Source organism: Cryptomeria japonica, chromosome 1, assembly GCF_030272615.1.
Source record: "Cryptomeria japonica chromosome 1, Sugi_1.0, whole genome shotgun sequence".
In the NCBI taxonomy this organism is placed as follows: domain Eukaryota; kingdom Viridiplantae; phylum Streptophyta; class Pinopsida; order Cupressales; family Cupressaceae; genus Cryptomeria; species Cryptomeria japonica.
In genome coordinates, this window is record NC_081405.1 from 200298349 (window position 1) to 200586706 (window position 288358).

The 288358-nt window shown below is 37.0% G+C and overlaps 1 protein-coding gene across 2 annotated transcripts; it reads right to left on the minus strand.

The window, feature by feature from the left end:
- Window positions 1-45462: 45462 nt before the first annotated feature.
- On the minus strand, window positions 45463-180505 carry LOC131070137 (SH3 domain-containing protein 2). Of its 2 annotated transcripts, none has more exons than XM_058005675.2 (11): window positions 179932-180505; window positions 167256-167305; window positions 154972-155094; window positions 154799-154868; window positions 154556-154707; window positions 92052-92153; window positions 91671-91871; window positions 91491-91553; window positions 91208-91369; window positions 91023-91097; window positions 45463-46044 (listed from the first exon to the last, which is right to left on the minus strand). In XM_058005675.2, exons 1-11 carry the CDS (start codon window positions 180128-180130, stop codon window positions 45928-45930), a joined length of 1314 nt encoding a protein of 437 aa, XP_057861658.1. In that variant the 5' UTR covers window positions 180131-180505; the 3' UTR covers window positions 45463-45927. The 2 variants fall into 2 exon arrangements, with proteins under 2 accessions (XP_057861658.1, XP_057861659.1); XM_058005676.2 differs by lacking the exon at window positions 179932-180505 and adding an exon at window positions 167522-167798.
- Between the last annotated feature and the right edge of the window lie 107853 nt (window positions 180506-288358).

Genomic DNA, 288358 nt, shown 5'->3' on the forward strand with positions numbered 1-288358 from the left:
ATTAGCTAGAACAGAACTGAAAGATGTGTAGTAAATGCACTTATTGAAAACAGGAAATGCACAACAACACTTATTAGCTGAAAATCAATCCTCAAAAACAAGGTTTGAGGTGGATCCCGTTAACTATGATCGGTAGCACTTCTCCATCTACCTTTGAAAGCTTAAATGTATTATGTTGTTTCTTCTCAGTGATTATATATGGGCCATCCCACATGGCATCAAACCTGGTATGCTTACCAGGCCTACTTTTAAGTTCATCCTATTTGAAAACTAATTCACCTTCATTGAAGGCCCTTGCTACTACCTTTTTATCAAATGTTTTCTTCATCTGAGAATGATGAATTTCAAGCTTTCTGAAAGCTTCCTTTCTGGTTTCTTCCAACTCCATGAATTGAGCAAGCCTAATTTCCATTGGTTGCTCATCTAGCATTTCAAGTTCTTTTATATAACTTAGAGTTGGAAACTCTACTGATATTTGTAATTTGGCCTCTTTGCCATAAAGTAGAATATAAGGTGAAAAAACGGTATCTCTCTTTGGTGTCATCCTATCAGCCCATAGGGCTAACTTTAGTTCTTCATGCCATGTTCTCTGATTATGCTGAATAGACTTTTTAATGATCTTAATCAGATTTTTATTGGTTTTAGTTTGTCCATTACCCTGGGAGTAAGAATTTGATGAAGTACTTAGAAAAATATTATTCTAATAGACCAATCTAATACTTTTAAACCAATAAAAGATAAGGCATTACCTAGTATAATTGCATCAGGGGTACCAAACCTAGATACTAGATCTTGATAAAAATTCAAAACTAGATTTTTATTTGCCTCTTTAAGTGCGACTGCTTATGTCCATTTTGTAATGTAGTCTGTTGTTGTTGGGATCCACTTATGTCCTGCACTTGAAAGTGGATTAATAAACCCAATAAAATCTAATCCCCATTTAGCAAATGGTTGTTCTATCTGTACTAGCTGAAGTGGCAAAGTTGCAAGTCTTTTCTTTCCTGCAAAAAGTGAGCATTTTTCACATTTTCTTACCCACCTTTGTGTATCTTTGAATAAATCTGGCCAATAATAACCATCTCTCATGATTTTTCAGGGTTGTTGCTATTGTTGCAAAGTGACCTCCTGCAGGTCCATTATGGAATCCTTCTATAATTCTATCAATTTGATCTGGTTGTATGCATCTAAGCATAACTCCATGAAAATCCATTTTATAAGGTACATTATCTATAACAACATAAGAAATTGCTTGTAATCTATAATACCTTCTTTTGGACTTGTCTAATCCTTCAGTGCAGTCACCAATAAGTAGATAATGGATCTTTTTTTGGATCCAATCAGGTTCAGAAGTTGTGGCATCAGCTGCTACTTCTGGTTCTTCATCTAAGGCATCATCCTCTTCTTCATTTGTGAGTATAAGGGCGAGTTGTTCTTCTGATTGATGCTTGTTTTTTGCATCTTCTTCCATCTATTCACATATCTTTGCCTCTAACCAATTTCATTACCTTTATATCAGCATCATACTCCATAACTCTAGTTATCCATCCTACCCTCTTATCATTTATATCTTTATTAAGTAAAAATTCCTTAATTGTAGGATGTGCTACTTGCAGATGAATTTTATTATTAGATAACCTATGCCTCAATTTATTGAGGCTCCTAATAATTGAAAGCATGTGCTTTTTCTAAAAATGAATATCTTACCTCATAATCATGCAATATATGGTTGTAAATGCAATTGGTTGCTCTTGCCCTTCTTCATTTTGCTGACAAAGCATGGTTGATATAGTATCAACACCTCAAAAAGCATATAATATTAATTCCTTCTCATAATTTGGATTAATCAGTGTTGGGGCTAATGTGAATGCCTCTTTGATATCTTCAAAACTTCTGGTACCTTCCTTGCTCCATTTGAAAATAGCATTCTTTTTAAGCATTATTGTTAGTGGTTGCAATAATGCTACAATGTTAGGTATAAATCTCCTAACAAAGTTAATCCTTCTTATGAAACTTTGCAAGCCCTTTTTATGTGTTGGAAGTGGCAATGCTAGAATAGATGTAATTCTTTTTGGGTCTATCGAAATACCTTCCTTTGACACAATGTACCCCAAAAGCTTACCTTCATGAACAGAAAAAATGCACTTTTTAGGATTTAAAGAGACTCCAAACTCCCTGCATCTTTCAAAGATATGTCTTAAATGATCAAAATGTTTATGAGCATTCCTTGAAAAGATAGTAATATCATCTAGATATACAAGCACCAATTTATTTATAAGTCCTTTGAGAGCCATGTCCATTGCTCTCTAAAAAGTGGCTCCTGCATTAGACAGTCCAAATTGCATTTTTTTGCATGTCATTGTACCCCACTTAGTTGTAAATGCAATTTTATGTTGGTCTGATGAATAATGATGAATAGTAAATACCCAACAGGTACTGAGAGGGGGGTGAATCAGTATAGACAAAAACTTTCTCCGACAACTTAAACTGCAAAGACTGCACTAACTGGCAAACAACATCATCAACCTAAACCAAGACACTATCGGTAAAACATAGTAAGACTGTAAAAGACATAAACCGGTAACACTTAGAACTTCTCAAAACCTAATATCTCATCTCAACTTCACCCATATGCTTAAGCAATTAATGTATCATAAATACAATGACCATTAGATCAACATGCATTATCACTTAACATAAAACACTAAATCATCACAGGAAAAAGGATCACACATAACACACTGATTTTTCACGTGGAAACCCAATTGGGAAAAACTACGGTGGGGATGAATACCCACAAGTTGTTCTTGAACTCTTCTGAAGTTCGCTCTGTTAGGAGCCTAGTCCGGTTAAAGACTTTACAACAGGTTTTGCTAGGAACCTATCCTGCTAGGGATCACCCGGTTAAGAGATGGCTAAATACCCGGTTAGAGGTTAAAACCCTGTTAAAGGTTACCTCACAAGAGGATTTGAAGAACTCAATGATTTTGAGTCACCCTATTAAAGGATTTACAAAAATCCTGTTAAAGCTACCAGGTAAAGGGATTTTCCAACTGCTGAAATGGTTAGAAGTCAACAGGTAATACACTGATCTGATAACAACACTCAATGCCAAGACAGATCCACTTTAGTTCCTCTACATCTGCAATCACACTCTGCAAATCTCTACTCACTTCTCCGGTCTATCAAGAATCACCTCACATACATTCATTTGCCAACAACTTCAAATGAAAATCATCATCGACCTTATAGACAACAATTAGCTTGGTGGCCAAAACCTCAAACCCTAAGCATCTAGGTTAAAAATACAGTCGGTCCAATCCTGACCGTTTAATCACATTACATAGGGTAAAACAATCTTGGACAAATCTCAAGACGTTTTGCATCGTTCGTTCTTCACCGCTTCTGGAAGTTGATAACCCATCACGCGCTCTCCACCATTTACTAAGATTTTGCACATTCCCGAGGTAGATAGAATCAATCTTCTCATGCAAGATCCTCAAGAAAATATTTCATGCACACAAGGTTGTCGTGGCAACGTGATCTGATCTTCATTTATATGCTAACTCATAACAGGATGTCGTCGGTCGAATCACACAGACTTGGAATGCATCAGCAAAAAACCCTGAAGCTGAGACTACCAATCGGTAGTCATATCAAGTGAAACCCTGATACAAATTTTGCATATACTGGTTCACTTGCCAGTTTACTTACTTCAACATACCGGTTCATAGTTCATCATACCAGTTCACTTGCCAGTTTACCTACTTCAACATATCACTTCACACTTCATCATATTGACATCAATGACAACATACATTATCATCATGTCATCAAACTCTGCACATATGCCAACAATCTCCCCCTTTGACATTGATGGCAATACACAAATATATATCTACATCTTCTTCCATATTATATGTCTTCAATACTGCAGATATCTTCTTTGCTTCACATATTCTCCCCCTTTGACAATAATGCCAAAGTGGAGGCACAATCTTCCATGTTCCACTATGTTGCTCCCCCTGAGGAGTAGCATCCTTCAACACATCAATCCTGAAAATATTTGACAATGCAATACTTGACTAATGTGGAGCACATACCTTTAGTTCACCTCTTGAAGGGGCAACACCCCTAATTCACCTCTTAAATAGGTAAATGTAGCCTTTGGTAGAGGCTTGATGAATATATCTACTAACTGCTCCTTACTGGAAACATGTTCCAATACAACCTCTTTGTTCCGAACTTTCTCCCTCAAGAAATGATACTTGAGCTCGAAGTGCTTGGTTCTAGCATGCAATATCGGATTCTTGGAAATATTGATTGCACTTGTGTTATCACAAAATATACTCATCGGTTCAGATACAGGGACTTTGAAACCACTTAATACATGCTTCATCCAAATTGTTTGAGTACAGTTCATAAATGTTGCTACATATTCTGCTTCTGCTGTGGACCAAGATATATAACTCTGCTTCTTGCTCATCCATGAGACTAGTCCACCACCGAGAAAGAATGCACCACCGGTTGTGCTCTTCTGGTCATCCACATTACCAGCCCAATCGGCATTGGTAAACACTTTGAGATTGAAATCATTATTGTATGGATACCAAAATCCATAATCTATAGTTCCCTTCAGATATCTAAGAATCCGCTTGACTACTACCAAGTGGGATTCTCTTGGATTTTCTGAAAGCATGCAGTAATGCCCACTGCGTGTGCAATGTTCAGTCTGTTGTGTACTACATAGTGCAATTTACCAATCATTGACCGGTATTCCTTCTCATTCACCAACGTTGAATCATCTTCTTTTGACAATTTACAACCGGTCATCATCGGTGTACTAACCGGTTTGTTGTCTTCCATGCCAAAGGTCTTCAACACCTCTTTCACATACTTGGATTGAGTGATAAAGATACCATCTTTCATTTGTTGAATCTGTAGTCCAATGAATAACTTAATCTCTCTGATTAGTGACATCTCAAATTCCTTCTTCATTTCATCTGCAAATGCATGGCTCATCTTATCATCTCCACCAAAAATTATGTCATCAACAAACACTTCACAGATCAGAATCTGATCTCCTTCTGACTTCAGATAGATATTGCTATCTTCACTTGTTCTTTCAAATCCAATCTTCACAAGATGGGAGTGTAAACATTCATACCATGCTCTAGGTATTTGCTTCAATCCATACAAGGCTTTATGTAGCCTACACACCATAACACTGTCTTCTGATAGGGCAAACCCATCTAGTTGCTCTATATACACTTCTTCTTCAAGTATTCCATTCAGGAATGCATATTTTACATCCATCTGATACACTTTGAATCCCTTGAAGGTTGCATATGTAAGTAGCATTCGAACTCCTTCCAATCTAGCTACTGGAGCAAAGGTTTCTCCATAGTCTTCTCCTTCTTCTTGAGCATATCCTTTACATACCAATCTTGCTTTGTTTCTTGCCACTGTGCCATCTTCATTCAACTTGTTTCTAAAAATCCATTTGGTGCCAATAACATTTTTGTGCTCAGGTCTGGGTACCAAAGACCATGTACCATTCTTTTCTATCTGGTCAAGTTCCTCTTCCATAGCCTTAATCTAGTCCTCATCTTTGTGTGCCTCTTTAAATGTTTTGGGCTCAAATTCAGAAATCATGCAAGAATTTTCTCTGACCTTTCTTCTTGTAAGTATTCCTGCATCCTTATCCCCTATGATTTGCTTTGGATCATGATGCGGCTTTACATACCTAGGAATGATCTTAGTTGATTCCTCTTGTTTTTCCTCGTCATCTTCATCTTCATCTATCGTAGCATCCACTGGTGTAGGAGCACTGTTACTTGTTCTTGATTGTTTTGCAACCGGTTCCCAGAAGGTTACACCCGGTTCATCTACCGCTCGCTCGTTGCCGGTTTCCTCAGGTTTATTAGAGGTTTCATCAACTCTAACATTGATTCTTTCAACAATTCTCTGAGTCCTATTGTTAAAACACTTGAGAGCTTTACTCTTGGTGGAATACCCTAGGAATATTCCCTCATCACATTTTGCATCAAACTTGCTCTGGTGTTCACTTCTCTTGATATAACACTTGCTACCAAATACTCTAAAGTAGCTTACTACTGGAGTCTTACCGGTCCAATACTCATAAGGAGTTTTATCCTTACCTTTCTTGATGAGTACCCGGTTCATAGTGTAGACTGCAGTGCTCATCGCTTCTCTCCAAAAAGTGTGAGCAACCTTCCCTTGAATCAACATTGTTCTGGCTGCTTCAACTACAGTCTGATTTTTCCTTTCTGATAGGCCATTCTGTTATGGAGTCCGAGGGGCAGACATTTGCCTCTTGATGTCATTCTCTTCACAGTACTTATTGAATTCATCAAAAGTGAACTCACCTCCTTGGTCAGTTCTAAGGCATTTAATCCTCTTACCGCTTTCCTTTTCAACTAGTGCTTTGAAGGCTTTAAACTTTCCAAAAGCTTCAGACTTATCTTTCAAGAATGTGACCCACATCATTCTTGAGAAATCATCAGTAAGAATCATAAAGTACCTATCTCCCTAAACACTCCTAGTTTTCATAGGACCACACAAATCAGTATGCACAAGATCAAGTAAATTATCTGTTGTGAAAGATTTACCTTTGAAGGTTGAGGAAGACATTTTCCCTAGTTGACATTCTTTGCACAAAGGATTCTCTGGTTTGTTCAGCACAGGAAATCCTCTAACTGCCTTGATCTTATTGGTCTTCACAATAATATCAAAATTTACACAACAGAGTCTCCTATGCCATATCCAACTGTCATCAAACTTAGCCATTAGACATTGATTGATATTTGTATTTAACTGAAATAAGTTACCTCTGGTCTGCATACTGGTGGCAATCAGTTCACCACTCTTTCCTTTTATTTTGCACACTCCACCTTTGAATTCCAGAGTGAGTCCTTTATCATTCAGTTGGGCAACACTCAAAAGGTTATGCCTGAGACCTTCTACCCAATACATATTATCAACACTGCTTTTTCCATTTAGAGAGATGGGCCCTTTGCCTTTTACCATACATGGTGCATCATTACCAAATCAGACTACACCTCCATCGTACTCTTCCAGAGATAGAAACTTTCTCCGGTCACCAGTCATGTGGTGATAACATCCACTATCAATAATCCACTCATTAGAATTATCAAAGTGGGAGACAAGAGCCTTCTTGTCTGACACATCTTCCTTAACGGCTACAAACACTATGTCTTCGCTTTCTTCATCTTCTGATTCATTGTCAGTGACATCTTCATCGACTGCAACAAGACATTTTCTCCTATTTCCTCCTTTGAACTTTTTAAATTTCTTCAATTTGTCTTTATTATCACTATTAGGATAGTTGACAACAATGTGTCCTATCCTATTACAAGAAAAATATTTCAAAGGGAGCTTATCTTTGTATTTTCCAGTTCCCTAAGGAAGTCTCTTAGCAAGAAGAGCTTCAAACTCCATTAGGATCTCCTCATCATCCATATCTCTGCTTTGTCTAGGTTCATAGCTGGTACCAACTTCTTTTCCCTTTCTAGATGGTGCAGCAGATGCTCTAAAGGCTGATTCAGTCTTCTGAACACTGCCATCATAACTATTTAGCTCATATGCGGTCAACTTAGCAATGATGGAGTCTAGGGATACCTTTGTCTTGTCAATAGATCTCAACTCCTGAATAGCGGCAACCCTTATTGCATAGACCAGTAACAAGGATCTCAAAACTTTGCTAACAATGATGGTATCATCCATTGTACCTCCTACACTCTTGATGTCTCCAACAACAGTTCCTTAGCTTGCTTCACATGCTCATCACCACCATAGATAGTCTCCAGAGTATCCCATCCATCTTTGGGATTGTCTTTATCCTGAACATCTATAAACTCAATATCAGATAGACTGTTGATAAGAGCTTCCATGACTTGCCCATTCTCCTGAATCTCTCTTCTTTGATCATCGGTGAGAGTACCGGTAGGGACAACATAAGTATTCTCCACATAGTTCCTGTGTTGAGCACCCATGATTTTAATGTAGATCTCCATTCTGTCCTTCCATATCTTAAAGTTATCTCTGTTGAACTTAGGACCTTCCCTCTTCATCATTAGAATAGGATCTTTTCCTCAAGCGGTTAAGCTTAAAGCACCGAGGACCTAGAGCAGCTCTGATACCAATTGATGAATAATGATGAACAGTACATACCCAACAAGCACTGAGAGGGGGGGGGGGGGGGGTGAATCAGTACAAACAAAAACTTTCTCTCACAACTTAAACTGCAAAGACTGCACTAACTAGCAAACAACATCATCAACCTAAACCAAGACACTACCGGTAAAACACAGTAAGACTATAAAAGACATAAACCGGTAACACTTAGAACTTCTCAAAACCTAATATCTCATCTCAACTTCACCCATATCCTTAAGCAAGTAATGCATCAGAAATACAATGACCATTAGATCAGCATGCATTACCACTTAACATAAAACACTAAATCATCACATGAAAAAGCATCACACATATCACATTGATTTTTCACGTGGAAACCCAACTGGGAAAAACCACGGTGGGGATGAATACCCACAAGTTGTTCTTGAACTCTTCTGAAGTTCGCTTTGTTAGGAGCCTAGTCCGGTTAAAGACTTTACAATAGGTTCTGCGAGGAACCGATCCTGCTAGGGATCACCCGGTTAAGGGGTGGCTAAATACTCGGTTAGAGGTTAAAACCCTAATAAAGGTTACCTCACAAGAGGATTTGAAGAACTCAATGATTTTGAGTCACCCTGTTAAAGGATTTACAAAAAGTCTGTTAAAGATAACCAATAAAGGGATTTTCCAACTGCTCAAATGGTTAGAAGTCAACAAGTAATACACTGATTTGATAACAACACTCAATGCCAAGGCAGATCCACTTCAGTTCCTCTACATCTGCAATCACACTCTGCAAATCTCTACTCACTTCTCTGGTCTGGCAAGAATCACCTCACATACATTCATTTGCCAACAACTTCAAATGAAAATCATCATCGACCTTATAGACAACAATTAGGTCGGTGGCCAAAACCTAAAACCCTAAGCATCTAGGTTAACAATGCAGTCGGTCTAATCCTGACTATTTAATCATATTACATAGGGTAAAACAATCTTGAACAAATCTCAAGATTTTCTGCATCGTCCATTCTTCACCGCTTTTGGAAGCTGATAACCCATCACGCGCTCTCCACCGTTTACTAAGATTTTGCATATTCCCGAGGTAGATAGAATCAATCTTCTCATGCAAGATCCTCAAGAAAATCCTTCACGCGCACAAGGTTGTCGTGGCAACGCGATCTGATCTTCATTTCAATGCTAACTCATCATAGGATGTTGTCGGTCGAATCGCACAGCCTTGGAATGCATCGGCCGGAAACCCTGAAGCTGAGACTACCAACTGGTAGTCATATCAAGTGAAACCCCGATACAAACTTTGCATATACCGGTTCACTTGCCAGTTTACTTACTTCAACATACTGGTTCATTTGCCAGTTTACCTACTTCAACATACCGGTTCACACTTCATCATATTGACATCAATGACAACATACATTATCATCATGTCATCAAACTCTGCACATATGCCAACATGGTCATCTTCCTTTACTAGAATTTGATTGTAACCTGAATATCCATCTAGTAAAGAAAACCTTTCAGAATTAGAAACCACTTGCAAAATTTGTTCCATGGAGGGCAGTGGCTAATGGTCTTTAAGTGAAGCAATGTTCAGATCATAGAAATCAACACATAGCCTTATTTCACCGTTTTTCTTTCTAACCGACACTAAATTGGAAACCCATGAAGTATGCTTAATAGGATAAATTATATTACCTTCAATGAGCTTGTTCAATTCAACCTTCATCAAGTGTTCTAACTTGGGATTCAGGGGTCTTTCCTTCTACCTGATTGGTGTTGCATTTGGTTGTAACTCAATAGTATGTTGAGCAAGTGCAGGTTTAAAACCCTTCAATTCTCCATACTCCCAAACAAAAATGTCATTAAATTCTTGCCAAAGTGAAATGAAAGTTTGTTGTTCGGAACTATTACATACCTTTCCAAGCTTGAGCAGCTTATTATCATACATCTTAATTTTCTCAAAGTGATCTTGCTTGATTATCATGTTGTTTTATCTCTTCTAGCATGATCATCAGAACTAAAAATTGATTCTAGGGTGACTAGACCCTTCGGTACTTGTATGCGGTAAAATGTGGTGATCAAAACAAATAAATTGAGATCAAATGACCTACACACCAATGAGACTCTTAATGCAAATATAAACTAATTTAAAATAGTTTAACTTCCCAAGGGATGTCCCATTGTTCTATATCTCATAGGATCCCTAAAGTCAATGTTTTCCTCTCAAATCATTGAGCAAATGACTTAGGAATGACAACTCCAAGAACGAGCGATATTGTGATCTACATGCATAAATGAATTCTAAGATCTATATGATATGTTAAAAGCTATGATGATTAAGCTAAGATGAAGATATTGATATGATAAAGATATTGCTAAATTATCCTAACATGATATACTAGCATGGATATATTATTGATATGAAAATACTTCTAAATGCTATGATTATATTCTAACAAAGAGAGGCTAAAAATGCTTAATACAATTAGACTATAATGTAGATTCATGAAACTTGGATATGGAGAATGAGGAATGAGACCTCTATTTATAGGGAAAATAGGGCAATGGAGGGTTAAGATTGAATAATCTTAACAATGGCTAGGATTGAAAGTTACTCAATCCATGTTTACAATTTTCACCAATGAAATGGTGACAATTGTCAAAAAGAGGTGGCTTGAGAGGAGATGTATGGGGCATTAAATTCCTGAGGAGACATGAAGGTTACCTTAGGAGGTAAGGTTATGGTTAGGTTAGGGTCATCCATTGGATAAAGCTCTTACCCAAGGGGTAAACTCTTGTGCAAGGGTTAATAGGATAACCAAGGTTAAAGCCATGAGTTTTTGATAAGACCCTTTGGTTTAGATGAGGGTTAAGTTAGAGAGAAAGTCTCTAACCATGAGGGGAAGTTGAATTAACCATTAATGGTTTGGAAGACTTTGGGGACAAATTTGTAAGAGTCCTTCCAAATTTTGGGGAACTCAACAAGTTAGATTGTTGAAGAAATAAAGTATTTAATGCATTTAGAAGACTTTCTTCCAAATTTGAGAAGTTACCTCCTCAAATTTAGGGAAATGACATGATTAGAGGAATTAAGGCTAATTGATTATGATTAGATGGGTTCTAGAAGAATGATTACGAGGCAAGTGGGAGATGGTTGAAGGAAGATTTTGGAACAAGTATAGATGCCAATTTTGATTGTTTTTTGGATTGTAGTGCTTTTATGGGCATCCACATTGATTTTGATTTTTCTTTTTTCTTAAAAGGTTTTTGTAGCCTTTTGGATATTGCTTTTTTATTTGATTTGACATGTCTTTTAGATTGAACATGTAGATCTTTGGATGCATGTGGATATTTAGAATTATGGATTTTATTCTTGACATCCCAATTTCTTCCAAAAGGAATGGGATTCATTGATGGGTAGGAATGATATGGAGGTATTTTTTATGGGTGGATGTAAGTTCTGAAGATGGATAGAAGGAAGGAAGGGTTTGACTTTGGAATGAAAGGACTTAAAATAGATTTGGATGATGAAGGGATACCTTGATCTTGACTTGGAATAGGATCATTTATGTTTTTTTCTTGTTTTTCAATTAGATCAGTGGAGGATATGGAAGGGATACCATGCTCTTTATTAGGAGGTGGATGTTGAATGGTACACTACTCTTGAGATGAAAGGGGATCATCGTGGATGGAATACCAAAATATTATGGGATCATCATAAGATTCTTGACAGGTGGGACCTTGATCGAAGATGGGATCAGATTGGAAATTCATGATATTGTGATACAGTTGAAGTTTTTGGAATGTCATACGAATGATCAAAGTTGATGTTTTTGATAGGTTGACTTGATAACAAATACCTTATTTTGGACACCCAAGCTTACTAAGTCGAATAGAGAGTTTGATATTCCCCTATTGATGTTACGAAGTACGTCAAATGATATGATACAGTTTCAATGATATTAGAAACTAAGCTAATTTGACCAACTTTAGAAAACTAACTTGGTATGTTGATGTTTGGATTTGTTGATTTAAAACTTGTGATCACTAATTGATATTGTGTTGATACAATTTCTCCTGTTTGCGTTGGATTTGTTAGAAGACCAAAAAGGGTATCTAAAACTGGTTATGAAATTTTCAAAAGGTTGATAGATTGCTCTCTGTTTTTAGCCAATTTTGGTCATGCGCTAAAACAGAACCCTACAACGCTAAAAGATAACCCCAATGCGTTACAAATTTTTCCATATGCGCTATGATGTCCCTCAAATATGCTCTCTATCTCAGTCAGATAACACAAATGTTGATTCTATTATGCGCTAATATGTCCTTTAGAAGCATTAATATTTGATTTGTATATGCTATCTTATGGTCTCTAAGCGCTACATTGATGCTCTTATGCGCTAAAAGGGTGATTGCAAGCGCTATCAGATTTTTGACCAGTGTTATATTGCTCATGCGCTAATTTGAAATGTATAAGCGCTAAGGTTGGGTTTACATACGCTATCTTATGGTTGAGATGCGCTATATTGATGCTCTAGTGCGCTAGTTGTCCTAATTTCTCTGTTATGGTGATTTTGTTGAAAGTTTGAGAAATGATCTTTGTCCTTGATGGATGATTTTCTGATAAAACGATTTGAAAACATAGTAGAGAGAAGTAATAACAGTTTGTCTATGCTAACAAATAGTGTATGTTCTTTTGAGGATGTGTTCAAATCCTCGATGTTTTCATTGGTTTTGATACAAAGAAGACAGATCAAGCAGACTCTTTATTCAAGGGTCATTGACAATATCATAGCCCACTAGTCTCGATACTCCATCAACTCAAACAACCTTGTCACTCCCTAGAGGGTGCCCATTTTTTTGCCTTTTTCCATAAATTAACCCAAAGTGAATTGCTTCACAATTAGGTAGTTATCTTGGGAGATATATGGTGAGTAATCTTGGGAGTGGATTCTTCCCCACCCTTCCACTATGATATTGTCAATGTTTGGCAACTGACTCGGCTCAAAATTTCAAATGCTAAGGTTTGTAATCAGGCTTTTGTTCAGTCTTCAGTCATAAACTCCCTTGGGAGGCTTCCCAACCTTTAGAACAAAGGCTTTGCATATCTTAAAGATGCTTGGAGAAGACTAATAGCTGAGCAAAACCATTGGAGGGGATTTTCATCAACCTCCACATTTGATTATAGTGGGTTGGAATACTTGGCAATAAAGTCATTTCCCAGTTGGGTCGTACCCTTCACACTAGGCCTTTCGAGGCTTCGGGAAGGCAAGCCCTCTAAAGGATTTAATTGCTTGAAATTAAAAGAAAGCATAAAAGAGCGGTTTGGTTTTTTGGTCACCCAATTAAGGGAGAGCATATGCCTACCACTTTCGAGACACGGAATACATACTTTACTTTTATCCAATATTGCAGTTGTTTTCTAAAAAACTATCTTGGAGATGTTTTTCCAAAAAGACATGTGGATCTTTTTAACCCAAGATAGCAATGTGTGAAGGTAGTAAAACGTTGAACTTTTGAAAGTAAACCCTTGTCAACAAAATGAATTGCCAATGTAAACAACAACGATCTTAATTTTGAAAGCTTTTGAAATGAAAATGTGAAGGTTCTTTTTAAGCTTCCAAAACACAAGTGAAGTTCGTTTTAATAAGCACCAAAGGAATGTGATGTTCAATTTTAACTTTGTGAAAAAATTGGAAAGTTTGTTTTGTTCTTTTTAAAGCCCAAAGAAAGATGATCCTATCTTGCATAAAAGAAAAGATTTGAATTTTTTGTTCTTTTTATCCATGCAAGAAAGAAAGATGAGTTCTATTTTAGGCACCAAAAGAAAATATGAAGTTCATTTTAGGCATCCAAAAGAAAAAGTGAGATCCTTTTTAAATTTTTTCAATAAAGGAAAAGATGAGTTCTTTGTCCTAACTTTATAAGAATGTAAAGAAAAACTAAACTAAATCCTCTTGGTCCTACACTGGAAAATGTTAGAGCCTGCACTTAGTTAGTCAAAAATTAGATCCTAATGGTGGGCTTCACAAGCCTAAATTTCTGACTCGGTTAAAAAAAAAATTGCTTTTGTCAAAGCTACGCGCTAAACTTTGGCACATATGCGCTAAAAAGTGGTGCAGAAGCGCTAAAAAAAGTACCAAAGCACTATTCTGAGAACTGAATGCGCTAATCTAGTGCTCCTATGCATTGAAAAAGCAGAGAGGGATGTGCACCAGAAAGGGAGTCAAATGCACTAATGAATGGTTTCTAAGCGCTAAAGTATGCAATGTATGAGCTAAAGTTTCAAATATATGCGCTAAAAGAAGTCCCAAATGTGCTATTTTGATATTTTGGCGTGATTGTTGTCTTCTACCTACAAACAAAACAATGTTATTTTTAGGGACGGGCCCCACGGTGGTCGCCAAAGATGTACGCGGGAAAATATGGTGATCAAAACAAATAAATTGAGATCAAATGACCTACATACCAATAAGACTCTTAGTGAAAGTATAAACTAATTTAAAATAGTTTAACTTCCCAAGGGCGTCTCATTGTTCTCTATCTCATGAGATCCCTAAAGTCAGTGTTTTGCTTTCAAATCATTGAGCAAATGACTTAGGAATGACAACTCCAAGAACGAGTGATATTGTGATCTATATGCATAAATGCATTCTAAGATATATATGATATGTTAAAAGCTATGATGATTAAGTTAAGATGAAGATAGTGATATGATACAGATATTGCTAAATTATCCTAACATGATATACTAGCATGGATATATTATTGGTATGAAAATGCTTCTAAATGCTATGATGATATTCTAACAAAGAGAGGCTAAAAATGCTTAATACAACTAGACTATAATGTAGATGCATGAAACTTGGATATGGAGAATGAGGAATGAGAGCTCTATTTATAAGTAAAATGGGGCAATGGAGGGTTAAGATTGAATAATCTTAACAATGGCTAGGATTGAAAGTTACTCAATCCATGTTTACAATTTTCACCAATGAAATGGTGACAGTTGTCAACAAGAGGTGGTTTGAGAGGAGATGCAAGAGGCATTAAATGCTTGAGAAGACATGAAGGTTACCTTAGGAGATAAGTTTGAGGTTAGGTTAGGGTCATCCATTGGATAAAGCTTTTACCCAAGGGGTAAACTTGTGTGCAAGGGTTAATAGGATAACCAAGGTTAAAGCCATGAGTGTTTGATATGACCCTTCGGTTAGATGAGGGTTAAGTTAGAGAGAAAGTATATAACCATGAGGGGAAGGTTGAGTTAACCATTAATGGTTTGGAAGACTTTGGGGACAAATTTGTAAGGGTCCTTCCAAATTTGGGGAACTCAACAAATTAGCTTGTTGAAGAAATATAGCCTTAAATGCATTTAGAAGACTTTCCTCCAAATTTGAGAAGTGACTTCCTCAAATTTTGGGAAAGGACATGATTAGGAGTTGATTAGACCAATTCTAATAGTTTAGAAGAATCTAGAAGGCTCTAGAAGAGGTTTAGGAGGCAAGTGGGAGATGTAGGAAAATGCAAGTTGGAGAAAAAGAATTTTAATTAAAATAAAATATTTTATTTCAACTAAAATAGTGCAACTTGCATAAATACAGGTGGGGGGATTTTTATAAATAAATTAGATTTATTTATATGCAAGGGTCAACTTAATTAAATGTAAATTTAATTTAAAAGGAAGAAAGGGGAATTAATTAAATAAAGTGATTTATTTAATTAAAGGCTAGAAAAGGTTTAGGTGAATTTAATTAAATAAATTAAATAATTTATTTAATCAAATAGATGGAAATGAATAAATTAATTAAATAGGATTTAATTAATTTGGGGGGCTGGGGTTAAAATAAATATTTAATATTTATTTAAGAAAGTGGTCAGATTTATACATCTACAGTGCTTTATTTGTTTTGAGTTGCACTATCTGATCATCATAATGTTGTTGCATTTTTTCTGATTGCTTGCAGCAAATTTTGCTTCCTGCATTAAGAAATTAATGATTTGTTCATTGTTGTCAAACACTTGCCAATTTGTTATATTGTTTGGTATAGGTGGTCTTACTCCCACTTTTACATAGTGTTGTACCTATACATTCTCTAAATCAGCAAGAACATCATATTGAGCTCCTAAAGAAGCTAACATATCAACATGTTTGTTCTAGTTCCTTGATATTGACAGTAAATTGAAAGCATCAAAATCCTCTATTAAGTCCCATGCTCTATGCTTGTACATCTTTAACAAATCTTTTTTTGTTACATGCAGATTTCTAATCTAATTTGTTACTAATTCAGAATCACCATATACTTGCAAGCATTTTATACCTTTCTTTCTAGCCCATTCTAAGCCATGAATTAGAGATTCATATTCTATAGAATTATTTGTTCGACTGAAAGTGAATCTGAAAGTTGGATAATACCTTTCTCCCTCTGGTGAAATCAGCATAGCCCCTCCACTTGCGCCGGTTTTACTCCTTGAACCGTCAAAGTACAATTTCCAAAGTTGATTATCTTGTTGTCTTGCCTCTTTTTCTTTCTTAATCAGATTTGGTATAATTGCATCATGCTCATGAATCATATAGAATCCTAACTCATCTTATTCTATGTGACTGAGAGGGTCAATCTCATGATTTTCAATTGCCCAGTTGTCTAAATTGATATCTAATATATCATCAATGGGTGTAGTGGGCTCTTTAACGAGGATTGGCTCCTCTTCCTCTTGGATAACTAAATTTGCATTTATGGGGCATGGTACATATGGCTCTAAATGATCTTTGGCTAATGGCTCGGATTTAATGGTTACCTTAGTACCATATCTGGTTCTGAAAAACATATGAGACCAGTCTGATGATAGATAGCCACCTAATTTGGTTGTAAAATCTCTGGATAAGCATATTCCAAAGTAGGTCGATAAGTCTATCACATAAATGTCTTGTGGAACTAAGAAATTTGGGCAAGCATGTAAGGTGAGTGGCAGCTCTTTAATCACATCGCTTAACTTAATAGATGACCCATCTGACTGAACAACACCTTTTGACAAAGGTTCAACTGTTAACCCTAGTTGATCAGCTAACTGCTTAGGCATAATTGAGCTACTAGCTCCTGGATCTATCATGCAGTTATGCAATAAATGATCTCCAATTACTAAGTTAACATAAAAAGGGGGTGGCTTATTTTCTTTGACTACTTGAACCTTTTTATCGTCATCAACAAAGGCTACATCAAGATGATCTAAATCAGCATCAGATATTGTAATTTTAGCTATAGCCTCTTGCAATATATCAGTTTGACCAGGTATCTTCAATGCATCAAACATAGTAATATTGATAGGTGCTTTCTTCATCTGATCAACTATATTAAATACAGTTGTACTAACCTTTTGCTACACTCTTAGGATGTTCTAAACCTTAGGAATTTGTGCTTGATGTGGTTGGCTCTGTCCTTTTGGTAGAATTTGAACATTTGGGGTCATTAGAGCTGCTATATCAAATTGTTCTCTTGTAGTAATAGGTTGTTTTCCTTTATCAACAGGTTGTTTGCTCTTATCAGCAGGTTGTGTAAAAGGACCAACTTGTTGTCCTGCAGTACTAGTTTTTTGTCCAGCATCTAGTGCTCTTTTCTTTGATCTAGTATTTGTTGCTATTGTTGTATATGATTGGTTTTGTCCTTACGTACCATTCATACCACAAAAATCATTAGTTTGCCAATTAACTAATGCAATATCAGGCTCACCTTGCTGATTTTCTTGACTCATTTCATCTTGAGGCTAAGGTTGATTCCCATATGTATTTTGTAGCATTAAAGCCTTATACTGAGCTGTCTGAGGGCATGTCAACTGATTATGCGGTTGATGACACGAAAAACACCAATCAGCATCCGGAACCATATTGTTTTGAACTGGGACAATCTCTCTAGAATTTGAGGTAGTATCTAGATTATAGGGTTGATTAGTCCTATTATTATAATTCCTATTCTAATAAGGTTGCCTATTCTGTTGATTTTGCTGGTAAGGAGGCTGATAGGATTTAGAATTTTGCCCTACTTTATTCTCAATGTTGACCAACTTATTACCAAACCCCCACAAAGTCTTTTGTATCTACTGATTATTCTCATTAAAATTATTTAGTATCCCTTTTAACTCTTTAAGATCATTGTTTGGGACTTGGGTGGGCATACAAGATGGAATTTGTTGATTTTTCTTATTTGGGAAAGATGGGACAACAACTATGGTAGGAGGTACAGCTGGAACATAAGGTTGTATCTCTGGAAAAAAAGGGCATCAAGGCCCTTGGGGCTATCTTCCTCGCTTGAATCAAACTATTCTCAGCCCTAACAGCTATATCATAGGCATTTGGCAAAGAATACCCTCTCGTTGACTGAATCATTGTAGATATATCACTATTTAAGGCCTTTAAATAATAAATAAAAGCATGGTCATTTGAAGGCCTTACCGCTTGTTGAATTCAGTTCAATGTCTTCTGGAAGCGCCTATTGAAGTCAGTCATATGCTCATAAGGTTCTCTCTTGATAGTGGTAAGCTGCTCAATCAGAGAAAAGTTGTCTGATTTATCTTCAAAGTGTTGGTTTAGAGCAACTCCTAACTGATCCCATGAATTAATTGATGCCACTGGCAATGATCTGAACCATTCCAAAGCTTTCCCTTCGAAACTTGTTGCCAGTAATCTGATTGCTACATCCTCATGCGTGATTTGATGAAATCCACACAAGGTAGCAATATCTCTTATGTGTTAAACTGTTGTTACCTGATCTTCTCTAGTGAAACTTGGCAGGATTTTCATAGTAGCAGCTAGAATATCATGGTAATTAGCCAAAACTAGAGGATTACCTTTATTAAATGTAATAAATGGTTGATTCCTTGGTAGATTGAGGGCCATTTGAACCAGATGAACTGGTGGTATTGGTTGTGCAAGTGGCGTTGGTTGCACTACCAGAACAGGTGATTGATCACTTGAAGATTCTGATCCTTCAAATTGTTCTGCAAAAAGGGAGTTTGAAAAAGATGCAACTTCTTTTGTATTTATGATTTTTTTAGAATTTACCTGACTGATAGAAATATCAGCAATTTGCAGTGCTTTAACCCTCTTTTTCACTATTCGCAATTGTACGTTTTTTTCAGGATCAAATTTTGATCTTGTCTATCTCAAGCTATAATAAGACTGATTTGATTTTCCAGATCTTTAGAGTCATCGGGTACTTGATAATTCAACTCAAAAGGCTGAAAAACTATTGTAAGTACCAAAATAGCAAAAAAAATAGTATTCATTTGAGCTGGAACAGCTCAATGAGTCCCACCGGGCGTGCCAAAAATTGTTGTCACAGAGGATGCACTCGCTTCTGCAAATCAAATCAGTACTAGTGCTTATGCAATCCTGTGCAACATGGAAACGAAACTCAAGTTGTGGGTAAACTCAGAAAGAGAAATGAATCTTCGGGTTATGGGTCGACTCCCTTTGAAATACCTCCTAAAACTAATGATGGTATAGAAAAGAGTAAAGAGTGGTATGATCAAACTTGGAAACTGGAAAACTATTCTAGGAGGTGATGCACCAAACTGTGATGATAAATTGTCATGATTCAAAAAAATCTATCAGAAATGCTGCCTACACAAGATAATTAACTTCCTAATCACATGAGCATTTCTTAGAAAGGTTAAGTAATTAATAAATTTAAAAGGAAAACTTACTTCACAACACAAATTTACTAAAACCTGCAACACAAACTAAGACCTGTGATTTCTGTATAAAGCAATGATGCATGCATACTAAGGGGACAAAAGATTCAAGGTTTCAAATGAAACACAAAAATACTCCTATCAAATATGTCGTGAACAAACACAATTATCAAGGAAAACTTATGGAATTCTAAAAAATAAAAGGAATCTTGCTAAAATATAGGACTGAAAAATTGTTGCAAATCTCTATATATCAATCTTTGAGCTACGAATCTCTCAAATTCTCTTAAGGCAAGAGAAAAGAAAAGGCAAGAATTGAGGAAAAAGAAAACAAGTTTTCCTCTATATACAATAATAAGGCATGCAACCCTCAAATAATGAATTGCACTCCTAAAAAGTGAACTCAAGTCTGAAAGCCGAGCACAAGGAAAAAGCCTGAAAAGTAGGTGTCAAAACTACATGAAAAGATGCAATAATACTGCCAAAAATCCCTCAAGTCAATGTGTAACCCAAAAACACTCTCAAAATAGCCCCAATCTATTGATAACCAATCTATTGATAACTGCCTCAAACCACCTTTGAACTGCTACTGAACTTATCCATTGTCGTATGCATGATTTGTGTAATAAAGGGAATTTAGAATAAATATTAAAGCATAGTCAACATGACTCTCGCTTTTAATATTTAATATATCTGCATGACTTCATCCTTTATTATGCATATGTAATAAATATTAAAGGTGATTTATAAGAACACCACTTTAATATTTATTTTATATTTCTTTGATTATGCTTTCATGCATAGGATAGAAAAAGCTCCTAAATGCACTGATTTAATTAATTATTTTATTTAAATGAATAGAAGTATTTTTAAATAAATATTAGAATAATCTTTATAATACCTTTTTACTTTACTTCTATTTATTAAAAATAAAATAATTAATAATTTAATTATTATATTTTTTTATTAATAATAGTATTTATATTTATTCTTTATTTTTAATAACATTATTAAAAATAAAATATAATAAGTAAAATATTAGAGTTACATGCACTTTATAAAATAAATGGGTTTAGAGCCCCCTCGACTAGCATGACAAGTAGGACTTTTAGTCCTAGTGAGAGTTTTAAAAAAACTCGGCCACTTTACAATAAGTAGTTTTTAAAAAAAATAAAACAAGCCCATAAAAATCTCAAAAGAGCTTAGGGCGTAGTGGATAAAAAGCATGAAAGCCCTAAACGATGAATTGCAAACTTCATTCTTTTTTGTTTTTCTCCGAGAAATTTGTCTTTTGGCGGTCATGCATCATTCTGCTCGAACAAGGGTTTCTAATAGACGCCTGGACTAGAGATTTTTCTTGCATGATCTTGAGGACGGTATGTGATTCTTTCCTCCTTTTTCTATTTTTCCAATTATCCTTAAAAAGAAATGAAACCCTTTTCTGGAAAGCATGTATTTAGGGTTTTTGTGTATATTCTGGAAGCTCGATCTTTCTCTATGACTAAGTATTTTATCATTCTGGAGATGGCTTCCTTTCTATATATAGGATTTTATGACTGAGTATTTTATCATTCTGGAGATGGCTTCCTTTCTGCATATAGGATTTTTCTCTGCCTTATTACCAGCTATAACCCTACTTTATAACGAATTGTTTGTAGCTTTTACGTGGGTTTGATTTGTCGGGGTTAATACATGCCTTGCATCTATGGCTAATAGTGAACTTAATGTTTATTTGTTGTTCTTATTCTTTTATTGCTCAGAACTATATTTGAAATCTAGAGGTCTACACTATGGCTTTGTGACTACTCGGAACATTAAATAATCTTTGAGTTCTCAACCTTGGACTGTATTCATTACTTTTCATATTGATAGTGAATGGTAGCTTTATCATTCTTGTGCCTTTGTACTTCATGGTGGCCTTAGTCATCTTTTAGGCTTGGGCTACCATTAATGTTGAACTATGATTGTTGTGGGTGACTATATGTGTTGGTTATACCTTTTGAAGAAAATTTGATCATTGATATGAGTCTACATTTTTTGTAAATACGGGTTGTATTTCTAACAGTGATATCCTTTGTCATTCTAATATCACTATCATTGTTTATGTGCTCGGATGTTTTGCATTGTATTATTGTGACTCAAAGTTGCTCATATTATATCCCCTTAATGGTGACTGTACTTGATATTACTGTTCCCATATTGTATTTTGGTCTCTATGATCATGTAATTTATTTGCGAATTATATGGCTTCTTTGTACAGATGTTAATTCTAATTTTATATGAGATTGTCTCTGAGTTTTGTATTTAGATTTTTCCTTGACTGTGCATAAATCATTGGGGGTCATCCTTTATTGATCATGGTCTTTCATGATTTTAACAGCTCATTTCTCCCTATTGTGTCAAAATGACTGTATGGCTGTTTTTTAATGATTGCAGACTTTAAAAATTGTATTTTTGATAGTGTTTGGTTATTTGTGACTGACTTTTATTCATGGCTAGACTTTTAGGTCTCTAATAGTGACCCCTTTGATCTGATTTGTTTTATGTCTTTGCTACATGAACTGTCTTTATGGGTTCTTGATCATTGTGTTATGCCTGATAATACTTATAAAGCTTTGTATAATCACTGCAACAACCTTGGTCCCACTTTCATGTTGCCTCTTTATGACTCTATCCTTTCTCATTGTTATGACCATTGTACTTTCACTCTCTTTACTGGAATTTTCTCAAATCTCCTTATATTTGTTCCTCAATGTATTCATAACTGAACTTTCTCTGTATTTTAAATTGAACCCCTTAATGGACTGGTTGTAGCTGGTCTTTGCATGGTGTACTGGTCCTTTATGATGATGGAGATATTGCAGTTTTGTATTCTATTTTTGCTCCTTGTGTCAGGGTCCATGCTGCTCATGAAGCTTTACTTACACCCTGTCATTGTATCTTCATTGTCATTCTCATTTTTATACTGATATGAGAGCTAGGTAAAATATTGGGTCCTTTTATCATTATCTTCTTTCTTTTGTTCATCATCATTGATATTATTCATGGGGTTTGCTCACTGAGTTTGTTACTTGAGTGGACTGTGATATTGACAATCACAGACCTTTTGAGAGTAATGAGTTGCCTAACCTTTGCAATGGTTGCTACATGATCTTTGAACTGTCCATTACCCTTAGTGTTCATTAGTTAGAGGCTCTACTAGTGAATAAGAGATTGTTTTGTAGCTGCTATGACTGTCACAAAAGGCTTTAGTGATTGATCTTATTCTCTGTGATCATTGATATTGCTCACTCTTTATGACTTTTGATCATTGATGATTGTGGTCTTTCTTACTTAATGGTACTGTAACCTTTCGAAGATGTTCTTAATCCATTTATTGGACTGTAATAAAATATGGCTCACTATTTCACTTAAGGATTACACTGTCTTTCTTAGTCACCTTATGACTGTGTATTTATCTCTTTGATAAATGAATCAAGGATATTAACTAATATAGTCTGTCCTTAGCACAAACCCACTATAATAGAAGCTACTTATTGTCTTCTCATGCAAAGAGTCCTATCATGTATCCTTATGTCTTTTCTCACATGTATGAATTTTCCTTTGAATGTAGTGTTTGTTGTGACACAATATTGGTTGTCTTTCATACTTTCATTATAACTTACTATTAGCATACTACATTAATTATCATGATTTTGATAGTAAATGTTCTTATACATTGTCGTTTATCTCATCATCATGTCTATATTTGTAGCTTTTATTGTTATTTGTGAAGGCTTGTTGTCTATATTGACTTGATGTTGCTCTTTTCTCACTGTTTCATAGGGCTTGTTGATCGAAAGAGCCATGACCAATATGGTTTCTTTTTTGTATGCATTTCTAATCCTTGTGTATTACTCCTTTTGGACTACACAGTCTTATATGATTATTGTAATTTTGTATTTGGCAGTGAATGTAGATGCTCAATGACTCATGAATAACTTTTCTTTTATCATGATTAGTTGCTTGTGTTCCCTGTAGATCATTACCCCTGCAATATTAAATAACCTATCATAGTCTTTGTTCCTCTATGATAGTTAGGACTGTCCTCTATCCTCTTTGGATAGTATCCCTATTTACGTGGCTTTCTTGAGACACTATTATATTTCCTTGTGACTGCAATCAATGCCCTTACTCTGTTGTAATTGCTCTTTGTAGATGGATGATGATTGTTCTTAAAGATTATTTCTCATTGATTATCATACACTATCCTTTAAGGTTTTATAGACTGCTAAGGTACCTACATTCTTGCCATGGGACTGTTGATGACTGTTATTACTTTTTGAGATTTTACTTATAGGCCTTTTGATTGTATTGTGATAGACTGTTATTAGCTCTAACACATATGTCCTTCACCTCTTGCAGTCACTTTAAGATCTCTAGGAGCATGAAGATACAAGATGCAACTTGGTCACATCAACTGTTTGTCATTGAAAGGCAATGAGGGATCCCCTTTTCTCTCTCTTTTATTTGTGCATATGCCTATCATTATACTTACTGTACAATCTCAGTCATACCCACGTCTTGTGTGGTTCCTTACACATTTATGTAAATGAATTTTTTTCTCATATGTAGTTTTAAATGTACATTATTTAAATACATTGCATTCTGAAAAGAATTATTCATTTGTATATACAAATATGATAAATGAATGAAGTATAAAGAAAATTTTGTACCTTTCCTTCATTTGATGTGTGAGGCTGATCATAAACCTATCAATTTTTGATGATTCAAAATTTAGATAACATGTATAACATTGTTTGGCTTGATTCCAAGAAATGTTTGTGATGCGGTGTGTGGTCTCGATTGCCGATTCTTAATTTCAAAACATTCTTTACATTTGGTGATATTCTAGAACTAGAGTGCCAAAATTGTTGAATTTCCTCCTTCACATTGTCGGTCAACTTTCTATCAACACGTGGAAGCCCCCCACCAAAAGTCCATGTATCATGTTGAAGGGGATCATCGAGTCTTTGTCTTCTTGCAAGTGCTCTATTCAGAGTGTGATGGTTTATGTTCAAATCAACACAAGTTTGTCTCATAAATTGAGCCTTCCTCAATTGATGGCTTAGTAAGGAGGTTGTAATCACTCTTCGAGCGACTCTCTTATCTTTTCCCTTTCTATTCTTTCCAATAGAATATAAAGCATCAAAAATATTTTTTACAATAATAAAATCTTTCTCCATCTTCTTGTTCATACGAATCTTTAATTTGGCTAGCAATGGTCTCATCTTTTGCATCTTTAGCAATTGAACAAAAATTTGGCATTGCTTGGTCAATGTCTTATTGCTAAAATATTGGTTGAAAAGTTGTGTAGCCCACAATCGAACGGTTCTTGTTGACCTCTTGCCTTCAAGATTGGCAATAATGTTCTCATCAATTTCAAGTAACCATTATGGGTTCCTTGAAGGTCTTGAATTTGGAATTTGTCTTTCATCCATGAGAGGGTCTTCATTTCTCATGTAATTCGGTGTTACATAAGACCCACTTGGTTGAACAATTCCACCTTCAATGTCAAAATTTCCCAAATGGTCACCTCCAATGTCAATTCCCAAATTTCCACCTTCAATTTCAACACCCACATTTTCACCTTCATTGTCAATTACCACATTTACACTTTCAATTCCCACATTTTCATTCATAAATTTAATATCATGTTGAGCGTTTTCAATATTTATTTCAACATTTTCATTCCCACTTTGAATATCATGTTCAACATTTTCAATATCAAAATCTACATTTTCATTTTCATTTTCAATAACTTGCTCAACATTTTCAAATTCAATTTCTTCTTTACTTGAAGTAACATTTGCAAATTCCTCACCAATATTTGACATACCTTGTCTTCTCCTTCTATGACCTTCTCTACCTCTTTGTCTATATACTTCTATTTGGTCATTTGAAAGCTTTCTTTTATGTTTATGCTTTCCACGACTATTGCTCCCCATTAAACCTACAAAAGGATGCTCCTAAATGATTGCCAATGTCAAATTTGTCCACAAGAATCTCTCAAAAGCTGTATTTTGTTGTTTTATGTCTGAAAACCCATGAATGTTGCCTGCAAAACAAATGTGTGGGTCATTGGAATGCACAAAATGGCCCACAAGCCTATTTTTGTATGGTGCAAAAATCGGATATCCAATTTTTATAAATATTTTTCCCTAGACCTACAAAAAATTCTCATTGGCGTCCTAATGCAAACAAATCAGATATTGGATTATATCTGATATCTGATTTCTTAACATGTAAGAAAAGTGAGAGAGATACTTGAGTGAGATGGAGAGAGGAATAGTCAAAGACAGACAGACAAACAGAAGGGGTGGAAGGGAAGATAGAGAGAGCCAGGGAGTGAGACAAAGAGACGGAGAAGGGGAGAGGGAGAGGAAGACAAAGAAGGGGAGAGAGAGAGAGACAAAGAGAGAGAGAGAGAGAGAGAGAGAGAGAGAGAGAGAGAGAGAGAGAGAGAGAGAGTCGGTGAGTGAGGCAGAGAGACAAAGAAGGGGAGAGGGAGAGGAAGATAGAGGAGGGGAGAGAGGGAGAGAGAGGGGGGAGAAGGGGAAAGGTATATAGAGAAGGGCGGAAGGGGAAAGGGAGAGAGAGTGAGAGAGAGAAAGAGAGAGAAGGTGGAGAAGGGGAGAGAGACACTGACACACACACACACATAGAGACAGAGAAGGGGAGAGGGAGAGAAATACAAAGAAGGGGAGAGGAGGAGAGAGACAGATAGAAGGGGGAGAGAAGGAGAAAGGGAGGTAGAGGGGGGAAGGGGAAAGGGAGAGAGGGTGAGAGAGAGAGAAGGTGGGGAAGGGGAGAGAGAGAGAGACACACACACACACACACACACAGTGAGACAGAGAGACAGATAAGGGGAGAGGGAGAGAAAGATAGAGAACGGGATAGGGGAGAGAGAGAGACAGATAGATGGAGGAGAGAAGGAGAAAGGGAGATAGAGAGGGGAAGGGGAAAGGGAGAGAGAGTGAGAGAGAGATAAGGGAGGGAGAGAGAGAGAGAGAGAGAGTCAGCGAGTGAGACAGAGAGACAAAGAGACAGAGAAGGGGAGAGGGGAGAGAGAAGGGGAGAGAGGGAGAGAGGGATAGAGGAACGGGAAGGGGGGGAAAGAGGGAGAGAGAGAGAGAGAGGGGGGGACGGGAAAGGGCTAATGGATGGAGAGAAGGGGAGCATATACTGGTTTATTGTTTTCATCCTTGAACCTCATGTTTTCTCTCAGGGGGTGACCTGAACTTATTTTTGTAAGAAGTATTGGCACTGGATTTTATATTGTAATAATGGTTCATCTTCCCACCTTAGGACACAATACGACCCCTAACGACACCATATGACACTTTAGGTGGCCTTAGCAGTCGTATGGTATCCTAAGGGGTTATATGGTGTCCTATGACCCCTTAGGACACAATACAACCCCTACCGACACCATCTGACAACTTAGGTGTCCTTAGGGGTCGTATAGTGTCTTAAGGGGTCATAGGACACCCTATGACCCCTTAGGACACCATACGGCCCCTGACGACACCATATGACCCCTTAGGTGTCCTTAGGGGTTTTTTGGTATCCTAAAGGGTCATATGGTGTCCTGTGACCCCTTAGGACACCATACGACCCCTAACGATGCCATATGACCTCTTAGGTGTTGTTAGGAGTCGTATGGTGTCCTAAGCGATCATATGGTGTCCCATGAGCCCTTAGGACACCATATAGTGTCGTTAGGGGTCTTATTGTGTCCTAAGGGGTCATATGGTGTCCTATGACCCCTTAGAACACCATACGACCCCTAACGACACCATATGACACCTTAGGTGTCGTTAGGGATCGTATGGTGTCCTAAGGTGTCATTTGGTGTCCTATGACCCCTAAGGACACCATATGATCCATTAGTACGCCATATGGTGTCATTAGGGGTCGTATGGTGTCCTAAGGGGTCATATGGTGTCCTATGACCCCTCAGGACACCATACGACCCATAACAACACCATATGACCTCTTAGGTGTAGTTAGGGGTCGTATGGTGTCTTAAGAGGTCATATGGTGTCCTATAACCCCTTAGGATACCATAAGACCCTAATGACACCATATGACCCCTTGGGTATCATTAGGGGTCATATGGTGTCATATGACCCCTTAGGACACCATATGGTGTCATTAGGGCTCGTATGGTGTCCTAAGGGGTTATATGGTGTCCTATGACCCCTTAGGACACCATACGAGCCCTAATGACACCATATGGTGTCCTAAGGGGTCATATGACACCATATGACCCCTAATGATACCCAAGGGGTCATATGGTGTCATTAGAGTCTTATGGTATCCTAAGGGGTTATAGGACACCATATGACCTCTTAAGACACCATACAACCCCTAAAGACATCATTTGGCACTTTAGATGTCCTTTGGGGTTGTATGGTGTCCTAAGGGGTCATATGGTGTCATATGACCCCTTAGGACACCATACGACCCCTAACAACACCATATGACCCATTAAGTGTCCTTAGGGGTCGTATGGTGTCCTAAGGGGTCATATGGTGTCCTATGACCCCTTAGAACACCATACGACCCCTAACGACACCATATGATACCTTAGGTGTCATTAGGGATCGTATGGTGTCCTAAGGGGTCATATGATGTCATATGACCCCTTAGGACACCATACGACCCCTAACGACACTATATGACCCCTTAGGTGCCCTTAGGGCTCGTATGGTATCATAAGGGGTCATATGGTGTCCTATGACCCCTTAGGACCCCTAACGACACCATATGGCCCTTTAGGTGTCGTTAGGGGTCGTATGGTGTCCTAAGGGGTCATATGGTGTCCTATGAGCCCTTAGGACACCATATGATGTCGTTAGGTGTCGTATGGTGTCTTAAGGGGTCATATGGTGTCCTATGACCCATTAGGACACCACACAACCCCTAACGACACCATATGACCTCTTAGGTGTCGTTATGGGTTGTATGGTCTCCTAAGGGGTCATATGGTGTCCTATTACCCCTTAGGACACCATAAGCCTCGTAACGACACTATATGACCCCTTGGGTGTTGTTAGGGGTCATATTGTATCTTAAAGGGTCATATAGTGTCCTATAACCCCATAAGACACCATATGAGACCTTAGGACACCATATGGTGTTGTTAGGGATCGTATGGTGTCCTAAGAAGTCATAATGTTTCCTATGAGCCCTTAGGACACCATACGACCCCTAACGACACCATATGACCCCTTAGGTGTCCTTAGGGGTTGTATTGTGTCCTATGACCTCTTAGGATACCATATGACCCCAAACAACTGCATATGACATCTTAGGTGTCGTTAGGGGTCATATGGTGTCCTAAGGGGTCATATGGACACCATATGACCCCGTAGGACACCATCATATGACCCCTAAGGACATCATACGACCCCTAACGACACCTAAGGGGTCATATGGTGTTCTAAGGGGTCATAGGACACCATATGAACCCTTAGGTGTTCTTAGGGGTCGTATGGTGTCCTATGACCCCTTCACACACCATACAACCCTTAACGACACCATATGACCCCTTAGGACACTATACGAACCCTAACGACACCATATGACACCTTAAGTGTTGTAAGGGGTCGTATGGTGTCCTAAGGGGTCATATGGTGTCCTATGACCCCTTAGGAAATTATATGAGCCCTTAAGACAACATATGGTGTTGTTAGAGGTCGTATGGTGTCCTAAGGGGTCATATGGTGTCCTAAGGGGTCATATGGTGTCCTATAGCCCCTTAGGACACCATACGACCCCTAATGACACCATATATCCCTTTAAGTGTCGTTAAGGGTTGTATGGTGTCCTAAGGGGTCATATGGTGTCCTATAACCCATTAGGACACCATATGACCCATAACGACACAATATGACCCCTTGGGTGTCATTATGGGTCATATTGTATCATAAAGGGTCATATGGTGTCCTATGACTGCTTAGGCCACCATATGTCATTGTTAGGGGTCATATGACACCATATGACCCCTAATGACACCATATGATGTCCTAAGGACTCATATGGTGTCCTAAGGGGTCATAGGAAACCATATGACCCTTTAGGATACAATATGACCCCTAACGATACCTAGGGGTCATATTGTATCCTAATGACCCCTAATGACACCATATGACCCCTAATGACACCATATGATGTCCTAAGGACTCATATGGTGTCCTAAGGGGTCATATGGTTTCCTATGATCCCTTAGGACACCATATGAGTCCTTAGGACATCATATGGTGTCATTAGGGGTCATATGGTGTTCTAAGGGGTCATATGGTGTCATATGACCCCTTAGGACACCATATGACCCCTAACGATGACATATGACACCTTAGGTGTCGTTAGGGGTCATACAGTGTCCTAAGGGGTCATATGGTGTCCTATGACCCCTTAGGACACCATATGGTGTCGTTATGGGTCGTATGGTGTCCTAAGGGATCATATGGTGTCCTATGACCCCTTAGGACACCATATGACCCCTAACGACACCTTAGGGGTCGTATGGTGTCCTAAGGGGTCATATGGTATCCTATGATCCCTTAAGACACCATATGATCCATTGGGACACTAGATGGTGTCATTAGGGGATGTATGGTGTCTTAAGGGGTCATATGGTGTCATATGACCTCTTACGACATCGTATGCATATGACCCCTCGGGACACCATACAACCCCTAATGACATCATATGACCCCTTAGGTTTTGTTAGGGGTCATATTGTATCCGAAAGGGTCATATGGTGTCTTATGACCCCTTAAGACACCATATGAGTCTTTAGGACACCATATGGTGTCGTTAGGGGTCTTATGGTGTCCTAAGGGGTCATATGGTGTTCTATGACCTCTTAGGACACCATACAACCCCTAACGACACCATATGGCCCCTTAGGTATCCTTAGGGGTCGTATGATGTCCTATGACCCCTTAGGATACCATATGAGCCCTTAGGACACCATATGGTGTTGTTAGGGCTCGTATGGTGTCCTAAGGGGTCATATGGTGACCTATGACTCCTTAGAACACCATATGACCCCTTAGGTGTCGTTAGGGGTCATATTATATCCTAAGGGGTCATATGGTGTCCTATGATCCCTTAGGACACCATATCATGTCGTTAGGGGTCGTTTGGTGTCCTAAGGGGTCACAAACGACCCCTAACGACACCATATGCAACCTTAGGTTTCGTTAGGGATCGTATGGTGTCTTAAGGGGTCATATGGCGTCATATGACCCCTTAGGACACCATATGAGCCCTTAGGAAACCATATGGTGTCGTTAGGGCTCGTATGGTGTCCTAAGGGGTCATATGGTGTCCTATGACCCCTTAGGACACCATAAGACTCCTAACGACACCATATGACCCCTTAGGTGTCGTTAAGGGTTATATTGTGTCCTAAAGGGTCATATGGTGTCCTATGACCCCTTAGGACACCATATGGTGTCGTTAGGGGTCGTATGGTGTGCTCAGGGATCATATCGTGTCCTAAGGGGTCTACCTCTTAGGACACCATATGACCCCTAAGGTGTCATTAGGGGTCATATTGTGTCCTAAGGGGTCATATGGTGTCTGATGACCCTTTCGGACACCATTGTTGGCATTTGCATGAAGATTGCATTAATGATATGTTATGTTGTCATTGATGTCAATTCACCAGTAATGATATTATTGATATTGTTGTAATATTGTTTTGTAACCGGTAGGAAGAAATATTTTTTTGTAACCGATAGCAAGAATTTGTGGAGTGAACCCGTATTGCTATATATTGGAGAGTTGAACCGGTAACCGGTAAACCCTACCTGTTGTTTTTTGATAAACCATAACCGATTAAGTTTGGTGAATTGGTTATATTAGTTTATGATCTGATGATGAGAGGAAATGATTATGACACGTATGATTATTGTATGAAGACAATTTCAAGTGATTTTAGCGATTTGTTGTAACGTTTTTTGTCTAGGGAATGAGCAAGTATATTGCATATAATGCAAAGCGCGTGATGAGTTACCAAGTTCGATGAAGCAGTGATCAAGGAGCGATCAAGGTTTTCTTGATTGATGTGCAGAGATTTCTATGTAATCTAACAGTCATACTTGAACCGACTTGTTTGTAATCTCTATGAGAATTAGGTTTTTGTTGTGTTATCGACCTAATTGATTTTTTTATAAGGTCGATGAAGTTGTTTAGTTTAAGAGTTGGCAAAGAGTTGGCAAAGATCAGTTGAGTGTGTGGTTGCCGAACCAAATGATGTAGCAGCAGTTTGAGTAAAGGCAAATAGGAGCATGAAAAGGATCCGATCAAGCAAGTGTAGTGCTAGTCAAACAGATCAACAAACTCTTGTTGTTTTCTAACAATTACAGCACAATTGAACTCCCCTAACCGGGTAAGCTCTAACAAGCTTGGTACTATTCAAATCCTCTAACAAGGTGATCCATTAGCTTGGATTTTCAAATCCTCTACCGAGGTTACTCCTTATAGGTTATTGCTTCTAACAAGGCATTGTAGTCAATCCCTTAACCGAGTGGTTCCTAACAGGATCAGTTCTTAACATGACTTTTGTAAAACTTTAACAGGCTAGGCTCCTAATAGGGCGAACTTCAGAAGAGTTCAGATAGTTATCTTGTGAGTCTCATCTCACCTTGGTTTTTCCCATTTGGGTTTCCACGTCAAAAATATTTGTGTCAAGTGGTGAATGTTTTTGTGGTATGAAAAAGCATTTGGATGTTTATGAGTTTGAAGTTGTTTACTGTTAATTTGTTGTAACAATCAACCAGTTTATCTTATGAGTTTTTATCTTGACAGTGGTATTACATTGATAGTTCTAAGTTTACTTTGAGAGATTGATTTTTGAGATTGGTGAAATTATTGATTGATCAGTGAACTAGTCATGATTCACTTGTTAACTTATTTGATTGATTTGTTAACAAGATTGATTGGAGAGTGAACTCAATTGATTAACCAGTGGAGTGAATAGACTAGCTAGTTGACTGAATAGATGGATCAGAAGACTAAATTGATTGGAGAGATAAGTCGATTGATCAATTAGTCAGAAAAAGATGATTTGGAGTGAAAAGGGGTGATTGAAGAGTTAACTGAGTTAACTGATTTGATCAAACAGTTATGATTTCAACATGTGTTGTAGGATTTTGGAATTTAATTTGATTTTCATTTCCAATTTGGATTTGAATTTGGGCTTTTGAATGCTGAAATGCACATGAAATTAACTGAAATTCAGATTTGGTGAAATATTAATTTGATGATTTCGAATTAGATGAAATTAATTGAAATCTTCATTTGGGGAATTGGAGGAATAAATTTTTTAATTTAAATAATTTAAATGAAATTGTCTAAACATTAGAAATAGAATTAATTAAATAATAAAGATTATTTAATTAAGAAAATTAATCGAAATTAATTAAATAATTAATATTTAAGAAAGGGTTAAATGATGAATTGATTAAGAAATGATAGAAATTGAATAATTAATAAGATGAAGAATTATGATTAAGTCAATTGAGAAGAATAATTAGCTTAATTAAATAATTGAAGAATTACTTATTTTAATTAGAACGAATAAATAGTACATGATCAGTGAGACATTTTTAGGTATCTACAAGGACCATATGATGTCCATATGGTGTCCTAAGGGGTCATATGCTATTCTAACACGTGTTACCCCTTACTGCCCCATACAACACCTAATGACACTAAGTGAACCCTCAGAATACCATATGACTACTAACGAAAATATTTATAATATAAATTTTAATATATACATTTATATATTATAGTATTAATATATAACATTTTTTATATATATTAATATATTGTATATTAACATATTAATATATTGTATATTAATATATTGATATACAATATATTAATATATAATTTATTAATATATTAATACAATATATTAATATTATATTAATATTGTATTAATATATTAATATTATGAACATTATTAATATCATAACTGCTAGAATCGGATATCCGATATTATCCGATATCCAATTTTTATGACATAAATTTTAAATTTTGAAATTTGGCTCGGGAATGCTTTGGGATTTGGCTTGGAAATGACGAGCCTAGAAAGTCAATAGAAAAAACATGTTTTTGAGTATTCTTTGATTTTCCAGACTTTGCACTAGTGGCTAGCGACCTCTTTTTTAGCGAAAATTTGATAAAACGAAAAGGGTTTTTTAAGGACGTTCTCAGCTTTCCAACAATATAAGGATTGTCTTATTTTGACCTTAATAAATAATTATTATTTATTTTCTAATTGAATTCTAACTAAAGTTCTGATTGATAGGTTGATTGAAAAACACACATAACTTTCAAATGGTATCACATTTTTTGAATCTAAAACATGCGTCACATTCTATGCTTTGTCTACTATAGGAAGAAAAAAAAATGAATTTCATAAAGTTTAGACCAAGTTAAGGTGGTCAGACATAGAAGTTTTTGAAATTATGAAAATTTGTAGTAAAAATTTCAAAATTAATTATTTACTTCATAAAAAATTACAAAAAAATGTGTCACATTCGGACATGAGTCTATTACTTATATTATAAATCTTATAAAAAAATATAATGTTTTGATTGTAATTAGGGTGGTCGGACATACACCTGCTTCTTCTTTTTTTTCTTGAAATTTTAGTACCACTGTATTGAAATTTCAAATTTTCATCAAATATATAGTTATTTTTTCAAAAAACAACTAGTAGCTTAGAAACTTCATTCAATTTTGCTACAGATTCTCTTCTTACATATTTTCAAAATAATGTTCATAACTTACTCAAATTTTCATGTCAAGTTGCATAACTCTGACTTTCTGAAATTTCATTGCCACTTAAGGGCATGTTTTGGCACACCGTGATCCTGCACATACCCACAACATATAGTGTTGCAGATTTGAGCAGTGGAGTGCAGAGCGATAATGACATCATTCTTAGTCATAGGTTTGAAGATGAAGGTGTGATTGAAGAAGTACCTAAAGAAAGTAAAGGTATAAAAGAGACAGTAGTTTTTGTGACAAGCCAAAAAGATAATCAAGATGTGGAACCTAAGATGATGTAATTTCGATGGCCCCTTGTTTGATGAGTAGATTAATGAAGATGAGGATTTCATCTTGAAAGAGGAGATTATAAGAATCAATAGTTTCTTCGAAGGTGAACTTGAGAAGGAGGAGGATGCTACAGTAAAAGAGGAACATGTTGGTTTGCCAAAGCTAACCACGAAGAAGTTGAAAAAGATGACATGTTGATGTGTATTGAAATAGTTGATAAAGAAAAGGATGAATTAATTCCAAGTGGGAAAAAGGTTGCCACAAAAGGTGAGGTTGAATCAATTATTATTGATTTCTTTCATGTGAATGAGAGTAAAAAAGGAGGACAATGAAATGACAAGGTGGAATACAAATATTGCATACTTGTATGTGGAAGTTGTGCAAGGTTGTGCAGGTGAAACCTAGTGGAGGTGGTCGGTTCATGGTAGTTTGATATCCACGAAAGATAGGAAGAATAGAGAGTATATTTGGTGGACGAGGTTGATTGATGGTGGGTTGGATCCCACAAAGGAGAAGAAGGTAGGAGAGATCCATTGGCAAAGGAGGATGGGGCATGGTGGATACCAATCCATGAGAGGAGCAAAGAGTGGTAAGTAAATTTGCTGGAGGAAGGTGATAGTTGTCCTGACGAAATGTTAGAAGAAGAGGAAAAAGAAATAGTTTCATATGAAATTGTCATAGCAATGGAGTTCACTACAGATTGTTTGCAATCTCAAAGGGTGATTCTATCACTCAACTTCGGTTTTGTGAGCCTGTGCTCAAAAAACTTCTACTGGGTGCATCTGATGTAGGAGCATCCTACCTGCCTTCATGCCAAAAAGGGAGCATCAAATCGGAGTATGGATATACAACTCAACTTCTGTAGCCACGTGGGTCTTTTGACCATTCAAAACTTGAAATGATTTGCAGCCTTAACACAATGAAAGAGGTGCATTGATGGGAGAAGAATCAGTTGAGAAGATGGAGGAGTAATCACTACAAAATGGAGGCAAAATAATAAATACTCTTAAATATATTGTAGTTCATTGAATGATTGATATGTATTGTTGCCAGGAGGGGAGTCAGGCTACATATTTGGAATATAATTTTAAAAATAGAACACCAGATGATAATTCATAAGGAATTGGTCTATACCTTACCAAGAGAGGTGGGTAGCAGGCACTAAAATTCACAATGGCAAAAGAATATGGGAGGCAATCGATGGTGTAGAATAAAAAGGAGAGCGATGAGAGAAGTAAAGGGAGTAGATCGCAACCCTTAGTAAAAGGTGAAATTTGTGTGGTTGTGGAGAGTGGGGTGGATAGAATGTTTGAAGGAAGTGAATGAGAAGGGTTGAGTGGAAAATAAGGAGAGGGGGGTAGTGATCCAGGTGAAAGTAGTAGAGAGAAATATTAAGAAGAGGATTCTTCGAAACGAAAAGGCCATGGAGAGCATGTAGATGAAAACGATTGGAATAGCATAATGGAGGGACATCGACACTTCACGAAGTGAGAGTGGAGGGAAGAGGAAATGCTTTGAGGAGTTGGTAAGCCTTCGAGAGGTCAAGAGAGTGACCTTGTGTTAGTTGATTTTTTATGAATAAATTGTGTTTCTCTATTGTAGTTTTAGTGTTGAATAGAAGAAAAGTGACTATATTTTGTATTTTATGCATGTGTTTTGAGATTGAGTATTTGTAGTTGCATTTTATGTTATGAGTTTGAGTTGCAATAGAGGGGTACATGTTTCGTATTTCATCGGGGAGGTGTTGGTGTGAAAAAAATAACCACCTAATCATTTCTTATGTCCTATTCTCATCAACATACTTAAGCTTCCTAAGGTCATATGTTTTCCATCTCAAGTCATAAGATTACGACACATCATGATTTAATTAGATCCTCATGTAGGGTTTCATCATTGTCTTTATAACAAGGGTTCCATTATATATTGTAATTATAATCATTTTACATTTAATGAAATCTTAAGCTTCATAAAAAAATCAATTGATTTTCTCTTCTATGATAGAATATTTTACTTATAAGTGATCATTGGGGTGTTGTGGGAATTCAATCATTAATGAAACTATTACCAACCAAATAATCCACTATAAATTCCTCTAAGCACCAAATCTTTCCCTTCACATTTATATGACCTCCATCGACTAATAGTTCTATGAAAACTCCCCAAGGTTGTGCAACTATTGTACACCCAAAATCATGTTAGTCTCTCCTAACCTCACAACATAGAATTATCACATACCTTTGGATCTCCCATAGTTATGTTGAGTTGTAAAATTATTTTAGTGAATAGAATAGTGAATCCATCGGCAACAACACATAAGCCTTCAAAATCCTTACCTTTCAGATTTCTCGAGTGTAAAACCTTCATTAATGAAACTGTGGGTCGCCTCACTATCAGTAAGAACTATTCTTCTCTATCCAAACAATGCTCATCAAACCTTAAATTGATAATATTTGGATGCTCCTAAAAGAGTTGCAAGTTTGTTGTTATTTGTGATTTCATCTTGGGCATTTTCAAGTGTATTGCCCTCTATGGTCAGTTGCATCTCAAGTTGTTCCAAATCTAAAACATCGTCACATATACTTCAATCTAATGAGTGTGTCCCTTTGCCAAGGAATCTATAATTAGGGTCCCATGGATTCTTTCAAGAAAAACATAGCCTCCTTCATCTAAGTTGATTTTTATTGTAGTCATTTACCTTCTTCATTGTAGGCATTTGAGGCATAATCCTCCTTCGTTGTGAGTATGATCCCCCTTTCTAAAAATTCCATTTATGTTATATGAGAGGGAGTATTTTCCTTATAGAGGACTCAAGTGTTGGGGCCCATTTGATTACTTTTTGCATAGAAATGGTTGCAAAGGCTACACCTACAACAATACCTTTAAGTAGTTCAAACAAACCTTCACTAAATATAAAAGTGGTCATTTTTTGAAAAATGCAACTAGTACTATAACTCATAAAATTAATTAGATTCCATGGAGTGTTACTTGATACCAACAAATTCTATTAAATACTTATCCTCTTCCTTTCACTCAAAGTAGTCCAAAATCCTTTGGTTGAAATCATCAAATATTTTCACAAGGCTATCCTTGTGCGACCAAACCAAATCCCCGCCAATCATAAGAAACACCTTCTAAATACAAGATAGAAATTTGAATGGCATATTCTTTGTCCATCTGACTAAGGATGAAATAAGTTGCAATTTCCACAACCAAGTCCTAATAGAAATTTTGTTGATGTCATTAAAAGTGGGAACATTAAACTTACATATATTTTGTTACAGCACTATCTTTCTATTGTTTGTATTTTCATCTAGGATTCTTCTCTTAGAATTTCTCATATCAATGATGTTTAGCTAGCTAACAAAAGATGTATTGTTTAAGACTTTTGATTCGCCTTCAATGTTTTAAAAAAACATGTCAATTCCCTCCATAGGCCAATTTTCAAGCACTTGTTCTTCCTCTATCTCTTTCTACAAAAACATTAGTTTTGATGGTTTACGCATGGAATCAAGCCCAAATATACATTACTTACAAATGTACTCACTTCTCTTTGAGATGTCTTAATATGCTCTATTCTCTTCAAACTTTTTATAGCATGTAACATCTACATCATTCGAACTATCACTCCATCCTAAATTTGATGCAATCTTATGATGTTCTACTAGAAGTATAATTATTTTTCTTTAACTATTAACTTGCACTTCTCTCTTCCTCTTTTTGTCATATATTTTATCTTCTTTATTGTTCTTTTTCTCTAATATTTGATATCTAATCTATCTTTCATTGACATAATATTGAGTTGTCAAATATGCTAGCAAAATCAAAGCTCTAATAACACTAAAAAGTCCCACAGCTAAAATATTCATATCAATTACTCAAATAAAAAATGATGCAATAATATCAACGAAAACATTCAAAAAAATGCTTAGATTTGAAATGTCAACATAAAATAAATAAGTTTGCACATATAAAATAGCTAGAACAAAGCATTTCATTAAAAAACTTATTTATTTGTTGTTACAATTATTTGCTAATAATCAAGACTACATTGATTACAAATATTTTTTGAAAATGACCAAAGTATTAAAATATCCAATTGCTACAATAATCCTCCCATTGAAGTGTTGATGCAACCTTCATATGAAACTAACCTCTAAAAAACAAAGGGTTTTGGTCCTCTAATCTCTAAATCCAAGGGTTTTTGTCTTTAGATCTAGAGTTTAACACAAGTAATCAAACTAGAGTTTGGATGTGTTGATGTGATAATAAAAGATTCCCCATATTAATGAAATTGTTCACCTTGTATACGAGTTGAACGCCCATTGTAGTCTCATACATGTTGAGAGTTGGTTCAAAAAAAATCATCATTTTACACTCAAATTTAGGCATATTAATTGTATCCCTAGTTTGGAGCAATTAAGATATCACCTTAGTAATCAACCATTAATTACTTAGGTCCCTTATTACTTCATTACACTAAGCTAAAGTTAGGAGTCATTTTTTTTTTATTAGATTGAACTAATTATAGATCAAGTTGTCTCAAGTCATATGATTAAGACAATTGGCATGCTCTAATTTAATCATCTCTTAGGTTTTAGACCTAAGGTTTTATCTTTATGCTTTTATTCGCATTCATTGTATTCAGTGTAATCTTATCCAATTCATTTATAGGTTAATCTCATAATCGGATTCGTTTTTTTAATCAATCTCTCTCAAGGTTGCATAGCACACAATCATGGCTTCTTCTCTTTTGATGTGATAGTTGTTTTGAAAGTAGGTGATTTCTAGGAGTTGTGGGGTTAGCTATCAACTCCAATATGATATCAAAGCACAAGATTTGTGACTTTCTCTCTATTTTCTGATAGATATAGCTTTGGGAGAAAAATCGGGTCATTGTAGAGGAAAATGGGCATCACTATTAGATTCAAAGTGGCCAAAAACCCTAGAAAGGTCAAAAAATTAGCACTACGAACCCTTGCATGAAAATCTTATAGTCCTTACTATCATTAGTACTCTTGTATGGCTTTAGATCAAGGTTTTACATTTTTTGGTTTTTACATTAAAATATTTTACTAAAAATTTACCCAAAAAAATATCAAATTGCTTTTGAAAAATATAAAATGGAGAAAAAAGTCAAAATACAGAAGCATTAAATTTTCAAGGTACAAATGTACCCTCTAGCAGCTTTTAAGCAAGTCAACCCTCCATTAGTGCTTAGACCTATCTTGTGGTACGATGGTCGTTCCATCATTTTCATTAGCTTTTATGCAGTGCTTCCAAGGCAAGAAATGATGATCTTCTCGTGAAGGAAATGGAATCTTGACTAGCAACTAAATCTCTCAAGATTCCCTAGAATATTTTGCTCCATCGCCAGCCAACAAAATCTAAAGGGGTATATTTTGAGAATCCAACTTCTTCAAGGGACCTACCTTTTTTTTTACCAAGGGAATATTTCATAAAATATTCCAATGATGTTATCATGACATCATGCTAAAGTTAGTCATACGACCCCCTCTTTGCCCCCCTCCTAGCCTTAACTTGCATAAGGGATCTATTTATTTCTTTTGGTCATAACATGGGCATATGGAGTTGAAATCGGGCAAATGAGATATCCTCAAAAAGTTGGTTATGAGCGGTTTCCAATGGTTCAAGTTTTATCATCACTGTCAGTTCCTGTGATTCTCAATCAATGTCAAATCTTTATTTTTTGCTTCCAAAGGCACAACTTTTTGCCAGTATATCCTATTTTCTTAATTCTTATGGTGTTGGAAAGATGATTCCAAGCACTTCAAATCAATTCATCCAAGAATCTACCCAATTACTTGGACGTTTTGGTACTTAGAAAGGATATGTTTGTATAAAATGACTTTATTAGATCTTCTTTACATGCAATGACATTATTAGTCTCTAATTTATTCATTTGAGGAGTTATTGTGGGTTTTTCTATTCATCTTAATGTTGTCATCCTAGGAGAGGAGAAATATGAGTCTTGACGAAATAGCATCCTGCCAAATCTCAGGTGGCTAGATCTTTTGCCTTATTTATATGGACTCATACCTAAACCAACCATACTAGGGGGTAAATCAACTTGGTGTATTATCATTGACCATGTTGAAGGAGTGATTAGTTGTAGTGTTGATCCTAACACTGTGGTATATCGGACATTGATTATCCCTACACACTTTGAACTAAACTTTGGGAGATCCATGGAGACCCTCATATCTCTCCATTCCTAGAGGATCTTGTAGCAGATCGACTCATCCCCCCTTGCATATGCAAATTGCATACCCTATGATGATGCTACTTTAGAGGAGCTTGAGTATATCATAGGTTTTGCATGTCTCCTAGATCCTCCTCCTCAAATTGAGACTGCATCTTCATCTTCTATTATTCCCTATCAACTTGGCATCACCTTGGTCATGACCCCCATTGATTCAATTCAACAAGATATCCATCATCTTCCAAACATGCCTACTTAGGATTTGTATCTTGCAAACATATCATCCTTGTTTGTGAAGTCTCTAATTGCAAATTTGGAGGACATTCATTTCCTCTTTCAAGACAGACATCAATGTTGTTACCCCATCATCATTGTCCATGGATCTTGTCCTACATTAGTCTTCACAAGTTTCAAGATTGACAATTTCTCTTTGGAACATGAGGACATTTGAGCAATTTTTAGAGGCACACATCACTTAGATTTCAATTCTTGATTCTTCCAATTTATGGGAATGTCTTCTTATATCACCAATGAATTTGTTCTTCTTACGAGGAGAAATGTTGTTTGTATGCAGTGGATCTTGATTTATCTTCAGGCATTCATCATTGGCACAATAGGTACTTCTTTATGGGGATATTCATATCTTCATTTGCTCCCTCCTATTAGGGGATATCTATTGTACTTGTGTCATAGGAGCAGTAATTGGGGGGTCACTTTGAGTCCTCCTATTCTTCTTTCACTAGTGCAGTTATTTTGTTCTCTCTTTTGGAGAGGAGTTTTTTCCCATGCGTTTTTCTCTTTTTTTCTAGTTATGAGAGATTCTATTTGTTTCTACATGGGTAACTCATCAAGCCTTTTAGCTAGAACCCATCCATGGGTACCTCTTTTGGATAGGATTCTTTTCCCATGTATTTTTCTCCCTAAGATGAACTTCAGAAGGGGTATTGGAGTAATTAGAATATCACCTTAGTCATTAATTAAACAATGATTAATTACTTAGATCCCATATTACTTCAGTACACTTAAAATAAAGTCAAAGAGAATAGATTGAGCTAATTATAGGTCAAGTTGTCTCAAGACACTTGTGATGCTCTAATTTAATCCTCTCATCAATTTTAGGTCTAGGATTTCATTTTTATGTTTTTATAGGCAATCATTGTATTGATTGTAATCTCTCTCAAGGTTGCATAGCACACAATCATGGTCTTCGAATGTGATAAACATGTTAGTTACAAGTGATTTCTAGGAACTATAGGGTTAGCTATCAACTCCAACACCTAGTTCACCTTGATTACCCGTAAATTATTTTATTCAAAATGCATGCTAGAAGGTCAAGATTAGAGGAAATGCATACAAGTAGAATGAGCATATAACACTCTGAAGACCAAATATCAAAGGTTAACATGCCAAGATGCAATAATAGGGGTCCAAGGATTTGCATATCAACAAGAATAATGTAGCACAAATTTGGGGATTTGGGAACGGACATACTCTAATTATCATCAAAATCCCCAAAAGCCCAAGGGATGTGTGAACCAAGAAATGGTGCTCAAGGAATTATGGTGCCAAGTAAATAGGGAGACAAAAGTGTTAAGGCCCACCAAAGAAAAAGTAAGGAAATGGAACTCAGGAAAGGGATGTTAGAGAGAGAAAGTTCAAAATCTTGCCCAAGGCTAAAAAGTGGCTTAGATTCCCTCATAATTAGGATTAAGAGCATAGCATTGCCCTTAAATTCAATAGCCCTTACAAAGTTCTTCAACGAAATGGTTTAGTAGCTTCAATATTCATCATGTCTTCCATGCCTTTTGTTTGAAACGCTTGGCCAACATGTCACTACTCAAATCATTCTTCTCAAGCTTGATGCCAAATGATCTATTATTCTATTAGTAGAAGAAATCTTGGTTATGTGATCACACCAAAGCTTTTTATGAGATGTTAGGACCCCTTAGTCCTAACTCTTTCCTTATTGTAATAGAAGTGTTAGATGCATGTGCTTTGTAAGTCATCTCTTGAATTATTATGAATAATCCCATATGCTTGGGAAATAGTAGTTAGCTTGAATAAAACTAGTATAGATATATGAGGAATAATGCCAAGGAAAAGGGAAGCACATGCTACTTTTTTCAAAATCCTTATTTACCAAAGCTCTAGCCACCAAAAGATTGTTTGATTTGTTTCTACTTTTTAAATTTTAGGTAGTACTATAGGAAGCATCAAGAGTAATTAAGCATCCAAATTTTGCATTGAAATTGGCTTTGGATTATGTACCAATGACCCATTTAAATACATGTAAGCTCTCGAGCTTGGAACTGGCTACGCAGTATGAAGAAAGCCCCTACAACCCCTATGGAATAAACTCCCTATCCTCAACCATCTTTGACAACTCCTGTTGTGCTTGTCGTTGCATGGTTGCCATTGTCGTTGATCCTCTATTTTCTGTTGTGTTTTCTCCGAAAGGGCAAGAGGATTGTCGCTATAGGAGGCAAGAGGAGGTAGGCATGGGACCCCGCAGCCCCGTGGGACTGAGGGCCCCCCTCCCAATCACTTGCAGGGTTTTAACCCCGCAGGGGATTGAGAGGGGGGGCCTTAGCTCCGCAGGGCTACAAGGTCCCTGCCCTTTTTTTTTAAAATAAAACTTACCAATACAAAGGATTTAAATTTATAATTAAATTTAAATAAATAAATATAATATAATATAAAACTTACCTATACAAATAAAATAAATTTATAATTTAAATTTAAAGTAAATTAACAAATTTATAATGTAAATTTAAAGTAAATTAATAAATTTATAATTTGAATTTAAAGTAAATTTAAAAAAATTACCACCTTATATTTCTAATCAAAAGTTTAAATTCAAAAACATTGTCAATGATGTGATTAAGTTTTTAAATTCAAAAAGAGTTTAGATACTATGATGGTGGTCTTAACTTTGGAGATAAATGTTTATAAAGGTGTTGGCCTAATTAGTCGATTAAAGAATAATATAAATGCATGCAAAACATAGGATATATAAGTGATTATCTAACGTAGGACATCTATGTCCATGAAGATTTTATGTGACTATGGATACTATGATGGTGGTGTAAACCTTGGGATAAAAATTTATGGAGGTGGCAACCTGATTTGTCGATGTATGGTAATTTAAGCAAACTTAATCATACTTAATCATATTTTTGTACATTTATTAATTTACTTTAAATATAAATTATAAATTTATTTTATTTGTTTAGGTAAGTTTTATATTATATTTTATTTTATTTATTTAAATTTAATTATAAATATAAATCCCCTACATTGGTAAGTTTAATTTAAAAATAAATAAAGGTCAGGACCCCGCAGCCCCATGGGGCTGAGGGCCCCCTTCCCAATCCCCCGCGGGGTTTAGTAACCCCACCCTGCAAGGGATTGGGAGGGGGGCCCTCAGCCCCACGGGGCTGCGGGGTCCCATGCCTGCCTCCTCCTCCCTCCTATGGCAGCAATCCTCCTACCCTTTCGGAGAAAACATGGCAGAAAACAGAGGACTGGCGGCAACGGCAAGCACAGCAAGTCCATCGTTTCCCCAGGTCTCCGTACAACAAGAGTTGTCAAAGATGGCAGAGGATAGGGAGGTCTATTCAATAGGGGAAGTAGGGGCATTCTTCATGCTGCGTAGCCAGTTCCCTCGAGCTTCAAGTCTTTGGAGGGCCAGAAGATTGTATATTTCTTAAATACGTGCAAGAAAAATGCATGTTGACAAGCCAAAGATCTAGATAAAAAAGCATAATCGCAAACGCTTTGACTTCCCAACCAAAGGTTGGTACCCAAATGTGACAGGAATAAGGATCACAAAAAATCAAAGAGCATATGGAGACGCATATAATGCTCAACATAAATGGAAAATAGAGTTCAATTAAATGCAATAAAATATGACTCAAATAAGTATTTTTGTAACATCAATCTTAAGCTCTTAACATGGGTGGAAAGCACTAAGATGAAAAGTTTTGTCATGCTTTATCAAAGGTGTTTTGGATATATGGGTCTCCAAGTGACTTGCTCAATGTCTAGAAGCAGGCTCACTCAATAAACTGAGTCAATTAAATTTTGTAAACATATGTTTCTCAAATGTTACAAATTTGACAGCAAAAACCTGGATTAATCCCCATTCTGAGGATTGATTTTGTCTTGATCACTGGAAGATGGTGTGGCCCCTCCCTTTTAACTATTAAATGCTGATAAAGCATTATCAATGCCATTTATGTTAGAAATAAAGTGGAATTGTCTCCTCCTCATTCTAGCATAGCGAGTGCAACTTTGAGATTACATAGAAGTAGCATTCATGGAAAAAGAACGCTGTGCCAAAATTGACGACTCAATTTGTTTATTGACAATGATACAATGTTTTAGTTAGACAAATTACAAAACTATATTTAGAGATCAGTCACTCTAAATACTGAATTTCAACTAGAGGAGAACTAACGTAAGATCATATGGCAAAACATAAGTGCCAATTTCAAGTAACCTACACATTGATTTATCTTCCAGAACTACAAGCAGTAGATGCCTTAACATATACTGTCCTCATGAAAAATTCATGACTAGTAATAATCTGCTGTCGAAAAAGAGAACCTCACCACAACATTCTAAAGGTATACTCAAAGGCTCTTGTAAATAATGAATTTAATCGATGGCCTAAAACACTGGTGTAACAACCAACACACAATCAGAAGAAATCAGAATACTTCAGCCATTTTGCTGGCTAGAACACGCTCTCGTTTCTCAACATAATTTGATGGAAACCAGCCTGCTTTGCCCTTGCATTCCCCCTCGGCCCAGCCTGTAGGAGAGACCTAACCAACATTGAAACAAGATAAAATAAATATCAGTACAAATAAGCAACAGAGTGTTTCTATGGCCTGTAAAAAAAAGCCGAAAAAAAAAATGCCATCAAAATTGATTGTCCTTTGAACTGTTTGATCTCCTGCCATTACAACTTCTGATGTACAATAAATTTAAATTAAAGATGTTATCTTTACCACAAGGATATTTATATAATATAATAATTACTTAGGAATCAATATCCATCTAAAGTGCCAATTGTCAAAATTATATAGAAGATAAATCAGTGGCTGGTTATAACTCCTTTTGTCAAGCTGGAGCCTTTGTAGCATTCTTCTCTTCAGAAGGGTTAACTTCTGCTTGGTAATGACTTTTTCAGAACTGATGTGAAGTTAAAACTAATCTCAATAATTCCTCTACATCTGGGTTCTCATAAAGAACTTCTATCGCACCTCTATAGGAGGCCTAGGTAAAGCTGGAGTAAGTGGTATCATAAGAGATGACCAAGGAACTTCCACTAGAACTTTCTCCATTAACTTGCCCTAAGGAGTAAATAATACGGAGAAAGTTGTAGAAGTGGAGACTAAATTATCTGAATCTCTTGATAGCACCAACCTAAAATCCAAAAGAGATTCTCAAATAATTATCAGAGCCATGCGAAAGGGCTTTGATCAAAATTGAAAAATTGATCAAATCTCAAATAAAGGATGACAATATCTAATACATTTAAGAGTAATTTCTGTCAATATTGCTACATAGAGGTTAATAAGTGGCAGACATGTTAGCTAACTATGGGCAAACTGTCTTACACTTTTAACTAGCTCCTTACCCCTTGCATGGGGCAACTTAGAACTATGCATAATGCCTTGGAAATATAATTCAATTTAAATCATACAACCTTGTCATTGAGTTCCACTCATAGAACTTGATGAAAATCTGTAGACATCAGCCTCTACATGCCAAGATCACTATAAGGGCTGATGATAACATCCCCTTAGCCTCTGACCACTTCCATCCTACACTAGTTTCTACTCTTTGTTCTGTCTGGTTTCCTAGTGTTACTGGGGTTTTAGATTAACAGGACTGAAATTTTAGGGGAATGCCTCAACTTCAAAAATCCCACTCATATTTCCATATTGAACCCTAGACATGGCATCCAAGGATGAGGTGCTAACATCTTAAATTCACATAGAAAGTGCCCTTGTGCTATAGAAACCCATATACACTACATTTGATGCAGAGGTATCCTACCAAGGAAGAGGTTGATTATTGGAAAGCACAGATAGCTAAATGTATCAAGTGGGTTGTACAACCATAATCAGAGCAGAGGATTGCAGAAGAGAATCACAAGGCAGGCAAGTAAATGGAATCAGCAAGGCTCAAGCAAAGGAGTGGTGAGATTCAGCATAAAATGTGTCAAGGAGGCACAAGCACCATCCCTGTGTGCCCCTTGAGGGCATCTCTTATTGAGAGACCTAGAACTCAGGGATGTTGTTTTGGTTGCTAAGCCTGAGGGAATGTCTCATGAACTGGCACGACTACCTGAAGAGGATCAAATAACTTACTTCTAAACATTATATTGTTGCTCTAGTGTTTGTTTTTTGCTTAGTTTCTAGCTATTAGAGGAGAAACAAGTTGAAAGGTAAAAGATCTATCTTGTTTAGTTATATTTTTTGTTTTTTCCTGCCTCTTTGTAGGTACTACCCATTTGTTAGAACTCTTGTTAGATTGGTTGTGTTTGATGACCGTCTTCAAATCACTTGTCTTAATGAAGATGGTGATTTCAACTTCATTTGGTATTCTTTTCTTGTTTGAGGGACCCAGTATAAAACTCATTTATTTGGCAAATAAACTGTACTTTTAAATCACAAAAACAAAAAATTCCAGGAGTAACCCCTTGCATCAACACAAAAATTTCCAGGAGTAACCCCTTGCATCAGGGAGATCAGGATTGATGCTCAAAAAAATTATGCAACTCTGCTCAAGGGAGGCCAAAGCTGATATCAATTTGCTTATGGCAACTGGTATGGCATACAAACCAAGGTAACATTTTACTTGGAGAAGTTATTGCCCGGGATGTCTTGTTTATTATGAGCATTTATATGAGAAAAACTAGTTTATACTTTCCTTATACAGGCTAGGCTAACTCTTCTTCCCTTTACCACGAAATCATTTTAGCTCCCCTAATGATTAAGTTAAGTTGTTGTAAAACAATTTCCTAATTACAAGTAATATTAACAAGAAAAGTGAAAAGATATATCGGCTTCGTATGGTAAGGCATTCTCAAACAATCATTATTGATTACAAATTACCTCACAAAAATTTATGTGTTAACTTAAATTCGCATAAAGAAGTGGATTCTGCTCTACCACTATAGAAGATGGCTGAAGATTTCTCAAACCTAAAGTTGATGTTTTTAATTAAGGTTCAAACAGGTTTTGAAGGGACCTGAAACCCTTGTTACATTAAGCTGCCAAAGAGATAAAAACCAGTAAACCGGCAGCAAAACATCAAACAAAAAACACAACAGCAAAAAACCTAAACAGCCTAGTTCAAATTTTTAAGAGCCTCGGCGGCTTCAGCTTCCAATTGAAACATACTGATGGCAATCTTCTTCGAGTACAGGATGTCTTGTGAGGGTTGTTCCGCAAATCTCTTCAGATTGGCTCTAGTACGCTTGCATGGTCCTTTATCCTCCTCCTGCCCCTTCATCTTATCCAAGGCTTCAACATCCACCACAGTCCCTTTCTGCTGAGATTTTTCCAGTTTCTCTACCAGGGTATTGAAACTATCAGCAAAATTGTTGACCACTCTGAAACCTAAAGTTGATGTTGAATGTGCCAGAAACTACATAAATAAAAATGCTACACTTCTAATTTAAATGATTGATTCCGATGGCAAATATTTTCACTAGCGAGAACAACAATACATTTGTAAAGTTAATTGAATTTGAGAACCTAATTATAACAAGTTACCGAGTACATTTGGGTGTGGGTTTGCCAAGGGGTACGCTTAGATATGCCCAGGGTATGTACCCGAGCATCTAGATGCGCCCAAGGTACATATCTGGCATATCCAAAGGCACTGTTGTCATTTTATGACACCCTTGGTCCATCAGTAAGAACCGATCAGAGATACAGTCCATGGACCAACACTGCCCTAGTTGATCAAGGAGAATGCAGAAGGATCATGAAGTCCGAAGTGTTGCCTTGTCCGGAGGAGGTTCCTCCCTTGGCCTTTTTTTCCTTCCCCAGAAAGCAGAAGGATCATGAAGTGTGAAGTGTTGCCTTGTCCGGAGGAGGTTCCTCCCTTGGCCTTTTTTTCCTTCCCCGGAACCCCGAGGTTCCGAGGTTCTTTCCCTTTGCCTTCTCCTGACTTCCTTCTCCGAAACTCCGGAACCCCGAAGTTCCAAAGTTCCCTCTTGTTTTTCTTCTCCGAAACTCTGGAATCTCGAGGTTCCAAAGTTCCCTCTTGTTTTTCTTCTCCGGAATCCCGAGGTTCCGAAATTCCCTCTTTGTTTTCTTCCCCGGAACTCCGAAACCCCGAGGTTCCGAAGTTCCTTGCCTTTGCTGCCTCTCCCTTCTTTTCAAGGAACTCCGGAAACCCGAGTTTTCGAAGTTCCTCTCTTTCTTTTCCCTTCTCTTCCGTTCCCCAAAACCCCGAGGTTCCTTTCCCTTCTCCTTCCTAGGGACTCCGAAACACCGAGGTTTCGAAGTTTCTTTGCTCAGTTCTGCCTTTTCCTTGCCTCCTCCTAAGTTCCCCAGAACTCCGGAACCCCCAGGTTCTGAAGTTCCTTTCCCTTGCCTCCGGATTTCCAAGGTTCCCTCCTAGCCTTTCTTCATTTCTTCCTCCGAAACTCCGGAACCCTGAGGTTTCGGAGTTCTCTTCCTTCGCTTCCCTTCTCCTTCTCGGAACCCCGAGGTTCCAAAGCTCCTTCCTTGGCCCTTTTTTTTTAAGTTCTCCGGAACTCCGGAACCCCGAGGTTCCGAAATTCCCTGCTGCTCTCTTTTCTCCTTCACGGAACCCCGTCTTCCCCACTTCGGGAACCCAAGTTTCCGAAGTCCCCGGACTTCTTTCCGACTGGCGACACTTCTAGATGGTGTGATCAACACTCAAACCTTTAAATGCTCCGACAGCTTTTGTGACTTATGCACCTTCTTTTGTGGAGCCACAGGGGTGCATTTAATGTTTTTGGCATGATTTCCATTAGGGGAGGTACGGGGCCATGCTTGTTGTGGTGCCTTATGTCATGTCAATCCACCTTCTCAAGGTTGCCTTTTGTGGGTATGGCTTGGTTGCTTTCATGTACAAAAGTCAAGTGCATGCACTTCCCTGCACTCCCAAACTGACATACAGGGGTCATGATCACTCTTGTAACCATTTTTCTATATAAAGGTTGTTAAGCCTCATTGTAAAGGGTTCTCTCCCTGCTGCCTTGAACTTTCCTATGCTCTTCTCTTGAAGACTTGTAATTATTTTTGCATTTCTACAACTGTAAATTTGGCCTTTGGCGTTTGAATGAATTGAAATTTCATTCTTGCCTTCCTTCAACTTATGCATGTTGTGTATGTTTCCTTACCTTCATCATAGGTCCATGTTTTGTGGCTCTTCTCTCCATATATGTTGTGTTAACTTGTTTTTCTGAGTGTGACTTGTGGGAATCCTTCTCCCCTCTTGACACTTAGCGAATTCTAACCTCCATACATACATTTGGGTCACTCATGCAACTGAAGTTTGTGCATCTCTTGGGTATTTCAGTTGATTCCTTGTGCCATTTCGAGTGGGGAGAGGAACAATCTCTTATCTTGGTGCATCACCTCCTTTTGTTTTAAGCATTTCTCTCTTCCCTTTACCTTTGTAATTTGTTAAGATAGGCCTAGGAGTTAGTTTTGAAGTGTTAACTTGGTTTAACACCTACACCTGGGCTGAGAAGGAAATCAGCCTTCTCCGAAGATTCAACCCCCTTCCGCAAGGTCCCACACTTCAGGGTTGTTTCCATGTTTCACAAGGTTGCTGAATTGATAGCTCAGCGAAGGTGCGAGCTTTTGTGATAATAGTTTTTGGCACACCCGGTGGGACTTAGTTCCACATACATGCTAAGGATTCAGAGCTAATTCTTAGTGTTTCAGCCTTTAGAGGCAATCACCTTTCAAGCACTTGGCGACTCTGCTCAAGGTCCAGTTCTTGTTCACGCGAAGTTCATAACTCTGGGACCTCGAAACCTTCAGGTTCCCAAGTCATCGCAGCTCTCACAAGTCTGGAACCTCGAAACACCAAGTTTCCAAAGTGCGCAACTCCGGAGGTCCGGAACCCCCAAGTTCTGAGGTGCTCAAGTCCAGAACCCCGAAACTCCGAGGTTCTGAGGTCTCTACTCAACAAGTCCACTGCTTGCTCACGACTTGTTGCAGCTCCGGAATTCATGCCCAGAATTCATACAAGGCCGTCTTCTAGAGGTAGTTTCCAGTTCGAAGAACTCTCATCGTCAGGCTCTAGAAGGCAGAGAGGTAGACCTTCATTATCACAAGTTAGGGAAGTCAGGGTTGTAAGCACTCCATTCCCTGGGTCTCATTCTACCCCTCCATTTTCAAGACTGTTACTATCAAGGGCTCCCACCACTCATATTAATAGACCATTGTTTCACATGGCAAGAAATCAAGTTTTTGTTACCTTCAATGGGGGGAGTCCCCTTATTTTGACTCAATGGAATGATATACCAGTGGCTGCGTTGAAGAGTATACCATACTTCACTGGTGAAACAACTACTACCCCCATTGAGCACATTCAAGACATTGCAAACATCTGTTCCGTCTATAATATCACTCAGGATGATGTTGTTGTCAAAGTCTTAGCCACATCTTTGAAAGGCAAAGCTTTGGAGTTGTATAGAGGGTTGTCGTATAGCTCCATTCACAATTGGGATGAATTGGGGGAGAGGTTGTGCAACCATTTCGAAGACAAAAGTGATCACCTATCACTTGTGGAGCAATTGACTACGATCAAGAGGGCACCTCACAAGTTCATGGGAAATTTCAATTTCAGATTCCATAAGACATGGAATAGAATTCCTGCTCTAGTGAAGCCGTCTCCAAATCATGCCTTCTTGTATTATCTTAGAGCTCTCAACAGCGCAATAGCTGTCATGGTACAATCAATTGGTGGAGCCTCTCTACCGAGTACATATGACATAGCCATAAGAGCAGAAAATTGTTTAATTCGGGCTAGGAAGATAGCTCGAAGGCCTCCAATGCCTCTCTTCCCAGAAGCTCCTACCCAACAACCCACCTTGGCTCCTATCCCCATGGCACCCGCAGGACAATCATCCACACCCTCTACATCCTCCAATGAGCTCCATGAGGTCAAGGCTCTATTGCAAAACTTTAGCAATGAGTTGGTGACACTAAAGAGGCAGCAAGCCCAACATAGCAGACCTTATCAAGCATAAAATCAGAACTATCAGCAGAATAGGCCACCCTTTCAAGGGCAAAACCAATGGAGCAACGCCAAGCCTTTGAATAGTGTGAACCCCACAGTTGCAAGCAACTCAAAGGCGATAGTTCCAATGCAAAATAACCTCGCCCAAGAGCAGGATTGGTGTCAACCATGCAATCAGCCACACAACCAAGGTGCATGCCAAAATGGAGGGTTTGTCCAAACCTTAGTGGTGCAGGATGAGCCGAGCACTTTTGGCCAGCAATATGACCCAAACCAACCTAGTGTTGGCACTCAGGCTTGCTTGCAAGGGGATTCTACCTTTGTCAATTGGCAGGAGGCAGAATTATGTGGTTTGAACCAAACAAATGGTGAGTCTATGCTGCAGTATACGAGGTCAAAGAAGAGAGCCATGGAGGCTACCTCACCTTCGACATCAATCAAAGCTCCAACTCCCAATGCAGCCGCCCATGATACAAGTCAGAGTACCATACAAGTGAAGAAGAGGCATGAGGAGGCCCAAGTTGTCCAAAGAGCAAAGGTAGATCTTGTAGCCTCAAAGGGGCCTCTAAAGTCAACAGGTGTTCCTTTCAACATAGTTGATCAGATGAAGAAGGCCAACCTCAATGTTAATATGTGGGAGGCCCTTTCGATCCCATGTCAAAGGGATTTGCTTAAAGAGGCACTGAAGGACATCAATCAGTCAAGTGATGAGGCAGCAGTCAGCAGAAAGGCAGTCTCCACTAGTTTGGTGCAACCCAAGGAGGAGGATGATTCAAGCAAGATCAGCAAGCCTCCCCCCTTCTATCTCTCCTTAATCATAGGAGATAACTTGGTTGACAACTACATGATAGATTCAGGCGCTAGTAGCTCAGTAATGCATAAGAAGGTAGCTGCTCTTCTTGGCATAGAATACAAACCTGTGACCAAAGGGGTGGTCCAATTAGATAGCACTTCTATTAAGACAATAGGGGTTGTCAAAAATTTGAAGTTAACCTTGCATGCATGCCCTGGTTGCACTGTCTTGCAAGGCGTATCAATCATTGACCTCCCTGCCTTCTTTTCCATCTGCATGTCTAGAGACTTCACCGCCAAGATAAGTGGGTACCTATCTTCTGATTGGTCCCACATGCTATTTCAAACAAGATATGGTACCAAGATCACCATAAGGGCAGAGCCCATTGCCCAAAACCACATTGAGCCCTACACCCCCAGCCCTATAAACATGAATTGCATCTTGCATGAAGAAGGGGAAGAGTGTACTATCCGTGAGCCTGCCACTCTTTTGCAAGAGGTTCTTGATTGCTTGTTGGACGAATGGGCCAATGCTTTTCGGTTTGATCCATTAGCTGAGACTGAAGAGACTGGGCTTGGCACCTATTGTATCCATGAAGAGGATACTCCTATCTCTAACCTCATCAAGACACAAGCAGACCCAAAGGGGTTATGGAGCATGTTTTTTGATGGTTCAAGAAACAAGATCAATGCAGGTGTCGGTGTGATGCTTGTTTCTCCTAAGCAGGAAAAAAATTTCTTCTCTTTTAGGTTTCAATTTGGTTGCACCAACAATGTCCCTAAGTATGAAGCCATGATCCAAGGTCTCCAACTTGCACAAAGCAAAAAGATCAGATCTTTGCAAGTATTTGGAGATAGTGAGTTGGTTGTTAACCACATCCGAGCCCAAAGTGTAGTAAAAAACAACCTACTCAAATCATACAAACACGGGATTTGGGGTTTGATTGAAGGATTTGAGGGCTTCAATATCCAGAACATTCCTAGAGGTCAGAACAAGCATGTTGATAGGCTTGCAGTGGTCGGTGCTCAATTCGACATGCATGTTGTAAGTGAGAAGGAGCAACACATCAGGCTTGTTGTGAGGCCTGCTATCCCAGACAATCAAGTAAATTGCCAAGTGTTCGGAAGCGATCAGCAGATCGTCAACTTCTTGCAAAATGAAGCAAAATTTTTTGCTAAAAATCAATCTAAGCTGCAAGACCAGTATTGAGATCAAATCATGCAACTCAACTCCAACAAGTTGCCTAAAGGTCTAGTTACCTTGGAAGGCATTTTCAACTCGGATGATCAATTGAAGAAAAAGGTGGACTTGGCTGCAAAGAGGGGTGATTACAAGCCAGTTGTTGTTGCTGAGGGTAGGTCCTTAAACTTGGGCAAGGTGTGTTCCTCAACCGAGCAAGAGGCCTTTGTTGAGCTTTGCCAAAAATAAGATGACATAGTTGCATGGACCTATGAGGACTTGAAGAGTTTTGACCCTAGCTTAGCCCAGCATACTATAGAGCTAAACCCGGATGCAAAGCTAGTTAGACAAAAGAAAAGGCCAATAAACCCCAAGATTGAGCCACTAATGAGGAAGGCATTGACCAAGCTCATAGAAGCTAATATTATCTTCCCTATCAAGCACTCCTCCTGGGTGGCCAACCTTGTCCCTGTAAGAAAGAGGAATGGGGAAATCAGACTATGTGTAGACTTTAGGGACCTCAATAGAGCCTCCCTCAAGGATCATTGCCCCCTTCCCTCTATGGAGCAGATTCTCCGAAAGGTCAATGGTTCTAAAAGATTTTCATTCTTGGATGGGTATTCAGGCTACAACCAGATCTTGGTCGAAGAATCAGACCAATACAAGACTGCATTTACTACTAAGTGGGGTACCTATGCTTATTGTAAAATGCCCTTTAGGCTAACCAATGCAAGTGCCACGTTCCAAAGAGCAATGGACATGGCTTTCAACATCAGTGAGAAGAGGGTTTGTCTCATCTTAATGGAAGGCAGATACCCCCAAGGTTTGGACAGGACCAAAAGAAGGCATTTCAGGTTGCAGTCCATTCCCTATGTCTTAGTGAATGGCACTGTTTTTTGAAAAGACTCCAATGGAGTCTTACTCAGATGTATCGAGCAAAACCAAGTCAGCAAATTGTTAGAAGAATTTCATGATGGCTCTTCAGGGGGCCACTTCTCTGCAAGGACTACGGCTATCAAAATAATGAGGACCGATTATTACTAGCCATCCTTATTCAGTGACTCACATAGATGGGTGAAGAATTGCAAGAAACGTGCTCTCTTCTCTAGGAAGCAAAGACTAGCTGCCCTACCTCTTCACCCCATCCAAGCAAATCAACCGTTCGCCCAATGGGGTTTAGACTTCATTGGCATGATAAACCCACCTTCTAGTGCTGGCCATAAGTGGATCTTGGCTGCGACAGATTACTTCACTAGGTGGACAAAGGCAGTTGCATTGAGGGATGCCACTGAGGCCTCAGTGTTAGAATTCCTTGAGGGAATTGTGGCAAGATTCGATGTCCCCTCCACCATCATATCAGACAATGCCAGAGCATTTGTTGGGACCCAAATCGGTTCTTGGGCAATTAAGCATGGTGTATACTTGAAGACATCATCCAACTATTACCCTCAGGGTAATGGCTTAGTTGAATCTTCCAACAAGAACCTCATCAGAATAATTAAAAGGAAAATTGAAGACAATCAGAGGGCATGGCATACTAAGTTGAGGACAGCCTTATGGGCTGACAGGATCACACCCAAGAGGGCGATTGGTAACTCCCCTTTCATGCTAGTATATGGGAAGGAAGCAAGACTCCCAACTTCCCTAGAGTTACCCTCTCTTGAACTAGTAGATCAGCTGGAATTGACAGACAATGATGCCATGACAATAAGGCTGGCTAAGCTGATGGAGCTAGAGGAGGTTAGAAGTCAGGCTGTGCATACACTTGAGACTCATCAAGAGCAGGTCAAGAAAGTTTTTGACAAAAAGGCAACTAATAGGGTCTTCAAAGAGGGAGATCTAGTTCTCAAGTGGGATGCAGACAAAGCCAAAGCTGGGCGACACTCCAAATTTGATGCTATCTGGAGTGGCCCATATGTCATCACTAGTTGCAAGGATGTGATGTACTTGAACTAGTCAGCGCACAAACCCCCTGCCAGATGCGAAAACAACTAAGAGGCGTACGGTGCCAAACGTATAGGAGGTTGTCACTAGTCGTACGGTGGTGTTTGGGTCAGCCGTACGTTGAGGATGGAGCAGGCCGTATGGGGTGTTTGTGCCTTTCGTACAGTGATGTTGGTGCAGGCCGTAGAGAATGTTTGTGCCAGTCGTACATTGAGGGTGGTGCAGCCGTACGGTATGCATAACTCTGATCGTACGGTTGGAGATGTTGGGCCGTACGGTAAGAGTGATCGTCGATTCCCACCCGGAGTCCTCCAAACTTAGACAGTTCGGTATTGCACAGGAGAAGGGTAATAGGATGAAATATTAATATTTCAGGCACAAGGGACCTAGATGAAGATTCGCACTTGCCAGAAGAAATAATCTGAGGATTCACACATGCAAGAGAAATTATATTGATAATGATCTTACAACAGATTACACAGAGTCCGGACAGAAGCAGAATAGGGTGAGGAACTCCCACCGAAAATGTGGATGCCAAGTAGGGAGGATCTTTCACCTCCGAAATGACAGACAAGCTGAACTCCAACTGGAATTCACACATATAAAGAACAATACCAAATTTGCATATCTACAACAATGACAGACTTGGCCATAAATTTGGGCTCCGGGAAAGTTCCCGAAGGGTTACAAACATAACTTAACTAATAAAATAAAAAGGGGGCCCGACAAATTTTATTATTAAATTTAGGGCCATACAATAATTAATATTATTTAATTATATCGGGGACATTACAAATCCTCACTGCCCAAAGATTGCTTGCCCTCAAGCAATCTACCATCAAACGATTTACCCACTGCAGAGATCCAGGGTCCCAAACCAAGCACGAACACCGATAGCCATATCTGAAATCTCGATGCCGCAACATGACCACATGCCCACACATGGAAGTAAGCGAGAAGAGTAAACCTCACTCCAGCTTCCGCTGCTCCACTTTGATATACACGTTGCCATGCCTGGAGTCGTCAGGATCCCACTGAAACCAATCATCAAACACATCGATGCCTGGATCCCAAGCTATCATGCCATCATACCAATCAGTCATTTTCCAATGATGGTCTGGAATCTCAAAACTCATCTGCAACATGTTCTTCTCATGTAGATGTCGCTCTTCCTGAAAAGCAACGCTCATGTCTATCGCATGTTCTTCATACCACTGTGATGTTCCAGAATCCCTCTCACTCATTATGTTCTACGGAAGACCATCCAGGCAGAATACCTCACGGAAGAACCACTCGTCCACTTGAGCTGCCTAGTATCCAGTGGAGGTGGCAAAGAAATGAGCATACTCGGTCAAACAATCTGCCACGACGAAGATGCAATCCTTTCTTTGCATTTTGGGAAGCCCGGTAATGAAATCCATTGAGATGCTATCCCACTTCTGGTCAGGGATTGGCAACAGCTAAAGCAGTCCAACAAGTAAGGTGTGCTCGGACTTGTTCTCCTGACCGGTGGGGCATACATACTACAGAATGTCGTTCTTAAGTCCCTTCCAGGAAAACTTTTCTCGGATATGTCTGTAGGTTTTCAAATATCCCGGGTGTCCGTCCAAGGGAGAGTCGTGCATTTCCTTCAAAAATCGTCTCCTTTATCTTCGACTCAGGCACCAGATAGACTGCCTCCTTGTAGTTAATGATGTCGTCAACCACCTTGTATCTATGATCCTGCACTTGACCATCCATCAGTTTGCAGGCAAAAGTATTCTTGGAATATTCAACCAACAGATGTTCCTTCCAATCCATCGAAATCTAGGATAGAGAACATATGGCAGGCCTTCTCACGAGGGTCTAGGAGAGCTTCTCCTCACCACTTCTTAACTCCCTCAACGCATCTATCCATCCATCACTCAGTGCCATGATTCTCCCAACAGGGTGGCAGAATTATCAGCTCTGATACCACTGTGATGTACCTGAACTGGTCAGCGCACAAACCCCCTACCAAATGCGAAAAAACAACTAAGAGGCGTACGGTGCCAGACGTACAGGAGGTTGTCACTAGTCATACAGTGGTGTTTGGGCCAGCCGTACGGTGAGGGTGGAGCAAGTCGTACGGGGTGTTTGTGCCAGTCGTACAGTGAGGGTGGTGTAGGCCGTACGGAATGTTAATGCCAGTCGTACGGTGAGGGTGGTGCAACGGTACGGTATGTATAACTCTGATTGTACAGTTGGAGATGTTGGTTCGTACGATTAGAGTGATCGCTGATTCCCACCCGGAGTCCTCCAAACTTAGACAGTTCGGTATCGCACAAGAGAAGGGTAATGGGATGAAATATTAATATTTGAAGCACAAGGGACTTAGATGAAGATTTGAACTTGCCAGAAGAAATAATCTGAGGATTCGCACATGCAAGAGAAATTATATTGATAATGATCTTACAACAGATTACACAGACTCTGGACAGAAGCAGAACGGGGTGAGGAGGAACTCCCACCGAAACTGTGAATGCCAAGTAGGGAGGATCTCTCACCTCCGAAATGACAGACAAGTTGAACTCCAACTAGAATTCGCACATATAAAGAACAATACCAAATTCGCATATCTACAACAATGACAGACTCAACCATAAATATGGGCTCCGAGAAAGTTCCCGAAGGGTTACAAACATAACTTAACTAATAAAATAAAAAGGGGGCCCAACAAATTTTATTATTAAATTTAGGGCCATACAATAAGTAATATTATTTAATTATATCGGGGACATTACAAAGGAGGCCAATGCATTTCATCTCTCCAGGCTTGATGGCGAAGTTCTTCAAATCCCAACGAATGGGATTCATCTCAAGCCCTGCTTATCAAGAGGGTGTTGATAACTATGTAAATATTAGACTAGAGGTTGTTTTGCTTTCATAAGTGCTTGTGCACCTGCCGCATTCTCCTTAAGAGGGTGTGCGTTCTAGTTTCTAGTTTTCCTCCAAGTGATGGCATACACATGTTTTGGGTCTTTCAATGACTCAATGCCCAATGGATGCTCAAGGCTTCTGGACTTCATGCTGAGCGGGCAAGCATCCCGCAGAAATCAACAAAAATGTTGTCATTTTATGACACCCTTGGTCCATCAGTCAGAACCGATCAGAGATATGATCCATGGACCAGCGCTGCCTTAGTTGATCAAGGAGAAAGCAAAAGGATCATGAAGTATGAAGTGTTGCCTTGTTTCGAGGAGGTTCCTCCCTTGGCCTTTTCTCCCTTCCCCGGAACCCCAGAACCCTGAGGTTCCGAGGTTCTTTCCCTTTGCCTTCTCCTGTCTTCCTTCTCCACAACCCCAAGGTTCCGAAGCTCCCTCCTGTTTTTCTTTTCCGGAACTCCGGAATCCCGAGGTTCCGAAGTTCCCTCTTTGTTTTCTTCCTTGGAACTCCGGAACCTCAGGGTTCCAAAGTTCCTTGCCTTTGCTGCCTCTCCCTTCTTTTTCCAGGAACTCCGAAAACCCGAGTTTCCGAAGTTCCTCTCTTTCTTTTCCCTTCTCTTTCGTTCCCCGGAACTCCGGAACCCTGAGGTTCCGAAGTTCCTTTCCCTTCTCCTTCCCAGGGACTCTAGAACCCCGAGGTTTCAAAGTTCCTTTTCTCAATTCTGCCTTTTCCTTGCCCCCTTCTAAGTTCCCCGGAACTCCGGAACCCCGAGGTTCCGAGGATCTGAAGTTCTTTTCCCTTGCCTTCTTCAGAACCTCGAGGTTCTGAGGTTCCCTCCTAGCCTTTCCTCCTTTCTTCCTCCGAAACTCCGGTACCCCGAGGTTCCAAAGTTCTCCTCTTTCGCTTCCCTTCTCCTTCCCAGAACCCCGGAACCTTGAGGTTCCGAAGTTCCTTCCTTAGCCCTTTTTTTTTAAGTTCTTCGGAACTCCAGAACCCTAAGGTTCCGAAGTTCGCTACTGCTCTCTTTTCTTCTTCCCGGAACCTTGAGGTTCCAAAGTTCTTTCCTTGTCTTCCCCACTTCGGGAACTCGAGTTTCCGAAGTCCCCGGACTTCTTTCCGACTAGCGACACTTCCGGATGGCGTGATCAACACTCAAACCTTTAAATGCTCCGACAGCTTTTGTGAATTATGCACCTTCTTTTATGGAGCCACAGGGGTGCATTTAATGTTTTTGGCAAGATTTTCATCACGGGAGGTACGGAGCCATGCTTGTTGTGGTGCCTTATGTCATGTTAATCCACCTTCTCAAGGTTGCCTTTTGTGGGTATGGCTTGGTTGCTTGCATGTACAAAAGCCAAGTGCATGCACTTCCCTGCACTCCCAGACTAACATACAAGGGTCATGATCACTTTTGTAACCATTTTTCTATATAAAGGTTGTTAAGCCTCATTGTAAAGGGTTCTCTCCCTGCTGCCTTGAGCTTTCCTATGCTCTTCTCTTGAAGACTTGTAATTATTTTTGCATTTCTACAACTGTAAATTTGGCCTTTGGCCTTTGAATGAATTGAAATTTCATTCTTCCCTTCCTTCAACTTATGCATGTTGTGTATGTTTCCTTACCTTCATCATAGGTGTATGTTTTGTGGCTCTTCTCTCCATATATGCTGTGTTAACTTGTTTTTTCTGTGTGACTTGTGGGAATCCTTCTCCCCTCTTGACACTTAGCAAATTCTAAACTCCATACATGCATTTGTGTCACTCATGCAACTGAAGTTTGTGCATCTCGAGTATTTCAGTTGATTCCTTGTGCCATTTCGGGTGGAGAGAGGAACAATCTCTTATCTTGGTGCATCACCTCCTTTTGTTTTAAGCATTTCTCTCCACTTTACCTCAATAATTTGTTAAGATAGGCCTAGGAGTTAGTTTTGAAGTGTTGAGTTGGTTCAACACTTGCACTTGGATTGAGAAGGAAGTCGGCCTTCTCCTGAGATTCAACCCCCTTGCGCAAGGTCCCACACTTCGGGGTTGTTTCCATGTTTCACAAGGTTGCTAAGTTGATAGCTCAACAAGGGTGGGAGCTTTTGTGAGTAACAAAAAGAGACACTTTTTGACATATTTATTTGCATCCAAAAACCCTAAAAGCATCACATCGCCCAATACAAATATCATTTTGCTCTCTTCACTATCTTTTCTCATTTTCTCTAAAAAAATAAATTGGGGGCACAGTCCCCAAACCCCCATTTCCAGCCCACATTTCCCTACACCCGCTCTATCATTGGTTTTTTTCTCATCTAACACCGTGTGCAGCTAATCATTGCTGCCCTTCAAATCCATTAGGGTCTCCACTCCCAAACCTCCACTAGTTATTGGGATCTCTTGTCATACAAAAAACTGATTATGACGAGGGGGTTTAGGAGTGGACACCAGAATCAAGAGACAACTAAAAATATCACTATTAAATATCCAAATGTACTGTACCCAAGGGGAATATCCTGTATCCGTACCTGTACCAACAACTTAGTAATTATATATCTAAAACAAAGAACTAAAATGATTATAGCAAGACATGTATCTACAGTGGCAGCAACAAGTGTATTGTACTAGCATGAATGTGTTCACAAAAACTCCTTTACATATATTTGACAGCCATTTACATTTCAAAATAATAAACAGTAATTAAATATTTTCCAGCTGGAGGATATCTAACACGAAGCTGTCTATCGTTTCAGTAATCCTTTAGCAAACACAGAGGAATCAGAATTGCACAGCCAGGCTTTCTTCCTGAACCACATTCCCAGTATCATCTCTGCAAGGACAACAAAATGTTGATTCCCCCATCATAATTAAAGAGGTGAGGCCTGCAGTTTTTCAAATGCATCCGGATAAGGCTTCTGGGCCAGACGGGTTCCCAGCCTGCTTTAATTAGAAATTGCTGGCATATCGTCTGTGAAGATCTTTGGTAGGTTGCTGACAATTCAAGACAATCCAAGAAAATTCTAAAGGATATAATCTCCACCTTTATTGTTTTGGTTCCTAAGAAGCCCACTCCAGAATCCTTTTCAGACTATCAGACAATCTCTTTATGCAACACCTTCTACAAAGCAAATTCCAAAAATTTATCACAAACTGGCTCACCCATTCTGCCCAATATTATCTCTGAAGATCAAAGTGGATTCACCCCAAGCAGGAGTATCACTAATGGTATCATAATTGATCATGAAGTCATCCACTCAACTACCTCCACCAACCACAGCGGCATGGCAATTAAATTCGATGTTAGTAAAAGCTTATGATCAGTTGAATTGGTGTTTTCTGATGGGCATCCTTGGTATGTTTGGATTCAATCCAAAATGGATGAGCTGGATAAAAATTTGTATGTCCTCTCCACATTTTTTCTATTTTTGTAAATGGCAGTCCTTGTGGTTTCTTTGAGGCAAGAGGGGCCTTTCAACAGGGAGATCCCATTTCTTCATTCATTTTTGTCACCACGGCTGAAACACTGCGGTATGCAATCAAGGCCTATTCTGATAAAGGAATTTGGTCAGGTGTACACATGATGCTCACAGCATTCCAGCCATTAAGCATCAGCAATTTGCTGATAATACAATACTTAGGTGGAAGACTGCTTGGCAGACACAAGAACCATCAAAGATATCCTTGACAAGTATGTAACGGCCTCTGGTCAATTAATTGATAAGAACAAATCTAGCTTCTTTTTCTTCAATGCCAAGTGAAGTTATTGAAGAAAAATTTATGTTGTCCTTGGCTGCAATATTGAGGAATTATCTAGCATCTTAGAGTGTGCCATTATTCAAAGGTATGGTGAGAACAAATTTATGGAAACAAACAATCTCCAATTGCAAATCCAAAGTGGCTTCATGGAAGGGAAGATGGCTTACTCTCTCAGGAAAAATTCTAATGATTAAAGTAGTTATCCCGACATTCTCAATTTATTTGATGCCAAGCATCCAATTAATATATAATGCCAGCAAAAGTATGGAAGGAATTATGAAGAAATTTCTATGGGAAGGCTCCAATGAGGTGGAATGCATCCCCCTAGTTGGATGGCATACAGCCTAAAAAGACAAGAAGGATGGTGGCCTAGGGATTAGGAAGGTAAAGAAGCAAAATACAGCTCTTGATGCTGTTGTGACCATTTCACACAGCACCCCATCACAAATGGGACCCCCCTCTTTTGCTTTTAATTTCTAGGTTTTAGGTTAGATTGGCAATAGCGATCCTTTATATGGAATAAGGTTGAGTTGATTTTATCCTCAATAGTTTTGGAGTGGATGATTCATGATGATCATTCCATTTGATCATCTTTTACTTGCTTAATTAGAGATGAAGTACTAAAATTGGCTAAGGCAAATTGCTTTAGAGAGGTAAATGCTTGCAGGGAAGGATAGGCTAGAGTCTGAGTAATCATGAAAAGGCTTAAGGTGAAGTGATTTGAGTTAACAAAATGGACATCTTAGGGTCACTTACTGTTGCCTCCAAAATCGGCAAACTTCCTGTTGCCTCCAAAATCAGAGAATTTCCTTTAGTCTCTCAAAACCGCGACCTTACCTTGGGCATTTCCTTTGTTTGATGATAATCACGATCTTGCTAGAACGTTGCTAAGAAGCTATCAAAAGTCTGAGCCATGGCAAGTTAAGGGAGCGAATTAAGTAGAAAGCCAATCAACAAATGATGAATCACTTCCAATAACCTTGCCAAAATGGGAACTTCCTCTGATGGTCTCAAGGCATGCCATTCACATTGCCACTTCCAGTACCCTTGCAAATGTGCAAACTTCCAGTATCCATCTCAAGGCGTGAACCTCTAGTGCCCATGCAAAAGTGCGATCTTTTACCAACCATTTCCATTGCCCAAGCAAAAGCACGAACTTCATCACCAACAGCAAAGGAGAAACACATAAGTTTTCACACCACCTTAAGAGAAGGGACCTCATAAGGTAAAGAAACGTTTTAAGTTCGAATTCGAATTGATGAATGCAAGTCAGCCTTCATCCTTTGAAAATCGAGATTGCAAAATATTAAATGAAAGGCACAAGTCGGCCTTGTGATGAAGAAGCACAGTCCCCCCTCAATGACTATAAAGGCAATGTTAATCATTTCATTTGATCAACATACAATTGATAAAGCAAATGATCTCAATCAGGCAGCAATTTTGATTAAGGAGCAGCAATTCCATTCAAAACAAGATATTGTCAAGATCATCATTGCTAAGGCAGCAAATTAACTCTCAATTGATAGTGAATTTGTTCAAGCATAAGGCCAATTCAACATTAAGATTGAGGACTTGGCATTGCTAATTCATTCAAGGCACAAGGTGAATTTGTTGTTACAGACCAGCGACTTTGCATCATCAAAAACACTGATCAGCACCATCCAATTAGCAAATTCCACCTTCAGCTCCAGCATTTGACAAAGGCCCAAGTTGGCCTTGTGATCAAGAAGCACACCCCCCCTCAACGACTATAAAGGCAATGTTAATCATTTCATTTGATCAACATACAATTGATAAAGCGAATGATCTCAATTGGGCAGCAATTTTGATTAAGGAGCAGCAATTCCATTCAAAACAAGATATTGTCAAGATCATCATTGCTAAGGCAGCAAATTCACTCTCAATTGATAGCGATTTTGTTCAAGCATAAGGCGAATTCAACATTAAGATTGAGGACTTGACATTGCTAATTCATTCAAGGCACAAGGTGAATTTGTTGTTACAGACCAGCGACTTTGCATCATCAAAAACAGTGATCAGCACCATCAAATTAGCAAATTCCACTTTCAGCTCCAGCATTTGACATCATTATCATAGCAAAAGTGCTTCAATATAAAGACAATTTTTCCAAATCAAAGGCTAATTTGAAGCTATCAGTCAGTTTAGGACATATTTTCAGGTCTAAAACAAGTGGTTTTAATCATTTTTTCATTAAAAATCAGACTTTGATGTGCTGATATAGCTCCACGGCTAGGGTTTGTGATGAAGTTTTGGCCATAGAGATTATTCCATACCATGCTTTTAAGCACTTGAATTAACCATTTGACAGATTTTAGTGCAAAATTCATGAGAATTAGATGATTATGTTTAAGTTGGATCAGTTTTTACAAGCTAGGGTTTTAATATAGACACCTAGGGTTTTAGCAATATTGAAGACGTTAGTGAATTATCAGCTTTAGAGCAGCAATTGCTAGCTTAGGTGTATGATTTCAGCTTGTAGGCATTAATATCATATTATAAAACTAACTTGGACAACTCTTGCAGGTAGAGCATGGCAACCCTGAAGACCGGAATATGTACACGGCAGCCCTCATCAAGGAAGACTTGAAGGGAGAGGCACTAGAATCCAAGATTACATCATTTTGGAGCAATGTAGGAGACACCAACCTCAAGCAAATTAATATGAAGATGTTCCAAGGTCCCTTGTATACCACCAAGCCTTCCAAAATTTTCAAAGATGATGATCGAGAGCGGGATAGTGAAAGGAACAAGCTTCCCTCCGGCTATACAGTGCAATGAGTTGATCGTTGAGTATGTCAAACACTATGATGCTAGCATAAGAACAATAGTAGCACCTGATGGCAAAGCACTTGCCTACCTATCCGAGACCGCTATCAATGAAGCCTTCCACGTACTTGAACCCAACAGCATGGTTTACAAAAGCAAAGGAGGAGCACAAGCATTCTACGAGGATGACCCCGACAAATGCCTTGGCATAATTAACAAGTATAGGTTATGGAGGGGCAGGCCTGGCATATCCAAGTTACGCACCAAGCTTCATAGGATTGATTTTAAGGAAGAATTCACTGATTTGATCACTTTGGTCAACTGAATTATAGGAACCCCTCAAGCATCCCAATTCGAGAATTGGTTGTTCTATTTTATGGAAGTAAAATCAACTGGAAAAGAGAAGATCAACTGGGCAAGAATCATAAGCAATAACCTTGACATACAGCTCAAGAGGCTTGCATGCACTAGGACATTCTACATGAGTTCATATATCATATATTCGCTTGCCAAATCTCATGAATACATAGGATTGATGTAGAGGTCTGGATGGAATGGGAGTTGGAGAGTTGAGAGCATGCGAGTCATACACACAACTGCACTACCCCCGCAGAGCACATTACAGGAGGGTGAACGATTCCATCACGATGCACATAACAAGAACCTTGCAAGGTGGCATTCATCACAAGCTATCTCCACAAGCAAAGGAGTTGATAAAGAAGTTTGGTGGTTGGTATATCCAGTTTCCCAAGTTCACCTACATCAGGATTCAAGGATGCTCTTGTCCGCTCTACATGCTACCACAATATCCTACTGACAAGATAATATTGCTTGAGTTGGTTAGGCAATTGATGACATATAGCAAAAAGCAAAAGAATAGACATAAGGCAAGGATCACTTTCCCCATCTCAGTTGGGCAATCGTTGGAAGTGTGCCCATCCTTATAGGCAGCAAAGAAAGTGGAAGAAGAATTGAAATCTCACCTTCTTATCCCATACTTCTCCAGCAATAGATTTGATCCTTACCGCAATATCAGAAGAGATAATTGAAGAGAGCACAAACACAAGCTACAGTTGGAAGATCATTTCATGAATGTTCAAGATGATTTTGAGATAAGAAGAAGAATGTGCTCAAGACTACCGATTGATATCATCAGTACGTGCAAGGTCTTCGACGTTCCAAATCAAGCACAAGATAGTGGAAAATGCCTTCAGCCAATATATGAGCAAGAGAAAGACAAGAAGGTGGGAGTCAATCGAACTGGCGTGGAGATTGCCAATTTGAAAGATTTGATGAAGCCAATCTTAGCATATACAAAACGATGGGTAAACATCCAAATCCAGAAATTGAAGAGCCAAAATACATAGTTGACTTTTGAATTGATGAGAGAAACAGAATCTTCCGATGAAGATACAGAAAGTGCAAGTGTGACGTGAGTAGAAGTGCCACCTAGTCAACTCACTCTAGAAGTTCAAAGAGAAAAGAAAGTCACAAGGAAGAGCTTTCAAACAAGAAGCAAAAATCAGGTTCAGGCCCCCCTTCCACTAGTACTTCCTCTATACACAAAGTGGAGATGAATCAAGCAGCAGACCAAGAAAGTCACCCACCTAGAGAGAGAGTTGATCACGAAGTGAATGAATCCATGGAATCTACAGTCCAGAACAGCAGACGCAAAAAAACAGACAAGGGTAAGCAACCACTAGGTCAACACAATTCAATTCCATACGAGCAAACCAGTGACAAGGCAGGCAAAGATGTGTATGTGCATATTGAAAATGAAGATGAAGAAGTAACCTCTCTAGCCCGAGAAGATCAACAGTCCAATGAAGTGCACGTAGGAGAAGAGAAATCTGCTATCCTAGCATGGCTCAAGGAGGGGTTGGCAAAAGAAGTAATAATAGTAGAGGAAGATCCTATTGATTTGGACAGCTTGCTGAATAGAACTCAAGAGACTGGTGAAAAGAAGAAAGCAACAAAGATATCAAAGACAGCAAGAGATGGTACAGGATCACGAGTGATACAGATTGCCACTCCAAGAGTAGATAAGCCCGAAGGCGAGATCACAACAGAAGAGTATGATTTGGAGATTATTGACTTAGGTCTTCCCACCACTGAACAAGCAATGGAAGACTTGAATGACGCAATGAAGATAGTCCATGACATGTTGAAGTTGGAAGTAGAAAAGAACAAGAAATTGGAAAGAGAAGTGAGTGCATTAAAAGGTTACTTCCAACAATTCAAGCAACCGCTAAGGCGGCATGATCCTTCAACTATGCCACTGCCATTGCTTCCTCCAGACTCGGTTGACAATTTGGAGAAGATGAGAACTTTAGCACACCTGATGGAAACTTTGATAAATAAGACTTTCAAGAAGGCAAATGCATTTGTGAAGGAATTGCTGAGGATACTTGATAAAGTCGTAATTGTCCTTGAAAGAACTCAAATCCTCATGGCAGCCTATGATACTTTCGTTTTCACCAGAGACTATACTATGCCGAGTTTGCAAGCAATGAAGAAACTACCTAAGAAAACTTTGGTGAATGGAGAAGTGTTAAATATTGAACAGTCGCCTGATTTCCAGCAATGGTGTAACTTGCTCCGAATGAGGAAGGTCATTTTTGAAGATATCAATAATGGATACACTCAAGTCAATGAAACAATAAACTTGATACATAACAAGACTATAAAGGTAGCTGAGATCATACTTCAGAAGGAGATGAATGAAGGAATCCACATAGATGTCGATCAACTAGCTGAAAGAGTGAAGATCATATTCTTGGGAACAGACAGATCACTATCTGAGAGATAGTTGGATAACATACATGCATTCATGGTAGCTGCCAGCTAGATTAAAGATTATGGGTCGGGATGGGAGAAAACCTTTGCCTCTGCCTTAGACGAAGCGAGCTTCCTGGAAGAATAGTTGAAGAACTTGCCTGCCACTCCAATTACTGAGATTCAGTTCATGACGTCCAGATTCGTTGAATTTGCAACAAAGGAAAAGGATAAGGGAAACAAGCTTCTAGAAGATAGTTTGTTATGATACCATGTGGTGTCATTTTTCTTATTGGACGATTTTTCCTTGATGTTTGTGTCAAGCAGATGTCACATTCCCATTGGCTGATATTTAATAATTTGCAATAAGATTAGGTTTTGATGTAACAAACCCTAATTAGGGTTTAGGTGGCAAGATCTTGGCCCTTTATTTAGATTTAATCTTGGCCACTCATTTGTATTGAGAGCACTATATAAGCCCCACTCTCATTTCATTTGTAAAGGATCGATTAGAAGAGTTTTGAACAATTGTTGCTCGATGCTGCCAAAATTAATATAATCATTTTAGTGTTGATGACTTATTGTGTTTTGGAGCATTTGCTTGTTTCTTCATCCTTTTATGAGAGAACTTAATATTTGAAAAGACAAAAAAAAGATAGAGTAGAATTTGCTTTAAGCATTTTAGATGAATGAAAGAATCATGTGCATGATTGATAGTGTAGCTCTCATTGTTCATACCACTAGTATTTCATCGATGGTGAAGTATCTTGTGTAGTCAAATGAACCAATTTAGCTAAAGCTTAAACTTCAATTACTATTTCATCATTGGTATGCTTTATCTTGAAGGTATCTATGCTTGTGGTAGTGATTTAAAAATCATCAAGCTATTCTCAGAAGATTGCACTAGCATTGTGGAGATGTTCATAGTGTGTCAAAGCAAATCTTAGTTGAGCTCACTTGAAGTTGTCCATTGTCTTGCATTCTTAGCATTAGCATAGCATTCCTAAACCTTGCTCCTTTTTCACATTTTTTTATCAAAGATCATTAGTAGTAGGAAAGAGCAATATTGCAACATCATTCGAGGAATAACATTCATTAAGCTTGAATTGATAAGAACAATTGTGTAAGTCCCTTTGGAGGTTCAGCAAACACATCACACCATTGAAGCTATCCAACACGTCAGGACCTGACATTGTAAACCTTGGAGTCATCTCAAGTGATCCTTTTCCATATTCAACATTTGAGAAGTATTTGTTCAAAAGAGGATAGAGTATTCAGTACTTTATTTTGTGTTTGATCGTGCATAAAAACACCATCAATAGATGCCAAGCCTACTTGGAAAATGTTTCAAGCCCTGGTTGGATGGCATACAACCTACAAAGACAAGAAGGATGGTGGCCTAGGGATTAGGAAGGTAAAGAAGCAAAATACAGCTCTTGGTGCCAAGCCTACTTGGAAAATGTTTCAAGCCCTAGGGGCAAGAAGGAGCAAAATTTTACAAGTATTTGGACTCCTCTGACTAGGCAAGAATTCTAACGACAACCAACCACCCTTGAGGTTCGCATATGTTGAATTTTATGCTTCAAAGTTGGAATTTGATTACAAATCATCTCTCTTGGGTGGTAAACAAAAGTCAATATGCTCTATTCTAGGGCTCTTAAAACAACCTTCCTCCTTTGGCTGATATTCCTTCTCAAGCTGGATGTGGAGAATCTCTCCAACCTCTAGGGCCCACATATTGCAGATTACTTGGAACCTATTGATTTAGGGGGGGGGGTGCAAATGGGCGTCAAAAGGTTTGGACTACACCCCTCTCTCATTGGATCAAACGAAACATTCTAAAAGTTGAATTGGCAAATAGGACGGTCTTTATATCTTCAAAAGAAGATAAACTAGCATGTACAAGTGTCAAATCTAGGAGATATTTGGTAAACATAGGATATAAGCTACAAATGTTGCTAGAGAAAAATAATGAGTACCAAACCAACCTTTGCTAAAACTAGAACTGCCTCCTTCAAATAGGGACTTTTGTTTGGATTACTCTCCATAAACAAGTTCTAACTAGCCACAAATTGCAAATTGTCAAAATCTTAGCCTGTCCCAATGTGCTTTATGTAAATAAGTCAAGAAGACGACAAACCACCATTTAAATTATCACTTTGCAAGCACTTGTTGGCATTGGCTCTACAAACATTTGGAATGCGATTGCACCCTTTCCAATGATATTTTTGACTAGTTTAGAAGCTGACAGAGATTGTACCACTCTTTTTGGCTGGAATAAATCAGTATTTATCCCTATGCAAAGGGGTTTTTCATCCTCAAAATTGAGTACTTTGAGGATAAAGAGATGGCACTTACATCTAGTCCTTGGTTCTTCAATGGAGATTTTATGTGAATGAAACCCTAGTCCCCCTCCTTCAATCTGAGGATAGAGACTTTCTCCTTGTGTTTCTCTAGGTGCATTTACCTTACCTTCCTCTACAATACTAGGAAATAGAGTCTCCGAGCCATCAGCAATGGCATAGGTAAGTTTCATTGTATTTCAAAAGAAACATTTAATTATGAGAGTTCTACATGTGCTCGTCTTTGTGCCGAAATGGATCTGTCTAGGGGTCTCCTGCCAAAAATCTCTTTCAAAGTGGGCAAAAGTTGGTGGAGACAACCTGTTGATTATTGGTGGAGACAACCTGTTGATTATGAAAAATTCCCATTCAGATGTAGGAGATGCTTTTCAACTGACCATTTTACACAGCCATGTCAGATTTTGTTTGCTAGGCTCAGAGAGGTGATGCCCCAAGTAGTAAGCCCACTTGGTGGATAGGGGCTGAATCACACCATTATGTCATTCCTCCAAGCAGTCAAAATGATTCGGTTGCTTCCCAAGCTTTCTTCAGATGCTATCTCAAAGCCAAACACCTCTCCTCCACTCAGTCTACAATACCAGTCCAAAAGAAAAATCAGTCAAAGTATTGAGTCTTCCCCTCAGATAGAGAATGATTGGACAGAAGTAAAGCAGAGGAAGACCCCCCCTCAAACACCCAAGCATCACAAGAAATTAAGATCAGCAAAGAAAGGGAAAATATCTAATTTTGATGCACACCACTTACAAACATATGATTTTATTGCACACCTACTTGTGGGTTGATGCGAATTTTATTTTTATATTTGATTTATATAGAAGGGAGTGGGCCCCATGTCCACAATTTGCCTAAAAAAATAATTAATATATATATTAATAATTATATATATATATATATATATATATATATATATATATATATATATATATATATATATATATCATATTAATTGTATTAACTATTATGTTGATATCTATCAATACCTTTTAGATACATGCATTTAAGTTGAGGAATGGGTTTACGGTCAGTCCAAGGGTTTGGATATGCCACTACAGAAAAACAATTTGGTGGTTGGGTTAACTTTGGGTACTTTTTGTACAAAAAATATAAAAAATAATAAACATACACACATTTTAGCATGAAAAAGAAATTAAGTTTAAATAGGCACATAAAATTCATGTTGTAAACAAAACAACCATCAAAATTTTGTATCATATGGATTTCACTATTAAAGGCTTAAAACCCTCTTTGTATGAGCATTTAAAATACACTAAAAAGTAAAACAAATATTGTTTTTACTGAGAAATTCAGCAGGTAATATACTCCAAGACTTACTGTTAAAAGACAAGCCATAAAACCTCCCGACAACTGTATAAATTCCTAAGACAAATAACAAACAATTAAAAAGCAGCATTATTAACAATAATAACACCACCACCAAACTGCCATCATTTTTATGCCCATACTCACATTTACACTTGAGGATTAAATGAGGATTAGTGTGTAAATATTAAAAATTATTGGGCAGGGCATTTTGTTTGTTCTTTTCGTGAAATGTGATGACAAACAAAAATTTGAGTGCTTAGAAAAAGAAAGAAAAGGAAAAAGAAATCAAAAAGTTAATTAAAAACTGTATAAAAAATACCTTTATGACAATTCAAGCCATCATCCTGCTCAAAAATCCGTTGTACTAGTTACCTTCATACCTCATATCTTCCACATTTCTTACAAACAAAATAGGAAGTCCAAGACAAACACAAACCATGATAACCACCCCCTTATTTGCCTAAAATTTTCACTCCATACTCCACTTCTTCGAAGGTATCACCAATATAATGCCTCCAGCCCAAAACATTAGAACCAACTCCACCACTCTCTGAACAACACTAGACACTCCCAATTCTGTCAAAGAGGAACATGGAGATCAGAAGCACCAAGCAATGTATGATACCGCTTGCTCTTGATGTACCTTAGTCATTGGACATATCAGTCATTCTATAACTACACACAAAATTCAATGGGCATACTTCTAAAGTTAACTATGGATGCACTGCTAAACCTGCCTTAGCAGAACATTCACATAATTATAAACATTGTGTTTGTTTTCACAAAGCTAAGATCATAGCCAAAATTATATGATACTGTTGTGACATATTCACACATCGCCCCATTGCAAATGGGGACCCCCATTTTTTTTGCTTGGTAGCGTAGTTGTCTTAGCTTAGTCGTCTAGCTCGGCAATAATTTAGAGTCTTTTAACCTTTTGCTTGTGAGAGGATGTAACACCTTTTTGCCAGGATATGATCAAGTCAACATTTCCATGTCTTGGACAAGAATGAGCAAACAACTTTCAGCTTCCTTTTGTCAAAGTGCTTGAGCATTGGATAGGAGTCAAGGTCTTCATTGAGTTTCGCATGGCTAAGTCAAGAAATGAATTCCGCGATGGATGCTCGGGGAGATTGAATAATCCTCAAGTAAATCTGTATCTTAATAAAGGATGATAAGATCATAGAGAGATGAGCAATCAGCTGAGATGGAGTGCTTGATGAAGATCAATCAAGGTCTAAGAGGTGATGAAGGAGGAAGAAAACACCAAGTAAACCCTACGAGCAAATCATTCTACACTTGGTGAAAGAGTGGAATGATCAACTTAGAGTGGTCAACTCTAGGTGGAACCTTTCCTTGACACCCCCAAATCCACAGCCTAGGTGGAACCTTTCCTTGACAACCCAAATCCACGGCCTCAAGGGAGTTTTTCCTTGACATGCTGATATCCATGGCCTAGGATGCATTTCTCCTTGGATTGAGGAAATCCAAACCTTAAGCATGAAGGGAACAAGGTTGATTAATGAGGAAAAGAAGAAACATTGAGCTCATTCACATCTTTAACTTTCAGAATGAAGTGCAGTAAGTTTGCCTATCACTTGGTAGAAACACCAATCAGACTTGAAATCAGCGAAATCAGACATGAGATCAGAAGTTAGAACACCATTTCACCCTCATTAGGAATGCATATCAGATTAGAGAGTTTGAAAAATAGGTGAAATAAATATATATCAGGCATATTTGATGATATCATGTTTATTTTGCAGGTGATTAAGGAAGAGAGTGAAGGAGCCGGCTGCAAGCGTCATCAAGGCATTCAAGAATACAAGAGGTGGCTGCAAGAATCAAGTTATACAAGGAAGATCAAGCATTCACGATGAGGAGGAAGTTGGACTATCTTGAATTTCCTCCAGAAATCCAAGAATTGTTGCCAGTACAGCAAGAGAGTAATCCAAGACAAAGGCTTTTAGTGAAGGAATTCAACTCTAATGCAAGGTGAAACACACAGGTGAATTCCCAAGTATAAGGAAGGATAGGTGAAGGTGATCAAATAGGATAAGATAATGCAATTTGGGAATATCTCCCACCATCATCACCTTAGGCAATTGGAAATGTTAAGTATCAAGAGATATTGCTCGAATCACAAACACTAGTGATGAGTTACAAGGAGTAAGCTAAGGTCGCACCTAGTCATTTTCAACCCAATTGCATCATTCCAGGTCAAGGCATCTAGATTCAATGCACTTGACAAATCCAACAAGGAGGATAACTACCACATGTGGAGGCACAAAGTTCAATGTACCTAACCTCATCATTTATTGGTCAAAATTCAAAGAAAGGACATGTGTCCTAAAAATGTAATTTTGTCATTGGTCAAGTATTAAATGTTATATGATGGGTGTAGCAAACCCTAATTAGGGTTTCTATCTTTCAATCTTGCCCATTGATGTGGATATGATCTTAGCCATTCAAGTGTATTGAGAGCACTATAAAAGGCTTTCTCTCCTCATTTGTAGAGGATAATAGTTAATAGTGAATAGTTAGCAACCAAATCATTAGAAGTAGAGTAAGAGAAGGCAGAAATTGTTGCCAAGCTTGTAAATAAACACCCTTTTCATTGAATTCATGGTGGATAGTGGTGTTTCTTCTACATATTGAATGATTTCTCATTCTAACCTCGTATAAGATTAAATTCATTGATTGTGATGGAGTAATGTATGGATGTTGATAATTCCTTGGTTCATACTATTTGTGGTTGGATAATTTTCAATTGCAATGCATCATTAGCCTAAACATTAAAACATGCTAAGTTCAATTGTGGATATGTTTATTCAAGTTGCACCAGTGTATTGGGTATTTGTAAGAATATTCATCATATGAAAACCTTTCATTTCCCTTGGAAGATTGCATCGGTTTTGTGGAGTTGTTGGCAACATAGCGAAGCAAAGATCGGTTTAAGGAATGTGTCCCTCCTAGCTTGATCCAGTGCTATCATTGATCTCAGGAGTAGATTAGATTTCTCCAAACCCTCAATCATTTTATCATTTTTTTCCAAAATCAATTAGATCTCAAGTTCCAGTGGAGTTCAAGTACAAACGTAAGTCGGCCCGTGATCCCAACAATATCAGATCAAACCATTGAGCTTATTCACACGTCAAGAACTGACATTTGGAACCTTGGAATGACCTCGTATGATCACGAAGTTTACCATAAGAGGAGATTTTGTTCAAGAGAGGATAAGATACCTTCGTATTTTATTCTATGTATGAAGTGCATAAAAACACATCAAGAAGTACCACAATAGGTTAGTTTAAAGTCCTCTATATTGAATTCAATCAAATGACCATTTATCATCAAAAGCCTAATTAAAATTATTAGTTAAAATTTACTCAACCCTCGAACTTATAAATAACCAATATTAAAATACAATAATAATCCTCTACTGTAAAAAACAATGATGAATAGGATAGGGAGGAAGAGTTGGGTTTTCAAATCCACAATGATCAAGAAAATTTTTGAAGATAGAGAGACCAAAGAAGACGAAGATGATGAAGACAACAAAGGCTGGGAGGATTACTGGGGCTTGGAAAGAAATGAGCTTCTACTAAATATTTTGCTCGAGGCCAAATTGTAGGATCTTTGTCTTACTTCCCCTATGGTTGGTTGTCATGCATCTATAGATCTTGAAGAATCTTTGAATGGTTGTCTTGATCTGGGATTACAAAAGGGCATTCTTTCCCAAGTGTACGTTCTTCCATTCTAGGATCCTATCAAGGAAGTGTTTTTTGAACATTTGAATGAGGAGGTCATGTATGGCGGGTGCCATGCTAGGCCTACAACGAGGACCAAACAAGTTGTCCTATCAATTCACAATGGGTTCTCGTAGTCTAGTACTGGGGAGAGTTAAGCCTCTATTGAGGCGCCTCTTACTTCTGATGCTAGTGGTTCCTCATGTTCCCCTCCAATCCTTCCATTCTTGCAAGATTTTGGTCTTTGAGTGGCCTTGGAGGAGGGTTTTGCCAAGCCTATGTCTCATGCATTGGCTGAGATTCATTGTATTGAACTAATGTCTAGTGGATTTTCCATACTAGTTGAAGCTCCTTTGGTTGATTCACTGCCTAGTGGTTGTTCCACTCATGTGCCTATTTGTTCCCAAGGTGAAGCATCATTTGCCTCTAATGGCTCTTTCCTTTTGTTGAGGAATCTTGATGCCTTAACTAACAAAGCCTCTACTTGCATGGGGAATCCCTCATAGGGAGATTTTCAAGCTCTTGTCCAAACATTGATGCTATATGTAGCGTTTCTAGTCAATTTCAAGTGGCTGAAATTTCTTACAGTTTCTTCATTATTCTCCTTTTAATCCCTTGAGGAGAGGATGTGTGTCTTGTAGAAAGGGTTTTGGTTCTTTGCAAATTTGTCCTTTCCTTGAAATGATGATCTACTAGGTAAAGGCTCCCAAGACTCCATTTAGAATATAAGGATGAGATCAAAAGAGGTATTGCTAATGCCCTTGTTTAGTTTTTAGCTATTGACAATGTCAAGAATGCTATGATATGCTTAGTTTTTGCTAGATTTTGTATTTGTTTTGATACTAATAAGTTGTTGCCAAACACTATTAAGTTACATTCCAAGTTGGGTGTCTAGGAGCAAAAAATCCATTGAGTCATGACAAGATATCAAAGATAAGCTCCATATTCAATCTAAAAGGATCTTTCCTTCTTCTGGTCATAGGAACTCAGTGACTAGGTTTTAAGGAAATGATTTGGATTTCACAGTGTAACCCCATAGAGAAAACTCTGGGGTCTTCTCTTCACGACAAGCAAAAAGCAAAATTTGTGTGTCCTTTGGTACCTAATTCTTCTTTGATTTTAGGTAAGGATTTCAAATTAGCAATTGTGGGTACCATTGGGAACATGGGGGGCTCCCCTTTTAAGGAAAAAAGTAAACAATATGCTCTTCATCTAGTTGAGATTGGTTCTTCAAAAAAAGAGTATGATGACCCAATCGGGTAAGACTTCAATTTCACTTCAAAGCTCTTTGGAGAGGTTTGGTTTCAAACCTCTACTTGACCATGGTTTTGGCCATAGATGGACTACTCGTCAACTAGTCAACAAGTAGTCAAAAACTTGCGAGTTTTTTGGCCTAGCGAGTAAACTTGCCATTTACTCACTAGAAAAACTCTGTGCCAAAAACTTGCCCACGCAGGTCTAAAAGGCAGTGGTTTCAAAAAGTAAGTCATAATTTCATTTTTAGTGTTCTAGTTTGTTGCTCAAAAGGAAAAACACCCTTCCAAGCCTCTCCAACGTGATGTACATCAATTGTAGTCAATTAGAAGCGGATTTGAAGTGGATTTCGAAGCAATATCAGATTACCAAGTAGGTTTTCTGGATTTTTTTCTATGTTTTTATAAAACGTTTTATTTCTTTTTTGTTGCATCTAGGTTAATAGAAAATCAACAATGGCCTTTCCTAAGTAGTCTAAATTGATTTAAAGTCTAATGAAAAAGATTTAACACCATTTTTTGAACAATTTTTATTGATTTTTTCACTGTTTTTTCAAGAATCTCTACTTTTCCAAAAGAAAATCAAACCCTAACACTTTTTTCAACTTTCAATGATGTCTACAATTATTTTAACTAATTTAGTTTGTTTGCTAAATTTTTTTATTAAAATATTAACTTTGTGTTTTCACTTTGTAAGTGTGGGTTAATTGTTAATTTATATTGGCAAATAGAAAAGGTTCTACAGTTGATTCAACTTCAAGGTCCGCCCCGTTAATAAATGCATGCCCATCTAGATATGTATGCACTCATCCTAAAGGTGCTAGAGACAAAGCTTGGAAATATGCCTTTGATGGACTAGAACCTGGGTTGATAATATGCATTAAATATTGAAATCTATTTCATGGAGGCATAAATCACCTCAAATACCACCTTGCAGGCATCAGCAAGCATGATGCTAGGGGTTGTCCCAAGGCCACAAAGGAAATAAAAAGAGAAATTAATGTCTTACTTGCAGTCGGGGAAGACAAAAAGTTGCAAAGGGAGAGAGCAAAACTAGCCAAGGGAGCATCCACAGCTGAATATCAAGCTGCTCCAATCGACAAAGAAGAAGAAGGAGAAAAGCAACACTTCAAGGCATAGCGGGCTCTCTTTGTGGCCCAAGTATCCACAAATACAGCATCACCTCGGCCACCACTTCAGCTACTTCTAGTAGAGCACCAGCTGCACCACCATCAATGTCGCAGTCTATAGGTGATTAGTTTGTGCACAGGAACACAACTAGAGCACAACCATCAGTAGAAGCAACTGGGTGAAATAGGGAGGTGCATGAGCAAACAGACATTGCATGTGTCAATTTTTGGTACTTCAACAACATCCCATTCAATGTGGCAGACAATTCTTATTGGTTCAATTTGGTTACCACATTGACAATTTCGGGAAAAGGATACAAAGTCCCTTTTCGCAAGGACTTGGGTGAGAGGTTAGTAACTTAGTCCACTTGTTTTAATTTTTTAAATGTTTTTTTGTTGTTTTATCAAAATTGTGTACTAAGACTTAATTTCATTGCATACTTGTAGGTTGCTCACAAATGTTGTTGATAGGGCAAGAGAAGTGGTGGAAGACCAAAGAAAGAATGGAAAAATATGGCTACACCATTCTTTACAATGAGTGGGCAGATGGCAAAACCAACACTATCATTAATTTTTTGGTTGCTTGCAAGAATAATGTGGTGTTCTTGAAATAGGTAGATGCCTCCAACAAGGTGAAAAATGCTGAAACTTTGGGTCTAATGTTGGAGCAGATTGTCATGGAGGTGGGAGTTGAAAATGTGGTGCAAATAATAACCAATAATGCAGCAGCATATGTGGCAGCAGGTAAATTCCTCTAAGAGAAACACCCCTCTCTTTTTTGAACACCTTGAGCGGCACATGTCCTTGACCTTCTTTTGGAGGACATAGGAAAACTTGATTGGGTGACACCAATTGTAGAAGATGCAAAGAGGATCACAAAATACATCTACAATCACCCATACGTTCTTCACTTGATGAGAGAACACACCCAAGGGAAAGAGTTGGTAAGAGCGGGTGTCACAAGGTTTGCAACAATTTTCTTAACGTTGCTAAGAATTTTGGGTGCATTTATAGCTTTGAAATAAATGTTGGCGAGTCAAGCATGGCCAGACTCACCTTATTCAAAGAAGCCTGAAGCATGCATAGTCTTCGACAACCTATTTGCACAAAGAGTTGCAGAGATTGTGAAGGTAACTTTAAAACTTGAATATTTAATTCTTTTTATTCAAGTCTCTCATTATTAATTTGTAACTTTAATGATTAATCTTTTTGTAATTTGTATTTTTCAATTCTAGGTGTCGAAGCCCTTGGTAGATGGGGATCAAACCCCATGGGGTATGTTTATGACACCAAGGATAGGGCCAAGGAGTCTATCAAAAATTACTACAAGGGGAACAACCTCAAAGTTGATCCCATATGGGAAATTATTGATAGGAGGTGGAACAATCAGCTCCACCAACCCATTCATTTAGCACCATATTTCCTCAACCCCGGTTTTAAGTTTGAAGATTGCTACTCAAGTCCCAATGGAGTGGTCATTGAGGGCCCCACTACATGCATTCAGAGGATGATACTTGAGGTTGAGGTGAGAGACCACGTTGTGGCAAAATTCCAAAAGTACAAGGAAGCAAGTGGTACGCTATTCTCTTTAGAACTGGCCAAGAGAGGAAGAACCACTAAAACCCCAGATATAAAATTTGGAGTCTTTCACATGTATCTTACAAGCTACAAATTTCAAATTTACAAGTTTACAAGTTACAAGTTTACCTCACAACTATTGATAATTTGATAAAATATGTTTTCACTTCGCTTTCTACTCTTCAATATTTTATTTTATAGATGCTTGGTGGAGAAGTTGGGGTGGAAATACCCCAAATCTCCAAAAATTTGCCCTTAGAATCTTATGCCAACCTTGTAGATCATCCAGTTTGAGTGCAATTGCAACTTGTTTGAGGCCATCCACACGAGGAAGAGGAGCAAGTTAGCTCAAAATACCTCAATGACCTTGTCTTTGTGCAATATAATCTTCGGTTGTGTACAAGGAAGGTAGAGGAAACACCAATTGGTCCAATTGATTTGGATGATATAGATCCTTACAGTGATTGGACATCGTAGGAACAGCCTCCATTGTTTACTGCAGATGGCTTCTATGATTTGGAAAGGCAAGCCATGGAGGAGGAAGGGGGTGGATTTGGATTCACACTGGATGACATTGAGCAAGATGAGGATGATGAGGAGTCATTGCCTATGCCAGGAGCAACTAAAGGCAGAGTTACAACCAGGATGGAGGTCAAGTCACAGCCAGTCGTGTCGAGCAAAAAGCCACAACCACAACAGACTCCTAGGACTAGACCCTCCAGTTCTACCTCTCCTCTAGTTTTTACTAGAGTTGGGAAGAGGAAGATGTAATTGTATTGATGTATTTACTTTTAGTTTTACAAAAACTATTTACTATTTTGCTTCCAGCCATCAGCATTCCACATGAGGATGTGATTTTGTACCCAATTTGCATATAAATCAATGAGATATATCTAGACTCAGCTTGTTTCTTTTGTGTACTCATTTATTGACTCATTGGATGCATCTCCTCAATGAATTTTTCAAAAAAAAATGCATTTCTAATTAAATTTAAGCAATTTTTAAAGTTGTCGAACTTTTTGTTGGGTTTGAGCCCAGTTTTCACCAAGTTTTTTTCTCAAGCCTTGGCGAGTAGTTCAACTATGGTTTTGGCTATCCCTTTACTATAGTTCTACCATTTGTTTTGCAAGCACCCAATTTTGTTGTGGGTTCTAGTTTCACGTTGTAGCCTTTCTAGATGTACAAGGTTTTGAGGTCCTTTTAAAAGCCCCTTCCAGTTCATAGCCCCAATCAAAAGCATTTACCTAATAAAAAACAATAATGGCTGATTATTTCTAAATAAATTTCAATTAATAAACCAGACCAATAAACCATATTGATAGAAATCTAACAAATCTTATTGGTTAACACAATAAAAAATATTATTTTAGGTTACACACATACTATCTAAAAACTAATTTTATTTTATAACTATAGATCTAGTGGTTGATTGTGTTGATTTCATTTATTGGGATTTCAATGAACACAGCTTCTAGCAAACAACTAAACTACTTGAGCCACTCAAGATCATGAGTCAAATGACTCAAGGCAAATTAACCACCTGGCTCAAAAAGACCTCTAACTAAAACACAGGAAAGGAAAACCTACTCTAAAGCTATATACAAGACTCCTAGACTAAATATGTACATTTCTCAAGTTATGCAACAGAAGCGTAGCAGAAGTGATAGTTCGCAGTCAAGCAAATCTGTCCTTAAATACGGAAAAGCAAACTCTCACCATGCATCTCTCATATTCAGCCAGTTCCTCATGCAAGATAAGCAACTGAGGCAAATCATTGGGACCATGATCTATCCAAATGCAAGTTGTTTTTCGTAACCCTCCATAATCAAATTCATAGCATTCAAAATTGAGATAAAGGAAAGAGACAACCCGGTGTCGTTCGTGCTCGAATGGAAGAGTTTGCTCGCCATTTAGTGCAAGGTTAGAAGCGAGATCATCAACTGCTTCAAGAGGTCGCCATTAATGATGTACCATTCCACGAGCCTTGACAACATGTTGATCCTTATTTGCAAGCTCTTCTTGAAATGAACTTAGTGCCCCTTCGAATAGCTCAACTTTCTTTACTTTCACAATAACATCTTGTTCATCTCTATGCATAAACCACACATCCTCATGTAACTTCGTGAGCATATCTTCAAAAATTAGGGACTCCTTGATAGATTGAGCTTCAAACATCTCCTCTAGTTGATCAAATACAATCTTTGGTGGTATTTCATCCTCAAGCATTGTCTCGAGAGGCCGGAGTTGATGATGAATCACATCACTCACCATAACTTGTTTGTCTTGAAAAATTTTTGGCAGTGATTCTATTTGTGCCTCTTCCATGAGATCTTTCAACGCCCCCTCAAATAGTATGGTGGTGATGACGTCTCTGAGCGCCCCCTCGAATTGTTCTTCATACTTGGGCTCACTTATGATGAATTGTAATTCTTTGTTCAATACCTCTATATGATTGCCTCCTCCTTCAAGGCTGCTACTTGAAATCTCTTGTATCTCATTCTCAAGGATCTCCTTTTGTAGCATGAATGAAAATTCTTTAAGGAATTCCTCTTTTTCTTGCTTGATTGTTTGCTCAATGCTTTGATCAGCGCTTGCCACTACTCGAGCCTTCTCAATTGCTTCTTCAACTTGCATTCCATGATACTCCTCTTCAGGTGCAAGGTATGGTGAGCTATTTACTGCAATACATTGATCGTCAGGTGAACTTGTGGCATCAATGTGCAACTGCCTTCCTTCACTATTTGGTGATGTAGCAATGTCTTGTTCATATGTTCTTCTAAATTCAGCTGCAAGATGTGCACTCCAAGATCCATTCGCAATACACTCTTCCTCGAATAAGGTTGGCAATCCAAACTGATATCTGACTTGATTGATAGCCATTTCACACAATGAGCAAGTGAGTTCAGAGTGGGGTGCATTATGAATCCTACACCACAATGATAGCAATATGAATTCTAAACGCATTTCACCATTCAAGATAAACTAACTTCCGATCATCAACAAAAAGCTCGAAAAAGGATCCTTTCTCTCTGGGACACTGAAATTGCTTTCTTCCTCTTTTGGCTTGGGGACATACCAAAAGAAGATCTTACCTTGTACTACTGATTCCATCCTTGATAGGTATGTGAAGCAATGCATCTCATCATGTTCATTTGTCTCGTGGATCCTACACTGTCCTAGCCTCGCAAACTCGGACAAGCGGCGCGGGTATAGTTGTTTGTTCAATCTCCACCAAAGTTGAGGAATATCAACTTGTTGCTCATCATGAAACTATTGTCGCTCCATCAAGAAATCTTTCTTTTTTTTTCTGTTGATTTTTTTGGATTTTTTGGTTTTTACTTTTTTTGGATTTTTTGGAATAAAGAGATCTTACAAATCTCAAATTTAACTTGAAAGCTCAACTGGTTCCAGTTGCGCGAAGTGCTTCCTTTCTTTTGTAAGTCCAACGTTCTTTTCTTATGCAAATTCTATTTGTGGATGCTTCAAAGTGTGACTTTATAAATGCCAGCATCAACTGCTTCACTCATGTATCCATAATCATGGCTTGTGCTTCAATTCTGTTGAGTGCGAAGAGGAAGATGTGAGTCCTTAAGACTACTCCTTGCAAATATAAATTGAAGTTCAACTGTTCAAACTTATGCAAATTATGTTGAGCGTTGACGATGACTTGATCTTCCTTGGATTCACCTATTCAAGAGTTCACATTCGCTATCAGCCCTCCTTCTAGCGCCAATTTTGTTGATGTGTTTTTTATGCACATGCCAGCACAGAATGAAATACCCAAAAGTATCTTATCCCTCTCTTGAACAAAGCTTCTCAAATGTTGAAGATTGGCTTAAGGATCACTTGAGACAACTCCAAGGTTCTGGTATGTTAGGTCTTGACTTGTGGATAAGCACAATTGGTTGATGTGATTGCCGGTATCACAAGGGGACTTACATCGAATTGTCGAATGCTTGAGTTGCTGGAACTTGATCATCTAGTGTTGCAATCTTGTGATGCTCTTTTGATCCTAAACTAATTTGAATTGGAAAAAAAGAGCAAAAGATGAAGGATTGAGAAAGTTTATTCTAAGGCCTAGAATGTAAGAAGATGGATGAATGATTAGATGGAATCCTACTGGGCAAGGTCTCACCAACGACTTGAACAATTTGACACAAGCTCAATGCAATCTTCTAAGGACAATTCAAAGATGTTCAAATTATTACCATCGAACATTGCTCACCATTCAAGTTAATGCATAAACAATGGACGCATAACAATTTGAAGTTAAACTCATATCACTCCAGTTGACCACACAAGGTGCACTTACAATCAGCAAGAGGCTAGTGGTATGGACTAAAACGGATTCCACACAAATGCATTCAACAAATTCCTCCATTCACTCTAATCAACATGAAAACAAATTGAGAAGTAGAACTATGAGGCTTGTTGAAATAACAAATTTCACCACAACTTCAATGAAAAGAGTATCTCATTTACAAGTCGTAACAACAATTCTTCCTTCTCCTAATCTACTCTAACTTCTAATCTATTTCCTATTCTTCTCCTACTACTATTCACTATTTGCTAACTATTAACTATCTTAGCACTATTAACCTTTACAAAATGAGGAACTTGAGCTTTATATTGAGAGCTCATTACAATGAACGGTCAGGATCAAATCTCCATCAATGGCCAAGATTTTACAATGAAAACCCTAATTAGGGTTTGTTACAACAAACTCAATTTGGCCAATGAAATAATTACAACACTTTGTCACGACCAATAGATAACAAGGGTAGGTGCCTCAAAGTTTGTGCCATCACAGGTGAGTCAGGTACATTGCATCTAGACATGTTGATGTGGAACTTCTTCGATTAGTAGAGATAGTGACTAGGATGATGACTAGGATGACACCTTTAACTTGCACTTTGTAGGCTTGATGGATCATCATGAAGGAATATTGATCTCGACATTGTCCAGCTTCAGTGATGATGACAATGGTCTTCTAACTTTGAATAACTCTTCTGAAACTATCCTCTTGAATGCCTTGATCATTGAAGTGCAACGTATAAATCTTGGTTTTGAAGTATTCATGTGCCTTAGAATGAACTCTTGATGTCACCAATGCTTTTCTTCTTTGGAATTCCTTCTCTGTGACTCCCTGGTGCTGTGAGAATTGACATTCCTCTTGGACATTCTATGCTTGTAAATGAAGTTTTCTTCCTTGCATGGTGATGTAGATCTTACAATCTTTCTCCTTCCGCTTTGCAATCACCATCCTCTCTCATTTACAAAACAAAACAAACATGATATCAAATATATAACTTTGATAGTTTTTCTTAACTTGATATATCCCTTGATTTTTTGTGTTTTGCAGGTTTGATAAGAGGATTTAGAGAGAATTCGTCTTCATGAAGGAGCACTTGAAGTTGTTTTTCACTCCTAGAGAGGAGCTTTTGAAGTTCACTCCGCCCCCTTGAAGTTCATGAAGTTACACTTATCTTGCCTTTGAACTCACTTTCATTCATTTATCTTCACTCTATGAGCTCAACTTTAAAGATTTTAATCATCAATTGATGACAACATGACGAACTACCTTTAGGAGAGGCCTCTATAGGAATTTCGCTCTGCGAGTGGAGTATATGAAGTTCGCTTCTAACCGCCAATTCATGAAGTTCGCCTTGACCTTGTTTCACATGAAGTGATCTTTGAACTTTCACCTTCCATCTTCTCAACTCAAAATGACTCTTTCCAAACATCCAATCTTGATTCTTGAAGCTGATTTCAAATCAAGACTAAACTCTCCTTTGTATCTTAACAAATTCGCTCATCTACTTCCAAACATGAAGTTCGCTCATGTACCTCCAAACATGAAGTTCGCTCTTGTAGCTTCAAACATGAAGTTAACTTCTTACTCGCCTTTCATCATCTTAAATTCAAAATTGTTCTCTTTTAGGCATGCTAAAGTATCAAATTAGCTCTAGGAAATGATCTATTAGCTGCCTTGTATCTTGTTTTAGGAAAATTCGCTCATCTATGCCGATCCTTGAAGTTCGCTCATCTATCTCCAAATATGAAATTCACCCATATACCTCAAATTTTGAAGTTCGCTCATCTAGGCTAATTTGTGAAGTTCGTTCATGACATTCACTCTTAGGTGCTTGGACATTGAATTCGCTCTTCTCCCTTTAATCATGAAGTTTGCTGATATGCATGGATTCCTGAAGTTCGCTGATTTGCATTGATTTTTGAAGTTCATTGATGTGCATCGATTTTTGAAGTTTGCTTATGGGGCTTAATCCTTGAAGTTCGCTCATATAGCTCAAAACATGAAGTTCGCTCATCCTCTTGAGAACATGAAGTTCGCTCATCCTCTTGAGAAGATGAAGTTCGCTCTTCTACTCCATTTTGTGAAATTTGCTCATGTCCCTCAAATTGTGAAGTTCGCTCATGTCATTGAATTTGTGAAGTTTGTTTCAAATTGAAACGACTCAGGGCAAATGCTTTCAAATCTCCTTGGCTCCTCTATCATGAACTTCGCTCATCTACCTCAAGTCATGAAGTTCACTCATGTAGCTGAGTTCATGAAGTTTAACATGAAATTCACTCATGCATGCCAAAACATGAAGTACACTCATATGTATTGATTCCTGAAGTTCGCTCATGTAGGCTTATCCTTGAAATTCGCTCATGTCATTGAGTTTGTGAAATTCGCTCATGTGGCTGAATTCTTAAAGTTCGCTCATGTCATTGAGTTTGTGAAGTTTGTTTCAAATTGAATCAACTTAAGGCAAATGCTTTCAAATCTCCTTCACTCTTCATCATGAATTTCGCTCATAGGTGGTTGAATATGAAATTCGCTCATCTCCCTTCCATCATGAAGTTTGCTCATCTTGTTGAGTTCATGAAGTTCGCTTATGTATGCCAAAACATGAAGTTCACTCATATGTCTTGATTCCTAAAGTTCGCTCATGTAGCTCAATTCTTGAAGTTCGCTCATGTGGGCTGATTTTTGAAGTTCGCTCATCCTCTTGAATTCAGGAAGTACACTTTTAACTGAAGATTAGATTGACTCTAAGGTAAATACTCTTATATCACCTCTTGGGCAAATGGAGGACATTCACTCTCATTTAGGAATACATGAAATTCACTCATCTCCCTCCAAAGATGAAGTTTGCTCATCTCCCTCAATTTGTGAAGTGCGCTCATCTATGGTGATTTGTGAAGTTCACTGATGTCCTCCAAATTGTGAAGTTCGCTTCTCTCACCAAGCACATGAAGTTAGATCCTATCATCCATCACATGAAGCGACTCTTGAATTTTGCCTTCGATCTTGCCCTTAAAACTATTCTTTCCTTAATTTATGAAGTTTGCTTCTATGTTGTTCAAGGTAAAATTTGCTCATCTTCTTCAAGTTACGAAGTTCGCTCATGTGGTTGAGATCATGAAGGTGAAGTTTGCCCTTCTGCCTTGAAGGTGAATTGAAAACCAAAATAAACCCTTCATCACTTCAATGTCAATCCTTAGATTTCTCAGGCTTTCATTCTCAAAACATGCCAAATTTACCTAATGAAGGCTTAAAAAGCAAAATTCGCTCCTATCATGGAGCACATTAAGGAAACTTCGCTCTAAAGAATGAGGTGCTCTCAAATCAAAACTATGCTCACTATTTTCATTCAAATGCTCTAATTCACAGTCAAATAAGGCTTTTAAGGGGATTTGCTCCAAGGGTGATGGTTATGAAGTACGCTCCTAAGGGTATGCACATGAAGTGAAGGTTCTGACTTACTCATTTCACACCACACAAAAGGTTATCCACCTAACTCCTGGCCTTTTGACCACCTATACCCCTCTGATGCAAAGGCTAATAGCTAAGGACTCAAACACTACCTAGAAAGCAGCAAAAAAGTGGGGGTCCCCATTTGCGATGGGGCAATGTGTGAATACCTTACCACAGAAAGGTTGAATGATTTTGTTAATGTTCATTACAACCTTCAACTCTATTGCAAGAAAATTTTGGGGACTAACTACCTCCCATCATTCAAGAGGAGTTTGATCCATAAACATATTGGATTGTTGATGCTAAGTATCATGTCTTCAACAAAGACCTTGAATGGGTTGATCAAGTGAATCTAAAGGCAAATATAGTAGTCATGGCAGACGAGGATAAACCACGCACAAACGTCTTGGATGTTGATGTAACTTTATTATTGATTATGTTCCCTTCTTTGTTTATAATTTTATGTTCCCTTCTTTTACAGTTCATTGAGCCTCTAGTTGTCATCCTTTGAGTTGCTGGAAGAAACCTGCAATGGGCTATATGAGGATATGCACAGGGCCAAGAAGGGCATTAGATTCATTTGCAATGGGATTGAGGATACATGTGATATCGTTGATCAATGATGGCACCATCAACTTCATAGTCCCTTAAATGCAATTGCATGTGCCTTGAATGCAGCATCCCAATTTCGCCTTGATTAGGGTGCATGAGAAGGCTTTAAATGGGATCTACATAGTTATAAAGCAGATGGAACCTGATCTCTAACTTGGAGCAAAGATCATATCTAAGATTGAGATCTAAAGAATTGCTTGAGGGGAACTCTTTTTACAAGATATGTGCAAGGCAACTTGGTCAACATTGGAACCAAGTAAAAGTCTATTAAAAGTGTAATTTAAGTTTAAAACTTTTCAATTCTTTATGTTAATGTTGAAACTTTAAGTTAACCAACAAAATTGAGTTCTTTATTTTTCCTCATTTCAGATGCATGGTGGTAAAGATTTGGCGCTAAGGTGCCAACTCTTCAAAGCATTGCAATTTATGTCTTAGGCCAATCATCTAGTGTTTCGAGATGTGAGTGCAATTGGACCATGTTTAAGCACCTAAACTCTAAGAGGCGCAACTAATTGTTGATGGAAGGGTTAAATGATCTTGTTCATGTTTGTTACAACCTTTTGCTATGTCACAAGCAAAATGAAACGTGAAAATGAACTTGCATCTTTTCTTGTTGCAGCTTTTTATTAAATTCCTAATCTTTTGCACACCTATCTCAACCCAACTAGGGATAACATAGTTGTAGGAGATAGAGACAAAGCTTGCATTTTGTTCTTGTTACATAAAAACCCTTTTTCAAAAGATCTCTAGAAGACAGAAATTAACATGGACCCAAAATTTGGTTTAGATAAATATGGAAAACGAAACACTTTACTACACATCTCAACCAAATAGAATTGGTTACCCATCTGATCAACAATCCAGTTTTCCTCATAAAAAAGTATATTGCACTCTGGTTATAAAAGGGAATGTGAAATTTTGTTTGGCTCCTCTTGCCTCTGCAAAAATCAATAGAACACAATATTTTCATATTATATTAATTAATAGGATACATTTACAAAGAGGTTCATCTCCTTATATAGGGATTGGACAAGAAACCACCCAGACAGATAAACATTACATGACTCACAAAAACCTAAAAAACAAATCTAGAAAAAAAGGGAAAGAAAACACTTGCCACTTGTAAATGTTTTCAATTTTCTATTCAATGAGCAAGATATATAATATTATTGTGTTTTCATGTAATTGTCAATTCACTATATAATAAATCTGATTATTATATTGTATGTTGCAGATGGAGAGAGAGCATTAATAAATTTCGATGATCTTCCAACATTCACCGATCAGTATATATACATGCAAGTAAAGGGGATCAAGCGATACCTTGACCGGTCATGTCTATTAGACATGGCCGATCAAGATATTACTTGATCGTGCCTTTTCAAAACCATAATCGTATTTAACCGATACCAATCGGTGTGAAAGTATTTAATAAATAAAACCGATACTAATCGGTGTTTATGCATTACGATTTATAACCGATGCTAATCGGTATTTACGCATTGGTTAAGAACCCGATATTAATCGGGATTTGTTTGCAAGGTTATATATATATACCAATTGAGGAATACGATCACAGCAAGATCGTATATGTGAATACCAACATAAGTTTGAATGATCATGCATACGATCATTATTACTGATATAAGAGAAACCGAAAATGCAATAACATATGGAAGAGTAATTATAATAATCATCAGACAAAGGAATGATAAATGAAGTCTTATCATAGTCTATCGATGAGATAGATGATTGAATGAGAGACTTCATTTATCTCATTCAATCATTTATCTTACCGCGGCTATCATGTATCAACACAACTAAGGTGGCTTTATTACAAATTTAAGCCTTATTTTTTAATTATTTAACATTATTCAAATAGCCTTTACCTTAACAGAACAAAACAAAGTTAACGAAGACTAGATCCATGCAATTAATTATGCATATAATCTATAAGATAAGGCAGCTTCTAGACTGCAGAAGGATAAAACCTGTTCACGTAAATCACATTCCATTAGTGAATTTCAGAGTAACAAAACTCTCACTATGCCCAAAAGGAAACAATATCCTGCAGATCCAAGCTACTATAGCCATATCTACAAGAAAAAGCATGTACAAAATCTTTCACAGTTTCCCATTCTCCCACCCTTCTTGGTCTGCCACATTCCATGTTTGCTACGAGTATTATTACTGATACTTGTCCCTTTTCACATTTTACTTACCGTTGAACTCCAGTACAAGGTATTTGTTAAAGCTAAAGTCTAGATGCTGTTTATTTAAGGATATTATCTATATTCTATCTCCTATTTACTCCGTCTTCTCTTTATGATGATGACATTTCTTTATTCGCTAAGGCTCTTATGTGTGAGTGAATGACATTTGTAACTTGCTATATATTTGCTTTGTTAATTTCAGCATACTCCCATCATCTTGACGCTTGCTTTTATCAGAGAGATATCATTCCAAAGTCTGTTCAACCAGGCATCTTCACAGAAATACAAAAGCATGTAAAACTTAAAATATGAATCATATCAACAGACTCTGCTGAAGCCATATAAAATATGTGCCAGAAACAGACTGAAGCTGGTATCCAGACAACAACAGCACATCAGTCCTGTACGAAAATCATTTGCGGAAGGACCAACAATAACATTTAAGGGATGAGGAAAACCTGACGAACAACAACATAATCACCAACAGCCAGGCTAAGCTCCACATCAGTCTCAGCTTGAAATGCATGTATAACCTGTGAAAAAATATGCATCAAACAAAGATTTTAGAAAACTAATACATGGGCAACAAAAGCACACAAATCCTATAGGAAAATCACAACTATTAAAAGACTACATAGATTACCTCTCCTAAAAAATAGATAGCATTCTCAACAGATCTATCAAAGGCTGAATTTTGAGAACTGTGAGTACTGCTAAGGTTTGCTTCTTCATACGATGGAGGTGGGGGGAGATTATCAGCAACAGCAGAGGGTGCAGATTCAATGCGCTGCCGTTCGAAAGCCATCTGAGAAATAAGCACAGGATCAAAAGAAGATATAGTTCAACTATAGCTCTAATTTGAAAAAAAACAAAAAAATGAAACAAATGACAATCATTGCAGATGTTGCAGATATCTACAATTGTACCTCTCTAAGCACCTCATCAAGAATTTGTGCTACTCTTAGGTTGTATGTACGCTCAGCTTCAACCTGGAAAAGACATACATACATCAGCATTTAGCTGAGAAATGCAACTCAATTTCCACTAGTATTAGTCAATATTTTCCTGATAATTTAAACAGTTTCAGTGTGAGGCAAAGCACAGACCATGGCAATCAAGCGCTGAAGAGTCAAACGTTGTTGTTGTGCTTCAACAGCTGCCATTGCAACTGCAGCTTCTTTTCCCAAAATTGACATATTTGACTTTAGTTCTTGCATCTTGAATTCAGCTGCTTGCAATTTCATTCCATTATCTGGATTGCCTGTGGCTTCTCTGGCTTTCAGTTGGCGCCTTGCAACTTCACCTGCCTGCTCATAGTATATGTGCTCCTTAGTGTTCATCACGTGAGAAAATATTCAAAACGGAAAAATAAAATAAAAAATTGCCAATCTTGGACTTAATCAAAGCTTCAAAGTAATCGTTTAAAAAGACTACAATTATATTGTTGTGCATGCAAATAAAATCATGTCATCCAGACCCAAAATCACCTGTGCTTCAGCCTCTTGCCGCATCCGATCATATCGTTGAGCCAGATGACGAGCATCTTCCAAGGGAGCTCCCATGACCATTGACCTTAAGGGCTCTGCAATCTGGTGACATACCCATATGACAGCATGTAAGTATCGTATAAAAATGATTTTCTAAGCTTGTAACATCATTGAACAATCAAACCAATATTTGAATTCTGCGGTTTACTTACGCAAAAAAAAAATTTGAAATTTTATCTACCAAATACAATTTATAAAGATGCAAAAAAGAAGACAAGAGGACCATCCCCAAAATTTGAAGGTAGTGGCCTAAAGCTCATTAAGCAACATTTCCTATGTAATCAAACAAACACATTTCAAACAGCTGTCAGCCTCTATATCTCATCTTTATAAAATCATCAAATATCATGCAAATCAAACAATTCTCTAAACCTAAGCATTCCTTCCAAGAAAGAGAAGGGGTGATATTTGAAGATGGAGAAGACCCTAAAAATGGGTTTCTCCATTGAGGTAAATGGAAGATAGGCTCTGGCTTCTAAAAGAACAGGCCCTGAACTATTGTTTCATGAGACCTTTCATGGGACACAAAAAGCTCAATGTGTGGACACAAAAAAAATAAAAAATACGGAGTAATACATAAATACAGAGTTGAGGCCAAGCCATTGTTTAAGGTAAAGCTGAGCTTGTGTTTCATCCATGTATTTTTCTCATTATAGAATAAGTAAACATGACTCTCTCATTATAAAATAAGGGAGTATCGATCAAAGTACTCAGATTATTATATAGAAAAGCATCATTTCTAGCTATGAATTTTATTCACCATTTACACCCTACTATTATTAATTCTTAATAACAGAATATAAATTCAATTTAGGAGCTTAGTCCAACTTTAGACACTCGATTTGAATATTTCCAAACACTTGACTTGTATAATTCCCAATTTGTACCCCAACACCTCTGATCTATGGCCGAGAATAGGCGTTGATGGCTGCAAGAGGGAGTTAGCAAAAGTCATTATCAGGACAAAAGCATCTGCAATGAAACTTGGGATATGGCTTTAATCCAAAAAAAAAGCCTACAATGAAGCTTGGGATATGCCTTTAATCCAAAAATTCAAAAATATAGTTGAAAATGTGTTTGTAAAATATATTTTGATAAAAAAAACTCTAATCCATTCTCCCATAAAAACTCCAGAACCCCGAGGTTCCGAAGTTCCTTCCTTAGCCCTTTTTTCAGTTCCCCGGAACTCCAAAACCCGGAGGTCCCGAAGTTCCCTACTGCTCTCTTTTCTCCTTCCCGAAACCCCGAGGTTCCGAGGTTCTTTAGATGTATTCTCACTTCGAGAACCCGAATTTCTAAAGTCCTTGGACTTCCTTCCGGCTGGCAACACTTCCGGATGGCGTGATCAACACTCAACTTTAAATGCTCTGACGGCTTTTGTGACTTTTGCACCTTTTTTTGTGGAGCTGCAAGGGTGCATTTAATGTTTTTGGCAGGATTTCCATCAAGAGAGGTACGGGGCCATGCTTGTTGTGGTGACTTATGTCATGTCTGCATGCTCTGACTTTGGAAGGTCAGTCAATCCACCCTTCTCAGGGTTGCCTTTTCAGGGTATGGCTAGGTTGCTTGCATGTACAGAGGTCAAGTGCATGCACTTCCCTACACTCCCAGACTAACACACAGGGGTCATGATAACTCTTGTAACCATTTTTCTATATAAAGGTTGTTAAGCCTCATTGTAAAGGGTTCTCTCCCTGCTGGCTTGAGCTATACTATGCTCTTTCACTCCTCTTGTATTTATTTTTGAATTTATGCAACTATAAGTTTGGCCATTGGCCTTATAATGAATTGAAATCACCAATCTTGCCTTCCTTCAAACTTATGTATGTTGTGTATTTTTCCTTACCTTCATCATAGGTGTATGTTTTGTGGCTCTTCTCTCATTTATGCTACGTTAACTAATTGTTGAGTGTGACTTGTGGGAAACCTTCTCCCCTCTTGGCATTTAGCGAATTCTAACCTCCATACATGCATTGGGGTCACTCATACAACTGAAGTTTGTGCAACTCCTGGGTATTTCAATTGATTCTTTGTGTCATTTCGGGTAGGGAGAGGAACAATCTCTTTTTGGTGCATCACCTCCTTTTATTTAAAGCAATTCTCTATTTCCCTTTACCTCTGCAAATTGTTAGGATAGGCTTAGGAGTAAGTTTTGTAGTGTTGCGTTGGTTCAACACCTGTACCTGGATTGAGAACAAAGTCAGCCTTCTCCGGAGATTCAACCCCCTTGCGCAAGGTCCCACACTTCAGGGTTGTTTCCATGTTTCACAAGGTTGCTGAGTTGATAGCTCAGCAAGGTTGCATGCTTTTGTGATAACAGATTTTGGCATGCCCGATGGGACTTAGTTCAACATACATGCTAAGGATTCAGTGCTAATTCTTAGTGTTTCAGCCTTTAGAGGCAGTCACATTTCAAGCACTTGGCGACTCTGCTCAAAGTCCAGTTCTTGTTCATACTAAGTTCATAACTCTGGGACCCCGGAGCGCCCAGGTTCCCAAGTCATCACAAGTTTGCAACTTCGGAAGTCTGGAACCCCCAGGTTCTAAAGTTCGCTACTCCAGAGGTCCAGAACCCCCAGGTTCTGAAGTGTTTAAGTCCAGAACCCCGAAACCCCAAGGTTCTAAAGTCTTCAATCAACAGGTCCACTGCTTGCTCATGACTTGTTGCAGCACCGGATTTCATGCCCAGAATTCACACAAGGGTGTCTTCTAGAGGTAGTTTCCAGTTCGAAGAACACTCATCTTCAGGCTCTAGAAGGCGGAGAGGTAGACCTTCATTATCACCAGTTAGGGAAGTCAGGGTTATAAACACTCCATCTCTCAGGTCTCATTCTACCCCTCCATTCACAAGACCATTACTATCAAAGGCTCCCACCACTCATATCAATAGACCATTGTTTCGCATGGCAAGAAATCAAGTTTTTCTTACCTTCAATGGGGGGAGTCCCCTTATTTTGACTCAATGGAATGACATACCAGTGGCTGCATTGAAGAGTATACCATAATTCACTGGTGAAACAACTACTACCTGTTGTGACGTTTTCACACATCGCCCCATTGCAAATGGGGACCCATGTTTTTTGCTTTTTAGGGTTTGTTTTCTAGGTCTTTTAGGGTTTTGTCAGTTGGCTTTTGCATTTTGAGTGCTGTCGGGAAGATCAATAGGATAGCAAGTCCGGCTTGAGTGATGTCTTGATCCTGAAATTTGGCTAAGTCTGGAATGTCCTGAAATTTGGGCTAAGTTTGAAAGTCCTGATCCTGAAATTTGGCTAAGTCTGGAATGTCCTAATCCTGAATTTGACTAAGTCTGGAAACTGAAAAACCTCAAAAACCTAGATTTTGCTATGTAACTCCTGGAGGTCTGAAACCACTCTCAAACATCCTAAAAGTATATATGGAATATAACTTAAAGTATAAGTGACATTTCGTCACTTATACTTAAATGTTATATTCCATAAAAATTATCCTAATAGAGAGTTCAAAAAGTCAAATTTCGCTCCTGTCCTTCACTAAGGATCCAGAGCGAATTTCGCTCCTGTCCCTCTCCAAGGGACCAAGGCGAAGCGCTCCTGTCCCTCACCAAGGGTCCAAGGCGAAAAGTCTTATTTGAGCCATTCCTGGCCTTGTTTGGTCAAATTGAAACATCAAAGACACAATAAAGGACGAAATGAGCATGATAGAGCATCCAAACTTGATCAAAAACAATGAAATGATGAAGTTTTTGCCTAGAAGGTCAAATTCGCTCCTATCCCTCATTGAAGGACCGGAGCTTGAAATCCAAATTTGCATTATCCTTGCCAAATTTAAGTGGTTTCGCGATTTGAGGAGGTCAAGGGAAGTATGTTTTGCCCGTTGAATATAACTTAAGAACGCCACAATGAAGAAAATCGGCCTAAGTAACAAGTTCGCTCCTGTCCCTCTCCAAGGGACCAGAGCGATTTTCCCTCAAGACAAGTTTTTGGCAAAAGGAAGGCAAGTTTCGTGTTTGAGGTGGGTGATGGAAGACTCAATCGATCCGTTGAAGATTATTTTCGAAGCTAGCAAAACACAAGTGAGCTTATGAATACAAAATCGCTCCTGTCCCTCTCCAAGGGACCAGGGCGAAATATACATTGTCAAGTCTTCCCCTCCAAATTTGGATGAGTCCAAGTCAAGACACAAGGTCAAAATGATATTTAAAGTGCTTCAAGAGGGTACGAGATTGCAAAGACCAAGGACAAAAGATGAAATCGCTCCTGTCCCTCACCAAGGGACCAGGGCGAAAATGCTTTAAAGTGCACTCATTTCAAAGATCGAATAAATTGAACTTGAAATTCTAAGTAAAAAAGCATCTTGGACGTCAAAAATGAGGTCTTGGACGTAAAAAACAAGAAGTGTGAGGTCCAAAAGGTATAATCGCTCCTGTCCCTCACCAAGGGACCAGAGCGATCTTGTTAATGGCCATTATTTTCCATGCTTGGGCGCCAAATATCCTTCAAATTACATTAAATGCCAATTTCGCTAGAACTCCAGGATATTTTAAAAATTAAATTGACATTTAATAAGTGCGCATGGTATTTAATAATTAATTTTGAGCCTAAAAATCGAAATTTTTTAATTATAAAGGCATTTAAAATTAATTATTATTATTTTAAAAAATAAAATAAAATTGGAGCGCTTGGGGTATTATTTAATGTTTTTATCAAGTCGGCCTATTCTTTTATTAATTTTTATTTATCTTTTGGCCTATTTTTCCAAGTCGGCCCATGGAAATAAAATGGTGAGCGCTCTATATATTTGAGGCATGTTTTTCATTATTCAAATCATTCACTCATCATTTCAAGTGCGATTTGGAAGAGCAATTTGAGGAGCGAATTTCTACCAGGAGTGGAGACTAAGAAGGGCGAAATTCATATTGAAGGCTATGGGAGAGGCGAATTTCTTGCTACATTTGAAGGCGAATTTCCAGATCTTGAAGAAGCTAGCTAATGGAGGCGCAATATTATCCAAGGGAGAGCTTTGATCTACACTTTGCCTAGCAAAATTCTTCTTTTTTTTACATCATTTCTTAGAGTTAATTCTCAAGAAGAGGTATGGCAAAATCATCTTGACACCTTTATTCAAGGTTTGATTTTTTAAGCATTTTTTGGAAAAATCTAAGTATTGCGTAGTTAATTAGGAAATGTTAATTCAAAGATTTATCATAAGGTTTCGTAATTAAAATCTTGAATCTTCCTTTTAAAGTTTAATTTTTAGATTTCAAGATATATTACTAATTTTGAAATGTTGTGTAGGTATCAAGATGGCGACTCCCAAGCTCGAAAGATCTACAAGTCGGAAGACTCTCCTCAAGGAAAATCAAGCCAAATCAAGGACGATCAAGCAAGGACAAGGACGACCTTCTTCCATCCAGCCTAGCATCGACAAGGACAGCCTTCTTTGGACTAACGTCATCAAGGGCGACTTCTCCAATCCAGCATTCCAAGGCGAGGTACATCAATCATCCTGCACATCAAGGACACAAGAAGTTAGAGCAAAGGGTTCGTTGAAGAAGCAGATAGTTCCAGATGAATTAATTAAAGCTAGCCTCTCAACAACATCAAGTTGAATATTTACCAAGTTACAAGTGTCAGACGAGGTGGCATCCTAGTCATCACTTCTCCAGTTAGTGTGGTCCACCTCAGCATGTCCAGATTCAATGTACCTAACTCATGGAAGGTGGCACAAACTCCGATGTACCTACCCCAGCTATCCATTGGTGGAATTTTCTAAAGAGAACATGTGTCCAAGCAATACAATTATTTCATTGGTCGAGCATTAAATGTTATGTAATGGTTGTAACAAACCCTAATTAGGGTTTTCATTGTAAAATCTTGGCCATTGATCTCGAATTGATCTCAGCCATTGAATTGTATTGTGGGCACTATATAAGCCCGGGCATTTCATTTGTAAAGGCAATTAGAAATAGTTAGAATATAGTTGGAAGCAATTAGAAGATAGATAGAGAGTAGTTAGCTAGTTGATAAAATAGCAATTAGAGTAGAGTAGAGAGAGAAGGCAAAGATTGTTGCCAAGAGGTTGTTGTAAAAGACTTGTAACTTCATTGAAGAAATGGTGAAATTTATGGGTTGATTCGACAATTTGCATGGTCTTTATACTTCTCGTATTTGATTTCATGTTATTAGATGAGTGGAAGATATGTGCTTGATTGATGATGAAATTCGTATATCCATACTACTAGCAGTTTGTTGATTGCAGACTTGCCTTGCGTAGTCAACTGGAATTATTCAGCTTAAGCTTAACTTCAATTGTCGCTTCTTCATTGATATGCATCAGCTTGATGGTGTTTATGCCTGCAGTGATGATTTGAACATCATAAAGCTTTCCTTCGAAGATCGCACTAGCCTTGTGGAGATGATCCTGCGATGTCAAAACAAGACCTAGTTAGAACTTCATCAAAGATCATTCATTGCTCCTACATTCTTAGTATTAGGATTAGATCCTCTCTTCGCCCTCGTTTTTTTTCCTTTTTTTAAAATCTAAGCTAGTGAAAATCCTGTGTTCCAGCAATATTCAAAGCAGATCAGACGTTCAATCATCAAATGTAAGTCCCCTTGTGATTCCAGCAAATCACATCATACCATAGAGAGCTTATCCACACGTAGAGACCCTACATACAAGAACCTTGAAGTCATCCCGATTGATCCTTTTCGCGACATCTTCAGCATTCGGAGGCTTTATTCAAGAGAGGATAAGGTACCCTTGGGTATTTTATTCTGTGTTAGGCAGTGTACAAAATACACGTCAACACTACCCCCATTGAGCACATTCATGACATTGCAAACATCTGCTCCGTCTATAATATCACTCAGGATGATGTTGTTGTCAAACTCTTAGCCACATCTTTGAAAGGTAAAGATTTGGAGTCGTATAGAGGGTTGTCGTCTAGCTCCATTCACAATTGGGATGAATTGGGGGAGAGGTTGTGCAACCATTTCGAAGACAAAAGTGATCACCTATCACTTGTGGAGCAGTTGACTACGATCAAGAGGGCACCTCACGAGTTCATGCGACATTTCAATTTCAGATTCCATAAGACATGGAATAGAATTCCTGCTCTAATGAAGCCGTCTCCAAATCATGCCTTCTTGTATTATCTTAGAGCTCTCAACAGCGATATAGTTGTCATGGTACAATCAATGGGTGGAGCCTCTCTACCGGGTGCATATGACACAGCCATAAGGGCAGAAAATTGTTTGATTCAGGCTGTAAAGATAGCTCCAAGGCCTCCAATGCCTCTCTTCCCAGAAGCTCCTACTCAACGACACACCTTGGCTCCATGACGTCAAGGCTCTATCGCAAAATTTTAGCAAGGAGATGGTCACACTAAAAAGACAACAAGCCCAGCATAGCAGACCTTATCAAGCACAAAATCAGAACTATCAGCAATATAGGCCACCCTTTCAAGAGAAAAACCAATGGAGCAACGCCAGGCCTTTGAATAGTGTGAACCCCACAGCTGCAAGAAACTCAAAAGCGATAGTTCCAATGCAAAATAACCTCGCCCAAGAGCAGGATTGGTGTCAACCATGCAATCTACCACACAACCAAGGTGCATGCCAAAATGGAGGGTTTGTCCAAGTCTTGGTGGTGCAGGATGAGCCGACCACTTTTGGCCAGCAATATGAACCAAATCAGCCTAGTGTTAGCACTTAGGCTCACTTGCAAGAGGATTCTCCCTTTGTCAATTGGCAGGAGGCAGAATTCTGTGGTTTGAACCAAACAAATGGTGAGTCTATGTTGCAGTATACAAGGTCAAAGAAGAGAGCCATAGAGGCTGCCCACTATAGCTACCCAAGATGCAAGCCAAAATACCATTGAAGGGAGCAAGAGGCAGGAAAAGGCCCAAGTCGTCCAAAGAGCAAAGGTAGACCTCGTAGCCTCAAAGGGACCTCTAAAATCAGTTGGTGTCCGTTTCAACATAGTTGATCAGATGAAGAAGGCCAACCTCAATGTCACTATGTGGGAGGCCCTTTCCATCCCATCTCAAAGGGATTTGCTTAAGGAGGCAATAAAGGATGTCGATCAGTCAAGTGATGAGGCAGCAGTCAGTAGAAAAGCAGTCTCCACCAGTTTGGTGAAACCCAAAGAGGAAGAAGATTCAAGCAAAATCAGCAAGCCTCCCCCTTTCTATCTCTCCTTAATCATAGAAGATAACTTGGTTCACAACTGCATGATAGATTCAGAAAATAGTAGCTCAATCATGCCGAAGAAGGCAGCTGATCTTCTTGGCATAGAATATGAACCTGTGACTAAAGTGGTGGTCCAATTAGATGGCAATTCACTTAAGATAGTAGGGGTTGAAAAAAAATTTGAAGTTAACCTTGCATGCATGTCCTGGTTGCACTGTCTTGCAACACGTATCAATCATCGACCTCCTTGCCTTCTTTGCCATCTGCCTGTCTGGAGACTTCACCACCAAGATAGGTGGGTACCTATCTTCTAATTGGTCTCACAAGCTATTTCGAACAAAGCATGGTACCAAGATTACCATAATGGCAGAGCCCATTGCCCAAAACCACATTGAGCCCTACACCCCCAGCCCTATAAACATGAACTGCACTTTGCACGAACAGGGGGAGGAATGTACTATCTGTGAGCCTACTACTCTTATGCAAGAGGTCCCTGATTGATTGTTGGACGAATGGGCCAATGCTTTTCAGTTTGATCCATTAGCTGAGACTGAAGAGACTGGGGTTGGCACCTATTGTATCTATGAAGAGGATACTCCTATCCCTAACCTCATCAAGGCACGAGGAGACTCAGAGGGGTTATGGAGCATGTTTTTTGATGGTTCAAGAAACAAGAACGGTGCAAGTGCTGGTGTGATGCTTGTATCTCTTGAGCAAGAGAAATATTTCTTCTCTTTTAGGCTTCGATTTGGTTGCACCAACAATGTCGTTGAGTATGAAGCCTTGATCCAAGGCCTCCAACTTGCACAAAGCAGAAAGATCAGATCTTTGCAAGTATTTGGAGATAGTGAGTTGGTTGTTAATCACATCCGACCTCAAAGCATAACAAAGAACAACTTGCTCAAATCATACAAACACAGGGTTTGGGACTTTATTGAAGGATTCAAAGCCTTCAACATCCAGAGTATCCCTAGAAGTCAGAACAAGCATGCTGATAGGCTTACAGAGGTTGGTGCTCAATTCGACATACCAACACATGTTGCAAATGAGAAGGAGCAACACATCAAGCTTGTTGTGAGGCCTGATGTCCCAAACAATCAGGTAAATTGACAAGTGTTCGAAAGCGATCAGCAGATCATCAACTTCTTGCAAAATGAAGTAGAATTTTCTCCTAAAAATCAATCTAAGTTGCAAGACCAGTATAGAGATCAAATCATGCAGCTCAACTCCAACAAGTTGCCTAAAGGTCTAGTTACCTTGATCACTTGAAGAAGAAGATGAACCTGGCTGCTAAGAGGGGGGATTACAAGCCAGTTGTTGTCACCGAAGGTAGGTCTCTAAACTTGGGCAAGGTGTGTTCCTCAACCGAACAAGAGGCCTTTGTTGTGCTTTGCCAGAAATACGATGACATAGTTGCTTGGCCCTGTGAAGATTTGAAGGGTTTCGACCCTAGTTTAGCCCAGCATACCATAGAGCTTAACTCGGATGCAAAGCCAGTCAGACAAAAGCAAAGGCCAATAAACCCCAAGATTGAGCCACTAATATGGAAGGAGTTGACCAAGCTCATAGAAGCTAGTATCATCTTCCCTATCAAGCGCTCCTCCTGGGTGGCCAACCTTGTCCCTGTAAAAAAGAAGAATGGGGAAATCAGATTATGTGTAGACTTTAGGGATCTCAATAGAGCCTCCCTCAAGGATCACTATCCCCTTCCCTCTATGGAGCAGATTCTCCAAAAGGTCAGTGGCTCGGAAAGATTTTCATTCTTGGATGGGTATTCATGCAACAATCAGATCTTGGTCCAAGAATCAGACCAATACAAGACTGCATTTACTACTAAGTGGGGTACCTATGCTTATTGTAAAATGCCCTTTGGGCTAACCAATGCAGGTGCCACGTTCCAAAGAGCAATGGACATCGCTTTCAAGGGTTTTGTGCTTGCATACCTTGATGACATAACTGTTTATTCGAAGCATGCAGCTGACCATCTTGGTCATCTTGAGCAGGTGTTCATGAAATGCAGGGAGTATGGTGTGTCCTTGAACCCTAGCAAGTGTGTATTATATAATGATCAAGGAAGATTGCTAAGACACATCGTATCCAAGGAGGGCTTGACCATTGACCCAGAGCGAGTGGAGGCTATACTTTCTCTTCCACTCCCCAGTCACAAAAAAGGATTGCAAAGTTTCCTTGGTAGGATCAACTTTGTGAGGAGGTTCATTCCCAACCTTGCCACCATGGTAAAACCCCTCACTTCCATGTAGAAGAAAAACTTGGTTTTCAGTTCGTCCAAGGAGGGACGGGCCGGTTTCGAAGAAATCAAACAAGCAATTGCTCAGGCCCCTACCCTTGTCAATCCTAACTATGAAAGGGATTTTATCCTCTATACCTTCGAAGGAGAATCTAGCATCTCAGTTGTCCTAACACAGCTGAATGATGATAATTTGGAGCAACCTATTGCTTTTTTTAGTGAGGGGCTAAAGGACTATGAGCTTAAGTATAGCTATGCAAGTCCTCACTGTTATAAGGGCATTAAAAAAGTTCAGACACATGTTGTTTAACAACAGGATTCAGCTCTTAGTGCCACATGCAAGTGTCAAAGATTTCCTTCTAAACAAAGACATCAATGAGAAGAGGGTTGGGTGGATAACCAACATCATGTAAGAGGCAGGGGCCTATGTGAACAGCTTGTCTCGTCTTCTGAGACTACTTCCGAGGTGACCCTTGTGTTATAAGAGAATCGACCAACTGGCAACAACACTCAATTCAGTTGGGTAAGTGACATGACCACCTTCTTAATGGAAGGTAGATACCCCCAAGGTCTGGACAGGACCAAAAGAAGGCATTTCAGGTTGCAGTCCATTCCCTATGTCTTAGTGAATGGCACTCTTTTTCAAAAAGACTCCACTAGAGTCTTACTAAGATGTATCGAGCAAAACCAAGTCAGCAGATTGTTAGAGGAATTTCATGATGGCTCTTCAGGGGACCACTTCTTTTCAAGGACAACGACTATCAAAATAACGAGGGTTGGTTATTGCTGGCCATCCTTATTCAGTGACTCACATAGATGGGTGAAGGATTGCAAGAAATGTGCTCTCTTCTCTAGAAGCAAAGACTAGCTGCCCTACCTCTTCATCCCATCCAACCAGATCAACCATTCGCACAATGGGGTTTAGACTTCATTGGCATGATAAATCCACCTTCTAGTGCTGGCCATACATGGATCTTGGCCACAACAGATTACTTCACTAGGTGGACAGAGGCAGTCGCATTGAGGGATGCCAATGAGGCCTCCGTGTTGGAATTCCTTGATGGAATTGTGACAAGATTCAGTGTCCCCTCCACCGTCATATAAGACAATGTGGTGTAGGAGCACCTAGGACTTAGGTTGTTTAGTTTTTCAATTTTGGCTTGTACTGACCCTAGCCAAGTCAGTGGTGAATAAGGACTCCAAGAGGGTCCAAGAGTTAGAGTTTTGAGTCAATGTAGGCCTAGGTTGTGTTCATACTTCTTAGGTTTGCATTTTTGTGTAAATAGTGAGTTTGAGTAGGTAATTGACCTTTTTGATGGTCAAAAGTGTCAAAACTTGGTACAGGCATTAGGGAGGGTTAAATTAGCATTAGGCAAGTTTTAAAAGTCATTTGTGATGACTTGGAATAGGTCTTATAGGTTGGAAAGACCAAAAGTGCAAAAATTGCAAAGTTGCAAAAAGTTGTCATAATAACTTTTGAAAGTAGTCATGACAACTTTTGTCTTGAAATGGTTAGCGATGGAGTTAGGGATTGTTCAACGCCCTAGGATGACTCCACACGTGGGAAAGCTATAAGAACCCTCTCTTGCACGGTTACCAAGGTTGGTGAATGTTTTTTTGCAAGCTTAACAATCTGAAACTACTCATTTTCAGACTAGTTGGCAGCGTTTTGGCTTGATTTTACTCATTTTGTAATTAAAGATGGATTGAATCCATTGATCCAGCAATGGATTGAGTTTCTCTAAAGTGTTATTGTGTTGTTGGTTCAATTTAGAGCTTTGTAGATATTGTTCATTAGTGTTTTCTTGCTTTAGTTTGCAAGCAACCAATTTTGGCTTGTATATAGCAGTTTTCTTGTAAATATGGTTGCCCCATGAGTTCCACATGTGCTGCAATCATGGCTTGTTGGGACATGATGGGCAACCATATATATAGTGTACATATGCAGGTGCAAGTGCTGGAGAAGAGCTTTGATATGACTGTCACCTTATTCTAGGCGAGTCCAGGAGCAACTCGGTTAGAAGAAATAAGGTGAAAAAGAAATGCCAAGTGCAGGGGTGGATGTCAAATCACTTTCTAAGTTTTTGAAGGGGTCCAAGGAGTTGGGACAGAGTTGCCAATGCAAGGAGGAGCCTTGAAGAGGTCATTTAATGCACAAACCCCAACTTGACCTGTCACTGCCACCTAGAAGGCCTAGAAACCCTCCAAAACCCTCATTTTGAGGTTAGCACATTGAATGGTGGAACAAGAAGCTAAAACCACAAAAATCACTTGAGGTTAGATGAACCATTGAAGGAAATCCAAGATTGTTTTGGGGTCTTTTGGACCGTTTTCACTCAAGCCCTAAAAAACCAGTTTTAGGAGGCCTAATTGGGCTAATTCCTTGTAGCCCTTTTCTAGGCAAGATTTTGGAATCGGTAAGAAACCTATTGATGGCAAACCTCAAATGGACCCTAAATGCATCCAAAACATGAATGAAGACACCTCCACACCTCTGCATCATCTCACAATGGTAGGAGGTCATTTTGACAACTTGAAGCTAAGAAGCCATAATTGAATACATGGAAAGCACTGTGAATTGGTAGGGTTCCTAGCCAAAACACTTGAAGCAAACACCTTAGAGAGATCAAGAATCAAGCCCTAGAAGAGATTGAGAAGGACTTGAAGGTCTAGAGAGCAACTAGGCCTGGTGAGTTGGTGCAATTGAGCAACACCAACTATGTGAAGTGTTGAGCAAACTAAGTAAACCCCACCACAATGCCAGGGCATTTGTTGGAACCCAAATCAGTTCTTGGACAGTTAAGCATTGTGTATACTTGAAGACGTCATCCAGCTATTACCCTCAGGGTATTGGCTTAGTTGAATCTTCCAACAAGAACCTCATCGGAGTAATTAAAAGGATGATTGAAGACAATCAGAGGCCATGGCATACCAAGTTGAGGACAGCCTTATGGGCTGACATGATCACACCCAAGAGGGCGATCGGTAACTCCCCTTTCATGCTAGTATATGGGACGGAAGCAAGACTCCCAACTTCCCTGGAGTTACCCTCTCTTGAACTAGCACATCAGCTGGAATTAATAGAGAATGATGTCATGACAGTAAGGCTAGTTGAGTCGACAGGGCTAGAGGAAGTCAGAAGTCAGGCTATGCATACACTTGAGACTCATCAAGAGCAGGTCGAGAAAGTTTTTGACAAAAAGGCGGCTAATAGGGTCTTCAAAGACGAAGATCTAGTTCTCAAGTGGGATGCGGACAGAGTCAAAGCTGGGTGACACTCCAAATTTGATGCTATCTGGAGTGGCACATATGTCATCACTAGTTGCAAGGAGGCCAATGCATTTCATCTCCCCAGGCTTGATGGCGAAGTTCGTCCAATCCCAGTGAATGGGATTCATCTCAAGCCTTGCTTCTTAACAGGGTGTTGATGACTATGTAAATATTAGACTAGAAGTTGTTTTGTTTTCATAAGTGCTTGTGCACCTGCCGCATTCTCCTTAAGAGGGTGTGTGGTCTAGTTTCTAGTTTTCCTCCAAGTGATGGTGCACACATGTTTTGGGTCTTTCAATGACTCAGTGTCCAATGGATGCTCAAGGCTTCTGGACATCATGCTGAGCAAGCAAGCATCCCACAGAAATCGCCAAAAATGTTGTCATTTTATGACACCCTTGGTCCATCAGTAAGAACTAATCAGAGATACAATCTATGGACCAGCGTTGCCCTAGTATGAGGTGTTGCCTTGTCTGGAGGAAGTTCCTCCCTTGGCCTTTTCTTCCTTCCCCGGAACCCTGAGGTTCCGAAGTTCCTTCTCTTTGCCTTCTCTTGTTCTCCGGAACTCCGGAACCCCGAGGTTCCAAAGTTCCTCCCCTTTGCTGCCTCTCCTTTCATTTCCCGGAACTCCGGAAACCCGAGTTTTTGAAGTTCCTATGTAGGACATCATTGATCGAAGGTGGAACAATCAACTCCACCAACCCATTCATGCAGCAGCGTATTTTCTCAACCCTAAGTTCTAGTTCTCTAGTAGCTTCATGGATGTTAATGGGGAGGTTATGGAGGGCCTATTCACATGTATTGAGAGGACGACACCTATAAGTGCAACAAGAGACCTTATCCTTTTGGAGTTGCAGAATTATAAGACAGCTAGGGGGAAATTGTTTTCTTCCAAATCATGTGAATGGGGAAGAGAGATCCAACATATATTCAACATACTTCAAAAACATATAAGTGCAACAAGAGACCTCATCCTTTTGGAGTTGCAGAATTATAAGGCAGCTAGGGGGAAATTGTTTTCTGCCAAATCATGTGAATGAGGAAGAGAGATCCAACATATATTCAACATACTTCAAAAATGAACTCCAAAGTCTTTTAATAACTCTCTTCATTCCCTATGCCCTAATTAGGGTTTTTCCTTTTTTCCTAGTGCTACTTTTAGGGTTCCCATACTTGATTTGTTTTTATTTTATCTCTCTATAATGTTCCACTTTCTCTTTCCTAAAGGAGGCACCCATTTTCTCTCTCTATAATATTTAGTGACTTTATATTATAACATTCACTTTTAAGGAAAATTATTTAAGTTAAATATTGATTTAACTTACCAACTTTTTTGCAATATCACAAAATAATGCCTACATATCCTCCAATCAACTCAAAACATGTTGTTTGAACCTCGAGACGATCAACCCAACATGGGTCCTGTTGTGACCTTTTCACACATCGCCCCATTGCAAACGGTGACCCCCTCTTTCCTGCTTTCTGCGTTGGTTAGTTTAGGGTTTTGGCAACGTAGTGGGCAATTTTGAGTACCCGTGCCCAAATCTCAGATTTTTGATCATGCCTAATTGTCGTTTAGGGTTTTGAAGTTATAGGAACAAGTGCGTAAAAGTTGAGATTTAAAATGATCCTAATTTTGTCTAAGTGTAGACCTTTTGAGCGTAAGCGTGTTTTTGAATGTCCTCGTTGGTGATATTTAAGTGCTAAGGTGTTTTAGGACCTTTAGGATTCGTTTTCTCGCTCCTAGGAAGTGATTCAAGTTGATTTTGTGCTTTATCCCGATGGGTTTCATTTTGTTTCACTCAAATTTTGGTAAAGCCCAAGTCCCGATGCGTTTTATTGAAAATTCTAAGTATCCAGATGATTTTGAGTGGCTAAATTGTTAAATTCCTGATGAAAATCCACATTCTAAGGGTCAAAATGTCAAAATTCCTAATGGGAGGTGCTTTTCCCCCCACATTTCCAATGACCCATGATTTTCCCCCACTCAAAATCCTGATGGGAGGTGAATTTCCTCTAGATTCCTGATGGACTTCTTTTTTCCCCCACTCTGAATCCAAACATGCCTACCTTGTTGAGGACACGACTGCAAAGGTGTTCGGAATTCCACGTGGAGCAGACATGAAAGATACAACCAAGGATGAATATGAAGATATAAGAAGAAGACAGTGCATGCAAGACCATAGTGAACAAGGAGTGGGAAAAAATATGCATCAATAGCTTTTTTTGCACACAAAGCAAGCCTTGAATACAATGTTGTCTTCAAATACACAGTCTAAAATAAAAAATCTTAAAATAGGACATCTATACATAGATCTTCTATAAGATCATCTAGAAATAGTTGTCTAGGTGACAACACAATAGTGTGTCCCTCTTATCAGCAGTACTGGACCACCAAAATCAGAATTTTGCAGATTATGTCAATTACACTGAACAAACAGTCAATTAAGAAACAATGTACACAAACAAGATGTAGAAATTTACATATAAATTTATAATTTTTCTAAATTTTTTAAAGAATCTGTGAAATGGGCTTGGTGCACTATGAGCAAATGCAAGGGGGCCTTGGGTTTGAAGGATCTCTCTAGCAGCTAAGTGGATTTTTAAGGCTTTACAAGGGGAGGAGCCTTGGAAAGTTCTGATTAGATATAATATCTATAAGGCTGTTCCTAAACAAAGCCCCTCTTGGGTTGATCTCCCCTTTTGTAACATCATTGCTGGGCAGTTTTCTGTTAGACACTCTGGATCAGTTGTCTTTAAATCTACCTAGAAGCCATGAGATGTGGTAAGGGAGCACATCTCTCAGAATGGCATTATAGATAACAGACAGCAAGTTTGTGGTGAAAGGTCCATATGGTGGAACCTCAAACATAAGGACAAGCAGCTTGCTCTTTTGCAAGGATGTTCGGCCAGATATTGGGCTAATAAAGGAATTAAGATCTTCAATGATATTATTAGAGATGGGCAGCTGATTTCATGGAATGAGCTTTGTTCTAAGTTTGGCCTCCCCTCTACCCATTGGAGAACCTTCTCCATCCTGAGAGAAGCCTGTACATCATTGTCTCTTCCTTTGCCCTGTGTTTCTGTTCCTGATAGGTAGACTCTTTTTTCCTGGCCGCATGGCTCTCTTCTTCCTATGGTTAAGGCCAAGACCATCTACTCTCTCCTTGCAGACAATCTGGACATCCTTTCCCATCGTTCCTCCTGTTGGAATGTTGTTCTGGACCCCTCCTCGTGGCATACCATGCTTAGCAGCATTTGGAGCAGACCTATTGAGCCTAAAATAAGGTGTTTCATTTGGAGTTTACTCTTGCTTAAATTACTTGTTTACAAGTCTGATGGGGATCTCAATATGTGTTCTTTATGCAGGTTCCCTGAAACTGTTAATCACTAATCACATCTTCTTTGATTATTTGTTTGCCAAGGAAGTGTGGAATATGTTCGGGCTCTCTATTGGTTCTAATAGTTCTTGGGAGGTTATTATGGGACAAATCTTTAACTTGAAGAAAGACTCTAATCTCTTTTTGTCTATCCTCTAATGAAGTTCTTTGGTTGCTTTGGAAATCTAGGAATAATGATTTCTTTAATGGTCGTGCTAGAGTACTTACTGAGTCTCTCAGGAGACTCATAGTTCACGATATCGATTGGCAGGTATCTGTTACAATGAGGCTCTCCAAAGACAAATTTGAAAAGTTACTGCAAGATGGCACTGTGAGAGTATTTACCTGGGAGATTTCTCAGGGGCACACCTGGTCAAGGAGGACAGAAGACGGAACCCCATTTGAGATTGGTTTAGCCAATTTTACGGTAGATTTGGAAGAGCAAAGAAGAAGGGGACCAAAGACACAAGGCTTTGAGCAGGCAGTTCCAGCAGCAGCAGTGCCAGTTAATGCTGAACTCGAGGCAGCAATCCCCCTTGCAGTGGTAGTACCAGGTGGTGAAGCGGATCCCAACCCAGTATCAGCAGAGAAAACAGTGCTTAAATGGTCGGATGGAGCATTACCGTGGGCTGCATGGTTCAGGGAAATCAGAGGCAACCTTCCTTGATGATGATGATCCTTTAGAGTCTGCTGGTGTTTATTATGTTATTATGTTGTACCCTTTTTTGTATCATGAACTGTTGTATAGAGGAGTTGCTTTGTAGATGCGATATACACGTAAATGCTGTACCTTTTGATGGTGTATATGCTGTACCTTTTATTTCATACTTTCTTAACATCAACTGCTCTGTTATGGACAGCAGGTGGGTAACATTTTGACAGTGGTTTGAAGTTCATAAAACTGAAATGTATTGAGCTCCCTTTATATTTAATAGAAAAAAACAAAATTTAAAGAATCATTTCTATCACTTTTAGGTTTTTTCAATCAATTTTTTTTTAATTAAGTGACATTTACCATAACACAACTTCCACTACAAATAAAATCTTTCCACAATTTCTTGAAATTTGTTATCCTATTTTTTAGATCAAATCTGAAAAAAGTAGAATAACCCCCACAATTTTGTCTGAATTGTGGCCTATATACTCTAAGCATGTCAACAGAGATGATTTCTGTCTAAATTCCCCCTATCAACTTAGTCGTTAAGTCTTTTTTTTGCTTAAGTCTTTTCTTTTTTAAGTTGGTTCTATTTTCTTTGTCTCCAATGTCAAATCAAATTCTAAACCCGACCCTGCACTTGTTGAGCTAATTTTGGCATATATCGGGTCCATAGACCCAATGATGCAAATCAGATCTATGGACCTGTTGACGTGTATTTTGTACACCATCATACACAGAATAAAATACCTAAAGGCATCTTATCCTCTCTTGAGAAAATAGTCTCTAACTGCTGAAGATTCGCGTAAAGGATCAGTTAGGTAGACTCCAAGGTTCTTTTAGTGGGGTCTCCACGTGTGGACAAGCTCCAGTGGTATGATGTGATTTGCTGGAATCACAAGGGGACTTACATTGAACTTCCGATCTGCTTTGCTGGACACAGGCTCTGACTAACTTAGATTAAAAAATGGAAAAAGGATAAGGGCGAAGAGAGGATCTAATCCTAATACTAAGAATGTAGGAGCAATGACTTGATTTTTGGTGAAACTCTAACTAGATCTTGTTTTGACATCAATGGAACATCTACACAAGACTAGTGCGATCTTCTAAGGGAGCTTTATGATGTTCAAATCATCACCGCAGGCATAGATACCATCCAAGTTGATGCATATCAATGAAGAGGCAACAATTTGAAATTGAGCTTAGGCTGAATGATCCAGTTGACTACGCAAGGCAAGTCTGCAATCAACAAACTGCTAGTAGTATGGATGTACGAATTCCACCATCAATCAATCACATTCCCTCCATTCATTTAATCATCTACCATCTAAGATTGAAGACTCAACAAGAAACCATGCAAATTGCAAGAAAAACGTCATATTTCACCATTACTTCAATGAAAATGGAGTTTGTTTACAATCAATGGCAACAATTTCTTGCCTTGTCCTCCTATTCTACTCTCTAACTACTTTCAACTATTTACAACTCTCTCTAATTCTCTAAAATTCCCTTTTACAAAATGAAATGCCTGGGCTTATATAGTGCCCACAATACAATTTGATGGCTTAGATCAATTCAAGATCAATGGCCAAGATTTTACAATGAAAACCCTAATTAGGGTTTGTTACAACCATTACATAACATTTAATGCTTGACCAATGATAAAATTGTATTGCTTGGACACATGTCCCTTTTAGAAAAATCGACCAATGGATAGCCGGGGTAGGTACATCGGAGTTTGTGCCACCTTCCATGAGTTAAGTACATTGAATCTGGACATGCTGAGGTGGACTTCACTGACTGGAGGAGTGATGACTGGGATGCCACCTCATCTGACACTTGAAGCTTGCTAGATATTCAATTTGATGTCGTTGAGAGGCTATCTTTAATTAACTCTTGTCCTAACTCCTTTTGTCCTTGATGTGCAGGATGATGTACCTCGCCTTGGAACGCTGGATTGGAAGAGGTCGCCCTTGTCTTGGCTTGATCGTCCTGGCGAAGACCGTCCTGGATCCGGCTTGATTTTCCTTGATGAGACCTTCATTTGATGCCTACACAACATTTCAAAATTAGTACCATGATCTTGCAATACATAACATAAATTAGAGAGCAAATTTTAGGAAACTTAATGATAAGTCCTTTATTAATCATTTTCTAAAAATGACTCTTGAGCTAGGAATTCAAAATTTCAAAATTTCAAAATCTAAGCTATGACGATTAACAATCAAAATCAAAACAATAAATCCATATCGCCATACCTCACTAGAGAGCTAACTCTAGAATGCAAAATGAGGAATTTGCCTAGGCAAAAATCAAAATTCGATAGTCTTGATGTGATCTTCAAAAGAACGTTCCTCTTATCAACTTCGCCACCCTTCAAGTCTTGGACGTGATCTCCTCTTCAAGTTAGCAATTTCGCCATCTTTGATATGTCTTTGACGTCCTCCAATGCCTTGGACAATTCGCACTTCCTTGGATAGTACTAACGCCTTCCTTTGGATATAAATTCGCACCTCCTTGAACACAACTTCGCACTTCTCCCTTTGAAATTTGCTCCTCCCCTTGAATGATCTTGGCGCCTTCCTTTGTATACTCCAAATCGCATTTCTCCTTTGTCTTCCTCAAATCGCATGTAAGAGATGAAAATGATGATGTGAAAATGAAGATTTTCACCCTCCCTTTATAGCGCTCACCTCATACTTACCACCTTAGGCCGACTAGATAATTAATAAGGCAAATTAAACGATTTTTTAATAAATAATAAAGGCCGACCTTGACAAAATAAACCCAAGCGCTCCCTTTTGGTTTTTTATTAAATTAATAATTAATTATTAAATGCCTTTGTTTTTAATTAATAAATTTCGATTTTTACAAAGGCAAAAAATAATTAATAAATACATACCATGCGCTATTTAAATGCTTTTAATTAAATATCGATTTTTTTTTCTAGCATTTAAATAAATTTTAAAAATGTGTTTTAAGCGCCAAAATGAAAAAGTGAGAAGATACGTACCTCATCGCCCTGGTCCCTTGGAGAGGGACAGGAGCGATTTTGCTCTTATGGGCCTCATTTCACTTCATCACCTTCGAAAATTATATTCAACGGATTCGCAATGCCTCCTTTCATTCATTCATGCCTTGAGATCGGTTGAAATTTGGCGAGAAAATCATCTACAACAAAAATCGCTCTGGTCCCTTCCTGAGGGACAGGAGCGAATTTGACCCTCTAGGCAAAACTTCATCATTTCATTGTTTTTTGATCAAGTCTGGATGTTCTATCATGCTCATTTCGTCCTTCACCATGCCTTTGATGTCTCGATTCGTCCAAACAAGGTCAGGAATGGCTCAACTAAGCATTTTCGCTCTGGTCCCTTGGTGAGGGACACGAGCGATTCGCCTTGGTCCCTTGGAGAGGGACACGAGCGCATTTCGCTCTGGACCCTTGGAGAAGGACACGAGCGAAATTTGACTTTTCGCACTCTCGATCAGGACAATTTTAATGGAATATAACATTTAAGTATAAGTGACATTTCCTTCTATGTTTCTTCTTTCTTATACTTTAAGTTATATTCCATATATACTTTCAGGATGTTTGAGAGTGGTTTCAGACCTCCAGGAGTTATATTGCAAAATCTAGTTTTTGGAGGTTTTTCAGTTTCCAGACTTAGTCAAATTTCAGGATCAGGACATTCCAGACTTAGCCAAATTTCAGGATCAGGACCTCACTCAAGCCGGACTTGCTACCCTGTTGATCTCCCCGACAGCACTTCAAGTTATATTCATTTGATAAAATGCACCTCTTTGGACCTTCTAACATCGTCAAGACGTTAAAATCTTGCAAGGACAAAGCAAAATTGGATTTGTAGCTCCGGTCCTTCACTGAGGGACAGGAGCGATTTAGGCAATTAGCACTGTTATGGACGTCCCAAAAATCTTCAATTTATATTCAACGCATTTATCTCATGTTTTTCCTTGTTTTTGAACGTAAACTTGCCTTGACCTTTGTCTGGATTTTGCATAATGAAGGAAATCGCTCTGGTCCCTGGGAGAGGGACGAGAGCTACAAGGTACCTCGCCCTGGTCCCTTGGAGAGGGACAGGAGCGATTTGGTCAATATAGGTCATTCTCCTTCGTTTTTGCATCTCAAATTATATTCATTTGGCAAAGCATCTTCCTTTGGACGTCCTCAAATCATTAAGTCATCAAAATCTTGCAAGGACAAGGCGAAATTGAATTTGTAGCTCCGGTCCTTCACTGAGGGACAGGAGCGATCTTTCCTCCTGGAGGCATTTCTGTGCTCATGAAAATCTTCAATTTATATTCAATGGAAAGATCTCGCCGTTCTCCATCACTTCAAACGTAAAATTTGTCTGGACTCTGCAAGAATGATGAGATATTTGAGATTGAGCTCCTGTCCTTCACTGAGGGACAGGAGCGATTTTGCTCCTACAGGCCAAAATATCATGATTTTACACATTTTATCACTTCACAAGGCGAAAACAAATCAATTCCAATGCCCAGGATCAAAATTCAAAAAAGTCAAAATTTGGTCAAAATATTCAATCAGACAAAAATTCACATTTCATCTTCAACACTTAGACAAATTTAAGCTCTGCATCAACATTCCAATTGAAAATTAGACCATTCTGGCAAATTCATTGCATTCAAAATTTGCATTCTAGAAAAGGAAATTCAAAAAGCTCCCAAAACCTGACTGGATTTTGGTCCGAAAAGACGGTAATTAAAACCCTAAGGCTTGACCCTAAATCCAGACAACTAACAAACTAACAAAACCCTAAAAAAGCAAAGCGAAAACGAACAAAACGAGCAAAAAACATGGGTCCCCATTTGCAATGGGGCGATGTGTGAAAACGTCACAACATCTAGCGCCACCTTGAATAAATGTTGAAAAACATTTCAGAGATAAAGACTCAATCGACACCTAGAACCTCTGGAAAATTCAACTTAGCTCATCAAGAGATTAGAAAATGCACTCAAAGTAGAAGGAGAATCTTTAACCATATCTAGACACTTAGTCTTTGATTACCCAGGTGTGTGCAAGTGTATTCATTCCTCTCGACAAGACAACTATAACTTTCAGGTTCCCCTGTGATTAGCTACGTAGTTTATCTAAACTTCAAAAGCATCCTGGATAGAGCCTCGCTGCCAGTCAGACGTCCATAGTCCCGACGAGGTTATCGCCGCAAGCTCACGAACATTGCTCCATTGCCAGCCAGGCGTCTATAGCCCCGATGGAGTTACTCGCATATTCCCTTTAGCCAATTTTGATATTTCATTTTAGCTCATCTCTTTCTTTTGATTTTTCTCTTTCATTTTCTCATTTTTCTCATTTTTTTTCTTTTGATATTGCTTTTTCTCTTCGTCAATTCCTTTGGCTCGTAAGCAGTGAAGCTTACTAGGGTTTGAGGATTGCGGTGGCGCTGAAGCCAGATTTTAGATTTTTCACCAATCACAGCTTTGCCTGAAAACCATAATGACTCGGAGTCTATTAATGTGTGAAAATATAGTAATCAACAGATGTCAGCATCAAGACACAGAAAATGATTCCCTTCCAAGTCAAATACAGGTCCTAATCAGATGATAAAGCTGGAGAGGAACAACCTCGGATTCCGAGCACTTCATGAATAGATATCTAAGAAATGAGTCTAACATAAGATCCAGGATATTGCCAGTGTGTGAGCAACAACACAAACACCTTTCTCACAAAATGGAGGCTCCCACTCAAGACACCTAAACTAAAGCAAACCGACCGACAGACCGACCCAAAGCAAACTAAACTAAAACGCACACCAAAAGCAAACAACTAAACTACCTGAGCCACACTAGATCATGAGTCAAATGACTCAAGGCAAATCAAGAACAAGGCTCAAAAGACCTCTAACCTAAAAACACGAAAAGAAAACCTACTCTAAACCTATATACAAGAGTCCTAGACTCGACACGACTCAAAGAAGCAAAATATATACATGACTTTACATGATTTCTCAGGTTGTGCAACAGGAGCATGGCAAACGTGATGGTTCTCAATCGGGCAAATTCATCCTTAAATACAGAAAGGCAAACTCTCACCATGCATCTCTCATACTCAAGCAAGTTTTCACTCAAAATGATCAACTGAGGTAATTCGTTAGGACCATGATCAATCCAAATGCAAGTTGTTTTCCCAAAATCCCCATAATCAAAATCATAATAACTTTCAAGGCTAGGATTAAGGAAAGAAACAACCTGGCATATTTCAGGCTCAGACGGAACTGTATTGTTGAAAGCGAGGTCACCAGCCGCTTCAGGAGGTCGCCATTGATGATGAACTATTCCACGAGCATCCACAACATGTTGATCTAGATTAGGAAGTTCTTGAAACAAGCTCAGCGCCCCTTTGAATAGCTCAAGATTCTCTGTTTTCACTAAGATATCTTGCATAAACCAGGCATCTTCATGAAATTTCGTTAGCATATCCTCAAAAATGAGAGTCTCCTTGAGGGATTGAACTTCAAACATCTCCTCTAGTCGATCAAAGATAATCTCAGGTGGCCTTCCTTCTTCAAGTATAGTCTCGGGAGGTCGGAGCTGATGGTGGATCATATCACTCCCAGTAACTTGCTTATCTAGAAAAAAATTTGGCAGTGATTCCATTTGCGTTTCCTCTACAAGATCCTTCAATGTTTCCTCAAATAGCATAAGAGTGATGAAATCTTCAAGCGCCCCTTTGAATTGTTCTTCATACCTGGGCTCACTTATGATGATTTGTAGCTCTTCACTCAATATCTCAACTTGATTGTCTTCTTCAATGAGGCCATTTGAAAACTCCTGCAATTCAATCTCAAGGATCTCCTTTTGTAGCATAAGTGAGAATTCTTCAAGGAATGAGTCATCCTCTTTAATTGCTTGTTCAACTCCTGGATCTTCCTTTATTATTGTATTTTCAACTGATTCTTCAACTTTTGTTTCATGGTATTCTTTTTCAGGTGCAAGGCATGGCAGGCTATCCATTGTAATACATTGATCATCAGGTGCATTGGTATCGTCAACGTACAATTGATCATTCTCACATTCAGATGTTGGAGCAATGTCCTGTTCATAGGTTCTCCTAAATTCGGCTGCAAGATGTGCACCCCAAGATATGTTCATAATACGCTCTTCCTCGGACAAAGTTGGCATTCCAAACTGGTTTCTGACTTGATTGATAGCCATTTCACATACTGAGCAAGTAAATTCCGAGTGAGGTGAGTTGTGAATTCTACACCACAATGGTAGCAATATGTTTTCTAAACGTATTTCACCATCCAAAATGAGTTGACTCTCGATCATCCACATGAAGCTTAGAAGAGGATCTTTAGTCTCTGGGACACTGGAATTGCCTTCTTCCGTTTTTGGCCTAGGGACATCCCAAAAGAAGATTTTTCCCTGTGCTGCCGATTCCATCCTTGATAAGTACTTCAAGCAATGCATCTCATCATGTTCCTCTGTCTCATGAACTCGACACTGCCCTGGTCTTGCAAACTCGGACAATCTTCGTGGATAAAGTTGCGTATCTAACCTCCACCAAAGTTCAGGAAAATCAACTTGTTGCTCTTCGTGAAACTGTTGCCGCTCCATTGAGAAATCTTTCTTTTTTGATTTTTTGATTTTTTGATTTTTTTGGATTTTCAATTTTTCACTTTTTTTTGGATTTTCTATTTTTCACTTTTTTTGGATTTTCTGGAATAAGAGAGATCTTGAATATCTCAGATTCAACTTGAACGTTCAACTGGTTCCAGCTTGGTTCCTTCTTGCGTAAGTCCAACTAACGATCCAGCAGTCACCTTCCTTCGAGTGTTTGAGAAAAAGCTTTCCACTGATCTTCCTTGGATTCAAGAGTTTATGTTCACTGTCAGGCACTCCTAATTCAATCTGTCGAGCGTGGAGGAGGGTAAAAAGGTTCTTGACAAGATCGGACTTTCAAATGCTCAACCCTCCTTCTAGCGCCAATTCTGTTGTGCGTGGGAGGAGGGACAAAAGCTCTTGAGATAACCTCCGTAAATTTGAAGTGATAGAATCTGGAGTTCACGTACAAGCCCTCCTTCTAGCGCCAATTCTGTTGACGTGGGAGGAGGGACAAAAGCTCTTGAGATAACCTCCGTAAATTTGAAGTGATAGAATCTGGAGTTCACGTACAAGCCCTCCTTCTAGCGCCAATTCTGTTGACGTGTATTTTGTACACCATCATACACAGAATAAAATACCTAAAGGCATCTTATCCTCTCTTGAGAAAATAGTCTCTAACTGCTGAAGATTCGCGTAAAGGATCAGTTAGGTAGACTCCAAGGTTCTTTTAGTGGGGTCTCCACGTGTGGACAAGCTCCAGTGGTATGATGTGATTTGCTGGAATCACAAGGGGACTTACATTGAACTTCCGATCTGCTTTGCTGGACACAGGCTCTGACTAACTTAGATTAAAAAATGGAAAAAGGATAAGGGCGAAGAGAGGATCTAATCCTAATACTAAGAATGTAGGAGCAATGACTTGATTTTTGGTGAAACTCTAACTAGATCTTGTTTTGACATCAATGGAACATCTACACAAGACTAGTGCGATCTTCTAAGGGAGCTTTATGATGTTCAAATCATCACCGCAGGCATAGATACCATCCAAGTTGATGCATATCAATGAAGAGGCAACAATTTGAAATTGAGCTTAGGCTGAATGATCCAGTTGACTACGCAAGGCAAGTCTGCAATCAACAAACTGCTAGTAGTATGGATGTACGAATTCCACCATCAATCAATCACATTCCCTCCATTCATTTAATCATCTACCATCTAAGATTGAAGACTCAACAAGAAACCATGCAAATTGCAAGAAAAACGTCATATTTCACCATTACTTCAATGAAAATGGAGTTTGTTTACAATCAATGGCAACAATTTCTTGCCTTGTCCTCCTATTCTACTCTCTAACTACTTTCAACTATTTACAACTCTCTCTAATTCTCTAAAATTCCCTTTTACAAAATGAAATGCCTGGGCTTATATAGTGCCCACAATACAATTTGATGGCTTAGATCAATTCAAGATCAATGGCCAAGATTTTACAATGAAAACCCTAATTAGGGTTTGTTACAACCATTACATAACATTTAATGCTTGACCAATGATAAAATTGTATTGCTTGGACACATGTCCCTTTTAGAAAAATCGACCAATGGATAGCCGGGGTAGGTACATCGGAGTTTGTGCCACCTTCCATGAGTTAAGTACATTGAATCTGGACATGCTGAGGTGGACTTCACTGACTGGAGGAGTGATGACTGGGATGCCACCTCATCTGACACTTGAAGCTTGCTAGATATTCAATTTGATGTCGTTGAGAGGCTATCTTTAATTAACTCTTGTCCTAACTCCTTTTGTCCTTGATGTGCAGGATGATGTACCTCGCCTTGGAACGCTGGATTGGAAGAGGTCGCCCTTGTCTTGGCTTGATCGTCCTGGCGAAGACCGTCCTGGATCCGGCTTGATTTTCCTTGATGAGACCTTCATTTGATGCCTACACAACATTTCAAAATTAGTACCATGATCTTGCAATACATAACATAAATTAGAGAGCAAATTTTAGGAAACTTAATGATAAGTCCTTTATTAATCATTTTCTAAAAATGACTCTTGAGCTAGGAATTCAAAATTTCAAAATTTCAAAATCTAAGCTATGACGATTAACAATCAAAATCAAAACAATAAATCCATATCGCCATACCTCACTAGAGAGCTAACTCTAGAATGCAAAATGAGGAATTTGCCTAGGCAAAAATCAAAATTCGATAGTCTTGATGTGATCTTCAAAAGAACGTTCCTCTTATCAACTTCGCCACCCTTCAAGTCTTGGACGTGATCTCCTCTTCAAGTTAGCAATTTCGCCATCTTTGATATGTCTTTGACGTCCTCCAATGCCTTGGACAATTCGCACTTCCTTGGATAGTACTAACGCCTTCCTTTGGATATAAATTCGCACCTCCTTGAACACAACTTCGCACTTCTCCCTTTGAAATTTGCTCCTCCCCTTGAATGATCTTGGCGCCTTCCTTTGTATACTCCAAATCGCATTTCTCCTTTGTCTTCCTCAAATCGCATGTAAGAGATGAAAATGATGATGTGAAAATGAAGATTTTCACCCTCCCTTTATAGCGCTCACCTCATACTTACCACCTTAGGCCGACTAGATAATTAATAAGGCAAATTAAACGATTTTTTAATAAATAATAAAGGCCGACCTTGACAAAATAAACCCAAGCGCTCCCTTTTGGTTTTTTATTAAATTAATAATTAATTATTAAATGCCTTTGTTTTTAATTAATAAATTTCGATTTTTACAAAGGCAAAAAATAATTAATAAATACATACCATGCGCTATTTAAATGCTTTTAATTAAATATCGATTTTTTTTTCTAGCATTTAAATAAATTTTAAAAATGTGTTTTAAGCGCCAAAATGAAAAAGTGAGAAGATACGTACCTCATCGCCCTGGTCCCTTGGAGAGGGACAGGAGCGATTTTGCTCTTATGGGCCTCATTTCACTTCATCACCTTCGAAAATTATATTCAACGGATTCGCAATGCCTCCTTTCATTCATTCATGCCTTGAGATCGGTTGAAATTTGGCGAGAAAATCATCTACAACAAAAATCGCTCTGGTCCCTTCCTGAGGGACAGGAGCGAATTTGACCCTCTAGGCAAAACTTCATCATTTCATTGTTTTTTGATCAAGTCTGGATGTTCTATCATGCTCATTTCGTCCTTCACCATGCCTTTGATGTCTCGATTCGTCCAAACAAGGTCAGGAATGGCTCAACTAAGCATTTTCGCTCTGGTCCCTTGGTGAGGGACACGAGCGATTCGCCTTGGTCCCTTGGAGAGGGACACGAGCGCATTTCGCTCTGGACCCTTGGAGAAGGACACGAGCGAAATTTGACTTTTCGCACTCTCGATCAGGACAATTTTAATGGAATATAACATTTAAGTATAAGTGACATTTCCTTCTATGTTTCTTCTTTCTTATACTTTAAGTTATATTCCATATATACTTTCAGGATGTTTGAGAGTGGTTTCAGACCTCCAGGAGTTATATTGCAAAATCTAGTTTTTGGAGGTTTTTCAGTTTCCAGACTTAGTCAAATTTCAGGATCAGGACATTCCAGACTTAGCCAAATTTCAGGATCAGGACCTCACTCAAGCCGGACTTGCTACCCTGTTGATCTCCCCGACAGCACTTCAAGTTATATTCATTTGATAAAATGCACCTCTTTGGACCTTCTAACATCGTCAAGACGTTAAAATCTTGCAAGGACAAAGCAAAATTGGATTTGTAGCTCCGGTCCTTCACTGAGGGACAGGAGCGATTTAGGCAATTAGCACTGTTATGGACGTCCCAAAAATCTTCAATTTATATTCAACGCATTTATCTCATGTTTTTCCTTGTTTTTGAACGTAAACTTGCCTTGACCTTTGTCTGGATTTTGCATAATGAAGGAAATCGCTCTGGTCCCTGGGAGAGGGACGAGAGCTACAAGGTACCTCGCCCTGGTCCCTTGGAGAGGGACAGGAGCGATTTGGTCAATATAGGTCATTCTCCTTCGTTTTTGCATCTCAAATTATATTCATTTGGCAAAGCATCTTCCTTTGGACGTCCTCAAATCATTAAGTCATCAAAATCTTGCAAGGACAAGGCGAAATTGAATTTGTAGCTCCGGTCCTTCACTGAGGGACAGGAGCGATCTTTCCTCCTGGAGGCATTTCTGTGCTCATGAAAATCTTCAATTTATATTCAATGGAAAGATCTCGCCGTTCTCCATCACTTCAAACGTAAAATTTGTCTGGACTCTGCAAGAATGATGAGATATTTGAGATTGAGCTCCTGTCCTTCACTGAGGGACAGGAGCGATTTTGCTCCTACAGGCCAAAATATCATGATTTTACACATTTTATCACTTCACAAGGCGAAAACAAATCAATTCCAATGCCCAGGATCAAAATTCAAAAAAGTCAAAATTTGGTCAAAATATTCAATCAGACAAAAATTCACATTTCATCTTCAACACTTAGACAAATTTAAGCTCTGCATCAACATTCCAATTGAAAATTAGACCATTCTGGCAAATTCATTGCATTCAAAATTTGCATTCTAGAAAAGGAAATTCAAAAAGCTCCCAAAACCTGACTGGATTTTGGTCCGAAAAGACGGTAATTAAAACCCTAAGGCTTGACCCTAAATCCAGACAACTAACAAACTAACAAAACCCTAAAAAAGCAAAGCGAAAACGAACAAAACGAGCAAAAAACATGGGTCCCCATTTGCAATGGGGCGATGTGTGAAAACGTCACAACAGGACCCAATATGCATCATTTATTATCCACTCCAAATTTTAAATGAGTTTGAGTTTGTTTTAAAATCGAACTTTTGATCATCTTATTTATCCTTCTTTTGGTTTCTTTGATTTCATTTAACTTCCCACGCCCTACTTCGCATTCGAGAGGTCCTGTGAGAAGCATTGCCCTCAACATTATCGTGCCAGGTATGTTTTTCATTCTGTCCCTTCTTTTTGTGTTTAGGGTTTTCGTTTTGTGTCTTTCTTTTGGTTAAACCCACATGAGGCACGACATCATAGCCACAGTGTCGTTCGGATCCAAGGATCCAAGCAATATCGTATCTGTAATCTTTGGCTTTTAAAACTTTGAACAAACACCCAAATAGTGTCGTTCGAGTTTGTAGACTCGAACTCCACTGAATTCGATGTTGTTCGAGCCTACAAACCCGAACAACACCGAAACCCTTGTAATGCCTTGTTGAACTATGAATTGATGCCCTTGGTGTTGTTCGGATCTGCAATCCAAACTACACCAAGAAAATGGTGTCATTCGGGTCTATGGACCCGAAAAACACTACGTCTAAGTTTTTCCCTTTTTGTATGTTGGGTCTACAAACCCGACCTACACCATTGCCACTTGTATCTTGTGGTATAAGTCGGGCCTGTAGACCCAACTTACACAAGCTTTTCCCCTTACCTTTAGATGTATGTCGGGCCTATAAACTCGACTTACACTTAGTTTTGATTTACCCTCATAAGGTGTCAATCGGGTTTGTAGACCCAATTTGCACCAACATTTCATAAGCTTTACCCCAAGTGTAAATCGGGCCTACAAACCTAATTGACACTTGCACTTAGAAATTTTTCTAAGTGTAGAAATTAAGATACAATCGTTTACTTAGAATTTTTTCTAAGTATGGAGAAATATAGTTTTACTTTTGGAGAACCTTTGAAGACAACCTGTACCAAAGCATTTTTCAATCTTTCGGTTCCAAATGAAGATGTTTTTCTCATGAGGATGTTTTGGTTAATTTGGAAGGTTTTTCTCAAATATATTGCAGTCACAACGTCTACCAAATGACTTCACCCTCTTCAAGCCAAAAAAAGATGAAGTTCAAAAAGCAAGATCCTCATCCTACTTTTCCACAGTCTTCGGTGGCCTCCAACAGCATATCAGGGATACAGAGATTGGTCACGTAGACTTGGGTGAGTTTTTCAAAAAAGTTGAGAATCCTCCTAGTTACTATTTGATGGAACCCACTATCAACAGCGATATACATTTCGTGGCAACCTTCCCCATGCCAACTCAGAATCCTGAGTTTGTGCTTGCGGTGACCAGTCGTTTTGATTCAGTAAGTAGAAGTGTCAAAGATGCTAATGGGAATATTGTTCAAATGTCGAGATATAGATTCTTTTGCCAACATAAACATAGAGTCAGTTGAAATTTATTATGTGAAGAATTTTGACAAGCACAAGAAGAATATAAATGATAATTGGTTAAAGACTCCTAGGCCAACCATTGCCAAGTGGCCCAAGACTATTCATTGGAGTGATTTCAAAGAAGTGAATGACCTCATCACTCTTCTGAGCAAGGTAAAGGGTTTGCCAACTTCGGATACATGCTATGAATGGATGTATCAATATATTCATGTCATAAGGCAAAATAACAAAAGAATCTATTGGGGAAGGCAAATAAGTGATGCTCTTTGTGACTAGCTTACCAAGGTTCCTACCACTTTGAAGTTCTACATGACTTCATACTTGCTATATGCTGCAACAGCCATGAGAAATTTTCCAAGTCTATCTAAAGAAGGTGACAGAAGATTTGTTCATGTTTGGAAGTACTACCTGTTGATGTGTGTTTTATGCACATAACATTCAGAATAAAATGCCAAAGTACTTTACCCTCTCTTGAACAAAATCACCTCAGATGCTAAGGATAAGATCAACTAAAATGATTCCAAGGTTTCTACAATCAAGTCTTGACGAGTGGGTATCTCAATGGTTGATGTGAATTGTTGTTTTCACTTGGGGACTTACACAATTGTTCCAATCAACTTTGTTTATCATGGATATGGAATGGGTGTGATGATAACTTAGGATTTGGCAATGTAGTTCTGGACTCGAGACTTACTAAAAAAATGGCAAAAAAGAATAGGGTTCAAGAAATCTATTCTAAGCCTAGGAATGTACGAAATGATGAACAAATTTAATGGAATCAAACTAGGCAAGGTCTCACCATCAAATCGAACAGATTTTGACACGAGCTTAGTACAATCATCTAGGGTATACTTCATAGATTTTTCAAACTATTACCATCCAGCATTGAAACCATCCAAGTTGATGCATAACAATGGATATGTAATAATCGAACTTAAGTTTGCATAAATTTTCAGTTGACCACGCAAGGAACACTCACAATCAGCAAGAGGCTAGTGGTATGGATTCATATATTCCACACAAATATACTCAACAATTCTTTCATTCAATCTAACAAACATGAAAACAAATTCTAATCTAAAATTCAAATCTAACTTGGAGGAATTGAGAACCTTGAATGCAAGACAACACATGAAAAACAAAATTACCATCAAGTCGAACAATGATTTATATTCAAAAGTTGCAGCATGTACCAACAATTCTACAAAAACTCTCCCTTACAAATGAGAGGCAATGAAGTATATATAGAGTCTCATACAAAATGGATGGCCAAGATTAAAACTAAATCAAGGGCCAAGATCATGCCAACAAAACCCTAGAGTTGCCCTAATTAGGGTTTACACCAACATATGGCCCAATAGAAAGACACCTAGTCATCAAATAGAGAATCTTCTAGAAGATTTCGTCTTGAAACTCTCTCTCTCTCCCCTAGCATACTCTAGCCAATACAAAATCTAACTCCTCCATGGAAATGTTGGATAAGGTATCCTATTGTAAATCAATCACGTCCAATGCATTCAAGCAAGCATCCAAAGACTTCTCCCAATCTAGCATAAGCTTCTACGAATTATGAACATGAATCAACAAAGAGACCAAATCATCTATCTGACTCTTCTTCAAAGAGTCCAACTGATTGAAATACATGAATTTCATTTTGTCTCTTAATTCTACTAAATGTAAACCACTGGCCTCATTGACATCAACCCCCAATAACTCCTCAATTGAGGCAAAGATCTTCAACTGAATATCATGAATTGATCCTTCCATCTCTGCACAACTGAATTTTGCACTCTCATAAGTTGGTTTCTTCATGGCTAATGAACAAAACCAGCCATGGAAATCCTATCTATCTCCATTGTGCACAACATTCTCCCTAACCAATGAGGACTTGGGCATCTTCTTCAAGGCTCTGAGGCATGGAATAGTCTTCTCCTAAATAGGTCGGAATTCTTCCCAGACTCCCTCCAAATATTGTATTCTAAATATGAGCCATGTTGTCCTGTTAAATGCCTGGACAAACTGAGTGAGGAAATCATTTGCCTGTCTCTTTGTATTTTCAATCCATTTCTCCACTTTCGAGAGTGTATCTCTCGCTGCCTCATAATGTGAATGTAGTCTACGATCAATTGCAATTGGGGAAATAAGGGTGGGATTCTCACGCCTTATCCCTGCAATGTACTCTCTAAGTCTGATATTCTCTTCTTCGTACTTCTCTCTTTTCTCTATCTCTCTATCTAATCTCGAACTAATTGCCTTGAGGTTATCACCAACCTCCTGAAATTTCTGCTCTCTTGTAGTACGGCCAAGGGCAACTGAAGTAATCTGGAACTCCATGGGAGTAGCAATGTCCGTCGTCACACCTCCAATAGGAACAGCCACCTATGCAATCCGCATTCATATCTCATCTCTAGCTATCTGTGACAAAATCTCAGCTCTCTTAGGTTCTTTCTCCTTATTGTTTTGAGCTAAGTAGTCGTCAATGTCATCAATAGGTTGTGCCTCTACTATCTTCTTACTTTTCTCCATACTCTTCATTAGCCAGTCAAGAATAGTGGCCATCTCCATACCATCATCGAGACACATCTCTCGATCAAGCCCTCTCAATGTCGAGATAACATCATCATCATCATCATCATCAGGATTATCCTTGGTCAAATCGTATACATTCTTTCCCAAACTAACCTCCAAAAGAACAGTAGGGGATCTCGGTTGATCATCATCCTCATTAGGTGGGGCGTATGTTGCTGTGGCATGTAAACCCTGAATATTCTCTAGTAGTATCACTGTGTTGGAACATTGCTCAGTCTCCTTGTTTTGCTCTGGCACTTCAATTTCCTTTATTGATGAGACACTAAGGGGTGGTGAAGGAATGATACTTTTGCTTCTTCTTCTTAACCTCCTCAATCTTCTTCCCTCTAGCCTTGACTTCTTCTGGTGTGTTCTTCCTTCTCTTGCGGTTTCATCTTTTCATAAGTGAAAGTAACACCCATCTCAACTAATTTGTTCATCTGAATATCCACCCATGCTCAAGAGAAACTCAAGACCTCTCTCATCAATACATTCAAATCTATTTCTTCTGGTTTTTAGGTAATAGAATCGCCGCCTTCATTTCATTTTCTTATTGTGGATGCCTATGATTCCTGTCATCTAACACTTGGTCAGGAATGAGGAAAAGTCCACACTTGCTCATGAAATCCACTGACATTCTGAACCACATTCTTCTCTTTAGTGCCTGCTCGTCCATCAGGTTGGCCCAATAATCTTCTATGTCTACCTTGTGGACGAACTTTTCTCCCCTGATCCTTCCAAATTTCTTATCTGGATCAAATATTTCTCTTCTCTTGTATGTTGCAAATCGATAGAATGCAAGTTCCTCACTTGTTGTGCTAGCTGCTAATGGGGATTGGCAAACCTCCAATGTCTTCCCAACTGGAATAGGAAATGGCATGCCCATTCTGTGTTTTTCCTTCTGGATAGAATCAAACTCCAGAAGTTGTCTCACCACTTCCAACAAGATCACTCTGTCAGAAGGATACCTAGGAAGCGTGTAGGGTTCGGATTGAAACCCATGAATCCTAAGGTATGTGAAACTGGGAAACTGTATATACCACGATCCATATTTCTCTATCAACTCTGTTGCCGCCTTGGACAACCTCCTGTGGACTCCACCTTGCAACATTCGCGTTATGTACATTGTGAATACATCATTCACTCTCTTATAATCTTCAATTCGATACATGCTCAGTTGTGGATAGTAGTCATAACTCCTAAATTGTCCTTGTCCATTCCTGACTTCACCTCTGCATATCAATCCCTTGTATGTAACAAATCATGCAAGCAAGTACACCAAATAGTAAATCATGGCGAATGACCAGGATCGCTCCACATTCCTCAACTGAAAATCCAGATTGTAACTTATGATTCTAGACCAATTTATCAATGTTCCTTTTAGACAATCCTAGATAAAATAGAACATCCATCTATCGTATATTGCACCCTGTGGCATCCCCATCACTCGGTTAAGTAGGAATACTAAATCACTATATTCATCTTTGAAGTCTATGCACATGAGTGTCTTGGGAGCCTTGAAATGATGAGGTCTAGGCTTGATCACCCACTCCTTGTTTACTACGGTCTTGCACGCATCCATCTTCTTATATTTGTCTTCATATTCATCCTTAGTTATATCTTTCATATCTGCTCCACGTGGAATTCCAAACACCTCAACAATCGCATCCTCATCAAGGTAGGCAATGATGGCACCCTTAGGATTCTTGATCATTCGTGCACACTCCAGGATAAGCTCGCTGCACTGTATGGACTGCAGAAATCTAGCGGCTTGACAAATGCCACTCTTCATAATGTTCACGTAGGCTGGGGAAGGAATCTGGCTCCCAATTTCGAACATCCACTGTCGCATTTGGCTCATGTTCAGGAAATGCATGTTTGTGTCTGTAACCTCCTTCCATCTGGATGACATCTCGGATTATGGATATAATCCAGTCTCGACAATCCTCTGTTGTTCTCTCCTTTCCTTGAGTCCGGACTTCGACATCGTACCAGTACAAAGCTAGAATTTAGAACTTCGCAAAATATTCCTGACAAAAATTCTGATTTCTTAATGATTTAGACAAATTTGGGTATGGAAATCAAGAAAATAATCCACTCTCAATAGATTTTAACAATAGAATGCAAAATGTGACAAGGTTAGGGTATAGAACCCTCATGAAATTCATTAAAATCAATAATTTTTAGACCGAAGTCTAAAGACACCTCCTTATACTTTGAAATTTTATTCAAATCAGAGTGCAAAGCAGTAAACCGGATCAAACAATGACTACGAAAAGGTGTGAAAGGTTGTGTTTTCACACAAAACTATGTCTGAAGACACCTTCCGAGGTCAACAATGGCTGCCAGCAAATCTGAAGATAACCTGCAACTTCACAAATTACTCTCTAAAAATACATTGCAATCACCCAAATATGCACAAACTTGATGAAAATCAATTTCAATGGTGAAAACAATCAATCCCGGGAATGTAAGTATGGCTGGTAAAAAGAATATTTTCTGAGGACGAGTCTGAAAATGAATTGTTTCAGACTTACCAGCACCTTGCAAAGTAGTAAAAATCCCAAAAAAAATGATCAAAAATGCCTTCCAAACAAGATCACCAAAAATGACAAGTGGTTGGAAATGGAGTTTTTCTGAGGACAGCTGCCTATCAATGGAGCCTCAGACCTGTAACAACTTAAAAAGCTCTGAAAATGCCTCCAATCAGCCTCTAGGCAAAATCGCCTTAGGTGGAAATCAGCTAGGAACAATGTGTGAAGTCTGAAAATGTTATGCACAGCCAGCAATGGAGGTAGAAAATCTTCAGCAATGGTGGATATATCAGGTCTGAAAACAATTACCAGCAACTCCCAACAATGGCGCCACCACCCAAGAAGGAAGAAACCACCAAAAATGGAGGTAAAACCTCCTCAAAACAAAAATCGTCTTCCTCCAAAAATAGCGCCACCTCCCAAAAATCGCCAAAGTCTGAAAAATGAAGCTTCAACACACTCCAATGGCAGCCAATAAAAATCGCCTTGGGCTGGAAATGATGAAAAATGAGCAACAAAACAATCTTCAACCCAATGTGTCAACTTGACACTTCACCAAAATTCGCCAGCTAGAAAAAAAAATCGCTTTAGCAACCACACACTTGGCAAATATAATAATATTATAAAGCTGGCCTCCTCCTTTTAAACTTGTTTTTACCTTGAACTTTCACCACACAAGCAATGTGGGATAAAAAAACTTGTACTTATACTTGCCTGGCAAAAAACCGATTTGCTTCTAGAAGGTAAAATCATTAAATGCTCATTGCAAATCATTTATTAATTGTTTTTTTTGAACTTTTTAATAATTGTTGTACTTTAAAAAACAATTAAATGTGGGTCACTTTATTGAAAGATTTTAAAAGTAAGATCAAGAATTACCAATAGGAAAAAATCGATTTTAATTGGGATAAAAATCCCAACAAAATTCATTAAAAATCATTAAACAACCCCTTTGGAGGAAAATCGCCCCAAGTAGGGATAAAAATCTCTATCAAAAATTCATCAACTTGCACAAAAAAAAAGTCCTGGTGGAAAATCGATCCATGTCAGGAATCATCATAAAAGTCATCTGCAACCTTATCCACACTCCTAGTGGAAAAACGAAGGTAGTCAAGAAAAACCCCAACACTTGGTCAAATTCTCAATCATCTGATGGAAAATCGATCCTAGTATTGATTCTGAATGGGGGAAAAACAGGGCATGTCTGGATTCCAGGGGAAATCCATGTCCAGTCCGGATTTTGAGTGGGGAAAATCATGGGTAGTTAGGAATATGAGAGGAAAAGCACCTGTAGTGTGGAATTTTGACCTATTAACCCTTAGAATATGGATTTTCATTCAGAAAATGATGATTTTTCCACTCAAAATCGCTAGGAAACTTTAAAACTGAATAAAACTCATCTGGACTTGGGCAAATTCACCAAATATATGAGCAAAACACAAGGAAACCTATCAGGATAAAGTGCAAAATCAACTTGATTAACTTCCTAGGAGCAGGAAAACAACTCCAAAAGGTCCTGAAACACCTTAGCACTTTAAAATCACTGACGTAGACGTTCAAAAACACGTTAACGCTCAAAAGGTCACTTAGATAAAATTAGGATCATTTAAAATCTCAATTTTACGTGCTTGATCCTATAACTTTAAAACCCTAAACGACAATAGGCATGATCAAAATTCCGAGACTCGAGCACGAGAAACTCAAAATTCCGAGACTCGGGCACGGGAAACTCAAAATTGCCCACTATGCTGCCAAAACCCTAAAGTAACCAACGCAGAAAGCAGGAAAAGAGGGGGTCCCCGTTTGCAATGGGGCGATGTGTGAAAAGGTCACAACACTACCCACAGTTGACTTTGAAGCAAGGTCAATATCATTTTAGAAGAACCAATAATGCTCTCTTTGGTCATTTTTTTAGTTTGTTTGACAAAAGTCTAGAAGATAGAAGAGCTTCGGACCAAGCTTGGGAAATGGTCAATAAGTATGGATGCATGTTCCTCCCATTTCCTACCTTCACTTACCTGACAGTTGGTTGTTTTGATGACCAACCATTCATGCTTCCCAAGTATCCATCCGACAAGATTGTCTCGATGGAGTTAGCACGGCAAATGGTATATGTTCATGAGAGACAATCAAGTTCACATAGGCCAAGATTCAAGTTCTCTTTGTCCATTGGGAGATATTCAATTAATTCAGTTTTCAAAGCTAGAGCCATGGATGAAGAAATGGGAAGAGTCAAAATGAAGTTTTTCTGAGCCCGAAAGGATTTTGATTATATAAGTATGAAGAACAAGTTGAAAGGATCCTATACTCATATTCACGAGATTGAAGATATTTGGATAGATTGTAGAACAAAGAGGGATATCTAAAAACTTGACTATTGCCATCTCACCAAAGAACGGATAATTGATCCCAACTTGGTTGATGTACCTGAAGATCTTCATGATGATGGTAATATTCTTGAGCCTGTATATGAGGTTACGAAAATAGATAGTACTCCTCTTCCTTTAATTCAATGCTCACAAAAGGAAGTTGTTTCTATAAAAACCCAGTTCCAAAAGATCCTTGCAAACACTAATGTGTGGCTAGCTTCAAAAGGCATTCAGCTTAAAGAGTTCACCACAGGTTCAGAAGAAGATATTGTGGGACCTACTGGGAAGAAATCAAAGTTAAGAACAATGAACAAACAAGACCCTAATGCCTCAACCGCTGCTCCTAGATTCAAATTTAGGGTGGGAAAAGGTAAAGGAATGGAACAAGTTGAATCATCTACTCCAAGTGCTCAAGAGGAGAAGGAACTAGAAATATTAGGGGAACACTTGGGTTATGAACCATCTGATGTAGACAATGAGGCAGTAGACGATGAAAATCAAAATAAGGAAGAGCATGATGAAGGACAAAAGGAAGAATTTGATTAGGAAAGCTTACTAGAAACCTCAAAGGGTGGAGAACCAAAGAAGAATCAAGAGCATGTTTCCCAAGCACCTAATCGAGTAACACTCACTTTATCTTCGCAGATTTCTATTCCTACCTTTGTGCCCTTTGGATCTGCAATTTCATATGTACCAACAACTTCTACTATTGAGTCAATACCAGCTAGAACTACTATTCCTGATGTTACTCCCGGTAATGTTACGCATGTGCCTACTAATAATTCTGCATTAGAAACTATTGTGAGGTATTCACACATCGCTCCATTGCAAATGGGGACCCCCACTTTTTGCTTTATCGGTTGTGTTAGAGTCTTTGCTATTAGTCTTTGCATTGAAGGGATAGAGTTTCTCAAGTATCTAGAGGGTCATCATGTCAGGTTGGTCTCTTGAGGGGAGTGAAGTAAGTCATCAAGCATGTGGCAAGATTGATTTATGGATGAAAGCCTTGAGGATTGAACAAACTGAGCAAAGTCAAGTGAAAGGACTAGGTCAAGAGTCTTTCCTAAGGATGTGTACCTTGCTCCCTCGCTGGACCAAGTACCTTGACCCCGTACCTTGCTAAGGACATAGACTCCCATACCTTGCAAAGGTCTTAGAGCGAAATTTTTATCAAGGTCATGTCCTAAGGCGGTCCAAGGGCGATTTTTACCTCCAAGTCTTGTCCTTGCCAAGGTCCAAGAGCGAAATTCTATCTTCAAGATCATGTCCTTCCAAAGGACATAGAGTGAACTTTACACCTTGACCTTGTTCTTCCAAAGGACATAGAGCAAATGTCCTTGCTAAGGTCCTAGAGCGAATATCCTTGTTGAGGTCCTAGAGTGAATGTCCTTGCTAAGGTCCTAGAGTGAACTTCATCTCCAAGTCATGTACCTTGTCAAGGGTCTAGAGCAAAATTTTCCACTTAACTATGTACCTTGCTCAAAGCTTGGGGCGAAAATTTTTATGAAGAGATATGTACCTTACTTCAAGATTGGAGCGAATTTATCTTGGGGCCTTCCCTTGCATCATGTTTGGAGTGAATCTTACCTTGAAGACATGTACCTCACTCATTGATTGGAGGGAAAATCTGTCAAGATCATGTACCTTGCCTAAGGTCAGGAGCGAAACTTGTAAAGTCCTAGAGTGAATGTCCTTGTTGAGGTCCTAGAGTGAATGTCCTTGCTAAGGTCCTAGAGTGAACTTCATCTCCAAGTCATGTACCTTGTCATGGGTCTAGAGCAAAGTTTTCCACTTAACTATGTACCTTGCTCAAAGCTTGGGGCGAAAATTTTTATGAAGAGATATTTTCCTTACTTCAAGATTGGAGCGAATTTATCTTGGGGCCTTCCCTTGCATCATGTTTGGAGTGAATCTTACCTTGAAGACATGTACCTCGCTCATTGATTAGAAAGAAAATCTGTCAAGATCATGTACCTTGCCTAAGGTTAGGAGCGAAACTTGTAAAATCATGTACCTTGTCCAAGGTCCCAAGCGAATTTGGTGAAACTATGCACCTTACTCTCTATCTTGAGCAAATCAAACATTTGGTGTCAAGATCAATTCAAAATTCGAATTTGAAGGCAAGAGGCAAAGTCGGCCAGCATGAGAAAGGTGATTTGTTATTTTAAATCAAGTCGACCTTATGGGAAGAGACACCTCTTTTACCCTCAAGCGCCTACAAAGGAAGGGTCAAAACATTCATTTTAGCCACCAATTCAAACATATTCTTCTCTCCAAGTGTGAATTTGAGAGCAGACTTAGCGAATTTCTTCAGCAAGGTAGCGAATTCTATCAATACATGAGCAAATTTCATCAAAACATAGCTGATCTGCTGCAGCACAAGGGTGAAATAAGACATTAAAGATACAGATCTGATGTTTTAGGAAGGCAAATTCATCATACAGCAAGAGGGAGCGAATGTACCTAGCTGGGAGACATATCAACTAGTAAGCTTCATTATTAGACAGCCCAGAGTTACCCTTAGACATTAAATCTGTCTTCCACACAGTGAATTCATTTATTATTATTAACCTCCTCTTGATCAGATTTAGTGAAAAAACACATAAAATCAGAGTGAGAGGTCAATTTAAAACAAGATGTGTGTGAAGATTATATGTTATGTATTTGATACTATACATGCTTTGTTTTGCAGATATGTAAGGAAGATGATACTACTTCGAGGCAAGATGAGCAATCAAAAGATGAAAGAATGACTTGACCATGACAAGTACTTCCTATCACCACTATGCAGATTCAAAGGAAAGGCTTCATCAACAAACGCAAGGAAATCAAGTAAGGAAAGATCTCAAGATCTTCGTAGGCTCTCACCACATCATGGAAGCATGAAGATATCACAGACTGTAAAGAAAGATCATTCAACTACCTCGAGGTCATGGTACATAAAGGAAAGATAACCTACATGATGGAGAAATGTTTTATAATCTCGAATTCCCTTTGGGAATCGAAGAATCGAAGTCAATATAACAAAGAGCTATGTTCAACCAGTTGCATCATTCATCAAGGATATCATGAGCAAGAGAAAATCAAGACCTACATCGAACATGATTGAAGAAGCAAATAGTTTCCAAAGAGTTAATCAAAGTCTACTCCTCATCAATCATCACATTGAGCAACTGAATAATGTTGAGTATCAAGAGATATTGCTCAGCGTTCCTTAACCAAGCACAAGTGCAATATTGAGGTGGCAACCCCGTCATCCCTTCCACCAATCAATGAAGTCCACATCAGCGCATCTTAATTCAATGAACCAAGTTCACCCATGGATGCACAAACTCCGATGTACCTACCCTTGATATCTATTGGTCCACGCTTATTGAATGTAATTTTTTCATTGGCTAAGGAAAGTTTGTTGTAACAAACCCTAATTAGGGTTTCATTGTAAAATCTTGGCCATTGATGGAGAATCAATCCTGGTCGTTCATTGTAAATGAGCTCTCTATATAAGGCTCAAGCTTCTCATTTGTAAAGGTTAATAGCAATAGCAAATAGTTAGCTAATAGTTGTTAATTTTGTGCCCTAGATCAATAATCAGATTTATGTCTTTTAATTATGCCCTAGTTTGTTAATCAGATTTGTAATATTTTATAAAACCATAATTCAGTAAACTCATAAATGAAACAAGTAAACAAGAGACAAACACATACCCTGGGAAAACCTCCAACGAGGAAAAACCCAGCATTAATGACCCACAGGTCAGATTATATATTCTCTCTTAATTGCACAAATACAATACTTAGCTTGCTTCTCCAGATCTGATCCCTTTTGTATGTCAGATCTGCACTTCTAAGCACTTCAAGTCTGCACCAAAAAAGGGCTATATCCTCTTGGACAAGTTCGCACAATCCTTGACTAGTTCGCACAATCCTTGTATAAATTCGCACTTTTATTAGCAGAGCTAATTCGCTGATTGCATTGATGATTGAATTGTGTTTGCACTTTAACTTTATTTATATGGATCTTTTGACCAGGGTCGGCCTCAATCTTTTTGGCGCCAATTTATATTTTGTGGCGTGAGTCCTTTTTGGTGTAGCGTGGAGGATGGGGCTGGACTTGTCTTGGGGCCACGCTACCCCTTAAAGATAGGACCCAGTCCTAAATGGGTTCGGATGTTGCCTTAAGGCAATCTGAACCCATCTTTCCCTAGTTATAAACAACACTCCCTCTTAACTAGGGAAGAAGAGAATACATAATCTGAACCTTTAGAGTTCCATCTAGCACACAAGCACAGAATGGATCTAGCACACAAGCATAGAATGGATCTAGCACAAGCATAGAATTACATCTTCCACCTAGCACACAAGCATAGGATGGTTCTAGCACACAAGCATAGAAATTGTAATACACAAGTGGGTCTTTACATAATTACAATTTCCATCTAGCACACAAGCATAGATTGGACATAATTCATTCTTGCACACAAGCAAAGAATGATCAAGGTGATGCAGATAGAGTCACTGAGATTGGAGCTCCCTCTCAATCAGGGTTCCGTTTTCCACAATACCTAGTCTGTCTCTGAAGTATTCGAACTTCACTCTGGATAAGGGTTCGATAAGGATATCTGCAACCTGTTCATCTGTGCTAATATACTTTAGCTGAATGGAGCCTCTTTGCACCTCTTTGCACAATATCCCATAGTATCCATCTTGTAATGCCTGTGGAGGATGACTTCAAACTTTAACATGCACACTTGCAAGTCATGAATACATACACAATTTATCCATGCACATCATGGAGTCTTTCCATGCCATCGATCATGCATATCCATCTTTCATTGTCTTTACCTCAGTCTTCTCCCAAAGAAGAATGTAACATCATAATCTTCCATTTTGCACACAAGCAAGAAATGGAATAGACATAATCAGAATATTGTAGTCTTCCATCTTGCACACAACCATAGAATGGAACTACATAACATAGTCTTCCAGCTCGCACACAAGCATAGACTGGATCCACCTTACATTGCCCGAAGAGGGTGGAGAGGATCTTTTCTACCATCTTACATTGCCCACAGAGGATGGTTGATACAACATAATGTATCACAGAGGTTGAGACTCCCTCTCAACCAAGGTGGTGTTCTCCACAGCTCCAAGTCTATCTCAAGCTTCAAGAGACTTGGTGAGAACATCTGCAACATAGGATTGTCCTGCCATAAAACACTGAATTGTCGGGCATCAATATACAACCCTGATAATAAATCAAAATAGCACAACAAAAATTTTGAGAAACCACACTGCTTCTCTTGATGCAGCACTTGAAACAATGTATTTATCTACAGTAATACTTAATGCAACTGAGGATTGTCCCTGTAGGTACAAGAGATTGCAGTGGGTGAATGCTTGAAGAGTTTTCCTTGTCTGTAACACTTCTTGACCAATTTGAACTTAAGCAGCTTCAGCCCATAATCAACTGTGCCTCGCAAGTATCTTAGGATGTGCTTGGCTGCAACACGATAAACATGTTTGGGCAAGCTTATGAACTGACTGAGAGCATTCACTGCAAGGCATATGTCTGGTCTAGTGTTAACTAGATACATCAGTGATCCAATCAACTGCCTGTACTCTGATGGATCTGCAAAATCAGAGTTAGCTGCAAAAACACTTAACTTCTTTAAGTTAGATTCCATAGGAGTAGACATGGGTTTACAATCCATCATTCTAAATCTTTTCAAAATATCAATAGTATACTTTCCTTGACTTAGAAAAAATTTTGTTAGACCTTTGCCATACTTCTAGACCTAGAAAATAATGCATTAAACCTAAGTCCTTCATTTCAAATTCTGAAGCTAGTCTTTCTTACATCTAATAATAAGTTCATCTTTACCAGTAAGAAATGAATCATCCACATATCGAACTATAATTAGCATTTCATCATTGGATGACTTAAAGTAGATGTTAGAGTCAGCATCATTTTACAAGATTCTAAACTTAACAAGTATTCTTTCATACCAAGCACGAGAGTCCTGTTTGAGGCCATACAGGGCTTTCTTCAATCTGCACACCTGAATCTCATAACCCCTTAAGATATACAAAAATAGCTGGAACTCCCTCTCAGCAGCAGCTGTGTCCAATCACAGCTTCCAAAGTACTTGAACTTCCTTTGAGTGTATGCCCATCCCAATAATTTCCCTTGAAGATTTAGTATGCCCTGTTTTAGAAGCATTCCAAGCCACTGAAAGATCCAATCAATTTCCTGTACTCCGGGATAGGAAATCATACTCTATGATGAAATTGAAAAATGCTTGACTCAAGAAAAGAATTACATGCTAATACTCATAATAAAAGGTAATCAACCAACATAGGTTAGAGTATACCAACTCAGAAGGAGGCGCTCCTCCTTAACTTCTACACAATCACTCTTTTATGTTAATCTCAAGGATCCTGTCCATCTATCTTTCAATAAGGTGGACCCATAACACAATTGTTGAGATAAGATGAGGATAAATTCCATCAAGAGATTACACAACAAGATTGCCAATAAATGTTATCGATCGAAAACGAAAATCCTAAGAAATCAACAATACATTCTAACTTCTACCATGTAGGAAAGAGCATCATCATAACCAATTACCTGAAAGCAACCTGTCATGTAGTTATTTTAATAGATAACTGACACATAATAAAACTGCATTTGTCACAAGATTTAATGACATGAGCTCGAATGCAACAGGGATGATATAAGGATGTTAACTCGGGATAACACAGGCACAAACTTGTTTGCAGACCTACAAGGATAAACACCTGTCACAGGGAACCTCATAACATGATTGGCCCAACATGGGTTAATTCAAGGAGAATATCATTTTCCTTTCACACAACCCAACAAGGGTTTTACAAAACTAAGTAAACACAAACCCATAAGAAGCAAATGAAACCCTTATTATTGCAACTTGACAAAGAAACCCCATATAAACAAATTGACAAAGCTATTCAACGGGAATACTTAACCTTCAATTATCATAAGGTCTCTCATCACAAAGAATTAAGAAAAATACACCTATTGATGTTTAGATAACGCTGACACTGGAACCGAAAGCTTCCCCAAAAGAAACTATCTTTGCAATCTATCTTCAAAAGCCATATTTCGCAATCTTGAAAGATCCCTGATGGATCCCCTTGCTGATCTGCTGTAGTTTTTAAATTAATAAACTATATTTTCCTGTGATGCCTTTGATTTGTTTTAGAGAATAGACAGAAGTTGCAGAAGGTTTGTTTCTTTTTGTCTTTTTTGATAGTTTTCAAACAAGTAATGAATAATGAACAGTAAACACGAAAGGAGACTGAAAATAAATAAGAACATACAACCAAATTCAGAATTGCTACAAGCTGTACCAGACAGATTTCTGATTTGTAAAACCAAATAATAATTCCAATGCAGATCCAAGGAACTTACATCCAACAATGATGCCAAACTGTAAGGTGAATAGTGATAATGAATCAAGAATACCTCTAAGGCTGAATACATGCATTCCTTACATTCCATGTGGGATGTACCTGCTGCAAATGGCAGCCCTAAGGCTGCAAGGATCACGCCCAAGCTGAAGAATCAATCTGCCATGCTGAAACCCTTACTCTGCAACCTAAATCCACAATGAAGAATGGCGTACTCAATCTCTGTCAACAATGCTCTCTGCTTGAAGAATCCAATGCCAATAACTACTGAGGGCTACGTCCCAGCCAGTCCAGATCTTGGGGTTTTCGTCCCAGATGAAGAATCGCCCACTCAGAGCTAATTCGCAAAATAAGTTTGATTGTGTAAAAAGATAATGAACAATTTGGTATTCATCTTCTTATATCTCCTTTCCTTTCCAAGCCAAACCCTAAAAGGGAGTAAAGTTGGCGCATTATGAAAAGAGTGTTATTTTCTAATTATGGCATTGTTGACGTGTATTTTGTACACAATCAAACACAGAATAAAATACCCAAGGGTACCTTATCCTCTCTTGAATAAAGCCTCTGATTGCTGAAGATGTCGCGAAAAAGGATCAATCAGGATGACTCCAAGGTTCTTCGATGTAGGGTCTCTACGTGTGGATAAGCACCAGTGGTCGTTGTGAATGTCGTTTCATCAAGGGGCCTTACGTTTCCGAATTGTAGGAACAGAATTTCCTAAAACTAACAAGTTCTCAAAAAGATCAAAAGGTAGAGTTTGCAAGAGATAGATTCTAATCTAATCCTAAGAATGACTCAATGTAGGCTAGACTTGGTAAGATTCTACCAATTTCAGTATTGCCAAGGAATTACAACTTTACTAGAATTGATGCGATCTTCTAAGGTGACTAATGATTTTTCAAATCATCAAGAACTATAGACACTACCATGAAGGTACATATCAATAATTCAATAATGATTGAAGGTTCAAGCAATCCAAATATCTCCAGTTGACCACACAAGGCGTCCTTACAATCAGTAAGAAGCTAGTGGTTTGGAATGTGAATCTCACCAAAGATCAAGCTCAACACTTAGTCCTTCAAATTTAAATACTATTTCGATTGAGAATGATTCAAGAAAGTAAACAACCATGAAGATAGCCACAAGAATTGCAATAAAACACCATAACTTCAATATTTTATTGATCTCAAAGCCAAAATAGACAACAATTGCTTGAAATTCTTTCTTCAATGCTCAATCTTGCTACAAAATAACTTTCTTCTCTCTAATTTCTAATATCTCCTCTAATATCTAGTCTCTAATTACAAAATGAAAATGAGTGAGGGTATATATAGCATCCTCAATTACAATGAATGGCCCAGATCAAAAGAAGATCAACGGCTGAGATTCTGACACCTAAACCCTAATTAGGGTTTGTTACAAAAAGTTCCCCCTTTTATTGAACAATATTAAATGCATAGCCAAATATTTAATTGGCACAAAAATCTAGGAAACATAGACCAATGATAATTAAGGTGCCACATCATCTACAACAACCTCTCTTCTAGAACCTTATTCCCTTTCCAATGCTCTTTCTTAGCATATGCAATGAATCTGGACACAATTCCTTCAATCTCAGCAATGGGAATCTCGGGAAGATTCCTCATTCGTTCTTCCAAGTGGATAACCTGATCAAAGGCCTTGAGAAGAACTGCATCCCATCCAGGTTCGAGCTCTTTGATCTTCTCAATCAGGAGCATAGTAGCGAACATTTGATCTCATTGCTCATCTGTGATGACATTCTCATCTTTGCAAAAGATGACCTTGACTCTTTCTTCCAACTCTTGAAGATCCACATCTGTCTCAACTTCGATCCTCCTACCAAGAATGGTACATAACACTTCAAACACCTTGTCCTGAATTGGATGGATGAAGCCCTCAACTTGATTGCATTTTGTGTGGATGTTCTCGAAAAGAACTTCTTTCATCTGGAGTAGAGTTGACCACTGGAGTAAATTATGAGCTCCTCCATCCATTATCTTTTCTTGTGCTAAGATCTTCCTTGGTGTTTGCCTAATTACTTGTAGAACAGGAATGATAACATCTCTAGTGTGGGCAAAAGCGGCTACTGTTATCATTAGGTTGTGGATGATCTCAAGGACCTGGATAGCTCGATGGATTGTCTGCATCATTCTTGTTGCAAATTCAATGGCAACTGTGTGGGATTTGTCAATCCAAGAGCTCATAAGTTGAACCAAGCTCTTGACTCTCTCTGCCTTGCCAACTAATTCAAGGGGAAGTGCTTGCACAGGGGACACTGCTGGATCCTGACGTCCCAAGGGCTGATTGATATGGCTAAAGTAGCCTCTCCAAGCACCGACCTCTCTTTCAAGCTTTCTATTCTTTTCCATTTCTTCCTTAAGCTTATCTTTAAGTACTTCAAACGAATCGGTTGCCTCATCCAGTGCCTGTTCAGCAGTGAGTGGACCAAGCTCAAATGTTTCTAAATCGTATTCTTCTGCAAGGATTTCACCTTCATACTTGTCCACTGCCGGTGTAGCTATCTGCAACTTCCTGGACCCTGTCTCATCTCTGATCATCTTGGACATCTTAGTGGCCTTCTTTTTCTCCGTTACTTCCTGAGAATTCCCCACAAGGCTCTGTAAGTCAATCACATTATCTTCATCCTCGATCACAATCACCCTTGTTAGTCTCTCCTTCAACCAATCTGGAATGGCAGATCTCGTCTCTCTAACTTGTATTTCTTTAGGCAATGGTTCTTCTTCTCGGAGAGGAGATGTCACTTCATCATCATTCTTGTCTTCATGTAGCTCATTGACTTGGGGAGATCGACTTGACGAACGCTGAGATGCCTTCCCTTTTTCAAGTCTATCATTTTGTACTATTGACTCCATAGACTCATCCACCTCAGGCATCTTCATCTCTTGTCCTTCAACTTGACTTGTCCTTTTCTCATGTCGAGATGATGTACCTGATGAGCGATCTCGATTAGCCTCTTGCTTCTTCTTGGAGGGTTCCCTTTTCTCAGGCCTTTCTTTTCTCTTCGCGCCTCATGAGAATTGTCTTCACTTGCGCTTGCTCCTCCTTCTTCTGGTCTTTCCTCCAAAGTATAAGTCATTGGTACGTTCTGCTCTCTTAACTTTTGATGTTGCACATCCACCCATCTGTGAGTACACGACAAAATTGGAGCCATCAAAGCTCTCAAGTCTGTAATCTCAAGCTCGTTCCAATCTATCTTCATTGCCTTGTCTTCTCTATCATAGGATGACTGGAGATGTCTGCCACTGTCCTGAGCTTGATCGGCCACTCTGTAAACTTTGCACTTCCTGATGAAATCTAAAGGCAATCTGGAATGCATCTTTCTTTTCACTTCTAAATCACTTGAGAGATTCATCCAAAAGTCTTCTACTTGAAATTCGTGCTTGTACTTCCTACCATATGCCTCTTCTATATACCCATAAGGATCAAAATTCTCCCTTGAGGCAAAGAACGTGAATGAATATGAGGCCAACTCCCTCTCTGCATCATCCAAGGCTAGAGCATTAGGACATACCTCAATTGAATTCCCCAATATGATGGGCACGGGAGCTCCATTTCTATGTCTGTGTCTGAATGCCTTCGCATAGTCTGCCAACTGCCTAGTGACCTCGAGTAGCACTAACTTGTCTGTCGGATACATTGGCAACATATAGGGGGGTGAAGGACATCCATGAACTCTGATATATGTAAACTTTTGAAACTGGATGAACCAAGCACCGTACCTCTTTATAAGTTCTTGTGCATCTTGAGATAGTCGGTTGTGAATCCCGCCTTGCAATATCCTGGTGATGTTCATCGTGAAGGTATCATTGACTAAATTGTAGTCACTTCCTGGTGGATGATGCAAATGAACATAAGAATCACAAACTCTGACTTCCCCGAGTCCTCTTCCGATCACTCCTCTGTGAGGTAGTCCTGCATATTCGAAACTCCTGATCAAGGCATATATGATGTACGAGCTTATGTGAAATGACTTGGTAGCCTTTAGTCTTCTCAACTGCACATCCAAGCAATAGCTAATAATTCTAGCCCAATGAATTGTTCCTTTTCCTTGAACTATCACTTGGATGAAGTAGAACATCCACTTCTCAAAATAGAAGGCCTGAGGAGCCCCTGTAACTCGATTGAGCAAAGTTATCAAATCTCTGTACTCCTCCTGGAAGTCGATCCTATGTGGTGTGTTGGGAATCTTGCTCAGGCGAGGACGACTTTTGAGTAACCAACTCTTATTGATGATGTTCAAGCAAGAGTCTGGATCATCTTCATACATGGACCTGGCTCCTTCTAGGCTCTTGTAAATCATATCTTTATGCTCTGGAAGATGGAGAGCCTCACTTATAGCCTCCTCTGAAAGGTAAGCCAAAGTGTTCCCTTCCTTGGACACGATTGATCTTGATTGTGGGTCATAATGGCGAGCACATTCGACCATTAGCTCATGGCACTGGACTGCTGGAGGAAAACCGGCCGCCTTGATGATGCCACTTTCAATTATTCTCCTTGCGACAAGTGATGGCTTTCCAATGTAAGGGACCTCTCGAAACTTCTTCACACTGAAGTTTCCCAAGTTGGTATCTCCAATGTTGCTCCACTTTGACACGATTTTAGTCTCCAATTCTTCACTCCTCTGATCTTCCTTCATGAGAGCTGGACGACTAGTGGATGCTCCTGCCTTTGGGGTCGCCATCTTGACACCTACACAACATTTCATAATGAGTAATATATTTTGCAACGTAGAAATATAGAGTGGAAAGGAAGATTTAAGATTTTAATTAGGAAACTTTATAATAGATCTTTGAGTTATCATTTCATAATTAACTACGCAATTTTCAAAAACTTGAAATTCAAAACTTAAAACTTCAATGTTGGGACTAGGATGATCTCGCCATACCTCCACTTGAGAATTAATTCTAAAAAAATGATGCAAAACTAAGGTGAATTTTGGTTAGGCGAAATGTAGATTGGAATCCTTCCTTTAGCAAAATGCGCCTCCTTTAGTCTTTACAAGCATCAACTCTACCACCTTTAGTCTTCAACACTTGAGGAAAATTCGCTCCAAATAGGCCAGCTTTCGCACTTCCTTCCTTGCTTCTCCAAATCGCACTTGAAACAATGAATGAATGATTTGAATAATGAAAAACACACCCCAAATATATAGAGCGCTCACCATTTCACCTCCCCATAGGCCGACTTGATGAAAATAGGCCAAAAAATAAATAAAATTAAAAAGGAAGAGGCCGACTTAGTAAAATAATGAAAATGATACCTCAAGCGCTCTCTTTTTTAATTTTAATTTAATAAAAAAAATTAATTTTAAATGCCTTAATAATAATAAAAAAATCGATTTTCTAAGGCTTAAAATTAATTATTAAATGCTATGCGCTTTTATTAAATGCCAATTTAATTAATTTTCCTTTTTCAAAAATCTCGAAGTTGCCAAATTTGGCATTTCATGTGATTTGGAGGATATCAACGTTGGGATATTGCAAAATAAAGAATGCACATGTTAAGCGCTCTGGTCCCTTGGAGAGGGACGGGAGCACTTTTTCATTTTTAGGCTAGGATTCTCAATTTTTGAAGTCAAACCTTTGTTCACCATGCTTTAGAAGATTCTTCCCATCTCATACAACGTTGCCTTAGCATAATCTCGGAGGGAATTTGTTGTTTTCAAAAAAAAGTGGGATGGTCCTTCAGTGAGGGACGGGAGCACTTTTGAGTCCATTGCATGAATTCTTGATCATATTAATCTTCAATTTACCCTCAAGGCGTAGAATATCACATTTCACACCATCTTGAGCCTTGGTAATAAAAATATCATTTCAAAATGCAAGGTAAATGGTCATATTTGGAAAAAGTGGCACGGTCCTTCAGTGAGGGACGGGAGCACTTTTGCCAGTTGTCGTCAAAATTTGCAACTCTCGCATCTCAATTCAACTTCAAGGCATTTTAAACACTTTTTCAAACTTGCGCCTTGGTCTCAATTTGTCCAAAATTGGTGAGAAAGGGAAGATAACATATTAAGTGGCATGGTCCTTCAGTGAGGGACGGGAGCACTTTTGCAATTACAAGCTTATCTGTCCTTTGCTAGCCTTCAAAATTATCTTCAATGGATGAAACTTGCCTTCTCTCATTCATTTCAATCACGCAACTTGCCTTGCCTTTGCAAGAAATTTGTATTTTTAGAAAAGTGGGATGGTCCTCCAGTGAGGGACGGGAGCACTTTGTCTTGGTCCCTTGGTGAGGGACGAGAGCACTTTTTGTCATTTTGGCATACTTTTTGCTCTTTAAACCTCTCAATTGCGTCCAAGGCATAAAACATCATTCGTCTTTCCCATCCAAGCCAAGTTTTGCCATAAAATATCAAACAAAGAAGAGAAACTTGAAAAAGTGGCACGGTCCTTCAGTGAGGGACGGGAGCACTTTTTGTCTTCTTGGCATACTTCTCTATCTCTTAAACCTTCGATCGTGTCTAATGCATAAAACATCCTTTCTCCCTCCTATCCGAGCCAAGTTTTGCCATAAAATATCAAACAAAGAAGAGAAACTTGAAAAAGTGGCACGGTCCTTCAGTGAGGGACGGGAGCACTTTTTGTCATTTGGGTTGATTTACTCCTTTGTAGACTGCTTAAATTATATTCAATGGACAAAACATGCTTCCCTTAACCTCTTCAAATCATAAAATCACCTTAACCTTGCAAAGATAGTGCAAATTTGAAAAAAGTGGCACGGTCCTTCAGTGAGGGACGAGAGCACTTTTTGCGTTCTAAGCCAAATTGTCTCACTTTTCACCTCGAAATTTCTTTGCTAGGGAAGATTTCATCTTACTTCATGCTATGAATAGAAGTTAATGTCCAATAAAGGTCTAAAATTGTGCATATAAAGAAAAGTGCTCTGGTCCTTCAGTGAGGGACGGGAGCACTTTTTACCTTCTCTTCAAAAACTTCATCATTTCTTTGCTTTCAATCAAGTCTGGATGCTCCATAATGTTCATTTTGTCCTTCACCATGCCTTTGATGTCTCAATTTAACCAAACAAGGCCAGGAATGGCTCAAATAAGTATTTTCGCCCTAGTCCCTTGGAGAGGGACGGGAGCACTTTCGTCCTTTCTGGCTAAAATATTCAAAATTTAGGTCTCCAATCATTTCACAAGGCATAATTAGGTCATCTTCAAGGCCAGGAATCAGTTATCTTGAAAAAGTGGCATGGTCCTTCAGTGAGGGACGGGAGCACTTTTTTATGTTTCAAGCATCATCTTGCCTCCGAAATTTGATCAAAATTTACCTAAGCAAGAATATACAATTTCATCTTCAAAATGCTAACACTTAGACAAAATTTGAATTTTCCCAAAAGAACCCTGACTAGACCTAACCTGAGACATATCTGACTTTCCTGACAGACTAACCTTACTTCAATAATCAATCTTTGGGAGGATGAGTAATAACTTTCAAAATTATGGCTGGACTTAGCTTAAAAAATATCCAAAAGAAACCTCTAAGGCTTAGCCTTAGCCCAGACAACTCACTCACTCAAAACCCTAAAAGCAAAGAGAAGAACAGGCAAAACAAAAGCAGAAAGAGGGGGTCCCCATTTTAATGGGGCGATGTGTGAAATGGTCACAATAGGCGTCAACTATAGGAAAATAACACTAAATTGCAAATAAATAGCTTCAGGCATCCAAAAAGACTCCGGAAGGTGAGAATCATGTAGCAAAGTTCAAGACCTTTCCAACGAGCTATAACACAGGCATATCAACCCAAATTAAGCCAGAAACCCCTTATTACTCTGAAATGACTAAATACATAGCCTTATTTTAATTTATTTAATCGCTAACTTAGGAAATATTTAAATATATTAAAATATCTCCAGATATCCAATAATAGCCCAAAATGGCCAAACAATCATGAATATAACTTTGTCACCTATCTGTGACCGATGCCGGAAAAGCTGAGCTAACTGGCAGTCCCATCCCTAAAATCTAGGGATGCTCCTAGAAACTAGGAAACACACCCAATCTTCTTGAAACTGAAACCATGGTATGGTCCCGTGGAACCTCAAATATGGAAACTGCCACAACCTCCTAAAAAGTAGGGAATCTCCCTAAAATCAAGGAACTGCTCCCAACGGCCCACAAACTGCCTGAAACACCAACTCCGGATATTGAATACCCTGTGTGAGTATCTATCAACCACTGCCAACCTACGAGATCCAAATAATAGACCATCCCACTACTCTTCTCCTGTCACCTAGAAAGGGGACATTACAAATCTCCTCTTGATGTGCCTTAGCACAGTCAGCTAGGGTTTGAAGATTGGTGGGAATACAACTGATTTTGTTAGCAATACAAAATAGAAGTTGCATGTCAAGTAGCAAATAAATCTACCATACCATCAAAGATTCAATCATTATTAAAATTGGATCGGATCACATCAAGGGTTAAGAATCATGAAATATATACCAATCTAGGGTTTAGACCAATTCTGAAAATCAACAACTCTGAAGGTCTGAATAAGGTAATAACTCCACAGTATACACTTTGCATTCCAGAGATCTGAAAATCTGAAAGGAGAAATATCAGTTACTTCCTTCTTTGGTTCTTCACTCGAATATCCACAATGAATTAAAGAGTGACTCTTTGATGAGGACCCGATGATGCCCTCTAACTTCACCCCTGTCATTATCTTAATAAAAGACGAACATCAACCTGAAGGTAAGAGCTTACTGCAATCTGAGGGTTAGTATAACCTTAGCTCTGATACCATGTTAATTTTGTGCCCTAGATCAGTAATCAGATTTATGTCTTTTAATTATGCCCTAGTTTGTTAATCAGATTTGTAATATTTTACTAAACCATAATTCAGTAAACTCATAAATGAAACAAGTAAACAAGAGACAAACACAAATACCCTGGGAAAACCTCCAAGGAGGAAAAACCCAGCATTAAAGACCCACAGGTCAAATTATATATTCTCTCTTAATTGCACAAATACAATACTTAGCTTGCTTCTCCAAATCTGATCCCTTTTGTATGTCAGATCTGCACTTCTAAGCACTTCAAGTCTGCACCAAAAGAGGGCTATATCCTCTTGGACAAGTTCGCACAATCCTTGACTAGTTCGCACAATCCTTGTATAAATTCGCACTTTTATTAGCAGAGCTAATTCACTGATTGCATTGATGATTGAATCGTGTTTGCACTTTAACTTTATTTATATGGATCTTTTGACCAAGGTCGGCCTCAATCCTTTTGGCGCCAATTTATATTTTGTGGTGTAAGTCCTTTTTGGTGTAGCATGGAGGATGGGGCTGGACTTGTCTTGGGGCCACGCTACCCCTTAAAGATAGGACCCAGTCCTAAATGGGTTCGGATGTTGCCTTAAGGCAATCCGAACCCATCTTTCCCTAGTTATAAACAACAATAGTGATTAGAATAGAATAGCAATTAGAATTAAAATTAGATTAGGAGAAGGCAAAGATTGTTGCCAAACCTTGTTGTAGAGAACAATTGATTTCATTGAAGTTATGGTGAATTTGATTTGTTGCTTCAAGAACTCGCATGGTCTTTACTTCTCAATTTATTTTCATGTTGATTAGATTGAAAGGAAGAGATTGTTGAATGAATTTGTGTGGAATTCGTTTTGTCCATACCACTAGCCTCTTGATGATTGTAAGTGTACCTTGCGTGGTCAACTGGAGTGATATGAGCTTAACTTTGAATCGTTATACGTCCATTGCTTATGCATTAACTTGAATGGTGATCAAAGTTGATGGTAATGATTTGAACATCTTTAAAATGTCCTTAGAAGATTGCACTGAGCTTGTGTCAAGTTGTTCAGTTTAATGGTGAGACCTTGCCCGGTAGGATTCCACCTAATCATTCAACTATCTTCTTACATTCTAGGCCTTAGAATAGACTCTCTTAAACCCTTCATCTTTTGCCATTTTTTTCAAACTCGAGCTAGTTTAGGATCAAAAAGCATCACCAGATTGTCAAGTTCCAGCAAATCAAGCATTCAGGCATTCGAACGTAAGTCCCCTTATGATTCCAACATAATCACATCAAACCAATGAGCTTATCCACACGTAGTGATCCTACATTCATGAACCTTAGAGTCTTCTCAAGTGATCCTTAAGCTAATCTTCAGCATTTGAGAGATTTTGTTCAAGAGAGGATAAGATACTTTTGGGTACTTTATTCTGTGTCCGCATGGTACTTCAACTCTATCCCAACTGTGTCCGCATGTGCATTAATATTGTTAATGTTTTCTCCTCTTTACCAGAAGTCACTTCCGTCATGTTAGATGATTTTGACAAGTTCTTGGAAGCTAGTTCGAAGTCGAATGACTATCTATTGAAATTCCTCCAGATGTTATTACAACTTCTACTACACCTATAGTGGCCACTATTCCTCAAAATCAAGGGGTTTCTTCTCAATCATTAGTTTCTGGTTTGGAAAATGTTTTTGTACTTCTACCATGGTTAGTTTCAAATACTCCCAAAAGAAAGAAACTGGCAATTTCTCCTGATGATTTTGATTTTGGTCAATTAGTTCCTATTAAGTGTAATGGCCACCCCAAGTTTGCAACCAAAATTTTTTGCACCCACTCTACCTTACTGGATAAGACAATCTATCACACAGTTTGCTGCTTTTAATAATGTCTTTGGCTGATTGAGATTGTTTGCACATATGCTCATATGATTGTTAAGAAGTCTCTCATTCATACATAACAACATTAATTACTCAAACAAGACTGCAAAGATACCACTCTGGTATGATTTTTTCTGTTTAATAGATTTGACATTTCATCAAACACTTGGCATGCTAGCTCTTTGATGTCTGATTTCTGAGTTTTGATTGTGTTTGATGTATGTTTACAATGCCAAACATAGAAGAACATAAAAAACAAAAGATAACACACAGTGCATAACCAAAACAACAATTTGTCACTATCAACTTCACTTTATTATCATCATATCAGATCTGATTACAATGTTTATCAGGTCTGTTACGGTAATTTTCAGACATATAAAACCTATAGAAATGTGTCAACAACATGCAAATGCATTACATAGATGTATCATCAACATACCCGATGTGTCCTTTAGGCACAATTTGATGACATGAATGACTGAAGATAATCTCTGAAACTCCTTATGTAGGTCTGATATTTTCTGCCCTTTGCCTGAAGATAATGACAGCTAAAAATAAACCCAAATTCCTCAAAAGATATGTGTCCAAACCTAGGAATAGGGCGCTGAAAATGAAGTGCCAAGTAGATCCTCAAAATCTTGTGGACAGCAATTGATATAGAAATTGCAAAAGTCTGAAACATCACTATTCACGTCACTATTCATGCATCACTGTTCACCCCACTATTCACGCACTATTCACGTGTAGCGGACACCATAGAGATTACTGTAGCGGACACTGTAGCAAATGCAGCTTATTGAAGAAAAATATTCTTGAAGCTCCAATGTGAATTCTGAGTAAATCCACCTCAAGAGAGATGGCTTTGTTAAAGTGATCAGATTTGTTTATAGATAAATTTTAATTTTTCTTTGCTGCTGTTGCTTTGTATAGTTGGATATATTTGTCAACTTTGTCTCCAATATTATCACTGAAGTAATGAGAATGCTCTTAATCCAATTTGATCAGAATATGTTTGATATCTTTGGCTTGCACTTATTGATTTCTGTACTTGCCATTAGAATCGAATTCATCCATATTATATATGTTTTGATTAGACATCTATGAATAGACATTCCTCCACGTGAACATAGTTCATGTGAAGTCATGTCTCTTCATAGACATGCTCCACTAAACAGCAATGAACAATTACGTGATCGTTGATATTAAACAGCATAGTAATACCAATCTGTTTAGCAGGATGATCGATTCATTATACTGATCATTCCATTGATCAATATATTCGACATTCATAACCAATTATAAATAATCCGATTCTCATAATCGAATTTGGTGTAATCAGTATGATACAATTTATACATAGTTAGTTTAATGTATAATCGATTTCCATAATCGATATTGGTTAGACTTCTTACCGATACATAAACAGATTAGTCGATTTACATAATCGACATTATTAATGATCATAATATAATATAATCTGATCAATACATAATCAGATTAGTCGATTCACGTAATCGACTTCATTAATGATTAAGCACATAATATGATCTTTAATCGATCCATGGTATGATCGATTCACTTTATCATTCAATCACAGGCAGATCGGTGATTTGCAATGATGATTATAATCGTCTCCAGAATTACATGATTTATATATAATGATCCTAATCATGCATGTATATATTTAATTATATATATCCATATATATCATTAAATATATATATACATGATTATTCATAATCATGTTATGATTTAACATCATCAAGGTAAATACATCGATCAGACTATATGAAAGGCTAGATATCAAATGTTCACATATATGACTTCATCGGTTAGATTAATCTGACCGAAGCTACAATCATCAACAGGCTTTACGTCCAATCTATCAATTCCTAAGGTTTTCGTCCTCAGGTTTTCAGAACTGAAAGCTAGAAGCTCCCAAAATTCTCCAAGAGAAAAATAATAAAACCAAGCATAACCAAGCATGCCCATAAATGAGCTCCTAAGAGCCTTTTATAACCTTCCCAAGAGAGCTCACACACTTTTCCAGCCAATATGGGATAAATAGATATACTTTTTTTTTTAATATTAAAGTCTCCAAGTGCTTTTAGTGAAAGAGAACTTTTAAATTTTAAATAACTTTTCCCTTTACTTAAGGCTCACCTCAAGGGGCACAGCAGTAGGTGAGTGGATGGATTGAATACAAATCCTCCAAGGGACGCATCTTCTGCCTTCAACAATCAAATTGATTGACAGTATTCAAGGTATTGAATCTAAATTTGATACAATACTTGAAACATTAACACGGGGGATTGAAACACATGAAAAGAACTTTGAAGCTTGGCTCAAGTTGAGGGATTTCTCCTTAGATGTTCTAGTTGACAACAGTATTGTTCCTTCAAGGAAATTCTATGTGCAGCATAAAGAACTTCTAAAACATAAGATGGAAGTTTTAGAGGAATTAGTTGAAGATATCAAAAAGGCCAAGAAAACAAGCGAAGATACTATCAAAGAAATCTTGGCCAAGATCACAAAACTTCCTTGCAAAATGTTCAATGAAGAAAATAATCTATTGCCCTTGGATTTAGTTATTCACGTTTTCAATTTGTTCATCTAGGATGATGTAGAGCGAGAATATTTCTCACTTATCTCACTTGATAAGCTGATAGGAGTTCAATCTGTTTTGGATGATCTGGAATCTCTTAAAGAAACCCAAGAAAGAATGTAACCTATTGGAAATTTCAGTTACCAGAATACAAGTTATCTCCGGCTATGAAGATGAACCTAATGATGCAGAGATCCAAGCTTCTCTCCAAAAGTATGATGAATTTCTAAAGAAAGATGGAGATGATGAAACACAAAACGGAGCTCCAACAACTTAGTCATTTTTATGCATTCTTAGACTAGTGTCATTTTGTAATTCCAATTGACACTTCAAGTGTCATTTTATATATATAGTTTTGCATCTAGGAATGCATAAGTCCTAAGTCAAATCGAACTCTTTCTTTAACTTAGTCTTAGATTAGTTGCAACTTTCCTTTTTTTGCTCATTGCACCTCACCAAGATATATGAGGGGGCTCTTTGTAATTAGTATCTTTTATTGTATACAACAAAACTCTGTCAAAGAGAAAAACAAAGTGAGACTTTGTGTTCAAATTCTTATTTTGCAAGCTCAAACAAAATAAGAAGAAGACACATTTTAGCTTTCAAACTTTGTGTTGGAATCATCTTTGTTTATGATATTGATGTTCTTATGTCATATATTCTCGAAGATTTGAGTTGAGCAATGTGAGTTGTGTGACATGTTGAAGAGTAATTCGAATTTGCTAAGTAGACTTTGTCTTACTTTGGAAATTTGGAAGTAGAATTGTGTGTGTGGGTAATAAGTTAAAAACTTTGAGCTTTACTTTATTATCTTTTCAAAAAGTTCACTAATTGTATTCAAGTAGCAACATAAAGACTTTGTGCTTCATTTGTTATTTGGAAAATATTGGTTTAAAGAGTTATTTGTAAAAAGGTTGATAAGATAGTAGTAAAGAGAGGACTTTTGAGTTTCATTACTGTTTTCTTGTCCCATAAATCATTTTCAGAAAAGGAAGCAACAAGAGGCTTTGTACTCTTATGGACACTTTGCTTCTAATTGGTATAGATTTTTGAATTATTGCAAGTGAGAACTGTTTTTTAAGTATCAAGAAAAGGAATCCATTCTAGATAGAGAATTAGGAAAATACTTACTCTGAAAAAGGGAGTGAAGTAACTGTATCATCCTAGATTAGTGTAAAGTTAGCCGGTAGAATTCGTTTAGATAAAAATTACAGTAGAAAGGGGGAGCCTTCCCTTATAAATAAGGGAGATTGTATCTTGCCTTCTAAGAGATATTTATTGTCTTGCATACTGTGACGAAAACCCACATTTTGTAAACCTCCCCAAGTTTGCAAAATTTTCACCCATCAAAATTGGATCATTAACTCTAATGCTTAGTGTGTGGATATTCTTTTCTGATTTTTTATTGAATGTTTTATTTATTAATATTTTTAATTGGTATAAATAAAAAAAATCAGACCTATATTTTACCATAACACATTTCTCTTTACATATACATCCAAAAAAAATCATTGAAACAAGAACATCCATGAGAAATGAAGTGCATTTTTTGAGATTTTTATAACAATTTGTGTTTGTTCTTTTAGTATTTTGAGGTACGGCAAAAAAAAAAATTCTGTATTTCAAGAAACTTGCCTTTTTTTTAGCTGTGCCAAATTCGACAGGATTAGGTTTCTAAAGAAAAATTGCCAAATGTGGAGTTTTTGTGTGTGCTTCCCTGTCTACATAGCACGCCCTTCTTCCTCTACTTGGGCCGTAAGGAAATTTTAAAAGGAAGTTTGAAACTTTATTGTATTTAATCAATTTATATTTAAACTATATTTCATCGATTTACTATTTAAACTATATTTCATCAATTTACTATTTAAACTTTATTTCATCAATTACACTTTACAATGTTTACATTTAAAGATTTTAATTTACATTTAGCTTTTCTTTCTTTATTAATATTTTTAATTTATATTTATATTTATATTTTATTTAATCAATAACAATAACTCTACATTTTAAATTTTTAATTTATATTTAGTTTTTTTCTTTATTAATTTATCATTAAAATTAAATTATTTTGATTTATATTTAGATTTAATTTTAAAATTTATTTATTCGATTTAATAGTAACTTAACATTTTAAATTTTAGATTTATATTTTATTTTATTTTTATTAATTTTTTAATTAATATTTACTTTTAATTTAGATTTAAATTTGACAATTATTTTGCTTATAGTTATAGATTTTTAATAAATTAGAAAATTGTCTTAAATATGTGTATGTGTTTTGTATGAATGCCGTATCCAAATAAGAGGTCTCGAAAAATAGTCGTATCTGTATAAAAGACCATTACTGTATCTGTATCCGTATCCGTGTCCATGCCCAAAAGTCTATCAATTGTAAGAATCTCAAATCAAACATATAAAGTGGAACAGTGATTACAATCCAGCCCATGAAAAATGTTTACAAGTACATTTGCCATCAAATATCTCTGATTTTTAATTTTTGCGGGATTTTGACCTGTGTGGTGTTTAGTCATCCCAGAATGACTTTAATGAGTGATCATAACACTAATGATATTTTTCCTCATTTATGAAAGAAACAATGACAAGGCAAGGGGAACTACTTTGCACACTAGCACCTTTAATAACAGATTTCTTCATTTGATACAAACCAAAGAAGCTTAATAAACAGAAATGGAAAAGGTATGAGAATATCAGCAAACCTGGGTACCAAGTGCTCTGTGTAAGTTGTCTCGTTCCTTTTCCACACGAGCACGAGCTGCTCCATAGTTCAATGCAGCTTTTGCTAGAGTGTCACCACTGGTACAAGGGTTTTCAACTCCATATTTTCGACAATCTTCAGACAATTTAGTTCCTATGAAAGAAGAGCATTACCTTCAAGCCTATGATTCCAGCCAGTTAAATTTTCAAAAAGAAAAATATAGTGTTTTGCAAAGATGGAGTACCTATTTCAAGCTGCTTAGAACCAACTACTATGAGTCCTTCTACAGCTCGAACAATGTCTCGCTGAAAATGCTGCAGTTATAATCCAAGTCAAAGAAGTCAAAATACTACAAAGGAATGAATGGCTAGTCCTTTAGCGCAAATAGTGGGGTCTACCACAAAATTATACACAAACCTTGCCTGCCCTTGTAGAAATGTAAAGTCTTTCTAGCTTTTGATGTTGTACAAGCTCTGCCTCATCTGTAATTATCATATCAGAACCTCCATATCCACTACCACCAAATTGTTTGAAAACGGCCTGCAATAAATTGATGGCAGAAAATCAAATTGATAACCTTCAATATTACATCAGAAAAATAGCATGGTCTCTGAGCAATGAATCTTAATGGGACGTTTGAGGGCTACAAGTACTTGTACAGTAGAATGCATCAAAGGAGAAGAAATGAACATAGCTGAAGGAACATATCAAGGGAGAAAGTGAGGTGTGGGGAATATAAGTTTCTTCCTTTTTGTTCTTATAAGCTTATCGTATTCTCTTTTTTAGAGTCCGATGTTTATTTGACAGAACAACAGGGTGTCTTCTTGCTGCAGCCAGTAAATTATAATTTATAACATTATTAAAGATTATAGATTTTCACAATTAGACTGTTAGACATAATAACATGAATATGGATACCGCTAGGTAGTTTTTTAAACATTTTGAGTCTCTTTCAAGAACCGTCTTCAAAGAAATTATACAAGGTTGCATGGGTACTCGTACCCAGCCCCTGGGTACTCGTACCGGATACTCGGATGCGTATCCCGCACCGGAAACTTGGTTGGAAACTCCTCCATAGAGAGGAGACTACCCACTAACGTATCCGCCCGTCTCCCACCGTCTCCAAGCCAAACAAAAAAAAAAGGAAACCTTAAAATGTTAAAAAACAAACAAACATAGGCAACAAAATAATCAAAATGTAGTACAAACGGAAGAAAAACAATGCTCAAAACAAATGCAGGTCACAAGGATTTCTTAAAACATTGCAACAACCATTACTAAATTATTATATTATATTTAATGTTCAATGTCATTATATTTTCAGAATTTCTATAAATTATTAAATTACATTTAAAAGAAATTGGCGTCTCCAAGTACCCACGTCTCCTATTTTGAAAAAATAGCCATACCACTACCAGCACCAGTCTCCAAAGTCTCCAAGTACCCCCGTACCCGTGCAACCTTGAAATTATACCATACATTGTTTCTTGGTATTGTTTGTTGTTATATGCATGAACCTCATAATCACAAACAACCCAAAACTTCACTGTAAATATAAATTATTCTACAAAATAAAGAGAAATGCTAGTAATATCATGTCCTTAAATAATTTCCGTTGATTTGGAGCAGAAAATATAGTGTTTTTAAACATTATTAAATAATAATAGCATTAAATATTTTTACAAGGATATTTAATAAATTAATAAATATTTAATATTTTAGTTTTTGGGAGGCCAACATCCACCGGAACTGTCATTTTTTTTTCTTTGTTTGGTCAACTTTGGAATACCTGTTTTGTGAGCCAAACTTTGGCCAACTTGGAGAATTCTTTTTTCTAAGCACCTATTTAAGGGGTGTTGGAGTCTCATTTTAATCACCACGATTCTAAGAAGTTTTTTTGTTAATTGTTAAGCACAAATAGCTTCCTGGGGTGACAATCTCAGTACCAGGTGGGACGATACCCCTACATCTAGAGTTGTCATGTTGCAATATTATTAACTCAACCATCTGCCATATCTGAGCACATCCATCGCCTATCAAGACAAGGTTCTAAAGAGGAAGAGAATGCCTACATAGGAGGAGGAATCGCAATTCAGAGATAACCAAGTGTGCAGCTGAAGAAATGGCACCACTTCAAGGTGCCTAATCACATTTCATCAAGTAGCCGATAATAAACACACAGAGGTGTGTTATTCCAGGCTTAGCAACAGCCTCATATTACGGGTCTGTACATTTATAAACTTTGATTAGTTGCAGATGCATGATCAAAATTAATGTCTGAAGTCTGTACTCAAAGTTCCCTATCTGCAATATTTAATTAAATCCTGAGAAATCGCTAAATGTTGGATTAATGATTTATAAGCAGACTTGATTTTACAATTATTTTAAAATTTTGTATTGTTTTTACATTTATATATCTGGAACAGTTTAGTTTTGAATCAAATCTTAGTCTCAGGTTCATATAGAAGTCAATTTTTTTGTAGTGGCATCAGAGCTTGGCATCCTGCCAGACTGTGTTTGCTTCATGAGTGATAGAGATCTGAGGTATCAATAGAGAGAAAAGGAGGAGGCTACCATGGGTGACACAGAAGAACCAAATCCTAAAGAATTCAATTAGGAGACCAAAGAATTCCAGACCAACATGAGGGATACCATGATGGAAATGGTACAACTTCTAAGAGGATTGAACCAGCAATTGAGTACTAAGAGACTATAGTCTTATACAGAATGGAGCAAAAGCGAGCAGCTCTGGTGGTGAAAAGGCCTCACCAAATACAAAAACTTTTAGGGCCAAATTTCTGGAAAAAGGAGCAACAAGCAGAGAGGAAGAACAACCTGATCACGAAGATGAGATGACAAGGCTTCATGATGAACACAATGCCTTAATGTCGCCATATGCAAAGTCATGACCTTTACAGAATTTTATAAGATGAAGACAAGGAATGGGCGTAGGAATAGAAGGTATGAGGAGAGGAAAGACATTCAGCACCGCTTGGGAAAGATCGCCACTCCTACTTTTGATGGAACCGGTAGCTCCTCAGCAAGGGCTTGGTTGTAGAAATTAGACACATATTTCCCCTTGAATCCAATGTTTGAAGACAAGGCTATCATATTTGCCACCTTGCATCTTGAAGGAGTGGCTCACGAATAGTGGTATCATGGCATGGTAACCCAAGGGCATGACACAATCACCACCTTGGAAGACTACAGCCAAGGTTGACAGAGAGGTTTGATAGAAGGGGTCCAAAAACTGATTTTCGAGAATTAGCACAGTTGAAGAAAGAGGGTAAGGTGGAAGACTATTTAGAAAAATTTCAGAGGCTTGTGGTGATGATTTCTGATGTGACAGAAAGAAGGCTCATAGTCTTCTTCGTGGAAAGCCTAGCTGAACCCCTTAAAGGTATAGTAAGGGCATTTGATCCAAGCTCATAGCAAGAAGCCATAAAAAGAGCTCTAAATTTGGAAAATTCAGTGACTAAGATCAGATTTTATTCCAAGCAAACATCTCCTATTCTATTAAAAAGACCTGTTTAGAAGAGCATGCTACCTCCCAAGGAATTACCTCCTAAGCCAAACCAAGTAGAGGTGTCTACGATCAAACTTGAAGGAAAAACCTATGTTTCACTTAAATAATATTAACTAATATTAGTATTAAATATTTTTATAAGGATATTAGATAAATTAAGAAATATTTAATATTTTAGTTCTTGGAAGGCCAACATCCCCCAGCACTATCATTTTCTTTTCTTTGTTTGACCAACTTATTTTGTGAGCCGAGCTTTGGCCGACTTGGAGAACTTTATTTTCTAAGCACCTATTTAAGGGGTGTTGGAGTCTCATTTTAATCCCCAAGATTCTACGAAGTTTTGTTGTTAATTGTTAAGCACGAATAGCATCCTGGGGTGACAATCTTAGGAGCAGTACCAGGTGGGACAACACCCCTATCTGTAGAGTTGTAATATTGCAATATTATTATCTTAATCAACTGCCATATCTGAGCACATCCGTCACCTTCTGGGACAACGTTCTAATGAGGAAGAGAGTGCCTACATAGGAGGAATCGCAATTCAGATATAGCCAAGTGTGCAGCTGAAGAAATGGTGCCACTTCAAGGTGCCTAATCACATTTCATCAAGCAGCCGATAATAAACATACAGAGGTGCACTATTGCAGGCTTAGCAACAGCCACATATTACGGGTCTGTACATTTATAAAGTTTGATTAGTTGCAGATGTGTGATCAGAATTAATGTCTCAAGTCAGGTTTATGTACTCAAGGTTCATATCTGCAAAATTTAATTAAATTCTGAGAAGTCATCGAATACTGGATTAATGATTATAAACAGACTTGATTATAAAATTATTTTTAAATTCTGTATTGTTTCTGCATTTATATATCTGGAGCAGTTTAGTTTTGAATCAAATCTTAGTCTCAGGTTCATATAGGAATCGAGTTTCTTACAAGTAAATAGGACAACTGTATCAGGGCATGCTTGTCAAACATAAATGCATCCCCTTGTACCATTCAATGTATACAAGAATAAGTACTATGATTTGGTTTATGTGATTGACCACAGAACAACCATACTATGAAGAGATGGTGAAAAAGTAAGAACCATATAGAGGGTAAAATCTGATATGTACTCAATAAAGTGAAAAGGGAACATACAGATACTTTTTAATTCAAAGATACAAATTATCTTAGTGGACCACACCCAACAAGGCTAGGTACAAGTCCCAAATGAAATTTGAAAGAAATAGATATTGCTCATATATGTTTTTGAAGTCGCAACTGTATTCTAAACTTGATAGTGCATTCCCCAATTCATTGTTTAAAAAAACAAATGTAAATGTTATCAATTTCAAGACAAAATGGATTTGGTTTAAAAAGTGGTTGATAAACTCAAGAAGCAAACTGGTCATGGAAAACCAATATTGCTGTTGTCCATGGAGACCCATGCAGGCAACCCTCTGAGTAAAACATAGGTAGATATGATTATCTCTCTTGACTCAAGGATCAATCATCAAGGAACCTGAATTTGTGAAGATAGAAGAGAAGGCCAAATATACAGTCAAATCAATGAAGATAGACATGAAGAAACTCTCGATATGAAGAGATTGGGCACCAGATTCAGCTTGGGCAATACTTTGATAGATTATCTATTTACCACAAGTCATATGCTAGAACATGCTAGTTTCAACTCTCACAATGCATGCCTAGTCAACAAGCCTTAGATTTGAGCCTAAAATCTTTGATCTGTTTTTATGATTGTGTTGAAGAGATACGTTTGCAGAGGTATATCTTAGCTATACATAAGAAAGCACTAATGCTCAAGCAAGCTGAAGGAGGGATATCTGATATACCAACAAAATTGTGATTGAGGCAAACCTTCAATTGAGGGCGACTTGTAAGCTAATCCCCTGGGATGATCTTCACCAGATTGCCTTTACAAAAAACTTGAAACTCAGAGAGACCATAAACATAAGGATATAGCAATGAACCAGAGAAGCTCACAAAAACAATCAAGAGAATCTAATCAATCATTTTCACATTCCTTAAAGAAAATGACAAAAAGGAATAATATCATTTGATGTGTCTAGGACACAACCATCCTCAACGTGATTGTTCTTTTGCCAAGGTACAATTACATACATTTAGAATTTCAATATACACCTTTAGTGTTGTAAATTTCCTACCCTTGCAATTTCACTTATGTTTTGTGTCAACTTTGGTGTCCATTCCCTTAGTATTTTTTGTAGGCTCATTTCAGCCCTCTATCAGCCCTCTATCAGCCTTTTTCCTTCTCAAGGTGCTCGGGCCTCCATTCCAGTGGTCAACTTTTTGTGTTAGCCCTATGTTTTTCTTGTTTTCTCGTCATTTTTAACGTAAATTGTCTAGACACTACCGCTTAACATAGACATCCGCATGTAGCGCTAGTGTCCTATGATAATTTGTTGTTTAAAGGTCATTTTTTAGTGATTTTCCATTTGTCACCTTCCCAGGCCAATGAAAACAGCTTGTCAACCCCTTCATTTTCCCTCCTATTTTCATTTTCTAAAATCTAACTTTCATTTCTCTCTCTCTCTCTCTCTCTCTCTCTCTCTCTCTCTCTCTCTCAAGCTCACACACAACTCTCAACAGCTTGTTACAGTTTGCTACAACACTATCATAGCTTTCTATCTATCACTCCCACCCTCTTTAGGTTTTTCAAGCCTCTCAGGTAACATTGTTTTTTTGTTATTACAAGCATTTCTTGTGCCCCAAGCACCTTGCGGTTATCATATCCCTTGTCAATTTGTTTTATTTTGGAATTGTTCTTATCTGCAGATGCACTTGGAATAAGAACACACACATTATTTTCTATCTATCTATCTTGGCTGTCCATGGACATTGAAAAACCAAAATGAGAGTTTGACTGAGGCAAGCCCTTAAACAGCCCCAAACATGTTTCCTCTTCTTCATACATGCACGTATTTTAAGGGTATTCAACTACACGTAGGTTTGCAAGTGCTTGTTTGTAAATTTATTTCTATTCTTCATTTAAATCTTGTCATGTAGTTTAATTCCTAGTATTTACTTTATCTAGTATTTGTTGGTGTGTTTTCTATTTCTGGTCTTGTAAGTTAGATAAATCGCTAAGTTGGTTTTTTACGCTTTCTATCGCTGGTTAGCAAATTATGTATATGATTACATTATATATACAATCCTTACTTTTCTATCACTACTTAGCAAACTACTGTTTACTACTGGTTTCCTCATATTGGAGTCAAGTGATGGTTTTTTACGCTTTCTATCACTGCTTCCACAATCCTTACTTTTCTATCGCTGCTTAGCAAATTATATATACGATTACATTTGCTTTATTTCTTAGTTGCTGTACATAACTTTAATCACTGTATTTTGAAAATGTAATCACCACTACCTTTAATCTCAAGCACTTCACCTTGATATTAATCCCTATCATATATCAGAGGTTTATACTTTGATCGCTGGTTTAACACTCCATACTTCATGAAGTTGCTTCTTTATAGATTAGAAACAATTAATGATGATTGCCAGCTGGAGACTGGAAAATTGTGATGTCTTATAAATAAGACAATTTTCCATTTAATCAATTTTAGTTTTAATTAATATATTCTGTCTTTTAAGAATGGTTCGAGGAGGTATTTGGCGGGGCATGACAGTTACATCCATCAAAATACATAAGTTGCACCAAACCAACAAGAAAGCTACAAAGAAGGGTAGAAACACTAATTTTTTATCCTTCACCCAAAGGAAGAAAAAATCTGTGTTATCACAAAAGCTTGCACCTTTGCTGAGCTATCAACTCAGCAACCTTGTGAAACATGGAAACAACCCCGAAGTGTGGGGCCTTGCGCAAGGGGGTTGAATCTCCGGAGAAGGCCGGCTTCCTTCTCAATCTAAGTGCAGGTATTGAACCAACTCAACACTCCAAATCTTACTTCTAAACCTATCCTAAGAACTTGCAGAGGAAAAGGGAAGAGAGAAATGCTTAAAATGAAAGAAGGTGATGCACTAAGATAAGAGATGTTTCTCTCCCCACCCGAAATGGCACAAAGAATCAATTGATATACCCAGGATATGCACAAACTTCAGTTGCATGAATGACCTCAACGCACATATGGAGGTTAGAACTTATTGAATGTCAAGAGGGGAGAAGGTTTCCCACAAGTCACACCCAGAAACAGGTTAACACAGCATATATGTGAAAGAACGCCACAAACATACACTTACAATGAAGGTAAGAACACATACACAACATACATAAGTTGAAGTAAGGCAAGAATGATGATTTCAATTCATTATAAGGCCAATGGCCAAACTTACAATTGCAGAAATGCAAGATAAATACAAATCTTCAAGAGAAGTGAGAGAGCATAAGAATAGCTCAAACCAGCAGGGAGAGAACCCTCTACAATGAGGCATAACAGACTTATATAGAAAATTGGTAGCATAGGAGAGACCATTGGTCAAGGGAGAGAAGCCTTGACCCTTGTGTGTGCAGGGAAATGTCAGTCAGGGAATGCAAGGAAGTGCATGCACCTGACATTGTGTACATGCAAGCAACCTGGCCATACCCTAAAAATGCAATCCCAAGAAAGGTACTTCTAGAAGGTGGATTGACTGACATTCCAAAGTCAGAGCATGCAGGCATGACATAAGTAACCACAAATAAGCATGGCCTTGTACTTCTCTTAATGGAAATCCTGCAAAAATCATTAAATGCGCCCATGTAGCTCCACAAAAGGTGTACAAGTCACGAGAGTTGTTGGATCATTAAGAGCTTTGAGTGTTGATCATGCCATCTGGAAGTGTTGCAAGCCGGATGGAAGTTGGAAATTGGGAACTTTGGGGTCCCGGAGTTCCGGGGAAGGGAAGACTTAGGAACTTGGGAACCTGGGGGTTCCAGAGTTCCGGGGTCAAGGAAGGGAAGACTTAGGAACTTGGGAGCCTGAGGGTTCCAAAGTTCCGGGGTTGAGGAAGAGAAGACTTAGGAACTTGGGAACCTAGGGGTTCCAGAGTTTCGGGGTCAAAGAAGAGAAGACTTAGGAACTTGGGAATATGGGCGTTTTGGAGTTCCAGGGTTGAGGGCTGAGGAACTTAGGAACTTGGGAGCTTGGGGGTTCCGGAGTTCCGGGGTCAAGGAAGGGAAGACTTAGGAACTTGGGAACCTGGGGGTTCGGGAGTTCGGGAGTTTCGGAGTTGAGGACTTAGGAACTTGGGAAATTGGGGGTTCTGGAGTTCCGGGGTCAAGGAAGGGAAGACTTGGGAACTTGGGAACCTGGGGGTTCCGGGGTTGAGGGCTGAGGAACTTAGGAACTTAGGAACCTGGGGGTTCCAGAGTTTCGGGGGTCAAGAAAGGGAAGACTTAGGAACTTCGGAACCTGGGGGTTCCGAAGTTCCAAGGTCAAGGAAGGGAAGACTTAGGAATTTCCTTCTGACAAGACAACACTTCACACTTCATGATTCCATTGTTTTCTCTTTGATCAACATATCTTTGATCGGTTCTCACTAATGGACCAAGGGTGTCATAAAATGACAACAGTCTGTATCGTCAAAGATGCTTGTCAACAAGATATGTGATTGAAACAAATTAATATATAGTCATGGGTGGCAAACTTAGCTAAGACTAAAAAGAACTACAAATTACATAAGCTAATCAAGAGTGCTAAAATGAACTCCAACTACCAAAAAAGAAGTATCAAAAAATCATACAGCAACAATAAAATTTACAAAACAAAGAAAAAGACCAGAAATAAGTAAACCCTAGACAAGTTATATAAAATATAAAATATATCCAATAAGGAAAAATTCTCCAAAAGGAACAGCCCCTGTCCAAAAGAACCCCCAAAGGAGCCAAATGAAGTAAGTCAATGGAGAATGAGCCTCTAGTATGTGTCAAAGTCAAGAAAGAAGGTCCCAGCCTTTTGTCAAATTTCAATCACCCCAAAACGCTCAGAGTTGACTCTGTTGTTGTCCTTAAGAAAACCCCTCAACTAGGATGATGCAAATAAAAAATCCTAGGAGAATGTTGAGTACTTCTCCTATTGGCCCTTTCAAACATCCAAAATCAACAATCATCTAGACGCAAGGACAAAACTGCTAATGCATGTCTATTGCACCTGTGGTTTGAACTTTGATCAGCAGAGGACAGTTGACCCTCTCTTTCAGGTGAAGGAAGTAGAACTTTGAGGTGTTATAGTGGTTGCTCACAAGCCCGGACATCATCTGTGATATTGACAACAATAACCAATGGTCTGAACTGTGTTATAGTGGTTTGAACTGTGATCAGCAGAGGACAGTTGACCCTCTCTTTCAGGTGAAGGAAGTAGAACTTTGAGGTGTTATAGTGGTTGCTCACAAGCCCGGACATCATCTGTGATATTGACAACAATAACCAATGGATGCTTGACACCGTCAACAGCTAAAACAGTCAATTTGATTTTCCTATAAATTCTTGCAAAACTCAATATTTGAATGTAGCTCCTTCCTAAAAATAAGTGAAACGCGTATAAAGATACAGAGACTTTATAATGAGACAATGCCCACACTAATGGATCCTTCTTCAATTTCAAGCACCCACTTCCCCAGCACTCATAACTTTTTTATATAGACTTATCACATTTTGAATGAACTCTTACAAAGAACTTTTAGATGACTAAGTGCATATTTTATTAGAATACTTTAATCATCCTCGAGACAATTTCCTTCTCTGATTTCTGCTTGAATCCAAACAATTCGAACAGTTTTTGTTTATAACTAGACAGATATATTATTAAATGTGCAGCTGGGGTGAGCAAGGAACTGTGTCACACTTTAGGCAGATGGGTAAAAATGGCAAGGGCATATTTAAGGGCACATCTTTATAAATGAATTTTATCTTCACATAATATACTAAAAAACATCACACTATTGTATGGATATTTTTTAGAATTTTTCATCTATTTTTTATATTTGTACTATTAAAATAACTTTTTTTTAAAGTGAGACTAACTACTGTGGTTTAGCACAAGAAAATCTTTCTTTGGAACATCTTTACTCAAACAAATACACTTACTTCTACCATGGCAGCTTTTTCCTTACCCTCAATCTACACAGCTTTACAGTAGTTTCAATACAAAGAGGACTGAAAAACAACAGAGGGGTTTACGCTTTGCTTTCTTCCTTTGAGTACCAATCAACAATTGATCAAGGGAGAAACAATGTTTTCCAAGTATGGCGAACTTAACAGTCAAACCTTGACATTCAATATATATTAAAATAAAAATTTCAACAAACATAATGCCTAAAATCTGTCCTATCGTTTCCCAGAAATCACATATAAGTTTTACAAATGACGCAGCATATCCAAGAAGCACAGTAGATTCATTGCAGAATAAGACTGAACCTCTATCACATTGAGGAGCCCAAACAATTTAACAAATGATCTCATATTTCAGGACACAAAAAAAATCCATGTTAATTAAGATTTAAACAGTGAAACACATGCTTTGCCAGAGAAAATATTTTCAGTCACTTATTGTTCTTTCAATGAGCTACTCCCTGTTATATTTCTTCTTTTAATTGCATAGAGGTTTTGGTTGACTTTGAAAAGAATAAAACCAGTCTCATGTGTACATCTAGTTTAACTAATACTCTGACGTTAATATAATTTGGAAATTATACAATATTAATTCAACTGTCCAGAATTACTATGGTTGTTCCACAAGCAAAAAACCACAATAATCGTTAATGGTACTAGCCCTTTTAGTGGAAATGGCATAAATAAGTCTTAAGGAGGAATATTATTGTTCACTAAAATGCTAACATGCAATTATTTAGATCAGAAAGATCCAAAGTTTATGGGACCATATCAATCCCTTCCTAAGTTAGACCAAAAGCCTTTCAATGTGCCTGATCATGGCATCCTTATGCACATCAATAGTCCCTTTCTTTACCTGCATATTGCAATGTAACTATGTAGCCCTGACTACACCGCTTTCAGAAGGGAAAATTGTTAAGCCCGCGATTCTTTTATTGATTCTTATATTTATAAATAGGCGCACAATGATTGATTAGTTATTATACTGTGATTAAGAATGTCTGGTTACATTCAATGTAGAGGCTATGAAGGAAGGTGAATGCTAACAGTGCCACAGCCTTGCTGACTTTCAATACACGCACAAATGTTGAAAAAATGGAGAGTAGAGCTAACAGACCAAGTCCTATACAGGGCACCTTACTGGTCCTTAACATACTATATTAATCCACAGATGAGCCAAACCAGCATAAACATAAAAGTTTAAAACACTATTCCTGATGTTTTAAGTTCAAGCAGGAGATTACACAGTTGAATGGGATGAGTTTAAGTTCAAATAATCAGAACTTTCGTGGCAGATCCTGAGTTTAAACCCTAAATATACAAATTGAGTATTGAAAATGAGTAAATAGGATAGCCTAACTCCAGTTGTAGCGCACCCAAACAATGGATGTAGCATACCCTACAAGGCTGTGTACAAGTCCTGGGTGCCTTTTACAGAAAGATACCTCCAGTAGTGAAACTGTAAGCCAAAAGTGCAAGGAGAATTTACCAATTGAAAAAATAAATATGGCTTAGAATCATTTATAACTCATACATCTTTGTTAACAAAGCCATTCAGAGCCATGAGAGGACCAAATTACTACTAACATTTTACAGCAACCTCGATCAGACCATGATTTAGACCAATATTATATAAACAAAATCTCATTTAGATCAATACTATAGTTAACATAACAAATCAAAAAAAAAAAAGATTATGTTTAACATAACTTCTAAAAACTTGTCAGTTTCAAATTCAACAAATTGTGTTTAAGAGGTCGTGATGCAATGGTAATGGGGAAGCCTAACAAGAGGTGACCAGGATTCAAGTATATCCACCCAATAAGGTCACGTATAACTCCAGGAAACATGTGGTAAGGCCGTGATACAATCGTTACGGAAAAAACTGATCATGGCCTACATCAGGTAGTCTTTAAAAATGAGAATTAGACGCAACAATTATGACAGATCTTAAAGACTGTGGTCGGAGCATATCGCACGCGGCATATAGGATCCCCATTAACTCGCTCAAGATTTACCAGACTTTTTTAAAAAATTGAACTAAAAGCTCCAAATGCTTTAAAACCAACGAAACCCCTAAAATTTTGTGTAGCCATACCTGCTGCTGCTTGGCAACCTGTTCTCGAAACTTTCTCAATGTGTCCATCCCTGCAAAATTTACATATTCATTTTCATCGTTACATTTAACTAACTGCTAATGAAAGAATGGTGAAAAAGCAAACAGTGAACTCATATTAAACAAAATAGAAACGAACCCCCACAACCAGGCCTAAAATATCAATAAACAAAATTCAAATAAGACTGATCTGCTGCAGTCTTTCTACATTGTACTGTAATAAACCACGCTGGGTATTTAAAATTTACCAGCAAAATTCCTTACAACGGAAACAAATTAATATAAAATGCTCGATATATTGTGTCTGTTTAGAGTTTCTTCAACTCGGATCCCTGCAATAAAATAGCTTAAGCAAATAAATCTGTGTCCGTCCGTATTTGTAATTAAATGCTTAGGCGGTAAGCAGCCTGGACCAAATCTTACAGCAACGGATGGGAATAAATGAATAATAGCGTTGGGCGATATATACACATGATATAGGATACATTTAATGTTTTTCCGTGCCCCTATATACACACACATTACGAATAACAAACAGGAGGAATGTAAAGACAAAAGAAAGAGATGTTAAGACGATATTTTATCTTCAATTGTTTAAAAAATTGTAATTGCACGCTGCTTTTACATTGAAGTCACGTTCGTTGCTTTTACCTTTCCATCAGCCCATTCATATTTTGCCCAAAGAATTCCTTCCCTTATCTCTTGACTAATATTGTTTTGAATAATTCAATGGTTGTCGATTTTAAAGGTAATTGTTGTAGTATTCTAAGGTTTTGATCAGAACCTAAAGGTTCTCTCTTTTGAAAATATATGGGGTAAATTAAAATATTTAGAATAAAAAATTAAGTTTAGTAATTGGGTGAACTTTATTGGTGTGTATATAAAGTATTGCATTTTTATTTTTATTTTAAAATAGAAGATTATAGTGGATTTAATTTGTATTATTTAGAACAAAAGAAAGATTTTTTAATATGTAGACATTAATAATAATTATTTTTTTATTATTATAGAGCTTTTATTATTATAATGCTTTTCTTGAAGGTTTAATAATGAATATTTGAATTATTTTTAAGAAGATTGTCATTACTTATTATTAATCTACTTTTGTTAGGGATTATGATGTATTTATTTCATGTTAGACTATACTTGTATAGAAAGCATTAAAAAATATCAACAAATGTGTCCAAAAAGTTCAATTATACTTTACCAAAATGTCAAAAGTTTTATTATAGTCTAGTAACAAACAAAAGAAAAGTCGATATTATGAAAATTGTAGGAAAATAGAATTGAATAGTTGAAAGTAAAACAATTTAATCAAATATCGAATAAATTGTTGGAATAATAATATAAATGTTTTATTTAATTGTTGGATGAAATAATTATGAAGATAGGGAAGTATTTGTTAACTATTGAAATGTCAAGTAAGCCCAAAGCATTACACTGCATTGAATGATATCGTAGTTAAAATGGGATTCATTAGAAAGTTTGAACAATATTTTATAATTTTAAAATTTAGTGCATTACGTGTAGATATATAATAGAGAACAATTATATCAATCCATGAAGGAGGCAATTAATACAATTTAGACATGCATTGTTATAGTTACAATCAATGGGAGAATCACGAATATGCATGCATATAAATCTAACATGGATGTGACTTTACTAACATGATTGGAGACTAAGACTCGTACAATTGTGTCAAGGTAAAAGTAGATGAAGTGACAAATATGGTGGACAAATGATTCAATGATTTGTTTAATTTTGAGTGATTGAGGATGAGTTAGCAATAAATGGATAGTTGATTGAAGTGTTGACTATATAGAAAGAGGAGTTCTTATAGATGGGATGGTTATGTTTCTTAATTGATCCTCTAGAAAGTAAAATTGTTTAAGAAAAGTAGCAAGGAATACATCCATTGGAATGTTAAGCTATTAAAGAGAGAACAACAAATTACTCCTCTAGAATGTTAAGTTGTTCAAGGAAAAAGAGCAAGAAAGTAATCATTGCTAGCTAGTTAAAGTATCAACACCTAGAAACCGCCACATTTGACAGCAAAAGGAATGTGGAGCTCTAGGTTGACTCCAACATAAGTTAATAAGCATGATCATGTAATAGTACACTTATGGAACACGTATTATAGAAAGATTGGACATTAAGGATAATAAGCATGATTATAGAATACAAATAAAGAAGATATATATGTAAAAGGAGAGTATGGAAGATTTGATAGTGTAGTCAATTATATGATTAATGAAATATATAGCAAGTAAGTTGTGAACTTTTTTATGTTAAAAGTATATTTAAATGATTTGATAATTATTTATCTACACTCTTATCCTACCATGATTTAGCATATCTCACTATATTGCATCTGACTATTTTTTTATTGTAACTATTAGGTTATAAATATAACATACAAGAAGAATGGACATAGAACTCTAGTGTGTGTGTGTGTGTGTGTGTCTTCCTTGCCAATAGTTAGTTCTAATGTTAAGACCCTGGTCAAATAATAAAGGATAGATCAAATCACATAAACTATTATTTGCATTGGTAAGAGATTTGCTCAAAAAATGATTTACAACAGATTCATTTAGGTCCTAGCCTTGTGAGAAAGGGTTAGGCACCTAGAAGATGTGACCAATAAAAGTATGATGAGGATAAAGAAACGTGAGATGCATAAAAGAAACAATGGAATTCCAAATCATCATCACCCATGGTAAAAGGAGATAAAACATAATAATTATGAGAGTATAAAAATAACATAAATTAGCAATAGAGTTGAACTTGGAAGAAAAGTGACAAAAAAAAATGTAGGAAAGATAACTCAAAAGGATGGAGAAAGCTAGGGAAGCCAACAAGGAGAGCACTAGAGGGGTTGGGTGGTGGAGAAAGAGGAAGATAGGGACACAAATTGGTTAGAGGAATAGAATAAAAAAGTGTGTGGCAAGGGCTACAAATTATGAAGGGAAAAATTAAGGATCACAAATAGAGGAATGGATAACTAAGTCACTTAATAACAATGATACATTTGAGCAATTAATTATCCATCTAAACATAGCAATAAATATTCTCATTGAATTGGAAGGAAGGATTGGAAAATGTGGTATTTCTCATGCATCATGGTAAGAAGGTAGCAATTGTATGGAGGCTCTATTGTCGACATAAACACTACAACTTGAACCAATTTTTTCCAATATTAGAATGATATTTGATGAGACATTTAAGGGCATTTTAACCCCTTAAAAAAATGTAACCTTTAAATTGTGATCCAAAATACTTGGATGAATTAGTAGCTATAAGTATGAACCTCCAAAGAGAGAAGATAATAAAGGATTGCGAGTTATTTAAAGGGATATAATATCATGTAATGTAGGAGGAAATTGCTATTATTTTCAATAACTTAGCTAATGACACAAATAAGATGATTAAGAAGGGGCGTCAAACACCATTAGTCGATGTATGTCTTTAAGTAATGATAAATTATCTCCTAAAATAAAACATACCTATATAGAGGTGTAAACCCTAAACTTAGAGTCACTCTCCATGTCATTTAAATCGAGATAAGTTTTACCATCAAACATATCTAACTATTTAATTGACATACGAGAATCACAACAATAATTTTTATATACATTTAGAAAAATATAAAGATCATGCTAAAAAACTTGTAAACCATAAGAACTATAAGAAAAAGGTGCAACCATCAAATCAAAGGTCTGATAAGAGACCATTGCAATAACAAGGTGAGCCTATGATGTATTTGTAGACACCTAAGATTGTTCTCTCCTAATTAAATAAATATTTTATTTATTTAATTATTTTATCCTAAGCCTTCTATTATTAAAATAGATTTGTATTTATTTAATTAATTCACTTATCCCTTTCTAGCCTTTCCCTATTTAAATAAATATTTTTATTTATTTAAATTATCCTTTCCCTAAATTAAATAAATATTTGATATATTTAATTGGTCCCACTTCCTATATTAATTAAATAGATCTTTATTTATTTTAAAAAATCATTAGCTTTTTCTCTCTAATGACATATCATTTGTCTCTTAATTGTCCTCTACCTACCCCCTTCATATTTTATTATTCCTCTACCTACCCTTTAATCCTAGCTGACCATTTATCCTTTCACCTCTTAATCTTATTCCTTCATTTTCTAAGGTGTCTTCTATATAAGAGGATTCCTTCATCCTTTATTGATCCTAACACTTTTATGCAATCAAGCCTTATTGCGATCAAACAACTTCACAACCATAATCCATTCTTTGTTGAGCTTTTGTGCACAATACAAAATATAAGAGCAAATATCAACCAAGATCAATGGAGATAGGAGATAATGGAGATCAAACCCTACTTGGCATGTGAATGGTATAATTGTTTTATTTGTTGATTTACATGATCTTAGGTTTCTTCATTGGTGTATGGTGACTGCTCTATTGTAGAACTAGGCTTTGCTTGTGGTTGGATCTTTTGTGGTTTTGCAATAGTTTATCATCATCATTTTTCATCGTATACGGTATTAATAGAGGAATGATAAAGGCCCAGGAGGAAAAAGATAAGGAATATTGTGTTGGATTAGAAATGATTGATCTATTTCAATCAATTACCAAGAATATATGCTTGTAACATACCTAATAAGATCTCTCATTTTCCTTACACTTCTTTACTTATTTTATAATTTAACAATTTTAGTATATAATCATAAATATTACTTTTTCATTAACCCATTTTCTTTAAGTAGGAATGAAAAATGATAAAAGATGAAACAAGAACAAAGAAATTATACATTTACAACAACCCAAGATGTAAGTATTATTTTCTACTAATACTTTCACTACATTTTCACCTTTTGGTTTTCTAATATCCACTTTGAATTGCTTTGTAGGTCCAATAAAGACCTTTGTAAGAAATTTTTCATTGAAGAAAAAAATCCATAGAGGTGTAGATGTATTTGAATCAAATGTCACTATCACTTAAAGAAATCATTTGGAAAATATATAAAAACTACACTAGAAGTTTTGTGTTTATTTTAGCTAATCATAGAGGATATATGGCAATCACAATGAACCTAATTCAAAATCTTATCTAGGTTTTTCAAGCAAAAAATATTATAGCATCAAGTATTTGCATTGTTGGTCTCTAAGTTGCTCATGGGACATTATAAGATCGTATGCAAATTTTGACTTCATTTTGTTGTTTAATCAATCAAGTATGGTAGAAACTTTTATACCTAACATTTGTTAATATTACCCTTCATATACAGCTATTTTTTATTTTATTTTTATTGATAATAGGCCGAGGCCTTAAAAAATTTATTATTGTTAAAATGATAATTTTTACACCTCCATTCGGTCTGGGCACCAGTAGGAAAGAATGGAGGAAATAAAACCTCTAGTCTTTCCTAGATCCCATTAAGGGATCAGAAAACCAGTCCTTTATTTACATTTTATGCTTTATACATTTTACATTTGAGCCTGCATGCTTCACATTCGCAATTCAGTGTCATTCTTTGTTTATCAATACGATGCAATGTACAGTATATATGTACATAAGATATTTGTCATTGGTATATATAGATTCTAAGTCCATTTTAATTCTTGAGATGTCTTCTTTGAAGCATTGTTTCATACATAATCCTTGCCCTAGTAAGAGCTTTCAATACTATTGGTCCTTGTCAGTTCTCTTAATAAGCCCTCAATCTGACCTTAATCCATAATCCAACCTGCATCATCCTTCTCATATTTTCAACTAAGATCTTTGTTAGTAGACCAAATAAGTGGTTATCAGCAAATTATAATTTTGAAAAAGTATATGTCATTATTAGTTGAGGGGAGGAGTAACAGGAAAACAGGGTGTAGCAGATGGAGAAAGAGAAAATATAAGCCTAATAAAGCTCAAATAACATATAAAAGAAAATATCTACCAACCCTTAATTATCAACTTACTGAAATCAACCACCCCCTTAAGTTATTGTAACCTTATTCATCTCTTATCTTGGGGTCAACATGGAATATCTATGATATGTGTGTGTTGATTTCAAGATAAGAGATTACCCAAGTTATAATAACATAAGGGGAGATGAAATCAACCATCTCCTTAAGTACTAATAATCAAATTCTAAATTATAATCCATACTTAGTACTAATAACTATTTTCCAAATTAAAAGGAGATCACATCCAAACAATAAGAGGGCAGCAAAAGAAAAGAAAGCTCGTTACGATGGACAAGAGGCAATTAGCCCAAAGAGACACATAAACCTCTCATGAAAATCAATCAGCAGACAAATGAAAGTTAGCCAAATCCCTGTTATGATACATATTATGATATATTTATACACGTAAAATGTTGGCATAGATTGTTGAGGTTGATGTAGTATAGGGTAACGAGTTAAGCTAGAGTGAAGCTTGCACAATGTGATTGACCAGAAGTTATTTATGAACATAGAGGGGTAGAACAACCATATTAAGATCTTTCCCAAGTTATATTAATATAATTTGCTACCAACGGGGTATTAGAAGCATGTACTAGCATGGTGTAAGTTTTATTGCCCAAATATCCTACAACCATATGAATGCACGTAGCATATTCCAAAATCTCATCATTAAAGTCTTTGTTTCAACAATTACAGTCAGAATGTTGTAGAAATTATCCTAATATTTGTCCAAGGATGGGGGGGCTAGAGAAAACTCAGAGAGATAGTGCATTTCTCAATACCATCAGCCCCCATGTTGACCAATGAGTTCGCTTTTTTATTATCTTCTCTATAGATATGGTTGAAGGTAGAATTAAAGAAATGAGATAATAAGGACAGGGCTCTAGTCAATAAGGAATTCAGATTCTAGTTAGGAGTATGTCCCTGTCTTAAAGCATTAATGATAATTATCGAGTCTCCTTCAATGTCCAGGTTATCAATGTTAATTTTTTTACAAAGATTCAAGCCTTCAATTAGGGCCTGAATTTCAGCCATGTTGTTGGTTGTGTCCTTCACCGGGAGGGAGAGAGAGGTTACCTCCTCTCCCATGTTGTTATGAATGATGCACCCCAAACCAGCCTTGCCTAGGTTGCCCCTAGATTCCCCATCGAAGTTCAATTTGAACCTACCATCTAGAGGGGGCCGCCATACACAATCTTGCTTGGCTCTGGAAGAGTCCAGGTTGGCAGAGCCAATGAAAGAGTGGAGATGGTTAGTCCTTCCCACTTATTCCTCATTTTGCTATCCCACCAATACATTGTGGCATTCGAACTTGGGTGGAAGTGAATCCTACTGTTCATGGTCTCAATGATGCTAGCATGAATTTTGTTGATTAATTACTTTGGAGACATCTATTTATCTTTGAATAACCTATGGTTCCTTTCTTTCCATAGTTCCCAAATCAAGATAGAGGGACTGATTATCGATAGACTACTAAAAATGCTCGATTTATTTAAGTAAAGATAACTTTGAAACAGACTAAGAATGTTATTGGGGAGGGCAGTGATCCATCCCATCTTACCGCATAACCATTGCCAACAAAAGTTAGAATATTCACAATTTAGGAGGATGTGATCAATATATTCTTGATCTTTTTCGCATAATGGACATCTGCTCGGGCCTTCATACCCCATTTGGTGAATCTATCAGCTGTGAGAATATTTTTTTGGAGGGCCATCCATGCAAAAAGGCCTGCTTTAGGAAGGCAGTTTTTATCCCAGTAGAGATGCAGTGGAAGATTAGTCTTAGGTCTAAGTTGCTTATGCATTAAAATGTTGTACCCCTCTTTGGTGTTGTAAACACTTGAATTAGACCCCATCCAAATCAACCTATCCTTGCCCATATTTAGACACAAACTTCTACTATTTAGAATCTCTAAGCTTTTATTTTTCTGCTAGGGGAATGTCAACTCCCTCCAGGTCTTTCCATTTCCATTCTAAGAAAGGATCATAATTGGGGAGGTAAATGTAGCCTTTAACGCATTTGCCCCATTGGGACTCTAGAATTTGTTTTGAGGATTCAAATTCACCAAGCTTAGAGATTTTATCATATCCACCCCAAGAATCATCCCATAAAAGAGCATCTTTACCATCACCAAAGTTCCGAGTAAGGTGATTTCCTATGAGATCTTTACATTCCATCATAAAGTTCTAGATTCTTGAGCCTTTAGGAGGGTTAGCCAACCGAAACAAGAATTTAGGATCATTGCCCTTCAAATATTTATTTCTAAGAATCTTAACCTATTTTAAGTCCGAGTTATTACACATTCTCCAAACCAGTTTAGCCCCTAGTGCTTTACCTTGTTCTTTGATATTTTTTAATCCTAGACCTCCTACCTCTTTAGGTCTATAAATGTTATCCCACACTATCAAGGCCATCTTTTTCTTATCTTCCGACCCCTGCCAGAAGAAGGTTCAAAATATTTTATTGATTACCTCTCTTTTAATCATTGGCAGGTGGATACCAGAAAGTTGATATATGGGGATAGAGGCTAAAATAGATTTGAGCAAAGTGGCTTTACCAGCAGAAGACAACCATTTACCCTTCCAAGATTCAGTTCTATGTTTGATTATTTCTATCATCTTAAATCCCATAGCTTAGTGGATCAGGTGCCAGAATCGAGTGGAAGGCCTAAGTATTTACTTGGAAGGGTACCGACCTTAAAGTTTAAGATATTACAAATTTCACTTTCCAATCTCTTGTCAGTATTGAAGAAGAATATCTCTGATTTAGAGTTATTAATTTCTTGTCTAGAGGCCTGGGTGTAGGTATCTAGGATCGATTTGAAGTTACTTGCCTCCTCAACTGAACTGCTACCATATAACATGGTATCATCCATAAATTGCTAATGTGTGGTGGGGTCGATGTTGCTAGTGATGTTAATCCCTTGCAAAAGTCCAGAATCCTTAACATTTTTAATTGTTCTACCTAAGGCTTTAGCCATAATGATAAACAAAAAAGGGGAGAGTGGATCCCCTTGTTTGATACCTCTCGATGAGGTGAAGAAGCCTTCAGGGGTGCCATTGATTAAGACAGAGAATTTGGGAGTAGAGATGCATTAAAAAATAAGGTTCACCCATTGTTTCGAGAAACCAAAGGATTCAAAGACTTTACACATGAACATCTAGTTTACTTTATCATATCCCTTGCTTATATCAAGTTTAATCATCGTGCTTGAGATCTTGCTATGTTGAATGGAGTGAATAGCTTCTTAGGCTGTAATGACCGCCTCACAGATCAATCTGCCAGGTACAAAGCTCGTTTGTTCCTCACTAATAATAAAGAGTAGGATTTAATGTAATCTATTGGCCAATGCTTTAGTGAGGAGTTTGTAAATATTATTACAGAGAGAGATTTGTCTAAAGTATTGAAAATTATCCACTTTTTCTTTCTTAGGGATAAGGGTTAGAAAGGTGTTATTAACCTCTTTTAGAAGCTTGCCTGAGTTTCTTATCCCTTCAAGGGCATCAAGCACCTCATCTCCTAGGAAGGGCCAACATTTCTGGAGGAATATGAAAGGAAACCCATCAGGACCAGGAGCTTTGTCTGAGTGCATTTGTTTTAATGCGGCTTCCACTTCTGCCTTGGTGAATTTTGCATTGAGCATTTTGTTCTAACCATGGGAAACAATTCTTGGGATATTACTTAGTATCTAATTTTGATGGAAGAGGTTGGAACCTTTCGTGTTATTAAGAAGTGCTTCAAAGTGCTTAACAATTGAATCAACAATAGACCTAGGATCATCAATAAGGTTTCCATTAAAGTATTTAATGGTATAGATTCTATTAATGTTTTTGTGAATCTTAGTACTGTTATGAAAGAATTTAGTATTTTTATCTCCTGCCTCTAGCTAGGTTTCCCTAGTTTTTTGGCGCCAAAAAATTTCCTCTTTAGCTAAAACTTCTTCATATTCTAACTTCAACTTTTTTTGTTTAAGATATAGTTCCTCATCCATCCCGTTGTTCAACACTTGAACATTAAGGACTTCAATTTTATCTTTGAGAGTTTGTTTAGTGTCAAAAATATTCCCAAAAACATTTTTATTCCATATAAGAAGATTATTTTTTATTGCCTTCATTTTAGTATTTAAGCAAAACATTTTGGAGCCCTTGACATTGACCTCAACCCACCACCGTTTGATTAATGAAAGAAGATTCTCATCCATAAACCACATATGCTCAAACTTGAAGGGGCATTTATTTGGAGGAGTGTCTTCCACGATGGTTAATTGAATGGGATAATGGTTTGACCCAGAATAAGGAATGGTTTTCATCATTAGATTAAAAGGGAAGGCGAACCAATTATCTTTAATAAAAAATCTGTCAAGTTTCTCAGCTACATGGCTGAAGCCCTATCGTTTGCTATTCCAAGTGAAATTGTTTGACTTAGAATTAATCTCGATGAGTTGGTTTTTATTTACCCATGCATTGAAATCTATAATTGTTGTCGACACTTTCTTAGAGCCCCCCTCTTTTCTTTGGGGTCCAAGAGGGCATTAAAGTCACCCCCCAGAATGCAAATTCGATCATTGATAGTCTCAAGGAGAGCCCCAATTTTAGACCATATGATTCTTTTGTCTATATTCTGTATTGGGCCATAGAATTTAATGAGTGAGAATTGTAGATTGGATCTTATACTCCTGACCCTGCCACATAGCCAATTCCTATTGTTGTTGATTAGGGTAAAAGAAATCCATCTCTGATCCCAAGCAACAACAAGGCCCCTAGAGGCACCCACAGTAGAAACCCTAGATAGATCCCATAAACCCCATCTCTTTTTTATTATATTTAACTCGTCTGAGTTTAGTTTAGTTTCTTGAATCAATAATATTTTTGGTTTATGTTTGGAAATGCACCGTTTAAGAATACGCTACTTGTTAGGGGCATTGAGGCCCCTAACATTCCATGATACGAGCTTCATGGCTCCGAGGGAAGGAATTGCCCCTTCCCAACATTCAGTAAATTTGTGATTTTGAGCTAATTTATAGCCAACCCATCCTTTTCTCTCAGTTATTTGAGGGATTTCCTACCTTGTTTCCTAAATACTTTTTCACAATCAAGTGTGATTTTTTTTGTGTTAGTGATAGAAAGCCCAAGAGAAGGAGCAAAACCCTCCATTTCCCCAAGTTCAACTATCTCCTCGACCAAGACCTCCTGGGCCTGCTCAGCACTATCTAATTCCAATATTTTGTTCGTTAGGAATTGATTCTCTTTGTTGATAGCTTCCATATTTATTAGGGCAACCACACTCTCGTTAATGTTTCCCTCGATGAAGTTTTTGCTTACCTCATTCACAATTTGGTCTTTAGTTGGGTTAACTGAAGTTTTATCCATGTTTTCGGGCGTTAGGAAACAATTATAGGCTATATTGTTTTGGATAAGAGGGGGAGGGATAATTATTTATTGTGATCCAATGATTTCCCCTACTGCAGGGTTCATATTTTCAGACTCATCTTTACTATTAGGGCCATGCTAAAATTCTTTGTTATTTTCTACTTTTGCATTTCCTTCTATTGGGAAAGAATCAGGGTCCGAGGTTGTGGAGTTCTTATTTTGCTCAGTGATTCTATCAACCCTTGCCATGTCATCAATAAAGTTCTTAACCACAATATTAAGAATTTCTTTGCTAATCCTCTCCAAACCAGTTGATGTGCTCTCTTTATCAATCCTGACTTCCTTTAATAGGTCAAATTTATCGAATTCAACCAGAGAGGTGCATTTCCAGGGCAAGGTAGCCTTAGATCTAACCAGATAAGCATTTTCCCTTACGTTGTTATAGCATCAACATCTTTTAGAGGGTCAAAGAGGTTGTTTTGGATTACATCATTGATCTTGGAGAAGTTTGCTTAGGTATCTTTAGAAGGGGTTGAGGACCTGTAATTATCACATATGGTGAAGCCCTAAATATTGGGGTTGAGGTTGATGGAGATGTCACCAATTTGGACATTAGGGTAGGGACAAACTTTATCAGGATTAATTGGTCTATTGATTTTCTTGTTATTTATTTCAACCCTACTATTGATGTCCTCTATTATTATGTTTCCTTTGAATATTTCCAGTTTTAATCTATATATCGAATGGTTTGTTATTAGTTTAATAGGATTCAGAGTTTGAGAGCTTAATTTTAAATTGATCAGAATTTTAACATCAGAAGATTTCATGAAGTCTTTATCTATTCCTAAAAATCCTCCAATAAATTTTCCAATTTTAGCTAATATGTGGCCATGGAGTAGTTCTATAGGGAGATTCCGGATAATAACCCATTTAGGAATAATTTCATTTTCAAAATCTTTGGGTGTAAAATTTGGAATCCAGTTAAAAAATTTAAAACAATATCCCTTAAAGAATCTAGATTTTTTTTGGAATAGATGTTCTTTTAGCTCTGAAGACATGCAGTGAATGAATAGGAAGTCATCTTCTAGTTTGGTTATACTTACCTGGTGGCCGTATGAAGCCTTAAGCCATGGGATTATGCAATCTACAGAGGCACTAAAGCCAAACCATTTGCTGATTAAACCATTGCTCATGCATTCCTCCCATTTGTCATTAGTACAGTCATTGCTTATGATTAATGTTTCATGTCCATCATCTGTCTTAGAGCATAAAATATTTGTTGGAGAGATCAATGCGGCTTGCGCCTCGGGAGGGTAAGATTTCAGAGGATTAGAATGCATACCCCTTTTGACCTTCTGAGTTTTAGTCTGCTTGGTCATCATATTCCTTGGTTGAGAGGGAAGGGAGGGTGTCGTTTCCAGGTGGAGCGATCGCTGAAGGGGTGCAGAGTCATGGCGAGAGCCCAGTGGGATGCAATTAACACCAAAGGCAAACCGTGGAATGGCACAAGTGATCGACATTATCCATAACTTCTTCCACATCAAGCAAGTACTACCCACAGAGCCATTCACCAGCTAATCACCCTTTGATCTAGGAAACCTCCGATCTCGCACAACCTGCCAACCAATACCCGCCCCGAGACTTGCGACAAGATTAGAAAATTCTAGGTTCCTTTGCCCCCACAAACATCCATTAGCCCTAGCCACAGAAGGTGGGCAAAGACCGAATTTATTATCCGAAATGCTAGATACAGACAGTTGGGATCTTGGAACCCTAGGAGGAAAAAAAGAGTATTCCTCTCGACCTGAGTGCCCAGATTGCCTTGGAGTTTATCTTCATTTTCACAGAGGGCAAGAGAGGAGAGGATCACAAAGTGATTGGAGCCTCTCGTAGGGTATCTCGGAGTTGCACCTGCATTGAGAAAAACATGAGTTGAACGTGAGGTCCGCTTTCACAAAGTTTTAGGTAGAAACATTTTTTGGTAAATCTAATTATTCCACATCAAAAAACAGTTATGATGGTACATCCCTTCATATACAACTACTACAAAGCACAAATGAGCATACAATTAAATCTATGGGTAGAATTAATCTTGCTTCTAAAGAACAATAAATATTAAATCTATGTGGAATTGAACATGACAAGGCATGAGTGAGAAAATAAATATATTCTTCTACTTCCCATCTACTTGAGTTTTGTTCTCCCCATTTATTTGGCTCAAATATCTTCTGACAAATATTTTTTTATTTTTAATAATTATAATTACATCCAAAACAAGTAAAGTAAATTTTTCTATTGAAGGACATGCTCTAGGAAACGACTTCCCTTTAATTTTTTTCAAAAATATTATCAAACATCTTCATATAAACTATCACATTCTTTACTAGTTAATATATATTGATCTATTGACAAATAAAGCAACCTTGGATTATCTTTAAAACTTGTTTCACTTAACATTTTAGGTAAGTGTATACATTCCAAAACATATACTTATTTAATTTCACATCAAACCACAACATTACAAAATACATACTTTCACTCACATATCTACATAATTTGGCTATATTCAAAATTAAAAGTCCCAAATGATTTATCTATTCCATTACAACCCACTTATCCAATATGTAATTAAATATTATTTAAAATCGGGACACTTCAAGATGATACTATTCATTACAAATATAATTATATTATATTATATACACTTACATCCATAATGTTAAATCCATTATAACAATTGATAAGAAGAATACTTTGTACTACTCTCTCCAAAAGGACATTCTGGACCACTTTCTTTCACAACTCTAGATATTACTAATATGAGATAAGTTAATTATAATCTTCATCTTGCATGATTTCCATGTGCAAAAAAATATTCTCATAGATCAAAACAAAATCATACTTCATCCATGGTAAAATCACCTTTCAAGAAGATAACATTTTCTTAGGTATATAAATTTTTATTTCATAATGTCACATTTTCAAATTGAATCATTTAACCTTTAACTAACTCTATGAATTTCTCGTAAGTTGCTCAATTATATTTTTTGAGTGATCCAAGTCATGCCTAAATTTTATTTTACATCATGTTGCTCAAGTATAAATCTTAAAACATCAAACTCGCTACATCATGTTGTCTCAACAATGTTTTTTTTTTCTTCTAGATAATTAAAACATACATAGACTTTTTCTTTTTTTTTAAGGTAAGTGCTATCATTAATGGGGATAGCTCCCTACATTGCATGAACTAAAAAAGGATTGCATATTGTTTAGACAAGATAATCCTTGTCAACCTTACACTCCCTACACATTTTTACCATACTACTAGCCCAAAAAATACCTATATCCTCCAAACAGCCCCAAAATTACATCTTCCCACCAATGGCTTGAAAAATCACAGCAACGAATTCACCAATGTTGATTGCATTGCGGGTGGAGTTCTCAGGGAGCCACCAATCGTCAGACTCAGTCAATATTCGAAAGGGTTCCATGTTTCCATTTAATACTTCCATGCATTCTCTACAAATGTCTTCAATCACTCACGTTCCTCCTTCTAGACTTCCTTGCGGGCCATCTCTCGAATGGTGTCACTGTCGATAGATTCATCATCCATGGCAGAATCCTCACTATCCTCACTATCCTCCTCTTCTTGGTCATCCTCAGTTTCTGAGGGAAGATAGTTATCGAATTGGAAGTAAACTTTCAGTATGCTAACTTTGACAGCCTCCTCCAGACTTAAGATGACATTGGCAACGCTGTCCGTAATGAACGATTTTATAAACCCTGCAAGCAATTCAACCATGCGCTCCCCAGAGTCAATGATATCCACCAAAGGCAGGAGAACAACTTCCAACACCACTGCATCGCACCAATGCCTTTCAAAGTTTAGCGTGATGCCCACGAGCCCCCGAACAGAATCATACACATGGTCTTATGTGAGGAATAGGTTTCTCAACTGCATGTTCAGTGTGCTTTCACAGTTGACGCAGCTGATCATTCCAAAATTTTCCATGGCTCCAATCTGTCTCTGCAATGCTCCCAAAATGGCACTTGTTTTCTCATAGATTGCCTTCATCGAGATGATCTTTATATTAGGCTGCAATTTGTAGATAGCAATCAATTATGCTCTAACCATATCCTGTTAGGATCTCCAAACTGCACTAAAGCACGACCGATGTGGTGGATAACTCCAAGTATCATGATGCATCATTCAGGGGCCATGTGATCCTACCGCTGAAGAGCCTATTTTGTTTGATCGAGTTTTCAGTATTGTTCTTCTCCAATGCTTACCATGGTGCCACCACAATGTCCCGGCAGGCAGATAGGTCCAAAAAAATGCAGCATGCTACCCGATCCCATGTCATGGATATCTTTGGCAGTCCTTCATACATTATCCTTTGATATCCTTCAAAGTAGATGCCTGGCAAAAGTAAACAGAGTCATCATTTCCTCCAACTCCAAGGTTCGCAAGGTAATCAACCACCTGATTGCCTTCTCTGTAGACATGCCCAATCTCGTAACTCTCAATTGTTCTCAAGTGCTCTTTTATCATTGGAACCCATTTATTTAGCTTCTAGTTATGTAAAATTGACCGCCTGATCCCATCTATTATTATCTGCGAGTCGCCCTCTATTATGATTCGAGAGAGTCCCTGCCTAAGACAAAGATGAAGTCCTGCCTCAAGTGCATGGATATCTGCTTCGTTGTTCGTGGCAACTCCAATGCCACCAAACAACCCCTGAACGATATTACCCTGCTCATCTCGGATTATGGCTCCTATACCAGATTCACCTGAATTCCCCTTACTGGCACCGTCGAAGTTTAGTTTTGTCCAATCCCTCGGGGGGGCCTTCCATCTGATTATTTTCTGTCAGGATGCTTAGCCGGAGGGATATATGTTTGTGGTTCTTTAAGGGCCCATCTCTTCTCCATTAGTGCATCCCAATCAGTATATGTTTTAGGACTGCTTTTTATTTTCTTTCCATTTATTACTTCTTCTAATGCAATTTTCATTTTTTCCACAAGCATGATTTGTGGCAATGATGCCTCTTTGAAAATTCTCTTGTTCCTTTCTTTCCAGATATTCCATACTATTAAGGAAGGTCCAATTAACCATAGATCACACCATTTTGTCTTTTGTATGTTTGGCCAAGCACGAATAAAGTCAAATAGTCTTTCGTTTTTAGCTGTCACCCAATTAATTCTCTCAAGGAACTAGTTCCAATAATATTCTGCCACCGGGCACCAAAATAATAGATGATTTGTTGATTCTTCCTCTACATAGCACATAACACAGCGATTGGGGCCCGAGATACCAATAGTTTTTATTCTATCCCCCGTTAGGATTCTATTATGAAGAGCGATCCACAGGAAAGCCCCAGCTTTTGGGAGTACTTTATGATTCCAGCACAATTCATGTGGCCAAGTGTTGATGGAGCAAAACATACATAGACTTAATTCAAACATTTGGAAACATTAATTTCAAATATTGATGCAATCTTTATATTTTTCTATTATATTGTAAGGGTTTGTTATTATATAAATAAAGTTATTTCAAAAATTTGGTTATATAGATTTGAAATATAGGCATCAATGATACTTTTTAGCAATATGCTATCTAAGTTGCTCACTCCTAATACTAAATGATGCATATAGATATTCATATGGTTTTACTTCTTTGCAAATTTTTTTGTTCTTAATTTTCTTGAATTTTTAAAGATTATTTATTGATGTTCCTCTTTATATTCTCAATTTGTTGTATTGCCCTTATGAGCTTAAGCCTAGATAATCGATTTGTTTTTCCATCTATAAATTGTAGATTGTTTGCAATTCTTTTAAATTAAATTATAGAATTATTTGATTGTGTAGTGTCATAAATTACATCTTGTGTAATTCTACACTACGCAAGTGTCTTCTCTTTACACTAATTGGAGAACTCCTTCACTAGTTTGTCTTTTTGTCCATCTCACTAGCCCCGTCAACCTTCACCTTATCCTTTTCTTGAACATGTTGACTATCTGACTTGAAGGCGCTAGCACGTCGCGAAGACATTCCCACGTTGTGCTCACGTCCCACAGCTTTGATAGCTCGAAGGTGGTTGTTTGAGCATTACGCATGTGCCTAGAAGATGCTCGTAACATCTTTGCATGCAACCACTGACACCTGCCTTTGTCCAACATGCATATCTTCTTCCTTTAAGCTCATTTTTGGATTTCTAATCACTCATTTGAAACTCTCTAGTATTTCATTCTATCTCTTAGGTTGTGATTTTGATCTTACAACTATTTTCTTGTATCCACGATTGCTTGGAAGCTCTCTTGGTTGTCTACTTGTCTCTCTTGCATCACCACCACCATCATACTTCGAGGAAGCTTGGTTATTTCTTCTTCTTCATTCATATAGCCTTCACTTTGGGTTTGGAAGGGGAGTTCTCTTCTTTTTCCATTATTATCTCCATAGCATATTATTGATCATCATTGTTATATCATTTATCTATTGCTTTATTTTATCTTTGTATCTATCTTGGTTGTCTGTGGAGATGAAAACACCAAAATGGGGATCTGACCATGACAAGCCTCTAAAACACAGCCACAACGTTTTGTCCTTTCTCTATTTATGTGTAGGTTGCCGAGTTGATTCGAGGAGCTAGCTAGAGTCTTCAAGCATGGACCGGTTATGAGACTCTTCTCTTCTTTATCATTATTTCACAATTAGTCACATGTCACTTTCTATTTCATTACTTTATGTAGTTTTAGTATTTGGACATGTTTTCATCAAATCATCCTCTATACAGATTGTGACTTTCTCCATACAGGACGCTAGTGTGTCGTGCTATCGTCTAAGACCCACGCATGCATATGTAAGCAAAGTGTCATAGAGTTACATTAGGAGATCTTTGTGACACATTTAGTGTTATCTAAGGGGTACCAAATAGTCATACACTTTGTGTTGCATCCTAAGTGGAGAGGTTGAATAATGAGTCACCAACTGGTGTTCATCCACCTATTGGAGCAGTTCACTTTTTCCCCTCCACATTTTGGTGAACCTGACAAGAACCTATCTTGCATATCTTTAGATTAGCTTTATCTCCTATTTCTTTTATTTAACTTCATCTATGCATCATCAAACCCTGACTTGAGTGGTGGTCCCTTTGTCAACATGGTCACTATCACTCCTATCTCGCCCCCTAGCTAGAATTAAATGCAAAACAAGGAAATATCATCCATGCCTTTAGATGCTCCCTATAGTGGAGAACCTACTTTGTTATACATCCTGACCAAGATCAACAATTACACTATTACATGTGTGATGGTGGATGCCACATTCCAAATCGATATCATCATGGAGGAAGCCTTGTTCATTAATGGCTGGCATAAGGTGAGGTACAATGAGTGTCGTACCTTTGTCCAAACATGCAATGAACTCTCTGTTCTACCTCTTGAGAATGCCACTTTAATGGTCCTTGTGGGACCCAATACAGTTTATAACATCTTTGTTGTCATCCTTGAATCAGACCTATTCTAGGTTAAGCTAGGTATCCCCTAGCTAATCACCATGGAAGCAGTCCCTTCAGTAATCCACAAATGTTTAAAATTTCCTCATGAGAAAATAATGCACACATTCCAAGACATTGAATTTCAACCAGTAATTACCTTGGGGGTTTTTACCTTAGACCATTTTTGGCCTACTTCAGTTGGCCCTATGACTCCTCATGGTGACTTGTTATATAAGGCATACTATAAATACAAGATTGGAGAGTTGGCCTCTTCATCAGCTCAGCATGCAGTTTCTCTGCCTCCTACACCTATCACCACCCCATCTATTCTTGTGCTCGAGCTAGTAGTACCTTATACTCCTCCTTTGTTGGGAGCTAAGCTTAGACTTTCTCCTCAAGGTAGACCTCCTCGTCCACATAGGACCATGTAGTCCTTAGTGGTGTCTTCTTTTCCTGCATCTATACCTAGTACAGACAAAGGAAAGGCACCCATGCTATCGCGGTTCACATCCCCCCTCCCTTTGAGCTGCCTATCCTCAGTGACATCCCTCATCCTGTCTGGTATGATAAGGGTAGACGTTCACATAGCGCTCATTAATCTCCACTAGCTCCCACATCACAGCCTCTGAAGGTGTCCCTTATTCCTCTGATTGCTCCTCGAGCAAAACAAGGAAGGCCACCTATGGCTGTGAATTTGAGACTTGTGTCGACTGCACCTCTTGCTTCATCAGTTGGGTCTTCTCCTTCTCTTGCTCGAGCTTCAGAGGCCTCTCATATGGATCACAATGTTATTTAGCCTTCTTAGACTTTTTCTCATAGACCCCATCTAAGTTGTAATCAGTGAATGCATGAGTGTAAGCATCAGCAACGCTTGATGGCCTGTGAGTGTTGTGAGTGAGCTGATGGTGTTTGTTCATGTTGTGTTTGTGCTTGATTATGAGACTCTCAATCTTGCTCCTGCTTCGTCTTCTATCATGTTGCCATCCACTCCAAGAATTGTTGAAAAGCCTCTCCCTAAATGAGTGTAGGTTTTCATCTCTCCTTCCTTGGAGCATCCCCTGATCACTTCCTTGCCAGATGTTCCTCCTTTCTCTTAGCTTGTGAACATGCTTCACACTTAGGTGGTTCCTAGTACAACCCTATCTATTTGCCTATTTTGCAACCACCTTCGCATCAAATTTCTCCTAGGGTACTTAAGCCCGCTACGGTAGATTAAAGGTCTTCACCTCCACAAAAACCAAAGTGAAAGTTTGAGTAGGGTGTCATGCCTAAGTTTCATCATCGAAAACCAACTTTGGCATCTTTAGTTTATGTGTCTTTGCCTATTTTTGTTTTTGTTTTTGTTTCTCTGTTTGCCTCTATTTGTTTTGTTGAGGAGGTTCTACCTTCTCTGGAGTTTATTTTTGTCTCTCTTTCAGTGGTTGGCATTGTCGCTCCTTCTCTACCACCTCGAGCCAAGTCACTCTCCTCTTTCGATGAGAGGTGTCTGTTTGACTCTTTAGAGGATATCCTGACACTATCAACTATCTTCACATGATCATTGACCCTATCCTCCTATGGGCTTTTAGATGAAAATGTGGAAGCTACTTCGTCCTTAGCCCTTGCTACTGGTGTCGCGCCAAGTACTCCCCTTGTAGTTATCCCCTATCAGTCCCGCCCTCGCTCCCCATATGATCAAGATTGGGAGGACAATGACCTATAGGTTAGTGCCTCCCTCTCTTTACATTGTAGATTAGAGTGTGTTTTATTGTGCTCCCTCATACTTGCTTTCTATGTTTTTTCCCTCTCAAAGAACCCATAATGTAATAACCCACTTAACTTAACCCAAAGTTTCAGCATATTTTTTTATATATATAAATATTGATTTCTTATTCTTACTTATTCTTAATTGTGTTTGATTCAATCACATACTCAAGTTCATCTATCCAAATAGGATAAGCATCCATCCAACTAGGATGGACATCTAACCATATGGGTTAGGCATCTATCCATACAGGACTAGGTATCTAACCATATGGGTTAGGCATTTGTCCATACGGGACATGAGGTTTCATCTATCCAATTCGGGATAGGCATCTACCCAAACAAGGTAGGCATCTATTCATAAGAATAGGATATGCTCTGGCTAGAGACTTTAGACTCATCGGGACCATCTGGGTCTTGAGCCACTCTCTAAAGACTACACTCCTCTACTAGGAGTGCACTGAGGTCACCGTTTGTAGGAGTATAAAAATAATTACATAAACAAGCTTGAGTTTCACCTCGAAATTCGGCCTAAAGCCTCAGGAAGTCAAGCAAATCCATACGGGATTCCTTCTGAGTATGCATTGAATTAATTTTTAACCTTCCAATTAGTATTTGCACCATTTGATTAAAAGACCAAGGAACTTTGAGAACCAACTACTCACCCAAAACCAAATCCTAATCCCCATCCCTGAATGCCTGAGTATAAGGGACAAATCCATCCCTAGACTACCTACATACCCGTTTCGGCATGGGATCAAGGCGTAAAGTATGTAGTTTTGGTTTCTAACTATAGTTTAATGTAAATTGTTTGATGGGTACGCAACCCTTTCCAGGGTCAATGTCCCAGACAATTTCTCTATGGTTGCTACCCATGATGGTAGCTCTATAGAAAAAAGGCTCATGGTGGCCTTCTGCTTGTGGCCTAAAATATCTAAGTCCTATTTCCTATTAAATATGTCACCCTTAATTTGTTATCATCCTCTGAAAAAAAATCATCAAGATAAATAAATTCCAATTTATCACACACCACCAAACTCTAATGAGGTTTTTCTAAGGTTTAACTAAGCGGATGTAAATTCATTTTAAAAATTATCTTTATATATTATCGATCCAAGGGAGATTACCCACCCCTTGGATTTTAACTTTCATATGACCCTTACTTCTCCCCAATGATTTATAGGGACGATGCCACAGACGTTGTTGTTGTAGCTTTATTAAGTGTTAAGTGCAATAGTTCAACACGACAACATTACCCATAAGCGTGACCCAGAGGCACCATAGATACCGAACACTGCTAAGGTTCTTGGTTTCAACTCCTCTTGTATTAGTTGTCTAACTAGGAAATGGACTGTAAGTTCACAAAAGATTAAACAAATTACATCACACTTAACAATTATGAAACTATTACATGAAAATAAATTGTTGCTTGAAAATTGGAAACTAAGATGTAAATTTTACATAATTGAAAGGAACATTTGACAAGAATGAAAATTATCAAATCCACTACTTTGGGTAGAATTTTTTTTTCTTGAAGGAAAACTATGATAATAATAAAATTCTAAATCTTGAAAAAGTGCCAATTTCTTGAAAGCTATGATACTTGTAGGAATAGCTTATAAAATGATCTGAATTACTAAAACTATTACACTATTAAATAAGATACTTAATACATGAAAGATACTGAATTTCTTAAAAGAAAAATAATTATCAAACAACAAGATTTTTGAAAATGAATTTAATACATATTGTTTGAATAAGCTTAGAAATAACCACATTATTTTTTTAATATTCATTGTTTGGGGATAATATTAGAAGAGAGTCTAAATACTTGCTAGTTAACCAAATTAATTAAAAGTAAGGCTCTCAACAAATGATTTTAGTCAATCCACTCCTAGATACTCTTGGGCTAAGTCAAACTCTTTGCAATATGATAAACCAACTAATTCTTTAACTAATGGGACATGACACAACTCACCCTTTTTTTTTAATTAAATATGAAATTAGATACATAATGCATTGCACATGGGCAAGGTGCGATGTCAATACTCATTAAGTGATTTGCACATCATCTCCATAGACACGTACTTTGGTATAATTAAGTTTGGTCTAGGCGAGACACCTTGACTCCAAGTCTAAACCGCCTAGTTTGGCCATACTGGAATTAATATCACATTTAGATCATTTGGTTTGGAACTCAAGAGTGGGTATGATGCATATGTATATTGCAAGTATATTAACTTTCGAGTATGAGGTGAAGGGGTCTTCAAATTTCCCTTTTTTCTATGTTAAGCAATTGATGTCATTTTAGAGATTACACAAGTATAGAAAATTTACGTATAAAATTTATTTTATTTTATTATTAAATAAATTCCCATAATTACCATTGTGATTAGCAACTTTAGTTCTCACAAAAATAAATAATACTATTATGTACTACGATAGAAATTTAGTATCTATTCTTTAAGCCACCATATATATCAAATTAATTAATTTATTTTTCCTATAATTAAATTTTTTGTAGAACATAAAAATATATATCTTGATATCTAATTTATATATATTTTTTAATGTATATAAAAGAAAATAGCATTGTTTACTATCCTTTATATTTATTTCTTATTAAAAGAAATTATACATATATGTAAAAAGAAATAAAATTAATTTTTTTTTTTATTGATAAAAGTGGAATACTCCACTAAATTTTATATATATATATATATATATATATATATATATATATATATATATATATATATATATATATATATATATATATATATATATATATATATAGGATTCAAAGAGCTTACCAGAGGAAAGAACTCTGGAAAGAAAACCTCCGGTTACAACTCATAAAATAAACCTATAAAAATATCCTAACAGTTTATACATCTGCCACTTAGAAAATGCGGTCACCTATAATATCAACTTTACATAGAGGCCATATGGCACTTTACCAGACCCATTAGATAATTCTCAAAAAATAAATTCCTCCGCTGCTAACAATGGAAGGAGATAGATGTTTTCATAGCCTCGCTCCAAATCCGTGAACCAAAATCTTTCTTCTATCTTTTGCTCTGTAATACCTTTACTATACTGCAAAAACCAAGAGTCTTTATGACAAGGAATTCAAATACCATGTGCTAGGGCCTTCCAATAGAAGAGAAGAAAAATAAAATTACTTTTAAACTACTTATGAAAATGATTTTTTTATTTATAGAAATATAATTCTCCCCTTATCTTTTCCTAAATAAATAATACGAAAGGAAACTTCTTTTAAAAGAAGATAGATATTAGTAAGATAGTTTTTAAAATGCTTTATCATTTTCTTGGATTTGGTAGCTATTATAATAAATTTTACTTTTAGTTAACTTGCTTTTTTTTCAAAAATCATCCTACTCTTTCCTTAGTCAAGATATTATTAATAATATATTTTTCTATGTAAGGGAAGATTTATTTCATTTCTTTTAAAGTTCTTGATTAAACAAATGGATTTGCTAAGAAGGAAAGGTGGAGGTAAGTTTTTTTTTTGACATGTAAGATCACTTTTTCCCGTTTCCTTTTCCTACAGGTTAGATACTATTTTAAAAAAAAAATGAATTTCAATAATATTTAATCTTAACTTTTAGAATGAATGGATTTATTGTCTTAATGTCTTATGCATAGCAATAACAGGGAAGGCGGGAAGGGTTTGAGCAGAAATTGTATAGAGAAGGCGGCAAGTGTAGGGAAAAAAATCTCATTCAAATGAATGGATCTATTGCTTGGGTTATATAGGAAGTTTGTAACAGAGCCTTGTATGGAGGAGCTTTCTCCCGAATTCCAATAATACTATCTACATTTTTTTTTCTTCTACATAAATGATTATTGTATGGGGTTGAGTCTGGAATTTCACAGAACTATTCAAATGTCTTGTTTGCCTATTCATTCATCTAGAGGAGGATTCTTCTAACATAATTAGCTCTCTATTCGTCTACAGACTCGATGCTGTAAAAATAAATTGAGGAGTAGTAACTAAATGATTTAGAGTATGCAGAATCATAGTATATATTTTTTATTTTACAAAATAGCATCTACAGGAAACCAATTTTCAACTACTAACAAATTGTACTCCATAAGTATATATGCATTGTTTGAATGTAGTGCATGCTTATTCTTTTTTTTTTAATCAATTTTTGTTTTTACATTAGAAGCCTAGTAATACACAGAGAGATAAATTATCCCAAGAGATAAATAAACTCAGAAGAGATAAAGAAACTTCAAAGGGGAAAAGATAACATTCACAAGGTGGATATGTACATAGATGATTATTCACATGGAAAATATTTTCTCAGAGATGGATCCTCTCAAAACTGCACAGAGATATCCACGAGAATGAATATAAATTTCACAGAGATAATATACACAAAGGTGAATATTCACATATATATATATATATATATATATATATATATATATATATATATATATATATATATATATATATATATATATATATATATATATATATATATATTTCTGAGATAATTCTTCATAGAGAATAAATGTTTTTTTCTAGAAATAAAAACCACACAGAGATAGACATACTATATTACTTTTTGTCCCCCCCCCCCTTTTTTTTTATTGTTTTGACAAAAGAAGATATATATTTCATTCCTTTTTTTTTTAAATCAATAAATTTAAAGAAACAATAAAATCAAGGTGAAGGAAAAAAGAATTTAAATAATAATCACATTTGCATGTTTTTTTTTTTATCGGTAAATATTTTTTCATTCTATTAATATGGAAATTTAAATATACAAAATTTGCAGTCTTCCACAATGCATAAACATAGAAAATATCAAACCCATACTACCCACAGTCCAAACTTATGAATTACCCTACCCTACAACTTATAACATCAACAAAAAACTAGTTCTTTGCTGGTTCTCCAAACCAAATGTTCTAGAAATAATAAAAGTTTTAGAGTAAAAACTAACAGATGAAAACATTTTAGGAGAAAATGAAAAACACTGGCCGATAGGCTACTCACTCACTATCCCCCTGGGTCGCCTCCTCCCTTCCCTCCTCAGAAGTCAACTCTTTCCCCTTTGCCGCTTCAACTTTCATCTTTGGGATGCAGTCCAGACATCCGAAGTCAAGGTCGCCCTCCAAACTCGCCAGTAACTGAATGGCCCTTCCTTCTTCAAATCTATCTCTCAGGTCCCTGCCAACTTCCATCCTTGCCACCACATGCAAAGAATTTAGGACTTCATTCGCTGCAATTAATTTCACATAGAGTTTCATTGCTCCCCACCCCACTCAAGTTCGTTCACAGCATTGGTCTTTGATTTCATCCTCCAGACCACAAATAAAAGGAAGCAATTCCTCCTAGTCGTCCCCTTCCTTAATTCAGATGCCAACTCGCGGTACCACCCATTCCAAGATTGAATCTAGGTTAATCAAGAACACCCCATCGATCAATTTAATCAGTGTGAGTTTTACCTTTTCCACCTCTGGTTCGAACTCACAAGCCCACACCAAAAGCAAAGAGTACACCTCCATGTTAATTCGATATCGGTGATGGATATTAACCACCTCCTCAACAAGCATGAGACGAGCCGCCGCCCACAACTTCTCTGCCTTAAACCAGAAGAGTCCTTGCATCCTCTTATCTGATACCTTGCCCAAAAAAGGCACCAACTTCTTGTTTGTTCGCAAAGTGAAATTAACCTCCATGGTCACCTGCAATTTTGAAACAACAATTCCTACAATGTAATGTCATACAAAGCTACAAAGATACAATTAATTATACTTCAAACAAACCTGGCACGTAGATCAAAGGGTAATAAATTCTTCCTCCATCGTATAGGACGAGTAATGAGTGCCAAGGATAAGACATTAATGCCATGAGATCAAGAACAAGATTTACTACCATCCTCCACTTGCTCCAATCATGCGACCTACCACAGACAACTCCTTCTTCAAAGAGCATGTGCCACCTTGGAAAATGTACTTGCCAAATTTGGCTCTCATTAACAAGTTGAAGACTGCACATTTCTAAAAGGCTGCAATTAGTACCATTCCCACACGCGACCATCACCTTTCCACCATTTGGTCGTGCAATTATCCGGTTCACTTCCAATGTTAGACAACAAATTTGCCACTGCATTTGCTCCCCTCCTAATATATGAGACACAAAACTCCATAAATATGTTGAGTTTCTCTCAGATCATAGCCACCCATCGGGTTAGCTTCCAACATGGCATGTTGCCTTTAGCTATTGCATTAATAACTATCTGAGAATCCCCTTCTAAGTGCAGTCGTTGGAATTTCATGTTTAAGGCTAGTTTTGTTGCTAGAAAAGCCAATTGGACCTCTGCTTCATTATTGGTGCCATCCTGCAATCGTTGAGCTCCTTTGAATAGGATAGATCCGTTGTCATCCCTCGCCACCACTCCAATACCTGAGGTTCCCGAATTTCCTTTTGATGCACTATTGAAATTAATCTTTATCCACTGTTTGCTAGGTGGTTCCCATTTAATCTTCTTTGAAGAAAGAGCTAGATCAACCCCGGTAGACCCATTAATAGGTTAATCACATTTGCATGTTTAATTTAAAATGAAATCAATATATACAAGTTTATTTCCAATAAGTATGAGAATCTCCTCTATCAAATTGAATCAAGGGAGGTTTTTTTTTTGAGAGATATGCATATATTATTTGAACTAACAAATTTACAATAGGAATAAAAAAACAAAACATGTAAGTGAATAAAATTCTCTCTTCCTTCAACTACATAAAATCCATTACGAAAAAAAATTAAAAAATGCAAGTAAGAAGGCACATAGATCTATTTCCTACAATTTCTACCATACAAAATACATCATAAAATTTCCCTTCCTTTTTTCATTTGAAAGAAGTCAAGAAAATGGGCAAGGACGAAACCTAGATTTAAACAAAGAGCTTCTTGTAGAATTCGTCTCCAAATCCCTCAACTAATCTTCTTCAATTCTTCCTTGTAGCTTGGTAAGATCTCCTCCAAAAAGCTTTGAAAATCCTATCTCCTACAATACAATGTGTCTACAAAAAAAATCCTACTACTACTAACATGATATTGCATGAACTCAAGAAATTGCTTCTTCATCCCCCCCCCCCCCCAATGAACTCCCTATTTTGAAATACTATATAGAAAAGGAGTCATTTTCCACTACCAAAAAAAGTAATTGATTAGAGATTCTTTTCCAAAATTGTCTTCATGCAAAATTGATTGATGGCATAGTGGGGGTTACATGCATATTAAATTTGAATTTGAAATTCTTTCATGCAAGATATATTCCTTTCAACTTGTCATAGTGGTGGTTACATTTGACCATGCATTAAAAATCTGAATTCAAAATTTGCTTCTAGAATCTTCTCATTTTCTCCTATGACATGTGCTTGATTAATATGTTGAATAAATAAATAATTTTCAAATTTATGTCCTTATGAGTGAGTCACCACTTATTAATTCTTCTTTTAAAATAATTCCATGCTTATTCAATTTCCATCAAGAAATATAAAATTCCAAATAGATTTACACCTCGAGAGTGTGTCACCACTATTTAATTACTTTTCTTTTAAAAAATAGCTTCAACCCCATTGTATTTATCATTTCTTAACATTACTCATGAAATTCAAAATAATAATAATAAGCATAGTTGTAGTAGCAGTAGTGATAATAATAATAATAAAAAAACCAGTAATAATAATAATAATAATAATAATAGCAAGTCATATCAAGGTCCAGAAAGAGGGTTATGACAAGTAACCCCGTTGGTACTTGGAAATGGGAGGTCATCTATCCTTCTATGTTACATGCTCTCTCGAAGGAACCAAGTCACTCCGTAGGTGCTTGGAAACAAGGGATTTTCTGTTATAATCTTCTTCTATTTGTCAATCACCTTTCTTCTATTTGTCACATCTTGATTTTTGATATCAGGGACGATGCAAAGCATTGGGGGCATTTAGGCTCTCTTCCATGTTGACCCAATTTTTATTTTCCATTTGTCTTCATGTGCCTTCTTCATATGACCCACAACATTCAGTGCCATGATGAAACGCCCATAAGCAACTATATTTATTATCTTTTTTCTCATTGCTATGGGTTCTAACATCAAATTAGTGGATCCCCTTGTGCTCCTATGTTTTTGTTGATGTTGTGTGTGCTATGTGTCATCTGTTGCAAGGTGGCATTCCATAGAAACATCTCATCATGTTGACATGACACAACATCTCTTCTCCTTAGAATGACGTGTTTCACACATACCATTCTAAGGGGGGGCCTCCTACGCTTTCATATTTGTGCATTCTTTTGCATTTTCGCATGATCTTTTTTGCATCTTGTATTCTCTTGTTTTCCTGTTAGTGGGGGCCAAACCACTTGATCTATCTTTTTTGTCTATTAGTGGGGGCTAAATCACGTGATCTATCTTGTTTTCCTATTAGTGGGGTCCAATCCACTCGATCTAAGGTCGCCCCATTATATGGCCATCTAGCACAACGTGCTACCCATACTGACAAAATCCATTATCTTGTTTGTCTATTAGTGGGGGCCAATCCACTTGATCTAAGGTCACCCTATCGTATGACTATCTAGCATACCTTGCTACCCATATTGACAAAATCTATAAACTACTATCTTGTTTTCCTTGGTAGGGGCCAAACCGTTGGATCTTATTACCCTTTTGTGGGGGCCAATCCACTCTATCTAAAATCACCTTATCGTATGGCTCTCTAGCACAACGTGCTACCCATACTAGTGTAATCAAATTATATTTTTATTGTTATATGTTATCTCATTGCTTGTCATATCATATTTTTTGCTTTTTCATCTAACATGTTTGTCTACAGCTAACATGTTTTTAATGGAACAACCTGGAGCAATATCTCTTTGAAGATTCAAGACACTTTCTTGGGGGCATCTTCGCACGAATCAAAAATTTTGCTTCCCCTTCGAATATCAATAATATTTATTTTAGCTCACATTTCGATAATAATAATATGCTAGCTAAAGTGGGGGCAAAATGTAGTGCCATAAATTACACTCCATGTAATTCTATGCTACATAAGCACCTTCTCTTTACGCTGATTGGAGAACTCCTTAACCAATTTGTCCTTTTTTCCATCTCACCAGCCCCGTCAACCTTTGCCTTGTCCTTTTCTCGACCATGTTGATTGTTTGACTCGTAGGCACTAGCGTGTTGAGGGGATGTCTGTGCACCGCACTCATGTCCCACAAATTTGATAGTCTGAAGGTGGTCATTTGAGCATTACGCTTGCGCCTAGAAGATGCCTGTAATGTCTTTGCATGTGACCGCTAGCATCCACCTTCATGTAGCATGGATATCTTCTCCCTTCAAGCGAATTTTTGGATCTTTAATCACTCATTTGAACTCTCTAGTATTGCTTTCTATCTCTTGGGTCATGATTTTGATCTTACAACTATTTTCTTGTATCCATGATCACCTAGAATCTCTCTTGGTTGTCTATTAGGCTCTCTCACATCACCACTACCATCATACTTTGAGGAATCTTGGTTCCTTCTTCTTCTTCATCCAACAAGCCTTCACTTTGTGTGTGGAAGGGGAGTTCTCTTCTTCCTTTTTCCAATATTATCTCCATAGCATATTATTAATCATCATTGTTATATCATTTATCTATTGATTTCTTTTAACTTCCTATCTATCTTAGTTGTTTGTGGAGGTGGAAACACCAAAATGGGGGGTCTGACTGTGGCAGGCCTCTAAAACATAGCCACAACATTTCATCCTTTCTTTCTTTGTGTGTAGGTTGCCAAGTTGATTTGAGGAGCTAGCTAGAGGCTTCAAGTGTGGACCAGTTGCGAGACTCTCCAAATTCTCTTATTTCTCATTATTTCATAATTAGTCGCATATCACTTTTTGTTTTATTACTTTATGTGGTTTTAGTATCTGGACACATTTTCGTCACAATCCATCATTTGTATGGACTTTGTGCCTTTGTTCGTATGGGTTGCCAACACGTTGCACTATCATCTAAGACCTGCATGTGCGTCTATAGATAGAATGTCATAGAGTTACATTAGGAGACCTTTGTGACATGTTAAGTGTCATTGAAGGGGTACCAAACAGTCATACACTTAGTATCACATCCTGGGTGTAGAGGTTGAAGAGTGAGTCCTTGACTAGTGTTAATCCAGTATCAGAGAGATTCACTTTTTTCCCTCTATAGATTATAATTAAAATATAAATTTATGTGCAAGAATTTGTTCATGTTTATGATAGTTTAACACTATATAAAACCAACCAACAACAAAATAAATTGTCACTTTTGTTTGTTTGATTATAACATAGTTCACTTTACACCTCCAGTAATGTATTTATTCTCTATGTAGATAACTTCATTCACTTATGCAACAATCTCAATCCTACACGTGCTTGAGAGGTGCAAACTCAAGTTGAATTTGCATTCACTTTAATATAGTAGGATTAAGTTGGCTACATGGGCAAGGGGGTCTATAATTGTATTATGTTTTCTAACAATAAAATAGAATACACAATTCTACTGATAACGATAATAGTTAGCATATGATTCTAGTCATACCATAAAAGGTGGCTTTCACAAGAACAAGAATGGTAATCGTAACTTTGAGATCAAATCACATGGATTTATTCAGTTTAACATTTGGCTTATCCCAATTGTAGCACATTTGAAATCCCTAAATATTAGTGAAAATTGCCAAATTAGGCTTATTCACTAATACCCATAAGAAAAATATCATGATTTATATGGTTTTGACAATTAAGAGGTTGCAGGTATGAGACCCATTAGGTTCTCCATACTTTTGATTGACCCATATTTCATTCCCTTGAAAGTATTGGATTTGGGATTTGGATGAATGTCCAAGCTTGAGAATATTCAACGATTATATGTAATAGGTTTACCTTTAACTTTCCTTTTTAATGTGGGTTTTTTTAATATTATTATTTCTTCGTCTATTTTTTTAATTATTTGGGTATGCTTGATTGAATAAAGGAACTTAAGTTTTTAGTTAGGATGATTTGGGTTATTTGAATACCAAGAATATTGCATGGGTTTGTATACTTATTTCTAAAGAGGGCTTCTCTGAGTTGATTGGTTTTAATTATTATTATTTTATAAATGTAGGTTTTAGAAACAATCATTTATACTAGTTTGTTGTTATATAAAAATAAGGGTTTATCAAATGATTACTTTAGGATTCAAAATTTAACATTTTGAATACCATGTTCATCATTATAAATGCAAAATTGATATCCATAAGTCTAGATCTAATCACAGTGGGTCTAAATCATGATTGTGGGTCTAATGTTCACCATTTTAGACTTCTACAATCTATTCACCTTGGTGTCTATGCCTAAAATATTTGAACGACAAGTTTTATAAACACCGTCAAGGAATTTGATAATTGAAAAAATTCTCCATTACTCAAATTCTTAGGTGGATTTAGTCAACAAATTGAAATAAAGATTAAAAATAACACACAAATATACAAATGATCTATAATACTTGAAGCTTCATATTTGATATACATTGATAAAGTTAATTTTATATTTAATAACGAAATACATGAATGCTTAACCAAGTCAATGTCATAGATGACAGCCATTGAATTTCAAATTCACACCCATGATATTCTAAAAGGTTGAGCTTATAGCGCTTCTCAACATTTATTAATGCTTCTTTTGTATTGTCCAAGCTCCAAATATGTTCACCGTTGTGAACCCAACTAAAGTATTTAATCCCATGGTGATCGTGGAGGCCTTCAAGATCCAAGGGTGAATGTGGGCATCTTATTATTAACGTGTTTGAGTTTAAAATTAAATATTTCTTTGCATAATCTTATTCGTACATCACACATCATGGATCATTTTTCAAGAAAACTTTTTTATCAAGGAAAAATGTTTAGGTGTCTTTAATTCTTATAATTTATTCCAAATTGTTTCTTCTTATTATCCTACTTTTGTAAAATATTAGATTTGGACTTAGATTGAAACAAAGGAAAGAACACTAGCTTCCCAACCATGAGTGTCGTCAAGTGTTTGTATATATTCTCTAGTATTTATTATTTTTTATTAATTTTAAAATTTATGGTGTTGGGTCATTCTACAAGGTAAGAATGACTTTATGGTGGTGGGTCTATTCAGATCTAAGCAACTCACCATAATACCAGTTACTTTTTGTTAATTTATTCTTTAATTTGATTTTCAATTATTTTAAAGTCATTTCAAAATGATTCTTCTAGATACTAATTTGTATTAATATTTCTTTTCTAGTGATTTTAAAATAAAATAATTTATTTAATATATAAATATTTATTGTGTTTAGAGGAACATTTTTGAATTATAAGATAAAGAGAATGTTTGAAAGAATTCAAATTATTATCTAATTATCAATCAAAAAATTAATAAGTAATAATTTAAAGAAAGGTAAAAAAATCAAGTTATAGCATCACAACACACTAACACATCAACTTCACAAGACTAAAGGATCAAAGACTTATATTATTATTGATCTTGATTTGGGACAAACACACTCTTGATTTGGGTGTGAGATTCTAATATAGATTTAGGAAGACCTTTCTTCATCGTTTGAATAATAGTGCATAAATAAAAGTGTCTCTCATCTTTAGAGTGAGGGGACAAATAAGGGTAGTTTGTCTTTGCCACCCCAATCTAGAGCATTCAACAAATAAGAGAGGGGGTCAAGGACTCTTGAACAAAGATGAGATAATTGGAGGAGGCTTTACTAGCCATAGATAGAAAGTAGGAACCCTAGATTCGACAAGAGTAGGATCCATAACATCATTTATCATAAAGAGGACATAATGAACAATCACGTAAGAGCTATAGGTGCAAGATAAAAGGAAGATCACCCAACAAGTACATAAAGATCCACAACAACATTAGAGGCAAACAATAGCGGCTCAATAGGAGCAAGCTCATTCTACGTAGAGTCAGGATCATTAAGATCAATGGTTAGGTGGTGAAGAAGGGTATTCTTCCTTAAATAATTGAGGAATAAAACGTTTTAGCTAGAATGAGGGCAATCAAAAGCCAAATTCCTAGTAACAGAGCATCATCAAAAGTGGAAGGAGAGGCCCTCTAAATCAACAAGATGGATCTAAGGTTGATCCATCCCCTACAAGACTACATATGTTGGAAGGGCCTTACATGTGTCAATGCCCACCAAAATATGAGGATAGATTGTGTGAGATAAATTTAAAGTAGCAAAGTCAACCTTAAAAAAAAAATCCTATTGCATTGCCAATAGACTTATAGCACAAGCCACACTAAAAAGAGAGAGAAAGGTTAGGTATTTTGGTCCAAATAAACATGATATTGAGAGAGTTGGTGATATTTGGAACATGGAAACTATGGCTTGAGTATAAAGGAATGTTGGCCCCTCATCCTTGTTTGAGGTTGATTCAAAGGCCATGATAAAGAACCCCTAGAACGAGGGTCAATCTCAAGTCCACCCTCTACAAGACTTTATCAATATTTTGAAATCCATCATAAAGATTAGGGAGGCTTTGCCATAAATTATTAAATCTTATAGAGAGATGTTATTATAATGTAGTAAGGGATAGGCTTTAATGATGTGAGAGTATCAACAAAAAATTATTTAATTTAAATTTCATTAAAATGTCAAATCAATATTTAATAATAAACATAATATTAGTGATGCTTTGTCAAATAGCCAAAGGGTTAAAAACTAATAATACAAACAATTAGTATGCTTGATAAGGGGTTGGGTTGTTGTGTAATGATTGATAAAGTGGGATAAAAAAACTTTCAAGAATGTGAGGTGATAGGGTGTGTAAGGAGAGGATTGAAGTTGGGTTGTAAAGGGTTTATTACACATGGTGGAGGCGAATGAATTATTAATTGATGCAATTGTTTTAATGGTATAATTTAAGGAAGTGATAGAGTGGAAGCATATGCTATGGAGTTTCGATTTTTTTCTTTGTAATTAAAAAATGACTTCATATTCAAAGAGAATGAGGTAACAAGGAGTGTGATAGATAGATAAGTTAAGGCAAGCAATAAGGGAATAATGCACGAGGAGAGAGCAACTAAGGAAGACATAATACAATATTTTGTAGAATAATTGGATAAATCAATTTTAAATTTGGACCTAAGGTTGTGAATGATGAGAATTTGGGAACTAGTAAAGGAAATTGATCGATTCATGTGGCAATGTAAAGATGATTATTAGACCTGTATTAGTTAGTGGGTAGGTATGATGTCTTTGATGTTGCACAAACTTTGAGTTGTACATAATATTGTTCATGGTGGGAGAGAGATATGTTTTGCATGATAGTATTAGTGGTGTGGAGAACCAAGATGAGGCATTCTTAAATTTTCAACTTGGACACTTTTATGATTTGGGAGAGAGTGTGTGTAGACTCCATCACGTGGTAATAGAACTAGTAAATGAATTGAAATTCAAATTACCCTCAAAATATGGTTTAAATGTTTTGGTCTATCACTATGATGAGGATTCTAAATTCAACTTAGTGATACCTTCACATGTCATGCAAGAGGCTAGTTTTGAAAAATGTAAGTTTCCTATGAAGCAAAGGGGGCTATGCTACTTGCCCCTAGATTCATTTTTATGGAAAAATTTGATAGTATAATACTATAGTAATAAATGATAGACAATAAAGTTTTTTGAAGATGAAGATTGAAGGAAGACTATGTGTAGTTACTTTTTTGGTGTTTGATAATGATACACACCAATTATCACGTGTGATAGGTTGAAGATGATGTAATATCTTAATATGAAATGATATAGTTTTATGAATTGACGGACATTCAAATTATATAGATTTATGTATGATCTTATGTGAGATAGATCAGAAACAAGGTTATAATGCATTGGTTTTTTATTTTTATGGATTTGGGTTGTTGGATTGATTGTCTTGTATTTTAAGGTAGTATATTTCAATGAGTAGTTAAAAGAGTTTTTGATAGAATTTAGAGAATTACATTATATGTTTAATGTATTTGGTGAATTTAATGGTTATGAGTAACATGGAAGCTTTTCATGTTTTTTTTTAGCTCATAGGTGCCTAACCAAGATATATTAGCAAATAATAATAAGTGAAACAAAACAAATAACTATATCTAAACTATGTCCATACTTTATTTTTTATTTAGTTGTTTTAAAATTAATTATATATATTATATATTAGTTATTATTTTTACAAAAAAAAATCTAAAAGTGAAATTAAAGAAAATACATTTTTTTAATTGTTGAAATATAAGACAATTCTTTAATTAAAAATAAACCAAACAATTTTTTTTTAGGTAAAAGGCCAAAGACTAAACTATATTAATAATATAGAAATAGTTACATGCTTACAAAAGATGAATGTTGTCATTGGAGTTGACAATATTAGCCCATATAAGATTATAGCCTCAAGAAAATGATATTTAAAATAAATTATTTTTTTGAACAAATATTAAAATTGTTGGTGTAAATAATTATTCATCATGGATATTATTACACTTACTTAAGTTTACTTAGGATAATGCATTTCATAGTAGTTTGGATATGAGACACTTGGGTGTTTGTGCCACATTGGGATAGTGTGTGTAGGATAAATTCCACCTCTTATGGTGTTGATCTTGTTATTACACTATCATATCCACTTATTGTGGAGTGATAATTCCACCTTTGGTGGGTGATCCACCTCATGTGGAATATTATATTATTTCTCCTACCTACCCACACCTATTTCCTACCTACCCTTGTTTCTTATTGAGCCACATGTCATATTTGTGTGCTCATACATATCCCTAGCCTTGCCTATATAAGCAGGCTCATCTACATTGTATGTAACAGAGATAATCCAGTTGATTGTTGATCATTTTCTATTGATGAGAATACAGTTTATTCTTGTCCCATATTATGTCTCTATCTTGTACATTTCATTGACCTCTTGATCTTGGCAAAATCCAACATGGTATCAGAGCTATTGGAGTCTCATTGATTCGTCTCGAAGAGGCATTATTGCGACGTCAAGAGGCAGATCTGAGGAGCAGCACCTTTTGGAGGCGTCCTAGACCAGATCCGACCTCGCCATTGCGTCCGGAAGGCCATTTCCATGAATTTTGGTTATAAAGTTGGCCTATTTTGGTGAGAAATTTTTTTTCTCCATTTTTGCATATATCGTACGGATTTTTAAATTTTTTATATTATTTTCGAAAAAAAAAAAATTGTCTGAAAATATTATTTTTCGAAAAATTGTTTAAAATCAAAAAAATTCAAAAAATTCAAAAAAAATCAAAAAAATTTGAAAAAGAAGCAAAAAAAATAAAAAAATATATATTTGTTGGGGGTCCGCAGACCCCCGTACCCTCCTACCTGCGCAGGTTGCAGGCTTTTTTGCAGAGACTGTACCCGCCACTGCGCGTTGTACCCGCACCGCCGCAGGTTCCCTGCACGTCTCCGGCAGCTCCCGACAACCCGGCACCGGCACCTCCGTTCCGTCCGATCTGCGCCCGCCGCCCACCTTGTTTCGGCGCCCTCAGCAGGTAGCTCCGCCGGCTCTCGGCTTCGGCGCCCACACCGCCACGTCTCCCTCATCCCGTGCCTTGGCTCCTCCCTGCGAGCGTCCGCTCCGGCTTCAGTCCACGCTCACCGCCACCAGCGGCTCCCTCAGTCCGCCGCCTCCCGCGAGCGGCCCACGCAGAGCCGGCATCGCTCAGCCAGCTCGTCCGCCACGCGGACATCCAGTCAACGATACCGGCATCCGTACGCCGAGTCATCATCGCCCAGTCGCCCTGCACAGTCAACAATTCCGTACAGTATGGAACATACACAGTCAACACGCCACCTCATCCGTCCGTACAGTACGGACGCCCAGTCAGCCAGAGAGGCGAAGTTTTGGCGACGGTCATACGACCGTCAAATTTAACACAGTGTTTTGCTGACGTCAGCGCCACATCAGCAGGGTTTGAAAATTTTGACCCCCTCTCATTTGCATTTTTGATTTTGCAGTTCAACTTCAAATGGCCATAACTTGCTCATTTTTGCTCCTTTTTGGGTGCAATTTTTTTTTGAAATGGGCTAGAATTTCGTGCTCTCCGCAGTGGTGAAAGAATTTTTTGATTTTGATGCACGGATTTTTCAGAAAATTCAGTTTTTGGTGACTGTCCCTGAGTAATCCCAGTTTTTGCAACTTTAGAGGCTTCGTTTGGGGTCATCCGACCTCCTTTTTAGGTGCCATTTTTTTTGAAAGTGCGTATTTTTTCGTCTACTTTTACATGATGCTATCAGATTGATGTCATTGTAAGTAGAAATTGTACTTTCAGATTTTGGCCATTTTTGGCTCTCTTGGTACTTGTATATTTGCTTGAATCTCAGTTAGATTCATTGCACTATTGATTGAAGTCTCTTGTATCTCATTTGAGAAGTTGTAAAATTTGCATCATAGGCCCACTTTGCCTTGTTTTGCAAGTGGCTCATTGTAATCGCACTAAGTATAAAGTGCCAAAATCATCACTTTAGGGGGGGTACTTTGATTGATTGAATTTGGGGGGTGTCTCTTGTGCTTTTGTGCTCTTGTGTTCATTCCTTTTTGCTGCTATGGGTTCTTCTAAGTTTCCTCTCTTAACTCCACATAACTATGCTACTTGGAAAATTGATGCATGGAGTAAACTTATGGAAAAAGGACTCACTCATTACATTGATGGAACTATTGTTGCTCCAGCTGATCCTAAGGCTGATCCAGTTGGTCACTTAGATTGGCTCACTAAAAATATCATGGCAATTGGTACCTTAAGAAAGTATGTATCAAAGGATCTCATTTTTCATATTGAGAAATGCACTCTAATCAAGGATGCTTGGCAAAAGTTTCAAGACTTGTATGGTCAAGTTGATGAGATTAGGGGATATCAAATTGATAGTGATCTCACCATGTTAGATCCCAAGAACTTTGATACTATACAAGATTATGTCACTAAGGCAAATGAGTTGAGGGCACAACTCAAAGATTGTGGCATTGATAAGAAGGATACTCAATTGATATTCAACTTGATAGGAAAGCTTCCACAAGAATATGCAGCATTTGTTTCTAGTTTCCAAACTCATAGGATGACAATGGGTTCAAGCTACAAAATGCCTACATTTGATGCTTTCAATGAAATGTTGATGATGGAACAAACTAAGTTGATAAGCATGGGCATTCTTAAGGCTTCTTCTAAGTCTCAAGCATTAGTGGCAAATCAAGGAAACAAAGGAAATCAAGGAAAGGACAACTCAAACAAGAAGAAATGGCAATCAAAGCCTAAAGAAAAAGCACCATCTTCTCCACAACAAGGAGATTCATCCTCTTCCAAGAGAGATAATTCACCAAAGAGAGAGAGACCTACTTGTGCTTATTGTAAAAAGATTGGTCATGAGGAACATCGTTGCCATACTAAGAAGATTGATGAGCTCACACATATCATCAAAAAGCATAACATTGATTTGCCTAAAGTCTACAAGAAGGATGATTCATCAACTTCCACTTCCTCACATTCAAAAGGAAAAGGGCAAGCATTCATGGCTTCTACAAGTGGAAAGACTCACTCTTTTGGAACAAGAAAAGGAAAAGCTCTATGTGCTACAACAAATCATACTTCAGAGAGATGGCTTCTAGATTCAGGGGCTTCTCATCATATGGCATCTTCACAATCTATGTTCTCTACGTTTGAGCCTTGCACCATGCCACAAATTTTGATGGGCAATCATACATACATGGATGTGATTGGGAAAGGATCTATTGACATTGGGGATAACTCCTTCAATGATGTGTTGTGTGTACCCCACTTGACAAACAATCTCCTTTCTATCTATCAAATCACACATGGCACAACTAAGAGAGTTGTGGAGTTCACACCTGACTCAGTTTTTATTAGAGACATGGAGACTAGAGCTATCATTGCAACTGGGATGGTTGATCATGCATCTCGGTTATACTCCTTTTCAGATTTTGTTGATGATGATGATTTCACATTTGATGATTCTACACATGTTGATCACACTTATTGTGATGATTCAAATTTTGAGGAGAACTTTGGACACTTGAACATGGGGATTCTCACATGTGAACCCGTTCTTGAGTCTTGTATTTCATCTCCTCATATTGATATCACATCACCTATTGCACCTGATGATGCAGATAGTGCGACAGTTTTGCCTTCATGTGATTCAGTGCAGTAGGATATACATTGTCTTCCAGCTTCAGATTCATGGGATGATTACATGACAGATATTCCAGGTTTGTTTATGGAATCCTACATTGCAGATTTGGGAGACATCATTGATGACATTCATCTTCTCTTTGATGAAGATGATCCTTCTTCAATTGTTGCGAGGGCACACTCTGACCCTCTTGTTCATTCTCTACATGATCATTCTTTCGAGGTTGACATGATTGTGGATACTTATGTACAACAGTTGGAGGAGGTCTCTTTATGCTTTGAGGAGACACATGAGTCTTTGGACATTGTTCTACATCCATCTCCACTAGATGTTGGAGTTCCTTTTTCAGTAGTGTGGAGCAGTTCACCACCTTTGGAAGGGGTATCTTTTAGCATCGACATGGGGACACTTGAGCAGTTTTCAGAGATTCCTTTCATCATGAGTTTTCTTCATACATCTTCCCTTCATGATTGGGGAGACTTCATGGATACACCTTTGGTTTTGTTTCTTCCTAAGGGGAGGAATGTTGTTCGACGTTCGTGGAGCAGTTTCTTCATACATCGAGCTTCTATCATTGGTGCAGATTCTTCATTGAGAGAGGATCACAGTTTGACTTCTCTTCTTCTCTCATATGGGGGGGACTTTTTCCTCACATGGGGTTTTGTTCCTCACATACTTCTTTGAGAGTTCTCTTGTATAGCTTTCATCTCTCTTTTGGGGGAGGGTTTTTTCCCATTGGGTTTTTCTCTCTTTCCCCACTTTGTGAGAGATTTCATTGCATTGGTTTGCATGCATTTGCATTTGTGCATGGGTACCTAACATGGCCTCGTAGCCGAGACCCATCTTGCATTGCTTAGTTGCATTGTAGACTTAAGTGCATTCCCCTAAGTTGCACTTAAGGGGGAGTGTTGGTGTAAATAATTATTCATCATGGATATTATTACACTTACTTAAGTTTACTTAGGATAATGCATTTCATAGTAGTTTGGATATGAGACACTTGGGTGTTTGTGCCACATTGGGATATTGTGTGTAGGAGAAATTCCACCTCTTATGGTGTTGATCTTGTTATTACACTATCATATCCACTTATTGTGGAGTGATAATTCCACCTTCGGTGGGTGATCCACCTCATGTGGAATATTATATTATTTCTCCTACCTACCCACACCTATTTCCTACCTACCCTTGTTTCTTATTGAGCCACATGTCATATTTGTGTGCTCATACATATCCCTAGCCTTGCCTATATAAGCAGGCTCATCTACATTGTATGTAACAGAGATAATCCAGTTGATTGTTGATCATTTTCTATTGATGAGAATACAGTTTATTCTTGTCCCATATTATGTCTCTATCTTGTACATTTCATTGACCTCTTGATCTTGGCAAAATCCAACAAAAATAAATAGTGTTTATCTCTTTTCTTATTTATCTACTTACTTTTCCATGTGGCTATACATCTATTTATTGTTTGAATGGACATTAACATTATTTTCATATAAGTATATAATATTTAAAATAAATTAGCTTAAGTAAAAGTGAAAATTAATGTGTAGTGCAACCTTTAATGGTAATAGGGGAGAAGCATTTGATATCGAGATCATGAAAAATATTTAAAATGAATTATTTAGATTTGAATTTTATTTTAAAAAGATAAAGATACCGATATATTGATGTCTACAAATGAAATTATTAAAAAGTAGCATATAACACATTTAAAATTCAAAACAAAATAAAAACAAAAACAAGAGATCTAAAGAAATGATGCTAGGGGAGGAGAATTTTCTAGAGCTTTGGTTTTAGGCTTGGTCTATATTTTCCTACTCATGTCTCTCTATCATCACCCTTCTTTCATATTATATTTTGAAGCAAGAGAAATTCATATTTTTTTGTGGGTTTTTCTAGTTTCTTCACCTTTGGGTGATTGTTTTCCTTTTCATATGGTCACCCACCCAAAATAGCTCTGTATTTGATGTTGGGGCTACTTCAGGCTTGAATACACATGAAAAATCTCCTAAATGGTTGCATAATTTTTTTTTCGAAGGTAATGTATGATGTAATTCCACTACTCGTGATGTTGTCTAACATATTTATAGATTTAAAAATGTATTGTAATGACTCAAAATAATACCCCGTTGAATATTTCTTGGGTTGTATCCCGTTTGAAAGCATGCTACTTAGTTTGGCCAACTCTACTTAAGTCCCTCATAGGGTTTGTGTAGAGGGCATTTAGAATCTCAATTATGTATTTTTTATTTATTATTTTGTGAAGGTAAAGTTTTTCAGGCCATTTTCGCAAGGCCCTTAGTACATTCAATCTTGCTCATATTATCCTCTTGGCTTAAGACTTTGTTGTATATAAGGAACCATCTCTTAATGTTCTAGTTTAGGTTGAACTCACTAGTTTGCCATTTCCTCAATGGAATTTCCTAAACCACATTATTGAATCTTTAATGTAGGTTATTTATATTAAACAAGAGATTTTTTTTTTCTCTTCTCGTCCTTAGAGGAGTGTAAGGACCTCCATATTATTAAAATAACAAAATACACAAATTACACACAATTAGTCTTTAATTAGAAAACAACTTGTCCAATTACATTGAATAGATACAATAAGTTACAATTCGACACAAAATTTAAATTACATAAGCCAAGAGATTTGCAAATCATAAGAAAATTACTTTAGTTACAAGAGACCATATGGTTGATTTACAAAGAATTTATAATACAAATCCAAATATCATCTTGATAGGGACTCGCAACATCTATCTCCCATATTTACAACATGAGTGAGAACACTATCAAAGATCTTTACCGCTCAACCACGAAGCATTACACTCCCTCGGGGTTCTTCCTGTCATGAAGAACCGTCGACCCTGCACGAGGACACCTAGTGACTAGGAACTGACAGGGGATGAAATCTAGTGCAAATTAGTGTATCTACAATCAATTATGCTATTGTAATGACACTAAGATATGGAAGAGAATGAAAATGAAACGATTCACTTAGAAAGCATATGCTATGAGATCAATAATACTTTTGCCAAAGATCTTTTAGCGTTGACTACCACGAGTTGAGTTAAAGCAAAGACTTAAACCTCTCTAGAAACTCACCCCTCTCTTTTGAGTCATATTTGACACCTTCCCAATACACACATAATACACATTGAAGACACATAATGAATAGAAAAGATCACACTATATACATGAGCATACTAGGGAATACATGAGTACCTATGTACATAACAATTCATCAATCTATGCGAATTCACAATTCTACTTGATAAGAAAATATGTCATCTCATATCTATCAATAATCAAATACAATCATGTAATTAGTTTAAACATGATTCACAAAGACCATCACTTACCTATGTTGGTCAAACATGTCTATAAGCTTATCAAGACATAAATCAATTACATGTAAAGTTGGTTGATAATCATCTCTTATTCCAACACATCCAAATCTTGTACTAAGATGGTAATCAAATTAATGGCATTGCCTATAGATAATGAGATAATTCAAATCACATTCTGATAGAACTTGTATAAATAACGTGTAATCCAATGATACTACATCCCTTCAATAATTTAAGGTTACTCAAATATAAAATTATTCAACTTTGTAAAACTAGAAAGCCCCTTCTCTTTTTAAAGGAATACAAGAAATCTTATTAATCACAAAAAGTAAACAAGTATAGAAGATGCTCAACCTAAATATATGCATTCTCCTATTATACCCTTCCTCTTAAATAATTTCCAATCCCATCTTTGAGTCATTTCTTAATCCCAAGGAACAAATAGTAAAACTAATTTAGAATACTCATAGAAAGTCACATTGTAATTGACATCATCAAGGGTAATATTATCATCTCACTAAATTCCTCACATTGACTCAATTGGTCATAATCTTCTTCATAGGTTTTACTCAAAGAATTTTTCCAAATAATATTTACCAATTTTTTTGTATAAGCGGGAAAAAAATACTAACAATTAATCATTTATTAGGTAGAATAAGTCAAGTTCATAAAATACTAGATGAATTTAGAAATTAAATCAATAAAAGTAACTTTTTCATAAATTTTTAAATGTACGATACTTTAATTTTATTAAAGTGCTAATAGCTTCATTAATCCCTATATGTATAATACTTTAATTCTATTAAAGTTTTAATATCTTCATTAATCCCTATTATATTAATGATCATCTTAAGACTCTCCCATAATGATTCTACCATGTGGCTATCCTATTGAATTATTCTTTACTAAATGGTAGATAATTTATATTGCTATTTCCTATTCTTAAGATAATAAGATAAGGATACATAAATGTATTGCTTGCACTATCTTATTTTCTTAAATTAAAATATGCATATTTAATTTTGACAAAGTATGACATCTTTATGTTACTAACATTGAAAACTATTATATCTTTTCCATATCCAAGAAAAAAAATCTACTGCATGGAAGGATTTATAATAGAGGATTGGTGTTGCATGCTATAATATTAAAATAAGTTGCATTTCGTAATATAAACGATGAATATATTATATCTAATATTTAATATTCTATTCTTAGTAAATATATTGAATTTGACAGTCATTATTGATTCCTTCATTGAGTTTTAGGAAAGGGACTTTGTCCTTTTCAATTAAGTCCAAAATATTCTTTAAGGGATGAAACTTAGAATAAAAGGTAATTAAGAGCTAGAGTAAGGCCCATGAACTATTTGGTAATATTAAGTAACCCATCAATGCAAAGTCTTTCATGAAATCTACACTTTCATGTGTACTGAAGACAAATAAATAAATTAAAAGATCAATAGTAAGTTGTTCATCATTAACTGTCATGAGGTACTCTTGAATCAAACACTAGAAGAACAACTTTGACATAAGTTCTCCTATATTTATCTACCCTTGTTCTTAATATCTATGCTACAAGTAGGGTGTCAAATGAAGATATTATATAGTTGCCTATATATCAACTATGTAATGTCAATAATTGTGTAGATGACATTGAAGCTAATTTCTTCGATTGACATTAATCATTTTTCCATAAATTTTTAGATAGATTAAATCATCTACAATGAATTATTTAATTGCATTCAAATTGAAACTATATACTTAAGGTACATGAATTACACATCATTTTACTAAACTTGATTAACCCCTTTCACTTGATTATAAGTTTATCTTGGCATCACCATAACTGAATGAAGACAAACTCAAATCGAACCAAATAAAAGAATTTATAATATAAATCCGCATTAAACTATGATCTCATAACACTTAAATTACATTTTTGAATAAAACTCACTTTTTGAATAAAAACCAATCAAAGAGGCTATCCTCCATTGATAGACCTTAAATATCTTAAAAATCCAAAATACTCAAAACCAAAATCTGAGAGAACCCATTGTTCTCCATGCAGCCAACAACACAAAAATGCATTCAAAATACCCTTCCCATAATCCAATGAAAGTTTAGCAACATTTCCCCATATAAACCCATGCTTGTCCAAATATGAAACATACAAATAATATACTCATTCAAATGAAAATATTTAAGGAGGGAGAATGCTTTAATCACACAACAATCAATTTGCAACAAATTTTAATTCAAAATATGAAGAAATGAAGAAGATATGAGAAGCCCTACCTTATTTTTCTTCAAAATGAAAATGCAAAGAACTCCCAACATACCAAACAAATTTGTACAATTCTTGGACAACATTGAAGACCTCCCAGTTCAACAAACCCCATTCAAATCCAATGCAACAAACCCCATTCAAATACACCCATAAACCAATTCATTCTTCAAAATCCAAAAATCAAGCAAGAAGAAGGCTTTTCTCTCCAAAATTTGGCTAAGTTCTTTTGTTGGTAAAATAATGTTGCAAAATAATGAAATGTTATTTCCCCCTTCCTAATTTTAGAAAACTTGCCTTTTTAAATAAAAAGCCTACCTTCATACATTTTATGATTATTCCCTTCATGCATTTTATGATTATTCTCTTCATGCATTTTATGAGTTTTCTTTTCATGCATTGCATGATTATTCTCTTCATGCATTTTATGATTATTCCTTTAATCCATTTTATGATTGTTCCCTTCATGCATTTTATGATTATCCCCTTCATGCATTGTATGATTATTCTCTTCATGCATTTTATGAGTATTCATTTCATGCAATGTACGCATGATTATTCCTTTCATGCATTTTATGATTATTCCCTTCATGCATTTTATGAGTATTACTTTCATGCATTGTATGCATTATTAACCCTTTCATACATTTTATTATTATTATTACTTTATAATAAAATATAGCATGTTAAAGAAAATATTTAATTTATAAATAATAGGATATATGCATTTTATTATTATTATTCTTTCTGTTTATATATATATATATATATATATATATATATATATATATAAGCAAACATTTGATTTTGAAATATATTAGTTTAAATAGCATAACTTTTTATAAAGAAAATAATTTACTTTAATATTTGTGAAGAATTCATTCACAATTATTCTAATTCTAACTTAAAAGAAATGTTTAAAATAGTAAGTGAAATTTAGGGTTATGACAAGGAGGGTGTGTCTATGCTTATGTTTCTAAAGATATCAAAGAGTCCAAAGAAGTGCAAGTGGGTAACCAAATTTTCATGTAGAGAGTTATGTGCCTCAACTTGCCAAATGTTTGTTATAGATTCCAATCCTTAGATCATAAAATATATGACTATCCTCTAATCGCCTAGCGAGTGTTAGTCTCTAACCTTCAACTATTGTGCCATAGAATTCAAATTATTGTAAGGTGACTAAGGTAGGAGATTCTCATCCTTGAAGGAAATCGTCCCAAGAAGTTACTAAATTTGGCTTAGTCAAATTGCCATGGTGCCTAATATTATCTCTTTGTAATCAAAGAAGAGATCTCCATCTCCTATAGGTTCCCATTATTCCTGCATACCAATTCAAGGGATTAATGAAGGAAAATTTATGCCCTAAAAGAAGAAGAATTTGTTGACTTGTCTAGTTTGAAATGGGTCTCAAATCTTGGGGATAACCACTAAGAGAATTTATTGTAGAAATATTATGGAGCTCTCGACAAGCTTCTTGATAATGACATGACCCTTGATCCCTATTGTCCACAAATGTTAGGGGTCTTACAAATTCTAAAAGAAAATGCACCATGCGAAATGTTTACCAATAATTTTTTCACCTTGAGGTTTTGTATTTATATGAGTTAAAAATTGTTGGTTTCATGATTTTATCTATTTCTCATGTAGTTTGGCCAAAAAGTTACTTTCTAGATAGCAACCATGAAGTAGAATGGGGAGGCCTTGCCACTTTTTTTTTCCTACATCAGCCACATATGGTAGCCCATGGATGTGATTCCACCAAGCTTGATTTGTGAGTTATTTCATATTAACAACCTCTCTCAAGGTCTACCATATGATGATACTAAATAAAAGCCACAAAGAAATTTTGGTGGGATGAAATCCATAGGCTACCATATGTGGTTGTCATGTAGGTGAAATGAAAGTGGCAAGGGGGGCTATTAATATTAATGCTTCCAATGATGCTATTGAAATATATCTCTCATTTTTTTAGTAATAGATTACATAACCGTTGACCATTATTTCTTGGATAGGGTATGATGATCAATATGGTCAAGTTGGTATTTGATAAATGTGACAATTTTCCCATGCACTAGAAAAATAACAAAAGGGAGGTATGATATTCCATGTACTATATATATATATATATATATATATATATATATATATATATATAACCCTAATTTTACCGACCATGGCCTTAATTGTTTGTAGCTTATGTGGAACAATTTCCATATTAATACAAAAGGAATTGTAATGCCTTGATAAAGCCATGATTTCTAGACAACCCATCTTTTCTTTTGCTAGTTGTTACAAGATTCCATCTAAGACTTTTATTAAAAAATATCCTTCTTGATCACTTTCTAGTGAAATTAATTATTGAATGAAAAATTGTGAGGCCCAAGGCATATAAGGCATAATTATTCTTTAACATATCACTATTGAATCATCAATTTATAATGGCCCATATCTTGTACATGTAGAACTTTAAGCCAATGCCCAAACAATGTTGTTGGTCGATTCGATGGTGGAGTCATGCAATCAAAATGCATGACTCATTTTCACTATTTATAGGGGTGCCAACTATAACTATTTCTTTGTCACTTAGACGAGGCCTCTACCTTGTATCTCTATCATACATCTTTCAAGATGAAAGCATTAATTTTAAGTCCTTCTTTATAGTTGAGTGTTGCTAAGCTATACTAGAAAACTAAATTGTTAATATGTATACAACTTAGGGTGCCTAGTTGAAGACTCACTTTCATTGCCTCAACATTGGGGATAGAATTTCAAAGAGATTCTTTAAATCCCTTTGATCTTGCTAATCTTCAAAAAACAAAAATCACATCAAAGAAAGGCACCATGGTCACTATTAAATTACCACCATTATTCAAGATTTTGTTCCCCATTATTTAAATTTTTTCTAAGTTTGTGGTTCTTCAACAAATTTGGAACAAGCTCTTCATCATTGTGTGAGTGTTTTTTCCACTAGGCTCTTCACTTTATAGTGGGCCTTCTGTGATGAATGCCTATCCCTGGTGGATTTTTGGGAGAAATTCTTTTCCATAGCCAATGATAAGGCCCCTAATTATGATTGTTTCCCTTGCGTATTTTATAGAATATTATGGAAAATTATTGGAACTAATATTTTATAGGTCTATAATGAGCCTATTACTAGCTCCCAAGGAGATATCATAAATAAAGGAAATATTAAATTTAGACCTAAATCTAGTGACCTAAAAGAGATTGGTAATAGATAGATAATCACTCTTTTGAACACTTCCTACAAGATCATAACTGAATATTATTTGCTCTGCATTCACCAATTTCTCTTGATTATCATTGGATCAATCAAACTAGCTTTGTTCAAAACTACTACATTTTTATAATATTGTTTCTATTTGAGAAGGTGTGGAATGTGATTGAAATTATTTTTTATATATTGATAATTGTTTACAAATATTTTGCTCATACGAGGATCAATATTAAACTAATAAAATATTTTGTGAGCACAAAAATGAGACTAATGCTAGCTACTTTTGAGCAACCACACCAGAATCCACCTATGGAGGAACAATAATTACAACTTAGAAATCCAATTATATAGAAGCCACCTCCACATTAGAAGCCAACTATGGAAGACCAAGAGTCACAAATTAAAGTACCATATTATATTTCCCTTTTGGTATTTGAACTTGGGTATCCATGATGCAAGATGTAGGATTCACATCAACACAATAGATTGATTTTTGTAACCCTTTAACCATATCAACGTACAAGGATAAAATCTGCCACTTGAGAAAAGTCCTTAATAACTTTTACTAGAGACATAATTAAGCCAATATCTTCAGTGATATTTAAGAAATTATAAATAAAAACATTTCCTCCAAGTTATAGCCAAATCCAATGGTTAAAACAAAAGTTATTATACTTTTTCCCAAAACTGCTAACCCTAGGTAGGGTTCCAAGCAACCTGCACCAAATTGCTTATAACTTTTGAAAGACTTAATGAAATTGAACCAAAAAACCCTTAGATTAAACTAGAATCATTTTTTAAACTTTTCCAATTGATTTGAGGGACTTTATTGTACCAACAATTTCCATACCACAAATTTTTTATTATTATCCTCACAAAAAACTGTCAAACTAGACAACCTTCACCAAAACCACCATATCTTACACAAAACTCAATAAAATTTGATGAGATAAAAATATATGGAAACTAGAAACAAATATATTTTCATCCATATATTATAGTCTTCAATATGAGATCATTAAAGGGCTATAAAATAGCATGTTAAAAACTGCAAATTCTGAAAACTTCAAAAAAACAATGTAAGGATGCTACAAAAATAAATTCCTTCTTTACTCCATCCTTCTCCAACCTTCAAAACCTTCAAAAAATCATGGAATTCATGTTGGAGGCCATATTTATGCCTTTTTCAACCAATAATTATCAATTACAACTGACTTTTAAATGACCTGACCCTTCACCTTCCACATACAACCAAAATCGCAAAATTGCATGACAACATTTGACAATATGACAACTTTTTACAATATTTTCCATATAAACCACAAATGACCTCCTAAGACTCAAAATAAATACAAATAAGTTCAAAATGGTCTAAAAGACCTCATTACATTATCAAAACACAATGCTAAAGACAAAATTACAAAATTACCTCATGGAGGCATAAAGTCCATCAAGTGCTCCTGCACCATACTCCTGACCAAATGAAATCTCCAAGTCCTCTTGGAGTGAATGAAGTAATAGGTGTCCATAATCAAATTCTCCTCCTTTATGCCTTCTATGGTCTACCCTTTACCTTGGATTTCATCTTGAACTTTGGTTTGGCCTTGTTTACAATCTCAACAAGAACTATGTGTACTCCTTCCTTACTCTTTCTCCTTTTTGGTGTAGATATGATCTCTTAACCTTTGGTCCTCACTTTTCCAATATGTTTCTCTTCCTTCAACCTTGTTGCCTTGTTAGGATCACAAACCTTTGCTATTTCAACATCTTCATGGTTTTTCATTGTTGCTTCCTTCATGGGTATGTCTTCCTCTACCATCATCTTAGCTTGCTTGGCTTGTCCAAATCTAACCTTGCTATTCCATTCTTTCTCAATGGCTGCATATGTTGTCCATAAATCTTCTCCTTCATCATTTATTGTTGTCCTTGCTTGTTTTCTTCTTTGAACAATCTTATTAATGGGCCATAACACCCTTTTATTTATTGTCAAGTGCCAACTTTGTTGCTGCATCTCAATTCTTTCCTCCAACTCTTCTATTTCTTTTCTCATTTTCTCCATAGCTTGCCTTATTTCTCTTATATCTTCCTCAAACTCTTTTTGGCTCATCATTTCCTCTTTCCTCTTCCTCTCTTTTTCTTCTTGTCTCTTCTTTTTCTTATCCTCTTGTGGACCCTCACCTTGCAAGAACCTCTTCAAAAAATCCATTTCTTCAAGCAAGTCCCTTTAACCTTGCTTTCACTTTGTATTTGCCTCACCTAGGTCTTTCTCTTCTCTACCTAGTATTTTGGCAACTAAGTTTTCTTGTCAACCTACAAAAACACAACAAACAAATACCAAAATCTCTTTCCTAGACCTTCTGAGCTCTGATACCAATTGATGCAAGAGGGAGGATTCACATCAACATAATAGATTGATTTTTGTAACCCTTTAACCATATCAACGTACTAGGATAAAATTTGCCACTTGAGAATAGTCCTTAATAACTTTCACTAGAGACATAATTAAGGCAATCTCTTCAGTGAGATTTAAGAAAGCCCAAATACAAACATTTCCTCCAAGTTATAGCCAAATCCAATAGTTAAAACAAAAGTTATGATACTTTTCCCAAAACTGCTAACCCTAGGTAGGGTTCCAAGCAACTTGCACCAAATTGCTTATAACTTTTGAAAGACTTAATAAAATTGAACCAAAACACCTTTAGATTAAACTAGAATCATTTTTTAAAATTTTCCAATTGTTTTGAGGGATTTTATTGTACCAACAATTTCCATACCACAAATTTTGTAGACTATTATCTTCACCAAAATCTGTCAAACTGGACAACCTTCACCAAAATTGTCATATCTTACACAAAACTCAATAAAATTTAATGAGACAAAAATATTTGTAAACTATAAATAAATATATTTCCATCCATATATTATAGTCCTCAATATGAGACCATTAAAGGGTCGTAAAATAGCATGTTTCAGACTGCAAATTCTGAAAACTTAAAAAAAACAATGTAAGGATGCTACAAAAACAAATTCCTTCTTTATTCCATCCTTCTCCAACCTTCAAAAACCTTCAACAACTCATGGAATTCGTGTTGGAGGCCATATTTATGTTTTTTCCAATGAACAATGATCAATTACAACTGACTTTTAAATGACTTGACCCTTCACCTTCCACATACAACCAAAAATGCAAAATTGCATGACAACATTTGACAACATGACGACTTTTTACTATATTTTCCATATAACCCACAAATGACCTCTTAAGATTCAAACTCAATGCAAATAAGTCCAAAATGGTCTATAAGACCTCGTTACATTATCAAAACACAATGCTAAAGCCAACTTTACAAAATTGCCTCATGAAGGCATAAAGTCCATCAAGTGCTCCTGCACCAATCCACAATGAGAACTCAATGCTTTAATCAATTAAGCTCAACCATACAAACTCTTGACATTCTCAACAACATGCTCTCTTTATATTAATTTTTCTAATTATTATGACCACATTGAATCACCTTTCATTTTAGCCATGATTAAATTAGTGACAAATTCTAGAAAATATACCTAAAATATTAGAAAATCTTGGTTAAGTGTATTGATTTTCATTGAAAATATTTTATTTAAAAATATTAATTTTCTAAGGAAATGTTGTTAGGATTAAGGTGTCATCAACCTTGTAAATCCTTTTATTATTTGTTCTTGTTATGTTATTTGTAATTTACCCATAAGGGATGAAACCGTTTTACCAACAACAGTAAAATAGCTCATGTAAAGATGAAGTTACCTTCATCATTTGGAATTTGGGAAACGGACAAAATACCTAGGCACTCTCTTTGGAATCTTCTATTTTTGGTTGTTAGGACACATATAAGATGTTGTAAGAGCATCTATGATAGTTTTGATAAATGTCATAAGATTCTATGACAACATCTATAATAGGATATTGCTATCTTGGTCTATAGGCACCCAGTTTGGTGATATGTCTTATGACGGTTATATGAGCATCTATAAGTGGCTATTTTGGGTTGCATGATGATGTTTTCTATGGTAGCTTGTATTTATTTTTACCATGGTATTTTGGAACCTTGTTTTAACCCATGGTAATGTTTTATAGTGGTATTTTGAGCCTCCATAAGTCTATATATTGAGGGCTTGAGATGCAAAATTTTAAAACAATATTAGTGTTAGAACTCTATGCTACATGTATTTTTAATCATCAAATTTGAGGCCTTGCATTTCCTAAGTTCTATAGACCATGAAAGAGTCACAATGCTTGAAAGACTAATTATATTCACTTTTCAAATGAAAAATCTTACCAAATATTAGTTTCAAAGAAAATATGACCCCAAAGGTAAGTGGGATTCTAATAGCAATGATGATACTTTAAAAAAAAAAGAAAAGAGGTGATAATGTGATATTGATTATGAAGATGATTAATATTTATAATTAAATCATAAGCTATTAACAAATATACTCCAATCATGCATCATTAACTATGGGGAAATAATTTATTTTATAATTTTAATTAAATAATTAGTGTCGGACACTAGAAACTTTTCTGACGTCGGTTTGCAATTTACGATTGAGTTTGGCGATAGTGTTGGTCGTGAAAACTTCAATGCTCTGCAGTAGAGGATTTTGTGAAAGAAGAAGGGGGTAAAGTGCCTACGGGATGTTTCGCTGTGGAACCAGAGTTATGATAAAGTTTTTGGGCTTCTTGCAAGAATGGTATGCTCTGTTTTTGGTTTTTCTGCAATTCTAGGGTTTCTTATAGCTGAGTTGCGGGATCATTTTTCAGCTCAATTGTATAGCAATGAGGATGATTATGATGAAATTCATCGGTCTCTCATGGTTTCAGAGTTTGTTGAGCCCTACAACCGCAATAGTTCTCTTAAATGCTCAGATAATAGGGAAACTTGGTTTGCTTTTGGGCCTCTGGAAAGGCAATTTTTGGTTATAAATTAGGTCCAATTGATTAGGGTCTAGAAAGGCATTCCATTATAGGGACTGTGGTGAACGAACTAAAATTAGCCTGATATCTACAAATTGGAGCTCTATACCTACAAGACTATTCAAGGAATGCTTGAATTTGAATGGCAATTCTTTGCCAAAGCATCAGAAGTCACATGTCAAGAATAGGGTTTCATTCACGGTTTCAAATTCGAAGCCTTGAGAAGGCTTTGGTGAGTCTAGAAATCGTGACTCCTCCAGAGTCTCAAGATCAGGGAATGGTTTGTGAATCGATTCCTGCATTCTACCTCTCAGCGTACCATAACAAGCACGACTCCATTCTGGTCCTATTTAACTTGTTTCTCGGAATAATGGTGGACTTCCACCCTTACTGCATTCGTGTCTTATTTACAAGCAACAACATACAAGGTCATTGTTTGGTTCCAAATTTAGATGGGCGCTTTGGAATAGAGCGTGGAGTGTGGACATATGACAGTTGCAGTTGCTTTGGTAGATCCGCAAGTAGAAGATGAAAGCATAGACAAGGCATGCTAACTGTTTGGCAAAATACCTTAATGTGATTGCATGGGCTGTAATGAGCACAAGATATGCACAAAAAGGAATTGAAAAGTCTTTCAAAACTTTCAAAAGTAAATGCAAATGGCAGATGTAGAGCCAAATCCCATGCCCTAGCCAACATACCACGCCTATGCCAAATGGGGGCACTAGAAAAGGGCATTAGCATCCATTGTAGCATGAAACACTTATAATTGTTTTGAATAGGCCACAACTCACTAGGAGACAAGTCTTGTGAATTTTTTGATAAAACACCTCAAAAATGTTATCTTATGAAATGTTATCTTATGAAGTATAATGGTAGAGTAGGGAATTTGATTTCTTGGATAAAAAGTTTGTTGAGAAATGATGTTGTCATGAGTGATGGCACTTGATATGCTAGCAAAATACTATCATGTATGCAACCAAGGGTTCATGATTTCTTACTACTATTGTGAATGTTGAGAGTGACAAGATTTCAGAGACACAAGAAATCCCTTATGGTGTTCTCACATTATTGGTTGTGATTGAAATAGAAAGCAAACAACCAAATATTGTCCTCATCAAATTAGCTTTATGCATAGGTTGAGATCAAATATTGACCTCAAAACTTATAAATATTGAAGAATTCATTTGGATTATCAACCCTGACATAGGCTTGAAGAAGCACTATTACGTTACTGCCAGATCATTCCACATTTGTCACAGTCCTAAGTCCAACTTGTTTTGCTCCAATTATTGAGGTTTCTATGAATATTGTAGAGAAAAAAGACACCCTATCATGTTCTAGATGGACAGGTAAGCAATATTAGTAATCCAAAGTCCTGGTAGAGGGACAATGATTAGTTTGTACCTTAAGGAGGATCATCTTGAATACCTGATGACCTGTATCCGATAATACCAATAAGTGTGAGAATGTTGTTAAGACCAAGACTCAAGTCTTATGCAACAAATTTGGCATCCACAATATATGATGTGCCCCTAGCAACAGATTGGAAGGACTTTTTGGAGACAATATTGGGATGGTTGGCTCCCCTCACCCACAACATGATTAGATGGTAATCTAAGCATAATTTTGAGCAACAAAAAGGTTGTTTCTAAGACCAATGTCCTTTTGCTACAAACACTCTATTTTGCAGATCAATAAAAAACAAAGGCAACAATCACAAAACTTCTTGTTGGTTTGAATTACATTTGTAGATATGAGCAAGAAATTAGAGACAATGGATTAATGGATTGGAGTAGCCAAGACTATGATGAATATTTAGTGTGGCATTTGTGACAATGTTTTTCTCAAAGCCTCTAAAATAAAAATTTGCTATGTAGAAAGATGTTCGTTCCTCTTTATTTTCAAAGATTGCCTAGATCAAGATGGCTTTGAGCTATTTGCAGGCCTAACAGGGTTGAATTATTCTATTGGCACACGAGTTATCCTGAAAATCTGGGTCAAGTTCTTTTTTGATTTTCTTATATGGTTCACGATATTATGGATCCCAGGTTCATGTTTATTCCAAGGTGATTAACACTTCATACAATATCTGATTAGTAGATTAACCATAAATTTAAAAAAACTACAGAATCTATAGTAAAATAAATAATATACTTAAATTTTCTAAAATAAGAAAAGATTGTTTATCTTAGTTTATTTCCAAAAAAAATGTTCATTTTCAATACTACAATACATTCTATAATTTTTCAATACTATAATACCTTCACAAAAAAATTATAGAGAAGAAATGTAGTTAAATTTATATCTCAATTTACAATTTTTAACCAAAAAATTTAACTAAAATAAAAAATAAAGCAAATACAAAACCCAAAACAGAATATATAGTCTATTTCAACTTCCAAAATCAAATAATAATATGACTTCTCAAGAATGTAAATTTATTAAAGCACATGATTACTAGACAAATAGAAACCTAAGCTTGAATTGTAATAACTAGAATTTGAATATTTATTTAATCCAATTTTAAAAAACTTCTCTTACTTCTTTTTTACGAGAATTTTCATTTACATAATCAATTATTTTATGTTGGCCCATTTATTTAATTATATACATGATTATTAGAATAATTATAAATCTAAATTAATTACAAGATACTGGAACAAACAATAAACTTAAATTTGAATTTTAATAATTAAAATATTAATTTATAATTTTAGTGAAAATAAATCTCCTAATACAAATTAAAAAAGGACAATTACATAACCAATAGTAAAACGAACAATATATTTAAATTTCATAATTTTAAAATAAATATATCTTTCCAAGAATCTTTATTTATTCAAGAACATGATTATTAGTGTATGTATATTTGTTTAAGTACACTATTATTAGACAAAAAAATTAATCTAAGCTAAAATTTCAATCTCTAAAATTTTAATAATTACTTTATTTCAATTTAAAAAAAAACTACTTTAATTTGTTTACAATATTTTTCATTTTACTAATCAATTATTTCATGTCTTCTCATTTACTTACGATCCATTTTTAACTTTGCATTTTAGGTGATTTTAGTAGTTAACATCAAAATATACAAATTAAATGATTGTATGCATATGTTTGTTTGGATCAATGCAACTTATGTTTCTTGTGATTTTTTCCAGCCTCTAATATATTATCCAAACTATATCTTGCTATGGCATAACCTTTGTACCTCATTTTGGTCCAAGTGCTATTTATAATTATATTATAAGCTATTAACAATAAAACTCCAATCATGCATCATTAACTATGGTGAAATAATTTATTTTATAAATTTAATTAAATAATTCTTTGGTATTTTAACTAACACTAAATTAAATTTTCATATAAGAATGGATGGTTTAAGCCCCTTTATAACTTATCACATTTGCCAAACTAGCCTCGATTTTAACTATTCACCATTTGATGAAAAAATGCTCTAACAAATTAGCAACTTCAGGCATTAGGTTTTGGTCCCTTTTCATTTGGTTAGTTCAAATACTCTTTGAAGATGCCTCTACTTGCTTTAGTAATAATAGTCAATAATTCCTCATTGTTGGGTTTTTTTTGATCCATTATGCAAGGTTGCTCTATGACATTAGAGCTCATGTTTTTGTTGCAAAAGGTTTTGGCTACTTGATAGCCAACACTCTGTTAGTGAAGAGTCAAAGGTATTTATCTTCATAACTTTTCCTACCAACTTATTAATGATCATTTTTCTTATATTTACTACCTCAATTTTCTTGATGATCGAATAATGCTAATAAAGTCTTAACAACTTTCTCTTGCTTCTAGTTATAGAATAATTACAAAAAAATAACGATTTTACTAGTCTTTTCTCCCTATATTGACATGGATTGAAAATTATATTTAGAACTATGTTTATCATTGGGACATTTTTGGTTCTATATGCACATCCTTTACTTTCCAATTTGTCTTTGTTGCCTTATGACAAGTCATTATCATTTTTATTGAACAAAAAGATTCCTTATTTTTGAAATCTCTTTCATTCTTGAGAAATTCTATTATTTCCCCTAAGTTCTTGTTGCCCCCGATCTTTTTGGGCCCCTTCCAAAGCATATTACAAAATGTTGAATTTAATACTCAAGGATTTTCTTTGCACCTTGATGGAGCACAACAAAGGTTTTCATTGAGTTGTCTAGGATTATTATTTTTACTACCCATGGGACTTTGGTGGTGTTGGTATTATTGATACTTATAGGAAAAGATTGGCTTTGTGTTCCAAATGGATCATCCATGCCTTGGATTTATAGCTAGCCTACCAAATGTTTCTTTGAGATTATATTGCATCTAATACTACTTCTAGTCATAGTACATGGTTTGGCATGCGATTTTACATTATCCTTATCATGAAGGAGATAACATATTTCAAGGCGCCTTTGTCACGAAGTGCATCTAGCCTACCTAGGAAGCTATCAAACTGTGTCTCATTCAAAATGGGAATGGATTCAAAACTAATATTTTCATCAATCAACATTCCTTATAGTGGTATATTATGATCACTTATCAATATTGACCCATTTATAGAGTTCCTTAGACTCGTTCCTAAAGTCTCTAAAGAGTGGGAACCATTTCTTACTTTTCATCTACAAAAATAGGACCTAAATTTCTTGACCAAAATTGAAAGCTAAATTCTAGCTTGGTAATTAGGGTATGAAGTCTTGTCAGACTACCTTGAATTTTATTCCCATTGAACTGGTTTACAAAGTAGGAATCCACTATATAAATCCATTGTGGAAGGACTAGAAGTGGTTTCAAATACTCATTTTAGTAGTTATAAACCTTATAAAGGTTATTCATGGATTGCTCTTACTTTTCTAGGATTTTTTTAGCTTAATGATAGGTAGAATCTTCAGTTATCTACAAGCTCTCTTTGGAGATTAAGGTTTTAAATAGTTTAGGCCACTCTATTTGAGCCCAATCTAGCTCACTTGGTTGTGCTAGTTTCACATTTCCCTTTCTATGGCCATTGAAAAAAATCAAGTATATTTTTTAGTTTAATCCTTATACATAAGCTACTTGACATTAGATTCATGACTTCTTTGATCCATTTTTCCTTGATACTTTTTAATGGAATACAATACATTTGGGTAATAGCATATGGTTTTAAAATTAAATTAAATCAGTATTATGCGAAATGGCGATGCATGTGAAAGGCAGAAGTAGCCTCTCTCTTTTCAACTTGCCCTTTCCTTTGCGAAATGTTTATCACGGTTATGGAAACCGTTTTGTGGTTTTGACGAATGATGCTAGGGCAAATGAATTAAGCCGAGCTAAATCTCGGATCAACAAGCAAGAAGCCTTTTTTGCTAAAACAAAATATCCACTGGTTGTATCGGCTAGGGCTTCCCTTCCTTCGCTCCAAGACAGGGATCAAAAATGGCAACCGGTAAGGCGTCGAAATAAAAATGCAGAAAAGCAAGCGAATTGCTTAAAGCAACATCCCAACCCAGGGTGGAAGGAAGGTTCTGTAAAACCTAGTCGAACAAACAGTCACACGGCTTCAGATATCAAAATGCTTGGTGGCAAATCCTCCAAAGATAGCCCCAATGGGATAACCATTGACATTGATTCCCATACATTGGATAGGTATCGAATGCATTGCAACAAAAGAATGTTTTTCGCACGATGGAAAGGTTGGGGGATCCCGTCTGAACAAATTGCCAACTGGGTAGCGTCTTCCCTCAATAACCTGGTAAAAATTGATATCCTCCCTGATCAATTCTTTGCTATTGAATGTGGTAATCAAAATTTTAAAAACTCAGTATTAAATAGGGGTTTGTCCGAGTTTAAGGGCTTAGGGTTTGATTGTTGGGAGTGGCAAACCCTCTTTCATCTGTCACTGTTAAATTTGTGTATTGTCAATAGAGCCATATCTCTTGAAAGAATTCCAATTGAATTAAGAAATAATGACTTCTTGAGAATTTTAGGGAATAAAATAGGCAAATTTGTTGAAGTTAAAAAATTTGCTTTAAGCTTCTTTAACAATGTTATGATTGTCAACATGAATGTAAACATTAAAAACATCGATTCAGTAACACTAAAGTATGGAAACCGAAGTTTACCTCTTGAATTACCCTTCTACAATGGTCCTTTTGTAATGGATAGACCAAGGAAAAATGCTTACCCTAAATTAATTACTGAACCAAGAGTAGCTCCAATTAAATTTGTGGACGGAGGAGGATTCACCATCACAGGTTTTAATAAACTCAACACTAATCCTCCCTCTCTGGCTCTTTGTGGTCAGAAAGCCCTAATTAAGCTTCCATGTTCTCAATCTCAACCTCCTCTACCCTAATAGAGAGGCTGGTAATTTAAAAGAAGGGGAAATTTGTGAAGGGCTTCCTTAGAATGAACAATCCGGCATGGCTATGTCACCAGTGGGCTCTCTTATCTTACAAGACAGAGAGTACTCCTTAAAAACTTCCCCTCCGAGGGATCTTACCACCCTATCACTTCCAAAAGATGAGGGCATCTCTACCCAAGATCTAGATAGGATTTCACAACAATCCCATCAAATCTCCCCAGTCTCAAATATGATAACCCCTCTTGGGGAAAAGGCAAGTCCCTCTTCCTCGAAGACTGACCTTGTCACAACTAAAGCTTCTGGGGCTGATCAAGTAGCAAAGGAAGTTGATATCATTGCCAACTTTATAGGGGAAGAAGTAGTAAAGGACCTCATGGATCAATTGATTGAAGAAATATGTGATAATGAAGAACTGGAAAGACAAAGAGATCTCCTCGTTAACAACCTGGTTAATATTACTAGAGTTAACTTAGACACAGAGGAACTCTTCATAGCATCAAAGATTGAGGAAAATCAGCATCCTAACACCTTAGGCATTCTCTGCTTGGGCAAAAGTAAAGACTCCCTAGATTGCGCTAAACTTAGTAAAAGAAGGGGTAGGAGATCCTTAGCCGAATTAAGACTAAAGGATAGAGAAGCTAAGGGTCAATCCAAAATATCAACTCTTTTTAATGTAGGGGAGGGGAAGTACCTCCCCATTGAGCCATGAAAATCATAACATGGAATGTTAGGGGATTGAATGCCCCTAACAAACAACGCATCTTAAAGCGTTGTATCTCTGTATCTAAACCTGACTTAATATTAATTCAAGAAACTAAAATGAATGCATCCAAGATTTCTATCTTTGGGCAAACACTGGGGGTTAGACAACTTAATCACTCCCCAGCCTTTGGTGCTTCAGGGGGCCTAGCTATCATTTGGGATCCTAGATCCCTTTCGTTCACACCTCTAGAGATTCAGCAAAACTGGATAGGAGGAGAAGTTGTAATCCACAAAAATAACCTCAAATTTAAATTGATTAATGTCTACGGCCCCATCCAGAACAATGATAAGGTGAAAGTATGGGAGGACATTGAGATCTTTCTTAAAAACTTCTCGAACGAGCTCAACATCATTGGAGGAGATTTTAATGCCATTACTAAAACCTCAGATGAAAGAGGGGGAAGCAGCAGGCTCCCCCCTTCAGCTATAGATTTCAATCTCTGGATCAATAGGAATTCCCTGCTGGAAATTAAGATAGCAAATAATGCCTTCACCTGGAACAATAGAAGATCTGGATTTTGTAACATAGCAGAAAAGCTTGATAGGTTTTTTATCCATGGTGGGCTCTCAGGATTGGATTACTCCTTGAAGGCAGAGCCTCTTCCTTTATCAGGATCGGACCACTTTCCTCTTCAATTAAACTTATTATCAGATTTTACCCCAAAAAAATGTCCCTTCAAATTCAAAAATATGTGGTTTCGAGATGATAATTTTCTAATCTTACTTGAAGAATGGTGGAGTAGCTCCACCTTCTCAAGATCAAAGATGTTTATTGTTGCAAGCAAGCTAAAACTTATTAAACGGAAGCTCTTAGAGTGGAATAGGACCAAATTTGGTAACATCTTTGACAAAAAATCATCAATAGAGAACGATCTGAACATGGTCAATATTGAGGTCATGAAAAAAGGGATGGATGAGAGCCTTTTCCTTAAGGAGAAGGCCCTTCTCTCAGATTATGGAAAGATATTAGCCTATGAGGAAATCTTCTGGAAACAAAAATCCAGAGAGACCTAGCTGAGGGAAGGGGATTGTAATACCAAGTTCTTCCATAATAGTACTAAGCAAAGGAGAGGAGTCAATCGAATTTCTCAAATTATGAACTCCCAGGTTTCCATCCTGATTGAACCAAATATAGTTGCGTCTGAAGCAGCTAACTTCTATGAGAATATCCTAAATAATCTTGAAGGCTCTGACCTTAAGGGCCAACTCAACTTCATCAAGAATATTTCGAAACTCATAACTAGTGACCATAACCAAACCCTTCTAAAGAAATTTTTGGTGGAGGAGGTCAAATCTGCCCTTTTCAAAATGAACCCAGACAAAGCTCCAAGTCCAGATGGCTTCCCAACCAGCTTTTTTCAAAAATGCAGGGATTTTATGGGAACAGAAATCACGGAGGCCTTGGAAGGGGTTAGAAACTCGGGAAAGATTCTAAAAGAAGTCTATAACACATTTCTCACCCTCATTCCAAAAAAGGAAAACCCGGAGAGTTTCAATGACTTCAGACCAATTGCTCTATGCAACACTTTGTACAAATTGTTCACTAAAACCTTAGCAGCTAGACTCCAAATCTCCTTCCAGTTATTATTAGTGAAGAACAAACCGGTTTTGTTATGGAAAGATCAATCTATGATGGAGTGATCATTGCCCAGGAAGCTTTGCATTCAGTTCAGCTTAACAAATCACCAAGCATGTTAATCAAATTGGACATCAGTAAAGCTTATGACAAAGTTGACTGGCGTTTCCTCTGCAAATGCCTAGAAGCCTTTGGTTTCTCAAAATCTTGGATCAACCTTATCTTTGAATGCATATCCTCCCCAAGATTCTCTGTTCTAGTTAATGGCTCCCCAGTAGGCTTCTTTAGTAGTTTGAGAGGGCTTAGGCAAGTGGACCCTATATCTCCCTTCCTCTTTATCATTATGGCTAAGGCCCTGGGAAGAACTATTACGATGGCTAAGAAGATTGGGAAGATTCAAGGCATTCCCATCACTAACAACCTTCCCCCCTTTACCCACCAACAATTTGTGGATGACACAATGCTCTTCGAACAAGGTGACTTAAGGGAGGCCCGCGCTTTTAAAAACATCCTCAATTCTTACATGAGAGCCTCAGGCCAAGAGGTTAACTTAGCTAAATCTGCTATCTTTATGTTCAACATTGAACCCCCTCTTGAAAAAGATATTAGTAAAACTTTGGAAATTAATATAGGATCCCTTCCTTGCAAATATTTAGGCATCCCCCTTAACAAAGGTAGGAGTCCCTCTAATTTGTGGAACAACTTAGTGGATAAGATCAAATCGAGAATCAGCTCATGGAAAGGGAAATGGCTTTCCTCTGCGGGCAGAGCCACTTTGGTTAAATCAGTTTTATCAGATATGCCCATTTTCCAGCTTTCCCTTCAGCGGCTCTCTTCCTCCAAACTTACTGAAATCAACAGGCATCTAAGAACTTTCTTCTGGCAGGGAACTGATAACAACCACAAAATCTCTCTTATTTCTTGGGGCAAGATATGCTCACCCAAGGAGGACAGGGGTCTAGGCATAAAAAATCCTCGAGTCCAAGGTAGAGCATTGGGGGCAAAGTTGGTATGGAGGTTATTCAGATTCCCACATCTTAAATGGGCTAGATTGCTTAACCTCAAGTACCTTAATGGAGATGACCTGTCACAAATTTTCAGGGAATCCAATCCCCCCAGAGGCTCCCACCTTTGGAATTTTATGTTGGAATGTAGGAAGATCATTGCGGACAAACTTACTTGGAACCTAGGTTCAGGGGACAAAGCCTTCTTCTGGTCAGATTCATGGGGAGGATATGAAGCCATTGAAAACACCCATGACTTCGGAACTACCCGAGCCCTTTTCGAAGCTAATAGAGGACCCTTATTAAATAGCTACCTCTCCCCTCTAAAGGAAGGGGCTGGCTGGCAATGGATTGAAAGGGATGATGAAGTCATTCCAATAGGGGATAAGCTCAAACTCTTGTCCATTCTCAACTCTAGAAACTTTGTCCTAAGTCATGTGAAGGACAAGCTGGTATGGGTAGGCTCCTTAAGTGGAGAATACAATGCCAGGGATGGATACTCCCACATATCCAATTCTATTCTAAGATCCAAGGTAGAACTTCCTCTAAATCTGTGCTGGGATAGGAATTGTTTACCTAAGGCAAGCATCTTCTCTTGGCTCGCTATCCAAAACAAACTCCTCACTGCGGACAAATTCAGGCATATGGGCTATGAGGGTCCTAGTAGATGCCCTCTCTGCGAAGCCAGGGAAGAGGACACCAATCATATTCTCCTTAACTATTCCTATGCTCATCAGTGTTGGACTTGGTTTACTAGTAAACTCGAGTGGTCTGCAGCCTTCCCCAATACCATCTTAGGAATGCTGAAGGCTTGGCCTCTTCTTAAGAAGGGTAGTCTCTTTGAAGGACTGTGGAAAGCTCTCCCATCATCCATAATCTGGGAACTTTGGAAAGAAAGAAACAGGTGCATCTTTAAGAATGAAAAATTAGATGTCCACAGAGTCATTAATAAAATAGAGTCACCTGTCACAGAGCTGGTTAATAATAGACTTGCCTCGGGGTCACTTAAAAATGCCTCCATATCTCACTGGGATGAAAAGATCGTAAAACGATGGAAAGTCTTGACTCTCCCTCCCTTTGTAGGTGAAGGCCCTTCAGCCTGCCTTCAATCTAGAGCTTCATGTAGGTGGCATCCCCCTGGTAATGGGTGGTTGAAGTTAAACTTTGATGGGGCATCCCGGGGCAACCCAGGGCAAGCAGGGATAGGTTGTGTGGTGCATAATTGGGAAGGCAGGGAAGTAGCATCCCTCGCCGCCCCAGCTGGCATTATCACAAACAACTAGGCAGAACTGTTAGCCTTGGTGGAAGGTTTGCTTATATGCAGAAAACTTGAAGCAAGGTGTTTAGAAATTGAGGGTGATTCGGCTATAATTATCAATGCTCTTAGGAAAGGCAGTACTCCCAACTGGAAACTTAATACCTTGTTATCCAAGGCGTTGGATCTATGCAAGGGGTTTGGTAGGGTCACATTTAATCACATTTATAGGGAGGGCAACAAAAGAGCAGATAAGCTCGCTAACTTAGGGGCTAATGGCATCAAACTCCTATCCCTGCCCTCCTAAGTTATTTTTAGCCCCTTCTATCTTCTCTCCCCCCTATCTTTTAGTATAGAGGATGAAATACCCTTGTTCCACAATCCATTTTCAATCCTAATCCTAGATCCAAGAGGTTCAGATTATCATCCTTATTATAGATATCTTAGCATCCTCAGGTCTTACCCCTGCAGGTAGACAAAGGATGAGATTAGGGATGACCCGAGCTTCAGCGAAAATAAAACTGTAGGACTATGAATAAGCTAAGTATATATCCAGTGGTCTGATTATGTTTGCAGGTGGCTATTCATACATTCATTCATCAATACAAATAGATAGATGGCTGGCTGGATGCATACAGGCATATATGTATGTATATATAAACATACACTCATATATTTTCCAAATATGATATATATACTCTCTTACATCTTCAATCTCGAGGGATAGTTATACCGATAATCACTTATCCTCATATATATATATAAATACATTTCATGTAGAAGTTTTATATATATAATTATATCTATTAAGCTCTATAGATATTTAGCCATTTATTTCACACTTTTTTCTGCCCTAGATAGATGCCGGTCCCATTCAAGCCTACCTTCAGAGTCCCCAGAGCCATCTTTCAAATACTTTTTCATAAAATTCATTTCTTTAGAATCCCTTCTTTAATTATTTTTTAGAACGATCTAAACTCTTTTAACTTAGATATCTTACTCTTGGTCATACCACAGTAAGGTTTCGAGACCAGGTTAGTCCTCCTTTAGAACCTTCAGAGCCATGGTTTAAATATTTATTTTCTAAAATAATCTTCAAAGATTCTCCCCTTTATATCTGTTAGTTAGGCTCGAAATTTGGAGATTTTTGGTGATATAGGTGTTATCTCTCTTCCTTCTTCTCGGGTAACACTTTTATATGTGATGTAATAGGCTTAAGAATTAGTGGGAGACTTGCCCATACATTAAATAAGTTTAGAATTATAAACATGTGCTCATATCCTAGCAAAGTATATGAAACATGGATATAGAGCTAACCCTATTAATGTATAGTTAGCCTCCCGCTAAATCCTAAGCCTTTCTAGAAATCCTTAGCTTTATTATGTGATCCCTATATAAGGCGGACTCTAATAGCCAAATGAATCATTAAGGACAACCTTTACGTCAGCCACTCTCTCGATCAAAGTCGGTGTGACGGCTAACAACGAAGGATAAGTAAGGCTACTGCAGTGATGGGACATTTGAGTTAACTCAGGCTTGGTGGCAGTAAGGTAATATTAATTACCTCTTGTCTAGAAATTCTCATTCCCTGCTTGTTATTTACTATTCAGTAACTGCTCATTATTAAGTTGGTAGAGTGCGAGGCCTTCCTTGATAGCTGAGAATCCTTCCGCAGAGCAACAATGGATACAATGCTCAGACTTATGGAATTGAGGCATCAGATGGCCTTTGTGGGTGAAATTAAAGATGAAAGATTGAGAGGTATCTTGGTTCAACAAAACCCTTTGATTTCTGGAGCAGTTATGAAATTCCTAGGGAAGGATTTCATTATGAATGAGGATCGAACCTGAGCTAACTCAGATATCGCTGCTATGTTCCTAGCCTTAGCAATGTATTTCGAAAGAGACAAAGAGGTGGTGGCGAATTTATGCAAGTAGGTCTTTATTAAGGACGTTCTTGGTGAATTGGAACGGGTTTTGGTGAACATAGACGATGATCTCACAGATCCAAAGCCTCGAGACTATGATGTCCTTTTCAGGAACAACAAACCGGTTCCTCGTTTTCCTATTGTAGTGATTGAAGACCATAGGACCTTTGAAGCTCTTCGCTCTGTAAGGAATAGGAACTTCCAATTCCTCTCCTGGATCCTCATGGTAAAGAAACCCCCGTAGGAGAAGTGGCTACAGAATTATCTGGATGTAGAAAATATTACGGTCATCCCTGATCACATGCCCATCCCTTGCTCCCCTGAAACCTCCGCTGTAGAGACTCCAGGGAGCTCGGAACCTCGTTCCTCTCAAAAGCCAAGAAGGAAAAGTTAATGGCCATTGTAGGGTGCTTCGTTATAGGCAAAGGTTTGGGTATTAGATAATCTTCAGTTTTTGAGTAACTAAGGAATATTGGAACATTAAGCGTAATGTCCTTTTTAATTATGATCGTAGTATAGGATATATCCTTAACTTGATAAGTCTCGAGCTGGTTTTTTGAAGTAATTTTGACTGCGAAGACATAAACTTATTTTGCTAAGGTAATATACAGATTATGTATCTTGAAGATGTCTACTTGCCTAAAATTTATCTTAAGCTTCTAGTCCAAAAATGGAAGTAATTCAGTAGTATACATACATTCAGTAATTTATTTTATATATATATATATGTATATGTATATGTATATGTATATGTATATGTATATGTATATGTATATGTATATATATATGTATATGTATATGTATGTATATGTATATGTATATGTATATATACATATACATATACATATACATACATATACATATACATATATATATACATATACATATACATATACATATACATATACATATACATATACATATACATACATATACATATACATATATATATACATATACATATACATATACATATACATATACATATACATATATATATATATATATATATATATATATACATATATACATACATGTATATATATAGATACATGTATGTATATATATACATGTATGTATACATATACATGTATGTATACATATACATGTATGTATACATACATGTATATATATACATACATGTATATATATAGATACATGTATGTATATATATACATGTATGTATACATACATGTATATATATAGATACATGTACGTATATATATAGATACATGTACGTATATATATACATGTATGTATATATATATACGTACATGTATCTATATATATACATGTATGTATATATGTATACATGTATGTATATATACATGTATATATATATATATATGTATACATGTACATGTATACATGTATATACATGTATATACATGTATACATGTACATGTATACATATATATACATGTATATATATATACATGTATATACATGTATACATGTATATATATGTATACATGTACATGTATATACATGTATATATATGTATACATGTACATGTATACATGTATATACATGTATATACATGTATATACATGTATATACATGTATATATGTATATATATAGATGTATGTATACATGTATATATACATGTATATATATACATATCTACATATGTATATATATACATATATATATGTATATATATATGTATATACATATGTATATATATATACATATGTATATATATATATATATATGTATATACATATATATATATGTATGTATGTATACATGCATGCATGCATATATATATATATATACACATGCATGTATATATATATATACACATGCATGTATATATATATACACATGCATGTATATATATATATACATGCATGTATATATATATATACATGCATGTGTATATATATATATACATGCATCTGTATACATATATATATATGTATGTATGTATACATACATGCATGTATGTATACATACATGCATGTATATGTACATACATGTATATATATATACATACATACATACATACATACATACATACATACATACATATATATATATATATATATATATATATACCTGAAAATAGCAATCTTGGCTAGCTTTCTATATTACTGGTTTTTTGAGATATATGGTAGCCACTTTGTAGCATTATTCTTACCTCTGAAATGCATGGTTTAGTGGTCTTCTAAAGATGCTAACCATTTAATAGGTATCTTTGTGCTATGCATATGTATCAAATGTTTATTTATTCCAATCTTTAGCTTCAGATCCATAAGAAATTTAGATTCAAGGGTTTTCAGATCTTAAAGGTTACGGTGTCTTTCAATTCTGATTCTTGCAGATTTCCTGAGTCTCTCAAGCTTCAGGGTTAAATTTAATGGTGCGGCCATAATGATTTTTGTATGAATATTCCTTTATTGATAAGACCCATCATCTCTTACCCAGGGTTTAGAATTACTTTTAGATTCCTTCAGACTCTCTCATTCATCATTTATTCAGTCACTCCAACATTTGCATCAATATATATATATATATACTCATGCATCCTTGTATATATATGTATATATCATACATATACATATTTCTCGGTGTTTTCAAGCACTCTTGGAGCGGCCCTGTTTATAGCCCCTTCGGTCTATTCATGCCCAAAGCCAAATTCCAACCCTTGGAGTACACCTCAGCCCAACTTCTCACTTCTATCCCTTAGACCCTCAACATCATTAAGGTATATTCTTGATAGCAGAATAGGGATTAATTCACAACAGATCTTCTGGGTTGTTTCGGGTCAAAACAAAGGTTATTTAGACTCAACTACAGTCTTTAGTGCTGAGCCAAATCTATAAACGGTTTGAACCCTCAAAACTTAGTCAAGACAACCACATTCCTCCCTTCGGTTCTAATGAACCAGCAATTCTTAATGTTTGTTTATTATAGTATGTTTACATCGGCATTTTATCCAGGAGAAGCCTGTAATTGCCACCTGCTAATTCTCTAATTTTAGCTATCTTACACGATAGAATCCTACCTTACCACCCTCTCTGTTGTAATCTCAAAGGATAGGAGGTGGGAATGACTAAACCCCAATTACCAACCCTTGTTAGTGTAACCTGGATCCCTTCTCTCTCAGGGATCACAGCTAGGAGCATTAACAAGAGCTGGCAAGTATGGGATTCCCCATGTTTGGACATTAATGAATTTTACTCCTATTGCAGTTCGATGAACTATTTTCGTTTGAATATTCTTTAAAAGACAGGTTTCATAAGTTGAGTTTCCATCTATTATGTTGGCTGACTGATACTAACAATCTGCCTAGTGTTTGAGCAATTAACTATGCAGGCCAAATAGGCAGAATTCATGGAAAATGGAACTATTCAATCAAAAATCATCCACATAGCTAAAGCTGGAAGCTAAAGAATATTGACATCTTCTATTTGAAAGTTGGAAATAAGGGCTTGTAAAGGAGGGGTAACATAAAAACACCCCTTATGATTCCCCTAGCCCGGGGTCTCTTTGGATTAAGTGGTGGTTGTACCAAAAATTGGAATTATTATTTATTTTGTAATATTAGGCTAGACTTTGGTCTCGGGCAAGGCCGGAGGTTTTCTCGCCTCCACTCTTTCCTACCGACACCCGCACAAGTGGAGATTTGTACTTTAACTTTTAAATAATTAATAAAATCCTTGGCCTCGACCTCTTACCGATCAAAAAAAAAAAATAGCATATGGTTTTAGCTATATATGCATACATGTGGCATGCGTTCAAATTAAAGATACTATAACATTATAAATTATTATCCCTCACAATTTTATTCTATGTTTAGCACCCATTTTAGTGTGTGAGTTTGATCGTGAGTAAATGGGCTTGTTTCAGGCTCCAATTGGCAACATCGGTCACATCCTACAATGCCTAACTCTTTAAACAACTAAATAGGGCATGCCACTAGTTCCCAATGCTAGTGTCTTTCCAATTTGGATCAAAATTTGAAAGTTTAGATGTTGACTTTGGACCCTTAATGGTCATGGCCTTGTTTTCAGCCTAAACTCAAAAATTTATTTAAAAAAGGTGTAAGTCACATATAAATGTGACTCCCTTCCTCATTTGAAATTCTAACTAGAACTCTTACAATTAGAAGTTCATTATCATTGATGTATCTTATCAAGCTATCAAGTGATTCATTGTCAAGCAAACTGCAACTAGCAATTTAAACTTTCAAAAGGAGACAAAGCACATACTTTTTCCCTCTTTGACATTAGGACTTAGTAGGAAATAATTTTTATTTATTTTTCTTTATTATCGTTTAAGACTCCATTTTGATTTTTAACTTAAAACTTTAACCTTGTAATACTCTTTAAAACTTCCCTAATTGTTATTTGGGGCAAGCCAAAGTAAAAATATATAAGAGTATAAACCAATTTGTTTTGGATGAAAATGGAGCAAGGCAAAATTAGAGCCAAGATCCACTTTCATCAAAACATTAGAATACTTGAAGCCACAAAAAATGTGAATAAAATTGACTAACTCTTGTCCAAGAGAGTCAAATGATACCTTAGGGCTTCTATTCCTTTGGAGTTTTGGAAAGTGTATAGCTTTGAAATGATATCAACCTAGGATTCAAGTATGATGTCAATGGACATCTAAAGGACTAAAACAAACTGTTGCAAAGACATAATTTATGCAACAAGTATAAAAATGAACAAAAGATACAAAGGTGCACCTGTGACTGAAAACTAGAGTTGGATTTATTGGATTGGGGCACTCAAAGCATTCTGGTCTTCTAACTTTGGTACACAAACTGAGCCATAGCTTCCTAAGACTATAAATGCTACTCCTATCAAATATGATGTAAATATTTGAGGATAGGAATTCCCAACGCATCTTGATCAGGGCATGGGTGCCTAGAGCGCCCTGGTCTAGGGTTTTTCTATCCTGGTTTTGGGTACTGGTCTTTATATGTTTGTTGATTTCCCTCCTAACTTCTTGTCTCTGTCAAAAACCTGTAAGTGCACACAAGATGAGGAAAATAGTTTTTGGGTGGTTTATGGGGGTTTGCCTAGGTCAAACCTCTAATTTGGAATTAACCCTCGAATTGAAATGACTGCTAAATTAATTATACCTTCAATTGATGAAGCAATGTAGTTAGGATAAGTCCTCCATGTGTTGATGCCAACATGAAAAATCCATCATGAAATCATGATTGAAACATAAATGAAGATGCCTTGATGTACTTTTTGTTCCTTGAATCAGATCTACTCTTGAATTGGAATGATGACACAATGATGAGATGCAATAATGAGATAATTATAGATGATGAAATGAATTGAGAGGGATGCTTTATATAGGGATTTCATAATAAAATCACCTTTAGGCCGACTTAGAATTATTATATTTTTGCATGGATCTAGATTTGAATAAGATAGGACTGCCTTATTATCCTCCCAAAATTGGGGAAAAAAAGCGTGCGACTGTGTGGCATTTGGCAACCTAGTCCCAACAATTTCAGCTTGACTTTTTAGAGATGTGAGATAATAGGGTTCTAATGCCGAAAAATTGCTATGTATGAAAATATATAATGTTTAGATGGGGGAAACATGTCTTGAGATTTGAAATAGGACATGACTTATAATCAACCAGGATAATAAAAGATAAAGGGCACACCTAGAATAAAGGGCCCAAATGATAAGCCGTTGATGTATTAAAGTGGAATAAGAATCATAATATTGAATTAAATATTAATTAATTATAATAAAAGTATTATAATGCAAAGAGGAATGGGAAATACTAAAAATGGGTGCCAGGAGAGTGTGAAATTGGACACCCTAATTAAAGTTGTACAATTTACGATGCTATATTTAGCCCCAGCTTTAGCGGAGTATGATCATACAATCATACTCTTAGAAAAGTAGAAATGAAGAAGCTTGGGATAGGAGAACTTTGAATTTGAGGGTTGATCAAGACCCCAAGCATAGGATCCTATCAATCCATGCAAGTAACCTTCAATTATACACAAAGAAACAACGTTAGTACTTAAAACAAAAGTTCCAAGTCAACTAGTTGAAGATACCTTGATTATCAACATGTCTCATCCGCTAATATCATTCTCAACATGTTATTGCAAGAGACCAAGTGGACTTATAGAAAGAACAAGGACATGCACCAATTGAAAGGAGAAGAGACCATGATTTAATGCTAGCAAAGTGTGTTACACTATGCGTTCATGGGAGATAGAGAAAGGAATATGGATTCCATGAGCTAGAAAATTGTGTTATGCTAGGTGATCCATGAAAAAGGCAAGGAGAGTTTAAAGGTCTAGAAATTGGGTGACAAAAGATAACGAAACATAGCACAATGTTATAAGGAAATTTGTGAAATTTGAATAAGGATAACCAAACAAAGCATGATGTTATAAGGAAATCCTAAAAAATCAAAATAAGGATAACCAAAATAAGCATGATGTTGTAAAGAAATCCTACAAAATTGAATAAGGATAACCAAACAAAGCATGATGTCATAAGGAAATATTGCAAAATTTAATTGAACATAGGAAACAAGGAGCCCGCATGTGAAGGGGTGGAGCTTCACCAAAATATAGGTAAAACCACTAATTTCACGGGTTTAACCCTTCACATTTAAAAGAGGAATGGAACCCAATAGATCTAGCTGCAATTCAATTAAAGAAAGGGTTGAGATGCTAATTGGATTTGTGTGTTTGATTCCTCTTTTGGAGTTGAATTTGTATTTGATTTGTAAAGTTTAATCTAGGGAAAATAATGAGGAACTGAAGGAAAAGAAGAATGATAAAGTGTTCTAGATTTCAAACATAATTGTAGACAAAGATCTAAGAAGAGAAAATGAGTTGGAACTTGTAGCTGAAAAATCCAGGCCAAATTGTTGGGACCAGAAGGGTAGGTGCCTTGGTCTTGGAAATTATGAGCAAACATGCAAGATGTTTTCCAGATCAGGGAGACATACAAAATCCAAATATTGAGCTAAATTCTCACGACCAAGGTGGTGAGAGATACCAAGTCCTCTGCTTTTTGTGCCTATAAAATTTGAACCTATTCATCATCGTTTGTTCTATTATAATCTTCGATCACAACACTTGAATCAATTTCCTACACATAGAGAGAGAAAATGATTGTGGATAGGAGTTTGACTTGGGTCAAACCCTAGTTTAAGAATTATCCTTGAAATTGAAATGATAATGAAAATATAATTGAACCCGAGTAGAATACTTTCCTTTAAAGGGAAAAGATAGATTTGAATTTGAATGTTTATATGATACTTTGATGAAGCTTGCTTGAATCTTCATGCTAAGGGTTTAGGATGTCATGTAGAATTTCTTCATGGAAGGTTGATCATGAATTCCATCTTGAATGCTTGAACTTGACTTTACCTCTCCTTCAATGCTTGACAAATACTTGATTGCTTTCTCAGTTGAATTTAATTTGCTAGAGTGTAATTGAGAGAGATCCATCCATATATCCTTCAAATGAGAGGGGTAGGACTCCTTTTTTACTTAACCATCCAATAATTCTTTGAATTTCTAGAGCAATTCAACATGGAACCTAAATTATCGCCCAATTGAAGTGACCATTGATGGGACCAATTTTGGGTCTTGATTAGGAGGACTAGGGTGATGGGGGTGCCTTGGTCCTCAACCAAGACCAGGGTGCACCCAACACTCTGATCATGTTAATCAGTACTCAGATTTGAACATGAGTCAGAAAGGGAGTTGAATATGCAGATTTTTGGAAGGTGTGAGTAGAATCAAAGTAGACATTGGGATCTAAAAGATAAAACGTGAAAGTGAGTTCCAGGTGACAAAATTGTATGTGGATACAATTTACAATGCTATGCCACATATATGCCCACCTTAAGATGTCAACATAGCCCTATGTCGATATCTTAAGGTAGAAAGATAGGATATAGATAAACAACTTCATCACCAAGAAGATATCCCTTAAGCAACAATGTACATATACTCCAAGCTAAAGAGGGCACAACTCTTTTAAGCAAGGAAGAGATAGTTGTAAGGAGATATAATACAAGAAGTGAAAAGGGGATACTTTTGAGGGATGCACAAAGGAAGAGATCTTTACCCAAATATATCTACCTCCACTAAGAGAGGAGATATTTTATAAAGATGACATATTTGAAATTTAGGGAAGGAGAATAAAAATACACACCTTCCCTATTGCTAAGAAAAAGTGGATTCTTAGTGAAGGATTGCACACTTTCACAAAGGAGAGATTATTCACAAAAGACATACTGTTTCAAGCCAATAATAGGTCCTAACCAAGGGACATACTTGTACTCACATGAAAGATAATTTTATGCAAGAAATGACATCAATTTATGAAAGATACAACTCAACAAAAGAAAAATGAATCCTTAGAAAGAATGAGTGATTGGAAAAATAATCTTGCCCCCCAAGTGTAGAAACAAGACGAAATAGTTTATTATGTTGTTGTCCAATTATAATTGAACATGAAATTGTACCACCATGAATGACAATGAGCCACAAAAAGGTAATCTTTGTTGTCCCATAGTGAGGAGCAACATAATAGGTCATAAATATTTTGTAGAAGGAATGAGATACCACCTATTGTCATATATTACATGAATGACCTCATAATGAATGAATTTTTAAATTTTAATATGCACATATCGACATTCATTAGTAGAATGACCATATTGTTGATGATATGTACAAAAGGTAGAATTCTCAAGGTCTTTTCTACATTTTCTTCTTCTCTTGGGTCAAGTCATCATATTGGTTTGAAGAAGGTCAGAAAAAATATTATTTTGTTGAAATGAAACATTGGGATAAGAAGAAATGGATGCACTAGACATTGGGGAGGGGATGTTTGGGGAGGGGATGTTGACAAAGGAATAGGTTGGAAAGCTAAATCTTTGCTAGAAGAGTGTGATTTCTCATGACCTTGAAAACTTTGTTGCACACATCCTAGACCATGTCTATGATGGTATGATGAAAGAATAAGAATCCAGTCAACTATTGAGAGCGGGGTGGGGGGGGGGGGTGAATCAGTAGATAGAAAAATTGATACTAACTTCACCAATCTCAAAATCAATCTCTCAAAGTAAACTTATAACTATCAATGCAATATCACTGTCAAGATAAAAACCCTCAAGATAAACCGGTTGACTGTTACACCAAATTAATAGTAAACAACAGGATTTTGCTGATCTGTTTGAATAGCACTACACTTGCTTGTTCAGATCCTTTTCATGCTCCTATCTGCCTTTACTCAAACTATAGATACATCATCTGGTTTGGCAACCACACACTCAACTAAAACTTTTCCAACTTTGAAACTAAACCACTCATTGACCTTATAAACAGATCAATTAGGTTGGTAACACAACAAAAACCTAATTCTCTCATAGAGATTACCAACAAGTCAGTTCAAGTATGACCGTTGGATTACATATCAATCAAGAAAGCCTCAACCGTTCCTTGATCACCGCTCCATCGAACTCAGTAACTCATCACGCGCTTTGCATTACATGCAATATACTTGCTCATTCCCTAGACAAAAACCGTTTCATCAACACGCCAAAATCACTTTGAAAATCTCTTCATACAGTAATCATACATGTCATAATCATTACCGCTCATCATCAGATCATAAACCAATATAACCAATTCACCAAACTTAATCAGTTAGGGTTTATCAAACCAACAGGTAGGGTTTACTGGTTCAACTCTTCAATACATAGCAATACTGGTTCACTCCACAAATTCTTCCTACTAGTTACAGTTTCCTTCGCTAGTTATTTCTACCGGTTACAAAACATCATTACAACAATATCATTACCGGTTAATTGACATCAATGACAACATAACATATCATTAATGCAATCTTCATGCAAATGCCAACGGTCTATTGTATCCATGTGTAGAATATTATATAGGGGTTGAAATGTCTAGAGGAGAGGGTTCATTCTTAGGTTGAATTGGATTGAAATTTAAAGAGCCCCAATCAACATCCATACATGTGTTAGGATAAGAAGTTTGATTTGTAGATTCAAGTATTTTATTTTTTTATACAAAAGGTGAGTGTGAAGTCTAAAGACCCCCAATCATCCTCTAAGAGTACCTTTCCAGGTGAAGGAGTTTCTTCATTAGGAGATGATGCATTAGTGTATTGGAGAAAATATTGATGAAATTGAAGAAGATTGAGATTTTGTTAGCTCAAACAACTTTGTAATTTCGTATAGCCTCCAAAGTGTACACATCATTTTCATAGACAAACGTGATTTTGTGATGAAAAGTAGATGTGTCTGCATGCATAGCATGAATCCAAGGTCTACCTAGAAGAAGGTTATATGTGAGAGTGCCAGGTATAACATGGATAATTGTATGTATAATAAGACATGCCTTAGTAGGTAAATTTACCTAATAATGATTTACCAACATTATCAAAGCCACACATAGGAAGAGAATTAGGTTGAATAAGAGAAGTATCTACTTTTATTTCATGCAACAAGTCAATGCTACACATATTAAGATTTGGACCATTATCAACTAGAGTTTATCTTATGGCACTACCATTGATAAGGACACCAATAAGGATAGGGTAACATTTGTTTTGTCAAACTTATATAGGAGACAACTCATTTTGATAGAACTCAATGCTAAGTTGAGGATCTTTCTTATTGTTATATGTGTGAGCTATTGTATGGTAATTAAGCTGATAACTCACTCTACCTTTAACAACAATCATTGTTTTTTATTGAAGTTGAGGGACATTTTGACGAAGGTGGATAACAACTTTAGGCTTCTATGCAACATAAATAAAATTGATTTAATCTTATTTAGGTTGTCTATCCACTGCAGCTTCATCTTTAGGAGATAGAGCATCAAGGAAAGTGGTATTAACATCCTCCTTTTGGTCTAAGGTATATTCATTAGTAGGACAAACTTTGGGAGAAGGTTTAACAACATCCATCAATGAGTCATCTCTAAGAGAGGCACAATGTATGGAAGGTAAGGTGACATTAAGGAAGGTGTTTATTATATCATTCTCTTTCTCTAATGTATTCTTATGAGTAAGACAATATTTAGGAGGGGGACAAAAATCACTCATTAATGCTTCATCTCTAGAGGGAAGGTCATTGAAATGAATACAAGGTATGGTATCATTAGGACTTGGACAACCACAATATCATCCTCTTGCAACAAATGATCTTCATGGGGGAGGTACAATCTAGGGGAAGGATTAAAATCATTCTTTAAAGCTTCATCCTTGGGAGGGAGATCTTTGAAAGAAGTGTTCATAGTCTCTTCTTGCACCAAGTACACAAATGAACAAAATATACAAACATGCACCTATGATTGAAGACTGGAGCTGAATTTTATGGATCAGGGCACCCAAGGTGTCCTGGTCTTTTGACTTTGGCAGACAAACTGAATTGTAGCTTCTTGACACATTAAATGTTTCTCATATTAAATATATTGTAGATCTCTAAGGACAAGGATACCTAGAGCATCTTGGTTCAAATAGGGACACCCAGAGCGCTTTGGTCTAGGGTTTTTCTATACTGGTTTTGGGTACCAATATGTATCTTTCTATTGATTGCCCTCCTAACTTCTTGTCTCTGCTGGAAAATTGTAAATGCACACAAGAGGAGGAAGATGGTGTTTGGGTGGTTTATAGGGGTTTGCCTAGGTCAAATCTTGGGTTTGGAATTAACCCTTAAGTCAAATTAAAATTAAATTACAAATATTTGAATTGAAATGATTAACTGATTTGATTATACCTTCAATTGATAAGTCTTTAGGATAATTCCTCCATGTGTTGATGCAATAACATGAAAAATTTGTTGGCAACAACAATGAAGGAAAACTGAGAGGGGGGGGGGATGAATCAGTTTTCACTGGATTATCAAACTTAACCTCAAATGCAAATCTAATAAACTACAGTAACAACAAAGATAAGAAAATTGACAACACAACATACAACACCAATATTTTGACATGGAAAACTCGGTTAAGTGAAAAACCACAGTGGGAACCTACCCATAGTAAGATGATACTCTGTAGTAGTATGTGTATATATTACAAAGGGGAATGCACATGCATTCAGGCACACTTTCTAGAGCTCACTACTCAAAATAGGATGACCTAGAAGGCTACAACACTCAGGGAAGGTTCACTACATTATAATAATGATCGAACTACAATCCGGATTATATGAACTGCAAATATAGCATCTCCTTATGCCTGATGACAATTCCGGTTAAGCACATTTGTCTTCCCTACAACAATATTTGTTCAATACAACACACCGAAGGATAAATTTGCTTAAGCACCACATATACCACTCTCTGATAATGTAGACACTACATCAACACTCAAATTACATGACTAAGTCATCTATATATACCGATCGTCAACCTTGGCAACAAGGTCGGCTAAACCCTCATCTCACAATTACAAAATTATATCACATGATACAAAGATCGACCACCGGACCAATATAATGATATACATGACATAAAAAGGACCTAAATCAAATGCTTGAACACACAATGCCACCAGAAATTATGCCAAGATCAACCGCAACACATTGCATGAAAAATATCACCGGATCAACAAAATCACCAAGAATGTGTACAAGAATAAATGCCGACCACCAAAAAAAATAGGAAACAATTAGGAAACACCATCAAGAATGTTAGAATCATCTGTAATAGTTATACGAACACCACTTATCAAATCTTTATCGATCAACATTTGAAACTCAAGAACACTCAAACAACGATAACTGTCGCAAGGAAAGATAACTTGTGGAGCACCAAATCATGAACCATGTGAAAAGAAGATACATAAGAACATCCAAAACAATCTCCCAAAATTGTAGCACAAGATCTGATCACACCGAAATATACCGGAGGAAATACCGAACTCTGCAAAGTACAAATCAGAAAAACCAAACTATAAACCAGATCATATGATATGATCAATTAATCTTCTAGATCACATAAACCAATACAAAAAGATATAATGATACTAGAAATACTCCATGTACCGAACCATTACCCCAATAAACCAATCTACAACAACATATTCTAGTAGCAGGAATGTCCAACAATCTCCCTCTTTGGTATTGATGGCAACATATGGATGTGAAAAACGATCAATGCAAAGAAAGAAAACATCTCCAACTAACTCCCCCTAAGATCATGCTTACCAACAACAGATAAGACAATTTTTCACATGTTTCTCTCCCCCTTTGAAATCAATAACAAAGGTTCTCAAAACAAAAAACCAAACTCACTCTCTTAGATAGACAAATTAGCTCAACTGAACCACAAACAGACTGCTCCACTAGAGGAGCAACATAAAGTCATCAATCCGGGTAAGAAGATAAAACTGTGAAGTCCACCAGATTGATGCAAATCAATGCATCTACTTCCCATCAGGAGGGGTAGATACCCCTAACTTGTCTCTCAAATAGACAAATGTATCTATAGGCAAAGGCTTGGTTAAAATATCAACAATTTGTTCCTTTGTAGACACATACTCTAGCTTCACTTCCTCTTCACTGACTTTTTTCTCTCAAGAAATGATACTTGATTGATACATGTTTAGTCTTTTGAATGTTGTACTAGGTTTTTTGACATATTAATAGCACTGGAATTGTCATAATATATGACAGTAGGCTCATAATAGATAAATATGATATCCTTCAACATTTGTTTCATCCAAACTACCTGAGTGCAATTACTTGCAGTAGCAATGTACTCAGCTTCAACAATAGATATGAAAACTGAATCTTGTTTCTTACTTGCCCAATAAAACCAATTTCTTACCCAAAAAGAATGTACTACCAGAGGCACTCTTCCGATCATCAACATCACCAGCCTAATCAGTAGTAGTGTAGGCACATAACATGAAATCATCATGCCTTGGATACCACAAACCATAATCTATAGTTCCTTTTAGATGTCTGAATATCCTCTTTACAACAGTGACATGACTCTCTTTCAGATCAGCTTGATATCTAGCAGCCATGCACACAACATGCATAATGTCTAGTCTAGTTTGAGTTAGGTATAGTAGTCCACCAACCATAGATCTGTACAAGGTCTGATTATCTTTCAGAGATTCATCATTTTTAGGTAATTTTCAGCTAGTCAGTTCCAACTAGTTTAGAATATTCTAACCCGAACTTCTTTGACAATTCCTTTACATATTTAGCTTGAGATATAAAAATACCCTTTCCAGTCTGTGAAATCTACAATCCTAAGAAAAATTCCATTTCTCCTATCATAGACATCTCAAATTATTTCTGCATATCATCGAAAAACTTCATACTTAAGTTATCATCTCCTCTAAAGATAATGACATCAACAAAAACTTCAACAATCAAAATGTTATCATTCTCAATCTTGAGATACAAATTACTATCAACAATACCTTTATTAAATCCCAATTTCAATAAATACTTATCCAATCTAGCATACTAGGCTCTAGGGGCTTGTTTCAGTCCATAAAGTATTTTCTTCAATTTGCATACCATATCTCCATCATTTGATAATGAAAATCCATCAGGTTGCTCAATGTAGACTCTTCCTCAAGATCACTATTCAGAAAGGATGACTTGACATCCATCTGATATACCTTGAAATCCTTATAAGCAACATATGCAAGCAATAGTCTAGCAACTTCAAGTCTAGATATTGGAGCAAAAGTCTCCTCATAATCAATTCCTTCTTTCTGTGAATATCCTCTGCATACCAGTCTTGCTTTATTTTTGACAATTTCATCGACTTCATTTAGTTTATTCCTGAATACCCATTTAGTACCAATCACATTCTTGTCTTTAGGTCTAGGAAAATGTTCCCATGTGTTATTCTTTTCAATCTGATTCAATTCTTCTTCTATAGCCTTCATCCAATTTTCATCTTTACAATCCTCAACAACATCTTTAGGTTCAATTTTGGAAATCAAACATACCTTTTCAGCAGCTAGTCTTCTCTTAATCATCACACCTTTATTTTTATCACCAATGATCTAATTTTTAGAATGATTCAATCTTACATACCTCAGAGTCTTCTGATTATTCTATTTTTTAGGTTACTACATCTCTCTACCAGTAGCAACCATATCCGGATTAATTGTCTCTACCACATCATTCTGCATTAGTTCTTCTGTTTGAATTTTCTTTAAGACAACATTCTGATCATCATCATATCCACATGCTTTGATCTCTTTTCCATAGTTCTCATCAACCTTCACATTTTCACTTTCCACTTCTTTCTCAATCTCTTACTGTAGCATTGATAGGCTTTTCTCTTTGTTGAATATCCCAAGAAAATTCCTTCATCATTTCTTGCATCAAACTTTCTCATATTCTCATCTCTCTTGATATAACACTTGCTTCTAAAGATTCTGAAATATCTCACAGTAGGAACATGATGAAAACATAACTCATAAGGAGTCTTACCGAAATCACCTTTTATATGTACTCGGTTGAATGTGTAAACAATAGTGCTAACAACTTGTCTCCAATAGATCTTCGAAAAATTCTCTTCAATCAACACAGTCCTTGTAGTATCCAAGATAGTCTTTTTTTTTTCCTTTCAACAACTCCATTTTTCTGTGGGCTTCTAGGAGCAGATACTTATCTTCTAATTCCATGCTTCTCACATAATGAATCAAACTCACTGAAACAAAATTATCCCCCTCTGTCAGATTTCAGACATTTCACCTTCAGTCCTCTCTCAATCTTAACCTTTGCTTTGAATATCTTGAATTTGTCTAAAGCTTCTGATTTCTATCTCAAAAAGGCAACCCGCATCATCCTGGAATAATCATCAATTAATAACATGAAATATCTGTCACCCTGGACACTTCTTATTGCAGTAGGTCCACATAGGTTAGTTTACACAAGATCTAGCAATCCATCAGATGTATACTACTAACTCTTGAAATAAATTCTTGTTTTCTTACCCATTTGACATTCTTTACATACCGGATTAGCAGGCTTAACAATTTTATGCAAATATCTAACAACTTGAGTAGAACTGATCTTAATCATTGAGTCAAAATTAACATGACACATTCTCCTATGCCATTACCAACTTTCATCAATTTGAGCAATCAAGAAACTTTTCTCACCAGCATTCAAATGAAAGATATAACCTTCAGTCTTAGTTTTTGATGCAATCTATATACCAGAGACATTTAGGATCTTGCATTTTCCATTCTTGAATTGCAAATCATAACCTTTGTCCACCATCTATCCAACACTTAAAAGATTATGCTTCAAACCTTCAACATACAAGACATCATCAGTGTTATGCTTACCATCAAAGGAAATAGAACCTCTACCATGGATTACACAGACTTTGTCATCTTTGAATCTTACTATTCCACCGTCATAATTTTCCATACTCACAAATTTGATTTTATCACCGGTCATATGATGTGAACAACCACTGTCAATCACCCATTCATCTTTCTCTTCAACTTTTGCAGCTAAAACTTTCTCCTCAATAGTGCAGCTTGTGGAATCAACAGATACCGGTCCATCTTCTTTAATAGCAATAAACACTATTTCATCTCCTTTAGACTCTTCATCTACAACACCTTCATCAACAACATAATATCAGTTCTTCTGATGCTTAAAATTTCAGTTAGGCTTGTAAGGCTTATCATACTTTTCATGCTTCTCATATCTATCATTCCTATCATGCTTATCAAATTTATCATGCCTATCATACTTAGACATTCTCTTCAGGTACCTAGAAGAAAAATGTCCTATCTTATTGCAAGAGAAACATTTCAGAGGCAATTTACCATCATACTTACCATCTCCTTTAGGCAAGCTCCTTTAGGCAATCTCCAGGCAATCAATGCTTCAAGCTCATCCAATTCTCTTTCTTTCTCTTCCATCTCTCTCTCTCTCTCATATCTGGATATTCTGCATTCATCAGGGTAATACTTCTGCTTTCCAGATACAAATGCTCTAAATGCTATCTTAGACTTTCCATGTGATTCACCGAATTCTCTCAGTTAAAATGCAACAATCTTTCCAACCAACATATCTCTTGTCACAATAGTCACACTCTGGATCTCATCAATAGCGGCTACCTTATGTTTGCAAGTAGGAGGCAATGATCTTGACACCTTGGTAATAATTTCATCTTCTTCAATGGTTCCACCAACACATCTAATACCTAGGAAAAGTTCATTCACCTTAGCCATGAAGGAGTTTATGTTCTCATCTTCTCCCATCTTAAACATCTCATACTTCCCTTTCAAGATCTATAACTTAAAAACTTTGACTTGTTTGTCTCCTTCATACAAGGTCTCAAGCTTCTCCCAGATCTCATGTGCAGTCTAAAGTCCCATCATATTAGTCATCTCAGAATCAGTCAGGGCACTCAGCAATGCTCCCTTAGCTCTAATGTTATTTTCAGCATCCTTGATCTCAACAATAGTAACCGATGCATTCTGAGGAACATAATAGGTATCCTTTGTAATCTTCCAATAATCCTCTCCAAGACATCTCAAGTGCACCTCCATCCAGCTCTTCCATATAGAATAATTACTTCCATCAAATCTCAGACTTTCCTTCTTAAAAATAACACTTCCAGTTGCCATCCCAGATCACCTCAAGTAGTCAAGCTTCTTCTAGAGGATCTAGCTTTGATACCAATTGTTGACAACAACAATGAAGGAAAACTGAGAGGCGGGGGGGGATCAATAAGTTTTCATCGGATTATCAAACTTAACTTCCAATGCAAAACTGATAAACTGCAGTAACAACTGTAGTGTCGTAAGTTGTACACCCTTGCTAGGGTGGTACAATTTCACACTTGGTTAGCACCCGCCTTAGTGTCTTTTTCATCTTTCATTTCTAATCTCTTTTAAGTATTTAATTAATCAATTTAATTAAATCTAAAATCATAATTCATCACTTCACATGTTATAAAGATGGGCCCTTTATCTTAAGTGTGCCCCTTGTCATTTTATTCCTTCAATAAATCATTTAACCCTAAACCTTAATTATGTCCTATTTTGACCTTTGAGACCCGATTTCGCATATCAAAACACCTTGAAATTGGCTATAACTTTGGGATTTTCTCTAATATCATTATATCTAACGACCTCAAAAATTTGGTAAAAATTTGGTCAGACCATGTTGAAAGTGCACATGGTCCTCAAATTTTTTCTTGAAATTTTGAGAGCATAATCCTATGATATAATAATGCTTAAACCCAAAAGATTGGCGAGAAATTCAAATCCTAGGTCGACCTAAACATGAAATTAATATATAGGGTTTCATACTTAAGAGCTCTCTTTCTTCATTTGAAAGGGTCTTCTTCTAAGAATCTAAGAGCAGGTTTTTGGAGCATAAAGAGCCTTCTTTGCAGTGAAAGAGTAGATCTTTGAAGTCTTCAACAACATTCAACATTCATCCATCAAACATTCATCAACATTATTTCATCAATTGGGGGATTTTTGAAGATGTAGGAGAACAATAGGAGATCATCGATTAAAGATTGGCTTGTACCTCTCCCTTGGTGTTGGGTATGGTTTCATGTTGTTTCCATGTCTTTGTATGAGCTTCATTTTGATTCTGTAGTCACATAAATATGTCCATTTAATTAAATGAATATTTACTATTTTTTTTTTGTATTAAATATCATAGAATCACAAAGCTCTTTTTTTGCTCATTCGAGCATCCACGTTATGAACTTATTACAAATACTAGCTCCTTTCGAGCAAACTTATTAAAAATACTAGCTCCTTTTGAGCACCAAACTAGAAACGACAATTGGAATACCAAGGGTCACAACTTAGAAATCCACTTTAAACCAATGGAAGACCAAGAGTCACAACTTAGAATTCTACACAAAGGTGTCCCTGATGGGAGTTGAACTTCGGTCTCCACATTGAGAACTCAATGCTTTAACCAACTAAGCTCAACCCCTTGGACTATATTTACTATTTATTTGATTAATAAACCTTCAATAATCAATTAATTAAATTAATATTTAATTAATTCATCCTCAACCATTCTCCTATTAATTAAATAAATTATTTAATTTATTTCAATTAATCCATTAAACCACACCTCTAAATCAATTAAATGAATAAATCCTATTTATTTAATTTAATCCCTTTCCTCTTTTAAATAAATAAATAAATATTTATTTAAATCACTAAACTACCACCCCTCCCCCCCCCCCACTTGCATTCTCCTACAAATGCAAGTTGCAACCACAATTGAAATAAATTAATTCTTATTTTAATTAAAATTCTATTTTCCCTCACCAACCAAATCCACTTGCAATCCTAAATCCCCTTCTAGACTCTTCTAAACCATTCCTAATTAGCCTAATCCCATTTCTTAAATATTGTAACATTCTTAAACAACTTGAAGTCACTTCTCAAAGCCTTCAAAGTCTTTGAAAAGCATTTAATACTTTATGTGTTCAACAAGCTAATCCCTAAAGTCTTCCAAACCATTAATAGATCTTACATGACCATCCACTTACTGTTGGCATTACAGTAAGAAAGATTGTTGATATTCAATAAGGATATTGAGAAGGTTGTTGAAGATTATTGATATAACTGAAGAAGGATGATAAATATCTTTATAACATTATTTTGTCATTGATGTTAAGAAATTGATTATTTGATTCAGTATGATATTGCCATAACTTGAGAATATTGATTAGAAGAGAATTAAGATGTCGGTAAAAGACATAGAAAGAATGTGATGAATAAAGGGAGGAATAAGTTATTCAATGGGCAACTATTACCAAGTTAGACAATGATGAGATCGTGATGTTTAGATTGTTTTGATATCCTATATATGTTGTTGATTGTAAGGTTAATACTATATTATGCAACCGAGCAAGGAACCTAGTCGGTAAACCCTAAGGTTATCGATATCAGTTAATGAAGGAAAAATGTCTACTGAGTAAAATTTAGTAGTTACCGAGTTGCAACTAAGTTATGACAGTGCGCATGGGATGGATAAAAGCATTATTTAATGAAGGATAATGATTAGCTGGAAATGTATAAATGATTGGTATGCCGTGAATGAAGTTTGTTAAGGATCTATGGCAAAGGAAAATCGGCAGGAAGATCTACAATGCAGATTGAACTGCAATAACCTTATGCAAGTTCCAAGATGGGAATGCAAGTCCCGAGGTAAGGTAAAACATTTTCAGATTCGAAGGATACATAGAACCTAGTCAAGTTTGAAGATCTGATGGCTAAGATTGATCATGGGAAATGTGATCAAGGAGATTTAGCGGTTAGCAATTGTTTACAAATAAGGAATTGTTGATAAACAATGTATGCAGACAAATGTATGCACAGGGATGCTACATAGTGATTACCGAGCACAGAAGCTTGAAGACTTGTTTGAATAACAAAGTAGAGAGCCCAACAAAGGGACAAGATAAGTCCTATGACTAGATTGTTTAGAGCAAATAAGAATCTGCTTTAGCATTTTAGATGTGAAGTTGCAGATAGATTTTATTATTGTTATTTTGTAAGTTACAGAAAATATCTTAATCGAGTGGACTTAACAGTCTTATATGTAAACCCTCCAGCAAGGTAACATTCTAAGTGAGTGTTTGAAATCCTTTAGCAAGGTCACTTCTAACAAAGTGAAGATCCTAACAGATTTGATGGAAATCCCCTAACCGGGTCACATCTAGCAATGTGTTTGTAATCTTTAACAGGATTTGCTTTTAACCGAGTATACTCTAGAAGAGTATATTTCTTAGTGGGTCCGAAATCCCACAGTGGTTTTTTCCTATTTGGGTTTCCACGTTAAATCTGGTGTTATGAGTGTTGTTATGATTATGTGTTCATAAGCTTGCATGTTTAACATTTTTTGGTTAAGTTTCTGAAGTATAAGTTACTGAAGTTGAATTTGTTGATTTTATGGAAGTTTAAGTTTGTATGATTCACCCCCCCCCCTCCTCTCATCTTGTTAGCTATTGGCATCTGTACTTTACATCAAGTATCATAACTAACAATTGGTATCAGAGATAAGGACTCCGGAAGAAAATTTTTAAAGGTACTTGAGGCAAAGATCCGAAGACGTATAAAAGGGATGCACCGAAGCTGAACAAGTCAAGTTTCTCCACATGACAGAAAAGGATGAAGCTACATTTATTAGGAATTGGAGAATATGCAACATATTATCTAGAGAATGATTACATTGCACCGAGCACCAACCCTATGACCTTGGAAGAGATTAAAGAAAAGCAAAAACATATTCAAGCTATGATTGAAATAACATCAACATTGACCGACTCAGAGTTTAATGATCTAGAAGGCTGCAATGATGAAAAGCAATGTGGACTAAGCTCATATCTGTGTATGGAGGTGATGAACATGTTCAAAGAGCAAAATTAGATAGTCTAAGGGGACAACTTGAATCCATGAGGATGAATGAAGGTGAGAACATAACCCAATACAGTGCAAGACTAAAGGGGATTGTCAATCAAATTAAAGGAACGGGTGGAACTATTGAAGAAAAGGATATAATAAGTAAGTTGTTGAGAACCCTTCTACCAGCTTATGCTATTCGAGTCTTTGCAATCAATGAATTGAGATATGTACCTAACATGCCAGTTTCTTTGGATGCTACTATTGGTAAGCTACATGCATTTGAATTAAGTAATTTTGATAACAGTGGGTCTTTGGTAAATAAATTAGAATCTGCATTCAGTTCTTTTCATATTGGTGAATCTGATGATTACAATGATAGAATGAGTAAGTACTCTAAAGGAGATCACAGTGGAGCAATTGAAAGATTTCACATGAACATGGAAAAAGTGCATAGACTGTATGAAGAAATCAAGAAGCAAGAAGACTTTGAAGCATTATTAGCCAGAAGGTTACCGAGAGGAAAAGGTAAGTATAAACGAAAGCTACCTTTAAAATGTTTCAATTTTGATAAAATAGGACATATGGCTTCTAACTGCCTTGACAAAGAATCTAGTGAAAAGAGAGAATACTAAGATAATAGGCATAAAGATAACAAATACAGAGGACACTGAGACTTTAGAAGGAGAGATAGAAAGATTTGTCTAGAAGCAGATGAGGAATCCAACGATGACAAATCTGATGAAACTGATAGTGAGGAAGTTGTTTATGTGGCTATTACAAATGGATCTGATGAGGAAAGGTATGAAGAAAAAGTGCTAATATCTCACATAAATAATAATGATTCTTGGATCATAGACAGTGGATGCTCACATCATATGACAGGTGATAAACACAAGTTTGTTAAATTAGAAGACTATGATGGAGGCTATGTAAGATTTGGTAATGATGCACCATGTACGGTAAAAGGTAAAGGATCTATAACACTTCTTGACAATGCTAAATGTGATGATGTATATTGGGTTGAAGGATTGAAATACAATTTGTTGAGTGTAGCACAGCTAAACAATACAGGATACCGAATAGAATTTCAAAAAGGAATTGTCAAAGTTCATGACAAACATGGAAAGTTAGCTGCTACCGGGACACAAAAAAATGGTAATATATTTCATCTTGACTCAACTCGGAACAAGTGTCTTTATGCAAAGATAGATGATACCTAGTTATGGCATAAAAGGTTTTGTCATGTAAATTTTGATAATTTGATCAAAATAAGTAAGAAGCATCGAGTAAGAGGTCTACCGAGTCTTGAAAAACCTAAGAATGCTATGTGCCGAGGATGCCAAATGGGTAAGATGACAAGATCAAGCTTTACAAGTAAGTCCTACACTTCTAAAGGAATTTTAGATCTAGTACACATTGATCTTTGTGGTCCTATGAAAGTTCAAAGTTATTATGGTGATAAATATTTCATATTACTTGTGGATGATTACTCAAGGATGATGTCAGTTATGTTTTTAAAAGAAAAATCAAAAGCTTTTCAAATGTTCAAATGGTACAAGGCAAGAGTTGAAAATGAAATAGGAAGACAACTCAAATGTCTTAGATCTGATAGAGGAGGAGAATTCACTTCTGATGAATTTAACTTATACTACAATGATCATGGTATAAAGAGGCAAGTATCTACACGAAGAACACCTCAGCAAAATGGGATAGCCAAGAGAAGAAATAGATCAATTGTGGATTGTGCAAGAACCTTGATGATAGAAAAGAGGGTACCTCAAACATTTTGGAGAGAAGCAATTAGCACTGCAGTTTACACCCTGAACCGAGTTCAACTGAAGAAAGGAACTATGAAGACACCATATGAGATCTGGTATGACAAGAAACCTAATGTAAGCTACTTAAAATTCTTTGGAAGTAGATGCTATGTTCACAAAGATGACAGAAATGGAAAGTTTGATCAGAAAAGTGAAGAAGGAACATTTCTTGGTTATTCTTTTAGAAGTAAAGCATTTAAATGTCTGATCAAATCATCTAACAAAAAAGTGGAAAGTGCAAATGTGAAAATTGATGAATTTGTAGAAAGAAATGATGAAGGAAATTCCAAAGAACTAGAAGATTATGAAGAATTTGTTTATGTTCAACTGAGAAGTCCTACCGAGAAAGCTGCTGAAGAAAATGAAGATAATGTCCAGTTACTGAGTGATGTAGAAGATCATACAAAACCTACTGAGCCTATATTAGCCAAATATGTTAGAAGACATCATGCATCAAGTCAGATTATAGGAGATAAAGATGATCCAGTGATGACAAGAAACAAACTGAGACATAACACATGTCTGATTTCTGAATTTGAATCAAGAATAGTGAAAGAGGCATTTAACAATGAAGATTGGGTAAATGCAATGACAGAAGAAATTGATCAAATCAAGAAGAATGACACATGGACACTAATCCCAAGACCAAAGGACAAAAATGTAATCGGTACCAAGTGGATTTTCAGAAACAAGCTAAATGAAAAATGTGAGGTCATTCACAACAAAGCAAGGCTAGTTTGCAAAGGTTATGCTCAAGAAGAAGGAATAGATTATGGTGAAACTTTTGCACCTGTGGTTAGACTTGAGGGAGTAGAACATTGTTGGCATATGCTGCTTTCAAAAATTTCAAGGTATATCAAATGGATGTTAAATCTGCATTTTTGAATGGTATACTAGAAGAAGAAGTTTTCATTGAACAACCTGAAGGATTTGTTGAAGACAAGAGTAAATATCAGGTATGCAAACTGAACAAAGCTTTATATGGTCTGAAACAAGCACGTAAAGCATGGTATGAAAGATTGCACTCTTATTTAATCAAGATTAGTTTTATAAGGACAAGTGAAAACAACAATATGTACATGAAGAAAGATGAGGATAATGGAATATTGATCTCAGCCATATTTGTTGATGACATTATATTTTGTGGAAATGACTTCTTATGCAAGAACTTTGGAAATGAAATGTGCAAAGAATTTGAGATGTCACTAATTGGTGAGATAAAGTATTTTATAGGTTTACAGATATTGCAAATGAAAGATGAGATTTTCATTACTCAATCCAATTACATAAAGGAAATCTTGAAGAAATTTGGAATGGAGGATTCTAAACCAGTAAGTACTCCTATGACTAATAACTGTAAATTATCAAAGAATGATGAATTTGCATCTGTTGATGAGACACTTTACTGATCTATGATTGGAAAATTGCAATATGTTGTGCATAGTAGACCAGATATAGCACATGCAGTAGGTATTGTAGCAAGATTATCTACAGATCCCAAGGAAACTCATATGACAACAATCAAGAGAATTTTTAGATACCTAAAAGGCACTGAAGATTATGGCTTAGTATATGGAAAGAGAAATAATTTTGATTTAAAAGTTTATACTGATGCTGATTGGGCAGACAACATAGATGACAGGAAAGGCACAAGTGGTGGAGCTTTCTTTTTGGGAGAAAGACTAGTAAGTTGGCTTAGCAAGAAACAAGGATGTATTTCTCAATCTACAACAGAAGTTGAATATGTTGCTGCAGCATTAATTGTACCAATATAGCATGTATCAAACAAATGTTGGAAGGTATAAATGAGAAATTTACCAAGCCAGTAACTATATTCTATGATAATACTAGTGCCATTAACATTTCAAAGAATCTAGTGATGCATTCTAAGACAAAGCATATATCTATAAAGTATCACTATCTTAGAGAAGAAGTTCAAGAGAAGAAAGTTGTTTTGGAATATATCAGTTCAAAGGAGCAATTAGCAGACATCTTCACAAAGCCACTGCCAAGGGACACTTTTGAGTATCTCAGAAACAAGTTAGGGGTCCTACCCCTATCTTCTACTCACTGACCGAGTTCGGTGAAAGCATCAATTCGATGAATCTACAGAATATTATGTGTAGATTGATCCTAATTTATGCACTTTAGGAGGTCACCTAAAGGTGTGCAAAAAAAATGAATAGAGACAAGTTGATTTAACTGAGACTAAGATGTTACACAACAAGACAAATCACTTCACAAAGGAAGGAATCATGATTTAGTTCTTTTACTTCTTGGCATTATTGTCAAAGGGGGAGAAGACTAAATGGTTGCAAGACTAAATGGTTGACTGCATGATAAAGCCTTGAATGATGGAAATAATAGAAGACTAATGACAGGAATATGACTATCTCAGAGAAGAAGTTCAAGAGAAGAAAGTTGTGCTGGAATATATCAGTTCAAAGGAGCAATTAGCAGACATCTTCACAAAGCCACTGCCAAGGGACACTTTTGAGTATCTCAGAAGCACGTTAGGGGTCCTACCCCTATCTTCTACTCACTGACTGAGTTCAGTGAAAGCATCAATTTGATGAATCTACAGAATATTACGTGTGGATTGATGCTGATTTACACACTTTAGGAGGTCACCTAAAGGTGTGCAAAAAAAAATGAATAGAGACAAGTTGATCTGACCGAGACTAAGATGTTACACAGCAAGGCAAATCACTTCATAGAGGAAGGAATCATGATTTAGTTCTTTTACTTCTTGGCATTGTTGTCAACAGGGGAGAAGACTAAATGGTTGACTGCATGATAAAGCCCTGAATGATGGAAATAACAGAAGACTAATGATAGGGGGAGTAGATTGCAAAATGGTGAAGACTAAATGCAAGTCAATAGCTCAGAAGCCTATTGAAAATGGAGAAGACTTCAGAAGACAACAGATGAAGGATAACAGGAGAAGTCTAATAGGAACCTAAATTCAAATCAATTTGAATTTCTTGTTGGTATTACCATTTAATTGTTGGTTTTGACATCAATGCCAAAGGGGGAGATTGTTGGCATTATAGTAAGAAAGATTGTTGATATTCAATAAGGATATTGAGAAGGTTGTTGAAGATTATTGATATAACTGAAGAAGGATGATAACTATCTTTATAACATTATTTTGTCATTGATGTCAAGAAATTGATTATCTGATTTAGTATGATGTTGCCATATCTTGAGAAGATTGATTAGAAGAGAATTAAGATGTCAGTAAAAGACACATAAAGAATGTGATGAATAAAGGGAGGAATAAGTTATTCAATGGGAAACTATTACCAAGTTAGAAAATGATGAGATCATGATGTTTAGATTGTTTTGATATCCTACATATGTTGTTGATTGTAAGGTTAATACTATACTATGCAACCGAGCAAGGAACCTAGTCGGTAAACCCTAAGGTTATCGATATCGGTTAATGAAGGCAAAATGTCTACCGAGTAAAGTTTAGTAGTTACCGAGTTGCAACTGAGTTATGATAGTGCGCATGGGATGGATAAAAGCATTATTTAATGAAGGACAATGATTAGCTGGAAATGTACAAATAATTGGTATGCCGTGAATGAATTTTGTTAAGGATCTATGGCAAAGGAAAATCAGCACGAAGATCTACAGTGCAGATTGAACCGCAATAACCTTATGGAAGTTCCAAGATGGGAATGCAAGTCTCGAGTTAAGGTAAAATGTTTTCAAATCGGAAGGATACATAGAACCTAGTCAAGTTTGAAGATCTGATGGCTAAGATTGATCATGGGAAATGTGATCAAGGAGATTTAGCGGTTAGCAATTGTTTATAAATAAGGAATTGTTGATAAACAATGTATGCAGGCAAATGTATGCACAGGGATGCTACATAGTGATTACCGAGCACAGAAGCTTGACGACCTATTTGAATAACAAAGTAGAGAGCCCAACAGAGGGACAAGATAAGTCCTATGACTAGATTGTTTAGAGCAAATAAGAATCTGCTTTAGCATTTTAGATGTGAAGTTACAAATAGATTTTATTACTATTATTTTGTAAGTGACAGAAAATCTCTTAATCGAGTGGACTTAACAGTCTTATATATAAACCCTCTAGCAAGGTAACATTCTAAGTGAGTGTTTGAAATCCTTTAACAAGGTCACTTCTAACAAAGTGAAGATCCTGATAGATCTGAGGGAAATCCCTTAACCGGGTCACATCTAGCAATGTGTTTGTAATCTTTAACAAGATTTGCTTTTAACCGAGGATACTCTAGAAGAGTATATTTTTTAGTGGGTCCGAAATCCCACAGTGGTTTTTCCCTATTTGGGTTTCCACGTTAAATCTGGTGTTATGAGTGTTGTTATGATTATGTGTTCATAAGTTTGCATGTTTAACAGTTTTTGGTTAAGTTGCTGAAGTATAAGTTACCGAGGTTGAATCTGTTGATTTTATGGAAGTTTAAGTTTGTATGATTCACCCCCCCCTCTCATCTTGTTAGCTATTGGTATCTATACTTTACATCAAGTATCAAAACTAACACTTTCCCCCATGGTTAGAGACTTTACCTCTAAACTCAACCTCCATTTAACCCATGGATCTCTTCAAGCATTTATTTCTTTGACCATGGTTATCCTCACTAACTCTTGCATGAGAGTTTATCCATTGGATAAAGGCATAATCCATTGGATAATGGCTTTATTCATTCAACTCAACATTAACCTTACCTCCCAAGTTAACCTTCAAGTCATGTCAAGCATTTAATGTTTCTTCCCTCTCCTCTCAACCCATCTCATGTTGACATTTGTCATCCTGGGATTGGATTGAAAGCCCTCACATGGATCATAAACCCATCAATCTTGGCCCTTGTTGAGATTACTCAATCTCAACCCTCCATTGGTCCATTTTTTCCTATAAATAGAACTCATTTCTTCATAATCTAGATCCTGAAATCTTGTATGCATCTAATTTATAGTGAAATTTAGAGAGCATTTAGCATAATAATCTACATTTGTCTTTTTGGCTAAAATTGACATTAGATAATTAGATAATATCTCATTTTGGCTTGTTCACATTTGCATTCTCATAAGTCTTCATTCTACAATCTTGAATCTCCATAAGACATCCAGAATAGTACAAAAAGCTACTGAGAGCTACACTCATTTGGAACTTGGAGAGGAGAGTAACAAGGGAGGAGTAACTACAAACATGGTGGAGGGCATTTGGAGATGTCTTATTGCATTTCTTAGTTTTGTTAAGCTTTCCATTTTGTGTTTTGTGTGTCTCTTGATATACTTACTTAGGATAGTATTTGATTTGTGATTCCTAACACTAACACTTGGTTTGTTTCTTGTATGTTTGTGTTTGTCTTCTTAACAATATCCTAACATTCCTTTTTGTAGAGCATCATTTGGTGAACCCAATGTGAATTGAACACTCAACCTTCTGATCTAAATTTTTGAAAGTACTAACTTTTCATGTTTTAATTGACACACAGGTCACGCTTTAGTGCCATTGTTCACGCTCTAGCCTTTGAAAGTTGGTGATTTAGCGCTATTGTTCACAATAATAGTGCTATTGTCTCCCAATTGGTGCTATCGTCCTTCTTATAGTGCTATTGACCATTAAATAACACTATTTTGTCTAGTTTTAGCACTTTTGAAACTCTCTATTTGACAGAATTTATTCTGTTTAAATAGAGTCTTTTAGCACGATCTTCGTTATTATAGCACCGTTGTACTTCTTTTAGCACCTTTGTAATTGATTTAGCACTTTCGTGTTAAATAATGCTTCTATTTTCACACAAAGTAGTGCTATTGTAACAGAGAGTTGTAAAAGCTCCTTTATAACTGAAAAATAAAAAAAAATTAGGCTTGTAGAAGCCCACTAAAAATTTGGATTTTACTAGCTAGTTTCTTTTTTTGCAGGTTTTGACTAAATCTCATTGCAGGATTTGAGGACTTAAATTAGAAAGCTTTTATTCTTCTTTTTACTAACCTTTCTTTTATTGGTTAAAAATCAACTTCACTTCAATTTGGGTTTTTTTTAATCACACTTTTCAGTTTGGAGCTCTAAAAAGAACATCATTTTGCGAAAATAAAAAGAACCACAAAAACTCAAACAAACAAATTTGTTTTTGCAAGTTAGGAACAAATTTCATTTGGTGCTTAAAATCAACAAACAATTTTTATTTTGCATCAAACTAAAAATCACAATCAAAACTTCTTTTTGGGCAAAGTTTAAAAATAACAAACCATTTGTCCCTTCAAGTCTCAAATTGATTTAGTTCAAGAAAAACGTGTTTTAAATTCAGTTGACCAAGATTTCAAGTTCCTAGATTATATAACATTTTGCCATTGAAGTTAAAAAGAACACCATTTTTGTTGGAGCAACATCTCCAAATAGTTAGATCACATTGCTATAAACTTGGTTAAAAAGAACAAGTGTTTTTGGTGATTGGCACACTTGTGAAAAGTTTGTTGAGTGGTCCTACTCCTAACACACACTATCCTATCCCTTGGCTTTCATGGTCCTAGGTGCAAGAGAAAAGTGTTAGTAATTCTCAAAATTTTATCTTTTTAAGAGAGGCCTACCAAGAGACACATCACTCTTGGGAATGACCTCACGTGGTAAATCGTTTGAGCCACTATAGAAATCAGGTGTGAGCGAAAGCTGTAGTCTTAGGTATAGCTGTTCCTATAGTGCAACTTGCTGAAAGGACATATGGGCCCCACCACAAGTTACAAGGCTCTTAAGTGAGTCATTACAGAATGAAGTTATGTCCAAAAACATCGAACATTACTAGACACCTTCTTATATAGAAACCCACCCATTCTATTGATTGAGGATATTTGTGAGAAGTTCAGTGCAAAAGCATAGATGGTTTTGCTCCCAAGATACTCACCATACATATTTCCTTGAGTAGAAACAAAGCTTTTTGAAAGGCTACTTGTAGCTTGATAAAAGTGGTGATTCCCCCATCATAGGGATCATCTATCTGTTATGATCGCAAGATTTAGTTTATCACATTCTTACCTGCTACAACGAGATTCATAAGGTATGTAGTACCAAAGTTGAAGGAATATCAAGATGTGGGTTGAAATTATCGCAACTAGCCATTTGACCTTAGGGATGAAGTATGTTTTAAGTGTCTTCATTTTGTGTCAAACCAATGATAAATTGAGCCAACTTTAGGCTTTTGGAAAAACATACAAAAACATTTGAAAAGGGGTCAAAAAGTTCAAAGATTGGGTTGATTTAGACCCACACTTATTTTATGCCTTTTGAGGTAGCAATATTGTTCTTGTGTGCTTGCTCTATTTTCTTGTCAAAGAAAGTCAAAACCAATTCAAAAACAAGTATTCATCCAACACAAAAATTCCATCCAACATTTTACCAACAAACAAATAGAGTGCAAGCAAGATATCAACTTATATGGTTGTCCTCCAAATTTTGAGAAAAAGGAATCTTCATCAACATATCAATTTGAAGAGAAGACCATTGAGTTCAAAGTCTTTCATCAAAAGAAGGAAATTTGTTTATCTCAATAGATAATTTTTTTATCTCACACAGAGCCTTCTTGCGTCATATGCATCTATATCTTCAAGGAAAATCCATCGAGTTCGATAAAGAGCCTTTGAACAACAGAGCCTTTACTCAGTATAGAGCTTTGAGTTATCATAAAAACAAACGAGGCAAAATCAACCCTACTTTCTTTCAAGACATCTGCATTACATGTAACATAGCTCGAGAATAACCACCAACCCCTGAGAGATAAGAGGAAGAATTTATCCCCTTTATAACACAAAGTTTTTATTGAAGTTAACATTCTATCCACTTTCACATTCATACATCATCCAATCCATTTCAACTCTCGAAACATAAAAGGTCTTGTCTTAAGTTCTTTTTAGATATTGCTTAAATAAAAAACAAACACATCACTTTTTTAGAGTGTCTCTACATCTAGGATAAACTCATCCTAAGAGGCATTTCTACATAGGTTAAAACTAGTCTATGAGTGCATCCTCTTATTACTAGGTAGCTTGGTTTGTAACACATCTCAAACCTTGCTATACCTTATCACATCAACATTGTTGACAACGCAAAAAACAATTCATAAAAGAACTTTGGTGACATCAAGCCTTCAGTGTTAGAGATCCATCTTCTAAACACTTCAAAAAATATTCATCTCTCATTCCATCACCAACTCATAATCACTTTCACCAAACTTCAAAAACAACTTTCAAACAAGATGGTTCACACCACATCGAGAGCTAGACAACTAGAGATTGAAGAGGAGGAAGAAAACCTCCAAGATTACCATGAGGCCATTAGAGGAGGTACAAATGATGAAGATCCTAGTACCCCAACTCCTGAAGTAATAGAAAGAGCACAACACAACCCCAAGTTCAATTGACTTTTCAATTAAATCCTTAAAAAATAATGCAGATGCTCATTTTCTAAAACTTGCTCAAGAGGGAGCTAAACTACCCTTTGGTTTTGATACTATGCAATTATGACAAACATCATAACACCATAGTCATAACGAGGGTGGAAGAGGTTAAGATAACTTCAGATATAACCTTAATCAAGGAAACCCTCCACCTCCTCCTCCTAACGACATAGACATGTTGAGGCAACAAGTCGAGAATCTAGCTCAACAATTCCATAGTGGTGTGAAGACTACCTAGTTTTCACTCAATGACATTTGTCCCTATCCCTTTGATAGGAACCTACATATGCCACCTTTTCCATGAGGGTTTGAAACACCTAGGTTTGAAAAGTATCAAGGAAAAGGATACCCTAGAGATCATGTCAGGGAATTTCACTCAGCTTGCCTAGAAGTGGCATATGATGACACATATCTATTGCACCTCTTTCCTTAGAGTTTGGAGGGAAAAACCACGCAATGGTTTTCTTGATTACCAGGCAACATTAGAACATTCAAAGAACTAGTCCAAAAGTTCATCATGCACTATTCACACAACATAGAACATGATGTTACCATGGTAGATTTGTGCAATACCAAACAAAATCCAGGAGAGTTATTTTCAGCTTTCTTGCAACAGTGGAGGAAACTATCTAGTAGACGTTCTCTTCATCTCCTTGAACGAGAGCTAGTGGAAATATTTATTTCCAACTTGAACGATGAAATGGAATTCCACCTACACATGAAGGGCACAAAGTCCTTTGACGACATGATCACCCAGGGATTAAAATGTGAATGAGCCCTCATAAAAAAAGGACTTATCAAGATATACAATGAACCAAAAGATGGCCCTCACCCGCGTTTTAACAGTGATAAACCCAACTTTTGGAATAAGAACAAAAACATCATCAATGATAGGGTCGTAGATGCAAGGACCATAAAAACGTGCACAACCTGTGGTTCGATTTGCGGGGCAAAATCCCCCTCCTAAAAACAACATGGTTGCTCCTCCACAAAATCAAGGTCGCAATGCACCGCAAGAGGAACTAAGACAATGACAACAAAATTATAAACCAAAACGTACATATACACCCTTAGGGGAACCTATCAAAACAATGTTGCATTAATTGATCTCTTCAAATCTGGTGACGTTACCAAAGACATCTAACTATGAACCTTAGGTCAAACCTCCATGGTGGAGAGATAATGAACATTGCGAATTCCACCAAGGGAAAGGGCATAAAATAAGTAACTACCATAGACTGAAAGATCTTGTTCAAGATCTTATTAACCGAGGAGAGATTGAAATCGAGGACACGACCCAAAAACCTCAAATAATGATCATTTCATGTTCAAGAATCCGCTTCTTCACAAGATCAAAGGGGTCCTTCCACCTCTGGGTGAAACAGAGATACAACTAGTTATACGTGAGCGACCTATAATTATACCATGAATCACCTATATGATGCCAATGAACAAATTGCAACCATCACCATCAAAGATCCGAACCCTACCTGCAATGTTGTCACGCGTCGTAGCAAAATCACCATTAAAGCAACTCCATAAGGCACAACCTCCCTCCCAAAGCAGTATAATCTTGTAGAGAAGTTAGATAACATACCTGCACTAATATCCACCTTAGAGCTTTTGTGCCTATCCCCGTCTCATAAAACAATCTTGGATCAAGCTCTCCAAGAAGCGTCAGTCCCTGCCAATCTTAATACGGATCAATTTCAAGCTATGGTTGGTAATCTGAGGTCATCACCATGTATCACTTTCTTTGAAAGTGACAATACATCCTTCCAACAACCTCGCAACGCCTCACTCCATATTGAAGGATTTATCAACCAACGTAGGATCAAGCGAGTCTTGATTGACAATGGCGTCAGTCTGAATATATGTACATTGTAGTTGGTCACAAAATTGGGATATGCAATAGAATCAGTAGACCCCCACAAAAAGATAACCAAAAAAACGTATGATGATGTGGAGCGCTCTTCAAAAGGAGCAGTTGTGTTACCAATCTGAGTGGGCCTAGTGGCAAAGCACATCATCTATCAAGTTTTGGACCTTCCCTTGCCATATAATCTCTTGTTAGGAAGACCTTGGATACACGCCATGCAAACTGTTCCATCCACCTATCATCAGTGTATCAAGTTTCCCCATAATGGTGTAGAAATCACAATCCTGGGCAATGCAAATCCATTTGCATATTGTAACAATTTTAATCATCAACTAGAGATCACCATTCCTAACAATAGAGAAGTCATCCCATCCACATCATATGTAAGTCTAGCCTCTCTTTCTAGTTCAATCACCCCTATACCAAAGCAAGAGAAGTTGAAAATGAAAATGGCTAAGGAAGGTCCTGGGGAATATAATCTAAGCCAACTCTTTTGTGTTGGGAAATTACCCTTCTTGTAGAACTTATGGCAAGCCTCAAAGGTTACTTCAACCACCATTGGTCAAGCCAACATACAATTTGGCACCTTTTGTCCTTGGTAAAAGTCAGGAAGAGGAGACCCAAGATGAAGACCTAGCAGAATGGATCTACAAAGACCCTATCAAAGACATCCCATAGGCTAAATTATCCATTGATAAATATGGCAACAATCTTATTATCATGTAGAGAATGGGCTATGATGGCCAGAGTGCTTTGGGACCCTACAAGCAAGGATGACACAACCCCTTACAAACAGAATTAAAACCTAAAGATAACACTAGATTAGGTTTTCAAAATGAGGCTCTTCCTAAGCTTAGATTCAAAGGGAAACCCAACAAACCTCTATATCAGCCTAATACTCTAAAAATGCCACCCTTGATTATATTAGCAACACCAAGAACCACACCAACTACCCCAACAAGGCTGAGAATCCCATCAATACCATCCACAACACTACTCACACCGCTAAAAATACCTGCTTAGCCCATTATCCCACTAGCAACACCGATAATATTACCCACAACACCGATAATCCTACCTACATCACCAATCATCCCACCAATCAAACCAACAACCCCATCAGCAACAACAATCACATCAACAACACCATTAGTAGTATCTATACCCCCAACAACATCAACAAAACTGGTAAACCAATCAACAACATCAGTGGCGCCCATAGTACCAGCAATTCCATCACCAGCAGTACTTCAGCCGATTACAACTGCAGTGTTCAACTCAAAAGATATCCGGGTTTGGTATAGTAATTAGATACTAGAAAGCGACTTAGAGACTGACTCACATGAGTGGGAATTTGATTTTGTACATCTTAATAATTCAGAAGAGGGAGATGCATCACCACCTCCACCTCGCAAATAAATCCCTATTTACGGAGAAGCATAGATTAAAACCTCTTGGGCTCCTGAATTGGAAACACCTTCCACAGACCCTACGTCACATCCTATGCTTGATTCTAATAGGGAGAGTACCATCAACGACCTTCACCACAATGTCTTAACCCTCACTAACACATCCCATGAACATAACCTGATCGATGAGGTAATACCCATTATCCATCCTGAACTCATTGAATGGAACCAACCTAATCCCCCATGCCTTGACCAATTCTAAAATGATGAGGCAATCATTGACTTTTTGAAACTCCAGGATAAGATACCAAGCAGGGATCACAAAGTTGGATTCGCCATCGAACTTAATAGCGCAACATACTTTGGGGCGGATGCCAAACCTTTCAGCTACAAAAATATCACGATAAAACATGGATCTTTCATTGAAAACCACATTGTGGCACTGTTTGATCCCAAAAAAGTATAAAGAAAGAGTGTATCCAATGGTGAAAACCTCTCTGAGGCACCTGAGGATGAAAGGTTTGACATCCTCCCCTCCAGTACAAATCAGGAACGATCAATGATCCTCATTGAGGAAACAAAAGAATTCAATGTGGGGACCCCTGAGACTCCTCACCAAATACATTTGGCATCTCTTTTAACTCCAGAGGAATAACCTAAATTTGTAGAATTCTTCCAGAAATGTCAGATCAACTTTGCATGATCATATGCAGATATGCCCAGTCTTGATCCTGATTTGGTCATGCATCACCTCACCGTGGCAGAAGGAGCTAAACCTGTCAAACAAAAGCTTCGCAAGATACACCCCCAGATTGTTGTACTACTCAAGGAAGAACTTAAGAAACTCTTGGATGTTGGTTTCATCTGACCAATCGATTATGCAAATTATATCTCCAACATTGTACCTGTCGGCAAACCAAATGGGGGAATTCGTATCTGTACTGACTTCAGAGATTTGAACAAGGCATGTCCTAAGGATGACTTTCCGCTACCAAACATTGACATGATCATGGACCTAACAATAGGACATGCCATTCTTTCTCTTATGGATGGCTTTTTAGGGTACAACCAAATAAAGATCGCACCAAAAGATCAACATAAGACTACCTTCACATTTCCATGGGGAAAATACTGTTGGAATGTGATACCTTTTGGTCTAAAGAATGCAGGGGTGACCTATCAAAGAGCTATGACCACCATCTTTCATGATATGATGCATACCATAATGGAGGATTATGTCGATGACTTACTAGAAAAATCATTAACAAGAGAAGGTCATCTGGAAATATTAGATAAAATATTTGACAGACTAGAACAATATCATGTTCGACTCAATCCAAATAAATGTGTCTTTGGAGTAACCTCAGGGAAGCTTCTAGGATACATTATCTCAAGCAAAGGGATTGAAGTAGATCCAATGAAAGTCAAAGCAATCATGGACATGCCACCTCCGAGGAACATGAATGAGTTAAGGACATTACAAGGGCGGCTACAATCCATCTGAAGATTCATTGCACAACTAGCAGATAATTGTCATCCCTTTACACATCTGTTACACAAAAACATTCGCTTTCAATGGGATGCCAGATTCCAACAAGCATTCTAGATTCTTAAGGACTATCTCATGAATACACCGTTGCTGATTCCACTAGATCCAAGCAGACCTCTATTGCTCTATATTTCAACTACAAATATGGCATTGGGAGTACTGCTCGCACAACACAATGCAGAAGGGAAAGAGTGTGCAGTTTACTACATCTCTCTCATATTGGTTGGCTATGAAATCAATTACACACCTATTGAGAAAGCTTTTCTAGTAGTAATCTTGGCAACCACTAAACTGAGGCACTACCTGTTAGCACATAAAGTCCAACTCATTGCTAAGATCAATCTAGTAAAGTACATACTCAGCAAATCAGCATTGACAGGTCGCTTGGCCAAATGGGTGATGATTCTGAGTGAGTTTGACATTGAGTATGTGGACCGCAAGGCTATCAAGGGCCAAGTTATTGCAGATTAGTTGGCTGATGCACCCCTCACAGGTGATCATCCTCTTGTTTCTAACTTCCTAGATGAAGAGATCTTCATGATCACAACAACACAATTGTGGAAACTCTACTTTGATGGTTCATATACTAGACATGGCTCGGGGGCAGGCATTCAGTTTATCACACCTCAAGGTGACAGCATCCCGAAGTCTTACAGGCTAACTTTTCCATGTACAAACAACATAGAAGAATATGAGGCCTTGATCACCAGACTCATACTAGCCATACAATGGAAACTAAAAGAGCTACAAATATATGGCGACTCCCCCAACTAGTCATCCGACTAGTCACAGATGAATATCAGACCAAGGATGATAAGATTATGGCGTACAATCAAATGGTGGATAGTTTAAAAGCATCATTTACAGCTATCACCTTTGATTAGATACCCAGAGATCAGAATCGAGCTGCTGACACTATGGATACCATTGCATCTCTCCTAGATCTTCCAAAAAATTCAACACGCTACGAGTTCTTGGTAGAACAACTTTGGATTCCCACTTATGATATCCCCGAATCCAAGATGATATCTCACCTTACCGGTTTTGAATCCCCATGGTACGATGATTTTTACACCTACCTTCATGATCACACACTTCCTCCTAACCAAGAAAATAACCAATGCAAAACCTTCATCCGACAAACCGCTCAATACACCATCATTGTTGAAACCCTCTACCGATGTAGTCTTGATGGTACTCTCCTTTGATGTTTGGAATAGGGTGAGACAACAAAGGCCTTGGAAGAGGTACATGAAGGAATTTATGGGACTCACTCAAGCGGTCCTTCACTAGACAAGAAGATGATGCGCGCTAGATACTATTGGCTGTCTATGGAAAAAGACTCCTACTATTTTGTCAGAAAATGCAAGAAGTGCCAAGTCCACAGAGACTTGATACATGCGCCAGCATAGGAATTGAAACCAATCACAACACCATGGCCCTTTTGTCAATGTGGACTTGACCTTGTGGGTAAAATTCATCCATCTTCATCCAACGACCACAAATTTATCATTACCACCACCGAATAGTTCACAAAGTGGATTGAAGTTGTTCCACTTACCCAGGTTATCGACAAGCAGATCGCCTCATTCATCCTTAATTACATCATCTACCAGTATGGTGTACCCATGTCCATCATCACAGATAATGGGCTTCCTTTCAAAAATCAGGATGTCCGTGAGCTCTGTGAGAAGTTTCATAACCAACACCACTTTTCCACTCCCTATTATCCACAAGGCAATGGTCAGGCTGAAGCATAAAACAAGAATATATTGAGAATTCTTAAGAAGACAGTCAATGAGGCTGGCCGTGATTGGCATGTTCAATTAAATCCAACACTATGGGCATATCGAACTAGCATTCGAACCCCTACAGGCACAACTCCCTACTCACTAGTCTATGGTGCAGAAGTCATCCTTCCTATTGAGGTTGAGATACCATCACTACGAGTTTCTTTTCATAATATGATAGATGATGAAGCATACCGAGTCTCTCGTCTTCAAGACTTGGAACTACTTGATGAAAGGTGACAAGCTACATTTAACCACCTCGAGGCCTATCAACAACGCATGAGCAGAAGTTATAATCATCGAGTTAGACCTCATACCTTTGAGGTAGGTGATCTTGTTCTCAGGGAGAATCCTCGTAACCAACCAAACAAAGAACATCAGGGAAATTTTGAATCAAATTGGCTGGGTCCATATGTTATCATTGCTGTATTCGGGTCTGGGGCATATCAGTTGGCTACTTCCAAAGGGGAACCGCTAGTAGATCCGATCAACAACATGCACCTCAAATGATTTCATACATAAGATGTACAAAGCATCAGGAGCCAATACATATAAGAGAAACACCCAAAACATTCAGAAAAATTTCCTGAAGAAAATACAAAAAAAAATCAAAATAGTGAAAGAAAAATCATGCATCCAAATGGTGAACAACCACTCCGGTGGTACCTTGGGTAAGTGTGATGGTGAAAACCTAGCAAATAGGCACCACTTGTAAAGGCTATGGCTCCATTTTCTTTCAGAGTTATTGCGATCACATTCATTGCATCCATTCACCCATTAGTCAAACCATGGCTTGTTATTGATTTGCAATCAGGGATAGTCCTTCACGCATCTTGCATCCTGCTTTTTTGTAGTAATATCTAAACTGGGGGCAATTCTATTAACCTACTGATGGAAGTGGATTTTGCATTACTTGTGATTGATTAAGTTCTTCATTCAAAACTGACTCACAAAATCCAAAAACATTAAAAAAAACTCACAAAATCCAAACACATTAAAAAACACTCACAAAATTCAAAAACATCATAAAACATCAAAAGTTAATCAAAAACATGGGAAACACATAAAATCCTTTATACATACACATCAAAAACATACATCAAACAAATTTTTTTGAGCTACTCAAACAATGATCACTTATCAAGTCAACCAAACAATCAACATAGGTACACATAACTGTCTTAACAAGGAGGCATCCTTCCTTACCAAAACAAAGACAAGATAAAAATTTATTTGACAAGAAAATTTTGTTTAAGCTATCAAGTACTTGGTCAGTTGGTTAAGTTATTTATTCACTTATATTAGGTTCCTACACTACTCCAGGATATTCACAAGTGATTAGAATAGCTTGGATGGTTCCTAAGTATCATTGTTTATTGTCTGCGAATTATTACAATGAAGTTCAGGGGCATGTACTAATGGTGTCTACGTGGGAAGTTCACTAAGCTACATGATCATATGAAAAATCTAGTCATGGCTTACTGACTACAGCATATACCTCAACCGTCTACACATGAACCGGAATGGAGGGTCCATATTCTTTTATCTATACTACTTGCTTACAGGTACAATGCTCGAAACTTGGTTCCTACTGCCTCGTCCAAGATTGATACTACCATGCTCAATGATGAAAAATAAAGCACTATGGATCGTCATTTCATCTCATCTATTTATATTGCATTCCATTGCATATCACCCATCCATTTATCATTCATTATTCATATTTTGTATGCAAGTGTGAACAAGTTAAATATGAGAGGTTCTTTAATGGGAATTGGTCTTGGATACAATCATAACAGATACATCATCAATGCATCATGCAATTTCTCACCAACTTGCATTCATATCTCATGAACGCATGGCATTATCATTTCATTACATTTTAGTTGCATCTAAATACATCTAGTTCATTATCATTCCATTACATTTAGTTGCATGTAAAGGCATCTAGTTCATTATCATTCCATTACATTTAGTTTCATGTAAGGCATCTGGTTCATTATCATTTACTTACATTTTCGATTCATTTAGATATTCATTTAAGCACATTGATTAGTTCATCCCCTTCGGGCATTTAACAATCTCAGATGCATTTATTATCATTTACTTGCATTTCACTTAAGTGCATTTTATTATCAAGAACATTCATTCCTTCATATAGTACATTAATTTTCACAACATTTCTTAGGCATTATTATCATGTTAATTGCATTAAGGTGCAGTTATTTATTATCCTTTTTTATTGCATTAAGGTGCAGTTATTTGTTATCCTTTTTTATTGCATTAAGGTGCAGGTATTCATTATCCCTTAGTTATATTCACTGGCATTATCATTTCACTTTCATTTATCACTTAGTCACATTTTAAGTCATTTAGAACCATAAACACCAACATTTGTCTCATTTGTTTATTCCTTTTAAAAAGTGCATTCATTTAAGATTATCACATAAATATTTGAATCTACATTTGTTTATCCATTTTGCATTCATTTTTAACCCATCTATCAACATTTACATAAACCATTCGATTCATTACATTTCATATTACAAACACAAGATGCATATCATCATATCATCAACATAAACACAAGTACTATCTATCTCATAGTCATCATCATTCATTCATCATTATGCATACATAGTCATCATGGCATTACATACATAAAGCATTACAAAAATGCATCATACATTAATTAACCCGCATTCACATGTTAGCATCAAATTCATAAACATGCATATAGAAATCATAAACATCATCATCATACACATATAGAAAGCAAAATCATCCATAACATCCATCTAAGCATAAATCATAGTCATCATCCCGCATAAACCCATACATATCATCAATATGCATATCATCACAAAATATGGGATCTCCTCATATATCATCTCGTAAAAGCATACATGTATCAGGGTACAATAATGTCAAAAATATATCGGCTACCAAGAGACATCCAAGTCACAGTCCAAAATGACAATGTAACAAGTACATAAATCTCTCTCAAATAGCACTCATGCCCGATGCTGCACCACCATCACCCCTTGCTCCACCACTACCCCCTGCTCCCCCCATACTATCTCACTGTGGAGGACCCATAACACCACCACTGCTCTGCATCCTCTGAGACTGCTATGATCTCACCCTACGCATCTGTGAATATCTCAGTGCCCGTTGACTAGATGGCACTGCCTGCTCATGTAAACGCCACCAATAGTCAACCTCTCCACTTGCCCGCCATAACTCCCGCACCAATGAATCAGTCATCGAACCCTATCCCTATACTCCCTCTAAGGCCTGAACTCTCTGCTACAGCTGCATCACCCTATCCACAACATCATCCCGCTCTCACCTCACTACTGTCAACTTTGACTCCCATGCAAACAGCTGAACATCTCTGCCTCACTATCCTCCACCCATGCCTCAGCTGTTGTAAGTCAAGTCTACAAATATACTATCATATTCTCCCATAGATCTCCTCCTCCCATCCCCATAGGATCCTCTCCTCCACTTGTAGCTCCCTCTCCTCCACCTGTAGCTCCCTCTCCCATCTCCATAGGTGCCTCTCCCTCCCCAATATCCCTACTGCCTACTCTGACTGTTCCCTGAATCAAAGGACCTTGTGACAGTCGCAATGACTTCCTACCTCTCCCTCTCCATTGTAACCATCCTCCTCCACCACCTCCACCTCCAAATCTACCCCACCCCCAAATCCACCACCCCCACCCCCTCCACCTCCTCTTGCACCTCCAAAGCCACCTCCACCATCTCCCCCACCTCCATCACCTCCATCTCCTCCTCCTCCATCACCTCTACCTCCTCCTCCTACTCCTCTACCTCCTCTCCTTTGTCATTGTCTCCTATCATCCTTAAATGATGGTACCAACTCAGCTGGATCTGAAATACATAGAATAGGATGCATGGTATGATACTGTGTGTACTCCTTTGTCACTCCTGCATCCACAATCCCCAATCTCATATGTCATGGTCTCACCTGTAAGGTCCAAAACTCGACTAAGGCCTGATCATATGGTCACACTGGCTCCCACTGGAATCTCTCCCGTACCGCTCGTGCATACTCCCCTGATCCCCTCGGCAATCCCTGCCTCCGACAGAACTGCCTCTTCACTCTACCCAGTACCAATCTCTCTACATTGTAGGATGTCCTACCAATCAAAAACCGTGTCATAAATACATACAAAAAAGCCTCTTCATCATCCTCCCATGGCTCACACTCAATATATGGCCTCCATATCACTACATCCAAATCATCCAATGCCTGCCGCCACCACTCCAACTTCCCCAAGTGGGGCTGACTCATCATACCTCCGTACATGTACACATAGGGCTGATCTGTAGCCCTAAATCTTAGGCAAACTGGTCATGTAACTGGTAGGTGCTCCCATGCCCAGATGTGTAGCAAAGTAATGCCAACCCCCAGAGAAATTGTATCCCAGTATACTCCCTCATGCAACTCCCTATATAAGTGTGATAGCACACATGGTCCCCATGCATAATGGGTCCTATCCGTCACCATGCGCTCAATAAAATGGCCCTAACCCACGGCCAGTCCATGCGATCATCGATTGGGGCACAATAAACCCCTGACAATGCCTGATAATACCGCTAGTAATGGCTCATATAAAGTCGCTATCTCCTCCCACGCGATCGAGCCATCATGAATGCAGACATCCTCCATGAACATCTGCTGTACAACTGCTATCCCCAACCCTCGATCATACATGACCAGATACCCTCAGATCAGGATGTGCAATATCCGCCACACATCCTCCAGTGTAACGGTCATCTCTCCCATCGATAAATGGAATGTGCCTTCTCATTGTGCCACCGCTCAACTAATGCTATCACTAGTCCGTGATTTGTCCAAATCACATGAATGTACATAATGTCATATAACCCAATCACTGCGACACAATTGATCTCCATCTTAGTCAACTGATCTCGCAGCTGCTAGGTCGCTGGATGCCACTCCCACATCTATAAAATGGGAAGATCCTCCTACAAATAGACACATCAACATCATCATCAACTATTTTGTTTCAAAATTTCTTAAGTTTAAACCTAGACTATCAACAGATACTTTGATCAAGTATCTTCGGGTCTCAACAGGTAAGCGATCATGGCAAACCTAGACTACAACATACATTTATCATAATGACCTAGTCTCAACGGGGCTGCTATGATTCAAAACAACTTATCTATCCATCCACCCAACATAGGCATCAGGAGATCATTTTCTTAACACTGGGGCATCTATTTTTTTGGACAATAGCGCTATTCTGCTGACAATCGCGTTAAAACCACTACACACTAGTGCTAAAACAATAAACATGCTAAAAGACTTACACAAACACTCCATTACATGGCGATAGCGCTACAACATTGACTTACTCATGCTAACAATACATTAGTGCTAAAACTACTACACGATTGCGTTACAATAGCCGATAATGCTAAAACCACTAGACAATAGCGCTATAGCGGCACCAAATTGTTATTCTAGATGACAAGAGCGCTAAAACACAATTTTAGTGCTATTGTTTCGATTCAACTTGGACGCTTGCAAAAACATATACAAAATGCATGAAAAGAAAAAAATCAAATTTGTGTATTGTTGGTTCGTAGTCATCTGGCTGCTGGAATCGACGGATCCGCTCTAGCCGATGATTTGCTATAGGTATCGACATGCTGACTGCTACTCACTCTTTCACCAAAAGTCACTATCAGAGCTCTGAATTGCTACGGAGATGGATGGAAATGACCCTATTTTTACCCCTTCACCCCCATATATACCCTCAGCCCTAACCCTAATTTTACCCATTCACCACTGTGGTCCCTGTGAACTTCCAACACTTCTCATTTCTTTGTTTTAAATCCGATTTCTTCCATTCTTTCACCGTTATTGCTATGTTCTTCTCTTCTACGTCCCCGCCAATTCTCGTTCTTTTCCGAGAGATCACTCGATTTTTCAAAAAAATTCGACCCACCTCTCGAGGGGGCATACCATCCACTAAATTAACATTTATGAGGCATATTTCTTCATGCCTATTTTTCTTTCTTTGAAACGACATGATAAACCGCACCATCTCAAAGAGGGGCAAATATAGCCACATAAATCTGTCCATTTAATTAAATGAATATTTACTATTTATTTGATTAATAAACCTTCAATAATCAACTACTTAAATTAATATTTAATTAATTCATCCTCAACCATTCTCCTATTAATTAAACAAAATATTTAATTTATTTCAATTAATCCATTAAACCACACCCTTGAATCAATTAAATGAATAAATCCTATTTACTTAATTTAATCCACTTTACTCTTTTAAATAAATAAATAAATAAATATTTATTTAAATCACTAAACTACCCCCCCACTTGCATTCTCCTACAAATGCAAGTTCAGCCACAATTGAAATAAATAAATTTTTATTTTAATTAAAATTCTATTTTCCCTCACCCACCAAACCCACTTGCAATCCTAAATCCCCTTCTAGACTCTTCTAAACCATTCCTAATTAGCCTAATCCCATTTCCCAAATATTGTCACATTCCTAAGCAAATTGAAGTCACTTCTCAAAGCCTTCAAAGTCTTTGAAAAACATTTAATGCTTTATGTGTTCAACAAGCTAACCCCTAAAGTCTTCCAAACCACTAATGGCTCTTACATGACCATTAATGGCTCTTACATAACCATTTATGGTTAAATCCATTTGCCCCCATGGTTAGAGACTTTACCTCTAAACTCAACCTCCATTTAACCCATAGGTCTCTTCAAGCATTTATTTCTTTGACCATGGTTATCCTCACTAACTCTTGCACAAGAGTTTATTCATTGGATAATGGCTTTATTCATTCAACTCAACATTAACCTTACCTCTCAAGTTAACCTTCAAGTCATGTCAAGCATTTAATGTTTCTTCCCTCTCCTCTCAACCCATCTCATGTTGACATTTGTCATCTTGGGATTGGATTGAAAGCCCTCACATGGATCATAAACCCATCAATCTTGGCCCTTGTTGAGATTACTCAATATCAACCCTCCATTGGTCCATTTTTCCTATAAATAGAGCTCATTTCTTCATAATCCAGATCCTGAAATCTTGTATGCATCTAATTTATAGTGAAATTTAGAGAGCATTTAGCATAATAATCTACATTTGTCTTTTTGGCTAGAATTGACGTTAGATAATTAGATAATATCTCATTTTAGTTTGTTCACATTTGCATTCTCATAAGTTTTCATTCTACAATCTTGAATCTCCATAAGACATCCAGAATAGTGGAAAAAGCTACTAAGAGATACACTCATTTGGGAACTTGGAGAGGAGAGGAACAAGGGAGGAGAATCTACAAACATGGTGGAGGGCATTTGGAGATGTCTTATTGCATTTCTTAGTTTTGTTAAGCTTTCCATTTTTCATTTTGTGTCTCTCTTGATATGATTGCTTAGGATAGTATTTTATTTGTGATTCCTAACACTAACACTTGGTTTGTTTCTTTTGTGTTTTTTTTTGTCTTCTTAACAATATCCTAACAATCCTTTTTGTAGAGCATCAGATTCATATTCATGCTTTAGATCACTTTGCATCATGGATTTAGAGCATTTACTTTTTCAATTATAAGCAATTAGGGTTTACTCTTTAAGATTTCTCTAGATTGTTTGCTTTCATTTTAGGATCTTGCACACACACAAGGTTCTAGCACACACATTTCTTTCAGTACATTATCAGCTATTTATTAAGGTGGAAATCACAAAAATAGGGGTTTGACTAGGGCAAACCCTATATAGCCACCCGAAACGCTCTTTTTCAGCTATAGGTAGAGGTTCAGATCCGAGCGTCACTGGAAGTTTCAAGACCAACAAAGCACGCAGAGGCTATCATAGGGCTTAGATCTCAACAAAAATCCCTAGGATAGGGGCATGGAGCCCTATTCCTACCTAGGACAGGGGCGCAATGCCCTGATCTTGCCTGTTTTTAGTTCTATTTGGTAGTGCAACAGTTTGCAGTGTATAGTTCTCATCTTGTCAGTTGCAACTTTAGATTTGCAGAATCAGGACAGTGGCGTGGCACCTTGGTCCCAAACATTTCAGCTCAGATTTCAGACACAGGTGCACCTCTAATTTTGCCTTGTAATTTGTACTCTTCAGCAGTTTATCAGTTATTTTTTGTTCTGCATTTCCAGATTAGGGTTTGCTTTCTTACTTACACTTTAGGTTAGATTGCATTTTGAATCATTCCTCTCTCTCAGTTGCGGAAGGGAATATAAAACCTAAGAGGTAATCCTCGACTCTCTCTTCCTCACAAGAAGTAGCTGAAGTGCGTTACCTCCCTAGACTCTTCTGTATTCCATGAGTGTGTATGGGAGTGGGATTAGGGTTTCCATACTTAGTCTCACTTTTTCCCCTACACAACAACAAAGATAAGCAAATTGACAACACAACACACAACACCAAGATTTTGACATGGAAAACTCGGTTAAGGAAAAAACCACGGTGGGAACCTACCCACACTAAGATGATACTCTGTAGTAGTATGTGTAAATATTACAAAGGGGAATGCACATGCATTTAGGCACACTGGTGTAGGAGCACCTAGAGTCTAGTTACCATGTCAATTAGGTATTTGAGTCTTAGGAGTTAGGGGTCATGTCATTTTGATTCAATGATGTCTATTGAGACTATTTGCAATATTATTTCATGTTTTTAGGTGGGTATGTCTAAATTGGAGTCATAATTTGTGAGTTTGTAAAGTTGTTCTAGGATTGTCATTGTTGTCATTGGGATAGTTAACTCGATAAAGTTTCAATTATTGTAAAACATTGTCAATGTTGTCATTGGGATAGTAAACCTGACAAAGTTGTCAATGTTGTCATTAGGATAGTTTACTCTATCAGGATTGGGAAATACCATTTAGCCAACTTTTGATGGCTATGCCGATAGACATCCAAATACCTTGTTCGGTATAGCTATACCGAAATAGGGACATCAAGGTAACTTTACTCTATTGAAATTGCATAAAATGGTTACTCTAACTGTATTAGTTATTTCGATGGGTGATCAAAACCTCAGTTCAGGATTGTTATTCCAACATCAGTGTCCAACATTGATTTGTTAGTTCGGGATTGCTATTCCGATGTCAGTGTCTAAATTTGATTTTTCAAGATTTGGGAGTCAAACAGTCATGCAGCCCAAAGGTTTGCTGTGACCATGGGAAAGTGCAAATTTTGGTATAAATTGTATAAGCCAACAATTGGAAATAGATTCGGGATGTGAATTCTAAAAATTTGAATTTTTGAAATCCGATTCTGCAACATATTTTTCAAATTGAAATCATTGGCAACTAGTTGGGAGCTCATCTTTCTGCAATTACTCTGTATTATGCACTTTTATAGTGTTGTATGGATTCAAATTGATTGGACAATCATATGTATGGATGGAGAATTGAATTACCTCGCATTTTCTAGTGATTTGATTTTTTAATTCGTTGTGAGGAAGAAGTTATAGCATTTTTTCACATGGTGACCTGGTTAGTTAGGGTAACTAGGGTTCTAATGACAATTAGACCAATTCTCCCTCCATGTCTCACATCAAGTGGTATCAAAGCCTAGGTTTTGATTGGGAGTTTTGTGTGTGTGAAGTTTGAGTGGAAATTATGATTGCATATAAGGAGAAGGGCAAGATGCCTCCCAAGGGAAGTGCAATCCTCACAAAAGAGGTGAGGTTAGTCAAGTAGAGAAAAGATGGTATGTTGGTCAGGATAGCAACACTAGAAGCAACGTTGAGGAGAGCTGGGGTTGCTAATGTGGATAGTGACCTGGAGGAAGAAGAAGTAGGTGAGGAGGGGAATGAATCTCCCTAAGATGTACCCTAAGAGGAACAGTTTGGGCCAAAAGAGAGAAAGTTAAAGAAGGTGCTCAAGGTTGTCAAAGGAGATAATTCTAACATGAAATTGGACATGCCAATGTATGGTGGCAAGATGGACAATGAGGAGATGCTAGATTTGATAGATGCCCTTGATAACTATGTTGACTTCAAGGAGTTTCCAGAGGACCAAAAGGTGAAGCTGGCCAAGACTAAGTTGAAGGGGTCAGCACTAACTTGGTGGAATTACACTCAGTCAGATAGGATGAGAAGAGGAAAGCCCAATATTAATACTTTGGATAGGATGGTAGAAAAGGTGAAGGCCCAATTTCTATCGAGTGATTATGAGGTCCAAATTTTTAAGAGGTTGCAGAACTTACAGAAAAAAGAAATGGATGTGATGACATATACGTAGGAGTTCCATAAATTGAGCATGAGGGCAGGGCACCATGAAGATGAAGTGGAGAAAATAGAAAGATATGTAAATGGGTTGAGACATAGCATACAAGATGAGTTGAGTCCAACTACCCCTAGGATTGTAGAGGAATGTTTTCAGTTAGCCACGAGAGTAGAAGAGAAGGTTAAAATGAGGCAAGAGCAGCAGGCTAGAGGCAGAGGTAAGAACAATAGGGGAAGATGAAGCTTTGGGGAAGGCATGACACAATTCTAAAAGCATCAAGGGGAGACTAGTGGTCAACAAGAACAAAACAATGAGAAAAGAGGTGGATTCAGGGGTGGGAGATCTAACACAAGAGGCAGATTCAAAAACTAAGGAAGGGGATCAAACACATTCTCAGGAAAGTTCTTTCAATGTGGCCAAGTTGGTCACCCTGCTTGGAGATGTCTGGACAAAGCGAGTAAAAGCTCATATGGAGGAGAAAGGAGGACACAAATTGTTCATGAGGAAGAGACATAAAGTATGAATTCACCTTCATTGCAGGGAACACCTAAGAGTGGAGAAGCTTTGTTTATGAGGAGGACACTAATCAAAGTCCCAACCATCAAGGAACCACCACAAAGAAAATCTTTATTTAGAACCACATGTAAGGTACAAGGAAAGGTATGTAAAGTGGTAGTTAATTCCGGTTCCACTGATAATTTAGTTGCAGTAGAGATGGTAAAGAAGTTAAAACTAAAGAGGATCCCTCACCCCACACCATATAAGGTGTCTTTGATAAAGAAGGGTCAACAAGTACTTGTCAATGAGCAGTCTTGGGTGGAGTTTATAATTGGTTCTTATGAGGATAAAATTTTGTGTGGTATCATTCCCATGAATGTGTGCCAAATTCTACTTGGTAGACCTCGACAATATGATAGGGAGGCCCAACATGATGGGCAAAAGAATGTCTATGTCATCAAGAAAGGGGAGTATCATTTACACTTACCCCATTAAAGGAAGATGAGAGTGTAGTCCATGAAGGACCTAGTGTAATGGTGGTGAAGGAGAAGGAGTTCATGAAGAACCTGGAAGAAGAGGAGTGTGGATATTCCATTATGGGGAAACCAATCTTAGAAGCAATAGATAATGACAGTAAGGAAGTCCCTAAGGAGGTGAAGACCCTACTTGACAAGTATGAGGGCATTGTAGTAAAGGAGTTGCCAAATTCCTTGCCTCCCATCTGTGATGCGTCATTAAAATTGACCTAATCCTTGGTGCAAGTCTTCCCAATAAGGAAGCATACAAAATGATGAGATAAAAAATCAGGTGCAAGAATTGCTAGATAAGGGTTTGGTAAGGAAAAGTTTAAGCCCATGTGTTGTGCCAACTATTTTGGAACCCAAAAAAGATGGAGATTGGAGGATTTGTATAGATTCAAGGGTTATCAACAAGATAACCATTAGATATAGATTCACCATTCTTCGGATGGAAGATCTTATGGACAGTCTAGCTAGAGCCATTTGTTTTTCTAAAATTGATTTAAAGAGTGGCTATCACCAAATAAGGATCAGAGAGAGGGATGAGTGGAAGATGATTTCAAAACTAATGAGGGCCTCTATAAATGGATAGTTATGCCTTTTGGGCTATCTAATGCCCCTAGTACATTCACGAAACTCATGAATGAATTATTAAGAGATTTCATCAATAAGTTAGTAGTAGTATACTTAGATGAAATTTTGGTTTTTAGTAGGACAAAGGAAGACCATTTGAGACACTTGGACATGATGTTATAGAGGTTGGATGAAGAGAAATTGATGATCAATCTCAAGAAGTGTGAATGGATGAAGGAAGAGTTGACATATTTGGGATTTGTGATTGCACAAGGGGACTTAAAAATGGATCCACAAAAGGTAGAGACCATACTCAACTGACCAACACCTAAATCAGTTGGGGAAGTCAAAAGTTTCCATGGGTTAGAAAGCTTCTATCGCAAGTTCATCAAGAACTTCATTCATATTGTGGCACCCATGATAAACACCATCAAAGGAGAGAAGAGGAGAAAATTACAATGGACCAAGGAGGCTGACAGGAGCTTTGAATACCTCAAGACAAGGGTAGCACATCAACCTATCCTTACTTTACTAGATTTTAATAAGGAACTTACAATAGAGTGTGATGCTAGTGGCTATGCCATAAGGGCAGTGTTGAGTCAAGAGGGGAAGCCAATAGCTTTCTTTAGTGATAAATTGAATGAAGCCAAAAATAAGTATTCATCCTATGATTTGGAGCTATATGCCATGGTGCAAGCACTTAAAAAATGGAGACACTACCTACTGCCCAAGGAGTTTGTGGTATACACAAATAACCATGCTTTGAGTTTCCTAAATAGTCAAGAGAAGTTGAGTCATCGACACATGAAGTGGGTGGAGCAATTTGATTCCTATACCTTCACCATAAAGCACAAGAAAGGGTAGGCTAACAAGGTGGCTAATGCATTGAGTAGGAGGACAATGATGATACAAGAGGTGCAACTTCAAAGGGTGGGAATTGATTCCTTAAGAGGTATGTATCAGAATGATGTAGACTTTCATGAAGTGTTTGCTATTTGTGAGCAGTCACAAGGTTATTTTCACAGTGAGTATGCAGATTATGTATTACAAGGTGGTCTTTTGTTTAAGGGAGCTTAGTTGTGTGTCCCAAAGTGTTCTATGAGGGAGAATCTGATCAAAGAGAAGCATAGTGGTATTCTAGGAGGAAATTTTGGATGTGATAAGTCATTAGATTAGGTCAAAAGGTTTTATTACTAGCCTAAGATGCACCTAGATGTGAAGAGGTTTGTGGAAGGCTATGGTATATGTTAGAGAGCAAAGGGGTCAAGTTATAATGCAGGGTTGTATCAACCTATACCCATACCTAATAGACCATTGGAAGCCATCAGTATGGACTTTGTTTTGGGTCTACCAAGGACTACAAGAGGATATGACATTATGTATGTGGTTGTGGACAGGTTCAACAAGATGGCTCACTTCATTGCATGCAAGATAACTAATGATGCCTCTCACATTGTAAATTTGTTCTTATATTGTGAGGATCCATGGATTAACATTATCCATTGTGTCTGATAGATATTCAAAGTTCATTGGATATTTTTGGAGGACATTGTGGACAAAATTAGGAATCAATACAACTTTTAGTTATGCCTATCATACCCAAATAGATGGGTAGACCAAGGTTGTCAATAGGTCATTAGGTAACCTATTGAGATGTCTGACTAAGGAGCACAATTAGTCATGGGATCTAATCCTACCACAGACAGAGTACACATACAATGATTCAATCAATCGGAGTATAGGGAAGAGTCCATTTGAAGTTGTCTATGGAGTGCATCCTAGAGGTATCTATGAGTTGAGATATTTGAGGGGAATGGATAGGAGTGCCCGAGGTGAAGATTTTGCAGTAGCCATGCATGACATACACAAACAGATCAAGGAGACACTTGAGAATAATGTAGACAAGTATAAGCGGAAGGAAGAATTGAAGAGGAAAGATGTATAATTCAAGGTGGGTGATCTAGTATTGACACATTTGAGGAAGGAGAGATTACCAAAGGTAAAGTACACAAAGCTAATGATGAAGAAGATAGGGACATGCAAAGTGGTTCACAAGTATGGTAACAATGCTTATGAGACTGAACTCCCACCGGGGGTTGCTATCTCACCTATATTCAATATAACAGATTTGTATCCCTATAAGGAATATAATTTTGCAGGTCAAGGAGAAGGAGCTACAGATGCTGATATGGAATGGGTCAAGGACATTCCACTTAGTGAACCTATGCACCTTGAAGCCATTTTGGACTCAAGAGAAGTGAAGAGGACAAGGAGGAAAGTTTATAAGGAGCACCTAGTCAATTGGCTAAGACTACTAAATGAAGATGCCACTTGGATGTAAGAGGAGGATATAGTACAACATGGGGTCTCAGTTGCAGATCTTATTTCATCAGGAGCATGAAATCTTTCCTCTCCGGGTGTATGGTGCAGGAGCACCTAGAGTCTAGTTACCATGTCGATAAGGTATTTGAGTCTTAGAAGTTAGGGGTCATGTCATTTTGATTCAATAAGGTCTATTGAGACCATTTGTAATGTTATTTCATGTTTTTTAGGTGGGTATGTAAAAATTGGAGTCATAATTTGCGAGTTTGTAAAGTTGTTCTAGGGTTTTCATTGTTGTTATTGGGATAGTTAACCCGATAAAGTTATCAATATTATCATCGGGATAGTTTACTCTATCGGGATTGGGAAATATTTTTTATCTGACTTTTGATGGATATTCCAATAGACATCCAAATGCCTTGTTCAGTATAGCTATATCAAAATAGGGACATCGAGGTAAGTTTACTCTATCGGAATTGCATAAAATGGTTACTCCGCCTATATTAGTTATTCCGATGGGTGATCAAGACCTCAATTTGGGATTGTTATTCTGACATCAGTGTCCAACATTGATTTGTTAGTTCAGGATTGTTTTTTTGATGTCAGTGTCTAAATTTGATTTTTCAAGATTTGGGAGTCGAACAATCATGCAACCCAAAGGTCTGTTGTGACTGCGAGAAAGTGCATATTTTGGTATAAATTGAATAAGCCAATGGTCGGAAACAGATTCAGGATGTGAATTCTAAAAATTTGAATTTCTGTAATCTGATTCTGCAACACAATTTTCAAATTTGAAATCATTGGCAAGTAATTGGGAGCTCATCTTTATGCAATTACTCTATTTTTTGCACTTGTATGGTGTGATTCAAATTTATTAGATAGTCAAATGTATGAATGGAGCATTGAATTACCTCCCATTTTTTGGTGATTTTAGTCTAATTCATTGTGAGGAAGAAGTTATAGCAGTTTTTCAAATGGTGACCTGGTTAGTTAGGGTAACTAGGGTTATAACAACAATTAGACCAATTCTCGCCCCTGTCTTGTATCACACACTGCCTAGAGCTCACTAGTCAAAATAGGATGACCCAAAAGGCCACAACCCTCAGAGAAGGTTCACTACCTTACAATAATGATCAGACTACAGTCCAGATTATATGAAATGCAAATATAACATTTCCTTATGCCTGATGACAGTTCCGGTTAAGAACATTTGTCTGCCCTACAACAATACTTGCTCAATACACCACATCGAAGGATAAATTTTCTTAAGAACCACATATGCCACTCTTTGATAATGCATACACTACATCAAAACTCAAATTACATGACTAAACTACATCAAAACTCAAATTACATGACTAAGTTATCTATATATACCGATCATCAACCTTGGCAACAAGGTTGGCTAAACTCTCATCTCACAATTACAAAATTACATCACATGATACAAAGATCGACCACCAGACTAATATAATGATATACATGACATAACATGGACCTAAATCAAATGCTCAAACATGCAACACCACTAGAAATTATGCCAAGATCAACCGCAACATGCTACACCACCAAGAATACATCATAACATGAAGAATATTACCAGATCAACAAAATCACCAAGAATGGGCACAAGAATCAATGTGGACCACTAAAACAAATAGGACACAATTAGGAAACACTAGCAAGCTGTAGCAACACCAGTTTTCAAATCTTCATCAATTAACATCTGAAACTCAAGAACACTCAAGCAACAATAACCATCACAAGGAAAGATAACTTGCGGAGCACCAAATCATGAGCCATCTGAAATGAAGATACACAAGAACATCCAAAACAATCTCCCTAAAATTGTAGCACAAGATTTGATCACACTGGAATATACCGGAGGAAATACCGAACTCTGCAAAGTATAGATTAGAAAAGCCAAGCTGCGAACAGGATCATATGATATGATCAATTAAGCTTTCAAATCACATAAACCAATATAGAAAGATATAATGATAATAGAAATACTCTATATACCGAACCATAATCCCAATAAACCAATTTGAAACTACCAGAGCAATAAATCATAGGAATATGTTGACATCAATGACAACAACATATCCTAGCAGC

Coding starts and splice junctions, on each gene's coding strand:
- LOC131070137 (XM_058005675.2), bottom strand. CDS start 180,130: ATGTGGAAGAAGTTATGGATAATGTCGATCACTTGTGCCATTCCACGG. Junction 91,554..91,670: donor TTCAGCGCTTGATTGCCATG/GTCTGTGCTTTG, acceptor TGTCTTTTCCAG/GTTGAAGCTGAGCGTACATA. Junction 91,098..91,207: donor CTATCTATTTTTTAGGAGAG/GTAATCTATGTA, acceptor ATTTTTTCACAG/GTTATACATGCATTTCAAGC.